At 37.8% G+C, this 288,358-nt stretch overlaps 1 protein-coding gene across 1 annotated transcript; it reads right to left on the reverse strand.

Moving 5' to 3' along the window:
• Window positions 1-46,242: 46,242 nt before the first annotated feature.
• Window positions 46,243-218,226, reverse strand: GRB14 (growth factor receptor bound protein 14). The gene is made up of 13 exons (XM_053698386.1): window positions 218,096-218,226; window positions 175,502-175,658; window positions 133,696-133,817; window positions 120,328-120,402; window positions 110,948-111,085; window positions 100,947-101,057; window positions 86,833-86,928; window positions 63,972-64,049; window positions 63,420-63,536; window positions 63,259-63,328; window positions 60,348-60,435; window positions 50,264-50,357; window positions 46,243-46,556 (listed from the first exon to the last, which is right to left on the reverse strand). Exons 1-13 carry the CDS (start codon window positions 218,150-218,152, stop codon window positions 46,410-46,412), a joined length of 1,350 nt encoding a protein of 449 aa, XP_053554361.1. The 5' UTR covers window positions 218,153-218,226; the 3' UTR covers window positions 46,243-46,409.
• Between the last annotated feature and the right edge of the window lie 70,132 nt (window positions 218,227-288,358).

A 288,358-nucleotide genomic window follows, 5' to 3' on the forward strand; every position in this document is an offset into this window, starting at 1 on the left:
AACACAAAACACAAGATTTTGGAATGACCGTGGAGGACTGTGAACAGGTGATAGTTTTTTGATCTTTCCTGGAAAGAGCATCAGCTTTCCTATTTTTTGTGCCAGGACAATAAGTGATGATAAAAGAAAACCTAGAAAAATAGAGGCTCCAACAGAGTTGGAGAGATGATAGGGTTCGATTGGATTGGAGATACTGGAACACCTTCTAGTAAACGTCTCCATTGATCGAATGAACATTTAATCACCAGCAATTCCTTTTCCCCAATGGGGTAGTTCAGGTGGGGTCATAATTCTGGAAATGTAAGAAACTGGGTGTAACGGATCCTTGCATATTCTTCTTTGGGGAAGGACAGCACCAATGGCATATTCTGAGGCATCCACTTCTAAGACAACTTGGTAAGTAGTATCAGGAATTTGCATAACTGGGGATGTGACAAATGTAGATTTTAGATGGTTCAAAGCTTGTTGACATTGGAAGTTCCAAACAAAATTGGTTTGTTTTTTTGTCAATTCAGAGAAAGGTTTTGTTATAGCAGCAAAACTTTTGTGTATAAACCTTCTATAAAAATTAGCAAAACCTAAAAACAGTTGGATGTCTTTTTTTGGTATTGGGTTTGGGCCACTCAGTTATAGCCAAGATTTTGCTATCTTCCATTTTAATTTTGCTTTGGTTAATGCGATAACCTAAGAATGAAATCTCTATGCCATTGAAAATACACTTTTCAAGTTTTACGTAGAGACTGTGGGTTCTTAATCTGGACAGCACTACCCTAACATGTGATACTAAGAACTAAAGGATAGATGGGAGAAGATATGATGTCAAACATATAAAATTTGGTGTGACCAGAAGGAATAGTGACTAGTAGAGGAATAGTTTGCTGTGAAATTGGACCTGATGACTAATGTGAACCATCAATAACTTTAAGAGGCAACGGATTACTTTTAGAGAGAAAAGGAATTTTATTGATTTTGACCAACTCAACATCTATGGAGTTGCTGCATGCCCCGGTGTTGATAATGGTGTCACTGCTGACACTGTGAAGATCCCACTGTAAGGACAATGGCAGTATGAAATATGAGGAAGGATTATGTTTAGCATAAATACATTGGGCATGATGAGAGGTCTTACCGGCCTTTTGTTTTAATAGGAGAGGACAGTCCTTAACGACATGATCCACAGCAGCATAGTACATACACAAGTTGATGTTACGGGCTTTTGATTTTTTTCTGGGGATGTGAGGGGTCCCCTATTGAAACTGATCTCCATAGGCTGTTCAACATTAGGAGTAGATGTAGGAGGAGTAGGAAACTGCATGTGGGGAATCTAGAGGATGATCTTTCTTGTTTTTGCTCTCAAATTTGCCTATCTATGGTGATAGATAGTGAGTACAGATTTTTCAGTCAATCTGGAATGCCAGTTCTAGAGAGCTGATCCTTGATGTCATCGGAGAGGCCTAACCTGAACTGTTTTTTTAGGGACACCTCATTCCAGAGGGAGTCTATGGCCCAGATCTTATATAGGGTGATATATTTCTCCACATGATTCCTTAATTGTTTTAAGTTCCTAAGTTTGGTTTCTGCTGTAAGCTGTCGGTAAGGGTCATCATACAAACATGACATTGCCTTTAGAAAGGCATCTAAAGAGTTCAGGATGGGGTCCTGGGATTCATAGAAACAGTCTGCCCAAATATAGGGTTCTCCTCTGAGATAAGAAAGAATAGTGAGGACTTTGGACCTATCTGTGGGGTAAGTTCTGGATTTCAATTAAAAAAGAAGGAGGCTGGCATTTCTGAATTGTCTGTAAGCAGAGTGGTCACCAGAAAGTTTCTCAGGAATTAAGACCTGAGGCTCAGCCTGATGTTCTGATCCTGAAGTCTTAGCAGACAACACCTCCCTTAGACAAGCCTTGAGGCTTTGATTTTTGTCCTGCAGGTCTCTAAAGGCCTGTGTGAGATTGTCAAGACATTGGTTCAGGCTGTGTAATTGTGGGGTCACATCAGTATGTTCCATACTGGAAATATGTAGGGCTGGTTTAATATGTAATGAATTGCCTGTAACTGTAAATGAATCAACCAAATGGACAAAAATATTTCCCAGAAATTAGTTTGGATGTGTCAGTTATATCTGAACGTTTACAAATGAACGTTATACAAATGAGAGGTATTATGGCCTTAGGAACTAGAGGTTAATATATATAAGAAATATATACAGCTCAAGATAGAAGACAGAGATGTTAAGGAGCAATATAAATATTTTGGCAAAAGAACGTATCGTCAAATATCAAACTCTGAGGAGACAATAAGTTCAAGGTAACAAAGTCTTACAATAGCGTCTAGGTAAATTGCACTTAATAAAGAGACACTTCAAGCACATTTGAAAGTTATACAGGCAGAGCTGTAATATGTGTGCAGAGCAAGATGTACTCACAGCACCTCCTTCAATGATAGGACTTGCAGGATATGAGAGCAGATCCTATCAGGGCTGATAGAGACATGCAGACGGACACTGTATGTTCCTCATAGCTACAACTGCAGCGGGGCCTGGCATCGCCTGATGACGTCAGAAAAGTCACTTGCAACGGCTCGTCTGTGTTCGGAGATTTTAGGAAAAAAGCTAAACTGCAGGAATACACGGAACAATAAGACTTTAGTAAAAGTTTCAGGCTGGTGAGGTGTGTCTAAAGAAACACTTCATTAAACCAGCAATGGTGAGCGGAGGAGGGAGCCTTAAATAGAGCTGATGGAAATAATTTCTTGTTAAGGTAGACAGAGAGAATGAGAACACAGGTGGAAAGGTTCCTGACAGCACTACATGGACTTAAACCTGACACTTCTATGTCTGAGCTCCATACCCCTGAACCCGCTCTACCGAGTGGGACACTACCTTTCCATGCCTGTCTTCCTTTTTCTTTTTCTCTCCAATATATCTTCCTTCACTCATTGGCCCACTGATGCCACAGCCATGAGGCAAAAAAATTATATTCATTATTCAGTCGCCTCTGTTACAATCTATCATAAACACTGCGCATTAAGCACTCACCGTGTTTTAAAATAAAGTAAAGGTATTTTTATTTGGAATGTAGTGTGTGCCTGTACATGTGTTTGTCACTGTAGTTTTGTGTTATTTTAACATTTATGCTATCTGAAAGTGTCAATGCCAAACTAATATGCTGAAAATATTCTATAATGGTTTCTTGTTCTCAGTAAAGTCTCTGTTCTTCTAGGAACGAGAGGTTGCGGCTGCAGCAAGCAGAGCACAAAAAATAAAGCTATTTTTTAAAAAATAAAATACTTTATTAATCCAAAATGTAAAAAGCCAGTAGGCAAAATACAAAGAGGGTTGCAGGAGAAAACCTCCTTACATGTTTCGTGCCTGTACTAGGCACTTAATCATAGGAGTGAGGTTTTTTGGTACAACCCCTACTATTTAAAGGGGAAGTACCCAATGATGGTCAAGCTGTAAAAACACCTGCCAATACTGTGTTAAAACCACTTGCCGTCACTTAGCACTTTCCAAAAGCATAGAAAAGGATGAAAAATAGGTACATGTAATATGAAATATATACACAAACCAATACATAATGGCAATAATGTAAAGAAACATTCAAATTCCAAACTTGTAATAGTAATTCTAATGTTGTTATAGTATAGATATAGAACGTATGTATACATATATTTTTATAAATAAATCTTCTTGTTTGTTAACATAGAATATGATATATAAAATGTGATGCCTAGATAGAATATAAATCATAATGTCCACTAGGGGTCAATAACAAATAATGTACTTATAGTAATGTACATGAGCTGACGGTATAAAGGCAGAATAATCATTTTCCTACGTTAGCCACCTTTCAGTATATCATTTGTATATAGTTAGAAGTGAATTAAAAGAAAATATAGTAGGAAAATGATTGTTCACCAAAATGGGCCGGCATCTAAAATTACATTCTTACATTTCAAATAAAGATACCAAGAGAATGAAGAAAATTTTATAATAGGAGTCAATTAGAATGTTGCTTAAAATTCCATGCTCAATCTGAATCACGAAAGAAAATTTTTTGGTACAGTGTCCCTTTAATACTGAAAAAAACAGATTGGAAGTTTTTTTTATTTATAACAATAACAATTTTACTGAGTACCTTTAACTACTGATAATGGCTGTCAATCACTGAAAATTGATTGATACTCAAAAACAAATCTGTGCAACAAACAGCTAAACCCAAAACGGAAAATTAGCTCTCTTTTTAAATTACATAACATCCCTATGGACTTCACAACAAATCCCAAACATTGACAACATGACAATAACTTGCACACTATAAAAACAGTTCTGTAGCTCCTCCATTTGCGCATCCTCCAGATTTGTATTAATTCACATTGGAGTTTTTTTCCCTTTAAATTATGTTTGGTGTTGTTTAATTTTTGGTTCTCATTAAAAAGTGCCATCATCATTGTTGTTATTGACAGCGCCATCTTGCTTTTCGAGTCCGAGCATCCACAGATTGGTGGCTGATCAGGTCCTAGCATTTTCAGAATTGCAGCTGATATCATTATCATTGATCCAACTGGCTCCATTTATCATCTCCCAGACAGGCGAGGTTTTCGCTATCATCTATCAGGCCTTGCGGCAAAAAGGCAGCATCCACTGTATCAGCAAGTATGTAAGTATCAGCAGTGTTAAGACCGCAGCAAATTAACTAGCATTTCAGACTTGCTTGTGCATTCACAGTTTACTAAATGGAGCCAATGTGTCTTTTTGTTTAATTTGTGGGTGTTGAGCACTTATCAAGTGCTTTTAGCTGTCCATTTTATCTATATTTGGTCAGTAACTTGTGGGCTGAAGGGAATCGGAAGTTAATGCTGTCCATGCATCATATGGGTGACTTTTGAGATATCCAGTCCAATATATTTCCAATACAAGAATGGTGTAATTGTTTGGATGTCATGGTTAAGGACTCTTTAACAGGGTGGAGCCCTTTGGCAGGGTAGTAGAAAACTGGACAGATTGCATAGCAATAGACTAGAGACTCAAATACATACAACAGTCGTGTTTAATAGGAGAAAGTTACACAGGCAAATAGCAAGTAATATCCTGATATAGATTATACTGTAAAACAGCAAACAGGTGCAAGCAAGAGTTAACTGAAGCAAACTGTACTAATCAGTATAGCTGATATTCAGGTGCAAGTTCAGACAGACAAGAGTCAAGTACCGAAATACCCACTTCAAGGCCAAGGACTGTAGTGCCCACTTCTGGAGCAACAAAACAAGATGCCCACTTCTGGGTCAAGTAAAGGGTATTGAAAACAGGCTGCAAGCAGTAGCAAACAGAGGCAGTGCTGGAGATAGGACACACAAATAGGCAAAAAGGTACCGGAAACTGTAATAGAGAGTGTCCAAGAAAAAATTCTAACTGTGCCAAAAGAAAAGATCAGGAAAGTCCAAGATTTAAAGGATGGCAACAAGCAGCATCTAACTTAGACAAGTTCACAGGCAGGAAATCCAGCAACAAGCAAGATCCAAAAAAAGGATTTACTCTAATTGCAGAGCAAAGAGTAAAGGCATAAATTGCTCAATATGTAGTCAGAGAGCACTTCCTTAATTGGCTAGCATCCATAGGGTGTGGGGCTGGGAGACAAACATGCTTATGATAATATTTTCCACAAACCCATGGAAGAAAATATAATCTAGTGGCACAAACAGAGAAAGCCAGACTCTGAACCTTAAATCTCTGGTTCTATCCCAGGTAGAGCACAGTGAGGGAAGTCACCAGTGCTCCCATCATGCATGTATTTTAGCATGAATAGAGCTTATGGGATCCTCACAATAGATTATAATTGTCAAAAAAAAGAGTATAAGGAGCTGAAAAAAATGATCAGCTACGCCAAAGACTTTGTTAATTTCTGATTATTTAAGGTCAAAACAATGAGACCCAATGATCTGGAAATACAAGGTCAGAATCAATTCTTAATTCAGTCTAAAACAAGTATTAATTTTCTGTCTTTTATGGCAATTTGGAAGTCTCCTGCATCTCCAATTGGATAGCTTCTTCACACATATTATCATGTGCAGAATGGTTACTGTAAATATGCATATCTATAATATACTGCTGCATACAAACAATGCACAACTAACAAATTTCTCAAGTACAGTTGGGAAGGGCATTATTAATTGATCACTACAGTTTTAATTGTGGTACGTTTCCTGTGAATCCCTTCAGTATTTGTGAAAAAAGTAAGTTAATTAGGAATAATTTTACAAAGACCCATTCATAAAATAATAATTTAGGTGACAGTTTGTATAGTGTATTATCATCTTTATACAATAAATAAAGCCAAAACAATATTGCTCTTGAATAATGATAGGAGACTCTTCTGTGATCCCAAACAGTAGACAACATTCTATAAATATGACATTTGGATAAATATAAAAATGGATTTGGCACATATTTTTTGATTTTCAACTACACCCTTATAAACTGTTCAATGTTTAATAAAAGAGGATGAAACATGATATTTGTGAACTTTTATTATATTATAAAAACTGTAAAAAATATTAAAAAAAAGTTGTAAATAATTTCCATGATGATAAAGGTGAGATAAACACTTCTTAACATGTTATATTATTCCTAGGTTTTCATAGAAAATTCAGAAGACGTATAAGGCGTATAACACGCTAGGCTTTACTATCACTAAAAATAAACACTAGCTTCAGTCCTCATTTACTAGAAAAAAGTGTTAATCTCACCCTATCTGTAATAAAACTATATCAATAACTCAGCGCCTCTTGTCGCCCACGGCACATCGCTCTTCTCCAATGAGGTGAAACTTACACCGCTAAACCAATACCATGGCTATTGGTATAGAGGTGTAAATGTCACCTGATTGGGCCGGAGGCACTGAGTTATTGATATAGTTTTGGCACAGAAAGGATGAAATAAACGTTTTTTTTTTTAGTAAATGATGACTGAAGTTAATGTTTATTTTTAGTGATGGTAAATCCTAGCGTTTGTTATACCCTTGGATTTACCATCACTTTAAGAAAACTTGTGTGTGTTCTCACATGGATGCAACTTTATATCTCAGGGTCAAAATCTTCATCTAGGTTCATATTATTCCTCAAATCTATCAAAAGTATTGAGATGTTTTCAGTGGCCATATCTTAGATGTATCCTGTGTTTATCAGTCTTACTATAAAGTCTTCTTCAGCAACTGCACACCCATCTATGATCCTTCCATATGGAATTATCTTACCCCATAGGTTAGTGTGTGCCTATCCGTAATAATATAGTATTGTATTTTTTTTCCTCTGTGAGTATTGTCCCATTTGTTATTACAAGTCATTGGTTAAAAAAAGTAAACCAAAGGCTCATTTTTGTGCGTGGCACTAAATTAGTGCACACAATATTTATAATTTGATGTTTTAATTAGCATAGAAGTCAAATTTACCTTGATATTACATGACAATATTTGTGTGTCCAATGCACCTGAAAAAATAACTTTTAATATAGCTTTATAAAAAGCTTGTAAAAATATATATTCTTTTAGAGCCTTAACTGCTAATTACCTCCCCAGTGCAAGACTCCCACCTAAAGTGACCGACTACCTAAAACACCCTCAACATAAACTGACTCTTGCCCTAAGATCATCCCACCATTGAATTCCCCACTATAGATCCCCCACCTAAACTGACCCCTACACTTAAAAAAAAAAAAAAACTCACATGAACCCAGTCACTGTAAGACCCACCGATTTAAGCTCATCCTTAACCATACATTAAAAAGGTACCCAGAGGGTCTTAATTCCAAGTATGACATTATCAACTATTGGGAACAACTATTGTGATTTTGTGGAACATGTCTCTTGAGATCTATTTAGATCTTTTAGATTACTCCAATCCTTGAGGACTCTGTACCTGGTTTTTAGACTTGTTAGACATGTTGGCATCATGTTACTATGGTAAGTCTTTATGGCTTACCTTCCTATTGTGTTAATATTATAGCCATTATAACAAAATGTGAGGACTATAATTTAATAATAATAACACAGTAAAATACTAAGTGTGGATTATTAAGATGTGCTCCAGTACTTACCTTATACACAGTGTCTATCACCCCTAGCAGTGTCTACATATGTATTATAAAATAACTGTCGGCTAGATTACAAGTTTTTTGTTTTGAGCTGTGCGGTGCTAACGAGCAGTTTTTACTCACCGCTCACTTATCTGCAGCGCTGGTATTACGGGTTTTAACAAACCCGGCGTTAAAAGGCAAGAAGTGAGCGTAGAGCAAAATTTTGCTTATTACCACACTCCAATACCAGCGCTGCTTAAGTCAACGGTGAGCTGGTTGTACGTGTTCGTGCACGATTTCCCCATAGGAATCAACAGGGAGAGCCGGCTCAGATAAAGTCTAACATCTGCCAAAAAGCAGCGTAAAACTGAGTAACGCAGCCCCATTGATTCCTATGGGGAAACTAAAGTTATGTCTACACCTAACACCCTAACATGAACCCCGAGTCTAAACACCCCTAATCTTACACTTATTAACCCCTAATCTGCCTCCCCCGACATCACAGATACAGACATTATATTTCTGTAAAACAAGAGACACAGGGCGCCACATAGTGCAAATCAGAGCGACCAGAAGAATGGAAATGCAGGTAAACAGTGAACCTACTCACGTGATAAAAAGCACCAATGTGGGTCCAAAGAGTCGCCTGGCAGACTCCCAAAATGCTTGGAACTGGTAAACTTGTCCTAGCAAGGGGATCCAAAATGTGATGCAGTTCTCACAGTGGTCACCAATTGTAGGCAAGACGAGCAGGATAACAGATGGTCTCCAGCATAGTAGGTGATAAATTGTGGCCACAGGGAGCGCCAAAAGGATACTCTAACGCTAGCCCTGAGCTCTGTAATATATTACCTACATTATACTTATGAACCCCTAATCTGCTGCCCCAACATCGCCGACACCTACATAATATTTATTAACCCCTAATCTGCCACCCCCGACATTGCCGACACCTACCTACATTTATTAACCCCCTAATCGGCTGCCCCCAACATCGCCGCCACTATAATAAACATATTAACCCCTAAACCGCCACACTCCCGCCTCGCAAACATTAGTTAAATATTATATTAACCCCTAATCTGCCGTCCCAAACATCGATGCCACCTACCTACATTTATTAACCCCTAATCTGCCCCCCCAATGTCGCTGCCACTATACTAAATGTATTAACCTCTAAACCTAAGTCTAATCCTAACCCTAACACCCCCTAACTTAAATATAATTTAAATAAATCTAAATAAGTATTCCTATCATTAACTAAATTATTCCTATTTAAAACTAAATACTTGCCTATAAAATAAACCCTAAGATAGCTGCAATATAACTAATAGTTACATTGTAGCTAGCTTAGGGTTTATTTTTATTTTACAGGGAAGTTTGTATTTATTTTAACTAGGTAGAATAGTTATTAAATAGTTATTAACTATTTAATAACTGCCTAGCTAAAATAAATACAAAAGTACCTGCAAAATAAAACCTAACCTAAGTTACAATAACACCTAACACTACACTATAATTAAATACATTTAGTAAATTAACAACAATTAAATAAATTAAATTAAATTAGCTAAAGTACAAAAAACAAACACTAAATTACAGAAAACAATAAACAAATTACAAGATATTTAAACTAATTACACCTAATCTAATAGCCCTATCAAAATAAAAAAAAGCCCCCCCCCCCGAAACGTGTAAGCCTTGTGTTTTTTGCTCCGGGTGGCTATGTCATCTATTTTAATTGTTGCTAATAAATGTTAAGTTTTATTTTTCCCAGAGCATGTTTTTCTCCATTTTTTATGCTGTACATCCTTAACCATAGCCCCAACATTGTCAAAATAAAGTTACAGGGGAAAAATACTATACAACCAAATTACTTAAAAAGAAAAAAAAAAAAAAAAAATGGTTACTGTAAAGAAAAAAATAATAATCAAGCAATAGAATTAATTCCGATGCCTATTAAGTAGCTTACATCAGCCAATAGGAAATAAAAGCATCTTTAACAGCTGTACAAAAGCTGAAAATTCTTTGGTGGCAATATTAGCACTCCCTAGTGCTTGCATTTTTGCATCCCATTTGTAATGTGGCCCCTTTTGACTTTAAACAAAAGTGACAAACATAACTTTATTTTTCAATAAATAATAAAAAAAGGTTTGTTTAAAGACCTTGTAAGATCTGTGAGCACAGTCTGTTTTAAAGGGCCATGATACCCACATTTTGTCTTTCATGATTTAGAAAGATAATGCATTTTTAAACATCTTTCTAATTTACTTCTATTATCTAATTTGTTTTATTCTCTTGATATTCTTTGCTGAAAAGCATATCTAGATATGCTCAGTAGCTGCTGATTGGTTGCTGCACATAGAAGCCTCATGTGATTGGCTCACCCATGTGCATTGCTTTTTCTTCAAATAAGGATATCTAAAAAATGAAGCAAAATAAATAATAGAAGTAAATTGTAATGTTGTTTAAATTTGTATGTTCTATCTGAATCATGAAAGAAAGATTTTGGGTTTAGTGGCCCTTTAAGGAACAATATTACATATTAAAGCTTTAAAAACATATTGTGATATCATTAAAGGCAAAATTAGTTTGACTCTGCTAGGGAAAAATAGGTTTACACACAAACAACTTACAAAGTTTAGGAATTAAAATTAATTTAAAATACAAAATATGAAGTGTAAAATTAATTAAACTCTATTGGCATTAATCACTGAATTGATAAACAATTTTTCACAATTAGATTTAATTTATATTTTATAGTAATGTATGTAAGAAATTAATTTGAATATGCACAATTCAGATGTGAGGTTTTTTTTGGCTATAGTAAATTTACATAAAAATTATAATAAAAGTTTCACATTATTTGTCACGTTAGGTGAGCTATAGAGATTGCAATTTAATTTTACCTTTTTAAAATTCTAAAAATGATTTTGAAGCACCGGCAGATCTCAAGATATTTTTGTTATCTTGCTTCAGAATAACATATCAGCCAAATCTAATTTTTTTAAAACAAATTAACATTTTGTTTGCTGCAATTGTTTTGTAATAGCCAAACTCCATTTACCACTTGCATTATTAGGCGAAGCATATCCAGGCTTGAGTATGCAGGCATCAAGGCTAACTAAGTATTTATGGCCTAGATTTGGAGTTTGGCGGTAGCCGTGAAAACCAGCGTTAGAGGCTCCTAACGCTGGTTTTAGGCTACCGCCGGTATTTGGAGTCACTCAAAATAGGGTCTAACGCTCACTTTTCAGCCGCAACTTTTCCATACCGCAGATCCCCTTACGTCAATTGCGTATCCTATCTTTTCAATGGGATCTTTCTAACTCCGGTATTTAGAGTCGTTTCTGAAGTGAGCGTTAGACATCTAACGACAAAACTCCAGCCGCAGGAAAAAAGTCAGTAGTTAAGAGCTTTCTGGGCTAACGCCGGTTTCTAAAGCTCTTAACTACTGTACTCTAAAGTACACTAACACCCATAAACTACCTATGTACCCCTAAACCGAGGTCCCCCCACATCGCCGACACTTGAATAAAATTTTTTAACCCCTAATCTGCCGACCGCCACCTACGTTATACTTATGTACCCCAAATCTGCTCCCCCTTACACCGCCGACCCCTGTATTATATTTATTAACCCCTAATCTGCCCCCCTCAACGTCGCCTCCACCTGCCTATACTTATTAACCCCTAATCTGCCAAGCGGACCTGAGCGCTACTATAATTAAGTTATTAACCCCTAATCCGCCTCACTAACCCTATAATAAATAGTATTAACCCCTAATCTGCCCTCCCTAACATCGCCGACACCTAACTTCAATTATTAACCCCTAATCTGCCGACCGGAGCTCACCGCTATTCTAATAAATGGATTAACCCCTAAAGCTAAGTCTAACCCTAACACTAACACCCTCCTAACTTAAATATAATTTTATTCTAACTAAATAAATTAACTCTTATTAAATAAATTATTCCTATTTAAAGCTAAATACTTACCTGATCGGCTGATCGGAACAGCCAATAGAATGCGAGCTCAATCTGATTGGCTGATTGGATCAGCCAATCGGATTGAACTTGATTCTGATTCCATCAGCCAATCAGAATATTCCTACCTTAATTCCGATTGGCTGATAGTCGCCGGAAGAAGATGGGTCCGCGGTGGAGGTCTTCAGGATGGAGCCGGTCGTCATCGGATGAAGATAGAAGATGCCGCTTGGATCAAGATGGTTGCCGGTCCGGATCGCCTCTTCTTCCCGGATAGGATGAAGACTTTGGAGCCTCTTCTGGACCTCTTCAGCCACCAGATGATGGATCGCCAACCCCCGCTTGGGTTGGATGAAGATTTTGGAGCCAGGACGGATCGGTGATACCTGGTGAGGTGAAGACAAGGTAGGAAGATCTTCAGGGGTTTATTTAAGGGGGTTTTTGGTTAGATTAGGGGTATGTGGGTGGTGGGTTGTAATGTTGGGGGGGGGTATTGTATGTTTTTTTTTACAGGCAAAAGAGCTGAACTTCTTGGGGCCTGCCCCGCAAAGGGCCCTGTTCAGGGCTGGTAAGGTAAAAGAGCTTTGAACTTTAGTAATTTAGAATAGGGTAGGGCATTTTTTATTTTAGGGGGCTTTGTTGTTTTATTAGGGGGCTTAGAGTAGGTGTAATTAGTTTAAAATTGTTGTAATATTTTTCTTTTGTTTGTAGATATTTTTTTTATTTTTTGTAACTTAGTTCTTTTTTATTTTTTGTACTTTAGTTAGTTTATTTCATTGTAGTTATTTGTAGATATTGTATTTAATTAATGTATTGATAGTGTAGTGTTAGGTTTAATTGTAGGTAATTGTAGGTATTTTATTTAATTAATTTAATGATAGTATAGTGTTAGGTTTAATTGTAACTTAGGTTAGGATTTATTTTACAGGTAATTTTGTAATTATTTTAACTAGGTAACTATTAAATAGTTCTTTAATAGCTATTGTACCTGGTTAAAATAATTACAAAGTTGCCTGTAAAATAAATATTAATCCTAAAATAGCTACAATGTAATTATAATTTATATTGTAGCTATATTAGGATTTATTTTACAGGTAAGTATTTAGCTTTAAATAGGAATAATTTATTTAATAAGAGTTAATTTATTTCGTTAGAATAAAATTATATTTAACTTAGGGGGGTGTTAGTGTTAGGGTTAGACTTAGCTTTAGGGGTTAATCCATTTATTAGAATAGCGGTGAGCTCCAGTCGGCAGATTAGGGGTTAATAATTGAAGTTAGGTGTCGGCGATGTTAGGGAGGGCAGATTAGGGGTTAATACTATTTATTATAGGGTTAGTGAGGCGGATTAGGGGTTAATAACTTTATTATAGTAGCGCTCAGGTCCGCTCGGCAGATTAGGGGTTAATTATTGTAGGTAGCTGGCTGCGACGTTGTGGGGGGCAGGTTAGGGGTTAATAAATATAATATAGGGGTCGGCGGTGTTAGGGGCAGCAGATTAGGGGTACATAAGGATAATGTAAGTAGCGGCGGTTTACGGAGCGGAAGATTAGGGGTTAAAAATAAAATGCAGGTGTCGGCGATAGCGGGGGCGGCAGATTAGGGGTTAATAAGTGTAAGGTTAGGGTTGTTTAGACTCGGGGTACATGTTAGGGTGTTAAGTGCAGACGTAGAAGTGTTTCCCCATAGCAAACAATGGGGCTGCGTTAGGAGCTGAACGCGGCTTTTTTGCAGGTGTTAGGTTTTTTTTCAGCTCAAACAGCCCCATTGTTTTCTACGGGGGAATCGTGCACGAGCACGTTTTTGAAGCTGGCCGCTTCCGTAAGCAACTCTGGTATTGAGAGTTGAAGCTGCGTTAAAAATGCTCTACGCTCCTTTTTTGGAGCCTAACACAGCCATTCTGTGGACTCTCAATACCAGAGTTATTTTTATGGTGCGGCCAGAAAAAAGCCGGCGTTAGATTTTCGGGTTGTTACCGACAAAACTCCAAATCTAGCCGTATGTTAGTATGAAATGCATTGTTTTCCACTTGTAACCTGTAAAAGTCAATTAGGTTAGCGTTGAGAAGACTGCAGTGTGCTTTTATTTTACCTCTAAGAATTAGAAAATACACAATTTGCAGAGTTAAATTACATGAAAAGGGAGAGTATATTGCAAAATTGTTTTGCTAAACACAAATAAACATTTTTTTATTGAAATCTTAAGGTGTAAAAGAAAAAAAAACACTATTTTTTTCTCTTAAAAACAGCTTTTTGTTCTGATTTTGAAGGTCACAGCTATTCCATAAGACTAAAGCTCACAGGCTGATAAGGAAAACTTCCACTGCTCTATTGGATGACAGTGATGCACCCAACAAGCATTATCCTTTTTTTTATTAAGGTATTAAGGTACATATTTTTAAAAGAAAAAAAAAACTTTAATGTCCCTTTAATAGATCTACCACTCTGAGATTAAGTAACATTATAGTGTTTTATTTTATTTATGCATTAGAAAATTATTCACTGCATTACAAAAGATATGCATGTAAATTAAAATATTTTTAAAACATTAACAACTGTAATTGTTAAAAAAAAAAAAATTGCAATATTTTTCAATCCTGGGACACCCCTTGAAAAATCTCTTAAAAATTGTTCATATTGCTTCTTTTGCTGTTGCCAACTAGGTACATATATAAACACAGTAGCCAATCACTGAGCAGCACGTAGGAAAGTCAATGTTCTCCATTCCATGGAATGCACTACAGTTTCTTTGGGGGAGTGGAATTACTACAATTTTCACAGTTAAATTGCAGGAAAAGCAGGCAAAAGAAATAATGAAAGTGCATTCATTACAATGTCATTTTAATTAAACGTTTTATGTGGAATGACATTTTGAGTTTAATGTACCTTTAAATAGGACAGTGAACCCAAATTTTTTCTTTTGGGATTCAGATAGAGCATGCAATTTTAAAAAACTTTTTAATTTACTACTTTTATTACATTTTCTTCATTCTCTTGATATCTTTATTTGAAAAACAAGAATGTAAGTTTAGAAGCCGGCCCATTTTTGGAGAACAACCTGGGTTGTTCTTGCTAATTGGTGGATACATTCACCCACCAATAAACAAGTGCTCTCCAGGTCTGAAACAAAAATTGGCTAGCTCCTTAGCTTAGATGCCTTCTTTTTCAAATAAAGATAGCAAGAGAACAAAGAAAAAATGATAATAGGAGTAAATTAGAAAGTTGCTTAATATTGCATGATCTATCTGAATCGTGAAAGAAAAAAATTGGGTTCAGTGTCCCTTTAAGTTTGATATGCCCTTTTAGTGATATGCTCTTTAATGAAAAAAGAGAAAATGTTAACTCACCATGGTTTAGTGAATGAAGTCTATTGTCTATTGTAATTATATGTTTATGTATTTTCTAAAAAGAATCCGTTATAGAACATTCTAAAACACTCCATGGTAATTCTATAATTATTATAATAGCCACTTTCTTTACTAAACTACTTGCAAATGAATGGTTTGTTTAAGTCCCTATCCTCTTGGTTACAATTAAATTCCCAAGGATTTAGACACCAGTTATGCATCCTTTTCAAAGTCATTTTATTATGTAGAATTAATGCATTATACAGTATTGTATAAAGGATTGAAAATGAGCATAGGAAGAAAACTAAAGACACTATAAATGTCAGAAGTCCAGGAGGAAAAAGTATGTAAAGGCTAGGAAGGTGGTCAGCTGTGTCGACTTCAATTTAAATAGGGTTTCTTTGCAATAACTTTTCTATCTTATTTCCATTTCACCCCTTTTGAAAAGTCTCATTATGCTTTCAAAAGTCTTTTCAGGCTTCTTTATATTAATTATAGAAATCATTAGAATAAAAAAAGTTAACATAATGGTTTTAAGAACAAGCTTCACAAGCGGAATATGTGCATATTTAATCCTCTCTGCTGATGAATTTTTAATCTTTCTTCAAGTCCAGGTTTTTATCTTAAAGCCTAACTTGATAACAAACCTAGCAATTGGTAGAACTAATTGGTACAGAATAAGTAAATAATTTATACAATTATATATAAAAAAGCACAGTTGTTTAAAAGGTGTGCATAGATGTAGGAGAATAATATTGAAAGAATAAAGCTAGAATGTTGTACACAGTATGATGCACTGCTGACATCTACAGGCCAACATTTAAAATTGTGAATCCTTTTAAAATCAAATTATACAGATTCGAGAGCCAGAGAGTTTCTTATGATTAATATGAAGTTGCAAACTTTATTTCGACAATCAATAACAAAAAATTACAGCAATTTACAGGAATGTTATGTAACTGAAATTATTAATCCTTTATAAATGATTTCTATAATAAAAACATTTGGTTATAGGTGATTATAAGTGTTTTATTTTATTATTTTTCTTCATATACATTTTATGCAAACATTTTAATTAAACATGAAAGTCAGAGGTTCAGATACAAAATGTAATATTAAGGGCACCATGTACTAAGCAGTCAATTAATCCGACATTGTAGACACGGATAAACTCGCTGTTACTCGCTGCGAGTGAAATGGTTTCCGCTGTCACTATGTACTTAAAAGCCACTCTAAAATAGACATGTCTAGCCCGCCACTCGCATTGGCGGATGATTGATACATTTGACGCCTTGTCATTGTAGTCGTGGGAATAGAATTTAGCAACTATAAAAGTGCTACATTTCTTAAAAACTTTATTATTGTTAAAAAAAATTTGATCAGTTCATTCTCTGCATTCTTTCTGTAAAATTCAATTTACAAATTCGATATGGAATCTTTGTACAATCTCTCGGTCTGAAAGGCCATGCAAACCAACCCGTGGAAGGAATACACTGTGGGACATGAAATCTACTTCTTACTAATCGATTAGTGACATTTTTGTCAATATTTTGTCTTGTAGACCGGATTTGATCACACGTAGAAGAAACAAATACAGAAGTATCTCCATAGCTCAAGAAATAAAGAATGTAAGTACAATTATGAGTTTATATCCTTTTATGTAGGTCTAGACTGGCGTCTACTTTGTCTTTCCTATTTTTTTGTACCTTTCCGCCACCTAAAGGGTGGTGAGGCAAAAATCATGAGGTGGTAGCGAAAAATGTAGCGTGCGGATTATTAGATTTATTAGTACATTCGTTTTATTGCGAGTTGGTTGTCAAATCGGTCTATTTGCATTGAAAAATAGAGTGGTAGCGAGGATTGACAGATAAGTACACTCGCAAGTTTAAAAATGCAGGATTGGACATAGTTGACGGCTTTGTACATATCCGTGTGCGCGTTTTGACGAGAAAATCTTAGCGGGCAGCTCGCTGACTGCTTAGTATATGGAGCCCAGAGACTTTTAAATTTACTTCTATTATCATATGTATTTTGTTCTCTTGGTATCCTTAACTGGAAAACATATCTTGATAAGCTCAGGAGCACAATATATGCTCAGCTATCTCTCAGTAGAGCATTACTGCTCCGAAGCTGACTTTTTAACAAAGGATAGTAAATAGGAAAGTCTCTTAAAGCTGCATCCTCTATCTGATTAATTACATTTTCTTATGACTTTCTTGTCTCTTTAAGTTTATTGATCATTTGTCATGTTCTATGTGAACCATGAAAGAAAAAGTATGGGTTTTGTATCCCTTTAAGATGGTGCACAAATGGTGCATCCTACAGTGTTGATACTTTAATGCATGTGAGAGAATTTTATGAAGACTGTTGCTAATTTAGGCATGGTCTCTCAGAATTACAAACAGATTCATATCTTCTCCATGGGCATTTCACACTGGCTAACACTGTACATAAAAATTGTTTTAATATTGAGAACAAATGAATTCTCTTAGATAAACAGGTTTTCAGCCAACATTCCCACTCCTGAATGTTCCATGTTTTACTGTCACTTGCATACATACAGGCACCTACAGAAAACCACAGGCTCCCATAGACACGCACCTGCTCCAGGGTGGATACAAATATTTTTTTTAATTATTATTTAAATCAGTTTGTTTTTTTATTAATATCATATTTTTTAAAAAATAATGCTTTTTTGATTAAAAATCTATCGAAATATAGTTTCTATTTAAGGTATATTATAATTCAAAGGTTATTCCTCCTGAAATAAGGATTAGTTCTTAATTATGTAGCATGAGGCTGTATATTCATTAGACATGTGCATTTGTTTTTGGAAGAATCAAAGAAAACAACGAAAATGGCATTTTCGTTATATTTTTTGCTTTACTGAAATTTAAAATGGCCGAAAATGAAAAACTGAAAAAAAAGAAAAGAAAAATGCTTTATTTTCTTTTAAATGTTTTGTTTTCATTTTTGATTGCTGGATGCTGTTTTTTATGATGCAAGCAGGGATTATCCAATGAATGCAAACCAGGAAGGAGCAACACAATAGAGTGACAGTTTTTCTCAGCCTATCAGTGGAAGCTTGTGATGTTTTCTAGCCAACCAGCATCCTCAGGGGGAGGAAGGGAGTGAAAGGGCAATCTTTAACTTATTGCAGGCAGCTCAGAGGTTCAGATCTATGTTGGAACTGGAGGAGGCTATGTACAGACACATCCAGTTGTGTTGTGTCACAGTAGGACCATAGCAGTGCTGGTGGAATTGCTACTTTTTGTTAGTGGGTCCATAACATATAATGTTTGTGCAACACTGGCCGAAGGTCGTGAAACAAAAATTCAAAACAGACTGCCAGCAGCCGCTAATGTGATTGTGCCTCCTGTAGTATCTGCTTGAGAAGACAAAGTCGTATTTAGTTGTCACTCAAGAGGAAAATATTATTTGTCAGACTTAGAACTCTGTAATAAAATCATAGAAAAAGATAAATGTAAATAGAGTGAGCAGTGGAGAAGTTATCTATTTGGAAATCTATTCAAACTACGTTCTGATCAGTGATCACTTAGGCCCTCAACTTTACTAACTAAACAGTAACACCGAGATTTTTTATTTCTTTGCATGTTTGTTTTTTGTTTTTTAATTAAAACTATTTTAAATTAGTATAAAAATATAACTGAGTGCAGCTTCAGAACAGACTCATACTGGAAAAGTAAAACGTATAGTGTAAAGAAAGCAGCCAAAAGGGTTAATTAATTTTAAAATTAGAGTGGGCATGTGAGAGATGGTGAGAGTGTGGGTGCGGTGACCTTCTGCACTGTTATATCCACCATTGCTGTGGTTGTCTACCCTATGAGGCTCCTTATCCTTTGTTCTTGTTTTAAAAATGGTTGTTGGTTGATGCAATATCATGGTGTTACTGATACAACAAGAGTAAAACCACATTGCTCTAATTCAACCGATGACAAATATGTGTGGTAATGGGATTGTGTGGACACAGTAAAATTGTAAATGCAATAACATAGTGTTACTGACACTGCATGAGTAACACCACATTGCAACAATTCAACCAACAAGTATGTGTGGTAATGGGATTGTGTTTACACAGTAAAATGGGTGGCACAATCACATGCGGCTAGATTTAGAGTTTTGTCGGTAACGACCCGCGTAGCTAACGCTGGCTTTTTTCTGGCCGCACCTTTAAAATAACTCTGGTATTGAGAGTCCACAGAATGGCTGTGTTAGGCTCCAAAAAAGGAGCGTAGAGCATATTTAACGCCACTGCAACTCTCGATACCAGAGTTGCTTACGGAAGCGGCCAGCTTCAAAAAACGTGCTCGTGCACGATTCCCCCATAGAAAACAATGGGGCTGTTTGAGCTGAAAAAAAACCTAACACCTGCAAAAAAGCCGCGTACAGCTCCTAACGCAGCCCCATTGTTTGCTATGGGGAAACACTTCCTACGTCTGCACCTAACACCCTAACATGTACCCCGAGTCTAAACACCCCTAACCTTACACTTATTAACCCCTAATCTGCCGCCCCCGCTATCGCTGACCCCTGCATATTATTATTAACCCCTAAACCGCCGCTACTTACATTATCCCTATGTACCCCTAATCTGCTGCCCTAACATCGCCGACCCCTATATTATATTTATTAACCCCTAATCTGCCCCCCACAACGTCACCTCCACCTGCCTACACTTATTAACCCCTAATCTGCCGAGCGGACCGCACCGCTATTATAATAAAGTTATTAACCCCAAATCCGCCTCAATAACCCTATAATAAATAGTATTAACCCCTAATCTGCCCTCCCTAACATCGCCGACACTTAACTTCAAACATTAACCCCTAATCTGCCGACTGGAGATCACCGCTATTCTAATAAATGTATTAACCCCTAAAGCTAAGTCTAACCCTAACACTAACACCCCCCTAACTTAAATATAATTTAAATCTAACAAAATAAACTCTTATTAAATAAATTATTCCTATTTAAAGCTAAATACTTACCTGTAAAATAAACCCTAATATAGCTACAATATAAATTATAATTATATTATAGCTATTTTAGGATTTATATTTATTTTACAGGTAACTTTGTATTTATTTTAACCAGGTACAATAGCTATTAAATAGTTAAGAACTATTTAATAGCTAAAATAGTTAAAATAATTCCAAAATTACCTGTAAAATAAATCCTAACCTAAGTTACAATTAAACCTAACATTACACTATCAATAAATAAATTAAATTAAATACCTACAATTACCTACTATTAAACCTAACACTACACTATCAATACATGAATTAATACAATATCTACAAATAAATACAATTAAATAAACTAACTAAAGTACAAAAAATAAAAAAGAACTAAGTTACAAAAAATAAAAAATATTTACAAACATTAGAAAAATATTACAACAATTTTAAACTAATTACACCTACTCTAAGCCCCCTAATAAAATAACAAAGCCCCCCAAAATAAAAAAATGCCCTACCCTATTCTAAATTACAAAAGTTCAAAGCTCTTTTACCTTACCAACCCTGAACAGGGCCCTTTGCGGGGCATGCCCCAAGAAATTCAGCTCTTTTGCCTGTAAAAAAACACATACAATACCCCCCCCCCAACATTACAACCCACCACCCACATACCCCTAATCTAACCCAAACCCCCCTTAAATAAACCTCACACTAAGCCCCTGAATATCTTCCTACCTTGTCTTCACCTCACCGGGTACACCTATCCGTCCTGGCTCCAAAATCTTCATCCAAGCCCAAGCGGGGGCTAGACATCCATCATCCGACGGCTGAAGAAGTCCAGAAGAGGCTCCAAAGTCTTCATCCTATCCGGGAAGAAGAGTAGATCCCGGACCGGCAACCATCTTCTTCCAAGCGGCATCTTCTATCTTCATCCGATGAGGACCGGCTCCATCTTGAAGACCTCCACCGCGGACCCATCTTCTTCCGGCGACGTCCAACTGAAGAATGACGGTTCCTTTAAGGGACGTCATCCAAGATGGCGTCCCTCGAATTTCCGATTGGCTGATAGGATTCTATCAGCCAATCGGAATTAAGGTAGGAAAATTCTGATTGGCTAATGGAAACAGCCAATCAGAATCAAGTTCAATCCGATTGGCTGATCCAATCAGCCAATCAGATTGAGCTCGCATTCTATTGGCTGATCGGAACAGCCAATAGAATGCGAGCTCAATCTGATTGGCTGATTGGATCAGCCAATCGGATTGAACTTGATTCTGATTGGCTGATTCCATCAGCCAATCAGAATTTTCCTACCTTAATTCCGATTGTCTGATAGAATCCTATCAGCCAATCGGAATTCGAGGGACGCCATCTTGGATGACGTCCCTTAAAGGAACCGTCATTCTTCAGTTGGACGTCGCCGGAAGAAGATGGGTCCGTGGTGGAGGTCTTCAAGATGGAGCCGGTCCTCATCGGATGAAGATAGAAGATGCTGCTTGGAAGAAGATGGTTGCCGGTCCGGATCTACTCTTCTTCCCAGATAGGATGAAGACTTTGGAGCCTCTTCTGGACTTCTTCAGCCATCCGATGATGGATGTCTAGCCCCCGCTTGGGCTTGGATGAAGATTTTGGAGCCAGGACGGATAGGTGTACCCGGTGAGGTGAAGACAAGGTAGGAAGATATTCAGGGGCTTAGTGTTAGGTTTATTTAAGGGGGGTTTGGGTTAGATTAGGGGTATGTCGGTGGTGGGTTGTAATGTTGGGGGGGGTATTGTATGTTTTTTTTTACAGGCAAAAGAGCTGAATTCTTTGGGGCATGCCCCGCAAAGAGCCCTGTTCAGGGCTGGTAAAGTAAAAGAGCTTTGAACTTTAGTAATTTAAAATAGGGTAGGGCATTTTTTTATTTTGGGGGGCTTTGTTATTTTATTAGGGGGCTTAGAGTAGGTGTAATTAGTTTAAAATTGTTGTAATATTTTTCTGATGTTTGTAAATATTTTTTTATTTTTTGTAACTTAGTTCTTTTTTATTTTTTGTACTTTAGTTAGTTTATTTCATTGTATTTATTTGTAGATATTGTATTTAATTAATTTATTGATAGTGTAGTGTTAGGTTTAATTGTAGGTAATTGTAGGTATTTTATTTAATTAATTTATTGATAGTGTAGTGTTAGGTTTAATTGTAACTTAGGTTAGGATTTATTTTGCAGGTAATTTTGTAATTATTTTAACTATTTTAGCTATTAAATAGTTCTTAACTATTTAATAGCTATTGTACCTGGTTAAAATAAATACAAAGTTACCTGTAAAATAAATATAAATCCTAAAATAGCTATAATATAATTATAATTTATATTGTAGCTATATTAGGATTTATTTTACAGGTAAGTATTTAGCTTTAAATAGGAATAATTTATTTAATAAGAGTTAATTAATTTCGTTAGATTTAAATTATATTTAAGTTAGGGGAGTGTTAGTGTTAGGGTTAGACTTAGCTTTAGGGGTTAATACATTTATTAGAATAGCAGTGAGCTCCAGTCGGCAGATTAGGGGTTAATGTTTGAAGTTAGGTGTCGGCGATGTTAGGGAGGGCAGATTAGGGGTTAATACTATTTATTATAGGGTTAGTGAGGCGGATTAGGGGTTAATAACTTTATTATAATAGAGGTGCGGTCCGGTCGGCAAATTAGGGGTTAATAAGTGTAGGCAGGTGGAGGCGACGTTGAGGGGGGCAGATTAGGGGTTAATAAATATAATATAGGGGTCGGCGGTGTTAGGGACAGCAGATTAGGGGTACATAGCTATAATGTAGGTGGCGGCTCTTTGCGGTCGGCAGATTAGGGGTTAATTATTGTAGGTAGCTGGCGGCGACTTTGTGGGGGGCAGGTTAGGGGTTAATAAATATAATATAGGGGTCGGCGGTGTTAGGGGCAGCAGATTAGGGGTACATAAGTATAACGTAGGTGGCGGTCGGCAGATTAGGGGTTAAAACAATTTAATCGAGTGGCGGCGATGTGGGGGGACCTCGGTTTAGGGGTACATAGGTAGTTTATGGGTGTTAGTGTACTTTAGAGCACAGTAGTTAAGAGCTTTATAAACCGGCGTTAGCCCAGAAAGCTCTTAACTACTGACTTTTTTCTGCGGCTGGAGTCTTGTCGGTAGAGGGTCTACCGCTCACTTCAGCCAAGACTCTAAATACCGGAGTTAGAAAGATCTCATTGAAAAATAGGATACGCAATTGACGTAAGGGGATCTGCGGTATGGAAAAGTCGCGGCTTAAAAGTGAGCGTTAGACCCTTTCCTGACTGACTCCAAATACCGGCGGTAGCCTAAAACCAGCGTTAAGAGCCTTTAACGCTGGTTTCCCCGGCTACCGCCAAACTCCAAATCTAGGCCATGGTGTTACTGACACTGCATGAGTAACACCACGTTGCGCTTGTATGATTTAAGTCAAATTAAAAGATGTGTACTCACACATATGTATATGTTTAACAATTTATGTTTCTCAAAATTCAGAATAGCCAGATCCTCAGCACTACTACGTTTTCCTGGATTGCAGCAGATGAAATAGACACATTTTCCTTCAGTCCTAAACACTAGTAAACACCAACACTTAACTATTTAACCCCTCTATTGCTTCATTTACAATTCATTTTACAATACTTTCTCAGCTCCTTTTCAAGTACTTCAATAACTATACAAACACTGCTCATGTCATTCCCTCTCTATGCACAGACATTACAAATAAAACACACATCTTGTGGAAAGGCAGTACTAATTTATTTAACCCCTTCTCTTGTCCAAGTTGATGCAGAAAATATTTTTTTTATGCATCAAGACTTTACAGACAGAATGGGTTAAATAAGTAATTTAACTTTCATGATTCATATAGGGCATGCAATTTTAAACAACTTTCCAATGTACTTTTATCATCAAATTTGCTTTGCTCTCTTGGTATTCTTTTTGGAAAGCTAAACCTAGGTAGGCTCATATGCTAATTTATGACAGTTTTTCACAGTTAGATAATGCTAAACAATGCCGCATTGTGCTCACTTCCATGGAGTCAGCACTGATTGTCTAAAATGCACCTCTGTCAAAGGAACAGAGATAAGGGGGCAATCTGCAGAGGCTTAGAAACAGGGCAATCACAGAGGTAAAGAGTGTATTAATATAACTGTGTTGGTTATGCAAAACTAGGGAATGGGTAATAAAGGGGTTATCTATAATTTTAAACAATAACAATTCTGGTGTAGACTGTCTCTTTAAGCTGCAGCTTTTACATAGCAAAAAGAACCCTTCCACTGTGCTTGGAGAAAAGGGGAGGCAGCTCAAGAGCAGGGAAGCAAGGCAGGATTCTGTAGAGGTAACAAATTTGTAAATTGGAGTAGGGCAGCTGCCCTATTGGCCCACCCTAAAAACAGTATTGACTGTTGTATATGGCACGGTTTAATGCATTTGTGCATATGTGAGTTTTACACAGATAAGAATACAGTTTTCAGTGACAACAAACAAAGAATGAATAGCATGAAAATTTGATTTCAAGCTACAAAAATTTGATTTCAAGCTACAAATACGAAAAAGAGTTGCATACACCTCAATAATAAGTAAATGTACTGAGTAAAGTGTTGAGAAACCAGGAAACCACATACTATGTGACAATAATATCTTGTTTTCTAAATTACAATAATGAAAATTGAAATTAATGTTCATAACAAAACATTAACGGCTAGATTTAGAGTTCTGCGGCCAAAGGGGTGCGTTAGCTACGCGTGCTTTTTTCCCCCCACACCTTTTAAATACCGCTGGTATTTAAAGTTCACAGAGGGGCTGCGTTAGGCTCCAAAAAGGGAGCGTAGAGCATATTTACCGCCACTGCAACTCTAAATACCAGCGTTGCTTACGGACGCGGCCAGCTTCAAAAACGTGCTTGTGCACGATTCCCCCATAGAAAACAATGGGGCTGTTTGAGCTGAAAAAAAACCTAACACCTGCAAAAAAGCAGCGTTCAGCTCCTAACGCAGCCCCATTGTTTACTATGGGGAAACACTTCCTACGTCTGCACCTAACACCCTAACATGTACCCCGAGTCTAAACACCCCTAACCTTACACTTATTAACCCCTAATCTGCCGCCCCCGCTATCGCTGACACCTGCATATTTTTTTTAACCCCTAATCTTCCGCTCCGTATACCGCCGCTACCTACATTATACCTATGTACCCCTAATCTGCTGCCCCTAACACCGCCGACCCCTATATTATATTTATTAACCCCTAATCTGCCCCCCACAATGTCGCCGCCAGCTACCTACAATAATTAACCCCTAATCTGCCGATCGGATCTCGCCGCTAGTCTAATAAATGGATTAACCCCTAAAGCTGTCTAACCCTAACACTAACACCCCCCTAAGTTAAATATAATTTAAATCTAACGAAATAAATTAACTCTTATTAAATAACTTATTCCTATTTAAAGCTAAATACTTACCTGTAAAATAAACCCTAATATAGCTACAATATAAATTATAATTATATTGTAGCTATTTTAGGATTAATATTTATTTTACAGGCAACTTTGTAATTATTTTAAACAAGTACAATAGCTATTAAATAGTTAATAACTATTTAATAGCTAAAATAGTTAAAATAATTACAAAATTACCTGTAAAATAAATCCTAACCTAAGTTACAATTAAACCTAACACTACACTATCAATAAATTAATTAAATACAATACCTACAAATAACTACAATGAAATAAACTAACTAAAGTACAAAAAATAAAAAAGAACTAAGTTACAAAAAATTTAAAAATATTTACAAACATTAGAAAAATATTACAACAATTTTAAACTAATTACACCTACTCTAAGCCCCCTAATAAAATAACAAAGACCCCCAAAATAAAAAAAATGCCCTACCCTATTCTAAATTAAAAAGTTCAAAGCTCTTTTACCTTACCAGCCCTGAAAAGGGCCATTTGCGGGGCATGCCCCAAAGAATTCAGCTCTTTTGCCTGTAAAAAAAACCATACAATACCCCCCCAACATTACAACCCACCACCCACATACCCCTAATCTAACCCAAACCCCTCTTAAATAAACCTAACACTAAGCCCCTGAAGATCTCCCTACCTTGTCTTCACCTCGCCGGGTTCACCGATCGGTCCAGAAGAGGGTCCGAAGTCTTGATCCAAGCGGCGGCTGAAGAACTCCATCATTGGGCTGAAGTCGGAAGTCCATCATCGGGATGAAGTCTTCTATCAAGCCGCATCTTCAATCTTCTTTCTTCCGGAGCGGAGTGGAGCCATCTTCTTCCCAGCCGACGCGGATCCAACCTCTTCAAGCGACGCCTACTCGCCGAATGACGGTTCCTTTAAATGACGTCATCCAAGATGGCGTCCCTCGAATTCCGATTGGCTGATAGGATTCTATCAGCCAATCAGACTTAAGGTAGGAATATTCTGATTGGCTGATGGAATCAGCCAATCAGATTGAAGTTCAATCCGATTGGCTGATCCAATCAGCCAATCAGATTGAGCTCGCATTCTATTGGCTGTTCCGTCCCCTAAACCGCCGCACTCCCGCCTCGCAAACACTATAATAAATTTTATTAACCCCTAATCTACCCTCCCTAACATTGCTGCCACCTACCTACAATTATTAACCCCTAATCTCCCGCCCCCAACGTCGCTGCTACTATAATAAAGTTATTAACCCCTAAACCTAAGTTTAACCCTAACCCTAACACCCCCTAAGTTAAATATAATTTAAATAAAACAAACTAAAATTACTATCATTAAATAAATTAATCCTATTTAAAAATAAATACTTACCTATAAAATAAACCCTAATATAGCTACAATATAACTAATAATTACATTGTAGCTATTTTAGGGTTCATATTTATTTTACAGGCAACTTTGTATTTATTTTAACTAGGTACAATAGCTATTAAATAGTTAATAACTATTTAATAGCTACCTAGTTAAAATAATTACAAAATGACCTGTAAAATAAATCCTAACCGAAGTTACAAATACACCTAACACTACACTATCAATAAATTAATTAAATAAATTAAATACAATTATCTAAGCTAAAATACAATTAAATAAACTAAACTATAGTACAAAAAAACCCATTAAATTACAAAAAATAAAAAAATATTACAAGAATTTTAAACTAATTACACCTAATCTAAGCCCCCTAATAAAATATAAAAGCCCCCCAAAATAATAAAATGCCCTACCCTATACTAAATTATAAAGTAATCAGCTCTTTTACCAGCACTTAAAAGGGCTTTTTGCGGGGCATTGCCCCAAAGTAATCAGCTCTTTTACCTGTAAAAAAAAATACAATCCCCCCCAAAATTACAATCCACCACCCACATACCCCTACTCTAAAACCCACCCGATCCCCCCTTAAGAAAACCTAACACTACCCCCCTGAAGATCACCTTACCTTGAGCCGTGTTCAGCCAGCCGGCCACAGATGGAACAGAAGAGGACATCCGGACCAGCAGAAGTCTTCATCCTATCCAGGCAGAAGAGGACATCCGGACCGGCAGACATCTTCATCCAGGCGGCACCTTCTATCTTCATCCTTCCGGAGCGGAGCCATCTTCTATCCAGCCGACGCAGAGCCATCCTCTTCTTCCGATGCACTAACGACGAATGAAGGTTCCTTTAAATGATGTCATCCAAGATGGCGTCCCTCGAATTCCGATTGGCTGATAGGATTCTAATTAAGGTAGGAAAAATCTGATTGGTTGATTTAATCGAGTCTGAACTGCCGCAGGCCTGACTGCATTGCCCGGATTAAATCTAATGTGGGGATGGCCCCCACATCATTGCCGCCGGCATGTAATATCAGAATATGGGGTTTTTCCCACCTTCTCGCGTCATCCTGTAGCAATGCAGGCAGATCTGCCCAGGACAAACCCCTGTGCCCTAGCCAACGTAACACAGCCTTGGATGATGGGAATCCTAGCTGCTGTCCTCCTGGCATGGCTGCGGCTCTAATTGCAGCACAGTGCACATAAGAATAGCCAACGATCCACACCCGTACAGGACCTGGACGTATGTCTGAAATAAAGAGAACAAGAGTTAGCTTGCACCAACAATGGACCAGACAATCATCAACCCGTGGCCCGCCTCCCCTTTTTTATCACCCATGTAAGCCCCAATACCCTTGCTACCCCTCTATTATTAGCCCACGCCCTTATGCGTACAGCGGCCTAACATAAGATTTGTACCGCTGCAATCTCCACCGCCCTAATGAGCGAATGCAATCAGAGGACCAACCCAGCTCTGCTGCCGTCGTCACTGCCCCCACTCGAAATGAGCCCACTGTGCTACCCGACCTAAGACCTTGCCAAACTGGTATCCAGTCAGCAGGTCTCCATTTGCATGTATAAGAAACCTGGAGGAGCCTCCTGGCCACACTTCCAGGTATGAAGAGACCAAACGTAATGGGCAACAGGTGACCCCTGGCTGCCCCAGCAGGGAAAGACAGGCTCCCCGGCCCTCCTGGTCCATCTTAGACCTGGGAATAAACAGAAGCATGGAATCATCCACCACTGTGATATACCTTTAAGGTATATCCCGCCTACCTTTCCTCCACCCTATATCAGGCACACCTGAACAATTATTCCTTGCCTGAAAATTGTTTTTCTCTTTGGAGCTTTTCTGATCATTCCTCATGTTGTGATTCTATTCTTGAATATTACTAACTTGCTTCATTGTTATACTTTCTCTCAGAACATCAGTTGTAAAGTGAGGATCTCTAGCTTATCACTTAACTTTCAAAAGTATTTCATTATTTCTCCAATTCTACCGGAATCCATTATACTTCATTCCGGATCAAGGAGCCACCGGATCTACTTGCAGCGTTCCGGAAGCCGCACTCACACCAACGCCGTATACCGGTCACAAAGGTAAACCGTTCTCCTCAAATCTAAGGTAATATTTAATCCACTTTTAAAGGATCTATTACTTACCTTGTCTCTCTCTGGAAAGCATTCGCATTACCTTGCTAATATCCTCTGCTGAATATTCTACCGGTTACTACTAAAGTCTGACTGTGTTGTATATATTTTATGTATGAGTGTGTGAGTGCGTGAAGACGTTCCTGAGAATTGTTACAATAAGGATACAACTACTAATGTTATACTAAGTATACCAACAGACACATTTATTCTATCGGATCTCTGAACTGTTTGCTTTAAGTTTCATACCAATATTGCAACAATTGTTTCTACTCATTTATTCCTTGCTTCTGCTTGGCATCTACGAAGTTTTCTTTCAGTAAAAGTCTCACCAGTGATTTAACAGGTAGTTCAAACCATACTGCCTGTTTTATTCATTTAAAGAGCAACAAACCCTTACTTTAAAAACACTGCATAAGTTCCTGCACAAAACAGGACATCACATAATTTTCAGGCCTCAGTGTTCTAAGGGTTTGTTACTGGTAAACAAAACTTTGTTATTATGGATGCAAATGAAATTAAAAATGAGTTCTCTAACATACAACGAAAATTAGATTATCTTGCACAATGCTTAACAGAAGTTCAAGCAGATAATACCGCATTAAAAGCTATTGTTAAAGAATACATGACTCCCAAAAGTACTGATGTACCTGAACCCCATATTCAATACCCCCAACCTTTCACTGGTAAAAGACAGGAATTCAGAGATTTTAAGACTGCTTGTAATCTTTTTTTTTCCATGAGACCCGCACGTATTATTCAGACCGTATCAGGGTTTGCACCACTATTTCATTTTTACAGGGAGAGCCCAGAACCTGGGCTAACAGGTTTTATGAAAATAATGACCCAATTTTGGATTCATTACAGAATTTCTTTCAGGCTATGTCTAATCTATATGAAGATACTGATACGCAAATAACTGCAGAATCTAAACTACGTGCACTCAAACAGGGTAAGCGCACGGTGGAGGAGTACACAACTGAATTTCAAATGTGGGCAACAGACTCACTATGGAACCAAGTTAGCCTTAAGAATCAGTTTAGGCTGGGGTTATCTGAAAACCTTAAGGATGAACTTTCTCGCCAGGAAATACCTGATACTCTTCCAGCACTTATTAAATTAAGCACATCTATAGATAGAAGACTCAGGGAACGGCGAGCAGAGAGATCCACTAGGTGAACTACCCAGACGTCAGTTCACCTATCCTACAACATCTGAGAAAACACAAGGTAGTGTAACCCCTATGGAGATAGGCGCTATCAAGGGGCCACTAAGTAATGAGGAAAAAATGAGAAGAAGGTTAGAAAACTTGTGCTTATACTGTGGACAAAAGGAACACACCGTCTCAAGCTGTCCTTCATTACAAAGACAAAAGAAGGGTAAGAAAACCCGTTATAAAAATATATATCATATCTCAGATAACATGCAATTGACTTTACCTCTCTCTTTGCAGTGGGATCAGGAAAATATACACTCCAAAGCATTGATTGACTCAGGTGCATCTGGGAACTACATTGATTCTGTATATATTGTAAATAATAAAATTCCTCTGGTGTGCAAGCAGAACCCTGTGTTTGTTAAATCAATAGATGGAACTTTAATAAATAAGGGACCCATTACACAACAGACAATACCTTTGCTTACAATGACAAACAATGGGCACACAGAATATATAACATTTGATGTGATCCCCATAGCACTACATACTATCATTTTAGGATATAGTTGGTTGCAGCAACATAATCCCAAAATAGATTGGGAACATTCAAAACTTACACTAGACTCAACATATTGTTTAAATACCTGTTACCCTCATAGTATTTTAGCATCATCTGAGACAGGGATACCAGGGATATATCAGGATTTGGCAGAGGTCTTCAATTTGAAAGAAGCAGAGAATTTACCACCTCACAGAAGCTTTGATTGCCCTATAGATATAATTCCAGGGTCACCAATACCACACGGGAAGATCTATCCCTTATCACAGGATGAGTTAATTTATTTAAGGTCATATTTAGATGATAACCTAAGAAAGGGGTTTATATCCCACTCTACATCTCCAGCTGCAGCAGGCATGTTTTTGGTAAAAAACAAAGATGGCACTCTAAGGCCTATAATTGATTACAGGGCTTTAAACTCCATAACCATAAAGAACAGGTATCCATTACCTCTAATACAAGAGATAATAGAACGGTTAAAAGGAGCACAAATATTTACTAAACTGGATTTAAAAGGGGCATATAATCTTATCAGAATAAAGAAAGGTGATGAATGGAAGACCGCATTTCGGACTCGATATGGGTTATATCAATATAACGTCATGCCTTTTGGATTGAGCAATGCCCCAGCTACTTTCCAGCACTTTATTAATGAAATCTTCCGAGATCTAATGGATATCTGTGTTATAGTGTATCTAGATGATATTCTAATTTATTCCAAGACAGAACAAGAACACGAAAGACATGTACGTTGGATCTTAATGCGCTTAAAGGAACACAAGTTATATGCCAAACAAGAAAAGTGTTTATTTCATGTGAACAGGATTAAATTCCTTGGATACATAATAACTCCTAACAGGATCCAAATGGACCCAGATAAAGTTTCATCAGTACTAGAATGACCTACACCAAAATCGGTTCGTGCCCTACAACGTTTTATTGGCTTTGCCAATTACTATCGAAAGTTTATCAAAAACTTTTCTGATATAGTAAAGCCCTTAACTCAGTTGACTAGTAAGAAACAAAGATATAAATGGACCAAACAGGCCCAATTAGCCTTTGACTATTTAAAGGGGCAATTCTCCAAAGCCCCCATCTTACATATGCCAGATCCTAAGCTACAATATGTGTTAGAGGTAGACGCCTCAAGTTCAGGTATAGGGGCAGTTCTATCTCAACAAGCAGAAAACAAATCAGAACTATTTCCTGTGGCTTATTACTCAAGAAGATTCACACCTGCAGAAAATAATTATAGTATAGGAGATAAAGAACTCCTTGCTATAAAAGTATCCCTTGAACAATGGAGGCACTTACTGGAAGGTACACACGAACCATTTAAAATCTTCACAGATCATAAGAATCTGGAATATTTGAAGAAAAGCAAAACTCTAACTTCCAGACAAGTAAGGTGGTCATTATTCTTAGATAGATTCAATTTCTTGATCACATACCGACCAGGAAGCCTGAATACCAAGGCTGATGCATTGTCCAGAGTACAGGAAATGACACCTCAAGAGACCATGACTCCAATAGTACCAATCGATAAATTTATAGGAGTATTAACACCTTTTGAGGAAGAGATTAAAAGGGCACAAGAAAAAGAAACCAATACACCAAAATCCTGTCACAAAAACCTAATTACTGGTTTAATAAGCCATAAAGATCAATTGTACATACCCTGTTCCTTAAGAAAACAAATATTGAAACACACTCATGATGAACCTTTATCCGGTCATACCGGAATACAAAAAAACATTGAAAAAACAAGAAGAAACTACTGGTGGCCCCAAATGAATCAAACCATCCAAGATTATGTCAATTCCTGTGACACTTGTGCTAGAAATAAAATAGATCATAAAGGGCCCATCGGATTGTTGACCCCATTGCCAGTTCCGGATAAACCCTGGTCCATGATCTCGATGGACTTTATTGTAGAGCTACCAAAATCACAAAACTATAACACTATATTAGTTGTCATTGATTATCTAACAAAATTGGGACATTTTATACCCCTAAAAAGGTTACCCTCCGCATTCACTACAGCAAATGTTTTCCTTAATGCACTAAAATGAAACTCCACGGACTACCCACTGATATAATAACAGATAGAGGTACACAATTCACCTCATCATTTTGGAGATCATTATGCAAATTGTTAAAAATCACACCAAGATATTCAACAGCCTTCCATCCCCAAAACAATGGGATGACTGAGAAACTAAACCAAACATTAGAACAATATCTTCGTTGTTACATCTCCCATTTGCAGGATGATTGGATAGATTATTTATCGATGGCGGAATTCTCTTACAATAATTCGGTGTCATCCTCAACAAAAATGACACCGTTTTATGTAACCTATGGCTATCATCCGACTACTTTGGCACTATCTAAAACTGACATAAACACACCAGCTGCTAAAGACTATTCTTTACAACTTGAAGCAAGACTAGCCCTAGTCAAAAAACACTTATCTGATGCAAAAAATTATCAGAAAGCTTATTATGATAAACGTCACAGACCTAGTCCAGTCTATAAGGTGGGTGACAAAGTGTTGCTATCTGTAAAGAATCTAAAACTACATGTACCCTCTAAGAAATTGGCGAACCAATACATCGGACCTTTTGTAATCAATAAAATTTTGAACCCTATGACGGTATGTTTAACTCTTCCTGCAGCTTATAGGATTCACCCCACTATACATGTGTCTCTGATAAAACCTTATAATTCTTCTATGCAAACCAACCTTCAGACTCCATCTACGTTACAAATAGATGACCACGATGAATTTGAGGTTGACCGTATTCTAGATTCTAGAATCAAGAACCGTCACCTAGAGTACTTGCTAAAATGGAAAGGTTTTGGTCCTGAGGACAATTCTTGGCATCGTAGCACTGACATTTCTGCTCCCCATCTGATTAGATCTTTTCATCGCAGGTATCCTTTAAACCATCCCTCTCGTTGTTTGGGGGACCCCTTAGCGGGGGGAGTGTGTGATATACCTTTAAGGTATATCCCGCCTACCTTTCCTCCACCCTATATCAGGCACACCTGAACAATTATTCCTTGCCTGAAAATTGTTTTTCTCTTTGGAGCTTTTCTGATCATTCCTCATGTTGTGATTCTATTCTTGAATATTACTAACTTGCTTCATTGTTATACTTTCTCTCAGAACATCAGTTGTAAAGTGAGGATCTCTAGCTTATCACTTAACTTTCAAAAGTATTTCATTATTTCTTCAATTCTACCGGAATCCATTATACTTCATTCCGGATCAAGGAGCCACCGGATCTACTTGCAGCGTTCCGGAAGCCGCACTCACACCAACGCCGTATACCGGTCACAGAGGTAAACCATTCTCCTCAAATCTAAGGTAATATTTAATCCACTTTTATAGGATCTATTACTTACCTTGTCTCTCTCTGGAAAGCATTCGCATTACCTTGCTAATATCCTCTGCTGAATATTCTACCGGTTACTACTAAAGTCTGACTGTGTTGTATATATTTTATGTATGAGTGTGTGAGTGCGTGAAGACGTTCCTGAGAATTGTTACAATAAGGATACAACTACTAATGTTATACTAAGTATACCAAAAGACACATTTATTCTATCGGATCTCTGAACTGTTTGCTTTAAGTTTCATACCAATATTGCAACAATTGTTTCTACTCATTTATTCCTTGCTTCTGCTTGGCATCTATGAAGTTTTCTTTCAGTAAAAGTCTCACCAGTGATTTAACAGGTAGTTCAAACCATACTGCCTGTTTAATTCATTTAAAGAGCAACAAACCCTTACTTTAAAAACACTGCATAAGTTCCTGCACAAAACAGGACATCACAACCACCCTCACGTGATTGTGCATGATCCCCCCGGATCCAGCCGTCTTGGAGCGCTGGACCAGCTCGCCTACCCTCAATGCCCCAAGAAAAGCCAGGCCAAAAGCTGCCCCGAAAAGTTGAACCTCGAAGGGCGAGGAACAAATCTCTGGCAGTACTGCCAGCAACTTAACCAGCCATTCCGCAGTAATGGGTTCCCTCGCATCCCACCTTGGAACTTCCAGACGGCCCCACCCCCTGATTAGCTGTTTCACAAAAGGAGCATGACGCATCCCTAAATGCATACAACCTGCAGAAGAAAGCTACGGCAGAGAGCCTGGAGACCACTGCCCCCTTTTTCACTTGCTTACCTCTCAGGTCAGCCAGCCACTGCAAAAGAAATCCCTGTTCCCCTTCGCAAGAAGGAAACTCACATAGGTCGCAGAAAGCTACCCACTCACTCCAATACCTCACGTATGCCGACCAGGTGCTGGGTGCCAAAGAAGCCCGCAACAGGGGGATCAGCCACTGCAGTCCTTCGCCATCTGCCACAGAAAGAGAGGGCAATACAGACCATTAGGAGCCGCAGCTGGCGCCGTCGCCCTAAATGCCTCCCATTGGAAGCGAGACAATGCATCCGCCACTATGTTCTGAACCCTTGGGACATGACTAGCCCTAAAATCAATGTTCCACTGCAAACATCTCAACACTAGGTGCCGCAGGTAATGCACCCCCACAGGCGATGAAGCTGAAAGTCTGTTGATGACAAAAACCACGCTGAGATTATCCGTCCAGAAAATCACAGCCCTATTGCTAAATAGGTGACCCCACAGCTCCACTGCAACTAAGATGGGAAACAGCTCAAGGAAGCAAAGGTTGCGTGTAAGCCCTAGGCCCGCCCACTCAGCCGGCCATGGCTCTCCACTCCATGCCCCTTCAAAGTAAGCACCGTACCCAGATGCAATGATTGATTGGATACTGGGTCACCTATCCACATGCAGATGCCATTAAAATCTTGCAAAAAACGCTCCCAAACCTTTAAATCCGCCATGAGGTCCCCTGTGATGCAGATGCATGATGACGCTGTTTTGCCTCCCCCCAACTTCTGCTCCAACCTTTTGCTAAAAAAACCCTACCCCATGGGATAACTCTCCCCCCGAAGTTCAGGAGACCGAGGAGCGACTGCAGCTCCCTCAATGAATATGTTCGCGCTGTAGCCATGGCGCGAACCATCGCCAACATCCTGGCCACCTTTTCCTTAGGCAGCCTGCATTCTCCTGCAACCGAGTCAATTTCTATACCCAGAAACATCAGACACGTGCAAGGTCCCTCCGTCTTATCCTCAGCCAGAGGAACTCCAAACCTGGCCATCATGAACCTCATGACGTTCATCAATGAGGCACATTCCCCCGAATCGGCAGACCCCACCAGAAGGAAATCATCCAAATAGTGCGCTACTCTATCACTTCCCGCTGCTGAGGCAATCGCCAAGTGGAGGAAGGTACTAAATGCCTCAAAATATGCGCAGGATATTGAACAGCCCATGGGCAGACAACGATCCACGTAGTAACCCCCCTCAAACCAGCACCCCATCAGCATAAAGGATGATGGGTGAATTGGGAGAAGCCGAAATGCGGATTCTATGTCTAATTTTGCAATCAAGGCCCCAGGGCCCCTTTCCCTGACCATAGCCAGCGCGTCATCGAACGACTGGTAATGGACCGAGCTCAACTCCTCTGGAATGGCATTGTTCACCGACTGCCCTTTCGGATAAGAAAGATGCTGTATAAGCCGAAACGTACACGTTTCCTTTTTGGGAACCACCCCTAGTGGGGAAATTACCAAGTCCGGCATTGGCAAGTCCCTGAAAGGGCCTGCAACTCTGCCCAGAGCCACTTCCTTCCCCAACTTTTCCCTGACTGCCTCTGGGTACTGAGAGGCCGATTTTAAGTTCTTCCTGACCTGTGATCCCAATACCCGACCCACTACGGGAATAATAAAACCCCAATGCAGGCCACCGTCTAACAATTGAGCAGCTGCCCTGTTCGAGTACTTGCTCAACCATCTACTGATAACCATCTACTGATAATATGAACTTTTGGAGCAATCTGCCCCGGGGTGTTGCCCGCTGCAGAATTTGCAGACATGCTTGAACATGCAGGATGTGCCTCTCTCACATGCCTTATCCTGGTAACGCCAGCACACACCCCCTTGCCACCGTCGAAAGCGCAAGGTCTGCCTGTTCCCCGGAGTAACTACTCCTGAGCCTCCTTGTGCACTCCTTTCTGCATCAAGTCTAGCAATGGGTTGCCCACCTTCTTTTTACGGTAGATCATATCATAATCATATATCATACCCCAGGAAGAGCCAGCCGCTTATTCCCTATCCTCCCCAACCTCAAATTCCTGATACCCCACACGGTCACTATCACTCACACCATATGGCAAGCTGCCATCGTCATCCTTACTTGAGGTCTGCCCACATGCATAATCCTCCTGAAATCTCACAGTCCTGCCCAGCCTTTGTGGCCTCACCACCCTGGCCGGACTCACTGCCCCCCTCCCGGCGCCTTCTAGGCCTTCACTAGGGCTAGCGCTAATACTGGCATGTCCCTTCTTCACTGCCCCTCTCGTAGCTATCTGCCCTGACCTGGCCGGTGAGGTCCTGCTGGGCATCAACGTACCCTGCAGACCTTCCACTTGTGGTTCCGCGCCACCGGTATCACCACCTAAGCCCTGTGTCATGCGAGACCCCTTAGGCACATCTCTGGCCATGAGGGCCTTTCCTTTGACTTGCGCCCCAGCGCGCGCAGGGGCCACCTTGGCCTTGCCCCCTCCTGAATTAGGCTGCGAGTGCGAGGAGGGTGCCCTATCGGCCTCCCCTCCTTTATTGTTGGCCACTGCAGAAGCTCTGGTGCGCACACCTTGCTGCGCCACCCCCATCATCATCCAAACTTGCACCCTGACTCCTCACTGCCGTGCCCTGAGCTTTCTTGGAATGGGCCCCCCCAGTCCTCTGAGGTCTAACTTGCGTGCCCCCATGAGCAGGTGTCTCACCCGAGGTGCTCCCTTTTTACCTTTTGGAGCCAGGGGGGAATGATCCGCTCTGTTCGCTGGCCAAAATACGAGTGCCGTGGGCGGAAGTGAAGTCACCGGAAGTGACGTTGGGGCGCGCGACGTAACCGGAAGCCGACGTGGCAGCCATCTTGGATGGGGAAGCTAGTGAAGACGGACCGGAGGCCTGCGCACCACGAGGGACCGAAGCCTGGGACTGGAGTATCATCACGCCCAACGATGACACACCTGCGAGGACCGATGCCAAGGACTGCAAGAGAGCCACCGCCGCTGCCACGGATTCCCCAGAAAGGACTACCGATGCAGGTAAGGCCGCAATGCTCCCACTACAAATGCCACAGAACTTCCTTGGAACTCCCTAGGCCCTACAACTTGAGGCCGCTGCCTAAGGCCCACTCCGGAACCACTAGCCATGCCACCGGAACCCTCCCCGGAGCAAAAAACTGAATTTCCCTGGGACCCCCTAGGCCCTACGCCTTGATACCCCTGCCTAAAGCCTACTCCGGCATGCACCTCAGGCCCAACACCCCCCTGAGGACTGACCATCTGGGCCGACTGGCTGATTAGCCTGCACAGGCCCATCCTCCACTACCCGATTCTCCCGTACAGGAGAAGGGAATAGGTTAGGGCTGCCCTCCCCCCCCCCCCAAGGGAGAAACAGGGAGAGATAACCCAGACACATGGCCCTGACCCACCGTAACAGTCCCTGATGGGGATGGTGCAACCCAATCGATGTCCTCAAGCTCCATCTCTTCCCATTCCAGAGGTTCGCCTTCCATTGGAAATGCTGCTGCAAGCTGTGATATAGAAAGATCTTCCAGGGATCCAGAGGAACAAAGAGGAAGTGGAATCCCTGCACATCCCATATATAAGGTTGGTAACCCCTCCCAACACAATGCAACATTGTAACACACACACAGCAGCAGCACTCACTCAACCAGGCCTTAACCCTAAGCCACGCTCCGGGCTATTTGCCCTGCACTTCCTATAACTAGACAGACAAGATGAGGGAAGGAGTAATAGACACTAGCTAACAGAAAAAGTAGATAATATTATAAACCCAAGCCTCCCCACAATAAAATGGCACAATTTTACAGCAAAATGCAGCAAAATAAATGGAGAAAGTATATTACAATAGTGTTATACTTCAAATATTTTGAGTTTAATTGTCCTTTAATTTTTCTTAACATTTATGTGAGTCATAATCCAATAATCCTGTATATAGTACATTTTATGCACCAATAAACAAATACAGTAAATATAAAAAAAAATGTTTTTGAATGAGAATTTATTTCTGTATTGGTGAACTTTTTTGTATATCCTATTAAACTGCAAAAAGTATAAAAAAATATATTTCATAATCCCTTCAATTTTCACAGCACCTTTCTCATGGTTTGACAATGAGGAACAATGGATTCAATCAACATTGAAGAAAACACAAAAAAAAGCTTAAACCAGTTAGGAACTTACGTTTTGTTGTATGGTGACTATTTTTATTGGGTTCTGTTGGTGTTTTCAATGGAGGAATTACTTACAGGGACATGATAAAGAAAACCCTTTGGGGCCGAATTATCAAGCTCCGCTGCTCTACAACTTGTCTGCCTGCTCTGACAGAAATCAACCTGATTGAATACAATGGGGTTGACACCCCCTGCTAGCGGCTGATTGGCCGCGAATCTGCAGGGGGTGGTATTGCACAAGCTGTTCTGGTAAACTACTTGTGCAATGATAAATGCCGACAGTATATGCTGTCGTCATTTATTGATGTGCAGTGGACATGATACGCTACATTGTATCATGTCTGCTCGCACTTTGATAAATATGCCCCTATATATTATTTTATATTTTATTAGGCTGCATACTCACCTGCAACCATAAATTTAAGAATCTGAACTTCTTCTTTAATCTCTTTGCCACCTCAGAGGTAGTAAGAATATCACCCTGAGACTCGCTTTTTTTGTGGGCGATTGACATGTCCTGTTTTTGTTCAATTGGTTGTAAGAGAGCAGGGACGGACTTTGCATAAGAGAGCTCTTATGCAATGTTAAATTTTGCCATACAATGCTGCATCGTAATTGGCTGTTGTAGGAGGACAGGTTCTTTACTTGATAGCTTGTCTGCCTGAAATCTTGATAAATTCTCCTTTTATGGTGGACTCCTTGTAAAGTGTAGTTGGGTGAAAGTAGCATCTGAGGGTACTATAGGAAGTCATGGGCTAATGCAGCAAATATAAGGGGGTTTATTTAGATAGGAAGTTGATTTTAATGGCGGTTCCAGCTGATAAATTAACAATTAGGTAGGGGGTATTGCACAGAGTAATAAGTAAAGGATTCATTTTAGACAGGATGTATAATTGCAGATGAAGTAAGAGTGAGATGGAGCAACATTGTTTTACAGATAGACAGACATCATTAATATTGAATTAGTTAAGTAAATGTCTTTGGTTTCATCTCCTTTCTTATACTTCTGTGAAGGTCTGTGAAAACCCATGCAAAATTTGTATCATTTTGTGTGCGTGTGTGTTTAGTTAAATTATGCTGTACATGTTAGTAATGATGGCCAATGTTAAGTATCTGACATTCCAAACTTCAGCTTAATTGCTTAATTTATTAATTGTAATGGAACTTGTTGAAAATAGCTTACTAGACCAAGAAAAAAAAACATCTAGTAATCTAATGTGCATGGAAGTATGTATGCTCAGAGACAGATATCTTAAAATGCACTGTGGAGAAACATTTGGTGATGACAGGATCTGACCTTCACACAATGCTCCAAATACCTCAGGCCTAGATTATAAGTGCAGCATTATTGTGCACGAGATATGTAATGCTAATTGCACTCTAGTGAAATGAATACTATGAGTATACTGAGAACACCTGTGCACTCATATTAAAGTTTTTCACTATAGAACCATTCACTATAGAACCTGGGACTGGAGTATCATCACGCCCAACGATGACACACCTGCGAGGACCGACGCCAAGGACTGCAAGAGAGCCACCGTCGCTGCCACGGATTCCCCAGAAAGGACTACTGATGCAGGTAAGGCCGCAATGCTCCCACTACCAACGCCACCTGGAACCCTACCCCAGGGACAACCACAGAACTTCCTTGGAACTCCCTAGGCCCTACAACTTGAGGCCGCTGCCTAAGGCCCACTCCGGAACCACTAGCCATGCCACCGGAACCCTCCCCAGAGCAAAAAACTGAATTTCCCTGGGACCCCCTAGGCCCTACGCCTTGATACCCCTGCCTAAAGCCTACTCCGGCATGCACCTCAGGCCCAACACCCCCCCAAGGACTGACCATCCGGGCCGACTGGCTGATTAGCCTGCACAGGCCCATCCTCCACTACCCGATTCTCCCGTACAGGAGAAGGGAATAGGTTAGGGCTGCCTTCCCCCCCCCAAGGGAGAAACAGGGAGAGATAACCCAGACACATGGCCCTGTCCCACCGTAACAGTCCCTGATGGGGATGGTGCAACCCAATCGATGTCCTCAAGCTCCATCTCTTCCCATTCCAGAGGTTCGCCTTCCATTGGAAATGCTGCTGCAAGCTGTGATATAGAAAGATCTTCCAGGGATCCAGAGGAACAAAGAGGAAGTGGAATCCCTGCACATCCCATATATAAGGTTGGTAACCCCTCCCAACACAATGCAACATTGTAACACACACACAGCAGCAGCACTCACTCAACCAGGCCTTAACCCTTAGCTACGCTCCAGGCTATTTGCCCTGCACTTCCTATAACTAGACAGACAAGATGAGGGAAGGAGTAATAGACACTAGCTAACAGAAAAAGTAGATAATATTATAAACCCAAGCCTCCCCACAATAAAATGGCACAATTTTACAGCAAAATGCAGCAAAATAAATGGAGAAAGTATATTACAATAGTGTTATACTTCAAATATTTTGAGTTTAATTGTCCTTTAATTTTTCTTAACATTTATGTGAGTCATAATCCAATAATCCTGTATATAGTACATTTTATGCACCAATAAACAAATACAGTAAATATAAAAAAAAATGTTTTTGAATGAGAATTTATTTCTGTATTGGTGAACTTTTTTGTATATCCTATTAAACTGCAAAAAGTATAAAAAAAATATATTTCATAATCCCTTCAATTTTCACAGCACCTTTCTCATGGTTTGACAATGAGGAACAATGGATTCAATCAACATTGAAGAAAACACAAAAAAAAAGCTTAAACCAGTTAGGAACTTACGTTTTGTTGTATGGTGACTATTTTTATTGGGTTCTGTTGGTGTTTTCAATGGAGGAATTACTTACAGGGACATGATAAAGAAAACCCTTTGGGGCCGAATTATCAAGCTCCGCTGTTCTATAACTTGTCTGCCTGCTCTGACAGAAATCAACCTGATTGAATACAATGGGGTTAATTGACACCCCCTGCTAGCGGCTGATTGGCCGCAAATCTGCAGGGGGTGGTATTGCACAAGCTGTTCTGGTAAACTACTTGTGCAATGATAAATGCCGACAGCATATGCTGTCGTCATTTATTGATGTGCAGCGGACATGATACGCTACATTGTATCATGTCTGCTCGCACTTTGATAAATATGCCCCTATATATTATTTTATATTTTATTAGGCTGCATACTCACCTGCAACCATAAATTTAAGAATCTGAACTTCTTCTTTAATCTCTTTGCCACCTCAGAGGTAGTAAGAATATCACCCTGAGACTCGCTTTTTTTGTGGGCGATTGACATGTCCTGTTTTTGTTCAATTGGTTGTAAGAGAGCAGGGACGGACTTTGCATAAGAGAGCTCTTATGCGATGTTAAATTTTGCCATACAATGCTGCATCATAATTGGCTGTTGTAGGAGGACAGGTTCTTTACTTGATAGCTTGTCCGCCTGAAATCTTGATAAATTCTCCTTTTATGGTGGACTCCTTGTAAAGTGTCGTTGGGTGAAAGTAGCATCTGAGGGTACTATAGGAAGTCATGTGCTAATACAGCAAATATAAGGGGGTTTATTTAGATAGGAAGTTGATTTTAATGGCGGTTCCAGCTGATAAATTAACAATTAGGTAGGGGGTATTGCACTGAGTAATAAGTAAAGGATTCATTTTAGACAGGATGTATAATTGCAGATGAAGTAGGAGTGAGATGGAGCAACATTGTTTTACAGATAGACAGACATCATTAATATTGAATTAGTTAAGTATCATGTCTTTGGTTTCATCTCCTATCTTTTACTTCTGTGAAGGTCTGTGAAAACCCCTGCAAAAATCGTATCATTTTGTGTGCGTGTGTGTTTAGTTAAATTATGCTGTACATGTTAGTAATGATGGCCAATGTTAAGTATCTGACATTCCAAACTTCAGCTTAATTACTTAATTTATTAATTGTAATGGAACTTGTTGAAAATAGCTTACTAGACCAAGAAAAAAAAAACATCTAGTAATCTAATGGGCATGGAAGTATGTATGCTCAGAGACAGATATCTTAAAATGCACTGTGGAGAAACATTTGGTGATGACAGGATCTGACCTTCACACAATGCTCCAAATACCTCAGGCCTAGATTATAAGTGCAGCATTATTGTGCTCGAGATATGTAATGCTAATTGCACTCTAGTGAAATGAATACTATGAGTATACTGACAACACCTGTGCACTCATATTAAAGTATTTCACTATAGAACCATTCACCACAATGTGATTATGGAGAAAAATTGTGTTTTGAAAAATGAGAATACTTTATCAAGGTTACAAAACTGCAAAAAGTAACCTTTTCTAGATCGTAATTTATGCAGTTTTATGTTTATATTCATTTTTATGAAATATGCAAGATTATATAAAACCAGCCAAAAAATATATTTCAATGTATAAATTTCTGGACCAACCCCTAGCAAAGGACTGTAAAACAGATTATAAAACAGATACTCTATCTCAATCACTAAAGTTTGATTTTGAATGTACTGTCTCATTAATTAATCTAGACTATTGTATATTAAGTTTATCTTAAATGGTCTCAATGTATTTTGCGTATGTGCAAAAGCAATGCTCCTTTCTTAAACTTCTTGAAATAGTGTCAGTTGTGTGGTTTTATCAAGTGCTGCATGAGCAGTCACAATTACATTTTCTTTTAATCTCGACCTCAGTGTTTTTCGTCTTGCTGCTATTCTTTCACTATCCCAAGTACCAGTGACAGTGTATTTAGTGTTGACCAATGTGGAATAAAGTATCTCATCAGTAATCTTATTTTAGTTTGCAAGGTCAATCTGGCCTCTGATGTGGGCATGTGGACTGACTGATCTGTAGTGTAACATGATGGGTTAGATCTAAGGTTTGATGTTGGTTGAGGGTGGTGGTCTTGTATCTAGTATCTGGTTTGGCCTTAGATTTCGATTGGGGCAAGATTTTTGTATGGGGTTGTAAAATGTTGTAATATGGGCTCAAGGTACTCTTCCAAGATTTGATTGAGGCTCAATGAACTGATCATTTGTCTCAAATTTGATTTGGCATTTGATATGGACTTTGATATGTGGTAGTGATAGAAGTATGAAATGAAGTGTGCTCATAAGAGCCATCATGCCTAAAGAGATTTGTCTGACAAGAATTAATCACAACTAATTTTCCTTTAAGACTTGCATAATAATACAAATTAAAACAACAACAGTAATGATAATAATACTAAATTAGATGAATATTCTTTTTTTACTGCAATTTATATCCTCTATATCTAAAATATACTGTAAATAAAATAGCTCTTTTTACATATACATATAAGAATTGGAAAAAAAATGGTTTTACTTTGATTACCAAAACTAACTTTAAGTAGATATGCCTTTCATTAACAAAGATGCCCTTTCTATCCAAACAATTTTCTCCATTAGTCAGATTTTGGGGTACAGTAAGAACGAGAGGACCTTTTTTTTTTTAAGGACAACAAGGAAAGTGACAAATGGAATACTAGGATATCTAGACATCTGCATGTTTAAAGTACTTTTATTTACTTCAACAAGTATTTTACTGGGGATATCAATATAACTGCACATAACGTATAGCAAATATGTCTAAAAATTGTAGCAATTTCAGATATAATATTTCACATGTAAAATAGGACCATTTTTGTGTACATGCACAGTGAAATAATAGTTGGAATTTGGAACATATGCATAGCTGTTTTAATTTGTGGGGGATACAGAGAATTTTATTTAAAAATATGCATAATTTATGCACAATTTTAATTTGTTTTACTACAAATTAATATTATTATTTTCACAGTCACTGATCCCTTTAGGCAAAACAGGTCTGCATTTGGTTTAACCTGTAACTGGCACCTGTAGTTATGTTTCATACCATTGTTACAGACAATTTATTAGCACTGTCTATGAAATAAAAACGTGTTTGTGGTGGTGTCAAAGTAATGCAGAATAAGGACTAATGAGTTTTGTATTGGGCTTTAGCTCCAAATATTTGTGACACCTAATGTGAGTCATTTTTATTTTATTTAATTTAATCAACAAGTCCATTGTTGGTAATTGTGCTATAGCAGTATACCAATGTTTACTTTTTTATTCTATTTATGTTGTGCCTTTGAACAGCTACATTGTGAACATGTGTGTAATCAATAGTTCATACAAAGCTTATTGCTTTCAGCACATTAGATATCATGTAAACCCTGAAGTTCACATGGGTCTGTTTTAATGTATTGTTTGGAGTCCTGTATGTTTTTTAATATTGCAACCAATAAGGTATCCACCTAAATTATAATGAACTAATTAAAGGGACACTGAACCCAAATTTTTTCTTTCGTGATTCAGATAGAGCATGCAATTTTAAGCAACTTTCTAATTTACTCCTATTTTCAAATTTTCTTCATTCTCTTGCTATCATTATTTGAAAAAGAAGGCATCTAAGCTTTTTTTTGGTTTCAGTACTCTGGACAGCACTTTTTTATTGGTGGATGAATTTATCCACCAATCAGCAAGGACAACCCAGGTTGTTCACCAAAAATGGGCCGGCATCTAAACTTACATTCTTGCATTTCAAATAAAGATACTAAGAGAATGAAGAAAATTTGATAATAGGAGTAAATTAGAAAGTTGCTTAAAATGTCATGCTTAATCTGAATCACGAAATAAATTTTTTGGATACAGTGTCCCTTTAAATCATTTTATCCTCTTGCAAATACTGTGAGAGCAAAGGAGGCATATACTTAACTGGGAAATAAACACACATTCAATAAACTTTCATCCAACAAATTTTATTTTCATACAAAATGCTGTGCCAGCTCAATCTTAACATATTGAAATATTTCTCTTTATGGCTTCTGCTAGTATAGCAGTCCATTTACATACATAATAACACCACTAAAAAGTTTATTCCAACACTACAGGAATTAAATAATATCATCAATTCAATTTTTTGTCTGCTACGCTGACACTTCTTTAAACAGTTATTCGAGTGCAATAGTGCCTGAGTTTGCAAGGTAGAAATCCTTTGTTGAGCTGGTAAAACTCTACTAGCTGTGTAAGATCTGTAAATCTTGTTTGTCCATCATCTAGTGTGTAAAACTGTGCTCTGTCGTCTTCTATCTGTTAAGTATGATAAAAATGATGTTATCCAATTTCAGTGTAAAACACATTTATTTTTATAGATATTTCTAGAAGAGATCATTATGTTATTAAACAGATAAATCATAAAAACAATTATATTTGTAATTGTTGTAAAATATATAGGGCTAGATTACAACTGGTGTGCTAACTGTTGCGCACAAGCAATATCGGTTGTTTGCAAGCTACAAAAATAGCGTGCGTATTACAAGTTGAAAGTAAAGGCGATTGCAATTGAATTATACGCTTGTCAGATTAGCGCAACTGAAAAACTTTTCATAAAGGGTAGGGTGTGAAAAAAAAGTTGCACCAAACAACATAAATACAAAATTTAAAGTTACATTTAAACTCATATAAACACTATCTTATAAAAAAAAAGTAATTTAAATATAAAAAAAGTTATAAGGATTGAAAAGTATATGGTATATGACAAGGTATTTGAATGGAAAGGGCTATAATGTGTGTGTGTGTATATATATATATATATATATATATATATATATATATATACTGTATATACAGTATGTATTTATACATGTGTATACAAGTGTATTTATGCACTACATACATATGTACACATATATACATATTTTTTAATAAATTGTAATACTTAATAATGTGCTTTACTGTGTATGTACTGTAACTATTTTACATTTCAATGTTCTTCACGTAGGGGAAACAGTCTTATGTATTTTTTTAAAAGATATATATATATATATAGAGAGAGAGAGAGACAGAGAGAGAGAGAGAGAGAGAGAAAGAGAGAGAGAGAGAGAGAGAGAGAGAGAAAGGTATATATATATATATATTTCGCAAAACAAATACATTAGATATATTTAGAAATATCTATTTAAAAATAAATAGAACATTTTCTTCTATCTGAAGAACACTGGATTGTAAAATATGCATAACTACCTTCGGGTTAGCCCTGTCGGTTTAACTCCTGTCAGGTAAGTGCGTGAGCAATAACTCTTAGTTGTTGTTTTTTTTTTTGCGCTCTCCATTGAAGTCTATGGGGAGAAGTTAGCACGTCGCAATATCCAAAATTTTACTTTCAACTTGTAATGTGCACGCTAACCCGCACAGGTAAAAAGTTTATATCTATAACTATATTTTAATTTAAGTGCTATTTTTAAACACCTTATGGTTAGTATGAACATGATCCTTTCATTCTTACAGTTATCTTATTTTGTTCAATTAAGTGTTAATTTCTGTGTCATGAACTGTAAACTATATTTAAGATATTTTTCACTACTATACATTGATAAAACCACTTCCATATGTCTATCTTTTTGTCTGGGTCCGCAAGAGTAATTCACATGGAGTAACAAACTAATCAATATGTGAACATCCAAATAAAAATATTATTTAAATGAACCGAAGAATAAACCAATAAATTGAGAAATAATTGATAAAGCTAAATAAAATCATAAGACAACATTATCACACAATGGTCACACAAACCTACATATACTAATGGTGCTTCATGATTTTACTAATAATAACAAAGGAATATTTAGGAAAAATACATATGATATCTATTTGTGATTGCAGAATATAAATTTGAAAAAAGGCACCTGTTTTTTTTTATTTATGTTTTTATAAAGTTTTTTATTTAAAGGGACAATAAAAACTGAGGGCAAGATTACAAGTCGCGCGGCAAATCTGTTTTCCACAGTTGCGAAAACACTGCGCACATTATGACTCTTTCACATTTGGGGTTGCACAGGTATTACAAGTTGCAAAATAACGTATTTTCCGTGTGCGTTAACCTGCGTAATCCAAAAAAGCCAAATTGTATGTGCGTTCATGTATTCCCTCATAAAAGTAAATAGAGAATATAGAAAAAAAAAACACTAAAACCATAATCTGTTGAGCAAAGCCCATGGACGTATTCTCCTCAAAAAGTGTACATGGAAATGCGAATATTTCATATTGTGAAAATATTTTCGTAACGGAATATATGTTCTATTTTTATATTTCTCTAAATATGTGATGATTTTTGGACTGATATATCTATTTATAGCAAGATATGTATATGAATATATATTTGTCTCGCTATCTCGAGATCTATATGCGAATATCTCTTTGAAGATCTCTCTGAGATATTGTTTAATGTGCATAAGATTGTAATGTAAAATATTTTCATTATTTCCCTAGTTAAACATATCTCTATACATATAAATCCAAGTTTCTCTATGTATGTGTATGTATGTCAATGTAAAATCCAAGCAACAACTTTTTTTTTTCTAACACATCTTTGAGCCCTTATAACTTTTGTGTGCAATTTTTAAAAAAAATATTTTTTATTAGACATTGTTAATATGAGTTTAAGTGTACTTTGTAATGCATTTTTGAAGTGTTTTGTGAAACTTTTATGTTGTTGAAAACTGTTAACTACAGTTCTTCAAGCTCGGAAAAGATTGTTGCGTAAAAGGCGATTGTATTAGCTGAGCAATGGAAATTGATTGCAAAAAGACCATATTGTGCACGGAAAACTCATACCGCGCTACTTGTTATCTTGCCCTGAGATTTTTATATAAAATGTTTAGTTATGCATAATCAAACAACTGCTATATACTTTTTTAAAAATTTAAATGCACACTGCAGACTTCTTTAGGCTACATTTCTTTCCCCAAAATGGCTTTAACTGATAACAACTGCAAAACAATGTATTATATACTAGCTTTATGACTAGTCTTGTTGCCTGCAGAGTAAAGACCAGATATGCTCATCCAAATAAGACAAATCGTGTGTGGAGTTTGGCGACTGAGAAACAAATCAAGCAAACAAGATTTTAATTTGTTCTAAAAATGTTTACACTTGTCTGATATGTTATTGTATAGAACAGAAAAGAAATGCATTGCAATTACAAGGTGTTTACTGTTCCTTTAAATAATTATATAGAAAATAACATATTAAATGTATTGTAATAGAATCCAGAACAAAAGAGGTACTGTCCCAACGTAATAGTGTTAAAAAATATTCCATTTAAGCCGTATTCATAGACCTTGTAATAGTATTAAATTAAAAATGCATACTTAGGTATGTTCAGGAGCAGCAATGCATTAATTTCAAAAAGGATACCAAGGGAACAAAGTACAATTTATAATAGGAGAAAAAGCTATTTAAATTGCATGGTCTCTCTGAATTATAAAAGCTTAATTTTTACTTTTATGTCACTTTAAAGGACATACTAGTGCAACAATAAAATGTATTAAATAGTTATGCATTACCATTGCTGAACAAGAGATCTGTGAACCAATCAGAACAGCAAACACATGTAAACAGCAATCACCAACCTTATCCGGCCACTCAGAGCTGGCTCAGCAGAGCTGCTGCTGAAGGATGTTAACTATGTGTTTAACTGTTTTGAGAGTTAACTAAATAGTTAGGGAAGACCAAGTACAAGACCAAATGCTCTAAAGTTTATCATTTAAAATGATAAAAAGATTTTTGAACCATGTATTCTGCATTACTAGGAGTATAGGGGACAGGATACTTATTTTTCTCATATTTTTCGAAAGAAAGAATTAATAAAGAACAATGTTGTTGTTATTATTATTACTTATTTGTAGAACCCCAACAAATTCCACAGTGGTGCTATAAATATAGCTAGCATTTATAGAAAACAAATGGGTACAGGGCCCTACCAAGAGTACAATATAACTGATTTATTAAATACTTACAGGTACAATCTGAAAATGCCGTATCCTCTGTCCATGGCACATTGAAAGGACAAATGTTTTTGGAGTGCTTTGACTATCACGGACCAAAAAAACACTAAAAGGAAAACATTTTTCATTAAAACTTGATTTGCAAAATGGTTATCCTGTGTCCTGTATATATCACGTGGGATCAGATATTATCTAAATACAACTTCAAGATATTGTTAAAAGACATTAACTGGGAGATATTCACTAAACATCACCAGAAGACTCCTTCAAATTAGAGTTAGAGTTCAAAGACAAGTGGCTGTTTCTTTATTTACTAAAGATCATTTATCCTAAAGTATATCCTATGATTCGTTAATAATTAGAGAACTGTTTAAGCATGTATCTAGAATACTGTCAATTTCAAGTGTGGCCTAAATATATTTCTAATGATATTCAGACATAGGGTTCCATTTATTATTAAGTTGGTGGACAAGGTTCCCAGCTAGAGAACCTGTCTGCCCATGTTTGCTACAAGCGAGCAGAGGACAATCAGCATCCCACATTTATTATTGCACAAGCGATTGATCATACAATGCTGCCCCCTGTTCTCTTGTATTTTTTAAATCACTATCAATGAACAGTTTGGGTTGATTTAAACTTGCTGCTTCTTAGTTTTCTGTTAGCAGGTTAACATGAGAAAGCCTTACCCACAATGGCCCAAAAACTTCCTAATAAATGGGGCTTCTATAATTGATATGGTTGACAGGTACACTAAATAAATAGCCAATATATAAACCTTCATAAATATTGGCCAAATATCACATTTTATAGGTTTATAAGAATGGCATTTGCTAAACTTCTCTGTCACTAAGGGAGAGATGACCAAAAACTCACTTGCATAGAGATAAATCACACAATTGACTGTAATGCATGTGTCTCAACTTCACATGCATAGCTAGATAAACAGCTCTGAAGCTAAAATTTGCCTTTATAAAAACATTTTAGGAACCTCACATTACTGACAAGACTTCTGAGATCATCTCTAGATCATCAGGCCCTAAATGTTAATCAAGACAGGTAGGGTTCCATAGAAACAAATGAGCCTCACAACCAGTGTTCCCTCTAAGGCCACTTTTGTATGCAGCCCAGCAGTGAAACGGTTAATGAGAGAACCATACCTTGCAGTCTGCATTGTGCAGTGTTTGCTAATTGCAGGGTGTGGTTACCTAATTAACCGTTTCATTGCTGGGCCACACACAAAACTAGCCTTAGAGGGAGCACTGCTCACATCCTTTAGCTTTTAAAATTAAACAGGTTAATACATTTTTTGCATGAAAATCAGTTCTTGATTTTGAAGCTAACAGGAAATGAAACAGCCTTAAATGACCACTCAATGCAGTAGAATTACATAATTGACAAGAACATAATAAAAAGACAATGATTTAACACCTACTCTAAATTTCAAATAAGCAGTAGATTTTTTTCTAACAAATAATTTTTTTCTTCCCTTTTCCAGCCTACTGTATCATGTGATAGACATCAGCCAATCGCAATGCTCAGTATGATCTTGTTCTTCAAAAAGTGTGAATATAAAAAAACTTTGATAATGGAAGTAAATTGGAAAGTATCTTAAAACTGCATGTTCTTTCTGAATCATAAAAGTTTATTTTGACTTGAGTGTCCCTTTAAGGCCTCACTGTTCATTATGATGAGAAACAGATCTCCCTCTGTTTATAGGTGTACTCCACTGTCCTTCCCACAGCTCCCCATTCAGGACAAATGTCTAGGTTTGCAGAGCAGAACCAGGGATTACATGACTCCATCCACAGCATATCCAGCCCAGGACATTCTAATCCCACCCATGACATGTATGTAGCTCCACCAACAAAGCATCATCTAGTCTTCTGGAAAAGTTGGGAGTAATGGTACAGTGATCAAAAGCATAAAAGCAAAATAAATTGTTTTCTCAGTTCAGAAACATCCATTTTACAAAATAATATATCTATTTTTGAAATTGACATTTTTTACATGCCATCAAGAAAAATAAGGGCCAGATTACGAGTGGAACGCAAACGTTTGCACCTGAGCGAGGGGTTTATCGCGAGGGTTTAAGCTCATCGAGTTTAACGTTTGTATTACGTGCTGAAAGTAAACACGATCATTTGAACGCAATTGTGATTTACGCTAGAATGATTACCGCAACTTCAGAGCTTTGGCTAACTGTTTTGCATAACATAAAAGTGACTTGATTTGTGTAACTGGAGATGTCAGAGAATGAAAGATTTCAAACACTTCTACATTGCTCTTGCTATTTGTGATAGAGGTTCTTACAGAGCGACTATGATGGGCCTACAACACATCTACCGGGAAAATGGCCCCTTGTTTTAGAAAAAAATTGCTGCTTCAAATGAGAAGCCAGATGGTCATAAGAAACGACCTTAAAGGAACATTAAACACTAAATACATGCTAGATAGAATGATGCATTCAAAGAAAAGATTAGTCCATGACTAACATGTAGATGTATTTTTTAAAGTTTCATTAGTGGTTTAAAAAGTGGCAAAATAAGTGTAAAGTTTTAGTGTCTATAAAACACTGGGAGCTGCCATGTTGTAACTTGTGTTACCTTCTCTGCTGTGGCCAATTAGGGTCAGTTATAAATAGGTCACTAGAGTGTGCAGCCAATGGCTGTGCTGGATTTAACAGTGTTCTGCACTTCCATTTCTAACAAGAGCTGAAAAGCTCACAATTTCAGAATGGAATTACAGGCAAAGAGGACAAAATAAATAATGAAAGTATATTGCAGAGTTGTTTTATATATATACAATTTATCATTTTATATTACCATCTCAAAGTGTTTAATGTCCCTTTAAGCAACAACATGTAGCACCAGGCACCAGTATTTAGACTAGCAACAAGTAGTGCGGTGAAACTGTAACAAACCACTGAAAAAATAGAGAAAATGAGAAGAGAGTTGAACTACTAAAGCAAATAGTCAGTTTTAGCATAAATGGAACATAGCACAAGCTCATGAAGCCCAGAAGAATACCTTAGTGTCAGACAGGGATGTTGTGAAAGTAAATTATAAAAAGAATGAGAACATATATTATGTTCTCAAGCCAAATGCAAACTGTTTAATGTGGGCTAGAATCAATCACAGCCTAGCAAAAACACACCACTATTCTTAATAACTATATATCACAAACTTTAGTTTGTTTTTATTTATAAAATAAATAAATAAATATAAAAATAAAAAAGGGGAATCTCCTCCTTTCCAACTAAAGGGTACACATTCTCCTAAACAAAATGAAAAGTGAAGGTGGTTAAACACCCAGGAGGTGGCGCACTAAAAATAACTAGTGAAAAAAAGGGGAATTGGTAGAAATGTTTGTAATTTGAAAAATTGTTACAAAAAATATATATTTTGGTTTTAAAAGGTGTATGAATGATGAGTGGACTCTCAGGAATGAGTAAACATTTGTGAAATGGTAAGATATTATTTAACATGATAAAGTAATAAATTAATAAATTCTGGTAACAAATGTGAAATTGGTTAACCTTAATAAATGACAGCAATAGTGTTCATGTTAAAGAAACAAAAGTTCAATTGCTGAATTTTTTTTCAATCCAAGTAAAAAAGGAGTGTTTCAGGCAGCTCCACTTGGGGGAATGATCTCCGTTCACCTCAATGATCTAGGTTAGAAAGAAAATGGGCACCTCATAGTGAAATCCATATGTGAAATATAATAAAGAAGGTAAATAGTAAAACTAACAAATAGGCAGGCTGACACTTGCAGTAGTCAGCTAACTGCATACTGATCCTGTATCAAGGTGGAGACCAGTTCTCAGGTCACAGGTAAGATCACAGGGAAGTTTGAATCCAAGTATCAAACAACAGGCTGGAGATATGGTGCAGGCAAACCAATTGTGATGTAATGGTTTGTATAGTTCTTTGTGCAGATAGAGCAAATTCAATCTGAATAATCAGGCAGAAAAACTCCTCCGTATAAAAATGTTAAAAGTCAAGTTAAATGTTGCTGCAACGCGTTTCTCAACCACACAACACGGTCGTTTCATCAGGCATAAAAATAAGATCTTATTTTCATGCCTGATGAAACGACCGTGTTGTGTGGTCAAGAAACGCATTGCAGCAACATTTAACTTGTCTTTTAACATTTTTATACGGAGGAGTTTTTCTGCCTGATTATTTAGATTGAATTTGCTCTATCTTTACAAAGAACTATACAAACCATTACATCACAATTGGTTTGCCTGCACCATATCTCCAGCCTGTTTTGAAGGATGGAGAGGCGAGAAAGGTGAAGGCCAGTAAGTATCCATGAACAGCGCTGCAGAATATGTTAGCGCTTCATAAATAAAGTATAATAATAATGCTCTGATATGTTAGAGTATTTTATTATTGCACTATTGGAAATTGAATAAACACATATTTAAAGTTAGCTCCAGAGCAGAAATGCACTACAGAGAACTATCTCAAAACATGAGCCAATGACACAAGACAAATGTGGGTAACCACCAATCACCAGCTAGCACCCCATAGTGTAGGATATGTACTTATTGTTTTTCAACAAAAGATACTAGAGGAACAGAGTACATTTGAAAATAGAAGTGAATTTAAAATGGTCTTAACATGACATGCTCTTTCTGAACCATGCAAGTTTAAATTTCACTTTCCTATCCCTTTAAGTAGGCTGAAGGCATTGGGTTAAGTCTACTGGCAGAGGGAGCTTACATAAATTTTATGATGGAATCTATGACACAAAAGTATCATGAAGAATTAGTAATATAGGTGATCTGAATTTGGGATGAGTTGGGAGTGGAGCAGGAACAAATCCCTAAAACAGAGGCAGCCCTACAATTAGTCCTAATAGGCTGTAGCCTAAGGCCTCACTCAACGAGGGACTCCACAGCCAGAGTGTTGAAAGTGGGGGCCCAGACATAGCCTTTCCAGAGAGGTCTAGTTATGTCCCTGACCTCAGGTGAAAGTGTAAACATGCAGGTTCACCTCTTTCTGCCACTATTACAGATTCCAAATTGGTTTTTAAAAGTAAATATTACTATATGTGTATTCTGTCTGCATAACATGCTATTTTAAATAGCCTTACTTTTCTCTTCCCTATAACATTAGATTTAAAATTTGAGAGGAGAGTGGCTATACCTGTTTTATGGCTACATTACAAGTGGAGCGCTCCAGCTTGAACGTAAACTTAAAGGGACACTGAATCCAATTTTTTTTTCTTTCATGATTCAGATAGAGCATGCAATTTTAAGCAACTTTCTAATTTACTCCTATTATCAATGTTTCTTCTTTCTCTTGCTATCTTTATTTGAAAAAGAAGACATCTAAGCTTTTTTCCTTGTTCAGAACTCTGGACAGCAGTTTTTGATTGGTGGATGAATTTATCCACCAATCAGCAAGGACAACCTAGGTTGTTCACCAAAAATGGGCTGGCATCTAAACTTACATTCTTGCATTTCAAATAAAGATACCAAGAGAATAAAGAAAGTTTGATAATAGGAGTAAAGTAGAAAGTTGCTTACAATTGCATGCTCTATCTGAATTACAAAAGAAAAAATGTGGGTTCAGTATCCCTTTAACTAAAGGGAGGCTTTTTTAAAGTAAAAAGTTTGCGTTCAAGCGAAACCCGCACACTTACAAAATATCATGACCTCATTAACTTCCTCTCCACAATACATATACTTGAAAATGTCACATTCCAGTGTTCTGCACATATCTACCTATACCTGTGTATCTATTCCAATAAATATATAGGTATAGATACAGGGAGTGCAGAATTATTAGGCAAATGAGTATTTTGACCACATCATCCTCTTTATGCATGTTGTCTTACTCCAAGCTGTATAGGCTCGAAAGCCTACTACCAATTAAGCATATTAGGTGATGTGCATCTCTGTAATGAGAAGGGGTGTGGTCTAATGACATCAACACCCTATGTCAGGTGTGAATAATTATTAGGCAACTTCCTTTCCTTTGGCAAAATGGGTCAAAAGAAGGACTTGACAGGCTCAGAAAAGTAAAAAATAGTGAGATATCTTGCAGAGGGATGCAGCACTCTTAAAATTGCAAAGCTTCTGAAGCGTGATCATCGAACAATCAAGCGTTTCATTCAAAATAGTCAACAGGGTCGCAAGAAGCGTGTGGAAAAACCAAGGCGCAAAATAACTGCCCATGAACTGAAAAAAGTCAAGCGTGCAGCTGCCAAGATGCCACTTGCCACCAGTTTGGCCATATTTCAGAGCTGCAACATCACTGGAGTGCCCAAAAGCACAAGGTGTGCAATACTCAGAGACATGGCCAAGGTAAGAAAGGCTGAAAGACGACCACCACTGAACAAGACACACAAGCTGAAACGTCAAGCCTGGGCCAAGAAATATCTCAAGACTGATTTTTCTAAGGTTTTATGGACTGATGAAATGAGAGTGAGTCTTGATGGGCCAGATGGATGGGCCCGTGGCTGGATTGGTAAAGGGCAGAGAGCTCCAGTCCGACTCAGACGCCAGCAAGGTGGAGGTGGAGTACTGGTTTGGGCTGGTATCATCAAAGATGAGCTTGTGGGGCCTTTTCGGGTTGAGGATGGAGTCAAGCTCAACTCCCAGTCCTACTGCCAGTTTCTGGAAGACACCTTCTTCAAGCAGTGGTACAGGAAGAAGTCTGCATCCTTCAAGAAAAACATGATTTTCATGCAGGACAATGCTCCATCACACGCGTCCAAGTACTCCACAGCGTGGCTGGCAAGAAAGGGTATAAAAGAAGAAAATCTAATGACATGGCCTCCTTGTTCACCTGATCTGAACCCCATTGAGAACCTGTGGTCCATCATCAAATGTGAGATTTACAAGGAGGGAAAACAGTACACCTCTCTGAACAGTGTCTGGGAGGCTGTGGTTGCTGCTGCACGCAATGTTGATGGTGAACAGATCAAAACACTGACAGAATCCATGGATGGCAGGCTTTTGAGTGTCCTTGCAAAGAAAGGTGGCTATATTGGTCACTGATTTGTTTTTGTTTTGTTTTTGAATGTCAGAAATGTATATTTGTGAATGTTGAGATGTTATATTGGTTTCACTGGTAACAATAAATAATTGAAATGGGTATATATTTGTTTTTTGTTAAGTTGCCTAATAATTATGCACAGTAATAGTCACCTGCACACACAGATATCCCCCTAAAATAGCTATAACTAAAAACAAACTAAAAACTACTTCCAAAACTATTCAGCTTTGATATTAATGAGTTTTTTGGGTTCATTGAGAACATGGTTGTTGTTCAATAATAAAATGAATCCTCAAAAATACAACTTGCCTAATAATTCTGCACTCCCTGTATGTATTTTACTTGAACAGGTACATTATTTTCTAAGTGAAAAAACTACATATATATATATACTATATATATATATATATATATATATATATATATATATATATATGTAACCCAAGGTGTTGATCTAGGCCAATTTTGGTATATTTCACGGCACTGTTTCGCCGCCAAATGCGATCATATTTAAAAATAAAATAGTTAACTTTTTAACAAACTTTGAGTTTCTCACTGAAATTAATTACACATAACTACTGCAGTCATAAGAAAAATGGTTGTAAAAGGTTCTCTTGGGTCCATTTTATTCAGAAATAGCAGACATGCATGGCTTTGCAATTAGTTTTTGGCAATTAGAAGGCTGCTATATGCAACTGTGCACCACACAATAAGTTGTGCCTGTGTTGAAACGCAACAGACAGACACTGGAATGAAAGGCTGCCTTAAATGTAGTGATGCGGATTTAAAAAAAAAATTGGAGTGGTCTCTTAATATTTTTCAGAGCTTTATATCTTTATATATCTATAGCCTGTCCTGCCTGTAGGGAGTGCCACTCTCCTCATCTTACTATCTTTCTCTGCTCTGGGATATTCCCTATCATTCCGGCTCGACGCAGGGATAACAAGACTACTGGCTGAGTTCGGTCTGATAGAGGGTTATCCCACAAGCATTACATTGTGTGTATTTAGTCTCCCTATGGGAAAAAGGGGAAACCAGACGTGGACTCCTTGCTCAGTGTGCTTAGAGAAATAAGGCTACACCTCACTGATGAGGCCCAATGAAGGGGTTGCTGTGTTCCTTGTTCAGAGAGGAATTGCCTGGTATTTCGTTGCTGGACTGACCGTAATAGGCGGGATCAGACTGATATACTACAGGAAAGTTCTACTCTGTGAAAATCATTACTGGGCTAAAAGAAGCAACAGCCAGGTGGTAAATCGCCATAGAACAGGCTAACAATGGAATTGAGCCGATTGTTTGTTCCTGTGAGTGTGCTTCTCTCTGTGTGTATTTAGTCTCCCTATGGGAAAAAGGGGAAACCAGACGTGGACTCCTTGCTCAGTGTGCTTAGAGGAATATGGCTACACCTCACTGATGAGGCCCAATGAAGGCCGAAACGATTGTCTAGGGTTGCTGTGTTCCTTGTTCAGGAAGGAAAGTTCTACTCTATGAAAATCATTACTGGGCTAAAAGAAGCTGCACCCAGGTGGTAAATCGCCATAGAACAGGCTAACAATGGTATTGAGCCGGTTGTTTGTTCCTGTGAGTGTGCTTCTCTCTCTCTGTGTGTGTGTGTGTATATCTATATAGGTATAATCCACTGAAATAAGTGCACTCCCACGAACAGTAAATTTAAATTCTGCCACGGTACTATAGAAAGTTCAAATAAAGTTATATATTAAAAAGTGTTTTATTCCATATAAACCAGTGACGTTTCGGGGTGTTCACCCCTTCATCAGTTCAGGTTGGTCTGATGAAGGGGTGAACACCCTAAAACGTCACTGGTTTATATGGAATAAAACACTTTTTATTTCACCTGTATCAAGTCCAGTGAGTGCTTGTGTTAAAACTTGGATATATATAGGTATAGCTATACAGTATAATTTACAAATAAAAAATCATATATACAGTATATGTATTTAAAAATAAAAAATAACATTTTCCTCCATACGAAGAACATAAGAATGTAAAGTATTCCTAACTTACGTTCAGCTTTAGTTCAGTTGGTCTAGCACAGAGTCCGGTTAGCTTGCTGCCGCTAATTCATATTTATTTTTTGAGCACGTCCCATAGAAGTCTATGGGGAAAAGTTAGCGTGGTTGAAATATCCAAAGTTAGTACTAACTTTTTACTTTCAACTTGTAATGCGCACACTAATAGGTCCACAATGTTTTTATACTTTGAGTGCAGTTAGTGCGAGAGTGAAAACAAATGGTGCGCCACTTGTAATCTGGCCCGCAATCAGGATGCTTGTTCTGGTACTTGCAAGGAAGCTTGCATCTCACATGTGCAGGCACAGTCACAAAATCACAGTAAAACAAAGTGTAACCTCAATGCTGATTGGCTTTTGTTTTTTACCATATTGAAAAAAAAGAGCAGCTCTTACTGGTGAACTGATGAAATTTTGAAGTCATTTTTTTACATAACCATGTTCATCCAGAAATGTCTTGTTATATTTTTACAGTAATTTAGCATATGAATTAAACATTAAAGGCTGTGGTAAAATTAAAAGGACAAAAAAAAACATTTATATATGCTATTTTTTCTACTTTTTTATGGATTTGGCTTTGAGACATTATGTCCATTATTAAGAGAAAAACTGCAATATTCTTCAGCAGCACTTGGAAAGCTTGAGAAAAATCAAGAAAGATATATATAGAACAGTGTTTGCTTAGAAGTAGAAAGAGATAATACTGGAAATCATGATTACACCTTCAAAGAAACTTCAATGGCTAAAATATTGATTCATCTTTATAGGTCCGAGCTGTCAGGTTTGTGTAGTTGAATTGGACTCTATAAGACCTGAGCTTCAAAAAGCCTGACTGATCGAGAAATCAAAACAGTATCATAGTCCATTCCCTTAAGGCTTTTAAAATGTTGTAAAATAATAAAAGACATGTAACTATATAAAAATAATTATTATAAGTTTCATTTCTGCTCAAACAGAATTTAAAAATTAAACTAAAATATCTATTTTATGAATATTTTTCCTGTCTCTACTGTACTTTAAAAGGATTAGCAACATTTATAAAAAAATATCTTACCCATCTACAAATCCTTGCTGACAAATCAGTTTCTGAGCTTCATCTCTGGATATTTTATGATGGAACCATGGCTGTGATAAATGTATCGCTAAAATATTACATATATGGAACAATTAAAATTAAATACAGTAATAATTCATTCATTTAAATGTTCAATGCAATACAATGGTTTGATTCTAAAAGGGGTATTAGCACCTATTTTGAATTGACTACAGCATACCTGTGTATCACATAGCAGGGTCACAATAAATTACATAATTTACAGCTTTTTCAGCCTGCAACATACCCTCAAGCCTCTTTGTGAAAATAGCACCATTGTAAAAGGTGAATTACAGGAATGCAGGCAAAATAAATAATTAATGTATATTGCATTTGTACTGTGCACAAATAAATGTTGTGTTGGGAGACGTAAATTTTATTTAATGGTATTTTTAGTGGCCTGTTCATTTAAAATGATAGAACTAGGAAAGATTTTAAAATACATAATACATCATGAATTATTGTTAATGAATGTTTAAACCTAAAAATTTATATATTAAATATGAATGTACTGACCATATACATGTCAATAGAAAACATAATTGCAAGGATTGATAAAGTGTAAAAAACCTATGGCTACAGTGCATTGCATTTGGACTTAACATAAATCTTTATTAAAGGGACAGTTTAATCAAAAATTTTCTCCCCTTTAATTTGTTCCCAATGATCCACTTTACCTGCTGGAGTGTATTAAATTGTTTACAAGTAGCTCCTTTACCCTTATATTGGCATTTGAAATTGTTAATTTAGCATGTGGTATCCCCACCTATTCTGAAAGTTTGTGGCCGCGCGTACCAGCTATAGATAACCTTTGTAAACACAGCCAGCAGAGGAAATTACACTCCCAGTGTGATAAAGCAGAGATAAGGTAATAACATGTTGATTTTTCATTGTTCTCTCAAAGTATTGGTGATTGTTTTAAGGACAGATATAAAGAAGCAGGTATATGTGCACAATGTGATACAGTAATGAGATCTGATTATACCTACAAGCTCAACCTATTTTATTAGGTTGTGGCTTCAAAACACAAAATCAGAGCTTTAATATACAGAAATAAACCTTAAAAAGCTAATTTTCATACATTTTTTACTGTGCAGTTGGTAAAAAAAGCAATTGTAAACACATTAAGGGAAAAACTATTTTACAGTATACTGTCCCTTTAAAGGTACATAAAAGTCTCTGTGAATGTCTACAGCAGTGCTTTCCAAACTGTGTGTCGTGACACATTAAAGTGTCAGTAGTAATGTGTAGGTGTGTCTCTGCTTCATCACAATTTTTTTTAATTTAAAATTCTTTTAAAAATCTTTTTGGTTTCCGACTTTCCGTCTGCCTGCTATGCATATCATGTAGTTGACACGTGATTGATTACCTAGTGGGTCACAGATCATCCTAACCTATTGGCGCAGCTTAGCGGGAACTGAAACTATTCCCATTGGCGGCACATTGGCTCCTGACTGCATGTGTAGACTCCTCAATCGGCTCGTGACTGCACATGTAGTCAGTGAGTGAGACAGCAGTGTGTTTGAAGCGCGGGCAGTAGTCAGTCGGACTCACAGAGCTCTGAGGGCAGCAGCTTAAATGCTTTTTTTTTTTTTTTGCAGCTAGCTCCCAGTAGTGCATTGCTGCTCCTGCTCTTGATATATGGATAGGAAGTGGAAGCTTGAAAAGACTTGATGATGTAATGCGAGTGTCTTTATCTAATATTCCACTAATTATTCAGAAACTGTTTTCATCCCATCAACCTCATACATCCCATTAAAATAGCAAGTAGCTATTGGTGATATTAAACTTTTTTTAATTCTTGCACATACATACTGTTACTTGTAAATGCATTTCCTTATTATATAATTTATGTTTGTGTCCGTATCTCTTAAAACAAGTTAATTTAACCTCCTGTTTGCCAGTACAACTGAATTACTGTGTCGTGAAATTATATAGGTCTAAAAAGTGTGTCACCAACATGAAATGTTTGGAAAGCTCTGGTCTACATCTTTTAAAGGGCCATAAATATTTAAAGGGACATGAACTCATGGTTCAGAGAGAGCATGTAATTTTAAACAACTTTCTTGTTTACTTCTATTCTTAATTCTCTTGGTATCTTTTGTTGAAAAGCAAGGGCATTAGGTCTGGAGCATGCATCTGTCAGGAGAAATATATGGCAGCAGTTTTTATTATCCACTTGCAAGATCACTAGTTGCCAGTACTATTCCCTACATTTGATAATAGAAGTAAATTGTAAAAAAAAAAAATCTGAATCACAAAAGAAAATGTTTGGATTTCACATCCCTTTAAAATTTAAAATATATTTACCTTTCACAGGGTCAACTCTGGGCTGACTTGGAGCAGTACCTCATTTTAAACAAACACTAATTACATTTCTAAGGGAGGCAAGTATGGTTTTAAGCTTACATATGTATACATCCCTTTAAAGCATTCTAAAGAAAACATGTGACTACTGTTTATTCAACGCTATAATTTTTAATTTAGTACAATTTATATGGATTATTTTATTATGTTCTGCCAGAACAGTCTTGTCATGGAGATCTTACTTAATCTGGATAAGTTAAAGCATCTTAGACAACCTGAAAAGTATGAAGTGTTTTCAGTCAATTTCCATTATGTAATTCTTAGATTGCCCCCTGGTATGCAGAGGTTATGACTGAATGCTTCATACATTCATCCATCTTCAAAAATGAATTGAATACTAATATATCAGAAAGCAATGTTCTAATAGGTATCTATGCCTATAGAGTAAGCAAGTGGAAGACATCATGATACGCCTTGTGTGCTGTCACAATAGAGCAGAACATAAAGTTCAGTTATTTAAGGAACATTTTTGTGTGTGTGTATTTCTAAATTATGTACCAATTACCAAAATTAAATGTGGAATTTTGACCTGTTGTAGAGTTGGTGTGAGCACTGGAACGTCCACAGCTCTTTCTCTGTTCAAGAAAGAAAATTGTTCCTCGTTAAACTCTATTTGAAAATATTTGAAAAAAAAAAAACACAAGACTAACTCCAAAGACTACTAACCCGCCATGATAATCCTTCTTGTAGTGCAATGGAAAGAGCTTCTGATGGATTTTCTATAACTCTGCTTTTATGTCCAGAGAAATCCATTGCTACAAGTGAATTTTCTGAAATGCTTCTCTACAAACAAAGAAAATTACATCAGCAATCATTTTAGAGATAAAAATCACACTGTAAAGATAAAGATCACACTGTAGCTCGTACAACAAAAAATATATTGTTGGTCAGTGAAATAATCTCTGATTATAATATGACAGAACCAAAGAAAATGTTAGCAGATAATTGCAATTTAACTTAAATACCCTTCAAATAACTCAGAACAGATATATAAGCATATAAGAGGCAATAATACAAACATTTAAAATACTAATTTGTATAATGGTGATTATTTAAAATAACATTATTTAGATTATAAACCCAATTTTATATATAGTAAATTAAGTTTTGTACATGTAATTCTTGTATATAGGTTACTTCACTTTATTGTCTTTAAACATTTCTATAAGATATAAGACAAGCAATATATTTATACTACTCACATATTAACATACATACCGTAGGTGACAGGCTGAGCTTACTTGATTGGCTCTCTTGTTCTGGCCTTGTGTAGTTTTTATAAATCTGCATCCCATACTAAGAACAATATACAGTATTTAATTTATTAATTGAATATTGCTATGATCCTAAATATACCTGACTGAGGCCTTGATTCTAATGTTTCCAATATTCGCATATGTTCAATAATGGAAAAATGGGAATGGCCCTTTTTATTAAAATGATCACAATCCAACATAGACCAACACAGTCAGGCTTGATAATTTCTATGATATTCAATCTCCATTTCACCATATTGGCACAATTAACAAATTATACTGTCAATCAACAAAAAAAGAAATTGATACACAAAAATTAATTTTAACTTTGCAGCAAAAAACAAATCCTGTACTCTTTATATTACAACATGTTCAACTTGCAACTTTATTTCTCACTATAAAAAACCTTGATGCAGAGACTCCATTTGCAGATGTACATTGGATCTCATAGGAGAGTGATGCAGCCGCAGGGAGTGTGGGACAAACTGAATTATCAAAATTACTTACTTAGCAACTAGGACCCTCAAGGGCCACAATGGACAGTGGAGGGATTGACAACAGTACAAGGGGTAGGAACAAAGTGAAACAGGGTCCACTCAAAGGTGGAGTCCACCGAGAGTCAAAGGGCAAGTCCAGGAGGAGCCCAAGGGACAGTCCTAAGTTCAGTTAAAGGGCAAGTCCAGGGGGGTAAAAGTGGTAGTCTACAGGGGATTAAAAGAGGAAGTCAAAGAGGGAACTAAGGGCCCAGTCAAGGAGGGGGCCACGGAGGAAGTCCAGGAAAGAGTCACAGGGAAAATCCAAGGGGGGTTTAAAACAATCACAGTGGGTGGCAAAGGGGGAGGCCAACAAAAATAGCAGGGACAAAAGGGGAGGGGCAAAAAGGACAAAAAAAATCAGATACATCAGGTAAGGCCTAGAAAAAATTTACACAAAAACACCCATTAAATAGAGAAAGCAAAGTGGTAGAGATGGAAGGGAACACCCACTTAGAATGCAACAAGCTACACTGCCTAATGCAACAGCACAGGCAGAATAAAATATGATGGTAAGGTCCACAACAAAATTGGTATGATACAATGCAATAAAAAAAAAAAATGTAGGCAGCCATCTGTACAGAAAGTGGAGGACACCCATAGCACAAAAAGACAGGAGACCAACATTCCTAACAAAATGGTAAGAAGCCACAAGTTTTTTCACAAAGAAAATATTGCTTGAATTAAGGCTTAAAATATAAAAATATTATATGCAATCACTGACAATAACGGACAACAAAGGCAGTGCAAAATTTAAAAGTTAACTTGGAGTGGCACTATGTTATCTATTGAATACTGAGCTCAAGATGATTCCACCGTGCTACTACCACTCTAACTATTTACACAAAAGTGAAAAAATAGAAGATGTTCCTGGAAGAAGAAGAGGTCGCGCTTGAAAGAAGACTTCACTGCTTGAAACAGGACTTCAGGAATGGTGAGTAGCAACCTGGGAGTTAGACTAAGGTTTTTTTTGGGGGGGTTGTTGTATTTAGATTAGGGATGGGCAGTAAAAGAGCTAAATGCCCTTTTAAGGGCAATGCCCAAACAAATGCCATTTTCAGGGCAATGGGTAGTTTAGGTTTTTTAGTTTACTGTTAGGTTGGACTTTGTTTATTTTTGTAAAAGAGCTGATTATCCTGGGGCAATGCCCTGCAAAAAGCCATTTTAAGGGCTACTGGTAGATTATTCTTAGAGTAGGGGGTGTTTTTATTTTGGGGCGTCTTTTTTATTTTCATAGGGATTAGGTTTATTTAGTTAAATTTGGTAATTTGATTTATTTATTTTCTGTAATGTTAGCTTTTTTTATTTTTTGTAAACTTAGTTTTTTTTTATTTTTTGTAACTTTAGAATGTATTAGTTTAGGTAATTTGGGTTAATTTAAGGGGGTGTTAAGTTAGGGGGTGTTAGGTTAGGGTACTTAGTTATTTAAATAGTTATTTGCGTTGTGGGTTTTGGCGGTTTAAAGGGTTAATAAGTTAATTAGGTTTATTGCAATATGGGAGTTTTGCGGTTTAGGGGTTAATAGGGTAAATAGGTTTATTGCGATGTAGGGGTTTTGCGGTTTAAGAGTTTATAGGATAAATATGTATTCTGATGTGGGTGGTTGACGGTTAAGTGATTACGAGGTTAATTATTATTTAGCAATGTGGGGGTTTGCGATGTATGGGTTAATACTTTGTGTAGGAGTTTTGGTTTTTTTTTGTTATATTTCGTGCGGGCGGTGTTTTTTTTTGTTTTTAATACTTGATGCAGGCGTTTTTTTTGTTTTTTTTAAATACTTGATGCGGGCGGTTAGTTGTTGCTTTTGTAATGCTCCATTTGCCTTCGGTGGATTCTTTCACCACCCTGCCATTTTCAGAATTCACCTAGATGCAGCTTCGCGAATTTGCCCATTTGCAAGCTCACAATAATATAGTGCTCCACTTGTAATCTAACCCTATATCGCTTGAAAATGTCACAAAACATACCTAAAAATACTGAGCTAGTGAGCCAAAGAACAGTGGTGCCTCTGGTGTTCCTGGTCGATGACATATTATTAATAAATGCTTTTATCACATACCGCTCCTGTGACATCTAGATTTATACATCTATTAATTTGCTCCTCTGTATATCTATTGTAGATATTCTGCTGCTACAGGAGGAATTTTCCCCTGGTTCCCAGGTCCATCTATTAGTATAACCTTGCAGCAGCACATTACTTTCAAGTGTTTTACCAAAGAAAATGAAGGAGCCTGAAACAAGGGCCCACTCGCGATAGAACTCAGGGTTGTGAGCAATCTGGTGTCTAGCCTGTAAGAGACCTGCCGCTTTTGCCAGGAGGGGATTCAGCCTAGCAGCTCAGAAGACTCAGCTTGCTACATGAGCACAATTGCATGCTTTACACCAAGGGAGTGTTTTTTTTATTTCTACTGGTATTTCCTTATCTTGATGATATTTTGCAAGGAGGCACCTCTGTTTGTTTTCCACTCCTAGGAATCATCTTCATCTTTATGACTGTTTACAGAGAGCAGCCAGGATACAACTTTGACCCACCTGGATACATATTTTGGGACATAACTGGTGTTGTATTCCACTTTTTGATCTTCATCATTGACTTTATTGACTTTATCATTTTTTTGGTATAGTGCCCCCTTACATTGTTGTGGATTGATTTTTGGTATATCCTCCTAACTTAGAGTGGAATGTATTCATAATCATATTATTATAATTTAAAGTAAAATCAACAGTTGAGTTAGAAAAAAGCTGACCATTACTTAGCTGTTTAGTCCCTTCTGCTACATACATTTCAATGGGTCACACCACAATATTTCCACCCTTATCACTGTGTTTTATAATTACATACCCTCATTGTTGTGTTCCTTAATAGCTCTCCTCTTTATTTAAAATTAGACTCCTCAATATTATCTTCCATTATAAGTATATATTTGCATACCGCATTTTGAAACGAATTACAACAGAATGGTAGCTCATGAGGTAATTGGTCAGATTTGGTCATGTAACTGTGTTTGCAAATACCGGGAAGTTTTCAATCAGGTTCGGTGAAGCCCGGGACAGTAGCGACCAATCTGAATTGAAGCTATGATTTACTGCTCAATTCCGATTGGTCGCTCAGTTATTTAAATTTTGCATGACTTTCTGCGTGGATTTATGGTGTTATAAGCTTCAAATGGGCTAGTTTACAGGCCAAAACATGTTTTTTGTTTATTTTTTTGCTTTTTAATGTTCTGCCATTATTTTGCTTACTAAGGCGAACAGTGCCCACGACTGATGCTGACGTATCCTGATATTGGCCAGGAATACTGGGTGTTCTGTATATGACAGCTAACTGTGTAAGGAACACATTTGTCTTGTGTCAGGAACACCAGGGGCACAACTGTTCTTTGACTCACTATCTCAGTATTTTTAGGTATGTTTTGTAACAAAATATAAATAGATAATAATAAAGGGTTAATCACTTTAAGCAAGAGCTATAAGTAGTAGTAAATAAGAAAATGGAATTGTTACAGCAATCCAGTGGAAGTGGTAATTTCTACATTTAATATAACAAGTGGGAGGAGATGTTGTGCAAAGCCATGTAACCAGCAGCTATAAGATGAGTAGAGTGTGTTGTGGATACAGATGATCCCTCCAGCCTCAGAATAGCTGGTGAGTGAAAACAAAACACTCATATGCTGCTTATACAGACAAACCATGCAACATTTATCACACATACCTAAACATTGCAAGACACCCATATACAAAAAAACTCACACCTGACAGGGACATCAGACACACAATAATTTACAATTAAAAAAAATAAGCTCCCACAAATCCAAACTCTCAGAACATACTGATGATCAAAAACTTTCCGTAATGGAGAGAAATCATGAAAAATCTTTTTAGCATTATATTGTAATGTTTGTGTCTGTCCTTCACATCCAGAAACTGCATAGTGAGATAAATAGCTCTCAATCTAACATTTGCCTTGCTAAACATGTTTCACTGTACTTACAAGTATTCCTAGATAGACTTCTTAGCTCTCGTCAGAGAAGAGAGCTTTGGATCATCAGGCCACATGTGAGTTCATCACTATAATGCAAATGTACCTGCACTCTCCTTCATATCTACACTCTGAAGACTACATGTCCGCCTAATGTCTGACAAAAAGATTATGCAAAGACGGGGGATCTTACCTCAAAGGTGCAGTGGGCAGAGGATAATACACATTCTCTTTGATGTTCTGAGGTGAGCATGAAGAATGGAAGAACAGATCAGCAGCTCTACATACTTTACTTACGTTTCCCTTCCTTTTCTATGTTTTGCAAAAACATCTGATAGAAAATCAGCTCCAAGACTACAGTCCAAAATAACAGGTTAGTACCTATAAAGAACACATATAAAAGGCCAGTGTCACTTATCCAATGCCAATGTGCTTCACGTGTCCTTAAAGGGACATGAAGCATACACTTTTAAACAACTTTCAAATTAAGTAACATAGTAAGACAGCAACATAGCAGATGAGGTTGAAAGAAGGCAGAAGCCCATTGAGTTTAACCTATACAGTTCCTTCTTTTAATTTAAGAATTTGTATCTCATGGTTACACAGTAGATGAGGTTGAACGAATACAGAAAATTTACTTCTATTATCTAATTTGCTTTGTTCTCTTGGTATATTTTATTGAAACAGCAATGCACTACTGGAAGATAGCTTTTAGTAGTGTTTTTCTGCTCCTTCAACAAAGGATACCAAGAGAATGAAACACATTTGATAATAGAAGTAAACTGGAAAGTTGTTTAAAATTGAATGCTCTATCACAGTGTTTCTCAACCACGGTCCTCGAGTACCCCCCAACAGGCCAGGTTTTCATTATAGCTGAACCAGTGTACAGGTGAAGTTTTCGGCTGATCAGAAACCATGGTTACTAACCTGATTTCACCCATCAGCTGATTATTTCACCTCTGCTTTGGTTCAGCTATAATGAAAACCTGGCCTGTTGGGGGTAATTAAGGACCGCGGTTGAGAAAAAAAGGTCTATCACAATCATGAATTCATGTTCCTTTATACATGAGCGATCATGCTTACCTTGCTTTTGGAAATGACCAAATATGACTAATCTTCAAGTTACTGCAGAAGTCTCTACCAGAACAAGGTCATCCCCTCACAGTACTCAGCATTTTCTTTCATCTGGGGAATACATGAAGACACTCTAAAATACAGCCCTCACTCACTGAATGATCAACATCATGTTTACAACATCACATTCCTGATATTGTAGATTGCTCCAAAACAACAGTTTGTCAAGCAGGTGCATCTCTGTAAATCTGTATAAAACTCATTGTCCCTTGAAATCACAACAGTCTTGGACACAGTTTGCAAACAAAAGTCTATGGGCCAGTTTATAAATGGAGCACTAATCAACGCTCCCGCTCGTAGTATGAGTTGAAACTGTTTTTGCTTGCGTGTTAACAGGACGAGTGCAAAAAGCTGAACTTCGAATATCACATGCTCGTTTACGTGTTCCCCCAAAAAAGTAAATGGAGAAAAAAAGAAAACTAACATCCTGCTCGTGTGCAAGCACGATCGTATATTGTAATGTGCGCTAACCCGACATGAAAATATTTCACATTCCAATGTTCTTCACATACAGGAATATGTTCTATTTTTTCATAAATAAATATTTATACATATATATATATATATATACATATACATGATTATGTATAGGTATATATATATATATATATATATATATATATATATATATATATATAGGAATAATTTGTAATGGAGTTGTGTATTTAAAGCCAGGGAGTCTTATTATGAAGAGAAAAAGCAGGAATGATTCAGAGGACTGTAGTGTTAGGACCAGTCTATATTGGGACACCTTTTAAGTTGGTGACTGGCTAAGCAGAATATGGCCATATTGTGTGACTAAGATCCCAATTTATTTAAAAGAATAGTTTTTTTGCAGGCAATTTTTGGCAGCATTTAAAAATGTGTTGTTTATTTGCAAATTGATATGTGCCAATAACCCCTGTTTTGTGTAACTACTTGGTCACATTGGCAGCACTCCCAAAGATGTGTATATAAACTTTTTGTAAGGTGTGCTAAACCAAACTTTGTCTTTGTATTTAAAAATAAAAGGGAGACTGACCATCTCCCATTGGTTAAAGCACCCCACCCAAGCTCAGGTGTACTCATGACAGTGTAATGGAATTGTATATTTAAAGGGACAGTCCAAAAAAAATTCATGATTCAAATAGGGCATGTCATTTTAACCCCTTAATGACCGGACCATTTTTCAATTTTCTTACCCTTAATGACAATGGCTATTTTTACATTTCTGCAGTGTTTGTGTTTAGCTGTAATTTTCCTCTTACTCATTTACTGTACCCACACATATTATATACCGTTTTTCTCGCCATTAAATGGAATTTCTAAAGATACCATTATTTTCATCATGTCTTATAATTTACTAAAAAAAAATAATAAAATATGAGGAAAAAATGGAAAAAAACACACTTTTTCTAACTTTGACCTCCAAAATATGTTACACATCTACAATCACCAAAAAACACACATGCTAAATAGTTTCTAAATTTTGTCCTGAGTTTAGAAATACCCAATGTTTACACATTCTTTGCTTTTTTTACAATTTATGGGGCAATAAATACAAGTAGCACTTCGCTATTTCCAAACCACTTTTTTTCAAAATTCGCGCTAGTTACATTGGAACCCTGATATCTGTCAGGAATACCTGAATATCCCTTGACATGTATATATTTTTTGTTAGAAGACAACCCAAAGTATTGATCTAGGCCCATTTTGGTATATTTCATGCCACCATTTCACCGCCAAATGCGATAAAAAAAAAAAAGTTCACTTTTTCACAAAATTTGTCACAAACTTTAGGTTTCCCACTGAAATTATTTGCAAACAGCTTCTGCAATTATGGCACAAATGGTTGTAAATGCTTCTCTGGGATCCCTTTTTTCAGAAATAGCAGACTTATATGGCTTTGAGGTTGCTTTTTGGTAATTAGAAGGCCGCTAAATGCCTCTGTGCACCACACGTGTTTTATGCCCAGCAGTGAAGGGGTTAATTAGGGAGCTTGTATGGTTAATTTTAGCTTTAGTGTAGTGTAGTAGACAACCCCAAGTATTGATCTAGGCCCATTTTGGTATATTTTATGCCACCATTTCACCGCCAAATGCGAGCAAATAAAAAAATAAAAACTTTACATTTTTCACAATTTTAGGTTTCTCACTGAAATTATTTACAAACAGCTTGTGCTATTATGGCAGAAATTGTTGTAAAAGCTTCTCTGGGATCCCCTTTGTTCAGAAATAGCAGACTTATATGGCTTTGGTGTTGCTTTTTGGTAATTAGAAGGCCGCTAAATGCCGCTGCGCACCACACGTTAATTATGCCCAGCAGTGAAGGGGTTAAATTAGGTAGCTTGTAGGGAGCTTGCAGGGTTAATTTTAGAGATCAGCCTCCCACCTGATCCCACCCCCTGATCCCTCCCAAACAGCTCTCTTCCCTCCCCCACCCCACAATTGTTCCCGCCATCTTAAGTACTGGGAGAAAGTCTGACAGTACTAAATAAAAGAGTTTTTTTTTTTTTTAAATAAAAATACTAAAATATTTTAGCTGTGATGGACCCCTGCCTTAGCCCCAACCTCCCTGATCCCCCCTCCAGCTCTCTAACCCTCTCCCCTGCCTAATTACCGCCATCTTGGGTACTGGCAGCTGTCTGCCAGTACCTAGTTTGGCCCCAAAAATCCCCCAAAAAGTATTTTTATTTTATTTTTAACTTAAAAACTATTTCTGTAGTGTAGCAGCCCCCCCCCCACCACAATACCCCCACCCCCTCCCCCTCCCAGATCCTTTTATATTTAAAATAAAAAATTTTACCTTTTAATCCCTTTCCTCCCTCATTCATTGGTGTCAGTGTGGCTAATGCGCGCCCGTGCACGCGCACATGCATGTTCACGTGCACACTCGCCCCTCGTGCACGTGCATGTGAATCATGCACGCGCATGCGCATCGTGCACGCGCGCACGCACCCTCACAACGGCGGACACTGGCACCATCGCTACCGGTGCAGAGAGGGCCACAGAGTGGCTCTCTCTGCATCGGAGGCTTGTAAAGGGGTATTGCAGAATGCCTCCATATCGAGGCATCACTGCAATACCCACAGAGCTGCTGGAAGCATTTGTGATCGCTTCCAGCACTCTGTTAGACAACTGACGTACCAGGTACGTCCATTGTCATTAACTGTTAGTTTTTGCATGACGTACCTGGTACGTCAGTTGTCATTAAGGGGTTAAACAACTTTCCAATTTACTTTTATCACCAATTTTGCTTTGTTCTTTTGGTATTCTTAGCTGAAAGCTAAACCTAGGAGGTTTATATGTTAATTTCTTAGACCTTAAAGGCCGCCTCTAATCTAAATGAATTTTGACAGTTTTTCAACACTAGAGGGCATTATTTCATGTGTTTCATATAAATAACATTGAGCTCATGCACGTGTATTTACCGTGGAGTGAGCACTGATTGGCTAAAATGCAAGTCTGTCAAAAGAACTGAAATAAGGGTGCAGTCTGCAGAGGCTAAGATACAAGGTAATATCAGAGGTAAAACGTGTATTATTATAACTGTGTAGGTTATGCAAAACTGGGGAATGGGTAATTAAGGGATTATCTATCTTTTTAAAAAATAAAAATTCTGGTGTTGACTGTCCCTTTAAAGCCAGGGAGTCTCATTCTATAATGAAGAGAAAAAGCAGGAATGATTCAGTCCATTAAGGCAATAGAATGTAGTGTTAGGACCAGTCAATATTGGGACACCTTGTAAGTTGGTGACTGGCTAAGCAGAAAATAGCCATATTGTGTGACTAAGATCCCAATTTTATTTAAAAGAATAGATTTCTTTGCAGGCAATTTTTGGCAGCATTTAAAAATGTGTTGTTTATTTGGAAATGCATGTGTGAAAATACCACCTGTTTTGTGTAACAACTTGGTCAAATGGGCAGCACTCCCAAACATGTGTATATAAGGTGTGCTAAACCAAACTTTGTCTTTGTATTTAGGAATATATATATATATATATATATATATATATATATATATATATATATGTATATAATATATATATATATATATATATATATATATATATATATATATATATATATATATATATATATATATATATATATATATATATATTGTTGCCGGACTTTTAGCCAACGGACATTTGGCAGACGGACATTTGGCCGACGGACATTTGGCCGAAACACAAGTGGCTGTCAGATAACAGTCCGGCCACGAGATAGATAGATTTGATAGATAGATAGATACATAGATTAGATAGATAGATCAATAGATGCAATAGATACATTTGATAGATACGATAGATAGATAGATAGATTTGATAGATAAATAGATAGATTTGATAGATAGATAATTTCCCAGACAGAGAATTACAAGACGTGCGGTCTGGGACCCATGGTAAGGTTCCCAGAGGCAGTTGCGGCGCCCGAGGCTCTGATTAGAACAGAGCACTCTGGAACGTATCTGCCCTCGGCCGAAATCGGAACATTCTTTAGCTTTCTGTCTGTCGGCCAAATGTCCGTCTGCCAAATGTCCGTCTGCCAAATGTCCGTCTGCATTTTGTCAGAGCACTATATATATATATATATATATATATATATATATATATATTTATACATAGAACATATTCTTCTTTGTGCAGGACATTGAAATGTGAAATATTTACAGTAAATACACGGTATAATACTGAATATTGCATAAATATGTTTTTACATGTTTTCATCTACTTATGTGTATGTGTGTGTACATATGCATTTATGTGTTTATATGTGTATATATATATATATATATATATATATATATATATATATATGTCTGTAAAAACATATATACACATTTAAATATTTTTTATACTTTAGAGATGTATACAATGCCTTGCAAAAGTATTCACTCCCCTTGACATTTTTCGTGTTTTGTTGCCTCACAACCTGGAATTAACATGGATTGTTTGTGGATTTGCATCATTTAATTTTTTTATTGTGAAGCAAACAACAAATAGGACAAAATAACAGAAAAAGTCAATGTGCATAACTATTCACCCCCCTAAAGGCAATCACACCTCCAAGTCGCTTTGGATAAGTCTCTATGAGCTTGCCACATCTTACCACTAGGACTTTTGCCCATTCCTCCTTGCAAAACTGCTCCAGTTCCTTCAAGTTGGATGGTTTGCACTTGTGAACAGCAATCTTTAAGTCTGACCACAGATTTTCTATTAGATCGAGGTCTGGGCTTTGACTAGGCCATTCCAACACATTTACATGTTTCCCCTTAAACCACTCAAGTGTTGCTTTAGCAGTGTTTTTGGGGTCATTGTCCTGCTGGAAGGTGAACCTCTGTCCTAGCCTCAAATCACGCACAGAGTGGTACAGGTTTTACTCAAGAATATCCCTGTATTTAGCACCATCCATCTTTCTCTAAACTCTGACCAGTTTCCCAGTCCCAGCTGCTGAAAAACATCCCCACAGCATGATTCTGCCACCACCATGTTTCACTGTGGGAATGGTGTTCTTTGGGTGATTTGATGTGTTAGGTTTGGGCCAGACATAGAGTTTTCTTGATGGCCGAAAAGTTCAATTTTAGTCTCATCAGAACAGAGCACCTTCCTCCATACATTTTGGGAGTCTACCACATGCCTTTTCGCAAACTCAAAATGTGCCATTTTGTTTTTTTGCTGAAAGTAATGGCTTTCTTCTTACCACTCTGCCATAAAGCCTAACTCTATGGAGTGTACGGCTTATTGTCATCCTATGTACAGATACTCCAGTCTCTGCTGTGGAACTCTGCACCTCCTCCAGGGTTACTTAGGTCTCTGTGCTGCCTCTCTGATTAAAGCCCTCCTTGCCCGGTCCGTGAGTTTTGGTGGGTGGCATCTCTTAGCAGGTTTGCTGTTTTGCCATGTTCTTTTCATTTGGTTATGATAAATTTGATGGTGCTCCTGGGGATCATCAAAGATTTGGATATTTTTTTATAACCTAACCTTGACTTGTACTTCTCAACAACATTGTCCCTTACTTGTTTGGAGAGTTCCTTGGTCTTCATGGCAGTGTTTGGTTAGTTGTGCCTCTTGCTTAGGTGTTGCAGCCTCTGGAGCCTTTCAAAAAAGGTGTGTATATGTAATGACAGATCATGTGACACTTAGATTGCACACAGGTGGACATCATTTCACTAATTATGTGACTTCTGAAGGTAATTGGTTGCACCAGAGCTTTTTATGGGCTTCATAACAAAGGGGGTGAATACATACGCACATGCCAATTTTCTGTTTTCTATTTCTAAAAAATAGTTTTATGTATATATTTTTCTCATTTCACTTCACCAACTTAGACTATTGTGTTCTGATCCATTACATAAAATTCAGATTAATAAAACATTGAACTTAAGGCTGTAATGTAACAAAATAGGTAAAAAGTCAAGGGTGGTGAATACTTTTGCAAGGCATTGTATGTATGTATCTCTATGTTAAATCCCTTCCGATGCCTTTTTTTTTTTCCTAACACCTGAGACCTTATCTTTAAGCCATTATAACTTTTGTGTGCAATATTTTTTTATATAATTTTTATTAGATGGTGTTATTATGAGTATAATGTATTTTTGATGTGTTTTGTGCCACTTTTTAGTTTCACGAAACAGTTAACCAGAGCTCTGAGGATGCGGTAATCATTATAGCATAAATCGCTATTGCACGCGATCGTGGTTACTTTCAACTCGTAATTGCAGCGGTAAACCCGACGTGCGCAAACACCCGTTATAAACCCTTTATCGCTTGCACACATACTTTAGCATTCCACTTGTAATCTGGTCCTATATATGCTTATTAGCTGCAAACATCTGGTGTGAAACAAGGATTTGTAGGCTTTGCACACTTTGTAGCACACCGCTGTGCAATGCCTTGCAGCTTTTTATACCACACACTCACTCACGAGTTCTAACACATTGCTATTGTCTCCAGCAATTAGGCGAAAGTAACTGATCATATAACAACCTGTGTGTCTGTTTCCTCTCTTGAAGACACAGTTTAGGGAGAGAGAAAAAAAAACACCAATGCAATCTATAGAGGACAGCCTGCAGCAGTCACCAGTCACCATACATCTTATTAGGAGACTCCGATGAATCACTGCTTGCAGGCTGACCTACAAGAAAATATCAAGATGTTTCTGAAGATGACCCTCTTACTTTCTTTGAAAAGTTTCTTCATCAAAAGGATATGCCACCCATTCTATAAGTAACATTTTCATCAGCCTACTCAAACCCTGATGCCCTCAGTAATAGTGAGGAGCTTTCATGTGTACTTCATAATCAAAAGCCCACATTTACACTAAACACGTCAGCATTCCTGACGCTGGCCACTTATGTCTACTTATGTAAGCAGGGAACACTGTTTTTTTTCAGCACATGCAGTTGCTCACTGAACATTACATTTCCCTAAAGATCTTGGGCAAGAAGCTTCTAAGGGCCCACAACAATGCCAATACATTTGATGTTGGGGTTTCAATGCTATACAGCATGAGGTTACCCTATTTAGACAGAATATGAAAGAAAGCATGCACGAAAATGATAATCCACAGCTAATTCTCTGTCCTCTCTGCAAGGTTATGTACCTGATGCTCTACCAGTGTTCCCATTCCGCAGACCCAGGTCATGCCACTTCTATGAGGCAAAGACATAGGCTACCTATACTGGAGCTTGTGGTGGGTAAAAAGAGAAAAAAGTTAAATATTTTGTATTCATATTGTTGATGTCCTATGTATCAATATCTTTTCATACATCATTTCTGTATATTTCAGGCATGGCCTCAAAATATGTAATAATTAAAAAGAAATTAAATACCTCTTAGTTTTTTTATTTATAAAATTGGGTTTATGCCATCTAGAATCTGCACATGTCCATCCTGAGGTTCTGGCTCCTCCTCCTCCATAATCAAATCCAGCAGTACTTCTTCCAAAATGCTATTTCTAACATCTGAACAATGATTTGAGTACCCAAAATGTGCACACAATCTTTTTTGGCACCTCTAGTGTGCCTTGTTATAGGTTTTCTCTGCTGGACTTGGATTGTAGATGAAGTGTGTATGCAGCCAGTCCTTGAACCCATATCCTGTGTCACCTAGGGGTGGTAAAATCTATTGTGTGGGAGGCAGGAAGACTAGAGTGTTTTGTCTTTTGTCCACATAAAGCACCATTAATGCAAAGGACAGTTGGGTGATACCCATGTGCTGGTAAATTGGTGACACTGGAATGAGAGAGTGTTGGGCATCATGTATATCAGGCAGTGCCCAAATGCCTGGTTGTAGCTGCTAGATACCTGGATGATTGTAATGTGGCATGGGTAGCTTACATGAATATGCCCTTTGCCACATGTGGTTACGCTAGATGGGTGTATGGCTTGGTGAGTATTCCAACTACAGTACATGATGGCTATAGGTGACTCGCATTCTCCCCTGCACTTCAGGTTGCCCAGCCATTCTCACCAAATGGACAGACCTCCCGCACACTCTCTAGCCTGACAGCTGCTCTCACCAACAGGACAGACCTTCCATGCACTCATGGCCAGCTTCGATTTCATGTATTCTTTCTTGGTCAGTCTTTCTCATCAACTGACCAGATCACTCATCCTCCTACTGCTGGTCCAGCATTTTCTTATTTTCTTTCATTCTTCTCTCTCTCTGCATGCTCATGACTGCTCACAAACCACATGCCCCCCTATCAACGAGTGTTTTCCTGTTGTGGGTTAATGGAATCCATGTGTGTGTTGCACTTGGATAGAGTGTGTTTTTTTTGTAAAAAAAAATAGTTTTTAAAGTCAATTTCTGATATAGGTATACATTACTATTGATATGTGTTTCAATTTTGCAAGTGTTAAAATACTGTAGATATGTTTTTCCATTAAATTAATTGCTTGTTATTTGGCACAAATCAATCGTAATCTAAAAGCACTGTTGTAGTTGTGGCACCAACATAATTTTTTTTTTAGTCCAACCATGTACAGCTCAGTGAATAATAGCTTTATCGTTTATCGGATTTGTGATATTTGTTGGCCTGTGGGTGATGATTATTTATCAAGTGCCTTGTGCTGTTGAATTACATATGTCTATTTTGTTATTAATATTTACTCGCTAACTTGTGGCCGGATGGATTGTGATTGCTGAAGTAAGTGCCGTCCATGCATTAAATAGGCAACTTATCTAATTACCGACCTGATCTATTTCCAATACGGAAATTATATTATCATTTGCATTGTGATCACTTTGATATTGGAAAGCATGTGTTTATGACAGGTTTGATTTTATGCACTCACACAAACATATGCCCAAATAAAAATAGACTATACTGTATGATGAAATGTGTAATTTGCATAGATTATTTTTTTATATTTGAGTCTTCAGTCTTTGCAGAATATTAACAAATGTGTTTTTATCCGCTAAATATATGATAAAGGACTCATGTTTATTGGCTTCCAATATACATCATCACAGTGATCACACTGCAAATGGTAACACAATTTCTGTATTAGAAAAAGATATCAGAAATGTCACTAATATGATGCATGTACAGCATTGACTTTTTTGCAATCATTATCCATCAGATCACAAGGTTTTAACTAAATATCAACAACAAAATGGAAACATCAAATTCAGCATAAGAAAGGTAGACACACAGCCTCTATGATACTATGTCAGAGTGTTTTACTTCATGCCCTGAAGGAAGTGGAAAAATTAAGATGTATTGCTTAACATGCACAGGTCCCTTTGACTTGAGTTGGCATGAAGATACAAACATTTTTTGGCCCCTGGCAGTTTTAACGGGACATAGTGAATTTTCAGTGGAGTAGTGTAGTTCACCTTCTCAAAAGTGATACCCAGCTTCCTGTCAGAGTTCTGCACTCACTGTGAGAGGTTTATGTCCTTGTCCTCAGAGACTGGCATATTCCTGGCAAATTATAAGAGGGGATTCTACCTACAGGGTGGATTGCTCAACGTCCTGGGTGACACAGCTTGCACTCAGGCCACTAAGGTCAAGGGGTGCTATAAATAACCCACAAAATCTTCCAATCTCTCAATGTGCAAGTTGTGATTAATTATGGAAGCATTTACAACTCATATATCTTATGTCATTCAACCCTCTTGAACAAGTTTGAGGCAGGATAATTCCCTCAAGGATGGATGTTGGGTATAACACCTCATACATGAAGCTTCTTATTCACTAACACAAACCACACTCAACATTTTGGCTCACATTCCTTGCCCTCACACATCTCACGTATTCCTGCATGCTAAGACCTCCACTCCATAAAAACTGTCACTACTTGCACTCATGCCTTCACCTTGTTTTCTTCATCACAACCTAACCTGTCACATTTAGCCCTCACCAAGAACGTTTTTCATACACACCATAAAATGTAGTAAAAAGTCGAAATTTTATTATAATGCTAGTACAAAAAAATGTGTATTGGGCCATACAGATAAAACATCTGACATTTCCTGCACCTGCATACTAATTATCATCTCAAACACACCTCTCAGCAATCGATACAGAACGTGACTGCTGATATCTAGTACTGCATCTACACACATGACTTGCAGCCTAACAATAAAACTCAATGTGGCCGCAAGGAAAGAATGACCTGATTACATTACATTCATGATGACAAGCAATATTCATCATATAGTGTGAATGCTTACCAAGCCATACACCATCTAGCATAACCACCATGTAAAAAGGTGCATGCTTATGTAAGCTACCTGACTTAAACAATGCCACATTAGAATCTGTTATGTATCCAGAAGCTACACCCATGTAACGAGGCACTGCCTAATATGCAGAGAAACACTGAATTTGATGGTAGATAACAATCAAAAGGCTCATCAGTTCTAGCCATATTACACATTACTATTTTCTTAGGATAGCCTTATGCATGTTCCAGGCATTTTTAAAATTATTTTACAGTCCCTGTGTTTACCACCTCTATTGAAGGTTTATTCCATGAATCCACCACCGTATCTGTAAAAAAAATGTTTTCACATATTTTTCCTGAATCTGCTACCCTCTGACTTAAGATTGTGACCCCTTGTTTTGGTATTTCTTTTTTTGTGGAAAATGATTTCAGCTTCCACTTTATTAAGTCCCTTCATATATTTGAAGGTTTCTATCATGTAACCTCTTTCCCTTCTCTCCTCTAAACTATACATATTTAGATCAACCTCCCATCCCAGCCTAGCCAACTTACCTTCACAAAGGATTCTGCTCGCACACAGAAATCATACAACTGCTGGCCTTTGCATCCAAAGTCCTATATCTGGTCTGTTACCACCCACCAAAAAATTTCAGACCTCCTTCTCCCATTCAGCTTAAGACTACCCCCTCCCAGAGCTGAATGATATGGGTGCAGGGTCTGGTTGCACATGCCCATTCCCTACAACCCAAGTCCATATGAGAGTGCCTATACCAATGCCACTAGAGTTGCCAAACCATGATAGAGTGTGCATTTGGTGTAATTAAATCATGGTTCAGGTCTTTAGATCACTCCTATAGGTCCTTGCTCTACTGTCCCCAAAAGGTCATAAACATCATCATTGGTTGCTGTTTGCACAATCTGACCAAGCAAGATGGCCTTTTGGGGGAAGTATTACTAGACATGGTTGTTGAGGTGGAGAATCCATTAAGGAGTGTAGAGATTCTGGGGCAGCCAGGTTTGAGACAATATCTTATGTGAGTACTTCCAAGGTACATATTAACACGTTTCAGTACTGACATTATGTGTGTCCTTCACATATATCATATCATTTAGAAATACATGTGTCACAGTGCTCAACAGCTTCATTTTTGTAACAAATGTTAACATGAGATGTCAGATACTTTTACCAAACCCTATGCATACATAGATACCCCCATTTGTAAAGTCTAAACTAGTAAATTATTTCTGATTAAACAGCACACAGATTAGCAAGCTAAAGACAAATTCCAATTACTTTTAATGAGTAGAAAATCATAACAGTGATTTCAAGTATTAAAAAAATTAAAAATAAATAACAATTACGTGTCACAATAAATAAACAAACTCTTGCCATATTGTATTGAAAATACATTGCCATAACTTAAACATACAAATAACATGACTATGCTTTACAAAGATGCATATGTGTATCAGGAACAATTAAGAATCACATAAGAGAGAGGTCATCCACACTGGGCAATTGGCATTTTTTAGGATGTCTTAAAGGGACACAAACTACATTTAATGCACCTCCCTCTAATCATGCTTGTTGCCATTATCTAACCTAGGTTACATTGCAGATATCTGAAGAGTTGCTGCACATATGCAAACAGGTCAGCATTGGAATGATATGAAAGGTAGATGTCAATATAATGCCACCCATGACTACAGGTTAGAGTAGGGGAACAGCCTCATACATATATATAAAAGGCTGCAAGGCATTGCACAACAATATGTTGCATCCTTGTATGCAAAGTGCACGTCTTGGCAGAGTAGGTGTCTGCAGCTAAGTAGTGTATAACGTCATTTGTATGCAAGCTGTACCCAGGACTGTCGAAATTACAAGGAGCTGTGTATTTTGAAAGGTTTATTGACATGCACCTGCTTGAACATATTGTTGTTTTGGAGCCATGTCAAAAATGTGTTGTAAACATGTTGTTGAACATTCAATGAGCAAGGCCTGCACTTGAAGGATGGAGATGCTGTGAACTGTGAGAGGACGTCCTTGGTGGGATAGAGACTCTGCAGTACATAATCATATTTGGTCAGTGCAATAGCATGATAAGGTAAGTAAGCATGATCACTCTATGTGCTTCAGAGGGCCCTCATGTTTAAGGACATGCGAATCACAGTGGTGTTGGAGAAGTGACACTGACTCTGACAATTTATTTGTGTTCTTTGTAGGTACTTACCCGTTTTATTGGACTGCAGGCTTCTGGTTGTTTTTTTTTATCTACAAAACATGGAAAAGGAAGGAAAACAAAAGTATCACATGTAAAGATGTGTATATGTGTTAATGTTTACACATTGCTTGTTTAAAGGAACATGATACTCCAAATGATTTCTATTGACACATGCAGTAACATCTTACATGTTAAGGAGAGTGCATTTTAATGATGAATTCACATGTTCTCCATTCTTCTATCTGTTCTTAGTGTTTATATGCTTTTTAATTGTGAACTATTGTGTGTGTGATGTCCCTTTCAGGTTTTGTGTGCATGGGTGATGTGTGATCAGTGTTGTATGGTGTATATATAAGTGACATGTCAGTGATTTGAGCGGGTTTTTTTTTTTTTCACTCACCAGCTCTCCTGAGTGTGGAGGGATCATCTTTATCTACACCATATTTGGCTTTGAACAACATCTCCTCTCACTCATTGAATTGAATGTTCCAATGACCTCCTCCACTGGTATTCTATGGGGTAGATTTACTATATGTTGAGCAGACATGATTCGCTATAGCATTTCATATCTGCTTGACATCGCTAAATTCCAACAGCATACGCTGTCGCCATTTATTATTATTCTAGTAAAATGCTTGTGCAATGCCGCGCCCGGCTCACTGGCGACCAATCGGTCACTAGCAGGGGCGGTCAATCATCATAATCAGATTAGGTCGGGATGATTTCAATCCAGCACCTAAAAGGTGGCAGACAGGTTAAGGAGCAGGTTAAGGAGCAGCAGTCTTATGACTGCTTCTTAACTTACTATTTTTTATGGGCCTGTCTGATTGTTTATGCCCTTCTTTCCCCCTACGGTGACTGCTTTAACTCCCACTTGGACTATCCTGTGACTCTCCCTTGGTCTTCTTCTTTGACTCACCATGTGATTCCCTGTTTCACTTCCCCAGTGATTCCCACCTGGACTTATTCTGACTCCGCCCTGGGGAACCTCTTGAATTCCCCCCTAGTTTGCCTTCTTGGGTCTCCTCTGTATTGTCCCTTGGAGTCTCCCTGGACTGGTCCTTTGCCCCCCATGGCCTCCTTCCTTGAATGGTCTCCCAATATGCCGATCCCTTGTACTTTCCTTGCTTCCTCCACTTTCCATTATGACTCTTGAGGGTAGTAGTCATTAATTAAAGTATTTTTTTATTTTTTCACTTTCCCTGCAGCTGCACCTATCTCCTACGTAATCCAATACAAATCTGAAAATGGAGGCTCTACATTGTGATTTTTTTTTTATAGTGTGCAACAATATTGCAAATAGGACATTTTGTAAAGGTTTTTTCAGAATTCTAGCATGAGATATACTTCCAAATTTAAACCAATGTTGTTTAATCATTCATGCTTCAACTAGCTTTTAAATTATTCCTTTGACTACTAAAATTCACGGTACCACGCATAGTTGCCAACAGTCCCTGATTTCCAGGGACAGTCCCTGGATTTTGTTGTATGTCCCTGGATTTTTTTTTGTCCCTGGAAATGTCCCTGAAAATCTCTTTTGCACAACATTTGTTGTTTGTATATATATATATATATATATATATATTTACACACACACACACATATACATATATACAGATAGATAGATGATGAATAGATATAGTGTATTCCTAATGCAATATTGTTATTATTATTGAATGGGTTCACACATTATTTGTCTTTCTAATTTTGATGCTGTGTTGTAAAAATAACCATATGCCCAGAATGTGTTCCAGAGACTGGGTAGGTGTAAGAGTTTGGTGCTGTAATATGTATAATAAACTATGGATAAGTCTAAATTATACTATTACTTTCAAATAGGTGTGTTTTGATTGCAGAACTTAGTGGGCAGAGCAGTTGAACAGTAGGTCGTCAATACTCCAGTAATCCGCTTGCTTGCTCTGCTGCAAAGTGTCGCTGGAATTTTTTTTGAAATGTTGGCAACTATGCGGTAGGCAAGCATGTTGAGGTAGCCCTTGGACATAGCTTCTTTATTTGTAAGAGTCATAGGTCACTTGGGTTATGTTGTGTACAATATATGTTGCTATTACAAAACCCATTAAACGTAAATGTTAAACATGATGTTGCTATGTGATGATATACAAGTGTAGTTTTCTCACAATTGCCCTTGCTTTGCTTTATTTAAATTAAAAAATACTCTTGTCTTTCACTTATATTCCAATGATGTCAAATAGTTTAATTTCAGAATATCCATTCAGTTGTCAGATTTTTATAAATTTGTTTGAGAAAAGTATTTCATGGCCTTGGAACTCCCTCAGGTGTCAGGATTCCCATTAGCCTTACATTTCTTATTCTTAAAATATATCTATAGTTGAGCATGGGACAGTAAACACCTTTTAATTAAATTTCTGTGTTGTTGCTACAGGATAACATAACAGAGAAATCTTAATGTTTTTAAAACAAATTTCATCCTTTTTACTGCACTTGTTTTCTCAATAGTGAAACTTCAGCCCCCATTTTCAGTATTTGGAGGAGCCAATCTAGGCTTTAGTTCACAAACAAAAATGCCAGCCACTGTCATAAAATTAGTATAAAATGCGTTGTTTTGCCGTTGTTATCTGATAAATCAATTTAAGTTGTTTCAATACAAATAACTAAAGATTTTTATTTAAAACATCTCCAGGTGTTTACTGTCCCCTTAACTGTATGAGATATGCAAATGATCAGCTGTATATTTCAGGGGCAAATGTTCCTTACCTGACAAGTTGCCAAATTCCTCATCTCAGGTAATAATTTAAAGAACAAGGTGAATTAATTTATACTTCTCTTTGCTATATAAACTATATGCATTGAGGGATAATATGACCCCCCACACACACATATACCTACACTTTAGTTTAAATATTTTGAGGTTACATGTAAATGCCAATATCCAGTAGACAACACCATACAACACACTGCAATACATCTGTACAAGGAGTCCTCCAATTCACCAAGTGCTGGTATAAATCTCCAATGGTCTAATTTTAAAGTGACAGTAAACACCTTGTAAATGCAAGACATTTCTATTTTGTTGCTATAGAATAAAATATTAGCCAAGTCATAACATTGTAAAAACAAATTAAAGGAATAGTCCAGTCAAAATGAAACTTCCATGATTCAGATAGAGCATACAATTTTAGATCATTTACTCCTATAATCAATTTTTCTTTGTTCTCTTGGTATCTATATATATGATATCTTTTGGTTCAGCACCTGGGTAGCACTTGCTAATTGGTGGCTTAATTTTGACACCAATCAGAAAGCGCTACCCAGGTGCTGAACCAAAAAAGGGCTGGCTCCTATGCTTACATTCTTGCTTTTTCAAATAAAGATATTAAGAGAACGAAGAAAAAATTAATAATAGGTGTAAATTAGAAAGCTTCTTAAAATTGCATGCTCTATCTGAATTATGAAAGTTTAATTTTCACTAGACTATCCCTTTAACATTGTGTTTGCTTCAATTGACTTTCAATAGCCCCACCCACCACTTGCCTTATTTAGAGAATCAAAGCTTGAGCTTTAATCATAATACAATGTTTGTATAGAGTGCATTGTTTTGCAGTTGTTATCAGCTAAAGATTTCTATTGCTGGATTGCAGATTGAGAACCTGCAAGTCATTATGCAGCACCAAGGGATTCAGGTCTGACTGAGCCTGATTTGAACTAGGATTTATTCACTATTTGGTGATTTGTATGTACTTTGGGGACTTTGACTTCTCCTTATATGTGTGTGGTTTGATGCTGTTATTCTTTTATTGGTTGGAGCTATATATTTTTAATTGATTTGTATTACAAAATTGTTTTTGCTGTACATAACTAAATATTATAAGTCAAAATTTAAAAGTGTTTACTGTCCTTTAAATTATTTGTGTCTATCAGATTTTGATATTCACCTCTTTTACAATAAAGTCTATCAGAATGTAATTTCATTCTCTTGTATAACAGATCACACTACACCCCACTGACTCCCAATCTTACCCACTATCACTAATCCCACTGCACCCATCCAGGTCACTCACTTCCCGTCCCTTTATTTAGTTTTTTTTGTTTTATTTTTTTTACATGTAATTAGATTTTGTTAATTAACCTATAAAGGACCAGGTCACAGAAATATAAACAAATCCCCTTACTTTTTTAAATGATAAGTATATGCCCAAGGCTGATGGGTGGGTTTTCTTCTTCTGTATGAGGTTTCTTATGGTGTGTTGGAAGTTCTCATTAACTAATAGTTTTACAAGATACTGGGATCACTTTGTGTAAAAGCAAAGACAAATGTTACCTTGTATAGTCGAATTGCTGTTACCCAGCAGATCTTACTCTCTTCGCTGTCTGCACAGAGCAATTTCAGATCCTTGCTTCTTCCTGTCTTGCTAGGCTAGAAAGCCACAGGACATGTTTTATCATTAATGCATATCTTGCAGGCAATACCTGTTGAAATAGAAGTCACTAAACTCTCCTATTTAAATCAGGCAGAATAAATTCATATTTATATTATTTAGGAATACAAATAAAATAAGAATAAATACACCATAAAATAAAAATGATGGCCCAGATTACTAGTGGAGAGCTTATGATCGTTCAGGGTGCACTATCCATATGGTAACCCAGTGCTAAGAATAGCGCACAATATGATATTATAATTCAATGGTAAAAAGAAAGAATTACCAGACAGCTAGATTACAATTATGCGCGCTATAGGGAAATTAACGAACGCAACAAAAGTTGCGTTATTTAACCCCCTATAGCGCAGCCATTGAAAGTTTTCAAAAAGCTGGCTTCTGCGTGCGATATGGTGCTTTTAAGCTTCATACGGCACAAAATTCAAGCATCAATGGGGAGAGCGGGTCAGAAAAGTCTAACACCTGCGATCGTGGAAAGAAAAGCTCCGTAACGCAGTCCTATTGATGTCTATGGGGAAAAAAACTAACGTTTAAACCTAACACTTTAACATAAACCCCACGTCTAAACACCCCAAATCTTCTGTCCCCGACATCGCCGACACCTACATAAAGTTATTAACCCCTAATCTGCCCCCCATTGACATCGCCGTCACCTACCTACAGTTATTAACCCCTAATCTGCCGTCCCTGATATCTCCGCCACCTAAATTAAAATATTAACCCCTAATCTGCCGCTCCCGATATCGCCACCACTATACTAAAGTTATTAACCCTTATTCCCCTGCACCCCAACATCGCCCACACTATAATAAATCTATTAACCCCTATTCCACCACTCCCCGACATTGCCACAACTAAATAAACCTATTAACCCCTAAACCACCAGCCGCCCACATCGCAACAACCTAAATTAAACTATATTAACCCCTAAACCTAACCCTAACCCTAACACCCCCTAACTTTAACATAATTAAAATAGAGCTAAATTAAACTTACAATTATTAGCGAAATAATTCCTATTTAAAACTAAATACATACTTACCTGTAAAATATAACCTAAGCTAGCTACAATATAAATAATAGTTATATTGTAGCTAGTTTATGTTTCATTTTTATTTCACAGGTAAGTTTTTATTTATTTTAACTAGGTAGACTATTTTCTAACTACCTAGTTAAAATAAATACAAACTTACCTGTGAAATAAAACCTAAGCTGCCTTACACTAAAACTTAACATTACAAAAAATAAAAAACACTATAATTACAAAAAATAAAAAACCTACCATTACAAAAAATAACAAACGAAATTATACAAAACACCCCACAATGAAAAAAAACATAATCTATATAAACTACCAAGGGCCCTTAAAAGGGCCAAAGGGCCTTTTGTAGGGCATTGCCCTAAAGTTAACAGCTCTTTTGCTACAAAAAACAAACACTCCCTAACAGTATACAAAACCCCACCCCCCAAACCCACAAAATTAAAATAAAGTAAAACCTAATCTACCCATTGCCCTGAAAAGGGCATTTGCATGGGGATTTCTCCTAAAAGGGCATTTAGCTCTTTTGCTGCCCAAGCCCTAATCTAAAAATAAAAACCCACCCCAAAACAAAAAAAAATAAATACATTACACAAAATAACAAACAAATTATCTAAAATAATAAAAAATATTCCTAGTCTAATACCCATTTAAAAAAAAAAAAAACCAAAATAAAAAACCTAATCTAGAATAAACTACCAATATCCCTTAAAATTGTCTTTAGTAGGGCATTGCCCTAAGTTAAACAGCTTTTTTACCTGAAAAAAAATTACAGAGACCCACTAACTTTACACCCCCCCCCAAACCCACAAAATAAAAAAACTATCTAAAAAACATAATCTACCCATTTGTATGGGCTTTGCCCTTAAAATGGCATTTAGCTCTTTTGCTGCCTAAACCCCAATTTAAAAAAAAAAAACACCCAAAGAAACCTTAAAAAACGTAACACTAACCCCCGACGATCCACTTACAGTTTTTGAAGACCCGCTTGAACGATCTTCATCCAGGCGGTGAAAAGTCTTCATCCAGGTGGTCTCTTCTATCTTCATCCAGGTGGTGAGAAGTCTTCATCCTGGTGGCCTCTTCTATTTTCATCCAGGAGGCCGCGGAGCGGGTCCATCCTGAAGACATCCGGTGTGGAGCATCCTCTTCATACAATCACTGCTGTACACTGAATCTTCAATGCATGGTACGCGATTCAAGATGGCATCTCTTGCATTCCTATTGGCTGAAAAATTTGAATCAGCCAATAGGAATTAGAGCTGCTAAAATCCTATTGGCTGTTCAGAGCGGCAGATTAGGGGTTAATAAGTTTAATATAGTATTTGTGATGCGGGAGAGCCTCGGTTTAGGGGTTAATAGGTAGTTTATGGGTGTTTAGTGTACTTTGTAACACTTTAGTTATGAGTTTTATGCTACAGCCAATTGGAATTAAGGTAGGAAAAATCTGATTGGCTGATTCAATCAGCCAATCAGATTGAAGTTCAATCCGATTGGCTGATCCAATCAGCCAATCGGATTGACCTCACATTCTATTGGCTGTTCCGATCAGCCAATCGGATTGAACTTCAATCTGATTGGCTGATTGAATCAGTCAATCAGATTTTTCCTACCTTAATTCCAATTGGCTGATAGAATCCTATCAGCCAATCGGAATTCGAGGGACGACATCTTGGATGACGTCATTTAAAGGAACCGTCATTCGTCGGGAAGTCGTCGGCCAGGATGGATGTTCCGCGTCGGAGGTCTTCAGGATGCTGCCGCTCCTCTCCGGATGAATGAAGCTAGAAGATGGAGCTTGGATGAAGACTTCAATCGGATGGAAGACCTCTTCTGCCCCGCTTGGATGAAGACTTCATCCGGATGTAGGACCTCTTCTGCCCCGCTTGGATGAAGAATTCGGCTCGGCTGGGTGAAGACGACTCAAGGTAGGGAGATCTTCAGGGGGTTAGTGTTAAGTTTATTTAAGGGGGGTTTGGGTGGGTTAGAGTAGGGGTATGTGGGTGGTGGGTTGTAATGTTTGGGGGGGTATTGTATTTTTATTTTCAGGTAAAAGAGCTGATTTCTTGGGGGCAATGCCCCGCAAAAAGACCTTTTAAGGGCTGGTAAAAGAGCTGATTACTTTGTAATTTAGGATAGGGTAGGGCATTTTATTATTTTGGGCGGCTTTTTATTTTATTAGGGGGCTTAGATTAGGTGTAATTAATTTAAACTTCTTGTCATTTTTTTTATTTTCTGTAATTTAGTGGGGGGGGGGTTGTATTATAGTTTAGTTTATTTAATTGTATTTTAGTTTAGATAATTGTAGGTAATTTATTTAATTACTTTATTGATAGTGTAGTGTTAGGTGTATTTGTAACTTAGGTTAGGATTTATTTTACAGGTAATTTTGTAATTATTTTAAATAGGTAGCTATTAAATAGTTATTAACTATTTAATAGCTATTGCACCTAGTTAAAATAAATACAAATCTGCCTGTAAAATAAATATAAATCCTAAAATAGCAACAATGTAACTATTAGTTATATTGTAGATATATTAGGGTTTATTTTATAGGTAAGTATTTAGTTTTAAATAGGAATAATTTATTTAATTATTAATAAGTAAATTTAGTTTGTTTTATTTAAATTATATTTAAGTTAGGGGGGTGTTAGGGTTAGGGTTAGACTTAGGTTTAGGGGTTAATAACTTCATTATAGTAGCGGCGACGTTGGGGGCAGGAGATTAGGGGTTAATAATTGTAGGTAGGTGGCAGTGATGTTAGGGAGGGCAGATTAGGGGTTAATAAAATATATTATAGTGTTTGCGAGGCGGGAGTGCAGCGGTTTAGGGGTTAATACATTTATTATAGTGGCGGCGATGTTCAGTCGGCAGATTAGGGGTTAATAAGTGTAGGTAGGTGGCGGCGACATTGGGGGGGGCAGGTTAGGGGGTAATAAATATAATATAGGTGTCAGCGATGTTAGGGGCAGCAGATTAGGGGTTCATAGGGATAATGTAGGTGGCGGCGATGTCCGGTCGGAAGATTAGGGGTTAAAAAAATTTATTATAGGGTTTGCGATGTGGGGGGCCTTGGTTTAGGGGTTCATAGGTAGTTTATGGGTGTTAGTGTACTTTATAGCACAGTAGTTAAGAGCTTTATGTTCCGGCGTTAGCCCATAAAACTCTTAACTACTGACTTTTTTAGGCGGTAGGAGTCTTGGCAGTAGAGGCTGTACCGTTCACTTCTTCCAAGACTCGTAATACCGGCATTATGCAAATCCCATAGAAAAGATAGGATACGCAATTGCCGTAAGGGGATTTGCGGTAGCCAAAATTCACAGAAGAAAAGTGAGCAGTAGACCCTTTCCTGTCTGACTCTAAATACCAGCGGGCATTAAAAAGCAGCGTTAGGACCCCTTAACGCTGCTTTTTAAGGCTAACTCAGAACTCTAAATCTAGGCGTATGTTTCCCCATAAATTCTTCTAAATTCTTGTTGGGATTGAAAGTCTGTTATTAATTGTGTTTTTTCCACTCCACAGTTTGAATGGGGCAGAGAATTACAAATGAGGAATCCAGTTCCGGTTTTCCCTACAAGCTAAAGTTTTCTTACTGCATCTAATTAATGCTATTTAGTTCTCATTAAAAAGTGTGTGCTGGGGCTGCTAGTTAGAACCTGTATGGAAGAGATGGAATATGTGCTGAAGCTGTCTAGAGGTTCTAGATCTGTAAGTTTGAAATCTGTTTGTAATTTTGCAATTGTGTGGAATAGCCAAACAACTTTAGGTAGGACTGCTTTATCCTATTTTATTTTGTTAATTTTAAAACTGTATTCTTCCAAATTGTCTGTGAATAAACAGTTTGATGCTTTTACACCTAATTCAGTGTGTATGGAGTACTTTTCTGTTTTGAAGACTGTGTGCTAAAGCTGTTCCTGGGACAAAATCCTAATAAGAGGGGTATATTAGTCACAATATATACTGTAGGTATATATTATGTGTGTGTGAGACTAAGATCCCAATAGCACAGGTGTTGTTTGGCAGCATTTCAAAATGTTTTGTTTACTTGCAAGTGGATGAGCGCCAATACCTCTGTTTTGCATAAATATTTGGTCTCATTGCCTACACTCCCAAAAATGTATTTTAACTCTTTTTGTAAGGTGTGCTAAACCACACTTTGTGGATTTTAATTTAAAAAAAGGAAGACTGACCATCTCACATTGGTTAAAGCACTCCACCCAAGCTCAGGTGTGCTCATGACTGTGTATTGGATTTGTTTATATATCCAGGGAGTCTCATTGTATTATAAAAATAAAAGCAGAAATTATTCAGCTCATAAAGGCAAAGGGGTCTATTTATGAACAAGCAGATGCTGCCTCAGACCCACTCCGCTTCAGTTCCGGCTGAAGCAGAAGTTAAGAAGCAGTGGTCCTAAGACCTCTGCTCCTTAACTCGTCCACCACCTCTGAGGTTTGAATACGATCGGGCTGATTGACACCCTCTGCTAGAGGCCGATTGGCCGCAAATCTGCAGGGGGTGGTATTGCACCAGCAGTTCACAAGAATTGTTGGTGCAATGATAAATGTCACAGTGTATGCTGTCGGCATTTATCGATGTGCGGCAGACATGATACGCTATATTGGATCATGTCCATCCGCACATTAATAAATGGAACCCAAAGAATTGAAGTGTTAGGACCGGTCAACATTAGGACACCTTGTAAGTTGGTAACTGGCTAAGCGGAATATGGCCATATAGATCCCAATTTTTATATAAAAGCACAGGTGTTTTCTGCAAGCAACTTTTTGCAGCATTCTAAAAAAAAAAATTTTATTTACAAGTGTATTTATGTATGTGTATATATAACATTCATGTAGGTTTCTGGCGCATGGAGGTTCATATAATAATCATTTAATCTATAAAAGAAAAAAAGAAAATTAAGCCATTTCCCAGCACTAAAAAAAAATATTAATAATATTAGTGGATAGTGACCACCAATAAAGGAATCCATAACAATGCTCGCTTTTATCTCAAAACGTTATGCATTACAAATTATTTGTGCTGTTAGTGTCACTGTCTGTCATTATTGGTGATCTTGCTTTATATGGTGATTTGGCTTTATATGTGGTATATATTTACCATATTAAGCATTTGCCTTCTGTCATCAGTTTATGAATCTCGCTGTTAAAGCTGACAGCAGGACCGCAACCTGCACTGTGCATGTTGTAGGTATTACGTCAACACAGTACGCTGGGCACCAACATCAAAAAGGCATTAAGGGTTAATTTAAAATATTTTTTTATACTGTGTGAAGAGCAAAACTACTTCTTCTATTTCTTAATAAACCTTCGGTTTAGAGCACCTTGGGATTAGCGCTCAAGCAAAAGCCAGAACCTAAGTTTTGTAGAGCACCCTAAGCCTATTATGTGAGGGTTTTAGCTTGACCCTGCTATCCAACCTCTTGATGTTAGCGTACTGGAAGCTTTCGCTCAAACGCTAACATTTTACTTTCAACTTGTAATATGAAAGCAAGAATAAGAGCGCTATTGATTTAACGTGATTAGTATTAGCAATTAATAGAAAGTATAATTGTGTGTCCACTTGTAATCTAGGCCTTTAAATTTATATAGCAGTAAAAATATTCAGACATCAAATTGTCTGTATACTCAAGTATTTAAATGTTTGTTTGTTTTTCATTTAATTGCTCTATCTAAAGAAATAAAAGTTTTATTTGACTTTCATATCCCTTTAACAATAATAAGACCAGTACATTAACACCCATTTCAAGAAATTCACCAGAAAGTATCAAAATAGCATGCCCGCATCATAAGTAATTAAATTGATTTGATTAATTAATTTAATTAATTAATCAATCACTACAGATTATCTATACATTCATACAAATTGTAACAGGCCATCAGTCAGCACTAATTAAAAGTATTATTGTGAGAGTCTCAAGCTGGAAGAGGCCAAGGGATTCAATCATATTAGATGATACTCATTTCCTAGGGGCGAAGATAAGGAATGATAACTTTAGTCATGAATGAAAACAACTTGCAATTTCTGGAACAAAGTTTGCAGTAGGAACTCACTCTGGTGGCAAACCCCTTAAAACTGAAGGTTTATATTGGTATGTTGGTTCCTTAGGGTGTTGGTAAAGGAGATTCCTTGTGATAGGTCATTACAGAAGGGTTAATTTCTAATGATAGGGAGATTCATTAGGTGTGAAAAGGGAGCCAGATATTATATTAGTCGGGATTAGTAGTTAAGGGGCACATTTACATAGGAAGTAGTAGTGGGTGAAAACAATAGATGGGGGTAATTTAGCTAGAGAGATACTGTGGGTTACATACATAAATTCACATGGCACAACCAGCGCTGTGTTTGCGTTGCTCAGAACAATACTGTTTTGATACTAACTGATGCTGTTATTGGAAATACAAATGTGTCAAGAAGTATTGCTGACATCTAGAATGGATTCTAACACAAAAATTATGTGTGCAACAATATGAACAGAGATATTGAATCAGTGTACCATTTGGCACACCTGTCTATATAAGTAACTAAAATAAGCACATTTTATTTATCGCACATAAAGTGTTGGCTGTAATAATATAGACAATTTAAAAATACTTATTTCATATATCATTATAAAAAAATAACTTTAAAAAATGTTAATAAATGTTTACTGTGTGAGCTCATAAGTTTACATACCCTGGCAGAATTTATGATTTCTTGGCCATTTTTCAGAAAATATGAATGATAACACAAAAACTTTTCTTTCACTCATGGTTAGTGTTTGGCTGAAGCCATTTATTATCAATCAACTGTGTTTACTCTTTTTAAATCATAATGACAACAGAAACTACCCAAATGACCCTGATCAAAAGTTTACATACCCTGGTGATTTTGGCCTAACAACATGCACAAAAGTTGACACAAAGGGGTTTGAATGGTTATTAAAGGTAACCACCCTTACCTGTTATCTGTTTGTTATCTGTTTGCTTGAAATTAGTGTGTGTGTATAAAAGGTCAATGAGTTTCTGGACTCCTGACAGACCCTTGCATCTTTCATCCAGTGCTGCACTGACAATTCTGGATTCTGAGTCATGGGGAAAGCAAAAGAATTGTCAATGGATCGGCAGTAAAAGGTAGTTGAACTGTATAAAACAGGAAAGGGATATAAAAAGATATCCAAGGAATTGTGAATGCAAATCAGCAGTGTTCAAACTCTAATAAAGAAGTGGAAAATGAGGGGTTCTTTTGAAACCAAACCACTGTCAGGTAGACCAACTAAAATTTCAGCCACAACTGCCAGGAAAATTGTTCGGGGTGCAAAGACAAACCCACAAATAACTTCAGGTGAAATACAGTACATGTGGTGTGGCTGTTTCAAGATGCACAATAAGGAGGCACTTGAAGAAAGATGGGCTGCATGATCGAGTCGCCAGAAGAAAGCCATTGCTACGCAAATGCCACAAAGTATCCCACTTACAATACGCCAAACAGCACAGAGACAAGCCTCAAACCTTCTGGCACAAAGTAATTTGAAGTGATGAGACCAAAATTGAGCTTTTTGGCCACAACCATAAATGCTATATTTGGAGAGGAGTCAACAAGGCCTATGATGAAAGGTACACCATTTCTACTGTGAAACACGGAGGTGGATCGCTGATGTTTTGGGGATGTGTGAGCTACAAAGGCACAGGAAATTTGGTCAGAATTGATAGCAAGATGAATGCAGTATGTTATCAAACAGAACGCCTCATTTTTCACTTCTTGATTAGAGTTTGAACACTGCTCATTTGCATTCTCAATTCCTTGGATATATTTTTAAATCCCTTTTCTGTTTTATACAGTTTAACTACCTTTTTCCAACAGATCCTTTGACAATTCTTTTTCTTTCCCCATGACTCAGAATCCAGAAACGTCAGTGCAGCACTGGATGAAAGATGCAAGGGTCTGTCAGGACCTTTTATACACACGCACTAATTACAAGCAAACAGATCACAGGTGAGGATGGTTACCTTTAATAGTCATTCAAGCCCCTTTGTGTTAACTTGTGTGCATGTAATCAGGCCAAAATCACCAGGGTATGTAAACTTTTGATCAGAGTCATTTGGGTAGTTTCTGTTGTTATTATGATTTTAAAAAGAGTAAACACAGTTGATTGATAATAAATGGCTTCAGCCAAACACTAACCATGTGTGAAAGAAAAGTATTTGTGTTATTCACATTCTCTGAAAAATGACCAAGAAATCATAAATTCTGCCAGGGTTTTTCTTCTGCGCTCTCAATTTAAGTCAATGGGGAAAATAAGTTAATGTTGTCGCGATATCCGAAGTCCTTTAGTTAGTGTATGTCGGGTTTCGCTCTCGCTCAAAAAAGTTTTGCTTTTAATTTGTATTACAAGTGCTAACCCACTCATGCAAAAATTACTTCTGGCGGTGTGAGTGCTCAAGCAAAAGCGCTAAGTAGCAATCCACGTGTAATCTAGCCCAATGTGGGCAACCTATGTGCGTGACCCCACAAGCACACACCTTAGAGGGAACGTACATTCTGAAAAATATAATGACTTCAGGCACAGTCAGACTGGAATACTGGTTTAACAAGTAAAGGCAGCCATTCAGGAAAATGATTATCTGCTGCAATCTTCGGGGTTGGAATATATCCAACTGTTACACTAGAAACATAGATCAAAAGGTTAAAAAAACATATAGTTAAATATAAATTGCTACTTATAAATACTGCTGCAATTTAAAGGTGGGGTTAAACATAGAAACATAGAATTTGATGGTAGATAAGGACCAAAAAGGCCCATCGTCTACCCATATTACATGTTACTTTTTCCTTAGGATAGCCTTATGCATGTCCCAGGCATTTTTAAATTCCTTTACAGTCTTTGTGTTTACCACCTCAAATGGAATTTATTCCATGAATCTACCACCCTTTCTGTAAAAAAATGCTTCCTCAATTTTTTTGTTTATAGTTCAGAACAACATAAAACAAAAAACTTTTTTTTCTTTTTCTGCCATGTATAAGTGTAGTTCAGTATCTATGCTTGTACTAAGAAACATCTAGGTACATAAGGACACAATGCAATTATGCAGCAATCTGAGAAGAAGTGAAGGGAATGTGGCAATAGACATTGATGCAATTTAAAGGTGGGGTTGTTAGCAATAAATCTACTGCAATATGGCAATGACATTTTCTGTGATGCCATCAATATACAAGCTAGCGTACCCTATTAAGGGACAGATTATGAGTGACACATGTTTGCATGCGTCGGGTTCAGCGCTCATATTACAAGTTGAAAGTAAATGTGATCGATTGAGCGCAATCGCAATTCACGCTAGAATGATTACCGCATCCTCAGAGCTGTTAACTGTTTTGCGAAACAAAAAAGTGCCACAAAACACATCAAAAATACATTACATAGTACAGTTACTCTCATAAAAAAAATTTAAAAAATATTGCACAAAAAAAAGTATAAGGGTTCAAAGATATGAGGTCTCAGGTGTTGGGGCAAAAGGCTGAAAAAGGGCTTTAACATAGAGATACATACATATACATGTCTAAATATGTGCATGTGTGCTTATAGATGTGTACATATGTATTTATATGTGTATATATGTATTTACAGACATACAGTATATAAACATATAAATACATATGCATACATATATAGACCTATATATATAGACCTATATAGAAGTGCAATGAAAACATGTAAAATCATAAGTGTTTACTGTAAATATTTGACATTCCAATATTTTGCACATATAACAATAAGGGTAGATGGCGCTAAAAAGCAATTGGGTAACTAAATAGTGGTATATAGTGAGGGATAATTCTCAAACCTCTCTTCTAAATTTAGACTATATCTAGATAGTCACAATTTTCCAACAAACTGATTCCCAATCTGTAGTTCAATCAAATCTATAACAACTTTTATTATCAGTATTTTTGAACAATTTTGCTCTAATAGACCAACTTGTACAGTAACATTTCTTCAAGCTTTCATAATGCAAATAAATCTAAAATCATATATATTAACTGACTGTCAGCTTTAAAACATCTTAAAAAACGTTTGATAGACACAATATCTCTAAAATTCTTGCTACAGTGACTGCTTCGTTTCTATGCAGTTAGAAAATACAGCTCTAATGCTTCAAATGTAAAACATATTCACAGTGATAAATGACAGCGGTATCTCTTTAAATTTTTTTTTTTTTTTTGCCTGCAGGCTGTAACGTTTTTTCAGATAGTACAGTCTTTCCTTTGTATGCTGTTTTCACAGACAATTGATGCAGGTGCTTTTAAGTTGCAAATTACAGTCTCTGCTTCTATTAGCAATTGGTGTGGGTGTATTTCTTTAAAAAACTTTGTGCTCTGAGACAAGGTGATTATACAGTTCAGAGTATAATAAAATATTGGTTCTTGTGATTTATGGGAGGTAGCTCCCTTACGCTTAATCTATTTCAGCCTCTTTGTGTTCAGATGATTTCTCACCTCTTTCTGTTACCTCTCACAGCAGCTTGCATACAATCCTTTCTACGCGTTTCACCCTTTCACTCAGGGCTTTTTCAAGCCCTGAGTGAAAGGGTGAAACGCGTAGAAAGGAGTGTATGCAAGCTGCTGTGAGAGGTAACAGAAAGACACTTGAAAGGAGAAACTCTGCGTACTTGGTACTTAAGAGCAGAGCAACTTTTGCATCTTCATTCCTTGGATGGGAGTCTGATTGTGGTAAGTAAGGCTTGCGCAAGTGAAGAACCACACAAAGTTTTCCAGCAGACTGAGACGCGCAGTGCACAGCGTGTCTCAGCGGGAGAAGACCACCCGGAAGGAAAAGCCAAAAGCAGGTGAGAGTGTATATACACCTAAAGTTTCCTGCAGACGGCAGCCAAAGAGGTGAGAAATCATCTGAACACAAAGAGGCTGAAATAGATTAAGCGTAAGGGAGCTACCTCCCATAAATCACAAGAACCAATATTTTATTATACTCTGAACTGTATAATCACCTTGTCTCAGAGCACAAAGTTTTTTAAAGAAATACACCCACACCAATTGCTAATAGAAGCAGAGACTGTAATTTGCAACTTAAAAGCACCTGCATCAATTGTCTGTGAAAACAGCATACAAAGGAAAGACTGTACTATCTGAAAAAACGTTACAGCCTGCAGGCAAAAAAAAAAAAAAAATTTAAAGAGATACCGCTGTCATTTATCACTGTGAATATGTTTTACATTTGAAGCATTAGAGCTGTATTTTCTAACTGCATAGAAACGAAGCAGTCACTGTAGCAAGAATTTTAGAGATATTGTGTCTATCAAACGTTTTTTAAGATGTTTTAAAGCTGACAGTCAGTTAATATATATGATTTTAGATTTATTTGCATTATGAAAGCTTGAAGAAATGTTACTGTACAAGTTGGTCTATTAGAGCAAAATTGTTCAAAAATACTGATAATAAAAGTTGTTATAGATTTGATTGAACTACAGATTGGGAATCAGTTTGTTGGAAAATTGTGACTATCTAGATATAGTCTAAATTTAGAAGAGAGGTTTGAGAATTATCCCTCACTATATACCACTATTTAGTTACCCAATTGCTTTTTAGCGCCATCTACCCTTATTGTTATTTGTATACCATATTTGAACTATCTAGGAAGGAGGTAGTATATTAAGATTGGCTAGTTGGGAGAGCAAAGCGCATCACTTCACACTAAATCTAAAAAATATTTTGCACATAGCAGACTATGTTATATGTATTTTTTTTTTAAATATATTCCTTTATATATCTGTATATATCTATACCTAAATATAATCATATATATATATATATATATATATATATATATATATATATATATATATATATAGTACCAAAATACACTCAGATATATGTAGAAATATGTATTTATGAATAAATAGAACATATTCTTCAATGTGAAGAACATTAGAATGTGATATATTCATATTTTCATGTCAGATTAGCGCACTTTAGAATATGCTATCAGGTTTGCAAGTAGTAAGTCAGGGATATTTTTCCCACTTTTCTTGCTCCATTGACTTGTATCATTCGTACAATATTGTAAGTTCAGGTTTTTACGTGCATCAGGTTAGCGCGTGAGCGAAAACAGTTTATTTCCAACTTGTAATTAGGGTTGGGCAAATGTGTTTACATTCAAATTCGAATATTAGAATGAATATTATTGTAGAAATTTAATTTACATAATCGAATGTTGATAAGAACGAATATTCCTAAATGTTCTTTAATCGAATGCTATTTATAGTTTTCGAATGTCTATTTCAATTTAGAATGTTCATAATAAGATCAAATGTCCACATTTGAAATTTCGAATGTAAAATTCAAAATTTCAAATGTAACATTTGATTTAACAAATACTATTCAGAAGTTCAATAATGAATGTGGTAGGGAATTTAGTAAATTGATACATAATAGATACAAATATTTAAATTTGAATGTTTCTATTTCGAATATTGCATAATTCGAATATTACATATTAAAGAAAGCATTAAAAATACTATAAAAATTTTATAAATTAGAATTTTTCAAATTTGAATAGTGCATAATTCAAATCAAATTATTAGAAAAATTTGAATTGAATATTACATTTAAAAAAACATTAGAAATACTATTACCTTAAACGAATGTTAGAATGTTGTACAAACATTCAAAATGAACGAATGAATGCGTTAAAATTTGTTTAATTTTTCAAATGTTACAAAACATTCGCCCATCCCTACTTGTAATACAAGCGGTTCCAAACACGTGCAAAAAAGATTACTTCTAGCAGAGTTAGTGCTCGAGCGGGAGCGTTAAATACTGCTCCACTTGTAATCTAGCCCTAAATATTTTTTCAAAATTTGTAAGTTTGCGGCAGTGTTGTATAAACAGAGGACTGTTTTAAATATAATAATAAGCGAACAGTTTAAAATATAATGAAAATACCTTTAGACAAAATCCATAGTCTGTTGGTGCTCCATATAACTTTTTTCCTGATAACAACAGATAAACGTCACTTTGATTAAAGTCACTGAAAAACTGGAGATGTCTTGGATCCTATAGCAACAAATAATATAGTTTTCTTTTCTGATGTTTATTTTCATCATTATAACATTAGCATCAATCATGGTGACATTACTCTTACTAATTAATGTTACTATAATTTATTACAATTTGTAAAGTCTATTTTTTGACATTTAAGTGCAATTATATATGAAACCTAGTATATTTCCACCATAAATATGTGTTTAGACAGCGATCTTGCTGACACTTATAAATACTAATTGTCCGTGAAAACTTATGAATGATTATATTCTTTGCAGGTTTAATAACTCATCTGCTTATAAAATACAATTTTTTAACAGAAAAGTTGCCTTGGTATGATATTGTTAGTTTTCATTGCTCACAACAAATGTTTTTTGGAAACACTATCACCTAGATTTAGAGTTCTGCGTTACCCGTCAAAACCAGTATTAGGGGGGTCCTAACGCTGGTTTTGGCCGCCCGCTGGTATTTAGAGTCAGTCAGGAAAGGGTCTAACGCTCACTTTCCAGCCGTGACTTTTCCATACCGCAGATCCCCCTACGCCATTTGCATATCCTATCTTTTCAATGGGATCTTTCTAACGCCGATATTTAGAGTCTTGGCTGAAGTGAGCGTTAGAAATCTAATGACAAGACTCCAGCCGCAGCAAAAAGCCAGGAGTTAAGAGCTTTCTGGGCTAACGCCGGTTCATAAAGCTCTTAACTACTTTGCTCTAAAGTACACTAACACCCATAAACTACCTATGTACCCCTAAACCGAGGCCCCCCCACATCGCTGCCACTCTATTAAATTTTTTTAACCCCTAATCTGCCGACCGCACACCGCCGCAACCTACATTAGCCCTATGTACCCCTAATCTGCTGCCCCTAACATCGCCAACCCCTATATTATATTTATTAACCCCTAATCTGCCCCCCCCCCAACGTCGCCGCTACCTACCTACAATTATTAACCCCTAATCTGCCAACCGGACCTCACCGCTACTCTAATAAATGTATTAACCCCTAAAGCTAAGTCTAACCCTAACCCTAACACCCCCCTAAGTTAAATATAATTTAAATCTAACAAAATAAAATAAATCTTATTAAATAAATTAATCCTATTTAAAGCTAAATACTTACCTGTAAAATAAACCCTAATATAGCTACAATATAAATAATAATTATATTGTAGCTATTTTAGGATTAATATTTATTTTACAACTTTGTATTTATTTTAACCAGGTACAATAGCTATTAAATAGTTAAGAACTAATTAATAGCTACCTAGTTAAAATAAATAAAAAATTACCTGTAAAATAAATCCTAACCTAAGTTACAATTAAACCTAACACTACACTATCAATAAATTAATTAAATAAATTAAATACAATTACCTACAAATAAATACAAATAAATACACTAACTAAAGTACAAAAAATAAAAAAAGAACTAAGTTACAAAAAAATAAAAAAATAATTTACAAACATTATAACAATATTACAACAATTTTAAGCTAATTACACCTACTCTAAGCCCCCTAATAAAATAACAAAGCCCCCCAAAATAAAAAAAATGCCCTACCCTATTCTAAAATAAAAATTGTAAAGCTCTTTTACCTTACCAGCCCTTAAAAGGGCCTTTTGAGGGGCATGCCCCAAAGAATTCTGCTCTTTTGCCTGTAAAACAAAACATACAATACCCCCCCCCACATTACAACCCACCACCCACATACCTCTAATCTACCCCAAACCCCCCTTAACTAAACCTAACACTAAGCCCCTGAAGATCTCCCTACCTTGTCTTCACCACGCCGGGTATCACCGATCCGTCCAGAAGAGGGTCCGAAGTCTTCATCCTATCGGGCAAGAAGAGCTCCTCCAGAGGGTCCAAAGTCTTCATCAAATCGGGCAAGAAGAGGACATCCGGACCGGCAAACATCTTCATCCAGGCGGCATCTTCTATCTTCTTCCATCCGGTGTGGAGCAGGTCCATCTTCAAGCAGCCGACGCGGAGCCATCCTTCCTCACCGACGGACTAACGACGAATGAAGGTTCCTTTAAGGGACGTCATCCAAGATGGCGTCCCTCGAATTCCGATTGGCTGATAGGATTCTATCAGCCAATCGGAATTAAGGTAGGAATAATCTGATTAGTCCGTCGGTGAGGAAGGATGGCTCCGCGTCGGCTGCTTGAAGATGGACCCACTCCGCGCCGGATGGAAGAAGATAGAAGATGCCGCCTGGATGAAGATGTTTGCCGGTCCGGATGTCCTCTTCTTGCCCGATAGGATGAAGACTTTGGACCCTCTTCTGGACAGATCGGTGATACCCGGCGTGGTGAAGACAAGGTAGGGAGATCTTCAGGGGCTTAGTGTTAGGTTTTTTAAGGGGGGGTTTGGGTTAGATTAGGGGTATGTGGGTGGTGGGTTGTAATGTTGGGGGGGGGGTATTGTATGGTTTTTTTTACAGGCAAAAGAGCAGAATTCTTTGGGGCATGCCCCGCAAAAGGCCCTTTTAAGGGCTGGTAAGGTAAAAGAGCTTTACAATTTTTATTTTAGAATAGGGTAGGGCATTTTTTTTATTTTGGGGGGCTTTGTTATTTTATTAGGGGGCTTAGAGTAGGTGTAATTAACTTAAAATTGTTGTAATATTTTTATAATGTTTGTAAATTATTTTTTTATTTTTTGTAACTTAGTTTTTTTTTATTTTTTGTACTTTAGTTAGTGTATTTAATTGTATTTATTTGTAGGTATTTGTATTTCATTTATTTAATTAATTTATTGATAGTGTAGTGTTAGGTTTAATTGTAACTTAGGTTAGGATTTATTTTACAGGTAATTTTTTATTTATTTTAACTAGGTAGCTATTAAAAAGTTCTTAACTATTTAATAGCTATTGTACCTGGTTAAAATAAATACAAAGTTGCCTGTAAAATAAATATTAATCCTAAAATAGCTACAATATAATTATTATTTATATTGTAGCTATATTAGGGTTTATTTTACAGGTAAGTATCTAGCTTTAAATAGGAATAATTTATTTAATAAGATTTAATTTATTTCGTTAGAATAAAATTATATTTAATTTAGCGGGTGTTAGTGTTAGGGTTAGACTTAGCTTTAGGGGTTAATACAGTTATTAGAGTAGCGGCGCGGTCCGGTCGGCCGATTAGGGGTTAATACTTGAAGTTAGGTGTCGGCGATGTTAGGGAGGGCAGATTAGGGGTTAATACTATTTATTATAGGTTTTTTGAGGCGGGAGTGAGGCGGATTAGGGGTTAATACATTTATTATAGTAGTGGTGAGGTCCGGTCGGCAGATTAGGGGTTAATAAGTGTAGTTAGGTAGCGGCGACATTGGGGGGGCAGATTAGTGGTTAATAAATATAATATAGGGGTCGGCAGTGTCAGGGGCAGCAGATTAGGGGTACATAGGGATAACGTAGGTTGCGGCGGTGTACGGAGCGGCCGATTAGGGGTTAATAATAAAATGCAGGTGTCAGCGATAGCGGGGGTTGGCAGATTAGGGGTTAATAAGTGTAAGGTTAGGGGTGTTTAGACTCGGGGTTCATGTTAGGGTGTTAGGTGCAGACTTAGGAAGTGTTTCCCCATAGGAAACAATGGGGCTGCGTTAGGAGCTGAACACTGCTTTTTTGCAGGTGTTAGGTTTTTTTCAGCTCAAACTGCCCCATTGTTTTCTATGGGGGAATCGTGCACGAGCACGTTTTTGAAGCTGCCCGCGTCCGTAAGCACCCCTGGTATTGATAGTTGCAGTGGCAGTAAATTATGCTCTATGCTCCCTTTTTGGAGCCTAACGCAGCCCTTCTGTGAACTCTAAATACCAGCGGTATTTAAAAGGTGCAGGGGGAAAAATACACGCGTAGCTAACGCACCCCCTTGGCCGCAGAACTCTAAATCTAGCTGTAATATTGAGTTTTATTGTATTATCTGGACCTATAAGTGCCTAGAACTGGAGTTAGTCTGCATGTTTTGTGTCATGCACTAGGAAATGTTATACAGCAGTGGTAGCTAAGTCAATCATCACTGTCCTCCTCTCACTACCCCTGCATAGGTTTATGATCTGATGTCTTATGTGGGTTTGTATACAAGGATTGCAGGGTCAGTTGTCTGATCTAAATCTGATATGTGAATGACCCTGACTCAAGAGGTCAGGAATCTGATCTGATTGGTTTAGATTTGGGACTTACATAGGAGCTATAAGTCCAGGGTCAGGGTTGGATGATGGTATGTAGCTGACATAATGCTGGACAGTGAGGGTCCTGATCTGCGGTCTAATGTAGATATACAGTGCTGAGAGAGAGGTTTTAGGACCAGGAGTCATTTCTGGTGTGGGCATTTCTGGTGTGGGCATTTAGCCTGCAGAAGGGCTTTGGGGACAAAGGTCTGCTTTGTCAAAGCCAGAATCCCTATTTTCTGTACTTGAAAATGGTATATTGCTCTATAATATATACTTGAGGGTATGTGTACATATGCATTTTAACCTAGAACATGGATGTCTGTGGTTATGCTTTTTATTTATAATTCTATGTTCTGTCACTCACTAAAAGATCAAACCACTTGCAACAGAATTATGTGCTTCTTCAATGTAACCCTTCTTCAATGTAACCCTTTCTGATTGGGCGCCTCACTATTGTGCTGAGTAGGGATGGGCAAATGTTTTGCAACATTTGAAAAATTAAACAAAATTTTAACACATTCGTTAGAATCGAATTTTGAATGTTTGTACAACATTCTAACATTTGTTTAATGTAACAGTATTTCTAATGCTTTCTTTAAATGTAATATTCGATTCAAATTATGCAATATTTGAATTCCAAAAATTTGAATTTTATATATTTGTAATAGTATTTCTAATGCTTTCTTTAAATGTAATATTCAAATTACAAATATATCAATTTGAATGTTTCTATATATTATGTATTAATTTACTAAATTCCCTACCACATGAACTATTGAACTTTTGAATAGTATTTGTTAAATTAAATGTTACACTCGAAATTTGGACATTGGACATTCAATCTTATTATGAACATTCAAAATTAAAAGTGACATTTGAAAACTGTAAATAGCATTTGATTACAGAATTTTTAGGAATATTGGTTCTTATCAATATTCGATTATGTAAATCGAATTTCTACAATAACATTAATTCTAACATTCGAATTTGAATATACACACATTCGCCCAACCCTAGTGCTGAGTGGCAAGTGGCTAGATACGTGTTTAGTATGTTATTAACATTATCAATTATTCTTGGCTCGCTATTTTCTCAAATTTTTTTTTTTTTTTAAAACATATCTGGACATATATGACATGTGTACTGTATGTGTAAAACTGTACATATGACATATGTGTAATGTATGTGTGAAACTGTACATATATGACATATGTGTACTGTATGTGGGAAACTGTACATATATGACATGTGTACTGTATGTGTGAAACTGTACATATGACATATGTGTACTGTATGTGTGAAACTGTACATATATGACTTATGTGTACTGTATGTGTGAAACTGTACGTATATGACATGTGTACTGTATGTGTGAAACTGTATGTATATGACATATGTGTACTGTATGTGTGAAACTATACGTATATGACATATGTGTACTGTATGTGTGAAACTGTACATATGACATATGTGTACTGTATGTGTGAAACTGTACGTATATGACATATGTGTACTATATGTGTGAAACTGTACATATGACATATGTGTACTGTATGTGTGAAACTGTACATATATGACTCATATGTACTGTATGTGGGAAACTGTACATATATGACATGTGTACTGTATGTGTGAAACTGTACATATGACATATGTGTACTGTATGTGTGAAACTGTACATATATGACTTATGTGTACTGTATGTGTGAAACTGTACGTATATGATATGTGTACTGTATGTGTGAAACTGTACGTATATGACATGTGTACTGTATGTGTGAAACTGTATGTATATGACATATGTGTACTGTATGTGTGAAACTATACGTATATGACATATGTGTACTGCATGTGTGAAACTGTACATATGACATATGTGTACTGTATGTGTGAAACTCTACGTATATGACATATGTGTACTATATGTGTGAAACTGTACATATGACATATGTGTACTGTATGTGTTAAACTGTACATATGACATATGTGTACTGTATGTGTTAAACTGTACATATATGACATATGTGTACTGTATGTGTGAAACTGTACGTATATGACATATGTTTACAGTATGTGTGAAACTGTACATATATGACATATGTGTAATGTATGTGTGAAACTGTACATATGACATATGTGTACTGTATGTGTTAAACTGTACATATGACATATGTGTACTGCATGTGTGAAACTGTACATATATGACATATGTGTACTGTATGTGTGAAACTGTACATATATGACATATGTGTACTGTATGTGTGAAACTGTACATATGACATATGTGTACTGTATGTGTGAAACTGTACATATATGACATGTGTACTGTATGTGTTAAACTGTACATATGACATATGTGTACTGTATGTGTGAAACTGTACGTATATGACATATGTGTACTGTATGTGTGAAACTGTACATATGACATATGTGTACTGTATGTGTGAAACTGTACATATATGACATATGTGTACTATATGTGTGAAACTGTACATATATGACATGTGTACTGTATGTGTGAAACTGTACATATATGACATATGTGTACTGTATGTGTGAAACTGTACGTATATGACATATGTGTACTGTATGTGTGAAACTGTATATATATGACATATGTGTACTGTATGTGTGAAGCTGTACTATATGACATGTGTACTGTATGTGTGAAACTGTACGTATATGACATATGTGTACTGTATGTGTGAAACTGTACGTATATGACATATGTGTACTATATGTGTGAAACTGTACATATATGACATATGTGTACTGTATGTGTGAAACGGTACATATGGCATATGTGTACTGTATGTGTGAAACTGTACATATATGACATATGTGTACTGTATGTGTGAAACTGTACATATGACATGTGTACTGTATGTGTGAAACTGTACATATATGACATATGTGTACTGTATGTGTGAAACTGTACATATATGACATATGTGTACTGTATGTGTGAAACTGTACATATATGACATATGTGTAGTGTATGTGTGAAACTGTACGTATATGACATACGTGTACTGTGTGTGTGAAACTGTACACATATGACATATGTGTACTGTATGTGTGAAACTGTACATATGACATATGTGTACTGTATGTGTGAAACTGTACATATACAGGGAGTGCAGAATTATTAGGCAAATTAGTATTTTGACCACATCATCCTCTTTATGCATGTTGTCTTACTCCAAGCTGTATAGGCTCGAAAGCCTACTACCAATTAAGCATATTAGGTGATGTGCATCTCTGTAATGAGAAGGGGTGTGGTCTAATGACATCAACACCCTATATCAGGTGTGCATAATTATTAGGCAACTTCTTTTCCTTTGGCAAAATGGGTCAAAAGAAGGACTTGACAGGCTCAGAAAAGTCAAAAATAGTGAGATATCTTGCAGAGGGATGCAGCACTCTTAAAATTGCAAAGCTTCTGAAGCGTGATCATCGACCAATCAAGCGTTTCATTCAAAATAGTCAACAGGGTCGCAAGAAGCGTGTGGAAAAACCAAGGCGCAAAATAACTGCCCATGAACTGAGAAAAGTCAAGCGTGCAGCTGCCAAGATGCCACTTGCCACCAGTTTGGCCATATTTCAGAGCTGCAACATCACTGGAGTGCCCAAAAGCACATGGTGTGCAATACTAAGAGACATGGCCAAGGTAAGAAAGGCTGAAAGACGACCACCACTGAACAAGACACACAAGCTGAAACGTCAAGACTGGGCCAAGAAATATCTCAAGACTGATTTTTCTAAGGTTTTATGGACTGATGAAATGAGAGTGAGTCTTGATGGGCCAGATGGATGGGCCCGTGGCTGGATTGGTAAAGGGCAGAGAGCTCCAGTCCGACTCAGACGCCAGCAAGGTGGAGGTGGAGTACTGGTTTGGGCTGGTATCATCAAAGATGAGCTTGTGGGGCCTTTTCGGGTTGAGGATGGAGTCAAGCTCAACTCCCAGTCCTACTGCCAGTTTCTGGAAGACACCTTCTTCAAGCAGTGGTACAGGAAGAAGTCTGAATCCTTCAAGAAAAACATGATTTTCATGCAGGACAATGCTCCATCACACGCATCCAAGTACTCCACAGCGTGGCTGGCAAGAAAGGGTATAAAAGAAGAAAATCTAATGACATGGCCTCCTTGTTCACCTGATCTGAACCCCATTGAGAACCTGTGGTCCATCATCAAATGTGAGATTTACAAGGAGGGAAAACAGTACACCTCTCTGAACAGTGTCTGGGAGGCTGTGGTTGCTGCTGCACGCAATGTTGATGGTGAACAGATCAAAACACTGACAGAATCCATGGATGGCAGGCTTTTGAGTGTCCTTGCAAAGAAAGGTGGCTATATAGGTCACTGATTTGTTTTTGTTTTGTTTTTGAATGTCAGAAATGTATATTTGTGAATGTTGAGATGTTATATTGGTTTCACTGGTAAAAATAAATAATTGAAATGGGTATATATTTGTTTTTTGTTAAGTTGACTAATAATTATGCACAGTAATAGTCACCTGCACACACAGATATCCCCCTAAAATAGCTATAACTAAAAACAAACTAAAAACTACTTCCAAAACTATTCAGCTTTGATATTAATGAGTTTTTTGGGTTCATTGAGAACATGGTTGTTGTTCAATAATAAAATTAATCCTCAAAAATACAACTTGCCTAATAATTCTGCACTCCCTGTATGACATATGTGTACTGTATGTGTGAAACTGTACATATATGACATATGTGTACTGTGTGTTAAACTGTACATATATGACATATGTGTACTATATGTGTGAAACTGTACGTATATGACATATGTGTACTGTATGTGTGAAACTGTACATATATGACATATGTGTACTGTGTGTATTAAACTGTACATATATGACATGTGTGTACTGTATGTGTAAAACTGTACATATATGACATATGTGTACTGTATGTGTGAAACTGTACATATATGACATATGTGTACTGTGTGTATTAAACTGTACATATATGACATGTGTGTACTGTATGTGTGAAACTGTACATATATGACATATGTGTACTGTATGTGTGAAACTGTACCTATATGACATATGTGTACTGTATGTGTGAAACTGTACGTATATGACATATGTGTACTGTATGTGTGAAACTGTACCTATATGACATATGTGTACTGTATGTGTGAAACTGTACATATATGACATATGTGTACTGTATGTGTGAAACTGTACGTATATGACATCTGTGTACTATATGTGTGAAACTGTACGTATATGACATATGTGTACTGTATGTGTGAAACTGTACCTATATGACATATGTGTACTGTATGTGTGAAACTGTACATATATGACATATGTGTACTGTATGTGTGAAACTGTACGTATATGACATTTGTGTACTGTATGTGTGAAACTGCACGTATATGACATTTGTGTACTGTATGTGTTAAACTGTACATATATGACATATGTGTACTGTATGTGTGAAACTGTATGTATATGACATATGTGTACTGTATGTGTGAAACCGTACATATGAACTGTACATATATGACATCTGTGTACTGTATGTGTGAAACTGTACATATATGACATATGTGTACTGCATGTGTTAAACTGTACATATGACATATGTGAACAATTTGTGTATTAATATAGACTGATTGATTGTAACTGAGCATTATGTCTGTCAGTAAAAACTGAAATTTTCTCTTTAGTTTATTTCTGAAAGTTACCTTAGAAATTCCTTTTGTAGAAAAATATAGTCCAGAGCGTCGTAAAACAAAAAACATTTTTCTCCATGACTTTTTCCCCTTTTCTGCCATGTATAAGTAACTGTGTACTTCTGGATACATGTTTGTACTGAGAAACATCTAGGTAAATAAGGACACAATGCAGTTATGCAGCAATCTTAGATCAAGTGAAGGCAATGTGACAATAGACACACATTTCAGAATTAAAGATACATAAATAAATAACAACATAAAACATTTCTTCAAAACATTTACTAGGTACTAAACACACAAAAAATGTTTTATCAAGCATATAAAGGACCAGCAATTATTATTAACATTTTTCTTTTATTAAAAAAAACACTGTAGTTAAAGTGACATAAAACACAAAATTTGTATTTCATGATTCAGATAGAGCATACAGTTTTAAACAACTTGTACTTCTATTCAGTGGTGTCACTAGGGGGGTGCAGGGGGTGCGGGCCGCACCTGGGTGACACCCTCCAGGGGGTGACACCAAAAAAAAAAAAAAATTTTAAGGAAATTCAAAGAAATACAATTTTGAGATGCATAGATTATTTTATTAGAGGGTCTGGCATTTGTGAACATTAGTGGGACTGGGGAAGTTGTAGACACACAATTTTTTTGCCCCTTGAGCCAGTGCTGCAATTTCAACAAATAGTTTTCCCAGCTGCTTTTGCTTGTTTGTACTTTGCTCTTCCCCTGCCCAATTTCACTATGAATGTTGTGGGTGTGCCATAGGGCTTGCAAAGTTGCGCTGCTAGCCCAAACCTGCCTGCCTATCTGTGCTCACTGCTCAGTGACATGCGGCCCAGGGCTGTGCACTGATAGACTTGGAACAGGGTCAGAGAGCAGAATTTTCATAGTTTGCGCACCTAAACCTTTTCTTCAGTGATTTATTTTAGAGTGCTGTGTTTATCTTTCATTTGATGTTCTGCTGAGCCAGGGAGCAGCTCTAGGCATGAGCTTTATGATTAATGCAGTACAGTTTACATATTTTGTATGTGTGTGTCTGAGTTTTTGTGTGTGTGTTTCTCATTGTTTTTGTGTGTGTGTGTCTCAGGGTTTTTGTGTGTGTGTTTTTGTGTGTGTGTTTGAGTGTGTTTCCGAGTGTTTGTGTGTGCATCTGAGTATGTATTTAAGTGTGTCTGAGTGTTTGTATGTGTGTGTGTGCCTGTGTTTTTGTGTGTGTCTACTTTCTGGGGGGGGGTGACACCATAACTTACCGCACCGGGTGACACCAACCCTAGTGATGCCACTGCTTCTATTACCAAATTTTCTTCTTTCTCTAGGTATCTTTTGTTAAAAAGCAGCAATGTAAGCTTAGGAGCATACATGTGTCTGGAGAACTATATGGCAACAGTTTTGCTATAATGTTCTCCATATGCAATACCACCAGATGTCAGCATTATTTCATGCCATGTGGTGTTCCAGACAAACACTTAGGTAACTCTTCAACAAAGAATACTATGTCTCTGCAAAATGTCTTTCAATGGCAATATCGATATTAGCTTTTTTAATGTCGTACTGATGCTCCCTAACTCTCTCCTTGTGGTATCTGACAAAGCCCGCAGTGGAAATCCTATCTGTGAATGTGTAACTCGGTCAGGCGTGTACTGTGCTCTCCACTACTAGCCGAAGTCTGTTTGGCGGCCTGGATCTGCTCTAAACGCTAGTCTGGAGATGTGCTAAAACACAGCCCAGGGATTACTGCAACTTCAGGTCCCAGGTATACAGTGTTATCGGCACTACAAGGATCAGGAGCTTGCTTCTAGAGAAAACGATTGCATAACCCCCAACTGTCCCGATTTTTGCGGGACAGTCCCGATTTTAGGGGTCTATCCCCCTGTCCCGGGTTGCTAGCCATCTGTCCCGATTTGCCCTAGGCATTAAAAAAAAAAAAAATTCTATTGGGCCCATACTCAGAAGCAGCTGGCTTTGCTCTCACAGGGTTAGATACCTGTTGAAAAGGAATGGTGTGTGGGTTAAGCAGGAGTAAGAAGGCTGTATACACTCTGACCACTGGGTAATGGTGACCTCTCTAACCTACCTCTGGTAGTGATGATGTCTAACCCCTGATGATAATAGTAGCATGCCTTCAGTCTTATACAATGAGCAGTGCTAATACCAGGGTAACGAACAGTGGCAGCCGCAGACTGCCAGCTAATGTGCTTGCCAACCCCAGGACCCCATACAATGAATTACAGATACCCATATATGATGTAGTGTGTGTGTCTATCTGTATCCATAACTGTGTGTGTGTGTGTGTATCTGTATGTATAAGTGTGTATCTGCATGTATAAGTGTATGCTATGTAGTGTGTGTGTGTCTGCATGTATAAGTGTATACTGTGTAGTGTCTGTGTATCTGCATGTATAAGTGTATGCTGCATGTATAAGTGTATGCTATGTAATGTGTGTGTGTGTATCTGCATGTATAAGTGTATGCTATGTAGTGTCTGTGTATCTGCCTGTATAAATGTATGCTATGTAGTGTGTGTGTATCTGCATGTGTAAGTGTATGCTATGTAGTGTGTGTGTATCTGCATGTATAAGTGTATGCTATGTAGTGTGTGTGTGTATCTGCATGTATAAGTGTATGCTATGTAGTGTGTGTGTATCTGCATGTATAAGTGTATGCTATGTAGTGTGTGTGTGTCTGCATGAATAAGTGTATGCTATGTAGTGTGTGTGTGTGTATGCATGTATAAGTGTATGCTATGCAGTGTGTGTGTGTATCTGCATGTATAAGTGTATGCTTTGTAGTGTGTGTGTGTATCTGCATGTATAAGTGTATGCTACGTAGTGTGTGTGTGTGTATCTGCATGTATAAGTGTATGCTATGTAGTGTGTGTGTGTGTATCTGCATGTATAAGTGTATGCTATGTAGTGTGTGTGTATCTGCATGTATAAGTGTATGCTATGTAGTGTGTGTGTATCTGCATGTATAAGTGTATGCTATGTAGTGTGTGTGTATCTGCATGTGTAAGTGTATGCTATGTAGTGTGCTACTGTGCATTTTTGCTGACTTTAAAGGCCAGAATCTAGAATATTAATGGTGAATGCAGAGAGCAGTTTTAAAGAATTTATTATTAAATGTCCAATTAAGATAAAAATATTTAGCAATGTCTTTGCAAAGGCTAATTAAATACATAGCTCACATAGCCATACCAGTGGTTTGAGCCTGTGTTTGATTTGCTGCCTAAGTATATTAAAATATATGACTTTATTTAGAATTTTATTTATATTATTTTTAAGCCCCGTCCACCACATTTTTTCAATTTTTTTGCCGTGCGGGGGGTGGGGGTTGTCCCTCTTTTGAATTTTGAAATGTTGGGGGGTATGCGATTGGTAACCTGAGGCTAAGGAAATTCGGCTCCATGGTAGCGCTGTCATCCTGGATCCGTAAGTGAATTATCAGTTGTTGCTTTTCTGGGACAATCTTTTTCACTACTTTACAGGCCATGAGTTAAGAGCGTGCAGCTGCACTAAGTGCTCTGATAGCTGGTAGAACTTTTGTTTCGTTATGTGGAGCCTTGGGAATCGTTAATAGGGCGTGCCGTAGCACTAAGAGCCCTTCTTTCTATAGAGCCTTTGTATTATGTTTTCCGGAAGGTGTACACCTATGAAATTTTAGTTTATGTGCATCTTGAGACAGACATGTATAAAGAGTGTGGTAATACCCTGTATACCCCCCAACTGTCCCGATTTTTGCGGGACAGTCCCGATTTTAGGGGTCTATCCCCCTGTCCCGGGTTGCTAGCCATCTGTCCCAATTTGCCCTAGGCATTAAAAAAAAAAAAAAATTCTATTGGGCTCATACTCAGAAGCAGCTGGCTTTGCTCTCACAGGGTTAGATACCTGTTGAAAAGGAATGGTGTGTGGGTTAAGCAGGAGTAAGAAGGCTGTATACACTCTGACCACTGGGCAATGGTGACCTCTCTAACCCACCTCTGGTAGTGATGATATCTAACCCCTGATGATAATAGTAGCATGCCTTCAGTCTTATACAATGAGCAGTGCTAATACCAGGGTAACGAACAGTGGCAGCCGCAGACTGCCAGCTAATGTGCTTGCCAACCCCAGGACCCCATACAATGAATTACAGATACCCATATATGATGTAGTGTGTGTGTCTATCTGTATCCATAACTGTGTGTGTGTGTGTGTGTGTGTGTATCTGTATGTATAAGTGTATGCTATGTAGTGTGTGTGTGTCTGCATGTATAAGTGTATACTGTGTAGTGTCTGTGTATCTGCATGTATAAGTGTATGCTGCATGTATAAGTGTATGCTATGTAATGTGTGTGTGTATCTGCATGTATAAGTGTATACTATGTAGTGTCTGTATCTGCCTGTATAAGTGTATGATATGTAGTGGGTGTGTATCTGCATGTGTAAGTGTATGCTATGTAATGTGTGTGTGTATCTGCATGTATAAGTGTATACTATGTAGTGTCTGTGTATCAGCCTGTATAAGTGTATGCTATGTAGTTTGTGTGTATCTGCATGTGTAAGTGTATGCTATGTAGTGTGTGTGTATCTGCATGTATAAGTGTATGCTATGTAGTATGTGTGTATCTGCATGTATAAGTGTATGCTATGTAGTGTGTGTGTGTATCTGCATGTATAAGTATATGCTATGTAGTGTGTGTGTGTGTCTGCATGAATAAGTGTATGCTATGTAGTGTGTGTGTGTATGCATGTATAAGTGTATGCTATGCAGTGTGTGTGTGTATCTGCATGTATAAGTGTATGCTATGTAGTGTGTGTGTGTGTGTATCTGCATGTATAAGTGTATGCTATGTAGTGTGTGTGTGTATCTGCATGTATAAGTGTATGATATGTAGTGTGTGTGTGTATCTGCATGTATAAGTGTATGCTATGTAGTGTGTGTGTATCTGCATGTATAAGTGTATGCTATGTAGTGTGTGTGTATCTGCATGTATAAGTGTATGCTGTGTAGTGTGTGTGTATCTGCATGTATGAGTGTATGCTATGTAGTGTGTGTGTATCTGCATGTGTAAGTGTATGCTATGTAGTGTGCTACTGTGCATTTTTGCTGACTTTAAAGACCATAATCTAGAATATTAATGGTGAATGCAGAGAGCAGTTTTAAAGAATTTATTATTAAATGTCCAATTAAGATAAAAATATTTAGCAATGTCTTTGCAAAGGCTTATTAAATACATAGCTCACATAGCCATACCAGTGGTTTGAGCTTGTGTTTGATTTGCTGCCTAAGTATATTAAAATATATGACTTTATTTAGAATTTTATTTATATTACTTTGGTCTTATGATTTTTAAGCCCCGCCCACCACATTTTTTCATTTTTTTTGCCGTGGGGGGGGGGGCTGGGTTGTCCCTCTTTTGAATTTTGAAATGTTGGGAGGTATGCGATTGGTAACCTGAGGCTAAGGAAATTCGGCTCCATGGTAGCGCTGTCGTCCTGGATCCGTAAGTGAATTATAAGTCGTTGCTTTTCTGGGACAATCTGTTTCACTACTTTACAGGCCATGATTTAAGAGTGTGCAGCTGCACTATGTGCTCTGATAGCTGGTAGAACTTTTGTTTGGTTATGTGGAGCCTTGGGAATCGTTAATAGGGCGTGCCGTAGCACTAAGAGCCCTTCTTTCTATAGAGCCTTTGTATCATGTTTTACGGAAGGTGTACACCTATGAAATTTTAGTTTATGTGCATTTTGAGGCAGACATGTATAAAGAGTGTGGTAATACCCTGTAATACAGTTTATGATCACAGTTTTTTGTTGGTTTTTTTTTGTCTGTGGGTAGTTCCAATGAATTAGATTTATATATATATATATATATATATATATATATATATATATATATATATATATATATATATATATATACTAACACACACTGGTATAAATTGGATTATATTACTGCTTTGTGTGTGTTACTGATGTAAAGTGTCTATATTTACTAATGGGTGTATTATTGGTAGCCAAGGAGAGTAAAAACAAATCGCTGCATTATTACTGGCAGACAAGGGGATAAATTGCTCTTTATTGTGTTACTAGTAGGTACTGGGAATAAAATTCCAGCTCTTTATTAGTTACCATGAGGAACAAAATACTGCTCTCTGTTGGTTGCAACCAGCAAGTGGGAGTAAAATGCTATATCTGTGTGTATGTCTAGTAACTAGGGATTTTTATATTTATTTATATACAGTTCTTCAGGTGGAGCCTAATAAAGAGTTTTGGGGAGGAGCCATTGCATGACCCATTCTGCCACCTTTCCCTACTGACACGCAGGTTGATTTTTTTTTAGGACAGCTGGCACCCTGCATACAAGCCTACAAGGCCACAATAGCGCTAAACTTGCTACATATAAATTGGAGTGAGTTGTGGGAATAGATAAAAGGTGCAACATAGAATAAAACTTTAACTAATTTAGGTTTATGAACTTGGTGGGGACTAATAAAATGCCTCAGCACAGGTGGGTCAGCTTAGCTGTATATATTCATAAACAGGCCAATCATCACCATTTGAGTCTGTAAGTGTACATGTACGTGCAGGATTCTTGCATCTTCATGAGATATGATTTGGCAAATCAACAGAGATGCAGACAAGAGTATGAAATATACACCAAGATTTAGAGTTTTGCGGCCAAAGGGGTGCATTAGCTACGCGTGTTTTTTTTCTAGCTCTGCTTCCAAACAACGCTGGTATTTAGAGTTCTCTGAAGGGCTGCATTAGGCTCCAAAAAGGGAGCGTTGAGCCTAATTTACCGCCACTTCAACTCTCAATGCCAGCGTTGCTTACGGTAGCGGCTAGCTGGAAAAACGTGCTCGTGCACGATTCCCCCATAGGAAACAATGGGGAAGTTTGGGCTGAAAAAACCTAACACCTGCAAAAAAGCAGCGTTAAGCTCCCAACGCAGCCCCATTGTTTCCTATGGGGAAACACTCTCTAAGTCTGCACCTAACACCCTAACATGTACCCCGAGTCTAAACACCCCTAACCTTACACTTATTAACCCCTAATCTGCCGTCCCCGCTATTGCTGACCCCTGCATTTTATTATTAACCCCTAATCTGCCGCTCCGGACACCGCCGCAACCTACATTATACCTATGTACCCCTAATCTGCTGCCCACAACATCGCCGACACCTATATTATATTTATTAAACCCTAATCTGCCCCCCCAACGTCGCCCCTACCTTACCTACACTTATTAACCACTAATCTGCCGACCGGACCTCGCCGCCACTATAATAAATGTATTAACCCCTAAACCGCCGTACTCCCACCTCAAAAACCCTATAATAAATAGTATTAACCCCTAATCTGCCCTCCCTAACATCGCCGACACCTAACTTCAAGTATTAACCTTTAATCTGCCGACCGGACCTTGCCGCTATTCTAATAAATGTATTAACCCCTAAAGCTAAGTCTAACCCTAACCCTAACACCCCCCTAAGTTAAATATAATTTTAATCTAACGAAATAAATTAAATATTATTAACTAAAGTCTTCCTATTTAAAGGGACAGTCTACACCAGAATTTTTATTGTTTTAAAAGATAGATAATCCCTTTATTATCCATTCCCCAGTTTTGCATAACCAACACAGTTATAATAATATACTTTTAACCTCTGTTATTATCTTGTATCTAAGCCTCTGCAAACTGCCCCTTTTTCAGCTCTTTTGACAGACGTGCAGTCTAGCCAATCAGTGCCTGCTCCCAGATAACTTCACGTGCATGAGCACAGTGTTATCTATATGAAATATGTGAGCTAAAACCCTCTAGTGGTGAAAAACTGTTAAAATGCATCTGAAAAGAGGTAAGCTTCAAGGTCTAAGACATTAGCATATGAATCTCCTAGGTTAAGCTTTCAACTAAGAATACCAAAGGAACAAAGCAAAATTGCTGATAAAAGTAAATTGGAAAATTGTTTAAAATTACATGCTCTAAAGTTTATTTTGGCCTAGACTGTCCCTTTAAAGCTAAATACTTACCTGTAAAATAAACCCTAATATAGCTACAATATAACTAATAATTACATTGTAGCTATTTTAGGATTTATATTTATTTCACAGGCAACTTTGTATTTATTTTAATTAGGTACAATAGCTATTAAATAGTTATTAACTTTTTAATAGCTACCTAGTTAAAATAATTACAGAATTACCTGTAAAATAAATCCTAACCTAAGTTACAATTAAACCTAACACTACACTATCAATAAATAAATTAAATCAATTAACTACAAGTACCTACAATTACTTACAATTAAATAAACTAAACTAAATTACAAAAAAACCCCACTAAATTACAAAAAGTAAAAAAAGATTACAAGAATTTTAAGCTAATTACACCTACTCTAAGCCCCCTAATAAAATAACAAAGCCCCCCAAAATAAAAACATTCCCTACCCTAATTAAAATAGTTAACAGGTAAGTATTTAGTTTTAAATAGGAATACTTTAGTTAATAATATTTAATTTATTTCGTTAGATTAAAATTATATTTATTTTAGGGGGGTGTTAGGGTTAGGGTTAGACTTAACTTTAGGGGTTAATACATTTATTAGAGTAGCGGCGAGGTCCGGTCGGCAGATTAGGGGTTAATACTTGAAGTTAGGTGTCGGCGATGTTAGGGAGGGCAGATTAGGGGTTAATACTATTTATTATAGGGTTTTTGAGGTGGGAGTGAGGCGGTTTAGGGGTTAATACATTTATTAGAGTAGCGGCGAGGTCTGGTCGGCAGATTAGGGGTTAATAAGTGTAGGTAGGTGGCGGCGACGTTGGGGGGCAGATTAGGGGTTAATAAATATTATGTAGGTGTCGGCGATGATAGGGGCAGCAGATTAGGGGTACATAGGGATAATGTAGGTGGCGGCGGTGTGCGGTCGGCAGATTAGGGGTTAAAAAATTTATTAGAGTGGCGGCGATGTGGGGGGACCTCGGTTTAGGGGTACATAGGTAGTTTATGGGTGTTAGTGTACTTTAGAGCACAGTAGTAGTTAAGAGCTTTATAAACCGGCATTAGCCCAGAAAGCTCTTAACTACTGACTTTTTTCTGCGGCTGGAGTCTTGTCGGTAGAGGGTCTACCGCTCACTTCAGCCAAGACTCTAAATACCGGCTTTAGGAAGATCCCATTGAAAAGATAGGATACGCAATTGGCGTAAGGGGATCTGCGGTATGAAAAAGTTGCAGCTTGGAAGTGAGCGTTAGACCCTTTCCTGGCTGACTCTAAATACCAGTGGGCGGTAAAAAGCAGCATTAGGACCCCTTAACGCTGCTTTTGACGGCTAACGCAGAACTCTAAATCTAGGCGTAAGATTTGTAAAAGGTGCATGATAGTTTCATGATGTAAAGTTCTCAACTTACCTTTAATATATCTGCAGTAGCTATTGCACCATTGAGTTCACTTGAATAGGTCACCATTAGATCTGGAAAATAGGCCTGTTAAAATAAAATCATTAAAATGCAAATAACACTTTTAGTACTAAAACTATAATTATTTTTGACTCATTTATTTTATTTTCGAAAATAGAAAAATGTTCAACAGAAATGATATCATCTATTAAATATATTTCAGCTATCCGATAATCTTCTAACTTATTTATTTCAGAAACATAAAACTTTATGCATATTAGCTGTGAATAGCTTTGAAGTTTTAAAGGAATATTAAACACTAAATATGTTTTATGCGCCTCACTCTAATAATGGGTGACACAATTTTAGAACCTAGATTTATCTGCAGGTATTTGAATGATAGTTTTTGCACATGTGCAAACACGTCAGCACTAGAATGCCTTGAAAGCTAGATTTCAACATCATGGCACCCATGACTAGAGGGAGGTGTGGGAAAAGCTCAATACTCTGGGCCAGATTACAAGTGGAGCACAACGTTAATTGCGCTAGAAGTAAGCTTTTTGCACGTGTCGGGTTGCGCCAATATAATGAGTGAAAAGTAAACTGTTTTTGCTTGTGCACTAACCCGACCAGCGCAAATAGCCAGTTAGAATATCACATGCGCGTTCACGTATTACCCCATAGAAGGAAACCTGATTGCATATTCTCCTGTGCGTTAACCCTACATGAAAATATGAATATTTCACATTCCAATGTTCTTCACATAACAGAATATGTTCTATTTATTCATAAATAAATATTTCCACATATATCTGATGTTTTTTGTGTATGTGTGTATATATGAATTATATTTATGTAGAAACTAGATTATGAATCAATAATGCATGCTTATTCCGTAGCAATATTCTTTACAAAGCAAACCAAAATATACCTCTAAAATAAACCTTTACTCACAATAAATACTTGTTAAAATATCACAATAGCTACAAATAACTTAATAAACACCAGAGAAATTTAACTAACATAGCCAATTTATGTACAGTTCTAAGAGAGTTCACAATAATAACACTGACTTTTAAGTCTGGAGTGCAAATTATTTTCTAGCAAATAAAATTATTTAGCATTAATGGGACTAGTTCTAAACTACATCGGACTATGAATATAAACTTAAAATACCAAATATCCCTTTTGAATCACTGGCTGCAATCTAACTATAGCTTTAGAATACCTTTTTTAAAATCTATTAAATATAACATATAGATCAACCATATACATCACCAGATAACCAGTATGAGAATTCAGCTTCCAGAGTTTCTTGTGGGTTATATAAGAAGGATTTAGTCCACTATTGCAAGGATACAGGCCTCAAAATTGTTATCTTTCTTCTGCTAAGAAAGTGTCCCAAAATTTGCAGAGAATATACTTGGCACAGACCTGTGCGTTTCTCTCTCAGTCAAAAAGTTATGCTTCTTTGAGTCTGTCCCTTTGTCTAGTGTGTGTGGGCTCTTATTCAAGATACCCACTCCTCCTTTTCTTTAATCATTCCCACAATAATTTGATAGGCCCTTACCGAAGCTTGTCTCCCATTGGCCCTCGGTGCTGAACATATCATTGGTTATTTGGGAAATGCCTCCCTGAGCAGCCAAATACCTTTTGGTTGCAATACCATATTAATTTCATTAGGGGGCAGCAGACAACCAGAAATGCAGTCTTATCATCAATACTGCTAACAGTTTAATATCTAACTTAAAGTGTTCATTAAATATATAGATAATTTCCAGCATTGATAAATTATATGTCCAATATGTATGGGATTATTTTATAGTATTTACCCTGAGTATTTTCATACTAAACATAGGTATATTACTTATGGTATTTTAAAAGATGCATTTTAAAATCACATTTTCTATGAGAGGATTTAAAAGGATTATAATACCTTCAGTATGGACCCAATTACTTTCTCAGTTAACATCTTAATATCACATATATACCTTGTGAATATCAGCCAGATGTAATTTCATATAGCTATATTTACATTTCAGATAGGAAAACTCTGTATACAGACTTCCTTTAAAGTGGATAATTTGAAACATCCTGGCCTGTAATGTGTATCTAGTCACAGCAGGGTGTTACCCAGCCCAGACCAACTAACAAAGAACTGCAATTTACAGTAATCAAGCTGATACAAACAGCTTCATATATAAATTAATTATTTGGTCTTTTCATATTAAATTATATATATATATATATATATATATATATATATATATAAACAAATAGACTGGCGAACCAGTCTTAGGAGCGTGGTGTCTGTATGAATTTTAGCAAAATAATTGTATTGCTAATGGTACTAATGTAGCTGGAATAGTTCATAACTCACAAGAGTTCATAGAAGCCATAATGCAGGGGTCCGCTCTGCGTATTTATACCCGTAGCCGGCAATCTGTGAGTCTGAATATGAAGTCAAAACCAGCAATACCAGTGCGCTTAAATAAAATCTTAGCTTTTAGAAACTAGCGGTATGTTCACTCACCCACCAAAGATGAAAACGTGAAGAGTCTGCAATCAATTTCGAGCTGTAGTTGGAATAAGCCAGTATCCTAAGGTAGCATACATGTACAGACCGCAAAAGCCTTTCTTCCTGTGCTAGCTCCGTGTGGCGTACCACGTGCTCAGGACCTGGCCAATCCACTTACTCTTGGTGACATCACCGTCAGCTGGGGACTTAGTAGCCAATCAGATGGTACAGTCCTTCTCCGTGTCGAGCAACTTGTATTCAATTCACAAGATGATATCTTCGATGACGTCACCATCAGCTGGGGGACTCAGTGTCCAATCAGATGGTGCGGTCCCGTTGTTGAAAGCTTCTTCCTTTTAAAAGTTTTATATTCGTATCTTGAAGGCACTCTTTGTTAATGGGGGTTGGTGATACAATACCGCTGTTCACAGCCAAATGATATTCTGGGCGCAAGTCCTGGAGGAGGTTATTACTTGGTATCCCATAAACTTGAAAAGTTCTTGTTCTGGGCAAGAGAAGTGGATTCCCCACAATCCACAAAATATAAGACAAAGAAGTATATCCAGAACAGAGAGTTCTGGATATACTTCTTTGTCTTATATATATATATATATATATATATATCACTCTCACACTCTCTCATACTGGTCACTGGAAGTTCAACATGGCACCTCATGGCAAAGAACTCTCTGAGGATCTTAAAAACAAAATTGTTGCTCTACATAAAGATGGCCTAGGCTATAAGAAGATTGCGAAGACCCTAAAACTGAGCTGCAGCACAGGGGGCAAGACTATACAGCAGTTTCACAGGACAGATTCCACTCAGAACAGGCCTCACCATGGTTGACTAAAGAAGTTGAGTGCATGTGCTCAGTGTCATATCCAGAGGTTGTCTTTGGGAAATAGACGTATGAGTGCTGCCAGCATTGCTGCAGAGGTTAAGGGGTGGGGGTCAGCCTGTCAGTGCTCAGACCATATGCCGCACACTGCATCAAATTTGTCTGCATGGCTGTCGTCCCAGAAGGAAGCCTCTTCTAAAGATGATGCACAAGAAAGCCCGCAAACAGTTTGCTGAAGACAAGCAGACTAAAGACATGGATTACTGGAACCATGTCTTGTGGTCCGATGAGACCAACATAAACTTATTTGGATCAGATGGTGTCAAGCATGTGTTGAAGCAACCAAATGAGGAGTACAAAGACATGTGTGTCTTGCCTACAGTCAAGCATGGTGGTGGGAGTGTCATGGTCTGGGCCTGCATGGGTGCTACCAGAACGGGGGAGCTACAATTCATTGACGGAAACATGAATGCCAAAATGTACTGTGACATACTGAAGCAGAGCATGATCCCCTCCCTTCAGAGACTGGGCTGCAGGGCAGTATTTCAACATGATAACGACCCCAAACACACCTCCAAGACGACCACTGCCTTGCTAAAGAAGCTGAGGATAAAGGTGATGGACTGGCCAAGCATGTCTCCAGACCTAAACCCTATTGAGCATCTGTGGGGCATCCTCAAATGGAAGGTGGAGGAGCGCAAGGTCTCTAACATCCACCAGCTCCATGATGTCATCATGGAGGAGTGGAAGAGGAATCCAGTGGCAACCTGTGAAGCTCTGGTGAACTCCATGCCCAAGAGGGTTTAGGCAGTGCTGGAAAATAATGGTGGCCACAAAAAATATTGACACTTTGTGCCCAATTTGGACATTTCCACTTAGGGGTGTACTCACTTTTGTTGACAACGGTTTAGACATTAATGGCTGTGTGTTGAGTTATTTTGAGGGGACAGCAAATTTCCACTGTTATACAGCCTGTACTCACCCTGTACACAGGGGTGTACTCACTTTTGTGAGATACTGTATGTATATATATATATATATATATATATATATATATATATATATATATATATATATAGGAATAGATATTTATAGATACATAGAACATATTTTGCTATGTGAAGAACATTAGAATGTAAAATATTTACAGTAAATGCACTATATAACACTTTAATAAATTTGAATACTGCATTTATATGTTTTTTTCAGATTTTCATCTACTTAACTGTAAAGGGTTTAAATGCATATATATATATATATATATATATATACAGTATATATAGTCAATATATGTGTACATAGTATCAGTGTGTGTGTATATATATATATATGTATATATATATATATATATATATATATATATATATATATATATATCTTTAGACATGTATATGTATGTCTATGTTAAAGCCATTTGCCTTTCTTTATTGTTTCTAATACCTGAGACCTTCAATCTTTGAGTTCTTTTAACTTTTGTGTGCAACACTTTTTTAAAATAATTTGTATTAGATAGTGCTATTATGAGTGTAAGTGTACTTTGCAATGTATTTTTGATGTGTTTTGTGAAGTCACAGTAATTATTCTAAATCGTAATTGTGCTAAAACAATCGAGTTTGCTTTCAACTCATAATACCAGCGGTAAGCCCGACAAGCGCAAACACCCGTGATAAATGCCATGTCACATGCACACAAATGTTTGTGCTCCACTTGTACTCTGTCCTTTTTCATGTAAAATTGATTTATTGTTCAATGTCCCTTTAATACACAAAGCAATACAGCCCTCTGATAAAAAGCACTGCTAGATATAATTCACTGTATAGCTTATAGTCATCACAATGTCTTCAACAAGGTCAATAGCAAATAGCCAAACTTGCTGAACGTTAATAAATTAAAACACATCAGATATTTTGGTTTGTTTCTCATATATTTTTAATATAACTGAATAAAGAAGTGTGGATCAGAATATTTTCTGAGGATGTCATCTTTAAAATACCTATATTGTTTCTCTATAAAATTAAAAAATATGACTACTGGTGCAACTCTTTCATTCCCCATCTCCACATTTAATGCACTGGTTATTTAAAAGCTATGGGAGTTTGGCGTTAGCCGTGAAAACCAGCGTTAGAGGCTCCTAACGCTGGTTTTAGGCTACCTCCGGTATTTGGAGTCACTCAAAAAAGGGTCTAACGCTCACTTTTCAGCCGCGACTTTTCCATACCGCAGATCCCCTTACGTCAATTGCGTATCCTATCTTTTCAATGGGATGTTTCTAACTCCGGTATTTAGAGTCGTGTCTGAAGTGAGCGTTAGAACTCTAACGACAAAACTCCAGCCGCAGGAAAAAAGTCAGTAGTTAAGAGCTTTCTGGGCTAACGCCGGTTTATAAAGCTCTTAACTACTGTACTCTAAAGTACACTAAAGTACACTAACACCCATAAACGACCTATGTACCCCTAAACCGAGGTCCCCCCACATCGCCGCAACTCGATTACATTTTTTTAACCCCTAATCTGCCGACCGCCAACTACGTTATCCTTATGTACCCCTAATCTGCTGCCCCTAACACCGCCGACCCCTATATTATATTTATTAACCCCTAATCTGCCCCCCACAACGTCGCCGCCAGCTACCTACACTTATTAACCCCTAATCTGCCGACCGCAAAGCGCCGCCACCTACGTTATCCTTATGTACCCCTAATCTGCTGCCCCTAACACCGCCGACCCCTATATTATATTTATTAACCCCTAATCTGCCCCCCTCAACGTCGCCTCCACCTGCCTACACTTATTAACCCCTAATCTGCCGAGCGGACCGCACCGCTACTATAATAAAGTTATTAACCCCTAATCCGCCTCACTAACCCTATAATAAATAGTATTAACCCCTAATCTGCCCTCCCTAACATCGCCGACACCTAACTTCAATTATTAATCCCTAATCTGCCGACCGGAGCTCACCGCTATTCTAATAAATGTATTAACCCCTAAAGCTAAGTCTAACCCTAACACTAACACCCCCCTAAATTAAATATAATTTTAATCTAACGAAATTAATTAACACTTATTAAATAAATTATTCCTATTTAAAGCTAAATACTTACCTGTAAAATAAATCCTAATATAGCTACAATATAAATTATAATTACATTGTAGCTATTTTAGGATTAATATTTATTTTACAGGCAACTTTGTAATTATTTTAACCAGGTACAATAGCTATTAAATAGTTAAGAACTATTTAATAGTTACCTAGTTAAAATAATTACAAAATTACCTGTAAAATAAATCCTAACCTAAGTTACAATTAAACTTAACACTATACTATCATTAAATTAATTAAATAAAATACCTACAATTACCTACAATTAAACCTAACACTACACTATCAATACATTAATTAAATACAATATCTACAAATAACTACAATGAAATAAACTAACTAAAGTACAAAAAATAAAAAAGAACTAAGTTCCAAAAAATAAAAAAATATCTACAAACATAAGAAAAATATTACAACAATTTTAAACTAATTACACCTACTCTAAGCCCCCTAATAAAACAAAAAAGCCCCCCAAAATAAAAAATGCCCTACCCTATTCTAAATTACTAAAGTTAAAAGCTCTTTTACCTTACCAGCCCTGAACAGGGCCCTTTGCGGGGCATGCCCCAAGAAGTTCAGCTCTTTTGCCTGTAAAAAAAACATACAATACCCCCCCCCCAACATTACAACCCACCACCCACATACCCCTAATCTAACCCAAACCCCCTTAAATAAACCTAACACAAAGCCCCTGAAGATCTTCCTACCTTATCTTCACCATACCAGGTTCACCGATCCGTCCTGAAGAGCTCCTCCGATGTCCTGATCCAAGCCCAAGCGGGGGGCTGAAGATGTCCATGATCCGGTAGAAGTCTTCATCCAAGCGGGCAGAAGAGGTCTTCCATCCGATTGAAGTCTTCATCCAAGCGGGGCAGAAGAGGTCTTCCATCCGATTGAAGTCTTCATCCAGGCGGCATCTTCTATCGACATCCATCTGGAGCGGAGCGGCAGCATCCTGAAGACCTCCGACGCGGAACATCCATCCTGGCTGACGACTGAACGACGAATGACGGGTTCCTTTAAATTACGTCATCCAAGATGGCGTCCCTCGAATTCCGATTGGCTGATAGGATTCTATCAGCCAATCGGAATTAAGGTAGGAAAAATCTGATTGGCTGATTGAATCAGCCAATCAGATTTAGCTCGCATTCTATTGGCTGATCGGAACAGCCAATAGAATGCGAGCTCAATCTGATTGGCTGATTGGATCAGCCAATCGGATTGAACTTGATTCTGATTGGCTGATTCCATCAGTGTTAGGTTTAATTGTAGGTAATTGTAGTTATTTTATTTAATTAATTTAATGATAGTATAGTGTTAGGTTTAATTGTAACTTAGGTTAGGATTTATTTTACAGGTAATTTTGTAATTATTTTAACTAGGTAGCTATTAAATAGTTCTTAACTATTTAATAGCTATTGTACCTGGTTAAAATAATTACAAAGTTGCCTGTAAAATAAATATTAATCCTAAAATAGCTACAATGTAATTATAATTTATATTGTAGCTATATTAGGATTTATTTTACAGGTAAGTATTTAGCTTTAAATAGGATTAATTTATTTAATAAGAGTTAATTAATTTCGTTAGATTAAAATTATATTTAATTTAGGGGGGTGTTAGTGTTAGGGTTAGACTTAGCTTTAGGGGTTAATACATTTATTAGAATAGCGGTGAGCTCCAGTCGGCAGATTAGGGGTTAATAATTGAAGTTAGGTGTCAGCGATGTTAGGGAAGGCAGATTAGGGGTTAATACTATTTATTATAGGGTTAGTGAGGCGGATTAGGGGTTAATAACTTTATTATAGTAGCGGTGCGGTCCGCTCGGCAGATTAGGGGTTAATAAGTGTAGGCAGGTGGAGGCGACGTTGAGGGGGGCAGATTAGGGGTTAATAAATATAATATAGGGGTCGGCGGTGTTAGGGGCAGCAGATTAGAGGTACATATGTATAACGTAGTTGGCGGTCAGCAGATTAGGGGTTAAAAAAATGTAATCGAGTGGCGGCGATGTGGGGGGACCTCGGTTTAGGGGTACATAGGTAGTTTATGGGTGTTAGTGTACTTTAGAGTACAGTAGTTAAGAGCTTTATAAACCGGCGCCCAGAAAGCTCTTAACTACTGACTTTTTTCCTGCGGCTGGAGTTTTGTCGTTAGATTTCTAACGCTCACTTCAGACACGACTCTAAATACCGGAGTTAGAAAAATCCCATTGAAAAGATAGGATACGCAATTTACGTAAGGGGATCTGCGGTATGGAAAAGTCGCGGCTGAAAAGTGAGCGTTAGACCCTTTTTTGAGTGACTCCAAATACCAGAGTTAGCCTAAAACCAGCGTTAGGAGCCTCTAACGCTGGTTTTCACGGCTAACGCCAAACTCCAAATCTAGGCCGGCGTTAGCTACGCGGGTCCTTACCAACAAAACTCTAACTCTAGCCGCAAGGAAATAAAGCTTTATTAGATTTTATCATTTTACAGATGTGTGTGTTTTACATTGTATTCTACACAGTTTAACAGAAAATGATAACAAAATAAAAAAAAATCTGCAAATTAACTTTAAAAAAAAAAAAAACGAAATAAAGAATGTAAAGAAAAAAACTGTAATTTGCATTGGTTGGGAAGTAATAAGAAGGACTGAAATCTTTACATGTATTGAAGTTTTCAAGGTTTATGAGGGAAACATTTTTTGGAAAAAAAGAATAACAGCACAAAGGAGCTAAAAGTCAAATTTAGAGGTTGGAAGGTTCACAAATAAATTCCATAGGTTGAGTTGTAGATAATTAGTTCAAGAATAATGGGAATATGGCTCAATCAGCCTTGAGGATAACAAACTTTTAGGCAGTCAAATGAGCAGAAAAGATAAAACAGTTATTGTTTATGAATTTTTGTAATGCTGAAATTATCTTTATTATGATTAAAATAAAGATTAACCCTTTCATTCCCCATCTTCACATTTAATTCCTTATGTGTTCTTAAATAATTAATTCATGACTCGGTTATAACATACAAAAAAATTTAAACAACTTTTAAATTACTTCTATTATCTAATTTGCTTAATATTCTTGGTTTCCTTTGTTGAAGGAGCAGTAATGCACTAGTGGGAACTAGCTGAAAGCCAATGACAAGAGGCAAATATGTGCAACCATCAATCAGCAGCTTCTGAGCCTACCTAGGTATATTAACAAAGAAAATAAAACCAATCAGATAATATAAATAAATTGGAAAGTTGTTTAAAGGGCCAGTAAACCTAGCAAATAATGTTATATAGTTCTGCACATTGTGCAAAATTATATAACATTAGCTTAGCGCCAGGTTTCTAAAGCAAATTGTTAGATAGATATTTAGCAAAGAAAACAGAATGCCGCTCCTGGCTCTACTGAGTGGGTTTGTTTTCTTCTACTAAGTGCATTGCGGGCATGCTGTCTAGTCACAGCGCACCCGATCGCGCTATTAAACTCAATGTAGCTCGCTCCCGCTCTGGTCTGGTAGTGGGAGCGAGCTACATTGAGTTTAATATTGGGCCAGCTGTGATTAGAAAGCATGCCCAGATGCGCTTAGGAGAAGAAAACAGACCCAATCAGTAGAGCCAGGAGCGGCGTTCTGTTTTCTTTGCTAAATATCTATCTAACAATTTGCTTTAGAAACCCGGCACTAAGCTAATGTTGTATAATTCTGCACTATGTGCAGAATTATATAACATTATTTGCTAGGTTTACTGGTCCTTTAAAATGGTATGCTCTATCTGAATCATAAAAGAAAAAAATTGGTTTCATGTCCCTTTAAATGATCATCTCTCAGTTACTTCAGAATCCAATTACATTTTTTTACTTTAGTTCTACATCTCCCCTTTCACAAACATTAACAATCATCACCTTTCTCAGTTTATGGTTCTCTACATTTTTTTATTCCATTTGAATTTCTTATTTCTTTTCCATGTCTTCCCTTCCCAGTTTCCATCTTTTTCATATATTTTACCTTTTAATCTATCATGACACAATATTCATTTTTTGTGATGCTCTAATTTTTCTCTCTCTACACTTTCTAAATTCACACATGTATCTTTCTTTCCCTTGACACCCTCATTCATTGTTATTTTGCATCTAATATTTTTTTCATCCTATGTATGCTTGGTCTCCATCTCCCCATCATGCCACATCTCTATCCTGTAGTACTTCCATAATACTGTAAGAAAATTTTTACGGCTGCACAGATCACAGAACTCACTTCCAAAGTCCGTCCTGGGTCTATGACGTCACCCGCTTTAGCGGCTGCATAATCCTCCGTTGTAGGGATCCTCAATCCAGGTAAGGTGCAGGGCTCAAGTGTGCATGAACCAACCGCACAAAATGGTACAGGAAAAATGAAAAGAGCCGCACTAAGTTCAAATTCCAAACTCTGCAAGTTTATTGCATGATAACAAGAAAAACAAACACAGCAAAAAAGATGTCTGACGCGTTTCCCGCCCTCTAGTGGCGCTTCATCAGAGACATATTGAACATGTACACAGCCCATCCTTATATCAGGCAAAAATTCATCCATTCATCAATATGGTGTTATATTCAGTGGAATGTTATATTGTGCCTATCTATAATAAGAAGTATGCATAATAATACAATAAAATAAGATTGTTCAAATGAATAGCATTAGGTAGATATATTTAACATCCTATTTTACATCCTATATTTGGTGTTCATGTATATAGTATACTGCATATGGGATATTTTAGGTATACGGTTGTTCACAGTTGATATTGCTGTTATAGTGAGATATATGAATATGCTGTCACATGCATGCGCACAATGACACATTGACCATATTGATGAATGGATGGGACAAATTGTGCCTTAATATATCTTATATAAAAAAGTTTTTTAACAATAATGGTGTGTGATTGTGCATTTGCACGTGTCGGTATAGGAGTTGATTGTAGGCATTCTAAGTTAGCTGGTAATCAAATATTACATACTACATGTAGTGTCCTTTTTTCTTGAAATGTGTTCTTGCAATGTTCATTTTGAATAATACCTCTTATAATGGTCAAAAATCCTAAATAGAATGATGTGTACTAGTACAGGGACAGCACTGTAAATGAGATGTACTTTGTTCGGTTTTTATATTTATTTGTTGTTTTTCACTGTACTTTTTATTTCTTTAAATTGAGTCAAGTGTGGGCAAATTTGTGGGCAATTTTTGCCTGATATAAGGATGGGCTGTGTACATGTTCATTATGTCTCTGATGAAGCGCCACTAGAGGGTGGGAAACGCGTCAGACACCTTTTTTGCTATGCTTGTTTTTCTTGTTATCATGCAATAAACTTGCAGAGTTTGGAATTTGAACTTAGTGCAGCTCTTTTCATTTTTCCACTTCCATAACACTCCCTGCCTCCTCCCTAACACCAGGACTACAGACTGTTATTATGTAGTCATTGCTTCATCTAGTGCCCAGTCTTTATTATTTTATTTGTACTTAAGCAGCAATACCACATGTATTATAGGGTTACTGAATGCCCTAAGCAAAACAATAGTGAGAAAAGTATAATGAGAGAAAAGTGACAACATGTATAGCTACTAGCTTAAAGGGATACTAAACCCAAAATGTTTCTTTTGTGATTAAGATAGAACATGCAATTTTAAGCAACTTTCTAATTTGCTTCTATTATCAAATTTTCTTCATTCTCTTGCTATCTTTATTTGAAAAGCAGGAATGTAAAGCTTAGAAACCGGCCTATTGTTGGTTAAGGACTTGGGGAGAATTTGCTGATTGGTGGCTAAATGTAGCTACTGATAAGCAAGTGCTATCCAGGGTGCTGAAGCTAAATGGGCCAGATCCTAAGCTTTACATTCCTGCTTTTCAAATAAAGATAGCAAGAGAACAAAGAAAATTGATAATAGGAGTATACTAGAAAGTTGCTTAAAACTGCATACTCTATCTAAATCACAAACTAAAAAAATTGGGTTTAGTATCCCTTTAATTCTTTATTCAGTATGCCAGCAAAGTGCATCAATCATTTGTTACAGCACTGAGTGGCCATAGAGGCAAGCAACCACAATGTTAGGAGGTATACAGCTGTCTTATAATCCTGCCTTTGCATTAGTGTGGCATATTGGCTATTTTACCCTACACCTGTGAACCTATTCAATTGGCAAATCGCTCCTATCATTATTAAATCATCACTATAATTAAATAATTACTTAAAACAATTATGGCTGTATAAAGTAATGTTAAATCATGTCATGGTTTAATATTCATTTTGTTAAATGCTAATTGTTGTAGTTAAATAGTTATGCTACTGGTGGTGGTTTAATATAGAGAATATAGTGTGCTTAGTATATTGCCTGCATATAGAGTCTAGCCTTTTTCTATCTACTGCTTTGGTGGGCTATAGCCAACATGCTTCTTAATACAAAATGTCATATGATCTCATATAACTTTATTTCAGTATTCCTCATTCCAGTATAGTACATGAAAGTAATACACCTGGATGTATTGTCTGTGCGATCTTGTGATAATAAGGAATCCAAAAACTCACCTTAAACTTAAAAAATATTCTCTCTATAAGTTATTAAAGCAAAACAGACCCTAATTTTAATTACTGCCCAAGAAAGTCAGCAATGTGTATATGATAGAAGATAGATGTTTCAATAGCTGATGGTGAGAATGAAATCTTTACAAATGGTCAGGTTAATAATATAGGAGTAATGTGGGCATCAATAATGATTTCAGCCAAATCTAATTTTTTAAATTATTTACATTCCAATGACTAGACAAAGCTCAGAAACAAACTCAAGAAATGACAACATATCTTCTCTTTGAACATACTGGTGCCTTTATATAACCCAGACTTCTTATTTAACAATTTAGCATAATATTATTCAATAAATATCTAATATGCGAAGCAGGTTTCTTGCACTTTGTTCATCTTACCTGGGGATTTTTGAAAAATGCGTATTTTGCATAATATTTCCTAAAGTACAGTCTGCAATCTTCTTCCATGTCCCACTTTGACTGCATTTCAATCACCATTTCATGGTCTTCTATAATTCTTTCTAGAATAAATATATCTGGTTTACTAATATAGGAATTTACCTCTCAATTAAAAAGTCATGTAAATAACATATAATGTTAGAGGAAATTGGCAAAGTTATTCTCCTATGTTCATCTTAATAATGAATATACTGTCAGATTAAAAAAGAAAATGATAAAACCTAACAATTAAAGGGACAGTCTACTTGAAACATTGTATTGTTTAAAAGATACATAATCCCTTTATTACCCATTCCCCAGTTTTGCATAACCAACACACTTATATTATTACACTTGTTACCTCTCTGATTATCTTGTATCTAAGCTTCTGCAGACTGCCCCCTTATCTCAGTTCTTTCGACAGACTACGATTTAAGCCAATCAGTGCGGATTCATAAATAACTCCATAGGAATGAGCACAATGTTATGTTTAAGACACAAATGAACTAGCACTGTCTAACTGTCAAAATGCACTGAGATAAGAGGCAGCCTTCAACGGCTTAGAAATCCATTTCTGAGCATACCTATGGTTTAGCTTTTAACAAAAAATACCAAGAGAGCAAAGAAAATTTTATGATAAAAGTAAAATGGAAAGTTTAAAATTCCACTCCCTATCTGATTCATAAAAGTCTAATTTTGACTGGACTATCCCTTTAATAATACTTTTTATTTATGGACTAAGCATTTCACATCATTAAATAAAGGGTTCAGAGCTTTTTAAAAGAGAAGAAACTATATCAGTTAGGTTAATTTCACCAGGATCCATATGGAAAATATTTTTTCTAGAACAATGTACCGAAAACATACATTTAATTCCTGTTCAAATTTATCTTTTGAAAATATTAGATCTTTCCTCTGGCATACTCATAAAATATTTACATAAGGGCGTATAAGGTGCAGTCATCCACGAATTACGGCCACGTAATGGAATTCTTTGCAAGATAAAATTTCTTAAATAGAGTTACAGTAAAATGTTTAAATTCATTAACTGTCAATGCAACCTACGTCTCATTAATTCTAATCTAATTGTAGAGTCTGTTCACTTAAATGGATTATGTACTATACAATTTTGTTTACTTTAATGTGTTTCAAATAAAACTGCAGAGTAGTAAATTCATGGAAAATTGGTACTTGTTTATATTTTTGTATTTGAAATAGATGGTTTTGCTCATTAACCCCTTCGATACGGAAATTTCAGAGAAAAACTTGCCCAAAGTACCAGAGAATTTTTAGAATTTTTGTCTATCACTCCATTTAAACAGAAATGAAGGTTTTTTTTTATTGACCTAGAAAAATATTTAATTTTTTTTAGTAGACAACCCAAGGAATTGATCTAGGCCTTTTTGATATAGTTCATGCCACCGTGTTGCAGCCAAATGCAATCATACTAAAAAAATCATTACATTTTTGTGCATGCATAAGACAAAAAGTTGTAAAAGCTTCTCTGGGATCCCCTTTGCTCAGAAGTAGCAGAAATGCATTGCTTTGCCAATGCTATCTGTAATTAGAAAGCTGCTAATTGCGGATGTGCACCACACTTCTATTCTCGGCAGTGAAGGGGTTAATCAGGTAGCTTGTAAAGTTAATTTTAGCTGAGTGTAGAGATTGCCCTCCCACCCCTTATAAATACCTGACCCCTCTAAACAGCACTCTTTGCTCCCTAATCCACTATTGGTCACCACGAAGTTAGATACTGGCAGACAGTATGCAGTTTAAGGGCATTTTTTGTTCTTAATTATTTTTTTTTACTATAGGGATCGTTCCTTAACCTTTCTACCTCCCTTTGAAACAGCTCTCTAACCCTCCCCGTCTCACTAGAAGTACCCATCTTAGATACTGGCTGCTGGCTGCCAGTACCCAATTTGTAGTAGTTATATTATCTTTTTTAAATTATTTATTAGTTTAAAAAATGTCTGTAGTGCCGAGATTCACCCTTCCCCCAAGTGATTGTCACTAGGGACCCCACTCCCTTTGTTACATCCTGTTTCTGTAGTGAAGTGGCCAATCTCTCCCCCTCCCTCACCAAAGAATGTTTCTGTAGCACTCCTCCCTTCTGAGAAATGACACCTGCCTTCCTCCTTCCCTCCCATACCATCCATAGCATCATTGCAAGCCGATAGAGACAGTGTCACAGAGTGTTACTGTGTATATTGGCAATCTAACTTCATATGGTAATGTAAAAAAAATTAGTCCATACCATAAGATGGCAGATGCTTACTGCCTCTGGCTGTAGTCTCCACTGTCAAAGCTGACAGCAAGGATCGCTGCATGAGCCATCCTGTTGGACGTAGGTACTACTCTGGGTACACTGAGCAAAATACTCTGCCCATAAAAAGTGGAGTAAGCACATGTCCATACAAAATGGACTAAGCCTGCAAGTAAAGTAGGCCTGCTAATGTTATATATTTTATGTATTGAAACGCTAATTATGGATGAGGGGTTGAATAAGAACAACCAGCTATTTCAGATACAAAATGGCTCTCTCCCTCCTTCCCCAAACTGGGAGATAATTTAGTGCTTTGTCTTCTATTTATATAGCTTTTCTACATAGGAAGCATTTGTAACTCATATTTTTAGTATAGGTCGGGCAACAAGCAAAACTAGGTATTTAAAATAAAAATAAAGTTAGAGGTTTGCAAACAAATACACTCCAGAAGGTAAAGGGGATCATTCGAAACACATGAAAGGGGAGAACATTTTAACGTACAATGTCCCTTTAAGCACAATACCCTCCAAATGTATTAATAATATAGAAATATTGAAATGAACAAAAAGTATTAAAATGCGGGAGATGCTGTTATATAATCTCTCCAAATGTAGACCTTTCTCTTGTGAGGATGTGTAAAAGTGGGGCCAGTAACAAGCCTACCATAAGTTGTACAGCCCAAACAACGGAAGACCCCAGGCTTCTTAATGTCCAGCTATGTTGATTTTTTGTAACATTGTATGGGGTCACTTTTGACCAAAAAGTCTTGCAACGATCTGGCCCTTTTATATCCAATACGTGGGGGTGTCATCTGAAATAGAGGTAAGGCTTTATCAGTCTTAACAATATCTCAATGCTTACTGATAGTGTCTGACAGTACTCTCTTATCACCGGTATAAGTCGTGAGAAATGTCATTCTGTTGGTCTCTGAAGTTCTCACATGTTCTTGATCTTCAAAGAGTTGTGTACACTGAGTTTCCAAAAGTTTTGTGCAATAGTTACGTGCCTGAAAATGCTGCATCATTTCCACAAGTGGTACATCCCAGTTCGTTTCTTCGGTGTTGTTCCTTAGTACTCTTAATAGTTGTGACTTTGGTAAAGCTTTTTTTAGTGCCGGAGGATAGCAACTGGTGAAATGTGAAAAAGTGCATTGTTGTCAGTTTCCTTGCGGAAAAGGGTAGATTGTAGCTTATCACCATTTTTATAAAGCCGTACATCAAGAAATTCGATCTGTACTTTATCATACTGCATTTTAAACTTTAGTTATTGGTGGAATTTAATTGAAGAAACCATGTTTCCAGATCATCCTAGGTCCCCATCCACAGCAAGAAGAGATCATCAATATATCTCCTAAAAAAGTGATCTTGTCTACCTCAAACAGATTTGTTTCGAATTCCTCGAAAAAGGACATAAATAAATTAGCGTAGGATGGAGCCACATTGGACCCCATCGCTGTCCCTATTAACTGCAGGTAGAATTAATGTTCAAATCTGAAATAGTTTGTCTTTAAACAAACTTCCAGAAAGTGTAGTAAGACCTCTGAGGGTAGTCCCACTTATGGGTACCTTGCTAGTTGGAAAGCAATGGCCTGTAGACCCTCCAGGTGAGAAATCAATGTATAAAGGCTCTTCATTATTGTATGCCCCCTAGTTGCTATGACAACCATTACTTTTTCTTTCAGCTACTATTTTTTGTAAATTTTATGTAGCAGTATAAGTGGAGGTATACTCTTATTTTGAAGGTGACATCGGCTTAATCCACATTAGATGTTTTTTGAGACTTTGTGAGATTTTCTGTTTTTTGTTTACATTTACTGTGTATTCAGTTGGTCGCCATTTTCTTTAATAATTACCGTTTTTTGTCTCTTTGGATATTTCTTTGTATGACTGTGAGTTGGCTTCATTTGTCCCATTGCCAACATTGACTTATTCCGTATATGTTTGGGAGTGCCTATTACCATGGTAACCGCTTTAGTTCGTATGTGACATATGAAGCTACACTTAGACATCTTTGCATGTGTTATCTGTATCATATAGATTGTATCTTTTCCTGCGTTAGTAGTATGCTGTTATGCTGTAATTATGCTCATTGTTTTTAATATTTTTCACAATAGGTTACGTATCTGCAGACTCACGCTGCCTTGGATGATGACGCCCACGTTGGGGGCAATTATACTAGGGAGAACGTGGCATCCTGCAGAGTTCACGATGTGTTATATCTTTGGTGTTGGGTAAGTGCTAATGTACACTGTTTGTCTGAGGACTGGTCATTTTGACTCGAAAACGTTCACATAATAAAGTGACAAAACTTCCTATAAGAAGACCTTTGGAGTGCGCTTTCTCTTTGGTTATATATATATATATATAAGTATTTTTAAATATATTTTTATATATGATACCTCCCAAACAGCTGTCTTCCCTCCCTCTTACCCTCTGGTCAATGCCATCTTTGCTAATGCCAGTCTGCCAATAACATTTTATGCATTTTTTTTTCTGAAGTACAGGGATCCCCCCCAAAACTCCTCCTTCCTTCTGCAAATGATCGCCATTTTAAAAAAAAAAAAATCTGTAGTGTATTGACTCACCTCTCCCTGTCCCCTCCAAGATCATTTGTGAGAGTGTAGGTACCCCTCCCCTCTCCTTCGATGAGCTACCCGCCCAACTCCTTCTTTCCCTTCCATTGCTCCCAAAAGCAACACCACATTATCAATACAGACAGTGACACTGTCTGTGTCACTGTCTGTATCAATTGGTGATCTGGCTTCAAATGATAAGGGAGCATGATCAGTGCTCCCGTACCATATGAAAGCAAATTTCTTTTGCAACTAGCTGTGGACCCCATTGTCAAAGCTGACAGCAAGGACTGCAGCATGCGCCACAGTTTTGGATATAGGTACTACATTAACATAGTACACTGGGAAAAGTACTGTGTGACACAGGATAGGTCCATCTGTTATTATTTTTGCCTCCAATGATGCCAATCATGAGGAATTCGTAAAGACTCTATTACTCTTGTGAGATATCTCAACTCACTGTTGTATCTTGGCATTGCAAAGTTGTCAACGTTGCCATAATTATCTTTTCTTTTTTTTCAAGATTTGATTTTTTATTATGTTAGTGTTTTATTTTACCTGCTTGCTTTGAAAGAGTTCTCATGGTGCCAGTATCCTTTATAGTGGAACAAGTTCTACGTGTCAAGAGTGAACGGTTACGAGATAGATGATACTTCATTGATTATTACAGTTACTCAGTCACATGTTGTGGTAAATATTACCTGTGAGATATTAGGCCCAAATGTTTTGATGAATCTGGGCCATCGAGTATTTCAGATGAAAATATTTGAACAATGGGATGATATCAGTGAGGAAACAAAAAAAATACAAGAAAACATAAATTATGCTTACCTGAAAATTTAATTTCCATCCGTGGGAGGAGAGTCCACTGCTTCATTCATTACTTGTGGGAATTAAGATGCTGGCCACCAGGAGGAGGCAAAGACACCCCAGCCAAAGGCTTAAATACCTCCCCCACTCCCCTCATCCCCTAGTCATTCTGCCAAGGGAGCAAGGAACAGTAAGATAAATATCAGGGTATAAATGGTGCCAGAAGATTAAAATTAAATTTAGGTCCGGCCACCGGAGATATGGGCGGGGCAGTGCACTCTCCTCCCACAGATGGAAATTAAATTATCAGGTAATCATAATTTATGTTTTCCATCCTAATGGGAGGAGAGTCCACTGCTTCATTCATTACTTGTGGGAACAAATACCCAAGCTCTAGAAGACACTAAATGAAAAAAACGGGAGGGCAAAGGAAGGCGGACCCTAAACTGAGGGCACCACAGCCTGCAGAACCTTTCTCCCAAAAGCTACTTCCGCCAAAGCAAAAACATTAAATTTATAAAATTTTGCAAAAGTATGTAAGGAAGACCAGGTGGCCGCCTTACAAATCTGCTCCATAGAGGCCTCATTCTTAAAGGCCCAAGAAGAAGCCACAGCTCTAGTTGAGTCAGCCATAATCCTCTGAGGAGGCTTGTGTCCCGCTGTCTCATATGCCAGATGGATCATACCCCTCAACCAAAAGGATAGAGAAGTGGCAGAGTGTCATGAACTCCTCAGTTCCACCTTAACTTATGTTACTACATCTCACATAGCTTTTTGACCTTCGTCCTAGGACATATGCAACTGATAGGTCCAAGGTTCTAACCATACTCTCCTATCTCAGGGGAGAACCCAGGGCCTGGGCCGACTCCTTTTATGAGACCCAGGACCCCATTCTAAATTCCCTGGATGCTTTCCTAAAGGCATTATCAGGCCTCTACGATGACCCCTACTGTCCAATAACTGCAGAAAGTAAACTTAGGAACTTATAGCAGTCCAAAGCACCGGTAAAAGAGTACATTACCAGATTTAGAATCTGGGCTAGAGATTCCCTCTGGAATGAGGTGTCTCTAAAAAAACAATACCGTCTCGGACTTGCAGAGGAGATTAAGGATGAGCTCGCCAGGATTGGTATACCGGATCGTCTTGACGACCTTTATGCCCTCACGATTACAATTGACAGACGCCTTAGAGAGAGGAAGCAGGAAAGAAGCCCATCTACAGCACCAGTTCGCAGGGTACTGCCAACTCCTCCAACCGTTGGTCCCCCGTCCGACCAACCCATGGACATCAGTTTTATTAGGGGTCCACTTACCCCGCAGGAAAAGGCTAGACGCCGAACTGCGAATTTATGTATGTACTGTGCAGGTACTGGTCATGCAGTTAAGGAGTGCCCTCTATTACTAAAGCAGAAGATAGGTAAGATCCGTAACATAAAACATTGTTTCCACACAAAAACCACTGCTACAGCTTACCTTACCATTCCCTTGCTTTTGCAGTGGGACCGACACAGGATAGAGTGTAATGCCATCATCGATACAGACGCTTGTGCCAACTTTATTGATTTACGTTTGGTTGAATTAAATAAAATACCCTTTCAGTTTAAAAGCACACCTTTGCCTATAAAGTCATTGATGGTTCGCATTTAGCATCTGGTCCAGTGTCTCAACAGACTATTCCTTTACTCGTTTCCTCTCCACCTGGTCACACTGAAACTATCTCCTTTGACATTATTTCTTCTCCCATTTACCCTATTGTTCTGGGAATCACTTGGCTTCAACTACACCAACCTGTGGTACATTGGGATACCCTCACCATTTCATTCTCCTCTCCCTACTGTGTCTCAACTTGTTTTCCAAACACTCACTTGTTCACTACTTCCTCATCTCCTATTCCTACACAATATCTTGACTTTTCTGCTATCTTTAATAAAACAGAAGCCGAGTTGTTGCCCCCACATAGGCCTTACGATTGCCCCATAGACTTACTTCCCGGGGCAACCATTCCCTATGGCCACATCTATCCTCTTTCTAGACCTGAATTGGCTCATTTAAAAACCTATATAACTGATAATCTAAAAAAAGGTTTTATTCGCCCTTCCACCTCCCCTGCCGGCATTTTTTTCGTGAAAAACAAGTATGGGTCTTTACATCCGATAATAGATTATCGGGAATTAAACAAGCGTACTAAAAAGAACAGGTACCCTTTGCCTCTCATTCCCGAGTTAATTGAGAGGTTAAGAGGCGCCACTATTTTTACTAAACTTGATCTTAGGGGCGCCTACAACCTTGTAAGAATAAGGTCCGGAGATGAGTGGCTGACTGCATTTAGGACCAGGTATGGTCTTTTCGAATATACAGTTATGCCATTCGGGTTGTGTAATGCTCCGGCAACATTCCAGAATTTCATTAATGATATCTTTAGGGACATCCTCGACACTTTCCTGGTGGTCTATCTAGACGATATTCTTATCTATTCTTCCTCTTTCTCTGAACATGTCAAACACGTCAGGTTAGTGTTATCCAGATTACAGACACATAAGCTGTATGTCAAGTTAGAGAAGTGTCTCTTCCATGTAAATGAAGTATCATTTCTTAGCTATCGCATTAGCAATAGCAGGATATCTATGGAGGATAGTAAAATCTCTGCCATCACCACTTGGCCTATACCTTCCAACATAAAAGAAGTCCAGCGGTTTTTAGGCTTCGCCAATTTTTACAGGTGCTTTATCTGCAATTTTGCAGCCATTGCTAGGCCACTCACTAACCTGACTAGGACCTCTAAGCCATTCATCTGGACTCCAGAAACTCAAAAGGCATTTGAACTCCTTAAATCTCTATTTGTCACTTCCCCAGTACTGCACATTCCCAACAGCAAAACACAATACGTATTGGAAGTGGATGCATCCGAATACGCCATCGGATCTATTCTATCCCAGAGACTCTTACCAAAAGATCCTTTGCACCCAGTGTGTTACTTCTCCAGACTCCTTACACCTGCTGAACTCAACTATCCAGTGGGGGAAAAGGAGCTTCTCGCAATTAAGACTTCATTTGACCAGTGGAGACATTTGTTGGAGGGCGCAGAACATCCAATAGTAATTTATACGGACCATAAAAACCTACAATATCTTCAAACTAGTCGTACTTTGTCAGCTAGTCAGCTCAGGTGGAGCTTGTACTTTTCACGATTCAATTTCACCATCACATATCGACCTGGATCAAGAAACGGTAAGGCGGACGCTCTGTCTCGAAAAGATATTAAGCCTTCCACAGCTCCTCCTAACTCAACAATAGTTCCCGTTACATCCATAATCAGTGTACTCTCACCTGATAGCACTGAATTAAAGAACCAACAACAATTGGATACAACAAAGGCTACTTAGCCTCCCACCCCTGATCAAAACGGTATCCTCTGTAATAAGTCAAGATATTACATGCCACCATCTCTCCGGACAAAAGTGTTATCTATAACTCATGATTCCTCCTTAGCTGGTCATTTGGGAATACATAAGACCTATGACCTTCTACAAAGGCACTTCTGGTGGCCTTCTATGAGACACTCAGTAAAACAATATATAAGTTCCTGTTCCACCTGTCAAACCTGTAAACCATCTCATCAACTCCCTCTGGGCCTATTGCAAAACATACCCTTACCAGACTATCCGTGGGCATACGTCTCTATGGATTTTATCGTTGATCTTCCAAGCTCCTGTGGCATGACTGTCATCTTTGTCGTAGTTGACCTGTTCTCTAGAATGGCTCACTTCATTCCTACAGGTTCACTTCCTACAGCACAGCAGACTGCAGATCTATTTATCAAAGAGATTGTTCGACTGCATGGCCTTCCAGTATCTTTACTCAGTGACAGAGGGTTGCAATTTACATCCAAGTTTTGGAGATCCCTATGTCAATCTCTTGGCATTCAGCAACACCTGACTACATCGTACCACCCGCAAACAAATGGGCTATGTGAACGTACCAACCAATGGTTGGAGCAATACCTGAGATGTTTTTGCTCCCATAAACACGACTCTTGGGCTTTGCTCCTTCCCCAGGCTGAATTTTCTTTCAATAACACTACTAATTCATCCACAGGATTTTCACCCTTTTATGTCAACTCAGGAAGGCACCCTCGTTTTCACCCGCTACCTCCTGCAAACAGTCCCTGTCCACAAGTAAATTACTTGGTCAACTCCATTAAACAGACCTATACTGTCATACAAGAGAACATCAAGCAAGTACAAGCCACCCAGAAAAGATACTATGACCTACGCCATCGTCCCCAACCCGCCTACAAAGTGGGTGACTTAGTTTGGCTCGCCACCAAAAATCTTAAATTACCTACACCCTGTAGGAAATTCAATAAACTGTTTGTGGGACCCTTCCCGATAGTGGCTATAAGCAACCCTGTCACTGTTACCCTACAACTCCCAGCAACTTACCGTATACATCCTACATTTCATGTGTCACTTGTCAAACCCTGTGATCCCTCTACCCATGTCTCTCCATCTCCTCCAGAATGTCCCACACCTGACCCCGAATACGAAGTACATTCTATAGTCGACTCCCGAAGGTATCATGGTGAACTCCAATACCTTGTCCGCTGGTCAGGGTATGACGCATCTGAGGATTCCTGGGAGCCGGCATACAATCTATCGGCTCCTCGTCTGGTGTCTGTGTTCCACCGTAGGGATCCTGATTGTCCAGCGCCTTGACAACTCCTTGAGGTTCTTTTGAGGGGGGATGTGTCATGAACTCCTCAGTTCCACCTTAACTTATGTTACTACATCTCACATACCACCTTAAGAATCAATTATCTGGCTCTCTTTTCCTTTAAAACCTTTCCATTTCCCATACACCTTTGCTGGTTTATTGAAGGTTGATACCCACTCACTCTCCAGCCTTTCTTGTTACTTGTCTAAAACAGAGTATCACTTGTTCTGTGATTAGCTCTGTCTCCCTCAACTGAAGCTACTTCTCATCTAAGGCAGAAGTCACCTGTTGCAACTGCAGCACACACGCCGCTCTAACAACTTCCAGTCTAACGGAAACAGCCCGCAATCTGCGGAGAGGATCAGAGAGGCTGCACGCACACAGCTGCTGAACTCAACTATCCAGTGGGGGAAAAGGAGCTTCTCACAATTAAGACTTCATTTGACCAGTGGAGACATTTGTTGGAGGGCGCAGAACATCCAATAGTAATTTATACGGACCATAAAAACCTACAATATATTCAAACTAGTCGTACTTTGTCAGCTCATCAGCTCAGGTGGAGCTTGTACTTTTCACGATTCAATTTCACCATCACATATCGACCTGGATCAAAAAACGGTAAGGCGGACGCTCTGTCTCGAAAAGATATTAAGCCTTCCACAGCTCCTCCTAACTCAACAATAGTTCCCGTTACATCCATAATCGGTGTACTCTCACCTGATAGCACTGAATTAAAGAACCAACAACAATTGGATACAACAAAGGCTACTTAGCCTCTCACCCCTGATCAAAACGGTATCCTCTGTAATAAGTCAAGATATTACATGCCACCATCTCTCTGGACAAAAGTGTTATCTATAACTCATGATTCCTCCTTAGCTGGTCATTTGGGAATACATAAGACCTATGACCTTCTACAAAGGCACTTCTGGTGGCCTTCTATGAGACACTCAGTAAAACAATATATAAGTTCCTGTTCCACCTGTCAAACCTGTAAACCATCTCATCAACTCCCTCTGGGCCTATTGCAAAACATACCCTTACCAGACTATCCGTGGGCATACGTCTCTATGGATTTTATCGTTGATCTTCCAAGCTCCTGTGGCATGACTGTCATCTTTGTCGTAGTTGACCTGTTCTCTAGAATGGCCCACTTCATTCCTACAGGTTCACTTCCTACAGCACAGCAGACTGCAGATCTATTTATCAAAGAGATTGTTCGACTGCATGGCCTTCCAATATCTGTACTCAGTGACAGAGGGTCGCAATTTACATCCAAGTTTTGGAGATCCCTATGTCAATCTCTTGGCATTCAGCAACACCTGACTACATCGTACCACCCGCAAACAAATGGGCTATGTGAACGTACCAACCAATGGTTGGAGCAATACCTGAGATGTTTTTGCTCCCATAAACACGACTCTTGGGCTTTGCTCCTTCCCCAGGCTGAATTTTCTTTCAATAACACTACTAATTCATCCACAGGATTTTCACCCTTTTATGTCAACTCAGGAAGGCACCCTCGTTTTCACCCACTACCTCCTGCAAACAGTCCCTGTCCACAAGTAAATTACTTGGTCAACTCCATTAAACAGACCTATACTGTCATACAAGAGAACATCAAGCAAGCACAAGCCACCCAGAAAAGATACTATGACCTACGCCATCGCCCACAACCCGCCTACAAAGTGGGTGACTTAGTTTGGCTCGCCACCAAAAATCTTAAATTACCTACACCCTGTAGGAAATTCAATAAACTGTTTGTGGGACCCTTCCCGATAGTGGCTATAAGCAACCTTGTCATTGTTACTCTACAACTCCCAGCAACTTACCGTATATACATCCTACATTTCATGTGTCACTTGTCAAACCCTGTGATCCCTCTACCCATGTCTCTCCATCTCCTCCAGAATGTCCCACACCTGACCCCGAATATGAAGTACATTCTATAGTCGACTCCCGAAGGTATCATGGTGAACTCCAATACCTTGTCCGCTGGTCAGGGTATGACTCATCTGAGGATTCCTGGGAGCCGGCATCCAATCTATCGGCTCCTCGTCTGGTGTCTATGTTCCACCGTAGGCATCCTGATTGTCCAGCGCCTTGACACCTCCTTGAGGTTCTTTTGAGGGGGGGATGTGTCATGAACTCCTCAGTTCCACCTTAACTTATGTTACTACATCTCACATACCACCTTAAGAATCAATTATCTGGCTCTCTTTTCCTTTAAAAGCTTTCCATTTCCCATACACCTTTGCTGGTTTATTAAAGGTTGATACCCACTCACTCTCCAGCCTTTCTTTTTACTTGTCTAAAACAGAGTATCACTTGTTCTGTGATTAGCTCTGTCTCCCTCAACTGAAGCTACTTCTCATCTAAGGCAGAAGTCACCTGTTGCAACTGCAGCACACACGCCGCTCTAACAACTTCCAGTCTAACGGACACAGCCCACAATCTGCGGAGAGGATCAGAGAGGCTGCACGCACACAGCTGCTAGAGCCAGGTTCCGTATACAAGTGTTAGCATTGCCGTTAAGACTGTGAACTTATCTTTACCGTATGGTGTATTGTTTAACAGCGCAGTAAGCTGATACAGTATTCTTAACACTGTTTACAAATCTTTACCGCAAGGTGTATTATTTTAAGGCCCAGCAAGCTGAAACAGTATACTTAACACTGTGAACTTATCTTTACCACAAGGTGTATTATTTAAAGGGCCAGCAAGCTGAAACATTATACTCTACACTGTGAACTTATCTTTACCGCAAGGTGTATTATTTAAAGGCACAGTATTACCTTAAAGGGGACCTCACTTATCTGTCACAAACCTATATAAACTGCTACTTATTATCTAAAAGTTTACATAGTACAAACTTATCTCTAGACCCAGACATAATTCACCTAATCTTACTACTTATAATTTTGAGGTGAATATTCCGGGCTACATTAATCCAGGTGATTAAGACTCTGTCTCCTCACTAGCAGACAGACTTAATCACATGATACATACAAACTATTTACCAGAGAATACTCATAATCAGACTAAAGAAACAGCAATCGAATTGCTGATCATTACACAGAGGCGATTTGCCCCCTGTGCTTCCCTGAATAAACAACAAATAAGGACAAAGTCTGCCTGTAGTCTTTCGTGGCCTGAAGATAAAACTTTAAAGCCAAAACCACGTACAAATTATGAAGTAACCTCTCCTTTGAAGAAGAAGTGTTAGGACACAAAGAAGGAACTACTATTTCCTGATTGATGTTATGACTTGACACCACTTTGGGAAGGAATCCCAATCCAGTGCAAAGAACAGACTTATCGGCGTGAAAAACTAAGTAGGGAGGCTCACATTGCAAGGCCGTTAGCTCAGAGACTCTGCGTGCCGATGCAATAGCCAGTAGGAATAGGACTTTCCATGAAAGAGTCTTAATGTCAAGCACTTGCATAGGCTCAAACAGAGCCCTCTGCAATACCTTAAGAATCAAGTTCAAGCTCTTCAAGCTCCAAGGAGGAGCCGAATTCCTAAAGACAGGCCTGATCCTAATTAGAGTCTAAACAAAGGACTGAATGTCAGGAAGCTCCACAAGTTTCTTATGCAACAGTACAGATAATACTGAAATTTGTCCCCTTACGGAGCTGGCGGCAAGACCCTTATCCAGACCATCCTGGAGAAAGGCCAAAATCCTGGATACCCTGACCTTGTGCCAGAGGTATCCTAGTTCCTCACACAAGAACAAGTAGGTCTTCCACACCTTGTGATAGATGCGTCGAGTGACCAGCTTCCTGGCCTGAACGAGAGTGTCAATCACTCTCTCCCAAAATCCTATCTTGGCCAAGACTAGACATTCAATCTCCACGTAGTCAGCCTCAGAGAATCGAGATTTTGGTGTAGAAAAGGACCTTGAACCAGCAGATCCCTGCGACAAGGTAACCTCCATGGAGGAGATGATGACATCCCCACCAGATCTGCAAAACACATCCTCCGTGGCCACGACTGAGCAATCAGAATAGCTGAGGCTTGCTCCTGCTTGATGTGGGCCACTACACGAGGTAGAAGAGACAACGATGGAAATATGTAAATTAGGTTGAAGTCCCAGGGCACCGCCAAGGCATCTATCAGTTCCGCCTGGGGATCCCTGGATCACAACCCATATTTGGGTAGCTTGTAATTGAGTCTGGACATCATGAGATCTATCTCCGGTGTCACACCTTGGAATGGAGAGACCATTCCCCTGGGTGAAACATCTGTCTGCTCAGAAAATCCGCTTCCCAGTTGTCGACACCCAGAATGTGGATCGCTGAGAGTGAACAATTGTGAGTCTCTGCCCATTCCAAAATCCAAGATACTTCCCTCATGGCTAGGGAACTTTACGTTCCCCCCTGGTGGTTTATGTAAGCCACTGAGGTAATGTCGTCTGACTGGAATCTGATGAATCGGGCCGACCCCAGGGGGGCCAAGCCCTCAGAGCATTGAATATTTTGCTCGAAGTTCCAGAATATTTATAGGTACACTCGATTCCTCTTGAGTCCATCTGCCCTGTGCCTTTCTGGCACCCCAAACAGCTCCCCATCCTGATAGACTTGCATCCGTGGTCCCAATCTCCCATGATGGTCTCAAGAAGGATGTTCCCTGTGACAGCTGCCATGGCCAGGTCCACCAAGATAGGGACTCCCTCACCGGTCTGTCCAGAGATATCTGTTAAAACAGATCTGAATGATCGCTGTTCCATTGTCTCAGCATGCACAGTTGAAGAGGTCTGAGGTGGTACCTTTGCAAATGGAATGACATCTATGCTGGATACCATGAGTCTGATCTCCTCCATACACGTCAGATTTTCTGGAGGATGTCTGTAGAGCTAGACAGTTGGATGCAAGCTTGCAACGTCTCTGATCTGTCAACAATATCTTCATGACTGAAGTATCTATTATCATACCCAGGAATTCCACCCTGTTGCTGGGGACCAAGGAACTCTTCCCTTTGTTTATTTTCCACCCGTGGGATTGAAGGAGAAGGAGAAGAGCCCTTGAGTGATCATCCGCAAGACTGTAGGATGGAGCCTGGACCAGGATATCGTCCAGATAAGGTGCCACTGCAATTCCTATGGCTTTCGCTACCGCGAGTAGAGCTCCCAGAACCTTTGTAAAGACTCTTGGGGCAGTTGCCAGACCAAACGGAAGGGCCACAAACTGGAAGTGCTGGTCCAGGAAGGCAAATCTTAGAAACCTGAAGTGATCCTTGTTGATTGGAATGTGAAGGTAAGCGTCCTTCAGGTCTATAGTCGTCATGAATTGCCCCTCTTAAACCAGGGGCAAAATTGACCTGATCGTCTCCATTTTGAATGATGGAACTGACAAGAACCTGTCTAGACCCTTTTGGTCCAGAATTGAACAAAACGTGTCCTCCTTTTTGGGACCACGAAAAGGTTTGAATAATAACCAAGACCTCTTTCTGCCAGAGAAACTGGGACGATTGCTCCGAGAGATGAGGGATCCCTCACACACCCCAGGAAGGTGTCTCTCTTCTCTGGTCTTGAAGATATGTTTGACAGGAGGAACCTGCCTCTGGGCGGATATGACTTGAATCCTATCCTGTAACCCTGGGCTACCACCTCCAGAACCCAAGGGTCTATAATGTCTCTTCTCCAGGTCTCCGCAAAAAGAGATAGTCTGCCCACTACCTGATCCGAGGACGGATCGGGTGCCTCCCCTTCATGCCAACTTTGACTTGGCGGGCTTCTTGTTCTGTTTGGACTTGTTCCAAGAGTTAGCTGGCTTTTAAGATCCCTTGGACTGCTAAGACTTTGCGGCAGGCTGCTGGTGCTGAGACTTGTCCACACGAAAGAGACGAAAAGTAGACCCCTTAGGTTTAGTCTTCTTATCCTGAGGCAAGAAGGCACCCTTGTCACCTGTGACCATAGATATGATGGAATTCAGGCCTAGGCCAAACAAAACTTTCCCCTTGATTGGGAGGGAAAGCAAGAAAGACTTGGAAATCATGTCAGCAGAACACGACTATAACCATGAAGCCCTGCGGGCTAAAACAGAAAAACCTGAAGTCTTAGCATTCAGGTGAATAATCTGCATGTTAGCATCACAAATGAACAAATGCACTACCCTTAAGGCCTTAATTCATTCTTGAATCTCTTTGAGGTGAGTCTCCACCTCGACCATTGCTGACAGAGCGTCACACCAGTAGATAGTTGCACCTGCCACCACAGAGACCGCCGCCGCTGGTTGAAAAACGAACCCCATGAGTTGGAACATCTTCCGCAACATGGACTCCATCTTTTTATCCATGGGTTCTTTGAAAGAAGAGCTATTCTCAAGTGGAAGCGTGGAGATAGCATCATCCACCTTAGAGACAGTTCCCCACAGCTCAAGATGTGAGTCCGGAATGGGGAATAGCTTTTTAAAAGAAGAAGAGGGGAAAAAGGACAAGCCGAGTTTCTCCCATTCATTCTTAATAATATTAGCCATCTTGATGGGAACCAGGAAAGCCTGAGGCACTACCCTGTTTATCGTAAACTCTATCAAGTTTAGGGATCAAAGGTTCCTCCGGTAATTTCAGTTCCAGAACCTTCAACGTAACAGGCACCTCCTTCAGCAGGAAGCGCAAATGCTCCATCTTAAACTTAAAATCTGGTTCCTCCATGGACGGAAGCCTAGAAGTAGCTGATTCCGACCCAGAAGCGACATCCTTCGATAAGTCAGAGTTGTTCTCCTCAGCAGATAATCTATCTGAGACATCCAGCGGAGTCGAAGACCCCTGAGATGGATAGCAGTGCCATACCTTCCACTTGCGCTTAGTAGGGAGAGGCATCGCATTAATGGCAGCAGAAACTGATGTCTGTAACTGATCGGCGAAGTCCTATGGGAGGATTAGTAGTGACCTGGGGAACTGCGTATGTAATCGGAGATGAATGCAGAGAACGTACCTTGCGTGGGGCGGAGAACCTTCAGAGGTGGACAGCTCAGTCGTACTAAATATCCTATTCTTTTTAGATATAGCAATATTGTCAAAACATGTGGAACAGAGTTGAGTAGGCGGTTCAACTGGAACCTCCTCACAATATACACAGTTAACTGGTTTGGATAAAGAGGGAGTATCCTCTAACATATCAGAGTCATCCATAGCTTGCACCTTTATTGCGGACTTGATAAAAAGTTAAATGGCACCTTTATATCCCAATGTTCTGGGGCACTCCCCATCTCCTATGACCCGGACTACAAGAAACCGCTTCATCTCCACCGAACGCAGGTCGAGAAAGAGGAAGTTACAGAGGCCACACCCGGTCACATGACAGGACTACTTAAAACTCCAGTCCCATTTCGAAGCGTACTACCCTCCATAAGAGACTACTCCGAATCTTCAACACTTCTCTGCCAATCTCCTGTGATGAAAGGCAAAGAATGACTGGGGGATGAGGGGAGTGGGGGAAGGTTTTAAGCCTTTGGCTGGGGTGTCTTTGCCTCCTCCTGGTGGCCAGGTTCTTAATTCCCGCAAGTAATGAATGAAGCAGTGGATTATCCTCCAATTAAGATGGAAAAATCCTTTTTCATCTGACTGTATAATACACATTTTGATTAGAATTAACACAAAAGGTGATCTTAATTTTTAAAAGTCCTATTGCAAAATACAACATGCAAAATCTAAAGTGAATTAAAAACAAAGAACAGACAATTACACCAAAATGTGTATATTATTTTTGTATTTCCTTCTTAATGATAACTAAAGGGAATATCCTGTAAGAAACCTCACACTTCTTATGATTTGAGGTCTAAAAGTCCCGACCCCAGTGAGATATGACAAATTTTTAGTATTTTTAGTAAATAATAAATAAAAAGAACAGAGCATTGCACTTGTAAATTGCATCAAAATGCTTTAAAAATAATAATTATAAAACATGAGTATAATCTATAAATAAACCATCATTCATATATTGAGAACTCTGCTCAGTCATTTGCAACTGATCAATGTTTGCACTGGTTCAACAATGTTATATTTTTTATCAGTTTGCAAATAAAATATTTTCACACTCAAACAGCAATATTAATTTGTCAACCGTAGGCAGTACACTCCATAGGAACATAGAGAGGATACTCTTGTTTACAGAATTGAGATTCTGAGGCAAACTGCAGTTTTTCACCAATAACCAACCTGTATAAGGTGATTTAAATCATTGAATACTTATTATTCCTAACTTTTGCAGCTGTCCTAATGAAAAAGTAGACAGAGGAGACCCCATAAAATATTATGAGATATAACAAAGTAAAGGCATATATTTACTATTTATATATTATAGGAATAGATGATTATAGAGAGCCTGAGATAATTTCATGTTTAACCCCTTAAGGACCAAGGACATTTTTCAATTTCTTTCCCTTAAGGACCAGGGCTATTTTTACATTTCTGCAGTGTTTGTGTTTAGCTACAATTTTTCTCTTACTCATTTACTGTAAACACATATATTATATACCGTTTTTCTCGCAATTAAATGGACTTTCTAAAGATACCATTATTTTCATCATATCTTATAATTTATCATAAAAAAAAATATAAAATATGATGAAAAAATGGAAAAAAACACACTTTTTCTAACTTTGAACCCCAAAATCTGTTGCACATCTACAACCTCCAAAAAACACCCATGATAAATAGTTTCTAAATTTTGTCCTGAGTTTAGAAATACCCAATGTTTACATGTTCTTTGCTTTTTATGCAAGTTATAGTGCAATAAGTACAAGTAGCACTTCGCTATTTCCAAAACATTTTTTTTCAAAATTAGCGATAGTTACATTGGAACACTGATAACTGTCTGGAATCCCTGAATATCCCTTGACATGTATATATATTTTTTTTAGTAGACATCCCAAAGTATTGATCTAGGCCCATTTTGGTATAGTTCATGCCACCATTTCACTGCCAAATGCGATCAAATAAAAAAAATCGTTCACTTTTTCACTAACTTTTTCACAAATAATAGGTTTCTCACTGAAATTATTTACAAACAACTTGTGCAATAATGGCACAAATGGTTATACATGCTTTTTTGGGATCCCCTTTGTTCAGAAATAGCAGACATATATGGCTTTGGCTTTGCTTTTTGGTAATTAGAAGGCCGCTAAATGCCGCTACGCACCACACTTGTATTAGGCCCAGCAGTGAAGGGGTTAATTAGGTAGCTTGTAGGGAGCTTGTAGGGTTAATTTTAGCTTTAGTGTAGTGTAGTAGACAACCCAAAGTATTGATCTAGGCCAATTTTGATATATTTCATACCGCCATTTCACCGCCAAATGCGATCAAATAAAAACATTTTTTTCACTTTTTCACTAACTTTGGGTTTCTCACTGAAATTATTTACAAACAGCTTGTGCAATTATGTCACAAATGGTTGAAATACTTCTCTGGGATCCCCTTTGTTCAGAAATAGCAGACTTACATGGCTTTGGCGTTGCTTTTTGCTAATTAGAAGGCTGCTAAATGCCACTGCGCACCACACGTTTATTATGCCCAGCAGTGAAGGGATTAATTAGGAAGCATGTAAGGAGCTTGTAGAGTTAATTTTAGCTTTAGTGTAGTGTAGTAGAGAACCCAAAGTATTGATCTAGGCCGTTTTTGGTATATTTCATAAAGAAAAACAGTTCAATATCCAGCACTTTAACCCTCAGCTGTGTGCATACTACAATAGGATCACTGCCAAGGTCCTCCAAGTAATATAGCACAAAAGTAGCAGCCGCACCACAATATCCTTAATCAAAGTATCTTTATTTCCACATAGTGGGAGCCAGGAAAACAGAACGTTTCGGGCTATCCACCCTTAATCATGTTCATAACTTATTCATATCACTTAAAGGGACATTATACACTCATTTTTTCTTTGCATAAATGTTTTGTAGATAATCTATTTATATAGCCCATAAAGTTGTTTTTTTTAATTAATGTATAGTTTTGCTTATTTTTAAATAACATTGCTCTGATTTTCAGACTCCTAACCAAGCCCCAAAGTTTTATGTGAATACGCTCGACTACCTACTCCAGCTTGCTCCTGTTTGTGTAAAGGGTCTTTTCATATGCAAAAGAAGGGGGAGGGGGGGAGTGTCTTATTTGCCACTTGCAGTGGGCTTTCCAGCTACCTTTTCAACAGAGCCAAAGTGACAGCTTCTAAGTAAGTTTTTAAACAGTTTTATACTGGATTTTTATATCAGTATCTGTGCATATTATTCTTTATAGTAGTGTCTATTACATGCAGTTATATGAAAATGAGTGTATACTGTCCCTTTAATTACCTTAAATACCTACAGACAGGTAAAACCACACCTTTTTTACTTAACCATTTATAAGACAAAAAAATCACAGCATAGTGACCTCTAGTGGTTTACACCTATACAAAACAATTAAAAAAAATTTAAAAACTTTTTTTGTTATATATTCAAAGTTAAAAAAAACACCTAAACAGATGCAGTTGCAAAGATGTTATTTACAGAATTCAAAAGACAATGAAAAATAAAAAACTTCTCACAAAATTTAATGTTATTTTATCTCTTAAAGAAATACACTCAAATCCAATTCCCTATTCATTCCATTGGGGACTAATGTATTTAATTTATTTATCCAGAAAGCTTTACGTTTTTGTAGAAGCAATTCTCTATTGCCCCCACGCCTAGGGATTTGTACATGATCTAGTATTTGGAAACGCAATTGTGCAATTGTATGGTTACAGCTCAAAAAATGATAGGCTACTGGTGCATTCAAATTTGTTGTTCTTATAATGGATTTATGTTGAACAATCCTGTCTCTGACTCTCTGGGTCGTCTCACCAATATAAATCAAACCGCAGGGACATTTAATTAAATAAATCACAAAATTTGCATTGCAGTTGAAATAACCCCTAATCCTGAACTTCTGACCCGTTAGGGGATGTATAAAAAAATCTCCTTTTATCATGTTGTTACAACTTGAACAATTGAGGCAGGGGAAGCAACCATTATTTTTTGAAGTGATAAAGCCTTGTTTAGATTTTTTCTTAGAACCAACATCTGCTTTAATCAATTTGTCCCTAAGGCTAGGTAGTCTTGTATATGTTGGCATAGGGGGCTGTTGAAATGCTAGTACTTCTGGATTACATTCCCTAAGGACATGCCAGTGTTTACAAATTATTTTTTGTATTGCTGCACTGTGGGCACTGAACTCTAAAACAAACACCAACTTATTAGGGTCCTTTCTTTTTTGTAAATTTCTATTATTGACCCAATCATTTGGTGATTGTAGCACCTTTTTTTATAGTTTCCTGTATCATGCCATAGGGGTACCCTCGCTCAACAAACCTCCACCCTATCTCTTCCAACCTCTGCAAGGCCAAACTTTCATCTTTAACAATACGTTTAACCCTAAGCATCTGGCTATAGGGTAATGACTTAATCAGGGAGGGTGCATGAGCGCTAGTAAAGTGTAGAAGGCTATTCCTGTCTGTTTTTTTCCTTTACAAATCTGTTTTTAACAAGGAACCATCTTTGTACACTTTAGTATCAAGGAAATTGATAGATTCTTCACTCCAAGATAAGGTAAACTTGATACATCTTGATGCTATATTGAGATCTGAAACAAACTGCTGAAGGGAGCCAACATCGCCCCACCAAATACCAAATATGTCATCTATGTAGCACCACCAGGTGGCTCCACATAGAAGAAATAGTCTATTCTCATAAACAAATTTTTCCTCGAATATACTCATAAAAATATTGGCATAGGTGGGGGCGATGTTGGACCCCATAGCCGTACCCTGTTTTTGTACAAAAAGGAGTCTTCAAAAAGAAAATAATTACAGTATAATATAATTTCCATCAATTCAATAATAAATTGTTGTTGCATAACTGTAAATTTGTTACTTCTTGCCATAATAAACTTGATAGTATCTAGCCCACTAGTGTGGGGTATAGCAGTATAAAGAATCACAATATCTATGCTATATAGGATACATTTATCCATATTGCCAGGCAAGCTCTCAATCTTAGATAAAAAATCATCTGTATCTTTAATAAAAGACATTGCTTGTGCTACAAATGGTCTTAAGAGCTTGTCTAGGTAAATTGATATATTAGTGCAAATAGAGTCAGTGCCTGCTATAATGGGGCGTCCTGGTGGGGTCCCCAGATTTTTGTGGACTTTTGGGAGTGTATACAACACTGTAATAGTATATTCATCTTTAATAAGAATTTTTTTAGTTTCATTGTCAATAAGCCCATTCAGAAAAGCTCTCTCTACACATTTTTTATATCACATATGATTTTGGAAGAGGGATCAAATGTTAGAGGCATATAAACATCAGCCTTAGATAGCTGGCCTTTTATTACACCAATATACTATTCCCTGTCCAAAATCCCAGTGGCTGCACCTTTATTGGCCTGTTTGCAAATTAACCCTTTATTCTCAACCAGTGATTTTACAGCCAAACTGTCTTTTTTAGACATATTAGAAACAAACCGTTCTTTATATTGTTTTTTCTTTAAAACATCTAAATCATGTCTAACTAGTCTCATATATACATCAATGCTGGAATCGTATGCTGCTGGAACAAATACACTTTTATTTTTTAATCTAAGATTCTTAATGATTAACTCATTCTCATCAACATTAGTTTGTTTGGTAAACATTTCTCAATTATCAGTATTGGCAAAAAAGGACTTTAGCTTAAGGCTTCTATTAAATTTATATAGGTCTTGTTCTAAGTTAACTTAAACCAGTTACAACCCTCCTGTTTACAAAAAGAAAGTCCCTTCTCCAATACTTTACTTTGGTCTTCAGTAAGCTGTGTACCAGAAATGTTTATTACTAACGTCTTTTCCCCTGCCGGGTCCTCCTCTGTGTGTCCTGAATTGGCTGGCTGTTTGTCGGGATTGCGGCTATGTTTCCTGCCGCCCCGTCTCCTCGTGCATCTGATTCCCCCGACGAGGACTCGGTGGTCAATTCAGAACTGCTCATCTCCTTCTGAGCTCTCTGTTCCTGTCGGCGTGTGAACCATTTCACAGACAAATGCGATCAAATTAAAAAAAACTTAAAATTTTTCACAATTTTAGATTTCTAACCGAAATTATTTACAAACAGCGTGTGCAATTATGGCACAAATGGTTGTAAAAGCTTCTCTGGGATCCCCTTTGTTTAGAAATAGCAGACATATATGGCTTTGGCATTGCTTTTTGGTAATTAGAAGGCCACTAAGTGCCGCTGCGCACCACACGTGTATTATGCCCAGCAGTGAAGGGGTTAATTAGGGAGCTTGTAGGGAAGCTGTAGGGTTAATTTTAGCGTTAGTGTAATGTTGTAGACAACCCAAAGTATTGATCTAGGCCCATTTTGGTATATTTCATGCCACCATTTTACCACCAAATGCGATCAAATAAAAAATATGTTCACTTTTTCACAATTTTTTTCACAAACTTTAGGTTTCTCACTGAAATTATTTACAAACAGCTTGTGCAATTATGGCACAAATGGTTGTAAATGCTTTTCTGGGATCCCCTTAGTTCATAAATAGCAGACATATATGGCTTTGGCATTGCTTTTTGGTAATTAGAAGGCCGCTAAATGCCGCTGTGCATCACACATGTATTATGTCTAGCAGTGAAGGGGTTAATTAGGTATCTTGTAGGGAGTTTGCAGGGTTCATTTTAGCTTTAGTGTAGAGATCAGCCTCCCACCTGACACATCACATCCCCTGATCCCTCCCAAACAGCTCTCTTCCCTCCCCCACCCCACAATTGTCCCCGCCATCTTAAAAGGAACAGTATACACTCATTTTCATATAACTGCATGTAATAGACACTACTATAAAGAATAAGATGCACAGACACTGACATAAAAATCCAGTATAAAACTGTTTTAAAACTTACTTAGAAGCTCTCAGTTTAGCTCTGTTGAAAAGGCATCTGGAAAGCCCACTGCAAGTGGGAAATAAGACACTCTCCCCCTCCCCTTTCTTTTGCATATGAAAAGAGCCTTTACACAAACAGGAGCAAGCTGGAGAAGGTAACTGACGGTATTTTCATAAAACTTTGGGGCTAGGTTAGGAGTCTGAAAATCAGAGCAATATTATTTATAAATAAGCAAAACTATACATTTAAAAAAAAACAAAAAAACTTTATGGGCTATATAAATAGATCATCTACAAAACATGTATGCAAAGACAAAATGAGTGTATAATGTCCCTTTAAGTACTTGCAGAAAGTCAGCCAGTACTAAAATAAAAGTTTTTTTTGTTTTTTTTTGTTTGTTATTCTGCTGTGTAGGATCCCCCCTTAGCCCCCAGCCTCCCTGATCCCCCAAACAGCTCTCAAACCCCCCCCCCCCCCCCTGCCTTACTGTGCACCATATTGGGTACTGGCAGCTGTCTGCCAGTACAAAGTTTGAAATAAAATGTGGGTTTTTTTTTATTTTTTATTTAACAAATATTGAATATTTTCTGTATTGTAGCTACCCCCCTCAACATCCTACCCCCACCCTCTCGCAGATCCCTTAATTTAAAATCCCCACCCTCCCCTGTCCTCTCTCCCACCTCCTTACTGAGCCATCATGTCCACTGTGTTAACACCCGCCCGCCCACATGTGCGCGCACACGCTCTTGTACACCTGTGCACACCTCCGCACGCGATCCCGCCCCCTCCTTCACCGATAGCCGCCCACCCGCCTCCCTGCATCAGCTCCCACCCACCAACGATCATGGCCATCGATGGCCAATGCAGAGAGGGCCACAGAGTGGCTCTCTCTGCATCGGACTGCTAAAAGTGTTATTGCAGGATGCCTCAATATCGAGGCATTACTGCAATAACATGAAAGTGGCTGGAAGCGATCAGGATCACTTCCACCGCTTTCAAAGACCAACGACGTACGGGGTACGTCCTTTTTCATTAACTGCATTTTTTGCAGGACATACCCCATACGTCCTTGGTCGTTAAGGGGTTAACACCTTTAACAATTTTCTACTTAGGTTGTTACCTTTTCTCCCCCCTCCAAAATATATAATTTCTGATCCCCTGTCAAGGGGACCGAGGAGGTTCACTCTTTGTGGGTAGTTGTGCCTTTTCCATTGGTGGTGCACCAAACCACCTTCCCTTAAAATCCCCCATACACAAACCATCTTACACTGGCCACCAATATCCCAATACATCCCTAGATCTTACGCAAGATTTGGAAGATTTTTGTTAGATAGTGATAGGTACCATCATTATAACCTATATTATTTTGTACTCTATTTGGTCACTTGGTGTTTGCTCAGATTGGTTTCTTATCTGTTCACTTGTTTACGATTTTTACAGATTGTCAGGACACTTTTAACCGGCGTAAATCTTACTCAGTGTCCATTGGAGAATAACTGGATTCCAGGTGTGGTAAGCAATTTCCTTCCCCTTCTAACCCAATTCAAGTCTCCTAACCTTCATCTCCCCCCACTCCCTCCCTAACCTCACATCTCCTTTCTATCCTCACTACACTTCTACAATCACATATCCCCCCACCCTGTTCTAACAAAGATGGATGAGGCATGGGAGACTTTAACATTTGCTTCTCTCAACACAAAAGGCTTGAATTCCCTGACCAAACAAATTCTATTAACCAACCTTATGCTATCCCTTAAGGCCTGCACTCATTTCAAACAATTGATGTATTAACAAGGCTTCAACCCTGCTAGCCCATAAACTTAAGGGGAGAACAGCGGCTGCCAGAATTCTGGCCATTAAGAAAGGGGACATCAAAGTTACCTCCCCCAAAGACATTGGTGAATCTTTTGCAGATTATTACTCCAGACTTTATAATCTCAAATCCTCTGAGCCAAATTCAGAATCGCCAATACATAGCATCCACTCCTTAATGAAGAAGTTGAACCTCCCTGCTCTTACTGAGTCTGCCATAGAATAATTGCTAACCCCTTTTTCATCAGCAGAACAAACCACAGTGATTAAACACATGCAGAACAACAAAGCCCCAGGCCCTGGCGGTTACACAGCACCCTTCTATAAAACCTTTCGAGTTCTACTTAGCCCAACCCTTTTACATCTATTTGCAGAAGCTAGGGAACAAGGCTCATTTAAGAAAGATTTTTTACAAGTTACCATTCTTACAATCCCAAAATCTGGTAAAGACCCTTCACAATGCGGTAGTTATAGGCCCATCTCAATAATAAACCTCAATATAAAACTATATGCTAAGCTCTGGGCTAATCTGCCTGCTCTGATTCATTCGGATCAGCATGGGTTCATGTTTGGCAGGGTCGGCCCAGATAATACAAGAAGAGTCCTAAACATCTTATCGGAGGCACATAGACGGAACATCTCCATGCTGACCCTGTCCCTTATTATCGCTGGATAGTGATTGGACATTTTTGATTACCACGAGACATAGTTGTGGGTATCCAGGCGTTATATTCAAGTCCTTCAGGTTTCACCTCATCTGAACTACCCATAACTAATGGTATACGTCAGAGGCGCCCTTTGTCACCCCTGATCTTCACTCTAGCTATTGAACCCTTGGCACAGGCTATTCAAATCTCCTTGCAGATACAGGGAGTGTAAGTAAGCCAGGAGGGAGAAAAGACTGTCCTCTTTGTGGATGACATAACCCTATTCCTATCCAATCCAATAGGCTCCTTACCAGGAGTGTTCGAGATTTATTAAGACCTTCAGCAAGATCAGCTATTATAGGATCCATATAGCCAAAATGGAAGCCTTGCCTATCCACATTCCTAGGTTTGAGATAGAAGTACTACACTCAACCTATGACTTCCAGTGGTCTACAGATACAGTAAGAAATCTAGGTATACAATTAGGCCCGGATCTCAAGACAGTGAGAGACAAAAACTGCAATTATATCCTACAGGAAATCACTACCTTACTGGATTCCTGGAAGTTTCTGGAACTATCTTAGTTCGGCCATGTAGCATCATTAAAGATGTCTATTCTCCCCAAACTGCTATACCACTTTTGATGCCTACCCCTTAACCTCCCTAAAACATTGCTAAATAAGTTTAAATTGTTATTCCAGAACTATGTTTGGGGCTCTTCAAAGCCAAGAATTGCAGGGGTAATTCTTCAAAAAAGGTTTGATCAGGGAGGGATAGCTATGCCCAGTGTCTTCATGTACTATGAAGCTGCCGAATTGACTCACATTTTTGCATGGGTGGATAAAGGTGAATCCCAAAGATGGAAGAATATATAGCGAGCCAATCTTCCAATGGTTATAGACCTTCCTGACTTACCTTGGATTCCAACATATCGCCTGAGAGAAAGAGGGATTTCAAACAAAATTATAATTGAAAACCTAGAGGCTTGGCAATCTCTTAGACACTATACAGAGATAGCGCCCCATCCCTCCCCGATACACTTGTTACCGGTTCTCTTGGTTACCCTTCCGGATTACCATCACATCCAATGGCAAAATTGGGATCTTAGAGATATCTCCCAGCTATACTCTTTTAACTCACTTCCTCCCCCAAGTGAATATAAGCCACCTGTCCCTGACACTCCCTCATGGCTACCTTTCGAATATGAAAATAAATGTGATAGTGGATGTCAAAAAAGACAAGTATAATAAAGTTTTCAATAAGAGATCCAAAGATCTATAATATATTCAAATATAAAGGATATGTCCAGTAAGTGATGTGATCAAATCCGATGGTCTTGAAAAAATCATCAAAGTGAAAAAAGAGAAAACAATATATAGTGTAACTCTTTGATGTACCCAATGGTAAAGTGAATGTGTTTAGACAGTACCCTACTCACTTGAAAAAGCCGTTGGGTAACGGTGAAATGTATGTCGGATTTTATCTCCCTTCAGGGACTCATCCATTTATACCCAACTACATCAGAAAAGGAGTGTAGGCCTTGCAGGTACTGGAAGCGGAGATCGAGAGCGGTATAAATGCTGCCCTGTATCCGCATCCATCCGCAATAGGGGTAACTCACTCACAGTTGATATTGACTGTTCCTAGAAAGGACTCTGATCACACATATGTATGTTGGTGTATTGGATATTTTATTGTATTTTATATGTATATTTTAATAAATTGTTCTTCTTGAAGCCCTTGGGAGCCTTTTTGCCTGCCAATATAAAAGCAAGTGTGCGCAGTGAAAAAGCTTGTTATAGCTCCATCTCATGTGAGTAGGATACTGTCTAAACACATTCTCTTTACCATTGGGTACATCACAGAGTTACACTATGGCCTCTAGTTATGAAGTCGTCAACCTCAAATACGCTTGAATTCCGCAGCGTATTTGTGGCGAGGCTGATTCGCCTAAGTTATCAAGCCCTACAGACCGGAAAAAGTAGAATTTTGTGACGTAAGCTACGATCCGCCGGACTCAGTCTGACACAGATCGATTCTTACATCACTCCAGATGTGCCGAACGCAAGTTCGGCACAATCTGACTACTTTTGGAAGTTATCAAATGACTACAAGGTACGCTCAGCACTTTTCCGGCCCAGCGTACCTGGTTTTCCATCCTCCGCCCTGGAGGCGGCGGATCCCATAGGAATCAATGGGAGTCTGACCATAGCGAAAGTTCATGTTCGCTGCTGCCCAACATCCCATTGATTCCTATGGGAGCTGTCTACACCTAACACCCTAACATGTACCCCGAGTCTAAACACCCCTAATCTGCCACCCTAGACTGCCGCCGCCTACATTAAACATGTTAACCCCTAAACCGCCACTCCCGGAGCCCACCGCCACTATAATAAAATTATTAACCCCTAAACCGCCGCTACCGGAGCCCACCGCCACTCTAATAAACTTATTAACCCCTAAACCGCCGCTCCCGTACCCCGCCACAACTATAATAAATATGTTAACCCCTAAACCGCCGCTCTCTGACCCTGCTGCCACCTACATAATACCTATTAACCCCTATCCTGCCCCCCTATACTGCCGCCACCTATAATAAATTTATTAACCCCTATCCTGCTGATCCCGTACCCTGTCGCAACTGAATAAATTGTTTAACCCCTAAACCGCCACTCCTGAACCCCGTTGCCACCTATATTAAACTTATTAACCCCTAATCTACCCCCCTACACTGTCGTCACCTATAATAATTTTATTCACCCCTATCCTGCCCCCCCATACCGCTGCCATCTATATTAAACTAATTAACCCCTAAACACTCTAACACTAACCCTAACACCCCCCTAACGTAAATATTATTTTAATAAATCTAATAAAAATTACTCTTATTAACTAAATTAATCCTATTTAAAACTAAATACTTACCTATAAAATAAACCCTAAGATAACTACAATATAACTGATAATTATATTGTAGCTATTTTAGGATTTATTTTTATTTTACAGGCAAATTTAAATTTATTTTAACTAGGTACAATAGCTAGTAAATAGTTATTAACTATTTAATAGCTACCTAGATAAAATAAAGACAAATTTACCTGTAAAAGAAAAACTAACCCAAGTTACAATTACACCTAACACTACACTATCATTAAATTAATTATTCCTATTTAAAACTAAATACTTACCTATAAAATAAACTCTAAGATAGCTACAATATAACTAATAATTATATTGTAGTTATCTTAGGATTTATTTTTATTTTACAGGCAACTTTGTATTTATTTTAACTAGGTACAATAGTTATTAAATAGTTATTAACTATTTAATAACCACCTAGCTAAAATAAATACAAAATTACCTGTAAAATAAATCCTAACCTAAGTTACAATTAAACCTAACACTACACTATCATTAAATAAATTAAATTAATTAACTACAAGTAGCTATAATTAAATACAATTAAATAAACTAACTAAAGTACAAAAAAAACCCCACTAAATTACAGAAAATAAAAAAAAGATTACAAGAATTTTAAACTAATTATACCTAATCAAAGCCCCCTAATAAAATTAAAAAAAAAACAAAATAATAAAAGTCCCTACCCTATACTACATTACAAAGTAACCAGCTCTTTTACCAGCCCAGGGCTTTTTGCGGGGCATGCCCTAAAGTAATCAGCTCTTTTGTCTGTAAAAAAAAATACAACCCCCTCCCCAACATTAAAACCCACCACCCACATACCCCTACTCTAACCCACCCAAACCCCCCTTAAATACACCTAACACTACCCCCCTGAAGATCTCCCTACCTTGAGTCGTGTTTACCCAGCTGGGCCGAAGTCATCATCCAAGGGGCACTGAAGATGTCTTCCATCCGATAGAAGTCTTCATCCAAGGGGCGCTGAAGAGGTCTTCAATCCGATAGAAGTCTTCATCCAAGGGGCGCTGAAGAGGTCTTCCATCCGATAGAAGTCTTCATCCAGGCGGCGTCTTCAATCTTCATCCATCCGGAGCGGAGCCATCTTCAAAGCAGCCGACGCGGATCCATTCTCTTCAACCGACGCCTACTCGCTAAATGAATATTCCTTTAAGTGACGTCATCCAAGATGGCGTCCCTCGAATTCCGATTGGCTGATAGGATTCTATCAGCCAATCGGAATTAAGGTAGGAAAAATCTGATCCAATCAGCCAATCAGATTGAGCTCGCATTCTATTGGCTGTTCCGATCAGATTTTTCCTACCTTAATTCAGATTAGCTGATAGAATCCTATCAGCCAATCGGAATTCGAGGGACGCCATCTTTGATGACATCACTTAAAGGAATATTCATTCGGCGAGTAGGCGTCGGTTGAAGAGGATGAATCCACGTCGGCTGCTTTGAAGATGGCTCCGCTCCGCTCGGGATGGATGAAGATTGAAGACGCCGCCTGGATGAAGACTTCTATCGGATGGAAGACCTCTTCAGCGCCCCTTGGATGAAGACTTCTATCGGATGGAAGACCTCTTCAGCACCCCTTGGATGAAGACTTCTATCGGATAGAAGACATCTTCAGCGCCCCTTGGATGATGACTTTGACCCGGCTGGGTGAACACGACTCAAGGTAGGGAGATCTTCAGGGGGGTAGTGTTAGGTTTATTTAAGGGGGATTTGGGTGGTTTAGAGTAGGGGTATGTGGGTGGTGGGTTTTAATGTTGGGGGGTTGTATTTTTTTTTACAGGCAAAAGAGCTGATTACTTTGGGGCATGCCCTGCAAAAAGCCCTTTTTAGGGCTAGTAAAAGAGCTGATTACTTTGTAATGTAGTATACGGTAGGGACTATTATTATTTGTTTGTTTTTTATTTTATTAGGGGGCTTAGATTAGGTGTAATTAGTTTAAAATTTTCTGTAATTTAGTGTTTGTTTGTTTTTGTACTTTAGTTAGTTTATTTAATTGTAGCTACTTGTAGTTAAAGGGACACTGTACCCAATTTTTTTCTTTTGTAATTCAGAAAGAGCATGCAATTTTAAGCAACTTTCTAATTTACTCCTATTATCAATTTTTCTTCCTTCTCTTGCTATCATTATTTGAAAAAGAAGGCATCTAAGCTTTTTTTTGGTTTCAGTACTCTGGATAGCACTTTTTCATTGGTGGATGAATTTATCCACCAATCAGCAAGGACAACCCAGGCTGTTCACCAAAAATGGTCCGGCATCTAAACTTACATTCTTGCATTTCAAATAAAGATACCAAGAGAATGAAGAAAATTTGATAATAGGAGTAAATTAGAAAGTTCCTTAACATTTCATGCTCAATCTGAATCAAGAAAGAAAAATTTTGGGTACAGTGTCCCTTTAATTAATTTAATTTATTTAATGATAGTGTAGTGTTAGGTTTAATTGTAACTTAGGTTAGGATTTATTTTACAGGTAATTTTGTATTTATTTTAGCTAGGTGGTTATTAAATAGTTAATAACTATTTAATAACTATTGTACCTTGTTAAAATAAATACAAAGTTGCCTGTAAAATAAATATAAATCCTAACGGCTAGATTTAGAGTTTTGTCGGTAACGACCCGCGTAGCTAACGCTGGCTTTTTTCTGGCCGCACCTTTAAAATAACTCTGGTATTGAGAGTCCACAGAATGGCTGCATTAGGCTCCAAAAAAGGAGCGTAGAGCATATTTAACGCCACTGCAACTCTCGATACTAGAGTTGCTTACGGAAGCGGCCAGCTTCAAAAACGTGCTCGTGCACAATTCCCCCATAGGAAACAATGGGGCTGTTTGAGCTGAAAAAAAACCTAACACCTGCAAAAAAGCTGCGTTCAGCTCCTAACGCAGCCCCATTGTTTGCTATGGGGAAACAATTCCTACGTCTGCACCTAACACTATAACATGTACCCCGAGTCTAAACACCCCTAACCTTACACTTATTAACCCCTATTCTGCCACCCCCGCTATCGCTGACCCCTGCATACTATTATTAACCCCTAATCTGCCGCTCCGTAAACCGCCGCTACATACATTATCCCTATGTACCCCTAATCTGCTGTCCCTAACACCGCCGACCCCTATATTATATTTATTAATCCCTAATCTGCCGCCCACAACGTCGCCTCCACCTGCCTACACTTATTAACCCCTAATCTGCCGACCGGACCGCACCGCTATTATAATAAAGTTATTAACCCCTAATCCGCCTCACTAACCCTATAATAAATAGTATTAACCCCTAATCTGCCCTCCCTAACATCGCCGACACCTAACTTCAATTATTAACCCCTAATCTGCCGACTGGAGCTCACCGCTATTCTAATAAATGTATTAACCCCTAAAGCTAAGTCTAACCCTAACACTAACACCCCCCTAAATTAAATATAATTTAAATCTAACGAAATTAATTAACTCTTATTAAATAAATTATTCCTATTTAAAGCTAAATACTTACCTGTAAAATAAATCCTAATATAGCTACAATATAAATTATAATTATATTATAGATATTTTAGGATTAATATTTATTTTACAGGTAACTTTGTATTTATTTTAACCAGGTACAATAGCTATTAAATAGTTAAGAACTATTTAATAGCTAAAATAGTTAAAATAATTACAAATTTACCTGTAAAATAAATCCTAACCTAAGTTACAAATAAACCTAACACTAGACTATCAATAAATTAATTAAATACCTACAATTACCTACAATTAAAGCTAACACTACACTATCAATAAATTGATTAAATACAATACCTACAAATAACTACAATGAAATAAACTAACTAAAGTACAAAAAATAAAAAAGAACTAAGTTACAAAAAAATAAAAAAATATTTACAAACATAAGAAAAATATTACAACAATTTTAAACTAATTACACCTACTCTAAGCCCCCTAATAAAATAACAAAGCCCCCCAAAATAAAAAAATGCCCTACCCTATTCTAAATTACAAAAGTTCAAAGCTCTTTTACCTTACCAGCCCTGAACAGGGCCCTTTGCGGGGCATGCCCCAAAGAATTCAGCTCTTTTGCCTGTAAAAAAAAACATACACTACCCCCCACCAACATTAGGGGTCGGCGGTGTTAGGGGCAGCAGATTAGGGATACATAAGGATAACGTAGGTGGCGGTCGGCAGATTAGGGGTTAAAAAAAATTAATCGAGTGTCGGCGATGTGGGGGGGGGCCTCGGTTTAGGGGTACATAGGTAGTTTATGGGTGTTAGTGTACTTTAGGGCACAGTAGTTAAGAGCTTTATGAACCGGCGTTAGCCCAGAAAGCTCTTAACTACTGACTTTTTTCTGCGGCTGGAGTTTTGTCGTTAGATTTCTAACGCTCACTTCAGCCACGACTCTAAATACCGGAGTTAGAAAGATCCCATTGAAAAGATAGGATACGCAATTGACGTAAGGGGATCTGCGGTATGGAAAAGTCGCGGCTGAAAAGTGAGCGTTAGACCCTTTTTTGACTGACTCCAAATACCGGCGGTAGCCTAAAACCAGCGTTAGGAGCCTCTAACGCTGGTTTTCACGGGAACCGCCAAACTCCAAATCTAGGCCTAAGATAGCTACAATGTAATTATTAGTTATATTGTAGCTATATTAGGGTTTATTTTATAGGTAAGTATTTAGTTTTAAATAGGAATAATTTATTTAATGATAGTGTAGTGTTAGGTGTAATTGTAACTTAGGTTAGTTTTTCTTTTACAGGTAAATTTGTCTTTATTTTATCTAGGTAGCTATTAAATAGTTAATAACTATTTACTAGTTATTGTACCTAGTTAAAATAAATTTAAATTTGCCTGTAAAATAAATATAAATCCTAAAATAGCTACAATATAATTATTAGTTATATTGTAGCTATCTTAGGGTTTATTTTATAGGTAAGTATTTAGTTTTAAATAGGAATAATTTATTTAATGATAGTGTAGTGTTAGGTGTAATTGTAACTTAGGTTAGTTTTTCTTTTACAGGTAAATTTGTCTTTATTTTATCTAGGTAGCTATTAAATAGTTAATAACTATTTACTAGTTATTGTACCTAGTTAAAATAAATTTAAATTTGCCTGTAAAATAAATATAAATCCTAAAATAGCTACAATATAATTATTAGTTATATTGTAGCTATCTTAGGGTTTATTTTATAGGTAAGTATTTAGTTTTAAATAGGATTAATTTAGTAAATAAGGGTAATTTTTATTTAAATTTATTAAAATAATATTTAAGTTAGGGGGTTGTTAGGGTTAGTGTTAGACTTAGGTTTAGGGGTTAATTAGTTTAATATAGATGGCGGCGGTATGGGGGGGGCAGGATTAGGGTTAATAAATTTATTATAGGTGGCGACGGTGTAGGGGGGGCAGATTAGGGGTTAATAAGTTTAATATAGGTGGCGGCAGGGTCCGAGAGCGGCGGTTTAGGGGTTAAACAATTTATTTAGTTGCGGCGGGGTAAGGGATCTGCAGGATAGGGGTTAATAAATTTATTATAGGTGGCGGCAATATAGGGGGGGCAGGATAGGGGTTAATAGGTATTACGTAGGTGGCGGCGGGGTCCGGGAGCGGTGGTTTAGGGGTTATTAAGTTTATTTAGTTGCAGGGGGCTTCGGGGGAGCCAGTATAGGGGGTAGAACAGTATATTATAGTGTGAGTGCTTAGTGACAGGGGTACCAATAAAGCTGTAGAAAAGCCGAAGAGCAGCGAGATCGGATGAGTGATAACTATCACAGTCCGCTGCTCATCGCCCCGTACTTGGTGCGCGGCTTTTTGACAGCTTTTTTTATAACTTTGGCGAGCGTATTTAGGTCCGCGGCGGCAATGTGAGGTGAGCTTAGGCGAGCGTATTGGGGCCGGCGAAGGCAGGTACATACGGAGCTTGACAACTAGAGGCCACTATATTGTTTTCTCTTTTTTTCACTTTGAGGATTTTTTCAAGACCATCAGATTTGATCACATCACTTACTGGACATATCCTTTATATTTGAATATATTTTATAGATCTTTGGATCTTTTATTAAAAACGTTATTATACTTTTGACATCCACTATCACATTTATTTTCACATTTTTGTTTTTTGTGATTGGTTTAAACTTTTATATATACCTTTCGAATATACCAGACTGTATAGATTACTCCTATCTTGGGGATTCCCTAAATCAGAATGGCGCCCATTAACTAATTGGGAGAAAACTTGGAAATATCAGACTAAACTTCCTAGAACCCTTTCATGGCATTATAATCTGATCCTTGTCTCTAGTAACTCTGATAGGATTTGGCAACTCAGAGCATGGGAATTTGACATGGCAGTAGCTATTGCTGATAAGAATATATCTCGTGCCATTACACTTACAAAAAAAACTTACACTGCACTTATTCACTTGAAAATTATATGAAAATTCTCCTGAGATGGCACTTTACCCCATATAGACTGTCATAGATGTTCCACGACCAATCCCCACTGTGTTGGAGAAATAGTGGCGAGAGGGGATCGGATCTACAAATTTGAGTTACCCGTCCCTTGGTCCTTGCTGGAGACAGGTTTTCCAATGTTGCAAAAAACTAGCGGCTAGATTGCGAGTTGTGCATTAGGGTTAAAAAGCAGCGTTGGCCGGTCCCAACGCTTCTTTTTATGCCCGCTGGTATTAAGAGTTTTGCAGGTACAGGTGTACCGCTCACTTTTTTGGCCAGACTTGGAAATACCGCAAATCCACTTACGTCAATTGCGTATCCTATTTTTTCAATAGGACTTGCATAGCGCCGGTATTACGAGTATTCCAAAAAGTGAGCGGTAGACCCTCTCCTGTCAAGCCTGGTACCGCGTTTTAAAGTCAGTAGTTAAGAGGTTTACACTACAACGCCGTAGCATAAAACTCTTAACTAAAGTGCTAAAATGTACACAAACACCCATAAACTACCTATTAACCCCTAAACCGAGGCCCTCCCACATCGCAAACACAATAATAAAAATTTTTAACCCCTAATCTGCCGAACCGGATATCGCCGCCACTAGAATAAACATATTAACCCCTAAACCGCCGCACTGCCGCATCGCAAACACTATTTAAATATTATTAACCCCTAATCTGCCGGCCCTAACATCGCCGACACCTACCTACATTTATTAACCCCTAATCTGCCGCCTCCAACGTCGCTGCCACTATAATAAAGTTATTAACCCCTGAACCTAAGTCTAACCCTAACCCTAACACCCCCTAACTTAAATATAATTTAAATAAATCTAAATAAAATTAATACAATTCACTAAATTATTCCTATTTAAAACTAAATACTTACCTGTAAAATAAACCCTAAGCTAGCTACAATATAACTAATAGTTACATTGTAGCTAGCTTAGGGTTTATTTTTATTTTACAGGCAACTTTGTATTTATTTTTACTAGGTACAATAGTTATTAACTATTTAATAACATCCTAGTTAAAATAAAGACAAATTTACCTGTAAAATAAAACCTAAACTAAGTTACAATTAAACCTAACACTACACTATAATTAAATGAATTACCTAAACTAAATACAATTAATGAAAATGTTAAAAAATTATCTAAAGCACGGAAAAAAACCCCACTAAATTACAGAAAATAATAAAATAATTACAAGATTTTTAAACTAATTACACCTACTCTAATCCCCCTAACAAAAAAAAGCCCCCCCCCCCCCCAAAAAAAAAAGCCCTACCCTACACTAAATTACAAATATCCCTTAAAAAGGTCTTTTGCAGGGCATTGCCCCAAAGTAATCAGCTCTTTTACCTGTAAAAAAAAATTACAAATACCCCCCCAACATTAAAACCCACCACCCACACAACCAACCCTATTCTAAAACCCACCGAATCCCCCCTTTAAAAAAACTAACACTAACCCCTTGTACATCACCCTACCTTGAGACGTCTTCACCCAACCGGGCGGAAGTGGTCGTCCAGACAGGCAGATGTCCTCATCCAAGCAGGGCAGAAGAGGTCCTCCAGACGGGCAGAAGTCTTCATCCAGACAGCATCTTCTATCTTCATCCATCCGGCACGGAGCGGGTCCATCTTCAAGACATCCGACGCGGAGCATCCTCTTCAAACGACGGCCGACGACTGAGTGAAGGTTCCTTTAAGTGACGTCATCCAAGATGGGGTCCCTTCAATTCCGATTGGCTGATAGAATTCTATCAGCCAATCGGAATTAAGGTAGGAAAAATCCTATTGGCTGATGCAATCAGCCAATAGGATTGAAGTTCAATCCTATTGGCTGATCCAATTAGCCAATAGGATTGAGCTTGCATTCTATTGGCTGTTCCAATCAGCCAATAGAATGCAAGCTCAATCCTGTTGGCTGATTGCATTGTGATCTTCAAGGGGTTAGTGTTAGGTTTTTTTAAGGGGGGATTGGGTGGGTTTTAGAGTAGGGTTTGTTTTGTGGGTGGTGGGTTTTAATGTTGGGTGGGTATTTGTACTTTTTTTTTACAGGAAAAAGAGCTGATTACTTTGGGGCAATGACCTGCAAAAGGTCCTTTTAAGGTCTATTTGTAATTTAGTGTAGGGTAGGGCTTTTTTTATTTTGGGGGGCTTTTTTATTTTGTTAGGGGTATTAGAGTATGTGTAATTAGTTTAAAAATCTTGTAATTATTTTATTATTTTCTGTAATTTAGTGGGGGGGGTTTTCGTACTTTAGTTATTTTTTTAAAATTGTAATTAATTGTATTTAGTTTAGGTAATTAATTTAATTATAGTATAGTGTTAGGTATAATTGTAACTTAGTTTAGGTTTTATTTTACAGGTAAATTTGTCTTTATTTTAACTAGAAAGTTATTAAATAGTTAATAACTATTTAATACCTATTCTACCTAGTTAAAATAAATACAAAGTTGCCTGTAAAATAAAAATAAACCCTAAGGTAGCTACAATGTAGCTATTAGTTATATTGTAGCTAGCTTAGGTTTTATTTTAGAGGTAAATATTTAGTTTTAAATAGGAATAATTTAGTGAATTGTATTAATTTTATTTAGATTTATTTTAATTATATTTAAGTTAGGGGGTGTTAGGGTTAGACTTAGGTTTAGGGGTTAATAACTTTATTATAGTGGTGGCGATGTTGTGGGCGCAGATTAGGGGCTAATAAATGTAGTTAGGTTGCGGCGACATTGGGGGCGGCAGATTAGGGGTTAATAAATATAATGTAGGGTTCGGCAATGTTGGGGGCAGCAGATTAGGGGTTCATAAGTATAATGTAGGTGGCGGAGGTGTACGGAGAGGCAGATTAGGGGTTAATAATATAATGCAGGTGTCGGCGATGTCGAGGGCGGCAGATTAGGGGTTAATAAGTATAAGATTAGGGGTGTTTAGACTCGGGGTTCATGTTAGGGTGTTAGGTGTAGACATAAAAAGTATTTCCCCATAGGAATCAATGGGGCTGCATTAGAAGCTGAACGCTGCTTTTTTGCAGGTGTTTTTTTTCAGCCGGCTCTCCCCCATTGATTCCTATGGGGAAATCGTGCATTAGCACGTTTAGCCAGCTCACCGCTAACATAAGCAGCGCTGGTATTGAGGTGAGATGTGGAGCTAAATTTTGCTCTTCATTCACTTTTTTGCGGTTAATGCCGGGTTTCTAAAAACCCGTAATACCAGCGCTGTCTGCAAGTGAGCGGTGAGCATAAACTGCTTGTTAGCACCGCACCCCTGTTAAGGCAAAACTCGTAAATCTAGGTGTAGGTCTTGCTCTACTGTAAAACCAGAGATAGCTCTTCTCCATATCCTGCCTTCCAAAACGCCCAAATCTATATCTGGACTGATCATCACTAGCTGCTATGAAAATCTGCATAGCGAGATCTTGGAGACAGCTGACTCCCCCTGGGATTTCAAACGTAATAGACACAGTAAATTACTTATCCAATATGGAAAAATGCTTCTATTTCAACCTATTTCAACCTAAATAAAGAGGATATATACTGGAACAGATGGGAAACCTGGTTTCATTACTGGGATGACACTGAGAACTTAAACACTACTTGAGGTCCTCATTGGCCTCTTAGACCTGCACCTACCTCGCCCTACTTATAACAAGCTCTACCTGACCCCCCCCCAGTGTTTACCGAATACCTAAGCATTTCATCCCCCCTCTCTTGCCACACCTGGAACTCAAGAACTACCAGTGATTAGAAATTTCCTAGTAGCCGATTGTAAACACAGCACTGTTTTATTAACACTTTCTAGTTTGGTTTATGTTGTGACCTAAAACCAATGAAGAACATTTATACTAATCACTATTTTTTTACTTATTGGGATATATACAGTTAACTCTAAAGCTTTTATGACAGCTGGTACTGTTCGTTCATTCTTAGCGTATAACTATGATTTGTCTATTTTTACTGATATTTGTGATACAGTCTTATTGTACAATCTGATACCTAGGTTTCCTAAAGTTTGAAAGTTATATATATGATGATACTATTGTGTCTACTCTTTATGGACTACAGAATCTCTGTTCCCTAGAGGATGATTCACAGGACACTAATATCCAGTATGGTACTCTGACTCTCTATGTAATGATGATTGTACCTATATTTCTTTATTTTTTTTTCTCTCTTTTGCCAGTTGATGTAAGCTTATTTAATTAATAAAAATATATTTAAAATATGCCTTCTCATGTCAAGAAGCAAGATTGGATTGGCTCCTCCAGATAAAGTAAGTGATGGGTGAAGTTTGGCAATTAAAAACATTTGCTGCAAACAAGATGTTAATTTGTTTTAAAAATCTTTAGACTTGGTTGCTATTTTATTCTATAGCAAGAAAACAGAAATATCTTGTTATTACACGTTGCTTACTGTCCTTTTAAGTTTTCAGTTCTACACTAACCCTTTGTTGGAAAAAAAGATCGGCCACTGCTTAATATGTAAAGCGCTGCAGCTAAGGGGTTAAAAACTTTGCTCTGACCAAGGAATTAAACAATAAATATGTTGTGCAGTCAAATAAATTCTTGGAGTAGCTCTACCTAAGTTTCATATAACTAAAGCAGTAGCCGAAATAGGAGTGTAATGATCAAATAACACTAGGAAAGCACACAAGTGTAATTCAAATACAGCATACACGCTTTGCAAAAACGATTCTGTAAGTTATTACTGCTAGAGTACCAAGGGCCGAACGGGGAATAAAAACAAGCCCTGGAAAACTATAAGGATCAGCCCTATTTCCTATTGAGCCACAAAATGTACACACACCTTTTTATCTCAAGGGAATTATTTGTGTACTCCTTTCCCTATTTAATTTTATTTCTTCAAAATTAAACGGTTTGTAATTAAAAAAATGCAATATTGTCGTTATATAGGTACATTACAACCATATTTCCTCCATGACTCCCTTTCACATTGAGGAAATAATTATCCATAGTGTGATCTAGAGCAGTGTTTTTCAACCAGTGTGCCGGGGCACACTAGTGTGCCGTGAGAGATCCTCAGGTGTGCCGCGGCAGACTGACAACAGTGCGGGGGTGTCCCTCTGTCAAATCAATATGTCATGTATAGTTTGTAGGAGGCATGACATGACAGCACAGTACAGTGTGTGTGTATATATATATATATATATATATATATATATATATATATATATCCTGTATTAGGCTACAATGTGTGATTTTGTAAAATTTTGGGATGGTGGTGTGCCACAGGATTTTTTAATGTAAAAAAGTGTGCCATGGCAAAAAAAAAAGGTTGCAAATCACTGATCTAGAGAAGCTTTATAGCTGCAATGCCTCACTTGCAGCACCACCCCCTTAAACAGCTGCTGTGGCCCACCGGATAATCTCCTGGTGTCCTGTAGAGTGTAATTTTTAACATGAGTTTGACATGCTGCCAATACTGCCTTTTAAGGGTAGTGACAAAAAGCTGAATGCCCTTTTAAGGGAAATTCCCATACAAATGGCAATGGGTAGAATAGGTTTATTAGTGTTATTTTTGTTTTTTTTGGGTGGTTCCTTTGAGGATGCGTGCGCAATTGGTGACGGACATTACAAACGTAATTATAGTATAGATAATTCAGAATGTTGTAGGAGAAAATATTATTATAGCAATAGGTAGATGTATTCTTACTATATAATATAATTGTAGTACCTATGCACAAGTTAGAAAGGTGCTCAAACATGGTCCAGTTTTGATCATCGACGTAATGGTTCTTATGTATAAGCATCTGGCAGATTTCCTTAGCTGAAATATCATTTGGCACCTCTAGAGCTCTGCTTGTTCCATCCTCACTGTATATTTTTATCACCTGTATAAAAATACAAATGCAATTTGGTTTAAAAGTGGTAGAGTTACCTTTAGGTAGAATTTCTTTTCATTTTCATGGCAAAACGGGATTTTTGGGTCTGCTCATCTTTTAGCATCTTACAAATACAATAGTTTATTTACCACACAAGGTTATATGGTTCCTGCTTGCTTAGGAGTAAGACACTTGCATTTAGAGGGATATTAAAGTCTAAATTAAATCTGTATGATTCCGACAGAGTGTGTGGTTTTAAACAACAGTTCAATTTACTTCTAATTTCAAATTTACTTTATTCAGTTGGTATTCATTGTTGATAAGCATACCTAGATAGGTTCAGGAAAAAGCTGGTGATCGGTGGCTCTGCATATATGCCTCATTGGCTCTCCAAATGTGTTTAGCTAGCTCCCAGTAGTTTATTATTGTTCCTGAGCCCACCTAGGTTTACTCTTTATCAAAGGATACCAAGAGAATAAATTGCAAGCTCCAAATCATTAAAGTTTAATTTTGATGTTACTTTCCCTTTTGAATTTAGCAATTTCAGTTAATATTGTAAATTAAAACTCTATCAATTTGTTTTATTTTATTTTGGTCTTTAAAGTGATTGTAAACTTTAGCTAATCAAATGCCATATATGTAATCTTTTCCATTAAAATACTATCGGCTAGATTACGAGTTTTTCGTTTTGAGTTGTGCGGTGCTAACAAGCAGTTTTCTCTCACCGCTCACTTACCTGCAGCGCTGGTATTACAGGTTTTTACAAACCCGGCATTAAAAGGCAAGAAGTGAGCATTGAGCAAAATGTTGCTCCTTACAGCACTCCAATACCAGCGCTGCTTAAGTCAGCAGTGAGATGGTCGTACATGCTCGTGCACGATTTCCGCATAGGAATCAATGGGGAGAGCTTAGAAAAAGTCTAACACCTGCCAAAAAGCAGCATAAAACTCAGTAACGCAGCCCCAGTGATTCCTATGGGGAAATAAAAGTTATGTCTACACCTAACACCCTAACATGAACCCCGAGTCTAAACACCCCTAATCTTACACTTATTAACCCCTAATCTGCCACCCCCAAAATTGTCGTCACCTACATTATATTTATTAACCCCTAATCTGCCACTCCGGACACCGCCGCCACCTACATTATACTTATATGAACCCCTAATCTGCTGCCCCCAACATCGCTGACACCTACATTATATTTATTAACCCCTAATCTGTCACCCCCAATGTCGCTGCAACTTACCTACACTTATTAACTCCTAATCTGCTGCCCCCAAAGTTGTCGCCACTATAATAAACATATCAACCCCTAAACCGCCGCACTCCCGCCTCGCAAACATTAGTTAAATATTATTAACCCCTAATCTGCCATCCCTAACATCGCTGCCACCTACCTACACTTATTAACCACTAATCTGCTGCCCCCAACGTCGCCGCCACTATACTAAATGTATTAACCCCTCAAACTAAGTCTAACCCTAACACCCCCTAACTTAAATATAATTTAAATAAATCTAACTAAAAATTCCTATCATTAACTAAATTATTCCTATTTAAAACTAAATACCTATAAAATAAACCCTAAGCTAGTGTAAGTCGATCTTCAGGGGGTTGGTGTTTTTTTTTTTTATATATTAATTTTTATTAAATTTTACAACATTACAACAACAATAAAGGCAGAGATCAAGTGAGATGTAATACAATTAGATTATTGATATGTACATTGATACAAAATAAATTTTTTCAGGATGCCCCTAGCTTCAAGTCTCTACACATTTTTGCTAAGGACCTTGGGGTCTCAGAGTATCTAAGTCCAAGTGTATTCAGTTTATACGTTCCCAAGTTTTCAAAATGGGGAGGCATCCGTAGTTCAATTCTCAGCAGTTTAGTGCCATGAATGCAATTTGAGATTATATATCCGTGGTATTTTGTCTCATGCTCTTTATAATAAGTAGAAATAGAATGAAAAAAGAGAAAAGAAGGGGAAAAGAAAGAGGGTGGTATAGCTTAATGGTCTTGTCATTTTATGCTCTCAAGAATCTGTAGTTGCGCCATCAAGTAATGTTACTAGTGTTATCTACTGAATTTGTATGATTCCCATATAAACATTAAGTCATGGTAGAGTGCTAATTGGTTCAGTTTTAAGTAGTGAAATCTTTCTAGCAAAAGGTTTTTTTCCACCAAGGCTATCCATTCTGATATGGTAGGAGTGACTGCTGACTTCCATTTTCTCGGTATTAGCTGGTTAGCTGCGTTGAGTAATATCTGGAACAGATGCTTTCTTATTTTGCAGGTAATTTCAGTGGGGTGGCTCAACATTATAAGCTCTGGACTAGGTATAAGTTGGATGTTTAAAATTTTGTTAATATGTGTAAAAATAGACATCCAGTAAGTTTTGATATTATCACAATCCCACCAAATATGAGAGAGATGACCTCTTTGAGAGCACCCTCTCCAGCAGGATCCTGAGGAGTGTTTATATATGTATTTAATTCTGGCGGGAGTAAGATACCACCTCATTATTAGTTTAATATTTGTTTCCTTAGCTTGGGCCGAGTGTCCTGAGTGCATAAGATTGGAGAATCTATTTTTCCAGGACCCTGCAGGTGATTGAATATGTAGCTCATTATCCCATTTTTTGGTATAAGAAGGAATATCTGGGTAGTGATGTTGTACAGCTAGTTTGTATATTTTGGAAATTACTCCCTTCACTGCTACTTGTGAAGTACATATTTGCTCATATGATGTAAGTGGACGGGTCAACTCTCTTCTAAACCTATGTGACATTATGTAATGTCTCATTTGGTGTACACGGAACCAAGATGTTAGGAATGGGTGTCCTAATAAGTCCAATTGGGATTTATCTTTGATGTTGCCCACCTCGTCTATTAGGAGATGGATAGGAAGGAGCTTCAGGGGGTCTACATTAGAGCTACAATCCAGTGTGGTACCTGGCTTGAACTTTGAGTTAAGCAGTAGTGTGGTAAGGGGTGAGTAACGGGATGATATTTTATTTGACGTTTTGCAGATTTGTTTCCAATCAGACCAAGTCCCATTGGAAAGTGAGGATGATGAGATGGAGTGTTTGTTAAAAAAAGCTGGGTTCCAGCAGACAGAATGTAAATTACATGTTGTTGCTAGGTCAGATTCAATTTGCACCCAACTTTTCTGGGGAGATGTAACTAGTTTATACCATTCATGTATTCTTTGTAGGGATATGGCAAGTTTATAGGATCTGAGATGTGGAACACCCAGACCCCCTTCAGTAGGGGGTTTAAAAAACGTGTTTTTATTTATCCGTGGGGGCCTGCGTTTCCAGATATAGTCGTTTATAATTCGTTGCATGGTGTCTAAATCTTTTTGCGTACCTGGTATTGGAACAGTCTGAAGAATATATAGGATTTTTGGTAGGAGGGTCATTTTTGTAGCTTGTATTCTACCTAGCCAAGATATGTTTTTTGGGAGCCATTGGGATGTAAGGGTTTGGAGTTCTGTGATCAGCTTACCATAGTTATATCTACATAGATCTGTCATTTTTGGGTAATGCAAATACCAAGGTATTTTAGGAACTTAGATTGTTGTTTAAAGGGGCATGTTGATTTCAATATATTGAGAGTGTGAGTTGTTAAATTTAGGGGTAAATATTCTGATTTGGTCATGTTAACTAGGAAGTTTGAAATTGACCCAAATTGTGTTATTTCAGGGATCACTTGTTGTAGAGATATTATGGGGTCTGTAAGGGTCAAAAGGATATCGTCTGCAAAGACAGCCAATTTATGTGTTTGGTTAGCGATAGTTATTCCTTGGATTTGATTGTTTAAACGTATTTTGATAGCCAGAGGTTCAAGGGAAAGAACGAAAAGAAGCGGTGAGAGGGGACACCCCTGTCTAGAGCCATTGCGGATCTCAAAGGGCTCTGAAAGAGTGCCATTAATCCTGACCTGTGCTGTGGGGTTTGAGTAAAGTGCAAAAATCTTTTGGATAAAAGAATCTGGGATATGAAAGTGTTGTAGGGTCGAAAGTAAGTATGTCCAGTCCAGTCGGTCAAAAGCTTTTTCAGCGTCTGTGGATAAAAAAACAGTCGGTGTCTTGGTCTGAGTAGTGTATTCCAGTAGGTTAAGAACTTTGACAGTGTTGTCTTTTGCTTCTCTATGGGGTATAAAACCCACTTGGTCCTGGTGTATAATGGATGGTAGAATTTGGTTGAGGCGGGAGGCCAATATCTTTGTGTAGAGTTTGAGGTTTATGTTCAACAGAGATATTGGCCTAAAATTCGCCGGGGTGTTTGGGGGTTTGCCAGGTTTAGCTATAACCGAGATATTGGCCTGCATCATGGTGTCAGGGAAAGGTGACTCTTCTGTTATGGAATTAAACAAGTTTGTTAGATGTGGGATTAGGAGCGGAGCAAAAGTTTTGTAATATAAGCCTGTAAAACCATCGGGTCCCGGGGCTTTGTTTTGTTTTAATTGTTTTATAGTTTCTAATACTTCTGATGTCTGGATGGGATGGTCTAAGTGTTTACGTTGATCGTCGTTTAGTTTGGGAATGGGTAGATTATCTAAGTATTTATTACAACATAATATATGGTTTTGGGGGTCTCTGTGAGGGAAAAGGTTATATAATTTGTGATAGAATTTTTTGAATTCTCTGGCTATGGATTTGGTGTCTTCTAACTGTTTATTATCTGACGATTTAATGGTGTGGATATAGGTTTTTTGTTGTTGTTGTTTTAATGCCCTGGCTAGGAGTCTGCCAGATTTGTTTCCTTCTCGGTAAAAGTTTTGTTGTAGATGTAGAAGTTGTTTTTGTGATTTAATATGTAACTTAGAATTGAGTTTTTCTCGTTTAGAAATGAGCTGTTCTAGAGTGGAATTATCATCGGGGTTAGATTTGTGTTTAAGATCTAAATCTGCAATTTCTGTGGCTAAGAGATTGATCTCTTCTCGACTTTTCCTTTTAATTTGGGCAGCAGTTTTAATAAACTCACCTCTTATTGTACTCTTGTGAGCTTCCCAGAGGGTGCCCACTGCAATATCTGGAGTCGCATTTGTGGAGAAGTAAGAGGATATATGTTCCGTAAATAATTCTTTTTGAGCAGGATCTAGTAGAAGGGAGTCATTAAGTCTCCATTGAAAATCCCTGAGAGGGGCTGTTGGCCAGTGTATGGTGCAGGTAACGAGGGAGTGATCTGACCATGTTGTATGGCTTATGGATGAGTGTATGGTATGTGACAGGAGTAGGTGATCTACTAGAATATAGTCTAGTCTAGAATAGTTACGGTTGGGGTGAGAAAAGAAAGTGAAGTCCAGTTTATGGGGGTTAAAGTATCTCCAAGTATCATGTAAGCCGAGGAGTTTCAGTTTCTGCCAGATTTTATGCAGGTTTGGTGTTTTGGCTCTAGTAATAGGGTTTGAACAGTCCACTGTAGGGTCAAGGGGAAAGTTTAAATCTCCTGATACTATTAGTGATCCCCTAGCATCTTTAAGGGCTAAGTCAACTACAGAGGTTAGGAATTTATCTTGGTGTGAGTTTGGAGCGTATACATTGATTAGAGTTATTGGCTTACCGTATAGGAGGCCTTTTAGACATAAATACCTGCCTTCTTTATCGCCTATAACTTGTGTCTTGGTAAAAGGAATCGATTTGTGAATTAAAATACTAACCCCATTGATTTTTTTGTGTGGATTAGTGCTGTGGAAATGTTGAGGGTAGTGCGGGGAGAAATATTTTGGGATACATTTCCCCTTAAAATGGGTTTCCTGTAGAAATAATATATGCCCTCCTCTTTTTTGCAAGTCTAGGATAGCTATTCTTCTTTTATTGGGGCAATTTAGGCCTTTGGCATTTTGCGTGAAAATGTTTAAATTTTGTCGTGAGCGGCTATCCATTAAATTCTAGAGTGTTGGTGAACCTGATATGTATTGATATACGTAACATTCTGAGGCATTCAAAAATGACAGTTTGAGCTTATATGAGAGAAAAGGGGAATATAGAGAAAGAAAGAGGGGAGGGAATAGATATAAAAGGGAGAAAGAATAGAACACAGTAGTTAGAGACAGCAGTGTAAACAACATATCTCTATCAATAGGGAGACATACTCCCAACTAAGTGAGAACAATAATATTAAAAGTCAACATCAGATAACAATAAACAGTTTAACCTTAACCTTAAATAGGCTATGTTAGCAGCTCTAGGAGCTCTAAGACACAAAATATATAGGTTTACCAGAACCTTTTTCAGGCCAATTACTTCCTCATAAGAGTTGTGATCAGGCAAGGATATGTCCAAACGAAAGCCGGGGTTTCATCACCCCTTGTCACCAAGTGATGGTGAATCTGATTGTGGGGATTTACGTTTTCTTCTCTGGGATGCCTGTCTCCATTCTCCCCGCTGAGGTAGTGGTGGTGCTTTCCTTGGGTTAGTGCCATCTTCTTGAGGTGTGGAGGTGTCATCCATTTGAGGCCTTGGAATGTCCAGGTCTTTACAGATGTTTGGGATGTCTTTAATGGAAGAGCAGGTGAAGCGTCTCCCCTTCCAGAGGACCTGTAGGTGAAAGGGGAAGCCCCACCTATATGGGATGTTAAATTTCCTCAGTAGCATTGTAAGCGGTTTGAGCTCCCTCCTTTTTGTGAGGGTCCTTTGTGATAGGTCTGCAAACATTTGGATTTCAGCATTTTCATATTTAATAGGTTGCTGCTCTCTGGCTAACCTCATCAGCTCCTCTTTTTCTTGAAAATTTGTGATGCGGGTTATAACGTCTCTTGGTGGTTGCCCAGCTAGTGGCTTGGGGCGCAATGCCCTGTGTGCTCTGTCCAGGCTGATTTTTGAGGGGGTGTCCTCTTTTTTAAGTGTACTGAAAAATTCCTGGAGATATTGTTCGATGTCAGATGGTGAAACAGATTCAGGTATTCCCCGCAGCCTAATATTATGACGTCTACTGCGATTTTCGACATCATCTATCTTATCTTCAAGCTCATTAATGGTGGTGTCTTGTTTATGTATGGTATGTTGGAGTTCAGAGATAGCCTCCGCCTGTGAATCCTGTATATTTTCAAGTGACTCAACTCTATTACCTATATCTGATATGTCCTTTTTGAGCTCTGATATTTCTTCTTTAATGCATTGCTTGACCTCAGCTACAAGGGAAGAAAAATCCTTCTTTGATGGAATTGATCTGAACAGAGCTGAGGGTATTGTGATGTTATCTGGAACCTGGTCGCTTTCAGAATCAGATGAGCTTTGATTTGATCTTTGTTCTGGAAGGGATTCCTCCATGGGAGCAGTTGTTTTGATTTCTAATGCTTTGAAGTAGTTATTTACTGAATGAGTAGTCGCTTTCAGATGCTTAGTGGTTTTGCCAGATTTGCTGATTTTTTTTGGAGACATAGCTAGAATATTTAGCGTGGTATAGTCTAGCTGCGGGCACTGTAGCTTTAAAAGATGTTAGATAGAACTGCTATGGTACAAGGGAATCCTTTATTCTTAGCTATTGTGTGCAGCAGATGAAGGCAATAGAGATAACAGCTACGGTTACATAAGGCTGAGAGTAATACTCCTATTCAACAGAGACTAGTGGTACAAGCTTATATTCACATAGATGTTTGAATAGGGAGTATGTGGCAAACAGTCCCAAGTTCCATTGCGATTGCACATATAATGCGGTATTTGTAGTGTTCCTACTATTTACCTTTATTGTGGACTTTCTGCTTAAGCTTCTTAGCTACTGGTTTTAGATATCCCCTTTTTAGAGGGTGCTTTACTGGATTTTCCTTTTCGCTCTTTAATGTATTTGTGCTGTTGCGGGAAGGTCGCATCGAAACTTGTTGTTGAAAGTGCGCAACAAACTCTAGCGCAGGATGCGGCCTGTTACGGATCTGCCGTTGCTCTGTATAAGCCTCCGGTTGTAAAAGGGTAGGTGTTGTGTGTGTTCAGTGATCTTACCGGAGCTGTCCTTATATGAAGCCTCACATTCTTGTTGTCTTAGGCAGCTAGAGCTGTGCGGTTATCTTCCGATGAGGCCCGTTACACATTGGGCCTGTGTGTGCTTGGAGCGTCGGCTGTGCAGGCTAAACCTTTGTGGTGGGCAAAGTAAGGGCTACAAATCAAAGTCCATGATAAGCGGGACACATCTTAAGGGTTTATAGCCCAGTAGTGCAAGGTGGCTATCGCCAATTATGTTCTCACTTAGCAAGGGACCAGGAGCTCAGTCACACAGCAGCCATCTCCTAGGCTGGCTAGCTCCGCCCTCCCTCGGGGGTTGGTGTTTTTTAACGGTGTATTGGGTGGGTTTTATTTTTAGGTTAGGTTTGGGCTGCAAAAGAGCTAACTGCCCTTTTAAGGGCAATGCCCATCAAAATGTCCTTTTCAGGGCAATGGGGAGCTTAGGTTTAGATAGTATTTTATTTGGGGAGTTGGTTGTGTGGGTGGTGGGTTTTACTGTTGGGGGGTTGTTTGTATTTTTTTTTACAGGTAAAAGAGCTGATTACTTTGGGGCAATGCCCCGCAAAAGGCCCTTTTAAGGGCTATTGATAGTTTAGTTTAGGCTAGGGTTTTTTTATTTTGGGGGGGCTTTTTTATTTTGATAGGGCTATTAGAGTAGGTGTAATTAGATTAAATATCTTGTAATTTGTTTATTATTTTCAGTAATTTAGTAGGGTTTTTTTTTACTTTAGCTAATTTAATTGAATGTATTTAATTGTTGTTAATTTAATTAATTTATTTAATTATAGTGTAGTGTTAGGTGTTATTGTAACTTAGGTTAGATTTTATTTTACAGGTACTTTTGTATTTATTTTTGCTAGGTAGTTATTAAATAGTTAATAACTATTTATTAACTATTCTACCTAGTTAAAATAAATACAAACTTGCCTGTAAAATAAAAATAAACCCTAAGCTAGCTACAATGTAACTATTAGTTATATTGTAGCTAGCTTAGGGTTTATTTTATAGGTAAGTATTTAGTTTTAAATATGAATAATTTAGTTAATGATAGGAATCTTTAGTTAGATTTATTTTAATTATATTTAAGTTAGGGGTGTTAGTTTTAGGGTTAGACTTAGGTTTAGGGGTTAATACATTTAGTATAGTGGCGGCGAGGTTGGGGCGGCAGATTAGGGGTTAATAAGTGTAGGTAAGTGGCGGCGATGTTAGGGATGGCAGATTAGGGGTTAATAATATTTAACATTTGCGAGGCAGGAGTGCGGCGGTTTAGGGATTAATATGTTTATTATAGTGGCAGCGACAATGGGGGTTAATAAGTGTAGGTAGGTTTCGGCGACATTGGGGGCGGCAGATTAGGGGTTAATTAATATAATGTAGGTGTCGGCGATGTTGGGGGCAGCATATTAGGGGTTCATAAATATAATGTAGGTGGCGGTGGTGTCCAGAGCGGCAGATTAGGGGTTAAAAATTGTATTTTAGTGTTTGCGATGCGGGAGGGCCTCGGTTTAGGGTTAATAGGTAGTTTATGGGTGTTAGTGTAATTTTTAGCACTTTAGTTATGAGTTTTATGTTACTGCGTTGTACCATAAAACTCTTAACTACTGACTTTTTAAATGCGTTAGGACTCTTGACGGGATAGGGTGTACCGCTCACTTTTTGGCCTCCCAGGACAGACTCGTAATACCGGCGCTATGGAAGTCCCATAGAAAAAATACTTTACGAAGTTTACGTAAATCGTTTTGTAGTAAGGCCAAAGAAGTGTGCGGTGACCCTAAACCTGCAAGACTCGAAATAGCAGCGGGCGTAAAAAAGCAGAGTTAGGACCTGTTAATGCTGCTTTTTTACCCTAACGCACAACTCATAATCTAGCCGTATATGTGTACCTTTTTTATTTTTAATATATCAGTGAAAAGGGTTAAATCCTTGCCTATAGTAATTCCTCTATTACAATGTTATGCTGGCCCACTGGGATTAAATCTTTTTTATGACAATTCCAAATGAATTCCAAATGTGTGTGTGTCAAATGACACTCTTGAAGTCCAGCCCTTTAAAACCCCTTAGGAAGCCTATTTAGAAAGTGGGTGGGACTGTTCTCTATGTCACAGTCCAGCCAAAAGAGGAAATTGGTGGGGGGGGGGGCAGAGAAACAGTACATATCAAGTAGGATTATATTTTTTTTATTGTAAAATATATATTCACTTTTTAAATAAAAAAAATACGCAGTTTTAATTGTACACATATATTTTTCATTGCAACATTCCTAAAATCTGAAATTTACCATTACTTTAAGTTGTGCCTCATTTATTGTAGGGGCAGCATACAACAAGGCAGGCAAATCTAGATATGTATAAAAAAAATCTCTAATTTAAGCATAAATGTTTGCTATTACTTTAGTTTACGTTCCATAATATTTGGTTTCAGACTGAGTACCATTCTGAATGTCATTCTTTACCACAAGCTCTATCAATTCTCAGAAATACAATCTAATCTCACAGCTAGTGACATACTTGGTAAACATTTCAACAATAACTTCCTGGTTGATAATTAAACAATAAAAAGGTAGAAAAAGTGTTCTATTAGCCTATCAAACATGCCTGCAAATAATGTAGATCAGAAAAGTTGTAAAAAAAATACATCTGTCATCTGAGTAGAACACTATAAAAATCACCAATAAAATGAACATGACAGTCTATCTCAAGAATAATCTTTATATGAAAACCAGTTTGCAATGTTGTAGAAAATAAGAGGTGCCCACCCTTTGGTGCTGTACAGGTTGACAGCTCATTTATACCTGTACATAAATATTTGTTAAAAAGATTTAAGGCCAGATTACAAGAGAAGTGCTAAAATAAATGCAATAGATAGAATTCATTCTGTTTGCACAAAGTTCCTCTTCTATTCTTGAGTAGTTAGTAAATATTTTGTGCCTTACAATAATTTAATGTGTGATAACCATAAACCTCCTTACCACTATTAACCACTTGACAACCCATTGCACTTAAAATCCTCTATTACAATAACCACCTCTCCCTTATCAACCCTTAAATACCAGACCCCCATTGTTAAACAATTCCCCTTCTATTAAGCCCCAGTTAATCACCCCTTGCAGACCTCCCAACACAAGACACCAACACTTAAACTGACACCTACCCAAAGACTCCCCAAATAAACTCACACCTAACATAAAGCCTCCCAAAATGCTTATTCTACTAAAAATACAGAAAAAAACACTGTGAAAAATAACTGTGAAAAACACATAAAAACACTGTTAAAAATACTGTTAGAAAAAAATACTATTTCCACTGACATACAGGAATCTCATATTAGATTTTTGCTTTTATATATAATTCTCTCCCCTGAAATATTATAAATGGTGACCTGAGAGTTATTGACAGTGCCCTGTTTTTCCAATAACCCTGATACTATACATGACTTGGAGTTGTTCCCGCCTAACAAAATACTGCGGGAATTTTTGAATATTAGTTGAACACCTTATCTAAAACAAAAATATCACTTATATTATCATCTATTGAGTTCTTAATATAACTGGAGGGGGAAAAAAATAAATAGCACCTCTAGAGCTCTGCTTGTTCCATCCTCACTCTATATTTTTATTACCTGTATAAAAATAAAAATGCAGGGGGCGTGTCCGGGCAATGGCAGCGTAAAGTCGCATTTTCAGAAGCTCCAGATGAACCTTGATTAATCCGCCGATTTAAACAGGCTTATGACAGCAATACTGAACATAATTGAAGGGGATCAGTGTTTTATCCTCAAGAGAACAAAAGAAATACCTCCTTTGCTGTATTTATGATCCTTGAGCTCTGGACCGGACTGTTGAGGCCTTAGGCATTGGCCAAACGTAATCTCCTCAACACCCCCTCCCCCGGTGGGCTGAGTATAACAGTCGTTGTGAGACTGTGTTTATCCTACATATACCATATCATGGAGGAATTACATATAACTCTACAGAGTTTAACTTAAAAACTAACACCTAGATTTAGAGTTCTGCGTTAGCCTTAAAAAGCAGCGTTAAGGGGTCCTAACGCTGCTTTTTAACGCCCGCTGGTATTACGAGTTTGGCAGGTACAGGTGTACCGCTCACTTTTTTTCTGCGACTCGAGGCTACCGCAAATCCCCTTACGTCAATTGCGTATCCTATCTTTTCAATGGGATTTGCCTAATGCCGGTATTACGAGTCTTGGAAGAAGTGAGAGTGGTACAACCTCTACCTCCAAGACTCTTACCGCATAAAAAAGTCAGTAGTTAAGAGTTTTATGGGCTAACGCTGGAACATAAAGCTCTTAACTACAGTGCTACAAAGTACACTAACACCCATAAACTACCTATGAACCCCTAAACCGAGGCCCCCCCACATCGCAAACCCTATAATAAAATTATTTAACCCCTAATCTGCCGACCGGACACGGCCGCCACCTACATTATAGCTATGAACCCCTAATCTGCTGTCCCTAACATTGCCGACACCTATATTATATTTATTAACCCCTAATCTGTCCCCCCCACCGTCGCCGCCACCTACCTACACTTATTAACCCCTAATCTGCCGACCGGACATCGTCGCCACTATAATAAATGCATTAACCCCTAAACCGCCGCACTCCCACCTCGCAAACACTATAATGAATTTTATTAACCCCTAATCTGCCCTCCCTAACATTGCCGCCACCTACTTACAATTATTAACCCCTAATCTGCCACCCCCAACGTCGCCGCTACTATAATAAAGTTATTAACCCCTAAACCTAAGTCTAACCATAACCCTAACACCCCCTAACTTAAATATAATTTAAATAAATCTAAATAAATTTACTATAATTAAATAAATTATTCCTATTTAAAAATAAATACTTACCTATAAAATAAACCCTAATATAGCTACAATATAACTAATAATTACATTGTAGCTATTTTAGGATTTATATTTATTTTACAGGCAACTTTGTATTTATTTTAAATAGGTACAATAGCTATTAAATAGTTAATAACTATTTAATAGCTACCTAGTTAAAATAATTACAAAATTACCTGTAAAATAAATTCTTACCTAAGTTACAAATACACCAAACACTACACTATCAATAAATTAATTAAATAAATTAATCCAATTATCTAAACTAAAATACAATTAAATAAATTAAACTATAGTACAAAAAAAAAATACACTAAATTACAAAAAATAAAAAAAATTACAAGAATTTTAATCTAATTACACCTAATCTAAGCCCCCTAATAAAATAAAAAGCCCCCCAAAATAATAAAATTCCCTACCCTATACTAAATTACAAAGTAATCAGCTCTTTTACCAGCCCTTAAAAGGGCTTTTTGCGGGGCATTGCCCCAAAGTAATCAGCTCTTTTACCTGTAAAAAAAAAAATACAAGACCCCCCCCAACATTACAACCCACCACCCACATACCCCTACTCTAAAACCCACCCGATCCCCCCTTAAAAAAAACTAACACTACCCCATTGAAGATCACCCTACCTTGAGCCGTGTTCACCCAGCCGGGCACCACTGGTCATCCGATCCGTCCAGAAGTCTTCATCCAATGGGGCAGAAGAGGACATCCGGACCGGGAGAAGGCTTCATCCAAGCGGCATCTTCTATCTTCATCCATCCGGCGCGGAGCGGGTCCATCTTCAAGACATCCGACGCAGAGCATCCTCTTCTTTGCACGGCCGACGACTGAATGAAAGTTCCTTTAAATTACGTCATCCAAAAATTGGGACGTCTCCCTTAAATTCACAATAATGTACTGATCTCTAAATTCTTATATAATACTCTGTATGTAGTATCAAGGTTGTGCATAAGCTGATAAGATGAAGAGGAGGGATATTTAAATGCCCATTAACCACACAGAGGAATACGTCTTGATAAAGCCCCTACTAGGGCAAAACATGTTGATGTTCATTGCAGACCACCAGGAACTTCAATTCAACACTGGATACAGAATTTACATAAGTTATCTTTCCCTGCATGATCTTGAAGCCATCAAGCACAGGGAACACAAACGGCCATTTCTTGAGATCAATTTCCTTCTAACACACCGGAGCGTGCAGCAGATGAGATGATCCGGAACCAGTACACAGTGGAGTAAAAGGTAACCTCACCGTAGCCATGCTTGGTTCACAGGAGACGCTGAAAGACTATCCTAGTACCGGAGAAGTAGCGCAGTAAGTTTGTGCCTGACACTCAAAGTGTCCGAAGATCCCGGTAAGCCTAGTTATCTTTCCCTCTGAAAACAGGATTGTCCATCTTCTTATTAGTTAGACCTGTATATTTACGGATTGTATAGACTCAAGGCCGACAAGCTTAACCCTTGGAACTTTGAAATACTTGTCAGAAAGACTTTGGACTCAATACCTTAGCTTTGATAGAGTATACACACTTTGGATCAAAAGAAGTTTGTTAATGAACTTTTACTCACATTTTATTTACATGGTAGTACTTATAATGTTTTAGTTCTCTGGCATACATGTTGCATACATTGTAGCCTTTTAGTATTTTTATATCACTTTATAGCTTATGCGCAACCTTGATACTACATACAGAGTATTATATAAGAATTTATAGATCAGTACATTATTGTGAATTTAAGGGAGATGTCCTGATTTTTAAACACTTCAACTGCATTTAATATGAATGTTTGAATAAATACTATTTCTTTTATTATAAGGAGTTTTTTTTAAATATTTTTGTCTCCCCTGACTCCTGAGCTAATTAGCGCTCCTTTAATTCTGTACTTTGATATAACTCTACAGACCTTATTGGATGACTTGGAATCTAAGCTGGACTTTGGGTTTGCTGACCTTACAGCACTATGCCGCAATATAGTCAGTCGCCATGCTCCATTCCCCGGAGAGAGTTTTACAGACAATACGGCTATAAAACAAGACATGCAGAGACAGAATGATGAGACCTCATGTTTGCCGGAGCCGATGATGGAGGTCCAAGAGGAGGTATCTGGAGACTCTAAACAAGTGGACATTGGAAATTATTAAAAACCGTTACAGACCTTGAAAAATGAATCTGGGGAGCAGTGGTCTTCGGCTGTTGCCCGGGGCGAGGCGGCCGGTTGCTCGGGGGATGGTCGGGGAGCAGTGATCCCAACTACAGTTTATAATCCCACAGTGACACTCATCGTCAATTTGGCTGGTTGTGTGGGTCTAACAAGAATCACGAGAAATGGATTTTACCATGGCACTCCTTTTACTATGACCATGGAACTTGTCACTAACAATCATAAAGCCCACACAAATGGTTGCCGGGTCTGGCATGAACCCTTGTACGAGCTTTCAAAAAAAGGGGCAATTTACATTAAAGTTGGGGTCAGATCAAGATTTTGTGAGGCGGGACTTTATGTGAATTTGATCCCCTAGCCAAAAACTACCTTTTAATAATGGAATATTCACATATTCGTGTCTAGCTACTACTTAGAGTACCATATAAAGGATGTGTTTATATGAAGACTACCAGTCTGAAACTTAAATTGATCCTGTAATGCTTAAAGTAGATATAGCTTTAGAATTTAATATAGACCAGCATCCCCATAATTATAAGATGGTGCTGTGGGCCGGCTATTCATACTTATTCAGTATAATTAATATAACTTCTAAGTCAGCTACATATTTATTATAAAGACATGGCCCTCAGAGGTTTGTAGATTGTAATTAGTTTCTGATAACCCTCTCTGCAAGCAATTCCACATTCCATTTAACTACTATTACCAGATAACTTACAAGCACATAGCATGATTATTGCTTATCGCATCGTAATCACATTATCAGTATTTTTATTTCAACATATATGTATCAGATTCATAAGGCAGGTTCTAGACATTTCTCAGTCCTAGATGTAAAAAGCGACAATTTCCTTTTGTGCTGTTATTTTGAGAAATATATATATTGAATAAAGACTACATATTCAGCATTGGTTCTCAGGACACAGTTTACAAGGCTTTTTATGAGTTCCTTGATGATATAAGTTGGTCCTGCTGATTAGTTGTTCACTTTAACACTATGTAAAAATAGTACTATGTATATATAATGCTTTTGACAAACAGTTATAGGTGGAAGAGCATAGTCATTCTTTTAGCTCTGGTGAAATGAGGAGTTAATGGCTTATATTTAACAAGGTCTGGCGGACCTGATCCGCCAGTGCGGATCAGGTCCACCAGACCTCGCTGAATACAGAGAGCAATACACTCTCCGTATTCAGCATTGCACCAGCAGCTCACAAGAGCTGCTGGTGCAATGCCGCCCCCTGAAGACTCACGGCCAATCGGCCACCAACAGGGGGATGTCAATCAACCCGATCGTACTTGATTGGGTTGATTTCCGGCAATGTCTGTCCACCTGCTCAGAGCAGACGGACAGGTTATGGAGCAGTGGTCTTTGTGACCGCTGCTTCATAACTGCTGTTTCTGGTGAACTGACAAATGTACATATGTCACTATTTCACCTGTCATTAACATCAGTACAAAATTTGACCAATAATCAAGGTTTCTATACATATAAGGCCTACATCTTAGGAGACTACCCTATAACATAAAATAGTTACAAGACCATTAGATGTTAGACCATAGACTCCTGATAATCCATCTCTGAACCTATCCTAGGAATATTGTCCAATCTTACCTCCTAAGTTTCTTATTTGACAGGGGTTCTTTCTTATATAGCATATAAAATGTAAAAGTTTGTATGTGGGAATTGAATATAAATGTAATGCTCCTTTAAAAGTCGCCTCTAATTTTTAAATAAGGTTATTTAATAGGAGGTGGATAGCTAAATATTCTAAGGCTGACTGCTTAATTCTACAGTTACATAAATATTTAGTGCTCTGCTAACATTGAGATAAACTCATAGGCCTAGATTTGGAGTTCGGCGGTAGCCGTCAAAACCAGCGTTAGAGGCTCCTAACGCTGGTTTTAGGCTACCGCCGGTATTTGGAGTCAGTGATTAAAGGGTCTAACGCTCACTTTTCAGCCGCGACTTTTCCATACCGCAGATCCCCCTACGCCATTTGCGTAGCCTATCTTTTCAATGGGATCTTTCTAACGCTGGTATTTAGAGTCGTTTCTGAAGTGAGCGTTAGAGCTCTAACGACAAGATTCCAGCCGCCTGAAAATAGCAGGAGTTAAGAGCTTTCTGGCTAACGCCGGTTCATAAAGCTCTTAACTACTGTACCCTAAAGTACACTAACACCCATAAACTACCTATGTACCCCTAAACCGAGGTCCCCCCACACCGCCGCCACTCGATTAAAATTTTTAACCCCTAATCTTCCGACCGCCACCTACGTTATACTTATGTACCCCTAATCTGCTGCCCCTAACCCCGCCGACCCCTGTATTACATTTATTAACCCCTAACCTGCCCCCCACAACGTCGCCGCCAGCTACTTAAAATAATTAACCCCTAATCTTCCGACCGCAAAGCGCCGCCACCTACGTTATCCCTATGTACCCCTAATCTGCTACCCCTAACACCGCCGACCCCTATATTATATTTATTAACCCCTAATCTGCCCCCCTCAACGTCGCCGACACCTGCCTACACTTATTAACCCCTAATCTGCCGAGCGGACCTGAGCGCTACTATAATAAAGTTATTAACCCCTAACCCGCCTCACTAACCCTATCATAAATAGTATTAACCCCTAATCTGCCCTCCCTAACATCGCCAACACCTAACTTCAATTATTAACCCCTAATCTGACGACCGGAGCTCACCGCTATTCTAATAAATTGATTAACCCCTAAAGCTAAGTCTAACCCTAACACTAACACCCCCCTAAGTTAAATATAATTTAAATCTAACTAAATAAATTAACTCTTATTAAATAACTTATTCCTATTTAAAGCTAAATACTTACCTGTAAAATAAATCCTAATATAGCTACAATATAAATTATAATTATATTATAGCTATTTTAGGATTAATATTTATTTTACAGGCAACTTTGTAATTATTTTAACCAGGTACAATAGCTATTAAATAGTTAAGAACTATTTAATAGTTACCTAGTTAAAATAATAACACATTTACCTGTAAAATAAATCCTAACCTAAGATATAATTAAACCTAACACTACCCTATCAATAAATTAATTAAATAAACTACCTACAATTACCTACAATTAACCTAACACTACACTATCAATAAATTAATTAAACACAATTGCTACAAATAAATACAATTAAATAAACTAGCTAAAGTACAAAAAATAAAAAAGAACTAAGTTACATAAAATAATAAAATATTTACAAACATAAGAAAAATATTACAACAATTTTAAACTAATTACACCTACTCTAAGCCCCCTAATAAAATAACAAAGCCCCCCAAAATAAAAAATTCCCTACCCTATTCTAAATTAAAAAAGTTACAAGCTCTTTTACCTTACCAGCCCTGAACAGGGCCCTTTGCGGGGCATGCCCCAAGGATTTCAGCTCTTTTGCCTGTAAAAAAAAACTTACCATACCCCCCCCAACATTACAACCCACCACCCACATACCCCTAATCTAACCCAAACCCCCCTTAAATAAACCTAACACTAAGCCCCTGAAGATCTTCCTACCTTGTCTTCACCATACCAGGTTCACCGATCCGTCCTGGCTCCAACATCTTCATCCAACCCAAGCGGGGGTTGGCGATCCATCATCCGGTGCTGAAGAGGTCCAGAAGAGGCTCCAAAGTCTTCCTCCTATCCGGCAAGAAGAGGACATCCGGACCGGCAAACATCTTCTCCAAGCGGCATCTTCAATCTTCTTCCATCCGGTGCGGAGCGGGTCCATCCTGAAGCAGGCGACGCGGATCCATCCTCTTCTTCCGTTGTCTCCCGACGAATGACGGTTCCTTTAAGGGACGTCATCCAAGATGGCGTCCCTCGAATTCCGATTGGCTGATAGGATTCTATCAGCCAATCGGAATTAAGGTAGGAATTTTCTGATTGGCTGATGGAATCAGCCAATCAGAATCAAGTTCAATCCGATTGGCTGATCCAATCAGCCAATCAGATTGAGCTCGCATTCTATTGGCTGTTCCGATCAGCCAATAGAATGCGAGCTCAATCTGATTGGCTGATTGGATCAGCCAATCGGATTGAACTTGATTCTGATTGGCTGATTCCATCAGCCAATCAGAAAATTCCTACCTTAATTCCGATTGGCTGATAGAATCCTATCAGCCAATCGGAATTCGAGGGACGCCATCTTGGATGACGTCCCTTAAAGGAACCGTCATTCGTCGGGAGACAACGGAAGAAGAGGATGGATCCGCGTCGCCTGCTTCAGGATGGACCCGCTCCGCACCGGATGGAAGAAGATTGAAGATGCCGCTTGGAGAAGATGTTTGCTGGTCCGGATGTCCTCTTCTTGCCGGATAGGAGGAAGACTTTGGAGCCTCTTCTGGACCTCTTCAGCACCGGATGATGGATCGCCAACCCCCGCTTGGGTTGGATGAAGATGTTGGAGCCAGGACGGATCGGTGAACCTGGTATGGTGAAGACAAGGTAGGAAGATCTTCAGGGGCTTAGTGTTAGGTTTATTTAAGGGGGGTTTGGGTTAGATTAGGGGTATGTGGGTGGTGGGTTGTAATGTTGGGGGGGGGGTATGGTATGTTTTTTTTTACAGGCAAAAGAGCTGAAATCCTTGGGGCATGCCCCGCAAAGGGCCCTGTTCAGGGCTGGTAAGGTAAAAGAGCTTGTAACTTTTTTAATTTAGAATAGGGTAGGAATTTTTTATTTTGGGGGGCTTTGTTATTTTATTAGGGGGCTTAGAGTAGGTGTAATTAGTTTAAAATTGTTGTAATATTTTTCTTATGTTTGTAAATATTTTATTATTTTTTGTAACTTAGTTCTTTTTTATTTTTTGTACTTTAGCTAGTTTATTTAATTGTATTTATTTGTAGCAATTGTGTTTAATTAATTTATTGATAGTGTAGTGTTAGGTTAATTGTAGGTAATTGTAGGTAGTTTATTTAATTAATTTATTGATAGGGTAGTGTTAGGTTTAATTATATCTTAGGTTAGGATTTATTTTACAGGTAAATTTGTTATTATTTTAACTAGGTAACTATTAAATAGTTCTTAACTATTTAATAGCTATTGTACCTGGTTAAAATAATTACAAAGTTGCCTGTAAAATAAATATTAATCCTAAAATAGCTATAATATAATTATAATTTATATTGTAGCTATTTTAGGATTTATTTTACAGGTAAGTATTTAGCTTTAAATAGGAATAAGTTATTTAATAAGAGTTAATTTATTTCGTTAGATTTAAATTATATTTAACTTAGGGGGGTGTTAGTATTAGGGTTAGACTTAGCTTTAGGGGTTAATACATTTATTATAGTAGCGGTGAGGTCCGCTCGGCAGATTAGGAGTTAATAAGTGTAGGCAGGTGTCGGCGACGTTGAGGGGGGCAGATTAGGGGTTAATAAATATAAAATAGGGGTCGGCGATGTTAGGGCAGCAGATTAGGGGTACATAGGGATAACGTAGGTTGCGGCGGTTTACGGAGCGGCAGATTAGGGGTTAAAAAAAATATGCAGGGGTCAGCGATAGCGGGGGCGGCAGATTAGGGGTTAATAAGTGTAAGGTTAGGGGTGTTTAGACTCGGGGTACATGTTAGGGTGTTAGGTGCAGACGTAGGAAGTGTTTCCCCATAGGAAACAATGGGGCTGCGTTAGGAGCTGAACGCTGCTTTTTTGCAGGTGTTAGGGCCTAGATTTAGAGTTCGGCGGTAGCCGTCAAAACCAGCGTTAGAGGCTCCTAACGCTGGTTTTGGCCGCCCGCTGGTATTTGGAGTCAGTGATTAAAGGGTCTAACGCTCACTTTACAGCCGCGACTTTTCCATACCGCAGATCCCCCTACGCCATTTGCGTAGCCTATCTTTTCAATGGGATCTTTCTAACGCCGGTATTTAGAGTCGTTTCTGCAGTGAGCGTTAGAGCTCTAACGACAAGATTCCAGCCGCCTGAAAATAGCAGGAGTTAAGAGCTTTCTGGCTAACGCCGGTTTATAAAGCTCTTAACTACTGTACCCTAAAGTACACTAACACCCATAAACTACCTATGTACCCCTAAACCGAGCTCCCCCCACATCGCCGCCACTCGATTAAAAATTTTAACCCCTAATCTTCCGACCGCCACCTACGTTATACTTATGTACCCCTAATCTGCTGCCCCTAACCCCGCCGACCCCTATATTACATTTATTAACCCCTAATCTGCCCCCCACAACATCGCCGCCAGCTACTTAAAATAATTAACCCCTAATCTTCCGACCGCAAAGCGCCGCCACCTACGTTATCCTTATGTACCCCTAATCTGCTGCCCCTAACACCGCCGACCCCTATATTATATTTATTAACCCCTAATCTGCCCCCCACAACGTCGCCGACACCTGCCTACACTTATTAACCCCTAATCTGCCGAGCGGACCGCACCGCTACTATAATAAAGTTATTAACCCCTAACCCGCCTCACTAACCCTATCATAAATAGTATTAACCCCTAATCTGCCCTCCCTAACATCGCCGACACCTAACTTCAATTATTAACCCCTAATCTTCCGATCGGAGCTCACCGCTATTCTAATAAATGTATTAACCCCTAAAGCTAAGTCTAACCCTAACACTAACACCCCCCTAACTTAAATATAATTTTAATCTAACGAAATAAATTAACTCTTATTAAATAAATTAATCCTATTTAAAGCTAAATACTTACCTGTAAAATAAACCCTAATATAGCTACAATATAAATTATAATTATATTTTAGCTATTTTAGGATTAATATTTATTTTACAGGCAACTTGGTATTTATTTTAACTAGGTACAATAGCTATTAAATAGTTAAGAACTATTTAATAGTTACCTAGTTAAAATAATTACAAAATTACCTGTAAAATAAATCCTAACCTAAGATATAATTAAACCTAACACTACCCTATCAATAAAATAATTAAATAAACTACCTACAATTACCTACAATTAACCTAACACTACACTATCAATAAATTAAATAAACACAATTGCTACAAATAAATACAATTAAATAAACTAGCTAAAGTACAAAAAATAAAAAAGAACTAAGTTACAGAAAATAAAAAAATATTTACAAACATAAGAAAAATATTACAACAATTTTAAACTAATTACACCTACTCTAAGCCCCCTAATAAAATAACAAAGCCCCCCAAAATAAAAAATTCCCTACCCTATTCTAAATTAAATAAGTTACAAGCTCTTTTACCTTACCAGCCCTGAACAGGGCCCTTTGCGGGGCATGCCCCAAGAAGTTCAGCTCTTTTGCCTGTAAAAGAAAACATACAATACCCCCCCCCCAACATTACAACCCACCACCCACATACCCCTAATCTAACCCAAACCCCCCTTAAATAAACCTAACACTAATCCCCTGAAGATCTTCCTACCTTGTCTTCACCATACCAGGTTCACCGATCCGTCCTGGCTCCAAGATCTTCATCCAACCCAAGCGGGGGTTGGCGATCCATAATCCGGTGCTGAAGAGGTCCAGAAGAGGCTCCAAAGTCTTCATCCTATCCGGCAAGAAGAGGACATCCGGACCGGCAAACATCTTCTCCAAGCCGCATCTTCTATCTTCTTCCATCCATCAGCCAATCGGATTGAACTTGATTCTGATTGGCTGATTCCATCAGCCAATCAGAAAATTCCTACCTTAATTCCGATTGGCTGATAGAATCCTATCAGCCAATCGGAATTCGAGGGACGCCATCTTGGATGACGTCCCTTAAAGGAACCGTCATTCGTCGGGAGACATCGGAAGAAGAGGATGGATCCGCGTCGCCTGCTTCAAGATGGACCCGCTCCGCACCGGATGGAAGAAGATAGAAGATGCGGCTTGGAGAAGATGTTTGCCGGTCCGGATGTCCTCTTCTTGCCGGATAGGATGAAGACTTTGGAGCCTCTTCTGGACCTCTTCAGCACCGGATTATGGATCGCCAACCCCCGCTTGGGTTGGATGAAGATCTTGGAGCCAGGACGGATCGGTGAACCTGGTATGGTGAAGACAAGGTAGGAAGATCTTCAGGGGATTAGTGTTAGGTTTATTTAAGGGGGGTTTGGGTTAGATTAGGGGTATGTGGGTGGTGGGTTGTAATGTTGGGGGGGGTGTATTGTATGTTTTCTTTTACAGGCAAAAGAGCTGAACTTCTTGGGGCATGCCCCGCAAAGGGCCCTGTTCAGGGCTGGTAAGGTAAAAGAGCTTGTAACTTATTTAATTTAGAATAGGGTAGGGAATTTTTTATTTTGGGGGGCTTTGTTATTTTATTAGGGGGCTTAGAGTAGGTGTAATTAGTTTAAAATTGTTGTAATATTTTTCTTATGTTTGTAAATATTTTTTTATTTTCTGTAACTTAGTTCTTTTTTATTTTTTGTACTTTAGCTAGTTTATTTAATTGTATTTATTTGTAGCAATTGTGTTTATTTAATTTATTGATAGTGTAGTGTTAGGTTAATTGTAGGTAATTGTAGGTAGTTTATTTAATTATTTTATTGATAGGGTAGTGTTAGGTTTAATTATATCTTAGGTTAGGATTTATTTTACAGGTAATTTTGTAATTATTTTAACTAGGTAACTATTAAATAGTTCTTAACTATTTAATAGCTATTGTACCTAGTTAAAATAAATACCAAGTTGCCTGTAAAATAAATATTAATCCTAAAATAGCTATAATATAATTATAATTTATATTGTAGCTATATTAGGATTTATTTTACAGGTAAGTATTTAGCTTTAAATAGGAATAAGTTATTTAATAAGAGTTAATTTATTTCGTTATATGTAAATTATATTTAAGTTAGGGGGGTGTTAGTGTTAGGGTTAGACTTAGCTTTAGGGGTTAATACATTTATTAGAATAGCGGTGAGCTCCGATCGGAAGATTAGGTGTTAATAATTGAAGTTAGGTGTCGGCGATGTTAGGGAGGGCAGATTAGGGGTTAATACTATTTATGATAGGGTTAGTGAGGCGGGTTAGGGGTTAATAACTTTATTATAGTAGCGCTCAGGTCCGCTCGGCAGATTAGGGGTTAATAAGTGTAGGCAGGTGTCGGCGACGTTGTGGGGGGCAGATTAGGGGTTAATAAATATAACATAGGGGTCGGCGATGTTAGGGCAGCAGATTAGGGGTACATAGGGATAACGTAGGTTGCGGCGGTTTACGGAGCGGAAGATTAGGGGTTAAAACTGTAATGCAGGGGTCAGCGATAGCGGGGGCGGCAGATTAGGGGTTAATAAGTGTAAGGTTAGGGGTGTTTAGACTCGGGGTACATGTTAGAGTGTTAGGTGCAGACGTAGGAAGTGTTTCCCCATAGGAAACAATGGGGCTGCGTTAGGAGCTGAACGCTGCTTTTTTGCAGGTGTTAGGTTTTTTTTCAGCTCAAACTGCCCCATTGTTTCCTATGGGAGAATCGTGCACGAGCACGTTTTTGATGCCGGCCGCGTCCGTAAGCAACTCTGGTATCGAGAGTTGCATTTGCGGTAAAAATGCTCTACGCTCCTTTTTTGGAGCCTAACGCAGCATTTGTTTTAACTCTCGATACCAGAGTTAAATTTATGGTGCGGCCAGAAAAAAGCCCGCGGAGCGTTAACAGCCCTTTTACCGCCGAACTCTAAATCTAGGCCTAGGTTTTTTTTCAGCTCAAACAGCCCCATTGTTTCCTATGGGAGAATCGTGCACGAGCACGTTTTTGAGGCCGGCCGCGTCCGTAAGCAACTCTGGTATCGAGAGTTGCATTTGCGGTAAAAATGCTCTACGCTCCTTTTTTGGAGCCTAACGCAGCATTTGATTAAACTCTCGATACCAGAGTTAAATTTATGGTGCGGCCAGAAAAAAGACCGCGGAGCGTTAACAGCCCTTTTACCGCCGAACTCCAAATCTAGGCCATAGAGAGCTTTGGATTTAATGTCCTCCCCTATATATATAAAATAACAGTATATCGCCCATTGTTAATTACATTTTCAATATCAGTTGCTTTACATTATATACAAATAATATGCTAATAGCTATATGTTTATTTACCATGCCCAAGAGTGGCTTTATATCATTCTAGTTTACCTCCAGTGACTTAAGCTATTCCACATAGGCCCAACAGTGGCCTATAGACAACTTGGAAAATCTATATAATAAAAAACGAAGGTTTCATTTGTATGTGCTCATTTTGAAATGCTGACAAATCTGTCATTTTTCCTTTTGTCTATGTTGACCACTCATGTAATTATTGTCATTGTAAAAGAACATATATCATTTTCTGTTATGTTGTTACTCATAAAAACCTCAATAAAAATGTAAAAAAATTAAAAATAAAAATGCAATTTGGTTTAAAAGTGGTAGAGTTACCTACAGTTAGAATTTATTTTCATTTTCATGACAAAATAGGATTTTGTGGTCTGCTCATCTTTTAGCATCTTACAAATACAATAGTTTATTTACCACACAAGGTTATATGGTTGCTGCTTGCTTAGGTGTAAGAGACTTGCATTTAGAGGGATATTAAAGTCTAAATTAAATCTTTGTGATTCAGACAGAGTGCGTGGTTTTAAACAACAGTTCAATTTACTTCTAATTTCAAATTAGCTTTATTCAGTTCAGTTCGTATTTATTAGCGTGAAAGCTAAACTTTCAAATGTGGCTTAATGGTGAGCGGAACTACCAGTGATGCGACGGTCGCCACAGCGACCAGGCCAAGGATGTCCCTCCCACAGGAGGGCCCAACTACAGACAGGTTGTTATTTTTTATTATTATTATTAAATTTAAAAAAAAAATTTGTTGGAAATAACTTTGAACTTCCCATTTTGGCGTGCCGTGCACTAACGCACTGATAGGCAAGAGCAGGGGGCCCCCGTCCCAGGGCGGAAGACGTAGAGCCTAGAGTTAGCCGCCTCCTCCTCCTGACTGACTGCAAGTGTTTCGGCTTGTGACTGCACATGCAGTCTAGTCAAGTCAACTGGGACATCTGGGAGTCTGCAGCGTGGCGAGACTGAGTGGCAGCCACCACTGAGAGGAGCAGCAGCACCACACGGTCAGACTCAGCACCACTAAAGGTGCGCACAGGTCGGTAAGCCAGCGTGTGAGCTCGGGCCAGGGGGCAAGACTGAGCGGCAGCCACTACAGAGAGGAGCACCCGCCACAGAGAGGAGCAGCAGCACCGCACGGTCAGACTCAGCACCACTAAAGGCACACACAGGTCGGTAAGCCAGCGTGTGAGCTCGGGCCAGGGGGGGGGCAGCTGTGTCAGCTCTCGCTGGAGATGAGTGGAGACTAGAGATCAGATCAGCCTCCCTGAGTCCCTGCATCCCTTCATGCTTGCGGTGTAACAAGGTGCCTGCAGCCTGCTCCTGCTTCTTCCCATGTCACCTCCCGCATCAGATAATCTATACTGCTCCCGACAGCTGTCTGCACGTCAGCTTTCCCTTTCCTTCCCTTGCTATCCTCCCTGGCTGTTTGCAAGACTCACTAGCGTGTGTGGGGATGAGAACGTTTTATTTGCCTCTTCTCTTACATTAAAGGGACATTCCAGCCAAAATTGGAATCCACATAGATGCATTTCAGTTTTGAATAGAAGCATTTTTCTAATATACATGCATTGGCAAAAATGCTTCTAGTAAAAGTTATAGCTGTTTCAAAAGTGTATTTAAAGGGACACTGAACCCAAATTTTTTTCTTTTGTGATTCAGATAGAGCATGACATTTTTAGCAACTTTCTAATTTACTCCTATTATCAATTTTTTTTAATTCTCTTGGTATCTTTATTTGAAATGCAATAATGTAATTTTAGATGCCTGCCCATTTTTGGTGAACAACCTGGGTTGTTCTTGCTGATTGGTGGATAAATTCATCCACCAATAAAAAAGTGCTGTCCACATTTCTGAATAAAAAAAAAGCTTAGATGCCTTTTTTTTCCAAATGCACTGTGTGCAGAATTATTAGGCAAATGAGTATTTTGACCACATCATCCTCTTTATGCATGTTGTCTTACTCCAAGCTGTATAGGCTCGAAAGCCTACTACCAATTAAGCATATTAGGTGATGTGCATCTCTGTAATGAGAAGGGGTGTGGTCTAATGACATCAACACCCTATATCAGGTGTGCATAATTATTAGGCAACTTCCTTTCCTTTGGCAAAATGGGTCAAAAGAAGGACTTGACAGGCTCAGAAAAGTCAAAAATAGTGAGATATCTTGCAGAGGGATGCAGCACTCTTAAAATTGCAAAGCTTCTGAAGCGTGATCATCGAACAATCAAGCGTTTCATTCAAAATAGTCAACAGGGTCGCAAGAAGTGTGTGGAAAAACAAAGGCGCAAAATAACTGCCCATGAACTGAGAAAAGTCAAGCGTGCAGCTGCCAAGATGCCACTTGCCACCAGTTTGGCCATATTTCAGAGCTGCAACATCACTGGAGTGCCCAAAAGCACAAGGTGTGCAATACTCAGAGACATGGCCAAGGTAAGAAAGGCTGAAAGACGACCACCACTGAACAAGACACACAAGCTGAAACGTCAAGACTGGGCCAAGAAATATCTCAAGACTGATTTTTCTAAGGTTTTATGGGCTGATGAAATGAGAGTGAGTCTTGATGGGCCAGATGGATGGGCCCGTGGCTGGATTGGTAAAGGGCAGAGAGCTCCAGTCCGACTCACACGCCAGCAAGGTGGAGGTGGAGTACTGGTTTGGGCTGGTATCATCAAAGATGAGCTTGTGGGGCCTTTTCGGGTTGAGGATGGAGTCAAGCTCAACTCCCAGTCCTACTGCCAGTTTCTGGAAGACACCTTCTTCAAGCAGTGGTACAGGAAGAAGTCTGCATCCTTCAAGATAAACATGATTTTCATGCAGGACAATGCTCCATCACACGCGTCCAAGTACTCCACAGCGTGGCTGGCAAGAAAGGATATAAAAGAAGAAAATCTAATGACATGGCCTCCTTGTTCACCTGATCTGTACCCCATTGAGAACCTGAGGTCCATCATCAAATGTGAGATTTACAAGGAGGGAAAACAGTACACCTCTCTGAACAGTGTCTGGGAGGCTGTGGTTGCTGCTGCACGCAATTTTGATGGTGAACAGATCAAAACACTGACAGAATCCATGGACGGCAGGCTTTTGAGTGTCCTTGCAAAGAAAGGTGGCTATATTGGTCACTGATTTGTTTTTGTTTTGTTTTTGAATGTCAGAAATGTATATTTGTGAATGTTGAGATGTTATATTGGTTTCACTGGTAAAAATAAATAATTGAAATGGGTATATATTTGTTTTTTGTTAAGTTGCCTAATAATTATGCACAGTAATAGTCACCTGCACACACAGATATCCCCCTAAAATAGCTATAACTAAAAACAAACTAAAAACTACTTCCAAAACTATTCAGCTTTGATATTAATGAGTTTTTTGGGTTCATTGAGAACATGGTTGTTGTTCAATAATAAAATTAATCCTCAAAAATACAACTTGCCTAATAATTCTGCACTCCCTGTAATGATAGCAAGAGAATGAAGAAAAATTGATAATAGGAGTAAATTAGAAAGTTGCTTAAAATTGCATGCTCTATCTAAATCACAAAAGAAAAAAATTGGGTTCAGTGTCCCTTTAAGTATGCACTGTGCACCAGCATTTTAAACAGAACACATGCTCAGAGAGCCTAAGGTGTTTCTACCATCTGGTATTGACTCAATTTGTTAATTGCTGACATGATACAACCCCCACTGGCAATCTTAGCAGCTGCAGTATTTAAAATTATGGTGCACTGAGAATATCTTGTTATAATTCAAATGTATGTGCATAGAAAAATGCTAACACTAAAACAGTTATAACTTTAACCAGAAGCATTTTTGCCAATACAGGTATATTACAAATATGTTTCTATTTAGAGATTTAATTCATCTTATGTGCATTTATATTTTGACCAGAATGTCCCTTTAAGATGTTAATATACACATAAATACTCACGCATCTATGCGTTTATCATATCATTTCCTAGTGGGGAAATCCTAGGGTTGTGTTTGCTTTGCTGTCATTGGTTTGTACTCTTATATCTCTGCATGTGCTATGAGATGGGATTTGTAATATTTATATACAGGGGACATTTATAACATTTATATATATATATATATATATATATATACACCCTGTATCTCATGATACTTTTGCATCCTGACCTCTTATTATGAATGGTTTTGGCCAGCAATCTTTTTTAGTACAAAAATTCAACATTATTATTCTATTTTTTATTGTAATACAATAGGCTTTTGAGAATAAAGTAATCATTAACCCTTTGACTACTTTAGAAGGCTGCAAAGTTTAGCAATACGGTGCAGGCATCCCTCTTTTACAAACAAGGGCTTAAAGACTAGGGGCATATTTATCGAGCTCTGTATGGAGCTTGATGTCCAGTGTTTCAGACGAGCCTTCATGCTCACCGGAAACAGAAATTATTAAGCTTGCTCTGAGGTGGCAGACAGAAATTGACAGAAATGAACCCGATCGAATACAATCTGGTTGATTGACACCCCCTGCTAGCAGTCGATTGGCCGCAAATCTGCAGGGACGGTATTGAACCAGCAGTTCACAAGAATATATACTGTTATATACTGTTGGCATTTATCGATGTGCAGCGGACATGAGCCACTATATCGGATCATGTCCGCTCGCACTATCATAAATAGGCCCCTAGATATGGACTGACAGCTATTATCTTGAGCTTTGAGATACAGCTCTATTATGTGTTGACAACTTTAGTGTACTTTGATTTGTTATTTTCTGCCTTTATAGTGGGGAAAGAGCAAGCTTTTGAAGTAGAAATAAAATGTTCCTTATAGGAGGGTTACGCTGGTATATGGTTAGGTCTGGTTTGTTATTAGGGATCTTTATGTTATAAGGGTGAATTTCCTGCTATGTTAGGGGAGCAAGTTCCTACACACACCTAGTTCACTGCCTTCTAGAGTTATTCGGCCTTCATGAAGCCTATTAACCGCTTCAAACTCACTGACAGGTCTTCAAAACAGATTCAAAATGCTCATTGATTAAATCACAGAATATACATTAATGTATTCTTTACATGCTATATTTTCCAAGAACAATGCAATTGCTGCTGCTATTTTTGGTCATAAAGTACCACTGTTGATGATAACAGTAAGTTGAAATGATTTACACTTTTTTTTTTACTGTGTTAAATGTTGAGAGAAAAAAAAGATGTGTCAAATTCACATTTTTTTGGGGGGTGGGGGGTCCCTTCTTAGATTCTTGCACCTGGGCCCTGTGGTTTCCAGTTACGCCTCTGATCAATGCTAACCCTCCAACATTTGCTAACGTGACATCCGCACTTTTGCAGCAAATGTTTATAAAGCAGATTGATGTTAGGGATGATCTGCAGAAGAAGTAAAACCTTCATGAAGAAGTGGGAGGCTTAAACACTTACATTATCACAAAACTTACAAAGACAAAGGTTGTACCCGATTAGGAACTCTGAGTACATTCTTAATGCCCAACTGAGGCGATAATCTAATATTGATTGGACAGGACATGGGATGAGGGGATAACATGTTAGGCAAAATTTCAAGTGGAGCACTAAATTATTGTGTTCCCGCAGGTGCGTGATAATTAACCAGCCCTTACAAATGACTGGTTATTGCTACTGCAAGCTCGCGGCAGTAATTAGTGCTCAGAAAATTAACCAGATATCCGATCTCTGGTGTATTTTCTAAAAGTGCCCCAAATGCCCTCAAAATAGAGGGCATTATAGTTTTTTATTATTATTTTGGGGTCTAAAGTTGGTGGGAGTGGGGTGTAAAGGAAAAAACAAAACTGCACTTAAAAGTGCCTTTACATTGTGGTCTAAGGGAACTGTGTGTTCCCAGTAAATATATATGTATATGCTTATATACTTATATATTTATGTGTTAATATGTGTATATACATACATATACATATATATTTAAAAATATTCTGCCATCACAGCGCTACTTACCCCTTTGCTGCACTTAAGTTCTGATTCCATCTCTGACGGCATCAGAACGAGGCTCCCATTGGAGCCTATGGAAGCAATGCTTCCTAGCAATACGAACGCAAGCTTGTGTTCACCTTGCGATTTATTCATAATACCAGCGCACAATAGCGCACACTGGTATTACTCAGTTTGCACTAATATTGCTTGCACGCAAACGATATTTAGCACTCCACTTGTAATCTAGCCCTTTATGTTTCTGGGGCCGAATTATCATTGTCTGTCCAACATGATACACTGTAGCGTATCATGTCCGACAGACAACGCTTAATGCCGACAGCGTATGCTGGTGAACTGCTTGTGCAATGCCGCCCCCTGCACATCTGGGGTCAATCGACCGGTAGCAGGGGGTGTCAATCAGCCCAATTGTATAAGCAGTGGACAATTATGGAGTTCAGGTAGCGGACCAGCTATGCAGCAGCGGTCTTAAGACCCTTGATAAATCAACCCCTCTGACTGTACTTACTATGGTAGTGATTGGCACCCTGGAAACTTAGTTTAGGAATAATATCTTATAAATTATTTAACATTCCACTTGCTTCTAATTTTGTATTTTCTAATTTGGTGTATTTGTTTTTTGGCTTTAAAATGTATATCTTTGTTATATGTTTTTTGTTGTTTGGCTGATATAAAATTAGGTTGCAATCATCAAACATTTTACTAACTTAAAGGGATATTGCGATTAAGGATGGCGTCCCTTGAATTCCTATTGGCTGATTTGATTCTTCCAATTCAAATCAGCCAATAGGATTAGAGCTACTCAAATCCGATTGGCTGTTAAAATCAGCCAATAGGATGAAAGCAAGTAAAATTCTATTGGCTGATTTGAATAGCCAATAGAATTTAACTTGCTCTCATCCTATTGGCTGATTTGAACAGCCAATAGGATTTGAGTAGCTCTAATCCTATTGGTTGATTTGAATTGGAAGAATCAATTCAGCCAATAGGAATTCAAGGGACGCCATCTTTAATCGTGTACCTTGAATTCACTATTCAGTGTACGGCGGAGATCGTACGAAGAGGATACTCCACACTCCATGGCTCAGCGGTCGCCAGTCTTCAGTTCCAGGGTTGCAGGTCTTCAGTTCCAGGGTCGCCGGTCTTCAGCTCCGCGGTCATCAGTCTTCAGCTCCACTCCGTGCCGGATGTTCCTGGCAGAAGAAAAAAGAGGTCGCCACTTGGAAGAAGACTTCACCGTCTGCAACAGGACCTTCTCCGTCAGACTTCAGGAACGGTGAGTAGCAACCTCGGGGTTAGACTTAGTTTTTTTTAAGGTTTTTTGGTGGTGGTTTGTTTTATTTAGATTATTGATAGGCAATGCCCAAACAAATGCCCTTTTCAGGGCAATGGGTAGTTTAGGTTTTTTAGTGTTAGGTTCTTTTATTTTGGGGGGTTTGGTGGGTGGGGGGTTTTTGCTGTTAGGGGGGACTTTGTGCATTTTTTGTAAAAGAGTTGATTATCTTGGGGCAATGCCCTGCAAAAAGCCCTTTTAAGGGCTACTAGTAGTTTATTCTTAGAGTATGGGTATTTTTATTTGGGGGGGGGGCTTTTTTATTGTCATAGGGATTAGGTTTAATTTTGTAAAATTTGGTAATTTGATTTTTTATTTTCTGTAATGTTAGCCTTTTTTATTTTTTGTAAACTTAGTTTTTTTTTTTTTTTTAACTTTACAATTTATTAGTTTATTTGGGTTAATTTAAGGGGGTGTTAGGTTAGGGTGCTTAGTTATTTAAATAGTTATTTGTGTTGTGGATTTTGTCGGTTTAAGGGGTTAATAAGTTAATAAGGTTTATTGCGATGTGGGAGCTTTGCGGTTTAGGGGTTAATAGGGTAAATAGGTTTATTGCAAAGTGAGGGTTTTGTGGTTTAGGGGTTATTAGTGCAATTATGTTTATTGCAATATTTAAGACAGTAGTCCATTATAATTATAGTATTGCTACACCTGTAGCTTAAATATTTATATAAAAGAAGAGTTACAAAATAGGTTGTTTCTACATCTGTAGTTTAAAAATTAGTACACAAATAAACCTGAAAATGCAGTTTCTCAAATATGTTATACTCTGCAGCTGATATAACAAATCATTGCAAATACATTAATGGAAAAACTATTTTACAGTGTACTGTCCCTTTAATGACAGACACATGCATATAAAATAAATGAATAAATACATTCACACATAACTATTGCAATACATTTATAAAAGTAATTTTAAAAAAATGGCAAGAATTTCCTGTTAAAACAACATGTTCTTTTTAGAAAACTGCATCAAGTAGATTGATTTCTTACTTTTGTGTATATGGGTTATTTTTTTATTTATCTCTATGTTTTTATAACAAATATAATTATCTTCAAGTAGATTTTTTTTCAGTGTATTTCTGTGGTTGCTTTTGGACTTTAGACCTTATATTATCTAAGCTCTTAGTAAGATCATTACATTCACTGACAACAAGACTGAGTTTGCTTTATAAGATCAAATTACTGAAGCCAACTATGAAATGGTAAATAATTGTTGCATCATCTTTGCTATAAAAAATGCTGCAAGTTAGAAAAAAAATATTTTAGTGTGAGATAATATAGGCTATATAGTCGTTTGCTAATTAAAATTTATGGGGGGAAAATATGACAATTATTATTTTACATTTAATAAAAAATAGGATTCATAATCGCATTTATATCTAACTGTATTTATCATTGCATTAAAGGAAAATTAAACCCTAACATTTTCTTTCATGATTCAGATAGAGAATAGAATTTTAAAAAAGTTTCCAATTTACTTCTATTATCAAATTTGCTTCATTCTCTTGTTATTCTTTGTTGAAGAGATATCTAGACAGGTAGCGTGCACGTATGGGGCACTACAGAACAGGAAATAGTGCTGCCATCTAGTGCTTTTGTATTAGTGCTAATGTATAACATTGTTGAAAAACTGCTGTCATACAGTGCTGCAGACATGTGCAGACTCCTGAACCTACCATCCTGCTATTTAACAAAGGATAGCAAGAAAACAAAGATGATTTTATAATATAAGTAAATTGGAAAGTTGTTTAAAGGGATAGGAAAGTCAAAATTAAACTTGCATGGTTCAGATAGAGCATGTAATTTTAAGGAACTTTTAAATTCACTTCTATTTTCAAATGTGCTTTGTTCTCTTGGTATCCCTTGTTGAAAGAAAATCCTACACTAGAGGCAGCTGGCTGCTGATTGGTGCCTGCGCACATTTGTCTCTTGTAATTGGATAACTAGATATATTCATGGGGGTTTTCTATCCCTTTAAAAATGTATGCTCCATCTGAATCATGAAATAAAAATGTGGGGTTTATATCACTTTAAACAAGCTAGAATAGATGCAATTTCAGGTCAAAAGCTCCCTTATTGATTTTCTTTTCAAAATTCCTCAAAATTCACACAGAGAAAAAGATTGTTAATGCTTCTAATAATAAAAAAAAACTTTACAAAAATTTAGTTGATGTAAACTGAAATCATATATTTCATGTTTGCTTTATGTTTTCTTTCTGTTATTCCAGTTGTTAAAGCGATAGTAAACACCAAAAATGCTATTGTTTAAAAAGATAGATAATCCCTTTATTTACCATTCCCCAGTTTTGCATAGCCAACACTGTTATAGAAATATACTTTTTACCTCTGTGATCACCTTGTATCTAAGCTTCTGCTGACTGCCTCCTTATCTCAGATCTTTTGACAGACTTGTATTTCAGACAATTAGTGAACTAATGCCCTCTAGCTGTGAAAAGCTGTCAAATGCATTCAGATAATAAGAAGTAGCCTTCAAGGGCTTATCAATTACCATATGAGCCTACCTAGGTTTAGCTTTCAACTAAGAATACCAAGAGAACAAAGCAAAATTGATGATAAAAGTAAATTGGAAAGTTGTTTAAAATTGCATGTCCTATCTAAATCATGAAAGTTTAATTTGGACTTTGCCATCCCTTTAAACATACCAAGGGGTCAATCCCAATCCTTTAGACATTTTAACTAATAATTTTCTACAAAATTCACAATTAAAGTCTATGATGATTGTTTTGGATACATCATTTGATAAGCTTTTCCTAAAGATTGTAATCACCCCACCCCCTCCAGTTTGAAAAAGCAGAACTCAATAACAAGTAGTTCTTAAAGGGACACTCAAGTCAAAATTAAACTTCATGATTCAGATAAAGCATTGCAAAATTGCAACCCCTCAAATGTTCTCTAACTGTTTAAAATAACATCATAACCCCAACCCTGCATGCCCGATGTCTTGGGGTCACACTTGACTCTCTTTCACTCCCCACATCCAGTCTTTGGCCAATTCCTGCCTCCTCCAACTTAAAAACATCTTAGAAATTCACCACTTCCTCACACAAGACACAGCTAATAATTTAATCCACCCTCTCATAATTTCCCGCCTTGACTATTGCAACTCCATCCTCTCCGACCGCCCTATCTGCCGTCTAACTCCCTTACAATCCATAATAAATGCCTCTGCCAGGCTGATCTTCCTTGCACGTCACTCCCCATCTGCTGCACCTCTCTGCCAGCTTCCTCTAACCTCCAGAATAAAACACAAAATCCTGACTCTAACTTTTAAAGCTCTCAATAACATTGCTCCACCCTATATCTCAGACCTTGTCTACAGATACTCTCCCTCCCGTCCACTTTGTTCTGCTCATGACCTCCTTTCCTCCTCTGTTGTTACCTTCTCACATTCCTGTCTACATGACTTCTCCAGACTGGTCCCTTTTTTGGAACTCTCTGCCTTGCTCCACAAGACTCTCCCCTAGTTTGCAAACTTCCAAGTGCTCCTTAAAGGGGCATTCCAGTCAAAATATAAATGCACATAGATTTATTGCATTTTTTAATAGAAAGATATTTTCAATATACATGTACTGGCAAAAAATGCTTCTATTAAGAGTTATCACTTTTTCAGCGTTAACATTTTCCTCTGCATGTGCATGTGAAGCATAGCTAGATATTTTCACTGCACCTGCTCAGATCATCAGTGGGGCTTGTATCATATCAGCAATTAACAAATTGAGTCATTAACAGATGGTACGAGCACCTTAGGCTCCCTGAACAAGTGGTGTGTTTAAAATGCTGGTGCACGGTGCATACTTAATACACTTTTGAAACAGCTATAGCTTTTATTAGAAGCCTATTTGCTAATGCATGTATATTACAAAATTGCTTCTGTTCAATACCAAAATGCACCCATGTGGTTTCCAATTTTGGCTGGAATATCCCTTTAAAGACTCTACTGTTTAGGGATGCATACAATATACACTTATAATTTTCTTATCCTAATTCCTCTTCTCCTCCTAGTTATCCCCTTGAACATTCTTATTATGTAAATCTATGAGCACAGCTGCTTTGGAAAGAATTTGTTGACACTCTACAAATAACTGATAATATTAATAATAATAATAATATAGCATGCCATTTAAAACAACTTTCTAATGTACTTCCATTAACAAAATGTGCACAGTCTTTTTATATTTACACTTTTTGAGTCACCAGCTCCTACTGAGCATGTGCAAGAATTCACAGAATATATACGTATTTGCATGATTGGCTGATGGCTGTCACATGATACAGGAGGAGTGGACATAACTTTAAAATTTGTCAGAAAAAAATCTACCACTCATTTAAAGTTCTGACTAAGTGCTATTGCATTGTAATCACACATTTGTTGATTATGCAAATCTACTGTATTTAATGGTCCTTTAACTCAATTCATGAAATATGCAATCTACTTTATTTACTTGCATCAATGATCTATTCAAGTTTTGGGTCAAATACATGTAGACTTATGTGTATAAAAGTTAATTCTAAACAATATTTAGGCTGTTGAGCAAATTATACAATTTATAAAATGTACATGTAATATTTAAAACAACTGATCATCTGTGTTTAAAAAAAAACTAAAAGGAATATAAAAATGTAAAGAATAAAAATGCTCTGATGAGTTAAAGTATTGTGTTATTGCCCTGTTACTTATACATAATGCTGGGGATATGCCTCAAGCTCTGAATTGTCATCTCCCAAAAAGGATCTGCATTATTAAACTCCCCACTTTGTAATCCAAACATTAAATGTGCATCACCAATGACAAAAAATGATAAAACAATTACATCATAGGCTGAAGAACTATATGTTTATTGACCCCTGTGTAGTGATGCTAATGAGTGACATGTGTGCAATTAACCTGTTGTGATCCAAATGCATAGAGATGTATGTGTGTCTTTTTAAGGGTTTTGAAAAGGGGCATTGTGGGTATAATGTGCATGTGTGTTTGTTGGGTTATGTATTTTGAGGATTTATCTTATTGTAAAAGTGCTTATTATTAAAGGGACATGAAACCCCAATTTTTTCTTTCATGTTTTAGAAAGAGCATGCAATTTTAAACAACTTTCTAATTTATTTCTATTATGTAATTTGTTTAATTTTGTTGATATGCTTTGCTGAAAAGCATATCTAGATATGCTCAGTAGCTGCTGATTGGTTGCTGCACATAGATGCCTCATGTGATTGGCTCACCCATGTGCATTGCTATTCCTTCAACAAAGGATATTTAAAAAATGAAGCAAAATATATCATAGAAGTAAATTGGAATTTTGTTTAAAATTGTATTCTCTATCTGAATCATGACAAATTTTTGGGGGGTTTAGTGTCCCTTTAATGTTTTAATTCTAATTGATTGAGCAGGTAGTGTTAGTATTTGTTTGGTGACATTGCTTCCTAACGTAATCCAGTACGACGTTGCTAATGTCATTATAGTATTTTCTTTTTTGCACTTTGATGTCCCTTTAAATAACTTTAAATGCAATTTCAAAAATTCTGTCTTAATATGTGTATATACACATATTAACACGTAATATATATGTATATAATCATATACATATATGTTTAAAAATTCTGACCGGATCAGAACGAAGCTCCGATAGGAGCCTATGGAAGCACGCTCTTGTAAGCGCAATGCTTCCTAGCAATGCAAAGTGAGCTTGCATTCACATTGCGATTTACTTGTAATACCAGCGCATATTATCATGCGCTGGTATTACAAAGAGGAGTTTTAATATCTCTTGCACGCACCACTAGTAATAAGGCCCTAAATCCATGTATGTGGAATCATAATGGAATACGTAAAAAAAAAATCTAACATACCTCTTAACAGAAATTCAACAACAAATATAAATAGAATAAGAAAATCATAAATTTGATAAAAACATAACTTTTTTTCATGAAGCATTCAACAGCCTTATAATACCAAGGTCTTATGCAAAATAAGGTTTTTGCTTTGGACAGAAAATGAAATGAATAGCAGCTTACTGTTATTATTATGTGCTGCTTGTTTCCTCGTGTGTCATGTACTAAATTATATACAGTGTATGTGCCTGTATTAGTCACCAAACTTCTATCATATAAGACACACTTTTTAAAAAAAGGCAGATTTACTACTTATACAATGTATTAAGGACCATTATAGCTTATATTGATTCAATAATATCTGGTGAAAACATCCCCTGTCATCTTAAATATTTCCAAATTAGAGTACTTTGGACCATAAATATGCAGGTCAATTTTAAGAAATCAACAAAGACAAAAATGGTACCCATACTAATCTTCCATTACCACTTTTGAAACCTTATTTGACGTGTCTCTTGGAATACTTTTATGTCTATCATAGCTGATAATGATGTTTACATTTCCTTATATAATGTTTCTTTATTGGATTAGTTCAAGTTGTTATTATTTGAAACATGCTTTTACTATGTTTTGAACTATATTAGTTACTACCTTTGTGCTGATACATATATTTTCTGGTCTGGACAGAAAAGTATTAGATATTTAAAAAGGCAAATTGTATCTCATTCACTCTGGATGTAAAACAAAAAAACATAACATTATTACACTATATATATATATATATATATATATATATATATATATATATATATATATATATATATATATATATATATATAGAATACATGTTAAATGTATCTCATATTACTAAAAATACTTATTGCATGTAGCTAATACTGTGCATGAAATGTTAAGACTTCACAACTTTATTTTGCCCTTTGACTGTAGACCTTTCATGCCAGTTAAGTTTGGAAAGATCACAAAAATGTAGTTAATCTGTAGTTTACAGAACTTCCTAACATAGTATTAATTAGTAATATGCAGATTTAAGCCAAATATTTCAAAATATATTAGCATAGCATACTTGTGCTATTAACCTACCCCCCTTTATGCTTATGAAAACAGTTTTTGTATGTGCATTATATGATTCGTTTTACAAAAAAAAAAAAAAAAATTAATGCATATTTAACATTGCGTTGTTTAATGTACAATGCAAATGTCATGCATTGATTTTGCATAAGACACATAATAATACATATAACAATAAATGTACTTTACCATGAACCATCCATTTAAAAAAAAAATATTCCAGCCTAACTGTGTAAACAAATGAGGGAGTTAATGTTTATTTTATTTGCTTTCTCTACAATTATGAAAAAGGACAAAGCCATTGCTTTGTAAGCTTTAACAGAAAGGGTGAGTCTCCCCTTCCTACAGATAACTTGTCTATACTTTCCAACATGTATATACTTTACAAAATTATACTATTTCTCAGGCAGCATTATTCCGCTACTTATCCAACTGTTCTGACTAACATACTGTAAATAAATCCATTATGCTTCATTGTTTAGAATGTGTATGTGTGTATGTGTGCGTGTATGTATGTGTGGGTGCGTGTGAGTTTTGTGTGTCTGTGTGTGTGTGTGTGTATGTATATATGTGTCTGTGTGTGTATGTATATATGTGTACATGTTTGTGTGTGTTTGTGTGTCTGTGTATGTATGTATATATGTGTGTGTGCATGTTTGTGTGTCTGTGTATGTATGTATATATGTGTCTGTGTATGTATATATGTGTGTGTACATGTTTGTGTGTGTTTGTGTGTCTATGTATGTATGTATATATGTGTCTGTGTATGTATATATGTGTGTGTGCATGTTTGTGTGTCTGTGTGTATGTATATATGTGTCTGTGTGTGTGTTTGTATGTATGTATATATGTGTCTGTGTGTGTATGTATGTATATATGTGTCTGTGTATGTATATATGTGTATGTGCATGTTTGTGTGTGTTTGTGTGTCTGTGTGTATGTATATATGTGTCTGTGTATGTATATATGTGTGTGTGCATATGTGTGTATGTTTGTGTGTGTATGTGTGTCTGTGTGTGTGTAAGTATATGTGTCTGCATGTGTCTCTGTGTATGTGTGTGTCTGTATATATGTGTGTTTGCATGTTTGTGTGTGTTTGTGTGTCTGTGTGTATGTATATATGTGTCTGTGTGTGTGTATGTATATATGTGTGTGTGTGCATATGTGTGTATGTTTGTGTGTGTATGTGTGTCTGTGTGTGTGTATGTATATATGTGTCTGCATGTGTCTCTGTGTATGTGTGTGTCTGTATATATGTGTGTGTGCACGCATGTTTGTGTGTAAGTGTGTTTAATTGATTGATTTCAATGTTAAAATATTTTGAGAGATTCCTTTCTTATTTCTTATGTACTGAAACAATAATTGTCAATATGATGAATGTTACTTATTATTTGTAAGTTCTATCAAATAGGTCAACATTGCTAGGATTAAGATCTTTAATTACTTTTTTATTATGGGGTAGTAGCTCAAGATTTACATTCTGCAATGATGTTATATTTGTGGTATACAGGAATACGGTTATATTTGTGTTATACAGCAATACAGGAATACGATTATATTTGTGTTATACAGCAATACAGGAATACGGTTATATTTGTGTTATACAGCAATACAGGAATACGGTTATATTTGTGTTATACAGCAATACAGGAATACGGATTATATATTTGTGTTATACAGGAATATGGTTAGATTTGTGGTATGCAGGAATAAGGTTATTTTTGTATTATACAGGAATATGGTTAGATTTGTGGTATACAGGAATATGGTTATATTTGTGGTATACTGGAATATGATTATATTTGTGATCTAGTATACAGGAATAAGGTTATATTTGTGGTAGCAGGACTATGGTTATTTTTGTTGTATACAGGAATAAGGTTATATTTGTGGTAGCAGGACTATGGTTATATTTGTTGTATACAGGAATAAAGTTATATTTGTGTTTTAAAGGAATACAGGAATAAGGCTATATTTGTGGTATACAGGAATAAGGCTATATTTGTGTTATACAGGAATATGGGTATATTTGTGTTATACAGGAATATGGTTATATTTGTGTTATACAGGAATGTGCTTATATTTGTATTGTACAGGAATAAGGTTATATTTGTGTTATACGGGAATATGGTTATATTTGTGTTATACAGGAGTATGGTTATATTTGTGTTATACAGGAATATGCTTATATTTGTATTGTACAGGAATAAGGCTATATTTGTGTTATACGGGAATATGGTTATATTTGTGTTATACAGGAATAAGGTTATATTTGTGTTATACAGGAATATGGTTATATTTGTGGTATACAGAAATATGGTTATATTTGTGTTATACAGGAATAAAGTTATATTTGTGGTATACAGAAATATGGTTATATTTGTGGTATACAGGAATAAAGTTATATTTGTGGTATACAAGAATGTGGTTATATTTGTGGTATACAGGAATACATGAATAAGGCTATATTTGTGTTATACAGGAATAAGTCTATATTTGTGTTATACAGGAATAAGGTTATATTTGTGTTATACAGGAACAAGGCTATATTTGTTTTATACAGGAATAAGGCTATATTTGTGTTATACAGGAATAAAAATTTGTGTTTTACATAAATAAAGTTATATTTGTGTTATACAAGAATAAAGGCTTTGTCTGTATTAGCAGATATACATCTCAATATATAGACAATGGAAACGAAAAAGAAGGTAAGAAATAATTCACTTATGAATAAGAAGAAATTAAGCACATACAGAAGACCTGACAGTTTATTTAAGAAACAGTAAAAGTAATTAAGTAAGCGGTAACCATAACTGTAAACAATTAGCCACATAATTTTAAAATGTAAAAATAAAGATTACGTTGAATACTTTAGATAAAATTATTGCTCAGCGAAATGATTAAATTAGAATTGACATAGTATCTGGCTGTACATGTGATATGGGGATACTGTATTTGAAATATTACTGATCTTTAAACAACTTCCATTAACTGCTAATCAGACAATTTAGTGTATTAAAAATGCAGGATAACATTTCTATGAATTGTTTAATAATCTGTAACTTTATGCTGCTTGCTTGTAATGATTGCTTCTATGAGGCTAGCTTGCACAACATTACAAATTAAAGGCAGATTTTCCTCTTTCTATTGACAATACACGTAGCAATGCAAAAATAGTGTAAATAATTTGCCCTACCCTTTTCTGCAGAACCAGTGGCGTGATGGCAGGCAAAGTAACCCTTCTTGCATACATGTTTGCTCTTCATACAGTAGTTTACACTAAGAATAATACTGCAAGATATGCAGTCACGTTAAATATCCCTTACTTGTTCTAAAGCTGTACAGGAAAAACTGTGATCCCAGCTATTCACAAAGCCAATTAAAACTAACTGTGGGAGAGAACTAACACACAGCCAATCACAGGGATTTCAAGGCTTCTCTTTTGTCCTTGGAAGCACTTTCTGATATTCTGTCTATAATACTCAAAAAGACAGACAGCCTTTAAAGGGACCTTAAACTCATAATTTAATTCCTCATAAAATGCTTAAAGGGATAGGAAAACCAAAAATGTTCTTTTGGGATTAAGACAGAGCATACAATTTAAAAAAAATAAATCGATTTTACTTCTATTATCAAATTTGTTTTGTTCTCATGATATTCTGTGTTGAAGAGATACCTAGGTAGGCATCTGCAACACTACATGGCAGGAAATAGTGCTGTGCTCTTGTGCTCTTGCAAATGGATAACATTCTTGCAAAACTGCTGCCGTATATTGCTCCAGAAAGGTGCCGGCTCCTAAGCTTACATCCCTGCTTTTCAACAAAAGATACCAAGAGAACTGAAAATAATTGATAACACAAGTAAATTAGAAAGTTGTTTAAAATCATATACTTTATCCAAATCATGAAATTATTTTTTTGAATTTCATATCCCTTTAATTATATCTTGTTTTAAACAGTAGCAATATTATTTTGTCATTTATTTTTGTGCACTTTTCTACAGTTTAACTTTTCTACTGTCCCAGACAGGGTGGATTTTATCGTGCAGTATCCAGAAATTCGACCCTTAAACATGCTACTTATTCATTGATTGATTAGTAAAAGAGTTCATCTAGTTCTGTCCCTAAATATTTACAGCAAGGCAGATAAAATAAACATATTACAGTGACTTTTGTAAGAGGTATGTCTCTGGAATGCAAAACTACTCATATTTTTAGTACAATATGTTCCCCTTAAAAATGAAAACCCTATTAACAGATGAAACAGAATATTGTACTTAGACCAGTGTTTCTCAAATATTTTTTGGTTGGGTTGATCAAAGTTATTGATACAACAAATGCTAAATATCGTAAACGGTATATGAAAATATAAAATAAAAATCTATTCACCATTTAAAATGTGCTCATCTTGTTAATCTTGTTCGCCCCCCTCTTAAGTGGTATACAGAAAGCAAATTTGAGAACAACCACTTTAGTTTTTCAAAGGCATTTATAAAAATAGTACAGTTAGAAATGAACCCTTTGAGATCTAGTAATGTCTGCCTATAAGCTATGAGCATTGAGTTAAATTACTATGGGCAAGATTACAAGTTTTGCGGTATGGTGCGGTAAGGCTATACCGCTGAAAAATTAGCAGGTTTCCCGTATTACAAGTCGCGGCGGTATAGCTATGACGCAAACGTTTTAGCCTGTAATGCAATGATCCATTCCGCACTCAAAAAATTATGTTTAAGTGGAGGATTTTCCATACCGCTGTATTACAGGTTGTGCAATCCGGCAAAAATGCTTGCGTTATAGCCTATACCACCCTGATCTGAGACCAGTAGTTATGGATTTTTCCAAACAAAAATGTTTCACAAAACTCATAACTAAAATGTTACAAAGTACACTAACACCCATAAACTGCCTATTAACCCCTAAACCGCCACCCTCCCCCATCGCAAATACTTTATTAAAGTTATTAACACCTAATCCGCCACCCACTCACATAGCCAACACTAAAATAAAGCTATTAACTGCTAAACCGCCGGCCCCCACATCACTACTACTATAATAAACCTATTAACCCATAACCCCCCCCCCCACATCGCATCACACAAAATTAAACTATTAACCCCTAAACCTAACACCCCCCTAATTTTAAATTAAATTTACAATATAACTATCTATAAATAAATAAAAACTTACCTGTGAAATAAAAAAAACTAAGTTTAAACTATAAATAAACCTAACATTACTATTTTAAAACAATAAAATTAAATAAAAATTAAAAAAGCTAAATTAGAAATTTTAAAAATCCTATCTCTACGAAAAAAAATGACATTACAAAAAAATAAAAACTCTAAAATTACAAAAAATAAAAAACGAAATTATCCAAAATAATGAAAATTACAGCTAATCGAATACCCCTATAAAAACAAAAAAGCCCCCCAAAATAAAAACACCCCCTAACCTAACAATAAACTACCAATAGCCCTTAAAAGGGCCTTTTGTTGGGCATTGCCCTAAGTCACACAGCTCTTTTACCTACAAAATTACAAAGTCCTCCTAACAGTAAACCCCCCACCCAACCAACCCCCCAAAATAAAAAACCTAAGTCTAAAAAAACCTAAGCTACCCATTGCCCCTAAAGTACTGTGAGTAGATTTTCTGGGGTTAGTGTTATGGGTTTTTTTTTTGTTTTTTTGGGGGTGGGATTTTTTTTAAATTAGGGATGGGCAGTAAAAGAGCTGAATGTCCTTTTAAGGACAATGTCCATTCAAATGCCCCTTTTTTTTAGACTAAGTTTTTTTTTATATTGGGGAGTTGGTTGGGTGGGGGGTTTACTGTTAGGGAGAAATTTGTAATTTTTAGGTAAAAGAGCTGATTGCTTCAGGGCAATGCCCTACAAAAGGCCATTTTAAGAGCTATTAGTAGTTTATTGTTAGGTTAGGGGGTGTTTTATTTTGTTGGGGCTTTTTTGTTTTATTGGGGTAATAGTATAGGTGTCACTTTTATTAGTGTTTTTTATTTTTTGTATGTAATTTTTTTATTTGTATCGTAGTGTTAGGATTTTTTTAATTTGTAATTTAGGTTTTTTCTTTTTAGTTAATTTTATTGCTTTAAAATATTAATGTTAGGTTACTTTATAGTTTAAACTTGTAAGTTTTTATTTATTTAAAGATAGTCATATTGTAAATTTAATTTAAAATTAGGGGGTGTTAGGTTTAGGGGTTAATAGTTTAATTTAGTGTGTTGCGATGTGAGGGGGCCAGCAGTTTAGGGGTTAATAGGTTTATTTTATTAGTAGTGATGTGGTGGGCAGCGGTTTTGGGGTTAATAGGCTTATTTAGTATCATCGATGTCGGGGAGCGACGGATTAGGGGGTTAATCATTTTATTTAGTCTCGGCGATGCCGGGGAGTGGTGGATTAGGGGTGTTTAGACTAGGGGTTTATGTTAGGTTGTTAGATTTATATATAACTTTCTTTTCCCCATAGTCATCAATGGGGTTGCGTTATAGCTATAGTTATAGTTTTATCTGACACTTTCTCCCCATTGATGTCTATGGGGGAAAGAGTGCATGAGCATGTAAAGTCAGGCCTTGGGTTTTGTGTGGTATGGAGCTAATCGCACTGTACCGCACAACAAGAGAAGGTTTTGGCTCTACTTGTAATGGTGCGTTATGGAAAGTGCGATAACGCTACATTTTTGTGTTATTTACGCACCCGGTATAAAGCAAAACTTGTAATCTTGGTGTATGTTATTATACAATAAGAGGGGATTAACCATTTGAAAAAGGTTTACCACTTATACTATTTATAGCTGGCTCCTACTAAATGAAAGGATTTAAAATCTACACTTTCATCCTAATATTACATATTTTAGTATCAGATGTTCAGGGTTTGTTATTAGGACTAAAAATAGGCCTGGGCATTTTAAGGCCGGGCAGCTCACCCTACTGGCCACAGAAATTTACCCACATAGCCCTGTAGTCACTCTATCAGCCACATATCACATCAGTGCCTCAGGTACTACAGCCCTTCTGTAAGCCACCGGCCTATAACAGACTTAAAATCAAACCCTTGGTCCTACAGTGGTTTACCTTAATGTTGCTGTACAGTGCTCTTTGCGGATGCTGCAAAGGGCTTTAACATAGAGATCAATACATATATTAAATATGTATATATATATTGTATGTATGTATGTATATATATATTTTTATACGTGTATTTATGTATTTACAGATGTATATACACATATAAATACATAAAAACATATGCATACATACATAGACAAATAAATATAAGTGCATTGGAGCCCTTTGTTGTAAAGTAGCTGAAATCATGTAAAATCATATTTATGCAATATTCATATTTAATAAAGTGTTTAACTATGTATTTAATGTAAATATTTCACATTCCCATGTTCTTCACATAGGGAATTATGTTCTAAGTGTTTTTTAAATATATTCCTGTACAGTATCTCACAAAAGTGAGTACACCCCTCACATTTTTGTAAATATTTTATTATATCTTTTCATGTGACAACACTGAAGAAATGACACTTTGCTACAATGTAAAGTAGTGAGTGTACAGCCTGTATAACAGTGTAAATGTGCTGTCCCCTCAAAATAGCTCAACACACAGCCATTAATGTATAAACCGTTGGCAACAACCGTGGGCCCAAAGTGTCAATATTTTGTGTGGCCACCATTATTTTCCAGCACTGCCTTAACCCTCTTGGGCATGGAGTTCCCCAGAGCTTCACAGGTTGCCACTGGAGTCCTCTTCCATTCCTCCATGATAACATCACGGAGCTGGTGGATGTTAGAGACATTGTGCTTCGCCACATTCCATTTGAGGATGTCTCACAGATGGTCAATAGGGTTTAGGTTGGGAGACATGCTTGGCCAGTCCATCACCTTTACCCTCAGTACCTTTAGCAAGGCAGTGGTCATCTTGGAGGTGTGTTTGGGGTCATTATCATGTTGGAATACTGCCCTTCCGCCCAGTCTCCGAAGGGAGGGGATCTTGCTCTGCCTTAGTATGTCACAGTACATGTTGGCATTCATGGTTCCCTCAGTGAACTGTAGCTCCCCAGTGCTGGCAGCACTCATGTAGGCCCAGACCATGCCACTCCCACCACCATGCTTGACTGTAGGCAAGACACACTTGTCTTTGTACTCCTCACCTGGTTGCCGCCACACACGCTTGACACCATCTGAACCAGTTTATCTTGGTCTCATCAGACCACAGGACATAGTTCCAGTAATCCATGTCCTTAGTCTGCTTGTCTTCAGCAAACTGTTTGCAGGCTTTCTTGTGCATAATCTTTAGAAGAGGCTTCTTTCTGGGATGTAAGCTATGCAGACCAATTTGATGCAGTGTGTGGTGTATGGTCTGAGCACTGACAGGCTGACCCCCTTCAACCTCTACAGAAATGCTGGCAGCACTCATACGTCTATTTCCCAAAGATAACCTTTGGATATGACGCTGAGCATGTGCACTCAACTTCTTTGGTCAACCATGGCGAGGCCTGTTCTGAGTGGAACCTATCCTGTGAAACCGCTGTATGGTCTTGCCCACCGTGCTGCTGCTCAGTTTCAGGGTCTTGGCAATCTTCTAATAGCCTAGGCCATCTTTATGTAGAGCAACAATTCTTATTTTCAGATCCTCAGAGAGTTCTTTGCCATGAGGTGCCATGTTGAACTTCCAGTGACAATTATGAGAGAGTGTGAGAGCGATAACACCAAATTGAACACACCTGCTCCCCATTCTCACTTGAGACTTTGTAACACTAACGTGTCACATGACACCAGGGAGGGGAATGGCTAATTGGGCCCAATTTTGACATTTCCACTTAGGGGTGTACTCACTTTTGTTGCCAACAGTTTAGACATTAATGCCTGTGTGCTGAGTTATTTTGAGGGGACAGCAAATTTACACTGTTATACAGGCTGTACACTCACTACTTTACATTGTAGAAAAGTGGCATTTCTTCAGTGTTGTCACATGAAAAGATACAATAAAATATTTACAAAAATGTGAGGGGTGTACTCACTTTTATGAGCTACTATATATATCTGTATATACCTATATACAATCATATATATTTGACCTCAATGGATAAAAATCTGGTCATCAACATCAGTGACCTCCAGCTAACGGATCCAGAAATAAGGCTCCTTAACAAAGGGCTACATTTTGCACGCACCAAACTTTTTTCCGTTTGAGGTATGGATAGACCAACAAAAATTCCAAAGATCCCTCAGACTAAGGAAACACTTCAGCAGTAATTTATCTTCTGAAATAGGCACACCATTTCGCAAGACCAGTAAATTCGACCCGACTAGCTAGCTATAACTCAAGTATTAAAACATACTCCCGATTGGTTGGTAAAGATATCAAGGAATAACCTCTGATGAAGGAGGAGACCCTAGCGATCAAATCACTAGCCACAGACCCCAAGATCATCATCCGCCCGGCGGATAAGAGGGGAGCGACGGTTGTAATGAATTATGAATATTACAGAATAGAGATTATCCAACAATTAAGTGACATCTCTACATAACAACCTCTAGAGAGAAATCCGATGAAAGAGTTCCACAAGGAGATCAAAACCCTGATACTAGGGGAAGTAGCACAAGGTTACTTCAATGAGAAAATAGAGGAGTTTCTATTGGTTTATTACAACAAATGCCTGATACTCTATACCCTGCCTAAGGTGCATAAAAAACAGACACACCCGCCAGGTAGACCAATCGTCTCGGCTAGGGACTCTATCATGTCACAATTGAAAGAAGCCGCAGCCAGGCGTGCTAGCAAAAAAACGGAAGGTGTATCCAAACACAATAAAGAAGTCCCCTGACACCCGGAGTGCTGTAGCCAAGGCGGTGGATAAAGCCGCTGATATCAGGAAAGAGAAGGGGACAGCAGGCACTACTGCAAACCAGCAAGATATAAAAACAAAAGCATTTTATTGACCAAGAGCAGGCAGACATGGCAGGTATGGCGGACAGACAGTCTGACGCTTTTCGGCCCCTACAGGCGCTTACTCATAGACTATAGTCTATGCCTCAACCTAATCTCTTTATAGGCAGGAAACAGCAAAAAAAATAACTGATTCACTGCCTAAAAGAGTGCATAAAAGGTTAAAAACAATCACCAAAATAGATACAGTGTAATCACTACATTATATTTTAACAAGTATAGAAACATGCCTACATACTAACAACCTAGATAGACAATCTCTATATTTATACAAGAAATGAATAAAACAAGTTATCCAAGAAGGAAAATGACATGGGATACTCAATAAATAAATTTCAAAAGTAAACACTGATATTCATTAAAGGGACACTGTACCCAAATTTTTTTATTTTGTAATTCAGATAGAGCATGCATTTTTAAGCAACTTTCTAATTTACTCCTATTATCAATTTTTCTTCGTTCTCTTGCTATAATTATTTGAAAAAGAAGGCATCTAAGCTTTTTTTGGTTTCAGTACTCTGGAGAGCACTTTTTTATTGGTGGATGAATTTATCCACCAATCAGCAAGGACAACCCAGGTTGTTCACCAAAAATGGGCCGGCATCTAAACTTACATTCTTGCATTTCAAATAAAGATACCAAGAGAATGAAGAAAATTTGATAATAGGAGTAAATTAGAAAGTTGCTTAAAATGTCATGCTCAATCTGAATCACGAAAGAAAAATTTTGGGTACAGTGTCCCTTTAATTAATTATCGATGGGGCGGAGCCTGGAGCTCAATGTGAATGGAGGTATAGTCCCTGAGCTCTCTTAAACACTGCCTAAATAGATACTGTTAACGGGCAAATAACTTTCTAACACACATTGGAAAATGTCAGGGAAAGTTGTGTGAGCTAAACGGCAACAACTGAGAGATCAAAACAGCCGTTATAAGACCTGACAAGCAGCGGATACAATACAGAACAGACAGAGCCGCATGCCGCCCGCCATCTTGGATGCAATGATCTGACTGCCGAATCCAACATAATGGCGGTAAGCTAATAACACCGGGTTCCGGACTTTACCCGACTATACAACTTAGCAGCACTGTACCAGACTGAACGCTAGCCATTTATACTGATAGACAGGTGGGGAGAGGAGCGGCTCTTCCTCCCACCCTCACTAACGCGGCGGCTGGCGGTCCCGATGCAGGGAAAGTAAAAATAAACAGCGAAGTGCTATTTACAAGTGCTACTGTGATACTGGCCAACGGTTGGGGACAAATATCCTCCGGAAGGAGACACGATAATTAGAGACTGTGAAGTCTGGCTAATAAGCCATGAAGCAAACGCCTACTCAAATAAACTGTTATTGACAAATGGGGCAGGAAAAGAATAGAGTAGAAAACTAAGCTGCAAACTGCACCCACATGTGATTATAACACTGTCAACCCAAGTAAAGAGAGGCTTAACCTGCCAAAAGACATAGCTGTACTAAGAGGAGATGAAAACTATGCTACTACTTAAGTGGCACATTTAAGACGCTGCACTGTAGATCTCATTAAACCACCACTTTAATACAATTGAAGCAAAGCTAGGCCTCTTTACTACTAGATATAAGATAATCAGCTACTATATTAACAAGAGACCCAGCTAGGATCTATGAGTGCAGTTCACATTACAGGCCACTACAATAAATACAGACCTATATAACCTATCATGAGTAGGGGAATTAAGCTGCAGAAACAGTGGAATACAGAAGTTTATTTGCCACAAATGACAGCAAAATGACTTTAGAACCAACAAAGGCGACCAAACCACTAAGTAGGTATAAGATTGATATACGCCACAATTACAACTACTAAGGTGCGAGGCTGCAAGACATAACAAGTAGAGCAATTAGGTGTATGCCAATATCCTCAGTTTGAAGCTGCTATTAATTTCTCTTCAGAGACGAAATTTTAAACAACTATCATGGCGGCGAGAAAACATACTAAATCCTCTCAGGGTCTTAAAGCACCTTCGGCTAACTTATTTTTTAAGCCTGCAAAAGAAAAGATTACAGAGACAACCAACAATGCTACAGAAGAAGATATAGACTCTGAAACAGACTCACAGTGCGCTGAAGAGGACTCTATTCCTGTCACCAAGGCTGACCTCAGGTCACTGGTATCTAAAAAAGATATTGATAAAAACTTCAACAAGTTGTGGGAAAAAATTGACGCATTCCAGAGTACTGTGACTAATAGTCTATCAGAAATAAAGCAAGATGTAGCAGAGCTGGGCACTAGAGTAGCGGCTCTAGAGGAGACTGAAACTTCAGTAGCAGAAGAAATCACGAGTGTCACCCAACAACTTACAGCACAACACCAAGAGCTATCTGAGATGCAAGATAAACTAGAAGATCTTGAAAATAGAAGCAGTAGGTGTAACCTGAGATTAAAAGGGATTCCGGAATCTATAGCGGCTGAGGAATTGAGTAATTACCTTCATCAGCTCTTTCAAGCTATCTCAGGCGATGTCAGTGATGATAAGTACCAACTAGAAAGGTCTCACAGAGTACTCCGACCCAAACCAAAAGAAGAAGCACCCCCTAGAGATGTGGTTGTTAAGTTTTTAAGATTTCAGGAAAAAGAGGAAATCCTCACAGCAGCAAGAAAGAATCCAACATTTAAATTCCAAGGATCAGTGATCCAATTCTATCAAGACCTCTGTGTCAAAACGCTTCAGAAGAGAAGCGAGCTGAGACCACTCACTATGCTACTGAGGAAACATCAAATCAGATACAGGTGGGGATTTCCTTTCAATTTATACATTCTACACAACGGCAGATCTCTGAGCCTTAAAGAGCCAGCGGAGATCCCAACAATCTGCAAACAACTAGCATTAGAAACGCCAGAACTACCGCAATTGGAACAAACAGAGGATTTGATGCACCAACCACCTGGATCTACTCAACTACGAAAACAAAAGTGGTTAAAAGTCACGAAAAAGAAAACCAAGCTGTGAGGTCCCTGCCCTATGCATAATGAGGTGATCATTTGCCTGTGGAGTTGGTGGAGGTATGAATCAAGGTGATTAGGAATTGTAAGTGTTAAAAATCATTGACTGTTGAAGTTGGTTTTAAGACCTAGACTATTAGTGGCAGAAACAAGGTTAACTGGGACATTTTTTAGGCCCAACGCTACTTTTTCAGCAGTGGGAGTAAGCAAACACTCATAAAGTGGATAATGTAAAGAGGGGGGGAGGGGGGGATTGGGGAATTTTTTCCTTTTTTATGTTCTTCTTCTACATTCAGTTTTTAAATGTGGGAGAATTTGGTTTTTTTCTGTTCTTTATGTTCTCACTCAATGTATCACGGATATTTTGCTGGAAATATTGTGTAACCTGACTGTTCTTACTTTTGTTTTTGTCCTGCTGTGTTGTTTTTCCTGCACAAATAAGTTTCCCAGAAACAGAGGTACCTGTTTTAAGTCGCCAGAGAAGATATCAAAGGAATCGATAGAGACAGATCCGGGGGGGAGAGCCCCAGGCTTCAAACTGTAACTAATGACATTCGCTTAGTGTCACATAATGTTAGGGGCCTTAATTCAGACCTTAAGAGACGGACAGCACTAGCCCAGTATCTGAAAATTAAAGCTAATATAATATTCCTACAAGAGACACACTTTACTAAAGAAGTAATTCCGAAATATTGGTCAAGACACTTTACTCAACACTATCACTCAACAACAGACAAAAAGAAAAGAGGGGTCTCGATCCTGATACACCAATCCCTGGGTTTAATAGTAGAGGAAACGATCAGAGATCCAGATGGGAGGTTTTTAATAGTAAGAGGGAGACAACGAGATAAGCAAATTGTTCTATGCAATATTTACGCCCCCAATGAGACACAGATTTCTTTTTTCACGCATATTTCCTATCTGCTTACCCAGTGGACGCAAGATAGAATCCTGTTAGGTGGTGATTTTAATATAGAGCTGTATAAATACCAAGATACAGACCAAACCAAATTGACTCAGAAACAACTTAGGCATAACTCTATGGTAAAGAAAATAAGGGAGATCTTTCTGTCAGCCTGTGGAAGGTAATCTCACCCCTGTAAAGGAGAGAGGGAATTTTAGGACCACAACTGCAGTTTCAGGAGTGTTGTGAAAGTATCAATGATTCTGTATAGGTGAATGGAGGCAGCAATGATCAGAATCATGAGATACAGTTCACTTTTATTATAAGGATAGGTGTGACAATGGCTGAGACCACAGAGCGAATAGCCCCACTCAGTATTGTCATACTGGTTCCCACGACATAACAAAGATGCAATTGCAAGGTTGAAAACTATAGGAGATAGTTTCTGTTACTAATTGGCAGCACAGATAACAGTACAAAAACTAGGCAAAGATATAGCTAATGGAATTTGAGCAGTGTTAAGGTACTGAGACTGACAACTAACGAAATTAGGTAATTATTTGAGCATTAGAATACGAAGGCTTCCTAACTAAAGGTTTGAGACATGTCTGGAGTAAATACTGAATTAAGGTAACTTACTGCGGTATAGATATGAAGGAAGCGCTATTTGAACTCTCTATAGAAGTAATGGGTGAGCGGTGTCCCGGATACAGAGTAGTTCCCCTGCAGGCTCTGAAGATTTGCAGCGTGTGCGATGGCGTGTGACGTCACCGCTTGCCGGTTCCGGTCCTGTGTGTGGTAGAGAGGTGAGCAGCGTCTGTCTCAAAAGTTGCAAGGAAGTTGAGGGTGAAAAGCTGGATTCAACAATCAAGCAATTTGGTATGAGTAGGAGGGAAATTTAAACTGCTTGATGGGGAGGAGTTATGTAAGTGTGAAAAGACACAGCTATACAAAGGATAAAGCAAAGAACTTAGGCAGTCATGACAGGACCCCCCCCCAATGATCAACTCCGGGGATCGAGTCCAGGGCGATCAGGACAACGTTCATGGAACCTGGCCACCAATCGGGGGGCAGATAGATTAGAAGCCGGTTCCCAGGAGTCCTCAGAATCAGGATAGCCCTTCCAATGAACCAGATACTGAAGCTGCCCTCAAAAGCGTCGGGAGTCCAACACATCTTGTACCTCATACTCCAGGGTGGCATCCTGCAGATGAGGAAGTAAAGGAATGGAAGGATCATGGTGACGAAGCTGTCTATAAGGCTTGAGGAGAGACACATGAAAGGTAGGATGGGATTTCAGATTTGCTGGTAATGCGAGGGTAACAGCATTCATATTCACAATCTTAACGATGGGGAATGGTCCAATAAAGCTGGAAGACAGTTTCCTGGAAGGAAGGGGTAAATGTAGATTACGTGTCGATAACCAAACGTAGTCACCTACAGCATATTTAGGCGAGGGAATCCTTTTCTTGTCAAAATGAAATTTATACCGATCCTTGGCGATGCGAATATTTTCAGCAGTTAATGAAAAGGATTCACTAATAGTGTTGATGAGGTCATTCACAACCGGACAAGTGTTGCCGACCATAGAATCCCATTCAAAAGAGGGATGGAAACCATAATTAATGAAGCATGGTGTGGAGTTAGTAGAGGAATGAATGGAATTGTTGAAGGCGAATTCTGCGTATGGCAGAAGTTGGGTCCAGTTCTCTTGTTTAGCTGAGATGAAACATCTTAAGTATTGTTCAATGCACTGGTTTGTTCTTTCAGTCTGGCCATTAGTTTGGGGATGGAAAGAGGTACTGAGACGTCTAGAAATACCCAGTGAGTGACAAAGTTGTTTCCAGAAGTGGCTGGTGAATTGAGTACCCCTATCTGAGGTGATACTATTCGGGAGTCCATGATACTTGAACACATGGTGGATCATTAAGGAAATGGTTTCAGAAGAAGTTGGAAGCTTATGGTAGGGCACAAAATGTGCCATTTTACTAAATAGGTCCACGACTACTAATATGGTGTTATTCCTTTCTGAGGTAGGCAGGTCGACTATGTAGTCGATAGCTATGTCCCTCCAAGGACGGTCAGGAGTCGGTAAGGGGATCAATTTTCCGTACGGGGGAGTCCTCCCTTTTTTAGTAGTTTCGCAGATCATACAGGTCTTAACGTAATCCGCGATATCGGAGAGGTAAGTTGGCCACCAAAAAAATCTGGAGACTAATTCTTGAGTTTTCTTTATGCCCATATGTCCAGCAGATGGGGAGTCATGTAACGTTTTTAAGACTGTTGGTCTGAGACTGTTGGGTACATAGATTTGTTGTTGGTGATAATACAACCCATCCGTGTGTAAATCCAAGACCTGTAATGGTTTATTTGAGTCAGCCTGTTGTGCCGATTTGAACTGATTGTTTTGTTCTATAGTTAAAGCTAAGAACCTGTCAAGAGGAATTAAGGGTGAGAGGTTTGGATGCGGCACTTGGTCCACCAAGTGTCTTGAGAGGGCATCAGCCTTCTTGTTCTTGTTTGCAGGACGGTAGGTGATAAGATAATTAAATCTAGCCAAGAATAGGTTCCATCGGACCTGCCGTGCACTAAGAGTCCTATTTGATTGTAGGTATTCTAGATTTTTTGATCAGTGTAGATCAAGATTGGAAGAATGGTCCCTTCCAGAAGGTGTCTCCATTGTTCTAATGAAGTCTTGATTGCTAACAGTTCTTTGTCCCCAATTGGGTAGTTGATTTCAGCTGAATTAAGAATTCGTGAATAGAAGGCGACAGGGTGTAGAGGGTCCTTAGGAGTCAGCCTCTGTGAGAGGATTGCTCCTAAAGCATAATTAGATGCATCCACTTCCAGGATATACTGTAACTTGGAATTAGGGAATTGGAGGATAGGGGCCGTAGTGAAGGCCTTTTTTAAGAAGTTGAAAATTTGTTCTAAATCATCGTTCCATCGAAAGTGTGTATCAGATTTGGTCAAGTTAGTTAATGGTCTTGTCAAGTCAGCGAAATTTTTAATAAACTTCCTGTAGAAATTGGCGAAACCCATGAACCTTTGTATATCCTTTTTACTTTTTGGGGAAGGCCAATTTTAGATTACTGATATCTTATCATTATCCATCTGGATACCTTGGGGTGATACAATATAACCTAGAAATTTAATTTCTTTGGAGTGAAATAAGCATTTTTCTAGTTTGACATATAGAGAGTTCTCTCTCAACCGTGTTAATACTAGGGTAACATGTTTGATGTGTTCTGTAAGTGAGGTAGAGAATATGAGTATATCATCCAAATATATTACCATAAATAAATCCAAAAAATCCTTAAAAATGTCATTTATGAAGTATTGAAAAGTAGCCGGGGCATTACAGAGGCCAAATGGCATCACAGTATATTCAAATAGGCCGTAACGTGTACGGAATGCTGTAAGCCATTCATGACCCTCCTTGATACGTACTAAGTTGTAAGCCCCTCTGAGATCCAATTTAGTGTATATAGTAGCATCTTGTAATCTATCAAGGAGTTGGGGAATTAAAGGCAAAGGATAGCGTTTTTTTATTGTACGCTTGTTTAGTTCTCTGTAATCAATAATGGGTCTTAGGGACTGATCTTTATTTTTAACAAAAAATATACCAGCCCCAGCTGGGGAGGTGGAAGGACGTATAAAGCCTTTCTTTAAGTTATCTGCCAAATAAGTTTTAAGGTGTTGTAACTCAGGTTCTGAGAGGGGAAATACATGGCCGTAAGGTATATCAACACCTGGCAGGAGATCAATAGGGCAGTCATAAACCCTATGAGGGGGTAGATTCTCTGATTCTTTTTTATCAAAGACATCAGTGAATGTAATGTATTCCTTGGGAATTTGTAATGGAACATCTAGTAAAATTAGTTCCTGATGGAGACACAAATTTTTACAATATGGAGAATTAAAGAGAACTTGTGAAGTTGACCATTGTATAGTGGGATCGTGTTGTTTAAACCAAGTGATACCAAGTATAATGGGATATAGAGGTGAGGGTATAACATCAAAAGTAAGATACTCTGTGTGTTGGTCTTTGGTGGTGGTGAGCCTTAATGGTATGGTATGGTATAAGATGGGTCCTGAAGTTATTTCATTACCATCAATAAAACGAAGTACACTAGGCACCAATTTCTTAACGAGTGGAATTTTATTTACAGTAGTGAATTGGTGATCTATATAATTGTGGCTCGCACCAGAGTCAAGGATTGCTTGTGAGTTGAGTCTTTGCTGATCCCACTGTAATAAGATAGGAAGGGAGCAATGATTAGACTGTGTTTGTTTAGCAGATAAACATATATTTGTGGTGTTCATCTTACCCTTCCTACGCTGTAATTGAGAGCAGTCCTTTACAGTGTGATCAATCCCTCCACAATACATACAGAGATCTAAAGCTTTTCTTCTTAGTTTCTCCTGTTGAGTTAATGGACCTCTGATGAAACCGAGTTCCATAGGAATTTCAGAAGCCTTTGTAGGTGTTTTAGGTGGGGGTAAGGTAGTAGTTGTATGTTTAGTGGATGTTTCTAAGTGTGACCTTTCTGAGCGTCTCTCTCTGATGCGTCTATCTAAAGTGATGCTTGCATCTATTAGGAGTTCTAAAGTATCTGGGAGGGGTTGTCTGGCTAGCTCATCCTTGAGAGTATCAGAGAGGCCTAGGCGGAATTGATTGCGCAAGGAGAGGTCATTCCACTGTGTATCTGGGGACCATTTCTTAAACTCTGCGATGTAGTCCTCCACAGGCCTTTTATGTTGTCTCAGAGACCTCATTGCTGTCTCAGCAGACAGCTGTTTGTAGGGATCATCATAGAGCTGTCCCATTGCTTTAAAAAACTGATCAACTGAGTACAGCAATGGGTCATTGGTCTCAAAAAACAAATTTGCCCATATACGTGGTTCGCCACGCAGATAGGAGATTGTGGTGAGAACCTTCAAATGATCATTGAAATATGTTTTAGGTTTTAGTTGGAAGTATAAGGAACATGAGTTTTTGAATTCCCTAAATTCTGAACGAATACCACTAAATGTTTGTGGAGGATTAGGTTGGGGTTCACTAGAACCAATACGTGTAGTGAGTGTATCAATTTTATCATTTATGTATTGTTTTAGAGCAGAGTTTTCTAACTGTAGTGTACTTAACCCTGTTGTGAGGTTATATACAGTTTGTGTTAATTTCTCTACATGAGCTAATAGGGCTGCTGGGTCCATAATGAGGCTTGATTGTTATTGTCAGCCTGTGGAAGGTAATCTCACCCCTGTAAAGGAGAGAGGGAATTTTAGGACCACAACTGCAGTTTCAGGAGTGTTGTGAAAGTATCAATGATTCTGTATAGGTGAATGGAGGCAGCAATGATCAGAATCATGAGATACAGTTCACTTTTATTATAAGGATAGGTGTGACAATGGCTGAGACCACAGAGCGAATAGCCCCACTCAGTATTGTCATACTGCTTCCCACGACATAACAAAGATGCAATTGCAAGGTTGAAAACTATAGGAGATAGTTTCTGTTACTAATTGGCAGCACAGATAACAGTACAAAAACTAGGCAAAGATATAGCTAATGGAATTTGAGCAGTGTTAAGGTACTGAGACTGACAACTAACGAAATTAGGTAATTATTTGAGCATTAGAATACGAAGGCTTCCTAACTAAAGGTTTGAGACATGTCTGGAGTAAATACTGAATTAAGGTAACTTACTGCGGTATAGATATGAAGGAAGCGCTATTTGAACTCTCTATAGAAGTAATGGGTGAGCGGTGTCCCGGATACAGAGTAGTTCCCCTGCAGGCTCTGAAGATTTGCAGCGTGTGCGATGGCGTGTGACGTCACCGCTTGCCGGTTCCGGTCCTGTGTGTGGTAGAGAGGTGAGCAGCGTCTGTCTCAAAAGTTGCAAGGAAGATGAGGGTGAGAAGCTGGATTCAACAATCAAGCAATTTGGTATGAGTAGGAGGGAAATTTAAACTGCTTGATGGGGAGGAGTTATGTAAGTGTGAAAAGACACAGCTATACAAAGGATAAAGCAAAGAACTTAGGCAGTCATGACACTTTCTATCTCACAACATACTAGATTCCTGGGACACCCTATACGGGAGAACGGTAGACTACACTTATTATTCACATGCTCATAAAACGTACTCAAAATTAGACTACATTTACGTAAGCCAGATCTGGCTTCCCGACTTATCTTCCTCTACCATCCATGCATGCGCCTGGTCAGACCATTCCATAGTTCAAGTCCACATTAAAGAAACATTCCAGATTAGCACAGCACGTTCCTGGAACTATGACCCTTATGTTTTACAAAAACCAGGTATACATAACTCTATCTCACAAGCTATGTCAGAATACTGGACATTAAACACAAGTACCACCTCAAATCCGATTAACACCTGGGCAGCACACAAACCTTTCATTAGGGGGTTACTCATAAAAGAAAAGGCGGCCTTTAACAAAGCTAATAGATCACAAATAGACTCTTTACAGACTCAAATAGATTCACTCACAAAACTACATCAACAGGGCCATTCAGAAACTGTGTTCCAAGACCTACAGACAAAGAGAGTAGAATTATTAACCATTATGAATAGGGCATCTCTCAGGGCAGCACACAGGTTGAAAGCAAATTATTTTCTCTATTCTAACAAGCCGGATAAGTATTTAGCACATAAGCTCAGGGAACAGACAAAGTCCTTTTCTATACCAATCCTACAAAAACAGGACAGAACATATACTTCAAATCCACAAGAAATAGCTGATAGTTTTGCTCAATATTATGCCCAACTTTATGACGGGGGAAAGACGACGCATAATGACAGGACAAGACAGACATTACATAGATTCTTAGCTAAGGCTAATTTAACACCAATTGATAAAACAGTTAGAGATTAACTGAACGCGGAGGTGTCGACCAGGGAGGTCCTTCTAGCTATTAGGGAACTTAAGGCTGGAAAAGCATCGTGCCCAGACGGGTTTCCAGGGGAATACTACCAACTCTTCAAATCCATCCTAGCCCCACACATTGTAACATACTCCAATGACATTCTCCAAGGTAAAGCAATCCCAACAGAAATTCTACAGGCTAAGATAGTGGTGATACCTAAGCCAGGAAGAAATCCAAAATTGCGCCAAAGTTACAGGCCCATATCCCTAATTAACCAAGATATAAAAAATTTTAGTAAAATTTTGGCAAACAGACTCAAAGCACACCTGCCGACCTTGATCCACCCAGACCAGGTGGGGTTCATAACGGGAAGAGAAGCCCCTGACAATATAAGACGTACAATCTCCCTGGTTGACTACCTCCACAAGACAAAAACGCCTTCTCTGGTCCTTTCTTTGGACGCGGAGAAGGCGTTCAACAGAATAGATTGGGATTTTATGTTTGAAGTCTTAGGCAAATTGGGATTTAGTGGCCCATTCGTTCAAGCTATCAAAAGCATCGATTCCAACCCCACTACACATATTAGAGCGGCAGGCTATCAATCTAAAAAGATTGATATTCGAAATGGTAAAAGGCAAGGTTGCCCCTTATTGCCACTTTTATTTGCTCTATGCATAGAGCCTCTGGCAGCGGTGTTTCGCTTAACCCTAGAGGTACACAGAGTTTTGTTAGGTAACGAAGAATTTAAAATTTCTTTATTTGCTGATGACATCCTTCTTACCCTGACCAGACCGATGGAATCCCTACCCCACTTATATCGTATTTTACAAGATTATGCTGACATTTCAGGGTATAAAGTCAACCAGGAAAAATGTGAGGCACTGGCCATTTCCCTCCCTGCCCATACCAAAAAGACCATTGAAGTTAATTTCTCGTTTGAATGGGCTAAAGGGGCAATTAAATACCTAGGGGTCAAACTGTCAGGCGATATCTCAGACCTTTATAAACTAAACTATGTTCCTCTTTACAAGATAATCAGAAAGGAGGTTAAAAATTGGAAAGCTGGAGGTTTCTCTTGGTACGGCCGACTGTCGGCGATCAAGATGAACGTTCTTCCCAGACTGCTATATTTTTTTAGGGCCTTGCCGATCAAGATCCCACTCCTAGAATTAGATAAACTTCAATCGGATCTGATTAGATTTATAAGGGGAAATAAAAAAGCCAGAATACCCTCACAAGTATTAACGCAACATAAACAACTGGGAGGAGTGGGAATACCAAATTTGCGCAATTATTATCAAGCAGCGAGGCTAGCACAGACTACTTTAATAAGCAAAAAACAAAAAGAATTAATTTGGGTGAGGGTGGAGACTTTAATGGCAGGATACAAACACTCAGAGGATATCCTATGGGAACACCCGAAAGACATATTTAAATTGACTGACGTCTCGAAAATAACAGGAGAGATGATGTCAATGTGACAAACTAAAGCTCCTACCATCTGACTCATTAATGAGACCATTAAGGACACTGATGGGCCCAGACTTTCAGAGACTAATTAGCAAATGGGAAAATAAGGGGCTCTATAGACTAGCAGATTTTCTCCATAAAGGGAAAATAGCCACTCACCAACAAATACAAGAAAAAATATTGCCAGATAAACTACACTGGTTCCTATACCTACAGATCACATCCACCATAAATGGGGTCCTGCCCAAACCTCCCAGACAACACTTAACGACACTAGAAAAACTGTGTAGTGCCGACTCACGCCATAGAGGTTTAATCTCTACCCTATACATAACTTTGCAGACAGCCAAACACACTTCTAAATCCCCCCTAATGGTGAAGTGGGAAAGAGATATTAATAAAACATATTCCAAGGAGGAATGGGAGGAAATCTTTCAGGGTTCGGGTAGAGGTATGATCAGTGCAGATCTGAAAGAAAATTGCATTAAGACTGTTTTTAGGTGGTACCTTACTCCAATGATTACATCTCACTATACTCAAGCTAGCAATAGAAACTGTTACAGAGGCTGCAAAGAGGCAGGAACATATATCCATATGTGGTGGGACTGCCCTAGGGTACAACAATTATTGGTTAAACTGTCTAAGTTGCTGAGCGAGGTGCTTTCAGAAAACATCTCCCTAACCGCGACTCAAGCTTTATTAAACGAACATATAAAACCCTTCAACTCAGCCACGAACACATTCATACGCATTCTATGCACAGCTACTAGGATATGTGTGGCACGTTATTGGAAGGTAGGGACACCCGCATGGGGAGAGGTTATGGAGAAGATTAAGACAATATACAAACTATCTGAAACAGCCTCATTCATTCAAGCTAACCACGAACAATTCTTAAAGATCTGGAATTATTGGATTTTAAGCGGACACTAACCTGACATAGAAAAGGAAGATAGACACAGTACCAATTTAGAACTAAGGTAGAATTTGCACTGTAGAGGGGGTTGGGAAATTACAACTGACTGCAGATAACTATGATGAAGCAGGAGAGGTGGGGCTCTCACCCCGGATCGTCAACAGGCGAAATGATGAGACAGGCAGGTTGAGGTTTGGAAACACAATGAGTGAGAGGGGGGGGGGGTTGTTTATTGTTTACTGTTTATTGCTCACTGTTATTGTAGTTTATTGAAGGGGAGGATTGGGTGGAAAAGTTTTAAGAAAATACAATAAAGCGGCATGGAGGGAAAGGGGATGCCACGGAAACTTTCATGTCTTCTGGTAACTATCTGCTGCACTCCCTAATCCATGGCGCTATTAATAAACGTATGAATAATCACACAGACAGTTGGAATTCAATGGTCTACATGTACGGTCATCATCTACCTTACTAGCAGTCCTTGCTACTTTCAATCTCTGATTGTGGAAACATAATAACTGTTATAGACTCTTAATTGATGGACGCATATCAGAAAAGGAAAATAGAGATGATGATATTTGTAAGACAAATGTATGATGTGTGACATACTCTGTATATGTTTTGTAATAAAAATTATTTCAACTAATTAATTATCGATAAAGTAATTGATATTGCATTCTCTGTTCATACCTAAAGGGAAACGTGTTTGAAGTTTGAGAATCCAATATAATTCTTTTTTTTCTAAAATCTTATCTTTATTGCCATCCCTTAAAGGGGAAGTTGCAATGTCAATCACTTGTAATGAAAGATTAGCTACATTCTTGAAGTGAAAGTTGTTAAAATGATCTGCCACAGTAGAATCCCTACTATAATTTTTAACATCCCTAATATGTTCATTAAAGCGTGTTCTCACTTGACATGTAGTTTTACCTACATATTGACAGAGGCAAAGATTACATGTAAGTAAATATATCACAAACATTGAACCACAGTTAGCATAGAAATTGATATTATATTTCATTTTGTTGACTTGACATATAAAACTGTCATCCTGACATCACATTTAAAAGTGCTTTTTTTTTTACATAGCCAATTAGCAGAGTTATTGTGTTTTTGTTTTTTAACTAGGCTTGGGGACAAGGTTCGGGCAAAGGTCCTAGATTTTTTGGGTACAAATTTACAATTTTTAATCTGTGATTTTAGAGTATCATCAGCATACAAGATATGAAGATGTTTCTTTAAGATTTAACTATATTCTCATATTGTTGGCTATACTCTGTTGAAAATACAATAGCCTCCTCAAAATTATTCTGTCTAGTATCTGTTTGTAACCTTTGTGTGGTTTATTCTGTATTGACTTTAACTGTATTCCTGCACTCCTCAAGTTGATGAAATTTGTAACCTCATTTGATCAGTCTGTCCCTAAATTCAGGGAAAAGGTGGTAGTATACCAACGCTACATCAATGACCTCTTTATGATTTGGGCAGGACCTAAGGAGACCCTACTAAACTGGTTCACGAAAATCAACAACCTTAAACATCCCATTCAGTTTAAAGTGATTTGTAGTCAGGAGAAATTAGAATTACTAGACCTATGTATCTGCAGAGATGGTGAGGGTCTGGGTACCACTATCTACCAGAAACCGATGGAGAGAAATGCAGTCCTCCATGAGCAGAGTTATCATCCTACTTCCCTACTCAGAGCAATACCACATGGCCAAATGTCAAGGATTAATTGTAACAACAGTGATGTATAAAATAAAAATTCCCAGCTCCAAGATATGGCAAGAAAATTAATTGAAAGGGGATACAAATGGGAATACCTGTTGGATTGTATAAAGGAACAGGAAAAACTAACAGTAGTGAAAACAAAGGAGCCTAACAATCGAATGACCTTTGTCACAAAATATTGCGCCGATACTTAGAACATCGGACATAGAAGAGCATTGGCATATTATCCAGAGTGACCAAACTTTACCATTCAAGGAGTGGAACAGCCCCAGGGTGGGCTTCAAGAGGAACCGAAATTTGAGAGACCAATTGGTCTTAACAGACCCTCTGTTATGTTAAATCCACATGGCTGAAAGGTTCCAAGAAGGGTTGCTATCATTGCATAGGATGCACAACATGCAACGCTATGATCCCGAGTCCTACATTTCACCACCCTGATACCAATCAGAAATTCTATGTACAACATTACCTTCCGTGCCCAACAACCTACGTAGTCTATATGATCATCTGTCCTTGTGGACTCTTCTACATAGGAAATATGGCAGACGATGTACATACGCGCATGGCCAATAACAGATCCTCCATCAGAGCTGTGATCAAGAATGGAAAAAGTGATCAACCAGTGGCCCATTATTTTGCCTTAAGTGGACACACGGTACAGGACCTACACTTTAGGCTAATTGATTATGTGCCCCTATTATCCAGAGGATAAAATTGCTCCAAATAGAGTCCAAATGGACTTTCAAATTCAACACATTACGCCCTAATGGACTAAATGTTAGCTTGGACTGGCACTGCTTCTTATGAAGTAATGACCTGAGGATGCCAATATTGAAGGATGCTCTGCAAGGGACGTATCGTCAGCATGGAGCGACATGATATACCATGAAGAATATACCATGAAGAAATTACCAATCATCAGACAGTGAAGATTTAAACCTTTAAGGAGGTCCTTCTAATATACTGGACTATAAAAATGAACTCTCCTCCAGAAATACTTATGGACCTGAAATATATGGGAGTACCATAATCCTGAGAGTACCACAGTCTATATCTTATGAGAGACACGTTTCCATTATATTGCTAAAAATTACTTGAGTTGTTATAGGGTAGTATATTAGTCTTCTTTCCATTTTGATTCTATTTTATTTTATTTTTGCTTATTTTTACTCTAGTGTTAACCCTGATGGCATATAGCATTAGCCACAGGCTTAAGCCACTTAACATCTTTCTCATTTAATTCATATGTTTAGCCAGTCTGTTATATTAATTCCCTCTAGAGTTATGCTAGTCGTTATATATATAGTGTATTCTTTACTGAAGGATTAGCGCTTATATTAGGAGGTAGGGTTAGATTATTTGTATTCTAGTATCTGTCATATTATTGGCTTGCTAAAGCGATACTTTGCTAAAATGCATCGATTAGGAGTATATGCTTTTTACTTTACTTTTCTTTTAATTTTTAATATTTACTGTATTTTGTTGTTCAATTTATTTATATGTAGTGATTAATTTATCAAATGCTTTGTATATTTAACATTATTTGTTCATAATGTGTTTTGATATATACCTTATAGCTAACACTATTTTCTTATAATGTGTCCTTTGGATATATCTTTGCCTTATATACCCTATGTCCATTTTTCTAGCATTGAGCCCAAAATATAACATTACACATATATTCTCCTTTTCAGTGCAGAGCATTATATTACAATACCTATGTCCAGACATAGGGGACGCAGACACTTGCAGATCGCTATGACAACGGCGTGCATACTATTTTTGTATGGTTATGTCCCTTGACAGTGACGTCATCAACATGGGGCTGAGTACACAGCGATGTTGCACGCCATCGGCATAGGAGAAATGGAACTACTTGCAGTCACGTATCCCTAATATGGCTACATCGTCTCTCTCTTATTAGATACATCGTCTCTCTCCTATGAGATAGCCTGTAACAAGGCTTTTACATATATGCTCCATGCAATATGTTCATTGAATTGATGTGGGGGCATCTTGAGCTTCATGGTGCTGGATATATACGTTGATACACTTTGTAAATTGACACAATATGCAGTTTATTCAATGCATCCACTAAATAATGTTTCTACACTTGCTTATTTAAGTGATCAATATCGTTTTATTTTTATTAGTATTGTACTTGTATTTTTGACTTGTGGACCTATGTACTATTTAGCAAAGCACTGTTATTTAAAGGGACATTAAACCCCAAAAATCTATTTCATGTTTCAGATAGAGAATACAATTTTAAACAACATTCCAATTTACTTCTATTATCTAATTTGCTTTATTCTCTTGATTTCCTTTCCTGAAAAGCATATCTAGATAGGCTCGGTAGCTGCTGATTGGTGGCTGCACATATATGCCTCGTGTGATTGGCTCACCCATGTAAATTGCTATTTCTTTAACAAATGATACCTTAAAGGGACAGTCTACACCAACATTTTTCTTATTTAAAAAGATAATCCCTTTATTACCCATTCCCCGTTTTTGCATAACCAACACAGTTATATTAATATACTTTTTACCTCTGTGATTACTTTATATCTAAGCCTCTGCAGACAGCCTCCTTATCTAAGTGCTTTTGACAGACATGCAGTGTAGTCAATCAATGAAGACTCCTAAATAACATCATGGGAGTGAGCACAATGTTATCTATATGACACACATGAACTAACACTGTCTAACTGGGAAAAGCTTTCAAAATGCTCTGAGCTAAGAGGCGGTTTTCAATGGTTTAGAAATCAGTTTGAGCCTAGCTAGGTTTAGCTTTTTAAAAATACCACCAAGGGAACAAAGCAAATTTGATGATAAAAGTAAATTGGAAAGTTGTTTAAAATTGCATGCCCTATCTGAATCATAAAAGTTTAATTTTTAATTTATTGTCCTTTAAAGAATAAAGCAAATTAGATAATAGAAGTAAATTGAAATGTTGTTTAAAATTGTATGTTCTCTCTGAAACATGAAAGAAATTTTTGGGGTTTAATGTCCCTTTAAGATATTATGCACTATAAAGATGATGAATGCTTTTCTTATATGACATGCATGTATCAATGTTATTGTTTTGAGGGTTGCCAGGACTACAGTTTTCACTTCACAGTGGGAGGGGTTGTACTGTTTAAAAAGCCACTTGGTGGTAGTGTTTGTTTGTCTGAGGAAGGGGAGTGTGTCCCTGAAACGTCATGCTTTTTTAATTAAATACACATTGAAAAGACCAGTGAGTGGCTTCATATATCTTGTGTATATACAATATACATTGTGTATATACAAATATAAATATAAGTCTCCGCAGTAATAATGAGAATATACAATAAATGAATATCAAGAATGCATTAATGAGCATAAAGAGAAATTTTAATAAAATAAACGTCAAAATGAAAAGCAAAACATCCTAATTGCAATCCATAAATGAACACAGATGCATCAAACATACACACATACATGCAAACTGGGCGTCCCCAGTTATTAGGCAGCAAAAAACTTAAGTGGTGAACAAGCAAGATAAGGCAGTTCATGCACTTGTAGCGATTCATGCAAAGGGGCCTAGTTATCAAGCCGTCAACCTCAAATACGCTGGAATTCCGCATCGTATTTGTGGCGAAGCTGATACGCCTTAGTTATCAAAGGCTCGAGACCGGCAAAAGTAGAATTTTGTGACGTAAGCATCGATCCGCCGGACTCAGTCCGACACTGATCGATTCTTACGTCACTCCAGATGTTTCACGAATGACGGCTCCTTTAAGGGACGTCATCCAAGATGGCGTCCCCTCAATTCCGATTGGCTGATAGGATTCTATCAGCCAATCGGAATTAAGGTAGGAAAATTCTGATTGGCTGATGGAATCAGCCAATCAGATTCAAGTTCAATCCGATTGGCTGATCCAATCAGCCAATCAGATTGAGCTCGCATTCTATTGGCTGATCGGAACAGCCAATAGAATGCGAGCTCAATCTGATTGGCTGATTCCATCAGCCAATCAGATTTTTCCTACCTTAATTCCGATTGGCTGATAGAATCCTATCAGCCAATCGGAATTGAGGGGACACCATCTTGGATGACGTCCCTTAAAGGAGCCGTCATTCGTCGTAGTCCGTCGGTGAAGAAGGTGGTTCCGCGTCGGCGGAAGGAAGATTCAAGACCCAGCTTGGAAGATGACTTCGCCCGGATAGAAGACCTCTTCAGCGCCTCTTTGAAGATGACATGGGCCGGATCGAAGACTTTTCTTCAGCGCCGCCTGGATGATGACTTCATCGGATGGAAGATTTCTTCAGCGCCGCTTGGAGGATTAACTTCTTCCGCTCCGGATGTCCTCTTCAGTTCCATCGGTGGCTCGGCTGAGTGAAGACAACTAAAGGTAGGATGATCTTCAGGGGATTAGTGTTAGGTTTTTGTAAGGGGGGTTTGGGTTAGATTAGGGGTATGTGGGTGGTGGGTTTTAATGTTGGGGGGGGTTGTATTTTTCTTTTACAGGCAAAAGAGCTGTTTTCTTTGGGGCATGCCCCCACAAATGGCCCTTTTAAGGGCTGGTAAGGTAAAAGAGCTTTGAAATTTACTTAATTTAGAATAGGGTAGGGCATTTTTTTATTTTGGGGGGGTTTGTTATTTTATTAGGGGGCTTAGATTAGGTGTAAGTAGCTTAAAATTGTTGTAATATTTTTAACATGTTTGTAACTTATTTTTTTATTTTTTGTAACTTAGCTTTTTTTATTTTTTGTACTTTAGTTAGTTTATGTAATTGTATTTAATTGTAGTTATTTGTAGGTAGTTTATTTAATTAATTTAATGATAGTGTAGTATTAGGTTTAATTGTAACTTAGGTTAGGATTTATTTTACAGGTAATTTTGTATTTCTTTTAGCTAGGTAGTTATTAAATAGTTAATAACTATTTAATAACTATTCTAACTAGCTAAAATAAATACAAAGTTACCTGTAAAATAAATATAAATCCTAAGATAGCTACAATATAATTATTAATTATATTGTAGCTATCTTAGGGTTTATTTTACAGGTAAGTATTTATTTTTAAATAGGAATAATTTATTAAAGTATAGTGTAGTGTTAGGTGTAATTATAACTTAGGTTAGGATTTATTTTACAGGTAAATTTCTCTTTATTTTAGCTAGGTAGCTATTAAATAGTTAATAACTATTTAATAGCTATTGCACCTGGTTAAAATAAATTGAAAGGTACCTGTAAAATAAAAATAAATCCTAAGATAGAATATAATTATTATTTATATTGTAGCTCTATTAGGGTTTATTTTAAAGGTAAGTATTCAGTTTTAAATAGGATTCATTTAGTTAATAAGAGTTAATTTATTTAGATTTATTTAATTAATATTTAAGTTAGGGGGGCGTTAGGGTTAGGGTTAGACTTAGGTTTAGGGGTTAATCATTTTATTACAGTGGCGGCGGTGTAGTGGGGGGCAGGATAGGGGTTAATAAATTTATTATAGGTGGCGACGGTGTAGGGGGGGCAGGATAGGGGTTAATAGGTTTAATATAGGTTGCGGCGGGTTCAGGGAGCGGCGGTTTAGGGGTTAAACTATTTATTTAGTTGCGGAGAGGTGCGGGATCAGCAGGATAGGGGTTAATAATTTTATAATAGAGGGCGACGGTGTAGGGGGGGCAGGATAGGGGTTACTAGGTATACTGTAGGTGGCAGCGGTGTCCGGGAGCGGCGGTTTAGGGGTTAATACATTTATAAGAGTTGCGGCAGGGTCTAGGAGTGGCGGTTTAGGGGTTAATACATTTATAAGAGTTGCGGCGGGGTCTAGGAGTGGCGGTTTAGGGGTTAATACATTTATAAGAGTTGCGGCGGGGTCTAGGAGCGGCGGTTTAGGGGTTAGTAACTTTATTGAGTTGCGGGAGGCTCCGGGGGCGCCGGTATAGGGGGTAGAACAGTGTAGTTTAGTGTGAGTGCTTAGTGACAGGCTAGCAATAAAGCTGGGAAAAAGCCGAAGGGCAGCGAGATCGGATGAGTGATAACTCTCACAGTCCGCTGCTCATCGCCCCGCGGCTTTTTGACAGCTTTATTTGATAACTTAGGCGTATTTTTTCAGGTCCGCGGCGGCGATGTGAGGCGAGCTTAGGCGGGCGTATTGGGCCGGCGAAGCCAGAAAAGTAGACGGCTTGATAACTACCCCCCAAAGTATGATAATGTGGTAAGTAAGCTGACAGTTGCAAAGATGAAAAGTTATGCCAAACAATCAAGAATATGTAGCAATATGTCTCCCAAAGTATCAAATGAGGCAACGTTCATGCATACAATATTGCTAAGTTCATGTAGATACTTCCGATTTCCTGTGTGATTTGGGAAAAAGTGTAAACCTGCTCCGGCACTCGAGGACCAAAGTCCGCCGGTGAGTAGCAACTGTGTAAGAGTAGCGCTCTATGAGCGATCTCACCCAATCCGTGTAGGGTCTCAGAATACTGAATGAGCACTGTCCATGGGAAGACATCCAACAGCGGTAATGATTGTGGCAATCCCCAGCGTGTATCAGGCTGTCAGCGATCCAAACCAGCATGCGAACATCAAGCTCTATTGGCTTCTGACGTCACTTCCACAACAGCAGGCAGCAGGCAACGCGCGTTTCAGGCTCCGCCCTTCAACTTGGCCTGTCATCCTTCGGTATAGATATATAGAGGTATAGATATATATATTTTACCCCAAAAAATCATTTAGATATATATATATATATATATATATATGTGTGTGTGTGTGTAATTCAAGAAACGTCACCAGCGCTAAACCTATTAATATAATGCTTTTTTATAAAGTGTGTGTGTTTATGGGACAACAAGGTTATGTTCCCTTTACTATTGTGTTATTATAAATACTGCAGTATCTTAATTGTTATTATAAACACAGTAAACACAGTAAAAGATTGTGCTGCCTTAATATTGATACAGTGCACCCGTGTCACTGTTAGAATTAATAATAGAAAGAGGAAATCAATAGTGTTAAAGAAGCGCACTGATACAATATATCCCTTTAAAGGGACAGTCTAGGCCAAAATAAACTTTCATGATTCAGATAGAGCATGTAATTTTAAACAATTTTCCAATTTACTTTTATCACCAATATTGCTTTGTTCTCTTGGTATTCCTAGTTGAAAGCTTAACCTAGGAGGTTCATATGCTAATTTCTTAGACCTTGAAGGCCACCTCTTTTCAGATTGCATTTTAACAGTTTTTCACCACTAGAGGGTGTTAGTTCACGTATTTCATTTAGATAACACTGTGCTTGAGCACGTGAAGTTATCTGGGAGCAGGCACTGATTGGCTAGACTGCAAGTCTGTCAAAAGAACTGAAATAAAGGGGCAGTTTGCAGAGGCTTACATACAAGATAATCACAGAGGTTAAAAGTATATTATTATAACTGTGTTGGTTATGCAAAACTGGGGAATGGGTAATAAAGGGATTATCTATCTTTTAAAACAATAAAAATTCTGTTGTAGACTGTCCCTTTAAGTGAGAGATGTTCCCAAGTAATAGTGGATCACAGTTCATACAGTTCACTTTGAATGTGGTCCCACTTTAAGTGAATGTAGAAGTAAGTCTTTCTGCTTACCAGATAAAACCTCAATCCTATGAGGTAAGTTTTCAGCTCTGTGGGGGTAAGGATTAATCCACCTTTGTTCTCCACTGGAAGCGTTTTGCCTCTTCCTAGGTTCACTTGTCCCAGTCTGGTTACAATGGATAATACAGTGAAGGTCTGTATTGGATATTTGCTCCAATCGTCTTTGAACTCTTTCTCTGTCATGTAGTGATGAGAATCCTGGTCACCTCAGGAGTATGGAGTATTAGGGTCAATGTCCCCAGGGTAGAAACATATGCAAGGAAACAAAATTCACATAGCGATATTCTGTATTCAATTTTGGAGATTTTATTATAAACAATCAATATTCCACTTAAATCATTGAACCTCAATCCATGATGAGGTAAGATTATAGGCATAAATAAAATAGCATGTGTATAATGCAGTGTTCCCAATGAATGCCTCTAGTACATACAGGTACTAACAACAGGTCTCTGTATATCTAGATTCTTGTAATTCACCACATGTGTAACATGTGGATATCATTACAAGGATTTGATGAAACCTTTGCACTCGCAATGTCCTTAAAATTGCGCTGAAATTGCGCAAAAAATATTGGTAAGTGTATTACTCGCTAGTAGGCCCAACACGTTAAAACTTATATATTAAAACTATAAATGACATTAGAAGAAACAAAAGTGTCTGCCGGTCCCTGTTAGCCCACTGTTGCAAGCCTTACGCTTTTCGAAGTTGTATCCTACTTCTTCAGAGGAGTGTGGAATGACAGGGTATCCAGCTTGAAATGTAATAGTAGCCAAGTGGGCGCGTTTTTTTCTCTCTTTCCTAAGCGTGTGACATTGCACGTCACGTACGCTACGGCAGCCATATGTTTGCAATGTGTCTTATGTTACTATGGCGACCTCCATAGGAAATACTATAATTTGTAGTGTGGGTCTAGCGCTGTATCTTCTTAAGAGCTGCTAGGTCTTAGTGCCCTACATGTTCATTCTTAAGATGCTAAAGAATGAGTCTTTGTGTGTTATATTTGAGATTTGTTTCCCCCTTGAAAACCTTTTTTATATGTACTTTTATCAAATCACTAATATATTCTATATATACATTTTAGTGTATTAGAATTATAGTGTAATCAAGATAGAATATGTATTGCTATTTGCAATTATCGTTGTTCCCTATTTGTTCCTATACTCTCTACACTAGAAATGCATGTTTTTATCTAGTAATGGTTTAATTCCCTTATTCTTGCGATAAACTGATTCAAGGATGACTTTAGAGCCCATTTGTAAGTGACCTAGGATTTAGTTTATAATGCTTTATTTCTCCCCCGCTTAGTCCAAACTGTATTATAGAATAAGTCAGTATACTGGAATGAATGTCTTCTATATACGCCTAAAATTATATTACATTTTAGAAATAATATTCCTGAAAAGAGCATAAGGATTTTATTGATGTTTACAATCAACTTAAGCTGTAATTAAACAGTATATAGGTTAGATATATGTGTAAGGTCTTCTAGAGTCTAATTCACACTTATATTAATTATTGTGATTCCATCTTTTTAAACTATTAAATTCTTGTTCCCTTTTACATGTTTGATGTGAAATTCTTGGGATAGCTTTTGAATCACATTTTAGAGTCATTGGATATGTACAAGGTTATATGTTGTATATTCCCAGTCTAAGTGTCTATGTCCATTATACTAGACCCTTAGTTTGTGTAGTGTATATTGTACTGAAATCATATGGAAAACCTTTACAAATGCTTGCCTAGATGCTCATTGGCCTGGTGTACTGGTTATTAAATTCTGATGTCTTTGACTGTTTTGTTTATTACAAAAATGCTGCTAAATCTATATCCTCATTAAGTCCTGTTGGATTCATTGTCCCATATAGTGAATCAAATAGGTTTCACGTTGTCTTAGTTTCTGGAACCTATCTGCCCCTCTATTTGGTATTTGGACATGTTCTAAGACAGTTTCCTTCAGGTATTTTGGATCTTGATTGTGTACTTTCTTAAAGTGTCTGGAAACACTATGTCCTTTAAACCCTGTTTTGATGTTTTTAAGATGTTCCGACAATCGTTTTTTATACTGAAGTTTTGTGCGTCCTATATATTGAAGCTTGCAAGTACATTCGAGTAAATATACTACAAATGCAGTCTTGTAATTTGTTAGACTATCAGTTTGAGAAGCAAGTGAAGAGAGCACCAAATAGGCTGAAGTGCATGTTTAAGGTATTAAAAATGTATTATACATAGAAGTATAAAACACAAATAAAAACTGAGTTCATGGATCCATGATTGACAAATTAAAATCAACAGCAATAATAGCATCAAATACAATGTATGTCTAACAAATCAACAATCTGAATATTAATATGCAGTGGATAAGAAGGGGGGGGGGTCCAATTTGGATGTAGATAGTTAATTCCAATGTTATTGTCTCATTAAAGTTATTGTGCAAAAAAGTGTCCCAAGCAAAAAAAAATACAGTTGCAAGAAAAAGTATGTGAACCCTTTGGAATGATATGGATTTCTGCACAAATTGGTCATAAAATGTGATCTGATCATCATCTAAGTCACAACAATAGACCATCACAGTCTGCTTAAACTAATAACACACAAAGAATGAAATGTTGCCATGTTTTTATTGAACACACCATGTAAACATTCACAGTGCAGGTGGAAAAAGTATGTGAACCCCTAGACTAATGACATATCCAAGAGCTAATTGGAGTGAGATATCAGCCAACTGTAGTCCAATCAATGAAATGAGATTGGAGGTGTTGGTTACAGCTGCCCTGCCCTATAAAAACACACACCAGTTCTGGGTTTGCTTTTCACAAGAAGCATTGCCTGATGTGAATGATACCTCACACAAAAGAGCTCTCAGAAGACCTACGATTAAGAATTGTTGACTTGCAGAAAGCTGGAAAGGGTTATAAAAGTATCTCCAAAAGCCTTGCTGTTCATCAGTCCACGGTAAGACAGATTGTCTATAAATGGAGAAAGTTCAGCACTGCTGCTACTCTCCCTAGAAGTGGCCGTCCTGTAAAGATGACTGCAAGAGCACAGCACAAACTGCTCAATGAGGTGAAGAAGAATCCTAGAGTGTCACCTAAAGACTTACAAAAGTCACTGGCAAATGCTAACATCCCTGTTAGCGAATCTACAATACGTAAAACACTAAACAAGAATGGACTTCATGGGAGGATACCACAGAGGAAGCCACTGCTGTCCAAACAAAACATTGCTGCACGTTTACAGTTTGCACAAGAGCACCTGGATGTTCCACAGCAGTACTGGCAAAATATTCTGTGGACAGATGAAACCAAAGTTGAGTTGTTTGGAAGAAACACACAACACTATATGTGGCAAAAAAGAGGCACAGCACACCAACATCAAAACCTCATCCCAACTGTGAAGTATGGTGGTGGGGGCATCATGGTTTGGGGCTGCTTTGCTGCGTCAGGGCCTGGACGGATTGCTATCATCGAAGGAAAAATGAATTCCCAAGTTTATCAAGACATTTTGCAGGAGAACTTAAGGCCATCTGTCTACCAGCTGAAGCTCAACAGAAGATGGGTGTTGCAACAGGACAATGACCCAAAGCATAGAAGTAAATCAACAACAGAATGCCTTAAACAGAATAAAATACGCCTTCTGAAGTGGCCCAGTCAGAGTCCTGACCTCAACCCGATTGAGATGCTGTGGCATGACCTTAAGAAAGCGATTCACACCAGACATCCCAAGAATATTGCTGAACGGAAACAGTTCTGTAAAGAGGAATGGTCAAGAATTACTCCTGACCATTGTGCACGTCTGATCTGCAACTACAGGAAACGTTTGGTTGAAGTTATTGCTGCCAAAGGAGGTTCAACCAGTTATTAAATCCAAGGGTTCACATACTTTTTCCACCTGAACGTTGAATGTTTACATGGTGTGTTCAATAAAAACATGGCAACATTTCATTCTTTGTGTATTATTAGTTTAAGCAGACTGTGATTGTCTATTGTTATGACAGATGATGATCAGATCACATTTTATGACCAATTTGTGCAGAAATCCATATCATTTCAAAGGGTTCACATACTTTTTCTTGCAACTGTATATATATGTATAAGTTTGTGTTGCTGTAAGAGAGTATCCAATAAAGTAACAAGTGGTTGTATAGAAACTGTTATGGTGATTTCAAAGTCACTCCAATGTGACAATAAAGAAGTGGAAAAAAAATTAACATATTTGTAAAAAAAAAAATTATGAAAAGAAAAAAATAGAAAAAAAAATAAGAAGAAAAAATAATAAAAATAATAATCAGGTGGAAATTTCAAAAATGAAATAAAAATGGTGAATTTTGCCTTCTATTTGTAGTGTTTAATCAAAAAGTGTCTAAATTATCATGTAAAGCATAAAGAAAACAATATTGTAGATAGTGTGATACACCTTATTAAGGTATAGGAAATAAGCTTACCAATTAGTTGTCGACACGTTTCAGCCTGATAAACAGGCCTTTTTCAAGACTATCTTAGATAAAAAAAATTAAAAAGTCATGGTTTTCTTTCTTATCCAATTTCTCAAAATTTCTACACAAAGTTAATTTTCTGATGAATTTGTTAAAGTCAATAAACAAATCAAAAGGCCTTTTGATTGTGGCAAGATTCAGACCTCTAGAAAAGACTTCTAATTCTGTATCTGAAAAGCAGGTAGAGAATAGATTAAATATTTTTAGTACAGGTTCTCCTGTTTGCCCCTTTTTGGGGTTCTAGGTTCATCCCTGTCTCCTTCTATTTCCCTGAAACAGGCGAATGAAGCACGAAGAAGCACTCACATAAGCACGGAGAAGGCTTACCAAGCCCAGCAAGATCCACAAAGAAAAGTATTCTCCAGCTGTGATCAATAAAAACAACCTTTATTGTGTATACAGGTATACACAATAAAGGTAGTTTTTATTGATCACAGTTGGAGAATCCTTCTATTTCCCACCATTCTTCCTCCTCTTCTGCCTCTTCTGGTCCCTTTCATTTTCAGTGAGTTCCCAAGGACCATTGTGGTATTAATGTTATGTATGTTGTAATTTGATCTTTCTGTATGCCTGTGAGCTACTGTCTCTATAAAATTTGGTGTATTTATTGGGAAATGATTTCCTGCCCAGCCTTTCTCTAAAAAAATTATGCTTATTTTGGGTAGGTGATATATGACTATTAGGTCTATATGAAGACGGTGGATATGTCTGTGGTCAAAATATATCTTACGGACAATTCCAACGGTTAAAACGTAATTGTTCAAAAACAAGTGATTATAATAAGGAAGCCAAAATATTGAAAAGTAAACTATTACAAAAGAAATATCCTAAAATAACTTATAGAGAACTCATTAAGTAAAGTAGAAAATATGGATAGGAATCAACTACTAATACCAAACAAAGAATGCCAAAAAAATAAAAAATAAACTATAGGGATGATAACAACATATAATGAAGCAGCGCCAGAAATAAAGAAAATTCTGAAGAAATACTGACCAATTTTACAAGACAAGTTACTAAAAACAGTATAGGATCTGACCCCAAAAATAACTTTTAGAAAGAATAAAAATCTAAAACAAGGGGGCGGAGCCTACACTCTGCGGCAGGACGCAACTCAATGAAGCTCTCTGTATCTTAAGCTATTTTTACAAGTTTAATATAGCAAATCTTCAATATCTATTGCTCTGAAACGGATATACATCGGCTATTTATCAAGGTGAATAGAGATTTTCTTAGAGTTGATGTTTTGATGGAGCTCCTGCCTATGTTCTTTGAGGCAGCTACGGGACAGACATATTACCAGGACCGAAGCCATTTTTGCAACTACGCAGTAACTTATGAAAAGAGAATCCTGTATAGGTTTTGAAACGTGGGTCTGGGGCTGCCGTGTTATTACCCCCCCCCCCCCCGAACTCCGGGGTTACGATATCCTTTATTATAGGATAATAACTAAGGGAAGTCTCCAACTGAGCTACTGAGACAGTTACAACCTGCAGTTTACAGTCTGGACGCCTATTCTAAATAGATTTGAAAGTAATAGATATTTCCCTGACACCGTCGCATCATGGAATTCGCTATGGCTGCTGTGGATCGGTGGGAATTGGAGATAAAATCTCTCCTCAAGATGCACTTTGAACAGTTGGAACAGGAACTGAGCAGTGTTCTGAGACCACTGATCTCCCCACGGATGCTACAGAAAGCAGACACACCAGGCGCAACTGATTCCGGAGGAGGATTGATATCAGAAGCAGTTCTAGGCACTTTTGTACAACCGCTGCCCACAATAACTCCCATACAAGAGGTCTGTGCCCCCGCTTACCAACGCGCTCCCCTTAGGGTGACTTTGGTCCCGAGGATGCCCCACACCTCGGATGAGCAGAACAGCTTACAAATGGATCAGCGAGATTTGGCTGCTTTGAGCTGTGATCGGAAACCGGCACTCTCACCCTCATAGAACTTAGAAATGAGTAGTGCTGCCAAGGTAGGGATGCAAATGGTAAGACTTGGTAAGATTACAGGGACTTTACACTCGGGACCTGAGATGAAAGAACCCAAAGTTTTGTGGAACCCTTGCTTCAGGAGATTTGTTAATAATGCATGGTCTTTCCAGAGAAGTGGAGTAGGCTAAAGTAATTTAACGTTATTGCTTTTCACATACAGGGACTCATGAGACTCTGAGGGGATTTCATTATGACATTGCTGTTACGCTTAGTCTCAGAAGTTTGCTAGAAATTATTGTTATATTCGCATCGTTATAAACTTATACTATATGTTTATAGTTTTTACTGTTAGTTGATATAATAAGTGACTTCTCACGTTGCAACCAGCAGTACTATTAACTGTTTTTCACATAACATTTTAATATTGTACACTAAGTTTTCCTCTTATTGCAGGTGGTTTGAGTTGTTCTCACTGTTAGCTAGTGCCAGGCTCATCTTTTATATGCACTAACCCAATGTGGACCTGACCTTTTGTTAGCTTGAGGCAGTCAGCCCTATTTATCCTTAAGCATATTGACATTATGTATGATGGCTGGGTAAATCCCCTCTCAATGCACGGCAAAGTATATTCAGTTTATGTCCCTCCTTAAAGCTCCAAATATAGTTTACTTGATGTGTCTGTGATCTGGGGTAAACCCCCCTACCCAGACGATAGTTAGATCTGTACTATTCTGCTTTCCTCCACCCTGCCTCACACCTCCTTTGGTCTCCCACTTCCCATTATGCTAGTAGCCTCCACTACTATTTCATTACAGAACAAATCAAACTACCACATATAGAGAGATCATGAGACCGTTTTATACTACACTTCATATTTGTAGAATAGACCCAAACCAAGTCTTAGAGAAAGAGACCGCACACTTGAATTCGACAACAATGTCTGTGGAAAGCAGATAGCAGAGATTTATTGTCAGCTATGGTTTTTTCACTTCAACGAGGCGACTTCCCCTCTTTCTTTTTCCGTCTCCCTTTTTCCCTTTTTATTCCTAGTCTAAAGCAAGCTACAAGTTGAAGCCCAAAAGTGGTCTCTTTCTGTTTGAGGTGTCCCTAAATTTTTCCCATTTTTTCCTATGTCTTACTAGGTGGTCCAAGAGAGACCACAATTGATTACTATGGGAAATTGTTTGATTATTATTTAGTTGTGCTTCTATGGGATTTTAGCTATATAATATATAGAAAAAGTGAGTTTCTGGAAATATTATCTATGACTATTGTACACTCTGATGCATTTGTATAACTCTTTTAATGTCACTGTTGCTGTTTTATGATTGTATGTATTCAACCTCAATAAAAATAAAAAAATAAAAAAAAATCTAAACATTTTTTGGCACCTAGTAAATTAAGACAACCCACAACTAAAACAAATTGGCTTACCTCTACAACAAAGGGGTTCTTTACATGTAATAGAGCCAACTGTAAGGGATGCGAACATGCATATGATCCCAAAAAAACAACTAAAACAGTTAGCTCTAATACTTACCCCTCAAAAAACTATACCATTAATAGTCTAACAAATTGCAAGACTGCATTTGTAGTATATTTACTCAAGTGTACTTGCAAGCTTCAATATATAGGATGCACAAAACGTCCGTATAAAAAACGATTGTTGGAACATCTTAAAAACATTGAAGCAGGGTTTAAAGGACATAGTGTTTCCAGACACTTTAAGAAAGTACACAATCAAGATCCAAAATACCTGAAGGGAACTGTCTTACAACATGTCCAAATACCAAATAGAGGGGGAGATAGGTTCCAGAAACTAAGACAACGTGAAACCTATTTGATTCACTATATGGGACAATGAATCCAACAGGACTTAATGAGGATATAGATTTAGCAGCATTTTTGTAATAAACAAAACAGTCAAAGACATCAGAATTTAATAACCAGTTCACCAGGCCAATGAGCATCTAGGCAAGCATTTGTAAATGTTTTCCATATGATTTCAGTACAATATACACTACACAAACTAAGGCCTAGATTTAGAGTTCTGCGTTAGGGTTAAAAAGCAGTGTTAAGGGGTCCTAACGCTGCTTTTTAACGCCCGCTGGTATTTAGAGTCAGGCAGGAAAGGGTCTACCGCTCACTTTATTTCCGCGACTCGAGGCTACCGCAAATCCCCTTACGTCAATTGCATATACTATCTTTTCTATGGGATTTGCCTAACGCTGGTATTACGAGTATTGGAAGAAGTGAGCGGTAGAGCCTCTACCGACAAGATTCCAACCGCAAAAATAAGTTAGTAGTTATGAGTTTTATGGGCTAACGCCGGAACATAAAGCTCTTAACTACTGTGCTATAAAGTACACTAACACCCATAAACTACCTATGAAGACCTAAACCGAGGCCCCACCCCCCCCACATCGCAAACCCTATAATAAAAATTTTTATCCCCTAATCTGCCGCTCCGGACACCGCCGCCACCTACATTATCCCTATGAGCCCCTAATATGCTGTCCCTAACATCGCCAACACCTATATTATATTTATTACCCCCAAATCTGTCCCCCCCAAACGTCGCCGCCACCTACCTACACTTATTAACCCCTAATCTGCCAACCAGACCTCGCCGCCACTATAATAAATGTATTAACCCCTAAACCACCGCACTCCCGCCTTGCAAACACTATATTAAATTTTATTAACCCCCTAATCTGCCCTCCCTAACATCGCCGCCACCTACCTACAATTATTAACCCCTAATCTGCCGCCCCCAATGTCGCTGCTACTATAATAAAGTTATTAACCCCTAAACCTAAGTCTAACCCTAACCCTAACACCCCCCTAAGTTAAATATAATTTAAATTAAACAAACTAAATTTACTATCATTAAATAAATTAATCCTATTTAAAACTAAATAATTACCTATAAAATAAACCCTAATATAGCTACAATATAACTAATAGTTACATTGTAGCTATCTTAGGATTTATTTTTATTTTACAGGCAACTTTGTATATATTTTAACTAGGTACAATAGCTATTAAATAGTTAATAACTATTTAATAGCTACCTAGTTAAAATAATTACAAAATTACCTGTAAAATAAATCCTAACCTAAGTTACAAATACACCTCACATTCTATTGGCTTTTCCGATCAGCCAATAGAATGCGAGTTCAATCCCATTGGCTGATTGGATCAGCCAATCGGATTGAACTTCAATCTGATTGGCTGATTGCATCAGTCAATAAGATTTTTCCTACCTTAATTCCGATTGGCTGATAGAATCCTATCAGCCAATCGGAATTTGAGGGACGCCATCTTGGATGACGTCATTTAAAGGAACCTTCATTCGCTGTTAGGACATCGTACAAAGAGGATGGCTCCGCGTTGTATGGATTCAAGATGGCTCCGCTCCGGTTGATTGAAGATTGAAGATGCCGCTTGGATGAAGACATCTGCCGCTTGGAGGACCTCTTCTGCCCCGATCGGATGAAGACTTCTGCCGCTCCGGATGTCCACTTCTGGCCCATCGGTGCTCGGCTGGGTGAACACAGCTCCAGGTAGGGTGATCTTCAGGGGGGGTAGCGTTAGGATTTTTTAAGGGGGGATCGGGTGGGTTTTAGAGTAGGCCCAACACTTTAAAACTTATAGATTAAAACTATAAATGATGTTAGAAGAAAGAAAAGTGTCTGCCGGTAGATGTGTCCCTGTTAGCCCACTGTGGCAATCCTTATGCGTTTTGAAGTTGTATCGTACTTCTTCTTAAGAGGAGTGTGGAATGACAGAGTATCTGGCTTGAAATTTAGAGGTAGCCAAGTAGGCGTGTTTTTTTCTCTCTTTCCTAAGCGTATGACGTTGCAGGTCAAGTACACTACGGCAGCCGTATGTTTGCAATGTGTCTTATGTTACTATGGTAACCTCCATAGGAAATACTTGTGGCGTGGGTCTAGCACTGAATCTTCTTAAGAGCTGTTAGATCTTAGTGCCCTACATGTTCATTCTTAAGACGCTAAAGAATGAGTCTCTGTGTGTTATATTTGAGATTTTTCCCCCCTCCCCCTTGAAAACTTTTTTATATGTACTTTTATCAAATCACTAATATATTCTATATATACATTTTGGTGTATTAGAATTATAGTGTAATCAAGAATATTTATTGCTATTTGCAGTTATTGTTCCCTATTTTTTCCTATTCTGTCTACGCTAGAAATGCATGTTTCCATCTAGTAATGGTTTAATTCCTTTATTTTTGCGATAAACTGATTCAAGGATGACTTTACAGCCCATTTTTAGTAAGTGACCAAGGATTTAGTTTCTAATGCTGTATTTCTCCCCCCGCTTAGTCTCCCAAACCATATTATAGAATAAGTCGGTATACTGGAATGAATGTCTTCTATATATACCTAAAATTATATTACATTTTAGAAATAATATTCCTGAAAAGAGGATTTTATTGATGTTTACAATCAACTTAAGCTGTAATTAAACAGTATATAGGTTAGATATATGTGTAAGGTCTAATTTACACTTATATTAATTATTGTAATTCCATCTTTTTAAACTATTAAATTCTTGTTCCCTTTTACATGTTTGATGTGAAATTCTTGGGATAGTTTTTGAATCACATTTTAGAGTCATTGGATATGTACAAGTTTATGTTGTATATTCCTAGTCTAAGTGTCTATGTCCATTATACTAGAGCCATACACCTTAGAGTTTTGTCGGTAAAGACCTGCGGTGCTAACAAGGCTTTTTTTTCCAGCGCACCCTTAAGACAACGCTGGTATTACGAGTTGTCTGAATGGCTGCGTTAGCCTCAGAAAAGGGAGTGTTGAGCATAATTTAGCTCCACTTCAACCCTCAATACCAGTGTTTCTTACGGCAGCGGTAAGCTGGAAAAACGTGCTTGTGCACGATATCCCCATAGGAAACAATGGGGCTGAGCTGGCTGAAAAAAAACCTGCAAAAAAGCAGCGTTCAGCTCCTAACGCAGCCCTATTGTTTCCTATGGGGAAACACTCTCTTAGTCTACACCTAACACCCTAACATGAACCCCGAGTCTAAACACCCCTAATCTTACACTTATTAATACCTAATCTGCTGCCACCGCTATCGCTGACACCTACATTATATTATTAACCCCTAATCTGCCGCTCCGGACACCGCTGCAACCTACATTATCCCTATGAACCCCTAATCTGCTGTCCCTAACATCGCCGACACCTATATTATATTTATTAACCCCAATCTGTCCCCCCCAACGTCGCCACCACCTACCTACACTTATTAACCCCTAATCTGCCAACCAGACCTTGCCGCCACTATAATAAATGTATTAACCCCTAAACCGCCGCACTCCCACCTCGCAAACACTATAATAAATTTTATTAACCCCTAATCTGCCCTCCCTAACATCGCCGCCACCTACCTAAATTCTTAACCCCTAATCTGCCGCTCCCAACGTCGCCGCTACTATAATAAAGTTATTAACCCCTAAACATAAGTCTAACCCTAACCCTAACACCCCCCTAAGTTAAATATAATTTAAATTAAACAAACCAAATTTACTATCATTAAATAAATTAATCCTATTTAAAACTAAATACTTACCTATAAAATAAACCCTAATATAGCTACAATATAACTACAATCAGCCAATCAGATTTTTCCTACCTTAATTCCGATTGGCTGATAGAATCCTATCAGCCAATCGGAATTCGAGTGACGCCATCTTGGATGACGTCATTTAAAGGAACCTTCATCCCCTGTTAGGGCATTGTACGAAGAGGATGGCTCCGCTCCGGTTGATTGAAGATTGAAGATGCCGCTTGGATGAAGACATCTGCCGCTTGGAGGTCCTCTTCTGCCCCGATGGGATGAAGACTTCTGACGCTCCGGATGTCCAATTCTGGCCCATCGGTGCCCGGCTGGGTGAACACGGCTCCAGGTAGGGTGATCTTCAGGGGGGGTAGTGTTAGGATTTTTTAATGGGGGATCGGGTGGGTTTTAGAGTAGGGGTATGTGGGTGGTGGGATGTAATGTTGGGGGGTATTGTATTTTTATTTACAGGTAAAAGAGCTGATTACTTTTGGGCAATGCCCCGCAAAAAGCCCTTTTAAGGGCTGGTAAAAGAGCTGATTACTTTTTAATTTAGGATAGGGTAGGGCATTTTATTATTTTGGGGGGCTTTTTATTTTATTAGGGGGCTTAGATTAGGTGTAATTAGTTTAAACTTCTTCTTCTTCTCATTTTTGTACTATAGTTTAGTTTATTTAATTGTATTTTAGTTTAGCTAATTGTAGGTAATTTAATTAATTTATTTATAGTGTAGTGTTAGGTGTATTTGTAACTTAGGTTAGGATTTATTTTACAGGTAATTTTGTAATTATTTTATCTAGGTAGCTATTAAGTAGTTAACTATTTAATAGCTATTGTACCTAGTTAAAATAAATACAAAGTTGCCTGTAAAATAAAAATAAATCCTATGCTAGCTACAATGTAACTATTAGTTATATTGTAGCTATATTAGGGTTTATTTTATAGGTAACTATTTAGTTTTAAATAGGATTAATTTATTTAATGATAGTAAATTTAGTTTGTTTAATTTAAATTATATTTAACTTAGGGGGGTGTTAGGGTTAGACTTAGGTTTAGGGGTTAATAACTTTATTATAGTAGCGGCGACGTTGGGGGCGGCAGATTAGGGGTTAATAATTGTAGGTAGGTGGCGGCGATGTTAGCGAGGGCAGATTAGGGTTAATAACATTTATTATAGTGTTTGCGAGGCGGGAGTGCGGCGGTTTAGGGGTTAATACATTTATTATAGTGGCGGCGAGGTCCGGTCGGCAGATTAGGGGTTAATAAGTGTAGGTAGGTGGTGGCGACGTTGGGGGGGGACAGATTAGGGGGTAATAAATATAATATATGTGTCGGCGATGTTAGGGACAGCAGATTAGGGGTTCATAGGGATAATGTAGGTTGCGGCGGTGTCCGGAGTGGCAGATTAGGGGTTAATAATATAATCTAGGTGTCAGCGATAGTGGTGGCAGCAGATTAGGGGTTAATAAGTGTAAGGTTAGGGGTGTTTAGACTCGGGGTTCATGTTAGGGTTTTAGGTGTAGACTAAGAGAGTGTTTCCCCATAGGAAAAAAAAGGGGCTTCGGTAGGAGCTGAACGCTGCTTTTATGCAGGTTTTAGGGTTTTTTTCAGCCAGCTCAGCCCCATTGTTTCCTATGGGGATATCGTGCACGAGCACGTTTTTCCAGCTTACCACTACCGTAAGCAACGCTGGTATTGAGGGCTGAAGTGGAGCTAAATTATGCTCAACGCTCCCTTTTCTGAGGCTAACGCAGCCATTCAGACAACTCGTAATACCAGCGTTGTCTTAAGGGTGCGCTGGAGAAAAAAGCCTTGTTAGCACCCCAGGTCTTTACCGACAAAACTCTAAATCTAGGCGTAAGGCTCTGGTATAATGGACATAGACACTTAGACTAGGAATATACAACATAAACTTGTACGTATCCAATTACTCTAAAATGTGATTCAAAAACTATTCCAAGAATTTCACATCAAACATGTAAAAGGGAACAAGAATTTAATAGTTTAAAAGATGGAATTACAATAATTAATATAAGTGTAAATTAGACTCTAGAAGACCTTACACATATATCTAACCTATATACTGTTTAATTACAGCTGAAGTTGATTGTAAACATCAATAAAATGCTCTTCTCAGGAATATTATTTCTAAAATGTAATATAATTTTAGGTATATATAGAAGACATTCATTCCAGTATACCGACTTATTCTATAATATGGTTTGGGAGACTAAGCGGGGGGAGAAATACAGCATTAGAAATTAAATCCTTGGTCACTTACTAAAAATGGGCTCTAAAGTCATCCTTGAATCAGTTTATCGCAAGAATAAAGGAATTAAACCATTACTAGATAGAAACATGCATTTCTAGCGTAGACAGAATAGGAACAAATAGGGAACGATAACTGCAAATAGCAATAAATATTCTTGAATACACTATAATTCTAATACACCAAAATGTATATATAGAATATTTTAGTGATTTGATAAAAGTACTTATAAAAAAGTTTTCAAGGGGGAGAGGGGAAAAATCTAGATAACTAGATAACGTTGATAACTAGAGAGGCCTCTAGTTATCAACGTGTCTACTTACCTGCCTTCGCCGGCCAAATACGCCCACCTAAGCTCGCCTACCATCGCCGCGGACCTGAATAAGCTCGTCAAAATTATCAAAAAAGCTGTCAAAAAGCCGCGCACCAAGTACGGGGCGATTAGCAGCGGACTGTGATAGTTATCACTCATCCGATCTCGCTGCTCTTCGGCTTTTTCCCAGCTTTACTGATAAGCTGTCACTAAGCACCCACACTAAACTACACTGTTCTAACCCTATACCGGAGCCCCCGGAGCCCCCCGCAACTAAATAAAGTTATTAACCCCTAAACTGCCGCTCCTAGACCCCGCCGCAACTATAATAAATGTATTAACCCCTAAACCGCCGCTCCCTGAGCCCTACCGCCACTCTAATAAACTGATTAACCCCTAAACCGCCGCTCCCAGACCTCACCGCCACCTACATAATACCTATTAACCCCTATCCTGCCCCCCTATACCGCCACCACCTATAATAAATTTATTAACCCCTATCCTGCCGATCCCGTACCCCTCCGCAACAAAATAAATTGTTTAACCCCTAAACCGCCGCTCCCGGACCCTGCCGCCACCTATATTAAACTTACTAACCCCTAATCAGCCCCCCCTACACTGTCGCCACCTATAATAAATTTATTAATCCCTATCCTGCCGATCCCGTACCCTGCCGCAACTAAATAAATTGTTTAAACCCTAAACCGCCACTCCCGGAACCCACGGCAACCTATATTAAACTTATTAACACCTAATCTGCCCCCCTACACCGTCGCCACCTATAATAAATTTATTAACCCCTCTCCTGCCCCCCTATACCGCCGCAACCTATAATAAAATTATTAACCCCTAAACCTAAGTCTAACCCTAACGCTAACACCCCCCTAACTTAAATATTAATTAAATAAATCTAAATAAATATCACTCTTATTAAATTAGTTATTCCTATTTAAAACTAAATAGTTACCTATAAAATAAACCCTAATATAGCTACAATATTAGTAATAATTATATTGTAGCTATTTTATGATTTATTGTTATTTTATAGGCAAATCTGAATTTATATTAACTCGGCACAATAGCTATTAAATAGTTATTAACTATTTAATAGCTACCAAGTTAAAATAAAGTCAAATTTACCTGTAAAATAAAAACTAACCTAAGTTACAATTACACCTAACACTACACTATCATTAACTAAATTATTCCTATTTAAAAATAAATACTTACCTGTAAAATAAACCCTAAGATAGCTACAATGTAATTATTAATTACATTGTAGCTATTTTAGGATTTATATTTATTTTACAGGTAACTTTGTATTTATTTTAACTAGGTAGAATAATTATTAAATAGTTATTAACTATTTAATAACTACCTAGCTAAAAGAAATACAAAATTACCTGTAAAATAAATCCTAACCTAAGTTACAATTAAACGTAAAAAAATAAATTAAATTAATTATCTACAAATACCTACAATTAAATACAATTGAATAAACTAACTAAAGTACAAAAAATAAAAAAACTAAGTTACAAAAAATAAAAAAAATATTACAAGATCTTTAAGCTAATTACACCTAATCTAAGCCCCCTAATAAAATTACAAAGCCCCCCAAAATAAAAAAATGCCCTACCCTATTCTAAATTACGAAAGTTAACAGCTCTATTACCTTACCAGCCCTTAAAAGGGCCTTTTGCGGGGCATGCCCCAAAGTATTCAGCTATTTTGCATGTTAAAAAAAATACAACCCCCCCAACATTAAAACCCACCACCCACATACCCCTACTCTAACCCAAACCCCCCTTAAATAAAGCTAACACTACCCCCCTGAAGATCATCCTAACTTTAGCCGTCTTCAGCCAGCCGACCACCGATGGAACAGAAGAGGACATCCGCAGCGGCCGAAGTCTTCATCCAAGGGGCGCTGAAGAGGTCTTCCATCCGATAGAAGTCTTCATCCAGGCGGCGTCTTCAATCTTCATCCATCCGGAGCGGAGCGGAGCCATCTTCAAAGCAGCCGACGCGGAGCCATCTTCATCCACCGACGTCTACTCGCCGAATGAATATTCCTTTAAGTGACGTCATCCAAGATGGCGTCCCTAGAATTCCGATTGGCTGATAGGATTCTATCAGCCAATCGGAATTAAGGTAGGAACAATCTGATTGGCTGATCCAACTAGCCAATCAGATTCAAGTTCAATCCGATTGGCTGATCCAATCAGCCAATCAGATTGAGCTCACATTCTATTGGCTGTTCCGATCAGCCAATAGAATGCGAGCCCAATCTGATTGGCTGATTGTATCAGCCAATCAGATTTATCCTACCTTAATTCCGATTGGCTGATAGAATCCTATCAGCCAATCAGAATTCGAGGGACGCCATCTTGGATGACGTCACTTAAAGGAATATCCATTCGGTGAGTAGGCGTCGGTGGATGAAGATGGCTCCGCGTCGGCTGCTTTGAAGATGGCTCCGCTCCGCTCCGGATGGATGAAGATTGAAGACGCCGCCTGGATGTAGACTTCTATCGGATGGAAGACCTCTTCAGCGCCCCTTGGACGAAGACTTCGGCCGCTGCGGATGTCCTCTTCTGTTCCATCGGTGGTCGGCTGGCTGAAGACGGCTAAAGGTAGGATTATATTCAGGGGGGTAGTGTTAGGTTTATTTAAGGGGGGTTGGGTTAGAGTAGAGGTATGTGGGCGGTAGGTTTTAATGTGGGGGGGTTTGTATTTTTTTAACATGCAAAAGAGCTGAATACTTTGGGGCATGCCCCACAAAAGGCCCTTTTAAGGGCTGGTAAGGTAATAGAGCTGTTAACTTTCGTAATTTAGAATAGGGTAGGGCATTTTTTTATTTTGGGGGGCTTTGTAATTTTATTAGGGGGCTTAGATTAGGTGTAATTAGCTTAAAGATCTTGTAATATTTTTTTATTTTTTGTAACTTAGTTTTTTTATTTTTTGTACTTTAGTTAGTTTATTTAATTGTATTTAATTGTAGGTATTTGTAGATAATTAATTTAATTTATTTAATGATAGTGTAGTGTATAGTTAATAACTATTTAATAACTATTCTATCTAGTTAAAATAAATACAAAGTTACCTGTAAAATAAATATAAATCCTAAAATAGCTACAATGTAATTATTAATTACATTGTAGCTATCTTAGGGTTTATTTTACAGGTAAGTATTTATTTTTAAATAGGAATAATTTAGTTAATTATAGTGTAGTGTTAGGTGTAATTGTAACTTAGGTTAGTTTTTATTTTACAGGTAAATTTGTCTTTATTTTAACTAGGTAGCTATTAAAAAGTTAATAACTGGGGGCGGAGCCAACTCCCAAGGGATCCAAATGTGCATGAACGGAGCTCCTGGCTCTAATTAAACCAAAATCCCATTTATATACCCTTGGGACCAAACTCTCTTACACCATAAAGGAATCCCTTGATCTTCAATAACTCTAAGTGACCCTGCAAGCGTTCAAATAGCTATCCCTGGCTGCCAGAAGTTATACCAAAATATGGCCGGGACGGCGGCCCTGCACTGTTTGGTGGAGGATGTGGCGCAGCTTTTAAATGAACACTTCTCCAGAATGGAAGCAACACTTCTTGAGTGTTGCGATATCACTAGCATTCCTGAGCATGGTACCTTCAGCCTGACTAGCGCCAACACTATCTTGGATCGGAGTGTCGCCACTGGTATGCCAGCCCCTGGGACCTATACACTCTGTCCCTAGGCTGCTAGGTGAGAAAAGAGACCTTGGAAATATTCAGACCTCACTCCCAAACTTGCCTGCAGATGAGGGGTATGTGAAATTCGCAGACCGCGACCATGTCAGTGGGGCTTTCCCCTTGCTCCGTGGGGTAAGGTCTGGAGTGATCGTAGCTAAGAATACTGTTGCCCCTGTTGGAATCAAGCTCAGTGGGAACCTTTCAGAGCACTCAAGAGTGTACTTCAATCCCCATACACCTACACTGAAAACCGGAGTGGGTTAGATCCTAGTGTGCGAATGGAGAGCAGCAGATCCGAGCAATCTATACACGGCTCTCTAGTGCTTTGTTTACTTATAGATCTGCAGACTTTTTATTGCCCCCTTGACAACCTAACTTACATTAACTATGTAATTGATGGCTAACTAATAGAGCGAGTTATGAAACAGGATATATAGGAGCGCCAAGGGCTTAGATATACTACAGGAATGAAAACAATCTCTAATATAATCCTAAGTAGTGACTCAATAACTAGGATTACTTACTCAAATGCCATACAAATGTATTTATTTAAGCTCATATGATGCTTATATGATGAATATTGATAAAATTAATTAAAATGAGACGATATACACTTAGATATAAAATTCCAAAAACTAAATACAATAGAAAATACAATATAATAACTGGATATTCAAATATCCTACAGTACAAAATTGTGGGTCATGAGCCCTCTTAAGTACACACCAAGGTATACTAAGATATATTGAGATACAGTGTGGTACTAGATTGAAACTAAACTAAAATATGTACAATTCTAAATTGGGTAAAAATAGAATAATATTATCTCATAGGGTGTGTGCAATGTGATGAAACCAACTCTAATTGGTAGTGCAAGATCTGTGTTTTAGGTCAACAATTTAACAACAATTTAACAACAGATTTTCTCAATAATACAAAGTATGATAGTAAAAGCAGAGTATGATAATAAAAACAAATTGTGGTGAAAACAAATAGTGATGATCACCGTGATTCACAAATAAAAATATGATGCAATGCAAAAATAGAAATAAAAAATGAAAATAAACATAAACATACAAATTAAGTGGTGATTACCGTGCGTGGGTGTAATCAAAAACACTCAGAACAAATAATGTTGTTGTCCTACTCGTGGCAACCTAAACTAAACTGGTACCAGCTATTATCTCAGTTAGCCTATTACGGATCTGGATAATGACAGTGGATAATGAAAATAGGTGGACTCAGCGGTCCGTATGAAGTATCTAACTTCACTACCTTATATACAATAAGTGATAAACACAATAGAAACAGTAAAATAAATTAAAAACAATGAGTTATCTCTAATTTGGCCAAATAATTAATAATTTTGTCCACAATCCTAAAAAATGTCCATAAAAAGTCAATTAATAAAAGGCGAATCCATATGATGTTTGATATAAAAACATAGGAAAGATCCTCAAAGTGCGATGGGGTCCAATGTCCTACTCCTTTTTTAATAACAGAGACCTGAAAAAGATGGGAAAAGTGCACTAAACAAAAGCGCTACAAGGGTATGGACTATTGAAAATAGTCTTACCAATCAAAAACCTGGTCCTGGATATAATGAGCCTCTAAAATCTTTGGTATAAAGTTGTCGTCTACGCGTTTCGGCCCTCGTAACAGGGCCTTTTTCAAGACATATCCTAGGACTTCTATCGGATGGAAGACCTCTTCAGCGCCCCTTGGACGAAGACTTCGGCCGCTGCGGATGTCCTCTTCTGTTCCATCTGTGGTCGGCTGGCTGAAGACGGCTAAAGGTAGGATTATCTTCAGGGGGGTAGTGTTAGGTTTATTTAAGGGGGGTTGGGTTAGAGTAGGGGTATGTGGGTGGTAGGTTTTAATGTGGGGGGGGTTGTATTTTTTTAACATGCAAAAGAGCTGAATACTTTGGGGCATGCCCCACAAAAGGCCCTTTTAAGGGCTGGTAAGGTAAAAGAGCTTTGAACTGTTAACTTTTGTAATTTAGAATAGGGTAGGGCATTTTTTTTATTTTGGGGGGCTTTGTTATTTTATTAGGGGGCTTAGATTAGGTGTAGTTAGCTTAAAAATCTTGTAATATTTTTTTATTTTTTGTAACTTAGTTTTTTTATTTTTTGTACTTTAGTTAGTTTATTTAATTGTATTTAATTGTAGGTATTTGTAGATAATTAATTTAATTTATTTAATGATAGTGTAGTGTTAGGTTTAATTGTAACTTAGGTTAGGATTTATTTTACAGGTAATTTTGTATTTCTTTTAGCTAGGTTGTTATTAAATAGTTAATAACTATTTAATAACTATTCTATCTAGTTAAAATAAATACAAAGTTACCTGTAAAATAAATATAAATCCTAAAATAGCTACAATGTAATTATTAATTACATTGTAGCTATCTTAGGGTTTATTTTACAGGTAAGTATTTATTTTTAAATAGGAATAATTTAGTTAATTATAGTGTAGTGTTAGGTGTAATTGTAACTTAGGTTAGTTTTTATTTTACAGGTAAATTTGTCTTTATTTTAACTAGGTAGCTATTAAAAAGTTAATAACTGGGGGCGGAGCCAACTCCCAAGGGATCCAAATGTGCATGAACGGAGCTCCTGGCTCTAATTAAACCAAAATCCCATTTATATACCCTTGGGACCAAACTCTCTTACACCATAAAGGAATCCCTTGATCTTCAATAACTCTAAGTGACCCTGCAAGCGTTCAAATAGCTATCCCTGGCTGCCAGAAGTTATACCAAAATATGGCCGGGACGGCGGCCCTGCACTGTTTGGTGGAGGATATGGCGCAGCTTTTAAATGAACACTTCTCCAGAATGGAAGCAACACTTCTTGAGTGTTGCGATATCACTAGCATTCCTGAGCATGGTACCTTCAGCCTGACTAGCGCCAACACTATCTTGGATCGGAGTGTCGCCACTGGTATGCCAGCCCCTGGGACCTTGTGCCACCTGCCTTACTCAATCCAACATGGCGAATCGCTTAAACACCACTGCAGGGATCAGACTGCTCGAGAGGTATGCGCATTATCGAGGGCGGCGGAGGAAGACTATCTTGCTATACACTCTGTCCCTAGGCTGCTAGGTGAGAAACGAGACCTTGGAAATATTCAGACCTCACTCCCAAACTTGCCTGCAGATGAGGGGTATGTGAAATTCGCAGACCGCGACCATGTCAGTGGGGCTTTCCCCTTGCTCCGTGGGGTAAGGTCTGGAGTGATCGTGGCTAAGAATACTGTTGCCCCTGTTGGAATCAAGCTCAGTGGGAACCTTTCAGAGCACTCAAGAGTGTACTTCAATCCCCATACACCTACACTGAAAACCGGAGTGGGTTAGATCCTAGTGTGCGAATGGAGAGCAGCAGATCCGAGCAATCTATACACGGCTCTCTAGTGCTTTGTTTACTTATAGATCTGCAAACTTTTTATTGCCCCCTTGACAACCTAACTTACATTAACTATGTTATTGATGGCTAACTAATAGAGTGAGTTAGTTTTGTGAGCAGGTAACCTTTGTCAGAGGGTGGCTGCGACGCAAGTGGATCAGGCAGCCTGGTAGTGTATTCAGCACTTTTCCTCACACTCAGTACAATTATAAGACTCCTGTCCTTTATTCGCTACAAAGAATGATGACTTCTACTGGAGGACTTGTGGGGTCTTATGCATAAGAAACTCATACTATTTTGATTGTATTAGATGTGAGATGCCACTATGTACGCACAAATCTCTTTTGCATTATTATGTTTGAAAATAGCCTCCATGCTGACAATGAGAGACTGACTATGTGTGACTACCGAGACCTTCTTATAACCTACTATGTTTTCACTGTTCTTTTTGAGCAATTGGTTTGACGACATATGTTTTGCATAGTTTTCTCTGCACAAATTTTTATGCGTTGCCTTCTTGTACCATGATATATCTCATAGAATCAGTATCTGTTGGGATCTACAAGCCAGTATCATACACTTAATCCTACTTTATATTACAGTTCTCTAAGAGTACTCTGCCATACACACAAGTAGACAGGGAGCCCAGTAGCTCAGTTATCAATATTTAGACCTTTTTGCACAACAGTTTGCACGAGCTAGGGCTTAATGCATGTACCAAGCTCAGATCTTATAATCCAAGCCTTTCACCTTCAAATTGCCTACTCTGATGATATGTAACACAGCATTTGGTAGGGACTATGTACAGTCACTTTACTGCTCTGCTATACATCTCCAGAAGTCTAGTGCCCATTTATCAGTACTGGGTACTGAGAGCTCTTGATGTGTGACGCAACTTGCAATATTCTTAACAAGATAGGGCGGCCATTGATACGGCTATAGTTTGGGGTCAAGGCGTGGATTTCTATTAAGACCTACCTAACTTTTCATCATAGTTTACACGCCAACCCTTGGGTATAGGGCCCATACCCGGGGGATACGGCTTAAATGGTTACAAGAGTAGAATACAAATCATCATCTAGCCTGGTCCTGATATAGGTACATTTTTGCTCTTTGTTTATATAGGAGGTATTGTGGATGAAATTGTAGACCCTTTATACTAGTCACCCTTACTCCAAGGCACTAGCTGGTGGCCCCACTATTCACACTACTTTCTCCTTGTGTTTGGGGTCTTGCTATAACCTAGAAACCTAGATAGAACCTGCACTTCTCAGCATCCTAACTATTATTACCACTCAATTAATACCTACCTAGTATGTATAAAGTCTGTGTGGATTTTTTCAATTATTTCTACTCAGCTGATGTTATAGGTTATTGATGCGAACCTAATTTTTTGATCAGCACATAGAGAATGTATTAATTTCTGCCTGCCATCTATATGGCATATTTATAGTGCTAATGTTTACTATTTGATTGAGCTGTGATATTCATTAAGAACGGCAGGAATAACGAGTCTCTCCCTCATTAAAAAGCCTTGGTGGGGGCTGGACCCACACTAGCGCTACTCTATCTAGTCTCCTTCTCCATCATACTGTAAATAAGCTACTTGACTGGTGTTAGGTTTGCTGCCTTAAATATCTAGGACCTCTTATGCAGCGTATGGCATTGACCTGTCTTTCAACTAGCTCATTCTGGAATGTCCTTTACTGCCCAGGTGCTCATGCAAATCTCAGAATAGATATGGCGTTTTACTCATATATTTTGCCTACCATATTTAACTCATCACCCCCCCCCCCCATAACATACCTCCTATTTCAGGAGGGTGAACTATGTGGTTTCTCTAGCCAATGCCACACCTTAATTCCCCTTTTTTTACAATTATATCTTGCACTACAAAATAATACTGGCATTACCTCTCCTCTCAAGCTGAGCAAGATTGTTTAACATTATCTTTTCTTTTTCTCACAAACCAAATATTTATAAAAACGAGGTATATCAAGGAGATCCAAAAGGGGTCCCCTTTACTTATAAATGTCTCCTTTCACTTTAATGCGTCCTATTATTTAAGATGGTCCAAGAGTGGCCTATGGTGTCACGAAGGAGGTTTCTAACTGATAGGCATCTTATTTATACAATGTTTGCATGGTTTGTAAAATGTTGTCTTTATGTTTGTTTGTTTTTCCCCTAAGTTTTGGTTGTCATTCCTCTAATATTGAAGCTCTACCGTTTGTGCCATGCTGTGCAAGATTTTGTTTTACAATTGATGTATGCCTTTAATTATACCTCAATAAAAATATAAATATAATAAAAAAAAAAAGTTAATAACTATTTAATAGCTATTGTGCCTAGTTAAAATAAATTGAAATTTCCCTGTAAAATAAAAATAAATCCTAAAATAGCTACAATATAATTATTAGTTATATTGTAGCTATATTAGGGTTTATTTTATAGGTAAGTATTTAGTTTTAAATAGGATTAATTTAGTTAATAATAGTAATTTTATTTAGATTTATTAAAATAATATTTAAGTTAGGGGGGTGTTAGGGTTAGGGTTAGACTTAGGTTTAGGGGTTAATTAGTTTAATATAGATGGCGGCGGTATAGGGGGGGCAGGATAGGGGTTAATAAATTTATTATAGGTGGCGACGGTGTAGGGGGGGCAGATTAGGGGTTAATAAGTTTAATATAGGTTGCAGCGGGGTCCGGGAGTGGCAGTTTAGGGGTTAAACAATTTATTTAGTTGCGGCGGGGTACGGGATCGGCAGGATAGGGGTTAATAAATGTATTATAGGTGGCGGCAGTATAGGGGGGGCAGGATAGGGGTTAATAGGTATTATGTAGGTGGCAGCAGGGTCCGGGAGCGGCGGTTTAGGGGTTAATCAGTTTATTAGAGTGGCAGTGGGCTCCGGGAGCGGCGGTTTAGGGGTTAATAAGTTTATTAGAGTGGCGGTGGGCTCCGGGAGTGGCGGTTTAGGGGGTAATACATTTATTTAGTTGCTGCGGTGTAGGGGGGAAAGATTAGGGGTGTTTAGACTCGGGGTACGTTAGGGTGTTAGGTGCAGACATCTCCCATAGGAATCAATGGGATGTCGGGCAGCAGCGAACATGAGCTTTCGCTATGGTCAGACTCCCATTGATTCCTATGGGATCCACCGCCTCCAGGATTGAAAACCAGGTACGCTGGGCCAGAAAAGTGCCGAGCGTACCTGCTAGTCATTTGATTACTAGCAAAAGTAGTCAGATTGTGCCGAACTTGCGTTCGGAACATCTGGAGTGACGTAAGAATCAATCTGTGTCGGACTGAGTCCGGCGGATCAAAGCTTACGTCACTATATTCTACTTTTGCTGGGCAGCAGGGCTTGATAACTTAGGGAAATCAGCCTCGCCACAAATACTCTGTGGAATTCCAGCATATTTGATGTTGACGGCTTGATAACTAGGGGCCAGAGACTCATTCTTTAGCATCTTAAGAATGAACATGTAGGGAACTAAGATCTAACACCTCTTAAGAAGATACAGCGCTAGACCCACGCCACAAGTATTTCCTATGGAGTTCACCATAGTAACATAAGACACATTGCAAACATACGGCTGCCATAGTGTACGTGACCTGCAACGTCACACGCTTAGGAAAGAGAGAAAAAAACACGCCTACTTGGCTACCTCTAAATTTCAAGCTGGATACTCTGTCATTCCACACTCCTCTTAAGAAGAAGTACGATACAACTTCAAAACGCGTAAGGCTTGCCACAGTGGGCTAACAGGGACCGGCAGAAACTTTTCTTTCTTCTAACTTCATTTATAGTTTTAATCTATAAGTTTTAACGTGTTGGGCCTACTAGCGGGTCATGCACTTACCAATATTTTTAGCGCAATTCCAGGGCAATTTTAAGGACATTGTGAGTGCAAAGCTTTCATCAAATCCTTGTAAAGGTATCCCCACGTTAAAAGAATCTAGATATACAAACAGAGACCTGTTGTTAGTACCTGTATATGCTAGAGGCATTCATTGGGAACACTGCATAATACGCATGCTATTTTATTTATGCCTATAATCTTACCTCATCATCGATTGAGGTTAAATGATGTAAGTGCAATACTGATGGTTTATAATAAAATCTCCAAAATTTAATACAGAATTACTCTATGTGAAATTTGTTTCCTTACATATGTTTCTACCCTGGGGACATTGACCCTAATACTCCATACTCCTGAGGTGACCAGGATTATCACCACTACACGAAAGATTGAGAAAGAGTTCAAAGATACCATTGGAGCAAATATTTAATATAGACCTTCACTGTATTATTCATTGTAACCAGACTGGGACAAGGGACACTAGGAGAAAGCAAAACGCTTGCAGTGGAGGACAAAGGTGGATTAATCCTTACCCTCGCAGAGCTGAAAACTTACCTCATAGGATTGAGGTTTTATCTGGTAAGTAGAAAGACTTACTTCTACATTCATTTAAAGTGGGACCACATTCAAAGTGAAATGCATGAACTGTGATCCACTATTACTTGGGAACATCTCTCACTTAAAGGGATATATTGTATGAGTGCGCTACTTTAACACTATTGATTTCCTCTTTCTAATATATATATATATATATATATATATATATATATATATATATATATTCAAAGGTGGATACAGCGCCTATATGTCCAATATACTGATGTGGTATGTGAGGAATAAAAGATGGGAAAAAGCAAATAAGAACATAGAAAATAAAAGAAAAAATAAAAGAAAAATATATATATATTAAAATAAAATAACAATAAAAAGTCCAGCTAAAAATAGCATATAAAATATATGAACTCTGAAACGATGTTCATATGAGTCCTAGAAGTAATATAAATCGTAGTGAATCTCCAGATGTAGTGGTTGTATAGATATAGTTGGTATATAATACCCTTACCAGATCTTACCTCAATCGAATGAGGTAAGTATGCCGCACTGGGGGTATATATAGATGATTGGGTTTCCTCCTTGTATCCTGCTTGTGATGTTCGTTGACCTCTTGGAGTATGCAGGGATATGCCTCTGATGATGAATAGATCCCTTGTACTTCCTATGGATTCGTGGTTGGCCTCTTGGAGTGCTCTTTCTGCTCTGGTATTAACTTTCTACTTTTCCCATTAGGCAGTGTAGATCATGACATAAATAGAATAGCACATAATTTAGATCCCAATCAGTAACCTTGATGCTTTCAGCAAACATAAAGTGTCTTTAAATCCAGAGTAGTCCCAGTTGGCAAATCAGATCACAAACAGCAGACTTGATAGTTTAAGTAAATGAAAAGTGTATTTAAAACCAGAGAGCAAATCCAGCATTATATTTAGATCCCAAACAGTAGTCTTGATGTTTTCAGCATGCCTTTGGATTTAGAGTCTTTTTGTGCATGCTGAAAACATCAAGACTACTGTTTGGGATCTAAATATAATGCTGGATTTGCTCTCTGGTTTTAAATACACTTTTCATTTACTTAAACTATCAAGTCTGCTGTTTGTGATCTGATTTGCCAACTGGGACTACTCTGGATTTAAAGACACTTTATGTTTGCTGAAAGCATCAAGGTTACTGATTGGGATCTAAATTATGTGCTATTCTATTTATGTCATGATCTACACTGCCTAATGGGAAAAGTAGAAAGTTAATACCAGAGCAGAAAGAGCACTCCAAGAGGCCAACCACGAATCCATAGGAAGTACAAGGGATCTATTCATCATCAGAGGCATATCCCTGCATACTCCAAGAGGTCAACGAACATCACAAGCAGGATACAAGGAGGAAACCCAATCATCTATATATACCCCCAGTGCGGCATACTTACCTCATTCGATTGAGGTAAGATCTGGTAAGGGTATTATATACCAACTATATCTATACAACCACTACATCTGGAGATTCACTACGATTTATATTACTTCTAGGACTCATATGAACATCGTTTCAGAGTTCATATATTTTATATGCTATTTTTAGCTGGACTTTTTATTGTTATTTTATTTTAATATATATATATTTTTCTTTTATTTTTTCTTTTATTTTCTATGTTCTTATTTGCTTTTTCCCATCTTTTATTCCTCACATACCACATCAGTATATTGGACATATAGGCGCTGTATCCACCTTTGAATATATATTCTCTTTTACTGTCTAGGGCTTCACAACCCTCCCAGTATATGTCCTATATAGCTGCCACTATTTCCTATACACCTTTTGACCAGCGCCCACAACAGAGTATCACTTGTGTCAACTCAGTTCACTGAGGAGACACATTTTACTTATTTCTACATATATATATATATATATATATTTATTTAAAGGGCCACTGTAAGTAAATATTTTCTATGCCTGTTACTAACTAACTACCCCAAATACGCTTTTTATCAATAGCATTTCATTAACATATCTCTACCGTATATCAGAAATCTTGTCTGCAAATTTAATTGTTTTAGAAACCCACTCTGTGGGTATCCTTTGCTCTGTACCAATCCGTTTACAATACCTAGGTTTCAAAATGGCGCTTTAAACACAAAGTTATTGGTTTAAGTATTTTGAACATGCAGTGCTGAAAATAGTGGGCAGGATAACGTGACATCATCGGCGAATAAAAGATATAACTTTTAGAACGTTATGAAACTTCGTTTTGGAGAAAATATAGGTCAGTAGGTTTTAATTAATGTTTATTAACTTTAATATGTTAGTTGTTTAGCTTAAAAATTATAACAGAAAGTAATCCTTTAAGAATAACTAGAACATATTCTGCTATGTGAGGAACATTGGAATGTGAAATATTAATATATTTATGTCGGGTTAGCACACTTGAGAAAATGCAATCAGGTTTGTGCGTGAGCAAGGTTTTAGGTTTTTTCCCACCTTTCCTGCTCAATTGACTGATATAAGGGAATACGTTAAGGATATTGTAATATTCTAAGATCCACTTTTTGTGCACATTGGGTTATCATTTGTGCACACACTTTTTACTTTCAAGTTGTAATACGCATGCTATTTGACTAGCGCAAAATGTTTACTTGTAGAAAATTTTAACGTGGGAGAGGGAGCGCTAATTTCTGCTCCATTTGTAATCTAGCCCTTAATGAGGTACTTATTAGGTGATAACCTGAACCAAATCTTATTTAATGAGAAAAAGTATAAAAACCACTGCTGTGGTCATCACTATCCTCTTGCAATAGGACCAGCTGGATGGCAAAAACAGTGCTAATAGTACCTCAAAATTTAAAAGTGACCTTCAACTGTGATCAGCTGTGGGCATATTAATTAGCTCAGCATGAAAGAGCTTTCCTAGAGCATTGCAGTCCCTGCTAGTGCAACTGAAGCAAACAATCAACTGGGTGGCAAGGCACTGTCAAAAGATCTCCGGGAATAATGTTGTGGGCAGGCACAAGTCAGGCAATGGATAGAAAAAATATCAAATGCTTTATCAATGTCTAAAAGCACAGTGAAGTCTATTATTAAGAAGTGGAAGGTATTTGGTACAACACAGACCCTCTCTGGATCAGGACGTCGCTCCAAACTGGATGAAAGCCAGGGGGGAAACTGGTCAGAGAGGCTACCAAGAGGCCCACAGCAACAAAAGAGTTGTCATTGTGTGCATGTGATAACAATATCACAAGTTCTCCACAAATGTGGCTTGTATGGGAGGGTTGCAAGAAAAAAGCCAATCCTCAAGAAAGGCCACATGCAGTCACAACTGAGCTTTGCCATAACACACCTAGGAGATTTTGAGGCCACATGGAAAAAGGTGTTATGGTCAGATGAGACTAACATTTAAATATTTGGCCTCAACAACAAACAATATGTCTGGAGGAAATCCAATAAAGTTCACCATCCAAATAACACCATACCTACAGTAAAGCATGGAGGTGGTAATATCCTGTTATGGGGTGTTTCTCTGCAGTAGGCACTGGAGCACTTGTCAGGATAGAAGGAATAATGGATAAAGCAAAATACTGTCAAATTCTTGAGGAAATTCTGCTGCCCTCTGCCAGGAAGTTGTCAATGTGAAGAAGGTTTACCTTCCAACATGACAATGACCCAAACACACAGCAAAAATAGTTGAAGCAGAAAAATGTGAATGTCCTTGCATGGCCTAGTCAGAGCCAAGACTTAAACCCCATTGAATATCTGTGGCATGACTTGAAGACTGCAGTCCACAAATGGTCACCAACAAATGTAATGACACTGGAGCAGTTCTGCAAAGAAGAGTGGGCAAATATTGCACAGTCTAGATGAGCAAAGTTAGTAGAGACATATCCCAACAGACTAAAGGCTGTAATTAAAGCAAAATGTGGTTCAACAAACTAAGTTACACTAAGTAAATACAACTGGTTAAACAAAACCTGTGTCTGTCTTTATTTCAGGCTGCAAAGCAACAAAATGTGATTATTTTCAAGGGGGCTGATTCTTTTCAATATCCACTGTATATATATATATATATATATATATATATATATATATATATATATATATATATATATATATATATGGTGACAGTGAGATATCTGCAGTGAATTGCAGAATGGAGGATGAGTCAACAACTTTAATAGGGAATGGTAACGGCATCTTCCTTTCTTATCAGGCTACTCAGCACACTAATATATTGCCTGTGTATACTTTAACTTTATATAATTTGAATCATTATATACTGTACATATATACATACATACATACATACATACATACATATACATTGTTACATACACATATTTAGACATATCTATATACATTGAAGCCCTTTCCAGTTAAACTTTTTGCCATATACCATATCCATTTTAACTCTTTTAAAAGATTTTTATTAATATTAAAACATATGTCTCTATTAAATAGTGTTTATATGTGTATAATACTTTATTTTTATGTGTTTGCATGTTTTTTTGTGAATATGTTTTTAACTCTTACAGTTTACTCCATGTCTCAATGTGTGCTAAATATTGAAGCCCAGTTTTAGCTTGCGATGGAGCGCAACCAATAACTTTCAACTTGTAATACCAGCACAAATTAATAGATAGTCACGATATCCATAGAAAGTATAGGCTGCACTTGAGCGAAGTCAGCCCTGCTAACCCTTTTCTGGTTAGCACTTTTTACCATGGACTGATGCGCTAATGGTAGCCCTATGTATTTTATTATATAAATATCTCTGTCTTTAAATACCAGTGCAGTTTAAAAATATATATGATTTTTTTAAACCATTCGGGTACATATTTTCTTCCTAATATTAATTATGCCATTTAATTAGCTCTTTCTTGTATGCATATTGAATTTCAGTAGTAGATTGTATGTCTTAATTTTAAAAGAAAAAGTATTTAATCAAATGTATTAATGAGATGGAGAAAATAAAGTGACTGCTGTATAATTAATTTCAGGTTTCTATATTGCTGGCGCCTTAAAAAAGGTAAATAATAATTAATTAGACACACAGATAGGCTGCTGACTCAAGTGAGAAATGTAAGATTAATCATATTTTGCTGATTCTAAAACTATCCCTTAAACCAAACATATTTAAAAAATAAGTACTGCAAGTATCCGTTCATTTGCCAGTTAACTTCAGACATACTAGTTTATTGATTTGCAATGAATGAATCCAGTCACTTTTTAAACTTGGGCCAATAAACTTTGTGCAAATGCTTTTAAGTAATATTTAACAATTGTTCAAAAACTACAAATCCTACAAAATAAATGCAACTTTAGCAAATCACTAATCTGTTTTTATCCTTTAGCCTTGGCAAAAATTGTGATGTTCTATGCCAAATACACTGAACAGATTAATTTGCCTTTTTGCTTTTTCCAAGAAAATAAAAATGAGAATTTAAACCTTATTACTAACAATCACCTAGATTACGAGTTTTACGTTCGTGTTTTAACGCTGAAAAAATGGTCATTTCAGCATTAAAACAGCACCGCAGTCATTACAAGTCTTGTCAGTATAGCTGTACCGTAAGCCTTTTAGCCTATAACGCAACGTCAGCCCAGCATACATTTTTTCATGGGACGTTCCAGCCTATACTGACAAGATCCGTTCCACAATCTAAAAGCAGTAGTTATGAGTTTTACGCTACAAAACTGTTACATAAAACTCATAACTAAACTGTCACAAAGTGCACTAAACACCCATAAACTACCTATTTACCCCTAAACCGAGGCCCTCCCGCATTGCAAATACTATATTAAAGTTATTAACCCCTAATCTGCCGCTCCCGACATCACCGCCACTAATACAAATTATTACCCCCTATTCCTCCGCTCCCCGACATCGTCACTAGTATAATAAAGTTATTAACCCCTAAACTGCCGCCATCCCGCATTGCAAACACTGTTTAAATATTATTGACCCCTAATCTGCCGTCCGCCTGCATCGCCCCCACTATACTAAAGTTATTAAGCCCTACACTGCCGCCACTATAATAAACCTATTAACCCCTAAACCACAAGCCCTCCACAACGAAGTATACTAAATTAAACTATTAACCCCTAAACCAAAAGCCCCCCACATCACAATAAAATCATTTAAACTAGTAACCCCTAAACCTAACGCCTCCATAACTTTATATTAAAATTACAATTTCCCTATCTTAAATTAAATTAAAACTTACCTGTCAAATTAAAAAACTAAGTTTAAGCTAACAATTAAAATAATATAAGAAATAAACTAAAATTAAACTAACAATCAATTAAATAAAACTAAAATACACATTAAAAAAAATCTTAACACTACTCTAAAAATTATAAATTTAATAAAAATATCTATTTACAAAAAAATACTAAATTGCAAAAAATAACAAACACTAAATTACGAGAGAAAAAAAAACTAGCCTACAATAAACTACCAATAGCCCTTAAAAGGACCTTTTGTAGGGCATTGCCCTAAGTTAAACAGCTCTTTTACCTGTAAAAAAAAATACAAAGACCCCCCCAACAGTAAGACTCACCACCCAACCAACCCCCCAAAATAAAAAACCTAACTCTAACAAAAACCTAAGCTACCCATTGCCCTGAAAAGGGCATTTGTATGGGCATTGCCCTTAAATGGGCATTTAGCTCTTTTGCATTGCCCTGTAAAGGGCATTTAGCTTGTTTTCAAAAAGCCCAAACCCTAAAAAAAAAAAAACACCCAAAAAAAACAAATCAGCCAATAGGATGAGAGCTAATTAAATTCTATTGGCTGATTTGAACAGCCAATAGAATTTCAAAAGATCTCATCCTATTGGCTGTTTTGAACAGCTAATAGGAATTCAGTAGCTCTCATCCTATTGGCTGATTTGAATTTCCAAAATCAAATCAACCAATAGGAATGCAAGGGACGCCATCTCGAATCGCGTACCTTGCATTGAAGAATGATTGTACGGCTGCAACCGTATGAAGAGGATGCTCCGCACCGGATGTCTACAGGATGGACCCTCTCCGCACCACCAGGATGAAGATAGAAGATGCCACCTGGATGAAAATAGAAGAGGCCTCCTGGATGAAGACTTCTTGCCGCCTGGATGAAGATAGAAGAGGCCACTTGGATTAAGACTTCTCGCTCTCTGGATGAGGACTTTGCCACCTGGATGAAAATCGTTCAAGAGGGACTTAAAAAACTGTGAGTGGATTAGTGATAGGTTTTTTTTGGATGAGTTTTATTTTAGTTTAGGGTTTGGGCGTTTCGTAAACAAGCTAAATGCCCGTTTCAGGGCAATTCAAAAGAGCTAAATGCCCTCTTAAGGGCAATGCCCATACAAATGCCTTTTTCAGGGCAATGGTTAGCTTAGGTTTTTTTAGATAGTTTTTTTTATTTTGTGGGTTTGGTGGGGTGGGGGTTTGCAATGTTAGTGGGTGTTTGTATATATTTTTTTCAGGTAAAAGAGCTGTTTAACTTAGGGCAATGCCCTACAAAAGGCCCTTTATGGGCTATTGGTAGCTTATTCTAGATTAGTTGTTTTATTTTGGGGTGTTTTTTTTAATGGGTATTAGAATAGGAATAATTTTTATTATTTTTGATAATTTGTTTGTTATTTTGTGTAATGTATTTTTTTCGTTTTGGGGTGAGTTTTTATTTTTAGATTAGGGCTTGGGCATTTCATAAAAGAGCTGAATGTCCTTTTAAGGGCAGGAAAAAAAGCTAAATGCCCTTTTAAGGGCAATACCCATACAAATGCCCTTTTCAGGGCAATGGGTAGATTAGGTTTTACTTTATTTTTAATTTGTGGGTTTGGGGGGTGGGGGTTTGTATACTGTTAAGGGGTGTTTGTTTTGTTTTGTAGCAAAGAGCTGTTAAATTTAGGGCAATGCCCTACAAAAGGCCCTTTTAAGGGCCCTTGGTAGTTTATTCTAGATTAGGCTTTTTATTTTGGGGTGGGTTTTTTTTTTTATAGGGCATTAGAATAGGAATAATTTTTATTGTTTTGGATAATTTCATTTGTTATTTTTTGTAATGGTAGTTTTTTTATTTTTTGTAATGGTAGGTTTTAGTGTAAGGCAGGTAAGGTTTTATTTCACAGGTAAGTTAGTATTTATTTTAAATAGGTAGTTAGTAAATAGTTAATTACTATTTACTAACTAATCTATCTAGTTAAAATAAATACAACTTACCTGTAAAATAAAAAGAAAACCTAAACTAGCTACAATATAACTATTATTTATATTGTTGCTAGCTTAGGTTTTATTTCACAGGTAAGTATGTATTTAGTTTTAAATAGGAATTATTTAGTTAATAATTGTAAGTTTAATTTAGCTCTATTTTAAAGGGCCACTGTAAGTAAATATTTTCTATGCCTGTTACTAACTAACTACCCCTTATACGCTTTTTATCAATAGCATTTCATTAACATATCTCTACCGTATGTTTTCCAAACCCACTCCGTGGGTATCCTTTGCTCTGTACCAATCCGTTTACAATACCTAGGTTTCAAAATGGTGCTTTAAACACAAAGTTATTGGTTTAAGTATTTTGAACACTCAGTGCTGAAAATAGTGGGCAGGATAACGTGACATCATTGACGAATAAAAGATGTAACTTTTAGAACGTTATGAAACTTCGTTTTGGAGAAAATATAGGTCAGTAGGTTTTAATTAATGTTTATTAACTTTAATATGTTAGTTGTTTAGCTTAAAAATTATAGCAGAAAGTAATCCTTTAATTATGTTAAAGTTAGGGGGTGTTAGGGTTAAGGTTAGGTTTAGGGTTACGGTTAGGGTTACGTTAGGGTTAGGGTTAGGTTTAGGGGTTAATATATAGTTTCATTTAGGTAGTTGCGATGTGGGGGGCTGACGGTTTAGGGGTTAATAGGTTTATTTAGTGGCAGTGATGTGGGAGGCCAGAGGTTTAGGGGTTAATAACTTTATTTAGTGGCGGCGATGTCAGGGAGAGGCGGAATAGGGGTTAATAGATTTATTATAGTGTGGGCGATGTTGGGGTGCAGGGGAAAAGGGGTTAATAACTTTAGTATAGTAGTGGCTATGTTGGAGGCGGCAGATTAGGGTTTAATAGATTTATTTAGGTGGTGGCGATATCGGGAGCAGAAGATTAGGGGTTAATAACATTATGTAGGTGCCGGCAATGTCGGGGGCAGCAGATTAGGGGTGTTTAGACTTAGGGTTTATGTTAGGGTGTTAGGTTTAAACATAACTTTATTTTTCCCCATAGACATCAATGGGGCTGTGTTACGGTGCTTTTTGCAAACGCAGGTGTTAGGTTTTTTTTCTAACCCGCTCTCCCCATTGATGTCTATGGGGAAAGCGTGCACTAGCACGTCGAAACAGCGCTTGAATTGTGTGCGGTATGGAGCTCAATGCAGCCATATTGTACACACAAGCTGGCTGTTTGAAAACTTGTAATGGCTGCGCTATAGAGGATTAAATAACACAACTTTTGTTGCGTTCGTTAATTTTCCTATAGCGCGCATAACTCGCAATCTAGCTGAATGAAAGACAAGTTAGTAGACATGTTATTTGTAGCCATTTAATCATTCTACTTTTTGATATCTTTTGGTTTATGTTGTATTTTCTTATGAGGTATAAAGTGTACATAAAACAGTCACTGGAGCCGATGTGACAGGAAAGACAGAGGTGCTGACAAGTCCTGATCGGCTACAAGTAGTTAAGCAATTCGAATAAAGGAAGCACCAACAGGTGCTGTGCTCAAATGGATACCCTGACGCGTTTCAAAGGTTAATCTTTACTCCTTCTTCCTCAGAAATATATATATATACATTTATGTGCAAGTCTAAATAATAATTCTATAATAATATTTAATAATGTTTTTACTGTGTATTTACTGTAAATATTTAACATTCCAATTTTCTTCACATACAGGAATGAATTAAATTAATTATATTTTTCAATATTTTATATTTATTAAATACATAATGCACCTTAAGATACCTCATGTCAGTTTAGCGCACGTGAAGAATCAGTGTACTCCTGTCAGACTTATGTGAGTAAAACCGATAGGAGTAGACTCATGTGTGCTAACCCAACATGTGTTATCTTAAGGTGCATTATGAATTTATTAAATATAAAATACAGGAAAACAATAATTAATGTAAAGAATTATTATAGATGTGCTAAAATATTCTAATATATATATATATTTTTTATGGTATCTATAATAACTATTAATATTTGTATCAATATTTGATATTTAATATTTCAATAATGCGCCTTAGATAAATAATTCTGCATGTGCACTTACCAGACACCACGTTAGATCTAATACGCAAACCCCCCCAAAAAAACCCACACATTTTACATTCCTCTGTTCTGAACATGGATTCTTTTTTTAAATATATATTACTATATATATATATATATGATAATGTTAATATACCTATATATCTAGAGCAATAGATATATAGGTATCTAGAGATATACATAGAAATAAAGTAAAAATACAATTTTCCTGTATGTTAGAATACGTATAGTGTGACATCACAATAAAAAAGGTGCGCTGAAAGACAAAAAGGAGAGGGGCCTCATAGTGCAAAACAGTAACGTGAAAAACAGGAGATATTATGCAAGACAAGGTCACATTCACAATAGATGCAGGCACACAAAGTCCCGGATAAGCAGGTTGAGGCTTCAGAGCCACTCAATAGACTCACTTCCGACACAGGGGTCCCAACCCAACTCAAGGGCACATCCACTGACACGTCAGTGGCACAGGGCGGAGTCCAATATACAGCAGAGAGTCCCAGGTAGTTCACCACACGCCAAACGAGAGCCACTGGATAAGCCAAAAGTTCATAAAAAATTAGCATGTGAACAGCAACAATGGGGAATGAAGACAAAGAGAGGAGGTCTAAAAGTTTTAATTAAAACCTACAAAATTAAACAATTATGCGTTTCTCACAAATACGCTGTTTCATCAGGCTGATAACATATAACAACCTCGTTCAGATTTATATAAAAACTAACCAATTAAATGAGACTCAAGCTCACACCTCTAGAGGAGCCAACAGGATAAAACACTTAAAGGGACACTGAACCCAAAATTTTTCTTTTGTGATTCAGATAGAGTATGCAATTTTTAGCAACTTTCTAATTTATTCTCTTGGTATGTTTAGTTGAAAAGCAAGAATGTAAGTTTAGATGCCAGCCAATTTTTGGTGAACAACCTGGGTTGTTCTTGCTGATTGGACAGCACCTTTAAACAAGTGCTGTCCATGCTGGCTCCTTAGCTGAGATGCCTTCTTTTCAAATAAAGATAGCAAGAGAACGAAGAAAAATTGATAATAGAAGTAAAGTTGCTTAAAAGTACATGCTCTATCTGAATCATGAAAGAAAGAATTTGGGTTCAGTGTCCCTTTAAAGATACAAAATGTCAAATACAACATATACAGTGAATAAGGATAATAGTAAACCTAACACTAACCCCAAGACAATCCACTTACAATTTTTGAAGACCCGACATCCATCCTCAACAAAGTGGAAGAAGTCCTTATCAAAGCCGGCAGAAGTCTTAATCCAAGTGGGCCGAAGTCTTCCTCCAAGCGGGCAGAAGTCTTCATCCAGACGGCATCTTCTATCTTTATCCATCTGGCTCAAAGCAGCTACATCTTCAAGACATCCGGTGCGGAGCATCCTCTTCTTCTGACGTCTTCTGAAGAATGAAGTCTTAATCCAAGTGGGCCGAAGTCTTCCTCCAAGCGGGCAGAAGTCTTCATCCAGACAGCATCTTCTATCTTTATCCATCTGGCTCAAAGCAGCTACATCTTCAAGACATCCGGTGCGGAGCATCCTCTTCTTCTGACGTCTTCTGAAGAATGAAGTTTCCCTTTAAATGACGTCATCCAAAATGGTGTCTCTTAGATTCCGATTGGCTGATAGAATTCTATCAGCCAATAGGAATTAAGGTGGAAAAAATCCTATTGGCTGTTGTAATCAGCCAATAGGATTGAGCTTTCATCCTATTGGCTGATCCAATCAGCCAATAGGATTAAGCTTGCATTCTATTGGCTGATTGGAATAGCCAATATAATGTGAGATTAATCCTATTGGCTGATTAAATCAGCCAATAGGATGAAAGCTCAATCCTATTGGCTGATTGCAACAGCCAATAGGATTTTTTCCACCTTAATTCCGATTGGCTGATAGAAGCCAATCGGAATTCAAGGGACGCCATAATGGATGACGTCATTTAAAGAGAAACTTAATTCTTCAGAAGACGTCGGAAGAAGAGGATGCTCCGCGCCGGATGTCTTGAAGATGGAGCTGCTCCGAATGGATGAAGATAGAAGATGCCGTCTGGATGAAGACTTCTGCCGGCTTGGATGAAGACTTCGGCCCGCTTGGATGAAGACTTCGGCCCGCTTGGATGAAGACTTCTGTTGGCTTCGCTGAGGACTTCTGTCGCTTCGTTGAGGATGGATGTTGGGTCTTCAAAAACTGTAAGTGGATCTTTGGGGGTTAGTGTTAGGTTTTTTTAAGTGTTTATTGTGTGGGTTTTATTTTTAGGTTAGGGAGTTTGGGCGTAAAAAGAGCTACATGCCCATTTAAGGGCAATGCCCATCCAAATGCCCTTTTCAGGGCAATGGGGAGCTTAGGCTTTTTAGATTTTTTTTATTTGGGGGTTTGGTTGTGTGGGTGGTGGGTTTTACTGTTGGGGGGGTATTTGTACATTTTTTTTTATAGGTAAAAGAGCTGATTTCTTTGGGGCAATGAACCGCAAAAGGCCCCTTTAAGGGCCATTGGTAGTTTATTGTAGGCTAAGGTTTTTTTTATTTTGGGGGGGCTTTTTTATTTTCATAGGACTATTAGAATAGGTGTAATTATATTAAATATTTGATAACTAATTTTTATTATGTGTTACTTAGTGCTTTTTATTTTGTGTAACTTAGTTGTTAGTTTTTTTGTAACTTAGTAATATTTAATAGTAGATTTAAATAACTTGAGTAGGGTTATGTGTTTAAATATGTAATATAGTTAATTTAATTGTTAGTTTAATGTAATTTTAGTATGATAGGGTAGATTAATGAATATTTTAATATAGTTTAATGTAATTTAATGTAATTGTAGTATAATAGTTAGGGTAGGTTAATTAGTAGTTTAATATAGTTTATTTTAATTCTATGAGGCCTACTTATCAAGCCGTTTTGCAATCTGTTGCAATCAGTCAATAGGATTGAGCTTTCATCCTATTGGCTGATCCAATCAGCCAATAAGATTGAGCTTGCATTCTATTGGCTGATTGGATCAGCCAATAGCATGAAAGCTCAATCCTATTGGCTGATTGCAACAGCCAATAGGATTTTTTCAACCTTAATTCCAATTGGCTGATAGAAATCTAGCAGCCAATCGGAATCTAAGGGACGCTATCTTGCATGACGTCATTTAAAGGAACCTTCATTGTAGAAGAAGACGTCGATGGAAGAGGATGCTCCGCGCCGGATGTCTTGAAGATAGAGCCACTCCATGCTGGATGGATGAAGATAGAAGATGCCGTCTGGATGAAGACTTCTGCCTGGTTGGATGAAGAAGTCGGCCCGCTTGGATGAAGACTTCTGCCGCTTCATTGAGGATGGATGTCGGCTCTTCATAAACTGTAAGTGGATCTTCTGGGGTTAGTGTTAGGCTTTTTTAAGGATTTATTGGGTGGGTTTTAATTTTAGATTAGGGTTTGGGCTTTTGAAAAAGAGCTAAATGCCCTTTTAAGGGCAATGCCCATACAAATGCCCTTTTCAGGGCAATGGGGAGCGTAGGTTTTTTAGATTAGGATTTTATTTGGAGGGTTGGTTGTGTGGGTGTTGGGTTTTACTGTTGGTGGGGTATTTGTATTTTTATTTACAGGTAAAGAGCTGATTTCTTTGGGGCAATGGTAGTTTATTTTGGGGGGGCTTTTTTATTTTCATAGGGCTCTTAGATTAGGTGTAATTAGTTTTAATATTTGATCATTTATTTTTTATTTTGTGTAACTTAGTGTTTATTTTTTTGTAACTTAGTTGTTAGTAACTTTGTAATACAATAAGTATAATGTAGGTGGCGGCGGTGTAGGGGCGGCAGATTAGGGGTTAATAAGTATAATGTAAGTGGCGGTGGTGGCGGGGCATCAGATTAGGGGTTAATAAGTATAATGTAGGTGACGGCGGTGTAGGGGGCGGCAGATTTGGGGTTAATAAGTATAATGTAGGTGGTGGCAATGTCGGGGCAGCAGATTCGGGGTGTTTAGACTCGGGGTTATGTTAGGGTGTTAGGTGTAAACATAACTTTTATTTTCCCATAGGAATCAATGGGATCGGGCAGCAGCGAACCTAAGCTTTCGCTGCTTTCAGACTCCCATTGATTCCTATGGCATCCGCCGCTCTGGAGGTGAATTGAAAAGCAGGTATGCTGGGCCAGAATAGTGGAGAGCGTACCTGGTAGATATTTGATAAATGGCAAAAGTAGTCAGATAGTGCCGAATTTGCATTCGGAACATCTGTAATGACGTAAGCATCGATCTGTTTCAGACTGAGACTGGCGGATCGTATGTCACAAATTTCAACTTTTTCCGGTCTGTAGGCTTTGATAAATAAGGGGAATCAGGCTCTCCACAATTACGCTGCGGAACTCCACCGTATTTGCAGTTGACGGCTTGATAAATAGGCCTCTATAGGTAAGATTAAATTTATTATAAGATAGGGATGAGTTAATATTTAATGTAAACTTAGCGGTTGTTAGGTTTAGGGGTTAATAGCTTAATTTAGTTTATGGCGATGTGGGGGGCTGGCGATTTAGGGGTTAATAGG

The sequence above is a fragment of the Bombina bombina genome, chromosome 1, assembly GCF_027579735.1.
Source record: "Bombina bombina isolate aBomBom1 chromosome 1, aBomBom1.pri, whole genome shotgun sequence".
Taxonomy (NCBI): Eukaryota; Metazoa; Chordata; class Amphibia; order Anura; family Bombinatoridae; genus Bombina; species Bombina bombina.

Bases quoted from the DNA above. Each gene is read 5' to 3' on its own strand.
- GRB14 (XM_053698386.1), bottom strand. From the start codon at position 218,152: ATGTATGCAAGAAGGGTTACTTTGCCTGCCATCACGCCACTGGTTCTG. The intron at 101,058-110,947 runs GTAACTTTCAGA...TTGTTGCTATAG, and splicing joins CTACAAAAGGAATTTCTAAG to GATCCAAGACATCTCCAGTT. The intron at 86,929-100,946 runs GTATTTTCATTA...GTGGCTTTCTAG, and splicing joins ACTATGGATTTTGTCTAAAG to CCTAGCAAGACAGGAAGAAG.